The following is a 258,829-nucleotide window of genomic DNA, read 5'->3' on the forward strand; positions in this document are numbered from 1 at the left end:
TCCGAAGAGCTAAAACTAATATAATCAACCAGTTACAAGTATAAAGGTTAACTGATATTATTTTCCCAAGAGCATTTTTCTGATTGCCAGAGCTGGCCTTGAGGATGTGAGGAGTACACTGGAAGTGCTCAGAGCTCAGTGGTGTCTTAGGACCAGCTCTCAACCAATGAAGGTTGGGGGTTGGTAGATACTTACCTCTGCTTCTTCACCTCTTAGTTAGAATAATGCTGAGACGCGTTCTTACACTTTCCTATTCCCCTAAAGCTGTTTCCTGGAACCACCTCTCAAACTACTAACATTCACCTTCTTGTCTCAGTTTTGGCTTCTGGAGGAAGGGGAGGACCCAACACAAGCCATTAAGTGAATCAAATTACTTAGGACACTCAGTTTTATCAATTATGGCTGAGAACAGTGGACCAGCAGTTAGAACTTACTAGAATACTAGTATGTTTGCTGTCTCCTCTCTCTCTCTTCCAGGCAGGCTATGCCATGAGTCACGCTGGGTGTTAACGGCCCCATTTGATAGATGGAAAAACTGATGCTGGAAGAATTTAAGTATCTTTTCTAAAGCCACCCTGCTAATGAGTGTCCCACTGTGAATTTGAACTCAGGTCCATCTAATTCTTTCTGCTATGCCATACCATCTGCTGATGTCAAGACCATCTTAAGTATGCATGAATATAGGTTCTCTCCTGTGCCAGTGCTAGATCTTCATAACACTATCATTTTGCAGAAAAGCCTTTGCTAAATTTATTAAATGCCATTAACAAAAATCATATATAAAATCACCAGCTGCTCTCCATCACTGTTGATGGGGGTGTATATTAGTACAATCTTTGGAGGACAATGTGACTATATTAATCAAAGCTTTAAAACACATAGCTAAAAATTACCGTATTTTTAATTTATATCAAGGTTCTGATGTACAGAATTTAAACTTCAAATAGTTCTGAAAGGCTTATAATGGGAAACAACAGAACCCTCCTCCAACCCTTTCCTCTTCCAGGCAACCACATCACATTCTTTTAGCTGTTTCTTCTGTATTTATGACACATGTCTAAATAAATGTCATTTCTGCTTTTTTTTTTTTTTTTGGTTTCCCAACTTTACATATTATCAATTGACATTATCAACCTGCCCCCACTTATAGGATATCAGACTTCCTCTCATTTTGCTAAGACACATCTTCAAAGAGCTTCTTTTTTCTTTCTTTTTTTAAAAGTTTATTTATTTAATTTATTTATTTTTGGCTGCCTTGGGTCTTTGTTGCTGCGCGCGGGCTTTCTCTGGTTGTGGCGAGCGGGGGCTACTCTTCGTTGCGGTGCGCAGGCTTCTCATTGCGGTGGCTTCTCTTGTTGCGGAGCACGGACTCTAGGCGCGTGGGCTTCAGGAGTTGTGGCTCGCGGGCTCTAGAGCGCAGGCTCAGTAGTTGTGGCACACGGGCTTAGTTGCTCTGCGGCATGTGGGATCTTCCCAGACCAGGGCTCCAACCTGTGTCCCCTGTATTGGCAGGCGGATTCTTAACCACTGCACCAACAGGGAAGTCCCAAAGAGCTTCTTAATATAACTTCATAACAGGTTAATGTTTTAAAAATACCTTCATTTTATTCTCATATTGATTTTTAGTTTGACTGGGTAGCCGGTGTCCCGAATTTGGGAGGCATTTTTCCATCACCTTCTCACATTCACTGTTTTTCGAGACATCAGATGCCCTTCAGATAGTGGCTCCTTTTCTTTCCTCTTCTGAAAGCTTTTGGATCTCCTTTTTAACCTGGGTGCTCTAAAATTTCTTGATTTTGCCCTGGCATGGGTATTCTTTTAACATATTATACTGAACGTTTAGTGCAGCTTTCAAACCTGAAAACTCATGCTTTTCAGTTGTAGGCTATTTTTATTGTTATTTCTTTGATAATTTCCTCCCCGCTATTTTCTCTGTTTCACACTTCGGAAATCCTAACTATTAGACCTCATGAATTGGTCCTGTAAATCTTATCATTTCTCTTCTCTCTCTTTGATGCATGCACATATGCATTGCAATTATTCATTTGTTTATTTTTAAATTAATTTTTATTGGAGTATAGTTGCTTTACAATGTTGTGTTGCAATTATTTATTGATGACCAGTCTGTGGGCTAACACAAGCACTATATCTTTTGTTATTAATAAGCCTGGTAGAAACTGAACACAACAGGTTTAGCCAGGACTTACTGTAAATGCCATCATGACATTCATGAGAAAATTTTCAGTAGCTTGGAGAAGTCAGGAGAGAGAGATTTTTAATCTTTTGAGCATAAATGGCAATTAAAGTACTGGACATAAAATTTATTTTAGAAAGAATACAGAGTGAGAACCAAACTGTGTAGTTAATAAACAGAAGATGACTTTAAAAGAGAGAAAATTGAATTATAACCCCAAGTGTAAAGTAAATATCTATGGGTCCATATTGGTATAAATAAATGATTTAATAAATTAATTAAGGACAGTAGACAAATGTTGGATGCAGAAGAATTCTGAATAATTTATATAGATTACCCTCAAGAAGGTGGAGGAGAGGGCTTCCCTGGTGGTGCAGCGGTTAAGAATCTGCCTGCCAATGCAGGGGACATGGGTTCGAGCCCTGGTCTGGGAAGATCCCACGTGCCGCGGAGCAACTAAGCCCATGTACCACAACTACGAAACCTGCACTCTAGAGCCCATGAACCATAACTACTGAGCCTGCGTGCTGCAACTACTGAAGCCCGCATGCTTAGAGCCCGTGCCCCGCAACAAGAGAAGCCACCAGAATGAGAAGCCCGCGCACCGCAATGAAGAGTAGCCCCCACTCACCACAACTAGAGAAAGCCCGTGAGCAGCAATGAAGACCCAATGCAGCCAAAAATAAATAAATAAATAAATTTATTTAAAAAGAAGAAGAAGGTCGGGGCTTCCCTGGTGGTGCAGTGGTTGAGAGTCTGCCTGCCAATGCAGGGGACACGGGTTCGAGCCCTGGTCTGGGAAGATCCCACATGCGGCGGACCAGCTGGGCCCGTGAGCCACAACTGCTGAGCCTGCGCGTCTGGAGCCTGTGCTCCGCAGCGGGAGAGGCCACGACGGTGAGAGGCCCGTGCATCGCGATGAAGAGTGGCCCCCGCACTGCAATGGAGAGTGGCCCCCGCTTGCCGCAACTGGAGAGAGCCCTCGCACAGAGGCAAAGACCCAACACAGCCAAAAATAAATAAATAAATTTATAAAAAAAAAAATAGTTAAAATTTAAAAAGAAAAAAAAAAAAAAAAAGAAGAAGAAGGTGGAGGAGAGCTCTCCACCTTCCTTATAGTAGAGAAAACTAACACTACCTCAGCCAGGTAACTAAGGTTAGCAACGTCAATGGTGAGTCATATTGACAGTCTATACACTTGATTGGATGTGATGACAATATCACTTCACCTCTGGGGTCTTCCTCCCCCAGAACCCACAACCCTAGTCTAATCATGAGAAAACATCAGACAAATACCAGTTTGGGGACATTCTACCAAAATACCTAACCAGTAATCCTCAAAAATGTCAATATCATCAAAAACAATGGAAGAAACTAAAGTAACCTCATGTTATCTCTTAGAGTCACCTCATAGTTTTTTGCTTTGTTTGTTTTTTAGTACATCCTTTCCTATTACCCACCCCCCTTTCTCAACGTTTCCTTAGCTTAATTAAATTAAATCCTAAAAAATGCTGCTGACTTGTAGCTTCCAAGTCTGCATAACCTTGTAGCTCCTGAAACCACAAATAGCTGGTATCTTCTGCCTTTATCTCTAAATTCAAATCCCCAAACATATAATTGACTTGAGCAACCTGTATTTGGTACTAGTTTTCAGATGTCATTAATTATTGGCTCATCTGTAAAAGGGCTCCTTCTTCAGTTGGGTGCTCACCCTAGCTCCATTTAACTGTGACTGGTGAAGATGGGCAAACATTATTTGAGAAAGGGTATGCTTAGGGTGGGCACCCCCAAAATATTTCTACTGCAGCTACTGTGGTTAAGAGAACACAACACCTTAGAGTGGTGATATAGGTAGTATAATAACTGCCAGAGATGGCCATGTCCTAATCTCCAGAACCTGTGAATAACTTATGTTACATGGCAGAGGAGTACTTAGGGTGCAGATGCAATTAAGGTTGTTGATTAGCTGACCTTAAAATAGGGAGATTATCCTGATTACCCAGGTGGGTCCAATGGAATCATTCACAAGCATCCTTAAAGGTAGAAGAGGGAGGCAGAAGAGTCAATGTTAGAGTGATGAGATGGGAGAAAGACTCACCAGAGGTTGCTCGCTTTGAAGATGAAAGGGGCCCAAGAGCAAATGAATGTAGGCAGCCTCTAGAAGCTGGAAAATGCAAGAAAAAATATTCTCCTCTAGATCCTCCAGAAGGGAGCGCAGTCCTGCCGACACCTTGATTTCAGCCCACTGAGACCCACTTTTTGGACATCTGTCCTATAGATTGTAAGAATATAATTTTTTCTTTCTTGTTTTAATTGAAGCAGAGTTGATTTACAATATTGCAAGAGTTCCCTTTCAGGTGTATGGCATAGTGATTCAGTTTTTTGTTTTTTTTTTGCAGATTATATTCCATTATAGGTTGCTATAAGATATTGGATATAATTCCCTGAGCTGTACAGTAAACCCTTGTTGCTCATCTATTTTATGTATAGTAGTTTGTATTTGTTAATCCCATCCTCCTAATTAGTCCCTACCCCTGCTCTGGTAACCATAAATTTTTTTTCTATGTCTGTGAGTCTGTTTTATATATAGATTCACTTGAATTATTTTTTAGATTCCACGTATAAGTGATATCATACAGTATTTGTCTCTCTTTTTCTGACTTATTTCACCAAGCATAATATTCTCTAGATCCATCCATGTTGCTGCAAATGGCAATATTTCATTCTTTTTATGGCTGAATAATATTCCAGTGTCTTAAGCCAATTGTCTGTTGATGGGCACTTGGATTGTTTCCATGTCTTTATTATTGTAAATATGCTGCTGTGTACATCAGGGTGCATGTATCTTTTCAAATTAGAGTTTTCTTTTTTCCTGGATGTATATCCAGGAGTAGGATTGCTGGATCATATGGTAGCTCTATTTGTAGTTTTTTTTTAAGGAACCTCGATACTATTTTCCACAGTGGCTACACCAATTTACATTCCCACCAACAGTGTACAAGGGTTCCCTTTTCTCCACACCCTCTCCAGCATTTATTTGTAGACTTTTTGATGATATCCATTCTGACCAGTGTGAGGTGATACCTCATTGTGGTTTTGATTTGCATTTCTCTAATAATTAGCTATATTGAGCATCTTTTCATGTGTCTGTTGGTCATCTGTATATCTTCTTTGGAAAAATGTCTATTTAGTTTTTCTGCCCACTTTTTGATTGAGCTGCTTTTTGATACTGAGTTTTATGAGCTGTTTATATATTTTGGATATTAACCCCTTGTCAGTTACATCATTTGCAAATATTTTCTCCCATTCTGTAAGCTGTCTTTTCATTTCGTTGATGGTTTTCTTTGCTGTCCAAAAGCTTTTAACTTTGATTAGGTCCCATTTATTTCTCTTCTATTTTTCTTTTTTTCTCTCTCTCTCTCTTCTATTTTTCATTCCTTTTCCAGTTTCTGGGAAATTTCCTTAATTTCATATTCCAACTCCTCAACTAAATTTCATTTTAGATATTACATTTTAAATATCCAAATGTTTTATCTTGTTTTCTGACTTTTCATTTTCATTATGTCTTGTTTTTATTCTATGGGCACATTATCCTCTCTCTCTAAAGTTATTAAATATATGTATGAAGCTTTAAGTTTTTCTCCATTTCCAGTATAATCTCCTTTCTTTCCAAGCACCCCCCTCTACTTTATTTTTCCTATTTGCTTTTTCTTCTTTGTTTCCCTTTGCTTTTTTTGTTTGCGACTTTCTTCAAATGTATGGTGATTCTTATCTCTCCACTAATGTGTAAGGCACTAAAAAGCATTTTTGGATAGAACTTGCTGACTATGGGCTTCACTTCAAGATGTTATTGTTGGGAGCTGGCTATTTCTTTGGGGGTCCCAAATATCACCACCAGCAAAAGAATCTTCCTGAGAAGAATGTTACTAGGGAGACTGAAAAGGCATAAAACCAGTTCCTGGGGTTCTCAGAGCAGGTTGAATAAGGGTCTGGCGATCCCACCATTCAGTAAGCAGATGTTCACTTAATATTAGTGTTTTCAGCTTCACACTTAACTCTACTTTCCAACCTAAGTTGGAGCCATTCTGATCCAATTTCTCTACATAATAAATCTGTGACCTCCTATTAGATAGAAGAATTATTTTCTGGATAAAGGACCTGGGGATGCAACTTCCCCATTTAAAAACTTTCAACTAATCACTCTATTTTCAACTCAGTGTTGCTCACTGCTTTCCAGGATACCTGGCGCTTCCAAGTTTTGAACTTCTCAGGCAGAGACAAACCAGCTTTGTTCTTAAGTTTCTTCTTCTGTGTACATGTGGATTGAAGCTTTCTCTTCTTGACCAAGGCAGTTAATACCCCTCCACTGGATCATTTATGGGTCTGTTTCTACTGTCTGTTTTTGCTGTTGGTTCTATTTCTCGGTATGTCTGGTAATCTTAAGTTGAATGCCAGACATTGAATATGAAAAATTATAAAATCTAGATGATATTATTTCCCACCAGAAAGGATTTATCTTAGCTTTGATTGGAAGATAAATTAGGAGCAGATCACCTTAATTCAGTCAGGGACTGAGCTAATACAAGACTGGGTTTCAGTCTTTATAAGGTAGAACTTATTTTTTATACAATCTCCTAAATTATATCCCTGCATATATGTTATACCTAAATCTTAAAATTTCACTTTAAGGGCCCTGAACCAAGATGGCGGAGTAGAAGGACGTGCTCTCACTCCCTCTTGTGAGAACACCAGAATCACAACTAGCTGCTGGACAGTCATCGACAGGAAGACACTGGAACTCACCAAAAAAGATACCCCACATCCAAAGACAAAGGAGAAGCCACAATGAGATGGTAGGAGGGGTGCAATCACAGTAAAATCAAATCCCATAATTGCTGGGTTGGTGACTCACAGACTGGAGAACACTTATACCACAGAAGTCCACCCACTAGACTGAAGGTTCTGAGCCCCATGTCAGGCTTCCCAACCTGGGGGTCTGGCAACGGGAGGAGGAATTCCTAGAGGATCAGACTTTGAAGGCCATTGGGAATTGATTGCAGGACTTTAACAGGACTGGGGGAAACAGAGACTCCACTCTTGGAGGGCATACACAAAGTAGTGAGTGCATTGGGACCCAGGGGAAGGAGCAGTGACCCCAGGGGAGACTGAACCAGACCTACCTGCTAGTGTTGGAGGGTCTCCTGCAGAGGCGGGGGGTGGCTGTGGCTCACCATAGGGACAAGGCCACTGGCAGCAGAAGTTCTAGGAAGTACTCCTTGGCGTGAGCCCTCCAAGAGTCCTCCATTAGTCCCACCAAAGAGCCCAGGTAGACTCCAGTGTTGGGTTGCCTCAGGCCAAACAACCAACAGGGAGGGCACCCAGCCCCACCCATCAACAGTCAAGCAGATAAAAGTTTTATTGAGCTCTGCCTACCAGAGCAACAGTCAGCTCTACCTACCACCAGTCCCTCCCATCAAGCCTCCTAGATAGCCTCATACACCAGACGGCAGACAGCAGAAGCAAGAAGAACTGCAATCCTGCAGCCTGTGGAACAAAAACCACATTCACAGTAAGATAGACAAAATGAAAAGGCAGAGGGCTATGTACCAGATGAAGGAACAAGATAAAACCCCAGAAAAACAACTAAATGAAGTGGAGATAGGCAGCCTTCCAGAAAAAGAATTCAGAATAATGATAGTGAAGATCATCCAGGACCTCAGAAAAACAATGGAGGCAAAGATCGAGAAGATGCAAGAAATGTTTAACAAAGACCTAGAAGAATTAAAGAACAAACAAACAGAGATGAACAATACAATAACTGAAATGAAAACTACACTAGAAGGAATCAATAGCAGAATAACTGAGGCGGAAGAACAGATAAGTGACCTGGAAGACAGAATGGTGGAATTCACTGCTGCAGAACAGAATAAAGAAAAAAGAATGAAAAACAATGAAGACAGCCTAAGAGACCTCTGGGACAACATTAAGTGCAACAACATTCACATTATAGGGGTCCCAGAAGGAGAAGAGAGAGAGACAAGACCCGAGAAAATATTTGAAGAGATTATAGTCGAAAACTTCCCTAACATGGGAAAGGAAATAGCCACCCAAGTCCAGGAAGCGCAGCAAGTCCCATACAGGATAAACCCAAGGAGAAACACGCCGAGACACATAGTAATCAAATTGACAAAAATTAAAGACAAAGATAAATTATTGAAAGCAGCAAGGGAAAAATGACAAATAACATACAAGAGAACTCCCATAAGGTTAACAGCAGATTTCTCAGCAGAAACTCTACAAGCCAGAAGGGAGTAGCCTGATATACTTAAAGTGATGAAAGGGAAGAACCTACAACCAAGATTACTCTACCTGGCAAGGATCTCATTCAGATTCGATGGAGAAATCAAAAGCTTTACAGACAAACAAAAGATAACAGAATTCAGCACCACCAAACCAGCTCTACAACAAATGCTAAGGGAACTTCTCTAAGTGGGAAACACAAGAGAAGAAAAGGACCTACAAAAACACACCCAAAACAATTAAGAAAATGGTCATAGGAACATACATATCGATAATTACCTTAAACGTGAATGGATTAAATGCTCCAACCAAAAGACACAGGCTCGCTGAATGGATACGAAAACAAGACCCATCTATATGCTGTCTACAAGAGACCCACTTCAGACCTAGGGACACATACGACTGAAAGTGAGGAAAAAGATATTCCATGCAAATGGAAATCAAAAGAAAGCTGGAGTAGCAAGACTCATATCAGATAAAATAGCCTTTAAAATAAAGAATGTTACAAGAGACAAGGAAGGACACTACATAATGATCAAGGGATCAATCCAAGAAGAAGAAAGAACAATTATAAATATATATGCACCTAACATAGGAGCACCTCAATACATAAGGCAACTGCCAACAGCTATAAAAGAGGAAATCGACAGTAACACAATAATAGTGGGGGACTTTAACACCTCACTTACACCAATGGACAGATCATCCAAAATGAAAATAAATAAGGAAACAGAAGCTTTAAATGACACATTAGACCAGATAGATTTAATTGATATTTATAAGACACTCCATCGAAAAACAGCAGATTACACTTTCTTCTCAAGTGCGCACGGAACATTCTGCAGGATAGATCACATCTTGGGTCACAAATCAAGCCTCAGTAAATTTAAGAAAATTGAAATCATATCAAGCATCTTTTCTGACCACAACGCTATGAGATTAGAAATGAATTACAGGGAAAAAACATAAAAAACACAAACACATGGAGGCTAAACAATACATTACTAAATAACCAAGAGATCACTGAAGAAATCAAAGAGGAAATCAAAAAATACCTAAAGACAAATGACAATGAAAACACGATGATCCAAAACCTATGGGATGCAGCAAAAGCAGATCTAAGAGGGAAGTTTATAGCTATATAAACCTACCTCAAGAAACAAGAAAACCCTCAAATAAACCATCTAACCTTACACCTAAAGGAACTAGAGAAAGAACAAACAAAACCCAAAGTTAGCAGAAGGAAAGAAGTCATAAAGATCAGAGCAGAAATAAATGAAAAAGAAATGAAGAAAACAATAGCAAAGATCAATAAAACTAAAAGCTGGGTCTTTGAGAAGATAAACAAAAGTGATAAACCATTAGCCAGACTCATCAAGAAAAAGAGGGAGAGGACTCAAATCAATAAAATTAGAAATGAAAAAGGAGAAGTTACAACAGACACCACAGAAATACAAAGTATCCTAAGAGACTACTACAAGCACCTCTATGTCAATAAAATGGACAACCTGGAAGAAATGGACAAATTTTTAAAAAGGTATAACCTTCCAAGACTGAACCAGGAAGAAACAGAAAACATGAACAGACCAATCACAAGTAATGAAATTGAAACTGTGATTAAAAATCTTCCAACAAACAAAAGTCCAGGACCAGATGGCTTCACAGGTGAATTCTATCAAACATTTAGAGAAGAGCTAACACCCATCCTTCTCAAACTCTTCCAAAAAGTTGCAGAGGAAGGAACACTCCCAAACTCATTCTATGAGGCCACCATCACCCTGATACCAAAACCAGACAAAGATACTACAAAAATAGAAGATTACAGACCAATATCACTGATGAATATAGATGCAAAAATCCTCAACAAAATACTAGCAAAGAGAATCCAACAACACATTAAAAGGATCATACACCACGATCAAGTGGGATTTATCTCAGGAATGCCAGGATTCTTCAATATATGCAAATCAATCAATGTGATACATCATATTAACAAATTGAAGAATAAAAACCCTATGATCATCTCAATAGATGCAGAAAAAGCTTTTGACAAAATTCAACACCAATTTATGATAAAAACCCTCCAGAAAGTGGGCATAGAGGGAACCTACCTCAGCATAATAAAGGCCATATATGACAAACCCACAGCAAACATCATTCTCAATGGTGAAAAACTGAAAGCATTGCCTCTAAGATCAGGAACAAGACAAGGATGTCCACTCTCACCACTATTATTCAACATAATTTTGGAAGTCCTAGCCACAGCAATCTGAGAAGAAAAAGAAATAAAAGGAATCCAAATTGGAAAAGAAGAAGTAAAACTGTCACTGTTTGCAGATGACATGATACTATACATAGAGAATCCTAAAAATGCCACCAGAAAACTCCTAGAGCTAATCAATGAATTTGGTAAAGTTGCAGGATACAAAATTAATGCACAGAAATCTCTTGCATTCCTATACACTAATGATGAAAAATCTGAAAGTGAAATTAAGGAAGCACTAGCATTTACCATTGCAACAAAAAGAATAAAATACCTAGGAATAAACCTACCTAGGGAGACAAAAGACCTGTATGCAGAAAACTGTAAGACACTGAAGAAAGAAATTAAAGATGATACCAACAGATGGAGAGATATACGATGTTCTTGGATTGGAAGAATCAATATTGTGAAAATGACTATACTACCCAAAGCAATCTACAGATTCAATGCAATCCCTATCAAATTACCAATGGCATTTTTTACGGAACTAGAACAAATCATCTTAAAATTTGTATGGAGACACAAAAGACTCCGAATACCCAAAGCAGTCTTGATGGAAAAAAATGGACTGGAGGAATCAGACTCCCTGACTTCAGACTATACTACAAAGCTACTGTAATCAAGACTATATGGTACTGGCACAAAAACAGAAACATAGATCAACGGAACAAGATAGAAAGCCCAGAGATAATCCCACGCACCTATGGTCAACTAATCTATGGCAAAGGAGGCAAAGATATACAATGGAGGAAAGACAGTCTCTTCAATAAGTGGTGCTGGGAAAACTGGACAGCTACATGTAAAAGAATGAAATTAGAACACTCCCTAACACCATACAGAAAAATAAACTCAAAATAGATTCGAGACCTAAATGTAAGACCGGACACTATAAAACTCTTAGACAAAAACATAGGAAGAACACTCTTTGACATAAATCACAGCAAGATCTTTTTTGATCCACCTCCTAGAGTAATGGAAATAAAAACAAAAATAAACAAATTGGACCTAATGAAACTGCAAAGCTTTTGAACAACAAAGGAAACCATAAACAAGACGAAAAGACAACCCTCAGAATGGGAGAAAATATTTGCAAATGAAGCAACTGACAAAGGATTAATCTCCAAAATATATAAACAGCTCATGCAGCTCAATATTAAAGAAACAAACAACCCAATCCAAAAATGGGCAGAAGACCTAAATAGACATTTCTCCAAAGAAGACATACAGATGGCCAAGAAGCACATGAAAAGCTGCTCAACATCACTAAGTATTAGAGAAATGCAAATCAAAACTACAATGAGGTATCACCACACACCAGTTAGAATGGGCATCATCAGAAAATCCAGAAACAACAATTGCTGGAGAGGGTGTGGAGAAAAGGGAACCCTCTTGCACTGTTGGTGGGAATGTAAATTGGTACAGCCACTATGGAGAAAAGTATGGAGGTTCCTTTAAAAACTAAAAATAGAATTAGCATATGACCCAGCAATCCCACTACTGGGCAAATACCCAGAGAAAACCATAATTCAAAAAGACACATGCATCCCAATGTTCATTGCAGCACTATTTACAATAGCCAGGTCATGGAAGCAACCTAAATGCCCATTGACAGACGAATGGCTAAAGAAGAGGTGGTACATATATACAATGGAATATTACTCAGCCATAAAAAGGAATGAAATTGAGTCATTTGTTGAGACGTGATGGATCTAGAGACTGTCATACAGAGTGAAGTAAATCAGAAAGAGAAAAACAAATATCATATATTAACGCATGTATGTGGGACCTAGAAAAATGGTACAGATGAACCGGTTTGCAGGGCAGAAGTTGAGACACAGATGTAGAGAACAAACGTATGGACACCAAGGGGGCAAAGCGGTGGGTGTGGGGATGGTGGTGTGCTGAATTGGGCGATTGGGATTGACATGTATACACTGATGTGTATAAAATTGATGACCAATAAGAACCTGCTGTATAAAAAATTAAATAAAATAAAATTCAAACATTTAAAAAAAATTTCACTTTAAAAAGTCTGTTGTGTGGGGCTTCCCTGGTGGTACAGTGGATAAGAATCAGCCTGCCAATGCAGGGGACACGGGTTCGAGCTCTGGTCCGGGAAGATCCCACATGCTGCATAGCAACTAAGCCCGTGTGCCACAACTACTGAGCCGGCGCTCTAGAGCCCGCGAGCCACAACTACTGAGCTCCCGTGCCACAACTACTGAAGCCCGCGTGCCTAGAGCCTGTGCTCCGCAACAAGAGAAGCCACCTGAATTAGAAGCCCGCACACCACAACGAAGAGTAGCCCCCGCTCGCTGCAACTACAGAAAGCCCGTGTCAGCAATGAAGACCCAACGCAGCCAAAAATAATACAATAAAAAATAAAATAAAAAATTTAAAGTCTGTTGTGTGATTTTAAAAAATAAATAAGATAATGAGAGTTTTGTAAACATATACTTTTCAATCTATATATATATATTTCCTAGGAATAATAGGAAATGTACCATGTTGTTGGAAATTGGTGTTAAGCTATAGGATTAACATGCTACTTTATTGTGGAGAATAAATTTTACAGATAGAAATAACAAAAATCATTATTTTTTCATTAAAACAAATTTCATTGTATTAATGATAGAATACAGTATTTCCATGAATTCTAAGGCTAAATCATAAAATGATTTTTCACTTCTGGTGGATTGTTTTAGTTTACGTACCCCAGGAGTCATTCTCCTTGAAATTTAGGGGGGGAAGTTTGAGAAGCACTGATTACAGCTCATCTTCTTCTTCCTCCTTCTTTATTGCTCTAATGGCTAGGAAATTCAGAACATCATATCCCAGACATTCAGTAATAAGCAATCCCATTAATTTCGTTATCCATTTATTTAAACACTCATTCATGACTTCTGATTTAATTATCACTCTTGTTTGTATTTGCTTTCTGTTTTCTGTTTCTTATCTTTATTTATCAAATACATCTTTATGTGTATTCATTATCTGCTGCTTTATAAACTTTTTGGGAAGTAGATGGGGGCATAAACTATTTCTATTTTTATCTACCTATTGCATTATTTTACTCATTGTCTTTTTGGGTAAGTTTATTTTGAGTTTTTCTTCAAAGACAGTGACATGACTTATTAATTTTGTATGGCACTTTTATTAAAATCACTAGGAAATTAACCTAATCTAATACAAGGAGGTTAGATAACCAATGTAAGAGACATTAGTATTCCTTAGGCTATCTAAAAGGAATAATTATATTGCTGTACTTTAAAATACATAAGGCACTTTAAAATACAAGGAAAACCATCAGTTCTATGCATTTGGGCACAAGAAACTTGTATTTCTCCTAGGTTTTCCTAAGCAAATTTTTTCAGAGGCAAAAACAACCCAACATTTTAAATGGGTATTTTTAGAAGCATTTATATGTAGGGGCCACATGATATCATGATGATGTAAAAACATTTTTGTAGAGCAGGAATATCCTATCATGTCCCCTGCGTGGCAGAAGGAATACGTCATTCCAACCCATAAAAATATTTTTGCTATCTTATTACCTCCATACTGAATAACTTAATCAGATCATTTGACTTTGTGGAGTACAAAGCGACTCATTTTGGCTGCAGTAAATGAGAGAACTTTTAAAATTATTTCTTAGATTGGCATATGACTTTTGATAAGGGAATTGTGACTACCTGGGGGGGAATTTGTAGGAGAAAGGAAATGACAAATCAATTAAATAGGTGAAAGAGCATTACAACGAGGCTTATGGCATAGAAAACATCATTCACATAACAAGGTATAGGGGTGTTATGCTTTTTAAAAATGAGTGTGAAAAAAAATAAAAAATAAAAATGAGTGTGAGTGTATACCAGACTTAGAGTAGAAAAGACTGTGTTTGAATCTTCAGGATTGGACAGTGATTTAAAATTTTTGACACAATTTATTTATTGTTATAATGTAGATATTACTCTCTCTCAAGGCTGTCCTGAGGGCTAAATGACATACCGATATTCACTCCATTTAAAAGTGGCCCCAATATAACTTAATTTCTCATTTTCTCAATGCGATGTTCAAAAAATGTTATAAGTCACTTGAAAACATCAACTTCTAGAGTGTACATTAGTTAAATGACTATGTTAAGTATAGTAATTTTGTTATGACTTCTGGCTTGACTGACCTTGGGCAAACTCTTTACCTATGACCTTTGGTGACATCCCCCATAACAGAGGAAAATATGCTGACCCAACTCAAATGTCTATTGGTAGAATTCAACACAGACATATCCTTAGGATATATTGCACCTTGTATTAGTTTGCTAAAGCTGCTGTAACAAAGTATAACAAATTGGGTGGCTTAAGCAACAGAAAATCATTGTCCTACAGTTCTGGAGACTAAAAGTTGGAAATCAAGATGTTTTCAGGGTTCACAGATGTAGAGAACAAACATATGGACACCAAGGGGGGGAAAGTGGCAGGGAGGTGGTGGTGGTGTGATGAATTGGGAGATTGGGATTGACATATATACACTAATATGTATAAAATGGATAACTAATAAGAACCTGCTGTATAAAAAAATAAATAAAATTAAATTAAAAGAAAAAGCTCATCTGCACAACATTGTAAATCAACTACACTCCAATAACAATTAAAAAAATAATAATAATAAAAAAAGAAAAGATGTTGTCAAAGTTGGTTCCTCTGAGGGCTGTGAGGGAAGGATGTGTTTTGGCTTCTCTTTTTTGGCTTGTAGATGGCCATCTTCTCCCCATATCTCTTCACATTATCTTCCCTGTATGCATCTCTCTGTGTCCAAATTTCCCCTTTTTATAAGGACACTAGTCATATTGGATTAAGGGCCCACCCTACTCCGGTATGACCTCATCCTAATGAATTACATCTGTATAGATTCTATTTCCAAAAGGTCACATTCTGAGATACTGGGGATTAGAACGTCAACATATGAATTTTGGAGAGACATGATTCAACCCATAGCATGCCCACATAGAACTCTGTGCTACATATCACAATTGTGTATTGTTGAATATGTTCTTATACCTTCCAAAGTATTAATGAAAAAGACAACCTCTTTCAGGTTAAATATTTGCTCGAAATGTTATGCAGTTTAAATGAATCAACATTTGGGCAGAATATCCAGTCGAGGAAAAAGTTGAGGGGAAAAAACCCTCTCTCTAAATTGAAGAGGTAGGAAAACTGAATAATGGAGGATGAATTTGACACTGGCACATGGTGCGCTAAGCTTTCTGTTTCCCCTCCGCCATGTGTTCTCCATGTTAACTCTCATGGTCAAGGTGCCTGAAGCTCTTTCATCTCCTGCCTTGCAGGTTTCATCTTCTCCTCTCCCAATGTTCTATGCCTTTCCTAGACTCTTATGTAAACAACTGTCCTTGCCCCAAAGATTTCAATGTTAATTAGTTCCTAGGAACTGACTATAAACTTGTGGATATGATGCTGATTAATTTGTATTTCTTCTTTTTTCCTCCATTGACTTTTTAGATGTTCTTCGAACCCAAATCTACACATCTACTCAACACAATATATAAGCAACTGAGGGATAATTTTAGAAATAGAACACTTTCTTTCATGAGAATATTAGAAATAATGTTTGAGCTAAGGACCCTTACTGTACAGGATTTCCCTTAACCACTTGGTCAGGGACCAATTTGATCACTGTCTTTTCCCTTCAAAATGGAAATTGCTTCATTTTTTTTTTCTGGTTTTACACACACAATCCATACTTCTTGTAATAAGTTCATAAAATAACAATATAAAGGCACAGTAACACCCTTTTATTATTTTTATATCTCCTTCCAAACTTTTTCTATACATTTATAGCCATGCACATATTTTACAAAATGGTGCCATATGTGCACACTCTGCTTGTAATAATCTCTCTGCACAGAAAAATGCTGCATGAACATATTTCTTTCTGGCCAAAGGGAGCTTCATATTATCATTTTAATAGCTACATGGTATTCCTTATGTAGCTATGGCATGATGCATTTAATAGACTGACCCTTCAATCTTGAGCTATGACATTGTTTTAGAAAAGTTTCCAGAGTTCACACCAATTTTTACCTCTTTGTTAGGGGCCAGCCTTTTAAGGTTCAAACTACTGTTAGGGGCTGGCCTTTTTAGATTCAAACTACAAGTTTTCACAATAAAAATAGAAACCCAGGGCACTGACACCTGAGCCACAACTCCTGTCAAGTCACATCCTGTGCAGAGTGCTACCGTTTTTCCACTGTGAAACATTACTTGAGCAGAGTCTCAAAATAGCTCTCCCTCTGTTTAGCATGCCAGGGTCTCACTTGTGTTATCTGGCCCTCCCAAAGCGGCCAGCAAGAATTCTCAACTCCTCGGCCTTGGAGTCTCCAAGTCCCTGTGACAGACCAGACTTAGCAATCAGGGTATACTGTCAGGGGAACCGTGGGCAGTTGGAACTCTGGGAGAGCAAGTGAGAATGCAGACGCGTGGAGCCAGCCCGTCCCCTGTCTCCACCCGTGGCAAGAGATCCCGGCGTCATGCATAGAAATATTCTGAGTTGGGGGTCAGGGGTACAGGCTTATGGTGTGCCCAAAACCCAGCCTAAGCAGCTCACACTTTGTACATGCTGTTACCTATAAATGACAGACCAGGTTTAGGGGGAGTATAGATTTTTCAAGTCTTTAATTCTTTTATTTCCACCAGTAAAACTTAGTCAAAGAACATGGGCTTCAAAATCAGACAGTCTTAAGTTCAAGGCTAGATTTGCCACTTATTGTTCATGAGAACCAATACTTCAGGCACTCAACAAATACTTATTAAATAAATGTGTTGAATGTATGTCTGTGAATAACAGTTTCCCCAGCTGTAAAATGAGGATGATAATCGTACGAATTCATGGGGCTGTTGTGAGGACAATTTGATGAATGTACAATTGGCATATAAAAGATGCTCCCTAAATTACAGCTGGTACTTTATGATTCTCAGAAGAAGAATTAGAACTCTTCTTCCCAGAATCCTTTTTATAGTCCCCTCACCAGATTTATTTGTTCAACAAGTAGTTATCAAATAGGCACTATGATAATTATGGGGAAAACATGTTAATAACACACTGTCCAGGACGGGAACCTAGAAATATCCATTCATTCATTCATTCATTCATTGGACACATTTATTCACCACTTGTTAGTCAGGTACAGAGCACACAATCTACCTCCAAAATATTTTTTTTGTATCTATCTACTTGCTTCCATCACCATCGTCATCGTCCTGTGGACCACAGCTACAGGTTCCTTACTATTCTCCCTGCTTCCATTCTTGACTTTTTAAAACCACTTCACATCCAAGGTGATCTTTTAAGACTATAAATCAGAATGTGCCTTCCCTTTGTTAAAGCACATCCATTTAGAATAAGATACAAATGTGTTACCTTGGCCCACATGGCCCTGCATGACCTGGTCCCTTCCTACATCTCCAGCCTCAGCTTAGCTCACTCACATCTCTCTCTCCCTGCCCCTATGTTTCACAGACTCAGTTCCTAGAACCAGTCAAGCTTTTTTCAACCTCAAGGCCTTTGCCCATGCTACTCTTTCTGTCTGAAATGCCATCTCCTCGGCTCTTTGGCTGACAGGCTTTTTCTCATCTTTCATGTTTCAGTCAAAGGTCACCTTTTCAGAGATGGTCATCCCTAATGACGATTATTTATTCCTTCACACAACATCTTGTTTATTTCCTTCTTACTGCTTTTTGCAATCTGCATTTATTGTTTTTATTTATTTGCTTACCTTTTTATTGTCTGTCTCTCCCACTAGACCATAAGCCCCATGAGGGCAGGAGCTTTGCCTAGGACTGTGCCTGCCACAGAGTAGGCACTCAATAATTTATTACATGAAAGAATGAATGAGTGAATTTCCATTGCTTGATAACCTCCAGGAATAGGAATTCTTTTGTTTTTTTTAATTTTTAATATTAAAAAAATAATACTTTTTTGGCCACGCCATGCTGCTTGCATGATCTTAGTTCCCCAACCAGGGATTGAACCTATGCCCTTGGCAGTGAAAGCACAGAGTCCTAACCACTGGACTGCCAGGGAATTCCCAGGAATAGAAATTCTGAACTTCAGGTTGGTACATTCTAGGATTCATACCTTCTGATGTGAAAAGTTATTTTTATGTTGGACTAAATTTAAAAAATGGATAGAATGTGACCTGGAGAGGAGAAGGGAAAGTCAGTCTCCTCTAGGAGAGCAGCAGAGTGGAACAGACTGTAACAGCAAAGAATTTTAAAACTCATTTGTATTTAGGGACACAATGACTTCCTTCTCCACTGTCCTCTCAGTAAGGTTAAGGCTTCATGGTGAAGAGGATGGGCTTTGGCGTCAAGAGCCTGGATTCACATCCCTGCCCTACCGTTTATTAGCTGTGTGACCACGGGCAAGTTAGATAATGGCTCTGAGTCCATTCGAGTGAGAAATGGACCCCTGAGCCCGCTACGGAGTAAGCACTCAGTTCATGTTAATTAAATATCCTTTTTATTCCACCCAAAAGAGTTTTTTAGGCTTACCATTGCAAGTTTAAAAGACACCAATAGCCAAGACCTAGCACAGTGCTGGGTATGTCATAGGTGCTTAAAAAGTGGGAGTTCACTGGTGGGAATGTAAGTTGGTGCAGTCACTGTGGAAAACAGTATGGAGGTTTCTCAGAAAACTACAAATAGAACTACCATTTGACCCAGCAATTCCACTTCTTGGTATATATCCAAAAAAAATGAAAACACAATTTGAAAAGATACATGCACCCCAATGTTCATAGCATTATTTACAATTGCCAAGCTATGGAAGCAACCTAAGTGTCCATAAACAGATGAATGGATAAAGAAGTTGTGGTATGTACACACACACACACACACACACACACAATGGAATACTACTCAGCAATAAAAAAGAAGAAAATTTTTGCTGTTTGCAGCAACATGAATGGACTTGGAGGGTATTATGCTAAGTGAAATAAGTCAGACAGAGAAAGACAAATACTATAAGATATCACTTATATGTGGAATCTAAAAAATACAACAAACTAGTGAATATAAGAAAAAAGATGCAGACTCACAGGTATAGAGAACAAACTAGTGGTTACCAGTGGGGAGAGGAAAGGGCGTAGGGGCAGTATAGGTGTAGGGGATTAGGAGGTACACATTATTATGTATAAAATAAGCTACAGAATATATTGTATGACACAAGGAATATAGCCAATATTTTATAATAACTATAAATGGAGTATAACCTTTAAAAATTGTGTATCATTATACTGTATACCTGTAACATATTCTTCATCAACTATACTTGAATTAAAAAAAAAAAGAATGCACTGGTGAGAGAGGCACTAGCATCAAGAAAAAAAAGTGGGAGTGCAACATAAGGGTGCAGGGGTTCTCATACTTGAGTGTGCATTAGAGTTAGCTCGAGGGCTGGTTAAACCACAGAGAGCTGGGCCCCTCCATGAGTTTCTGATTCAGTAGGTCTGGTGGGGCCTGAGAATTTGCATTTCTAACAAGTTTCCAGGAGATACTGATGCTGCTGATACAGGGACCACACTTTCAGAATGACTGACAGGGGTTAAATACACCAACCAACTCTGGGTGCCAGACTGGTTGCATTCAAGTCCCAAGTACATCTCCTCACTAGGCATGTGATCTCCAGCAAGTTGCTTCATCTCTCTGGCCTCAGTTCCTTTATCTGCAAATAGAGATAAAATAGAGCCTTCCTCTAGAAGTTTAAATGAGGCCTTTCACCTTGTAATTGTTCAATACACATTGACTGTTATTTGAAAATAAAAACCAATTAAAATGAATTTTTAACAGTGCTATCCAGTAGAACTTTCTGGGATTATGGAAGCGTCCTCGGCGCTGTCCAATTCGGCAGCCATTAGCTGCACGTGGCTACAGAGCACTTGAAATGTGGCTAGCACAACTGAAGAGCTGACTGTTTAATGTCAATTTCAATTAATTTGAATTTAAGTAGCCACATGTTGACTAGAGAAGCACAAATGTCCAGTTAGCATTCTTCCCCGAGACCTGGGCAGAGCCATCTTGGTGGCAGCTCTTTGGAAAGCTGACAACGCAGGGTGGCGTGAAGACCTGGGTGTGCGTGGATCTGCCACTTTCTGACAGCTGACCTTAAGCAAGCAGCTCAACTTCCCAGTAACTCAATCCCATCTGTAAAATGGGAACAGTAACACCTGTCCTGATTCCTCAGGAATTCTCTGTGTGTTTTAGTGGGATAATTAATGTAAAACCATAGATGCAGTACAACTGCAAGGATTTCCTTAAAGCTTTATATCACTTCTTCAGATTTTCTTCCCTAGGACCTGTTTTAAGGGTTATGATTCTTCAGCCTTTTGTGTCCACAGTGTCCAACACATAGTAGGTCATGAGTTAAAATGCAGCCTCCACACAGACTGTCTTCTCAGTTGGCCTGCGTATATCAGTGCTCTAGGACATGTAGTAAAGAGGAGGAAATATCTATGTTATTTTAAATACACCAATATTCCTTTTAAAATTTTACTGAGGGAATTCCCTGGCGGTCCAGTGGTTAAAACTCCACACCTTCACTGCCGAGAGTGTGGGTTCGATCCCTGATCGGGGAACTAAGATCCTGCAAGGCACGCAACATAGCCAAAAAGAAAAGTTATTGAGAAGACTCTGGGGCTGGTGCCCACCACTGGCAGGTGAAGCCAGGTCCTGGGGTTGGTTTAGTGCCGGTCTACCGGCAAGCAGAGCTGGTTCCTGGAGTCTGGCTTCAGGCCCAGGGATCCCAGACCTCGTTTCAGATCGTTGAGGGAGGGTGGGTTCCTAACACAGTTGGGTATGTGTTCTTCCCCCCCCCCCCTAATATTTTCCTTCCAGCTTCTGCTGTATTTAACTCTTTTTTTTTTTTTTTTTTTAGTTTTATTTATTTATGGCTGTGTTGGGTCTTCGTTTCTGTGTGAGGGCTTTCTCTATTTGCGGCAACCGGGGGCCACTCTTCATCGCGGTGCGCAGGCCTCTCACTATCGCGGCCTCTCTTGTTGCGGAGCACAGGCTCCAGACGCGCAGGCTCAGTAGTTGTGGCTCACGGGCTTAGTTGCTCCGCGGCATGTGGGATCTTCCCAGACCAGGGCTCGAACCCGTGCATTGGCAGGCAGATTCTCAACCACTGCGCCACCAGGGAAGCCCGAGTATGTGTTCTTGAGTGTCCTGAAGGTTGCGCTGTTCTGCTAGTGGGCAGGACCAGGGCTCAGATGGTCCCAGGATAGGATCTGGCCTGTGTTCCGGGAATCGTAGTTTCTTGCTTCTGGTGTCTGCCCCCTGGTGGATGCGGCTGGTCTAGAGGCTCATGCAGGCTTCCTGGTGGGAGGGGCCGGTGCCTTGGCCCTCCGGTGGGCTGGGTGAGCCCAGAGGAGGCGGTGGGCCCTTTAATCTTCAGAAAGCCTGTCTGCTGATGGGTGGGGCCGTGTCCCTGCCTAGTTAGTTGTTTGGCCTGAGGCGTCCCTGCAGGCTGTTGGGTGGGCCCAGGTCTTAGAGCTAATGAGCCAAGATGTCAGCCGCCTACATCAAACGGGTTCATGCGGCTGAATGTTCCCCAGTGTGTCTGACACCAGTGACACCAGTGTCAGTGTCCCCAAGGTGAACCACGGCCGCCCCGGCATCTCCAGGAGACTTTCCAAGACCAGCAGGTAGGTCTGGCTCAGGCTTCTATCAAATTACTGCTTTCGCCCTGGGTCCCGGTGCACGTGAGATTTTATGCCCGCCCTTTAGGAGTGAAGTCTCTAGTTCCCCCAGTCCCGAGGGGCTCCTGCCAATAAGCCGTGCTGGCCTTCAAAGCCAAATGCTCTGGGGGCTTGTCTTCCTGGTGCCAGAGCCCTGGGGAGCCTGTGGGAGAACCTCTGCAATATTATTATTCTCCAGTATGTGGGTCACCAACCCAGGGTGTATGGGATTTAATTATATTGTGAGTCTGCTTCTCCTACCCGTCTTGTGGTTCCTTCTTTGTGTTTTTAGCTGTAGAAGATCTTTTCTGGTAGTTTCCAGTCTTTTCATCGATGGTTGTGATGCTGAAAGCTCGGCCTCTCTGCACCCAGTGCCGAACTGAATCTCGGAGACAGAGTTTTGGGTGAAGTAGAAAAGAATAGCTTTATTGCTTTGCGGGGCAAAAGGGGGACACAGCTGGCTCCTGCCCTTGAAAACTATGTGTCCCAACCCAGGAGGATTTGATGAAGAGTTTTATAGCGATAGTTCAAGTGTGGGCTTGGTGACAAGATTAGGGTGTGTGCAGGGTCTCAGATGGTCAGTCTCCCAATCTTGATGAGCTTCTCTGGTGCCCCCCTTCCCCACCGCCTTTTTAAAAATTTTTTGGCCGTGCTGCATGGCATGCGGGATCTTAGTTCCCCAACCGGGGATCGAACCACCACCCCCTTCACTGGAAGCGCGGGGTCTTAACCACTGGGCCAGCGTCTGGTCCCTTTAATCTCGCCTCAGGGGGTTTCTTGCCTGCTCCTCCCTTGATTAGCAACTGTTCAAATCTGCCCTTTGGAACTCACGGAAGGTCATGGAGGCTGGAGTCTTGCCTACAAGAAATGGGGGACAAAAAAAGGCTTCCATGCCCAAGAGCCCCACAGGGTCCTTCTCGGTTTCAGTTGTTCGGCAGATCGTTGTGATTTTGGTGTGCTCGTGAGAGGAGGTGAGCTCAGGGTCCTTCTACGCTGCCATCTTGGCCGCTCTCCCCATTCTGAAATGTTTTGCCTAGCGTTGGCACTGAAGGTGGAAGCACGTTGTAGGGACCAAGGGAGGAGATAGACCAGCAGGCTTCAGGGCCCACGGAGAGGACTGGCTGGAAGAGGGCAGGCAAAACACTGCCTCTGCCCACCTGTGAGCCCGCACTAGCCCCGGGGGCCCCCTAGGATTCCGCAAGCAGCCACCTGGTGACCGGGCCCTGCTAAGCAGCACCCGTACAAGGCAGGGCCTGGCGACCAACCAGGCTCGGGGCCTACACGACCGCCCACGTAGTTAGCCCATGAAGGACCCATGCAGCCCTCTTTTAAGGGGAGCCCCTAGAGCATAAAAAAGTTATTGTTCAAAAATAATGTTTATTTTGTCACAATTATGAACAACACATACTTATTTTAAAAATTGGAAAACGCAGGGTACTATATAAAAGATATTTAATTCTCCCACAATCCCTCCACCTGAGATAACCCTCATTAACTTTTTTTTTTTAAACTTTGATCACACCGCACAGCACGCGGGATCTTAGTTCTCTGACCAGGGATTGAACCCGTGCCCCATGCAGTGAAAGTGCAGAGTCTTAACCACTGGACTGCCAGGGAATTCCCACCCTCATTAACATTTTGAGGCATTTCTTTCCAATTATGAGTATGGGTGTGTATTCATTCATCCATTTAATAAATATTTTTTGAATGCCTGCTATGGGCCAGGCACTTTTCTAGAGGATGGTAATACAGCAATGAACAAAACAGACCAAAAAACAAAAAAGTTGCCCTCATGGAGCTTACATTCTAGTGGATGATATTTGAAAACTCAGTAAAATATACATACAAATTTAAAAACATAATTAGGCTAATATTGTTTACACCATTATATATGCTGCTTATTGTGTTTTCCCCTTTGCATTATGTTGGGAGAATTTTCTAATTTTTGTTTTTTTAAGTAGGTCTGTCCTTATACCCATTTCCTGCTGAGCCAATACACGGGGCTTGCTCAGACAAAAGGAAAAATAAATACTTAAGTTATGTGTTTAGAACTTTGATAGCCTGTGGTGTGATGTTCTTAGGGGATCAACTAGGCTGTCCAATACTGTGTCCCTTGGAATATCCTGTGCAAAAGCAGATAATCCGAAGTCCAGGAGTCAAGCTTCACATCTCGGATTTTACTGAGTCTTTAGGCATCACCATTTCTTCTGTGACTCTGACACATTTCTTTATGTTTTAAAAAAAGTTTTCTGGAGTCCTCAGGACCCATATTGTTTGTGGTCCACCCTCTTCTATTTCTGCACGACTAACCTGGTGAATTATTCTACTTCTTTGTAGGTTCAGGTGAAAACAACTAAAACTTAAATCCTGAAAGAGGCTTCTGAATCAGAGTAGTGAGGAGCATGGGCGGGGGCAGCAAAGCTCATACTATGATGAGGGGAGGGTAGTAGCCACTGGACAGAGAGAGCAAGAAGAGTTTGTCCTCTTCTGTGCCCTGGGCCTTGACAACCATGGTCCCCTCCTTTTCACACGGAGACTTTTTCTTCTTATTTCTTCCCTTCCTCCTCTCTCCCACGCCCCACAGACTTTGCCCCTTAGGGTCTGCAAAAGGAACCCGAAGGAACCCGTATTTCCTCAAAACATCAAGGGCAGGGATCTTGTCTGACTTGAGAATAAAAGAACAAATCCATGAGTGAATGAAATTCACTAGGGTAACCTTTGATGGGCAGCAAGTGTGTTCTGTGGATGGGCCCCAAGGTAAATCATCAAGAGGGGTGTTTTTTTCTATTGTCTAGAAGGCAATAAGGAAGATGTCAATTGGTTGCTGGTGTCTGCCCATCAAAGGTTTCAGGCAAGACAGAGTCAGAAATGAAGAGACATTCTACACAATGAATAGCATCACAGAGCTATATGTGCTGAAGACAATAGCCAACATGTCTTGCTGCTTTGGGATTTTACTGCTGATAATTTCAGATGACATCTCTGCTTCTCTTCTTTTGTTCCACGTTCTTCACTGCATCATTCAGGCTGACAATTCATTTACGTTGCTAATAGTCATAAAAATGCAACCATTAGCAATGAAGGGCTTTGCTACCAGAGGAGGAGACCGTATAACGTAGTATAAGAGTGTGGAGCAGAGCTGTCCAATAGAAACAGAATAAAAGCCATGGATATATTTGAAAATTTTCTCATAGCCACATGAAAAAAGAAAAAAATAGATGAAACTAATTTTGATCATGTCTTATTGAACGCTGTGTATCCAAAATATCATTTTAACGTGTAATCATGAGAGAAATTGTTAGAGACATTTTGTATACACGCCTTCAAAATCTAGCGTGTATTTTACACTTACAGTGCATTTCAGTTCCCACTGGCGACGTTTCATGTGCTCAACAGCCACGTGGGCCAGTGGACACCGTATTGGGCAGTGCAAGTGTGGGCTCTGCACTCGATAGTAGGATTATACGAGGGGTATAATCCTAGGAAAGTAACATAATCTCTGTGTTCAGTTTCCTCATCTGTAAACTGGAGGAAATGTTAGTCCCTACCTCATTTAGAATTAGATTTTATGAGGATTAAATGAACACTTAGAACATTGCCTGACACAAAGTTGGCGATTAGTAAATGTTAGCTCTTACGATCTTCAGATATATTATGTTCGCCACCATCCTTATAATGATCAAAGCTGTCTTTCAGTATGGTCTTACGCTGGGCTTTCTAAATTGGGACTGTATGTCTGGTATCTTGCAATGATGAAATTATATGCCACTTCAGAATTCCTATCTCACTTCAAAGATTTTCAGGGAGAGCTGGGTCCTGAGCTGTGCTTTCACAAAGCTGGATAACCTGTAATTTAACGAACTTCTTTAATACTATTAATGTCTGCAATTAGAATCCTTTTGAATTTTCCAAGTAAGCAGTATCATATTTTTATTAGGAGGTAAAATTAGGTTGACGGCTATAAAGTTATCCAGCTTGCTTTTTGATGATCTTTTTTTTTAAATTTTTTTTCATCCATTGTGCTTAGCACTCTGATGGGCCCTTTTAATTTTTTTTTAAAGATTTATTTATTATTCAGTTATTTATTTATTTTATTTATTTTTGGCTGCGTCAGGTCTTAGTTGTGGCACGCGAGATCTTTGTTGAGGCATGCAGGATCTTCACTGGTGCGCGGGCTTCTCTTCCCTAGTTGTGGCGCGCAGGATTACAGGGCGCATGGGCTCTGTAGTTTGCGGCACGTGGGCTCTAGTTGAGGCGCTCGAGCTCAGTAGTTGTGGCACGTGGGCTTAGTTGCCCTGCGGCATGTGGGATCTTAGTTCCGTGACCAGGGATCGAACCCACGTCTCTTTCATTGCAAGGCAGATTCTTTACCACTGGACCACTAGGGAAGTCCCTTGATGATCTCTTAAGAGACTGAAACCATGTTTCACTACAGTAAGAAGATAGCACTTTTCTTGAAACTATGGCTTACAGCCACAAATCCTTATTAATATCTCAGGATGTATTTCAGGGCCTAAGCACCATGATATAGAAATTGTTACCTGCGGCGCTTTTATGACAGCTTTTGAATAAACAATGGAGTAATTTTACAACAGTTGTTTTGGACCACTTTAAAAATCAGATCTTCCTCGACTTACGATGGGGTTACGTCCCCATACACCCAGCGTTAAGTTGAGAATATTTAAGTCAGAGATGCATTCAATACACCTAACTTGGGGAATATCATCACTTAGCCTAGCCTACCTTAGTGTAAGTGCTCAAGAACACTTACGTTGACCTACAGTTGGGCAAAATTATCTAACATAAAGCCTATGTTATAATAAGGTATTGAATATCTCAAGTAATTCATTGAATACCGTACTGGCAGTGAAAAACAGAATGGTTGTCTGGGTACAGGATGGCTGTAAATGTATCAGTAACTGCATGATCGCCAGGCCTACTGGCAGCTGCACCGGCTCCCACTGCCCAGCATCATGAAAGAGTATGTGAGAGAGTATCTTGCTGCATAAGCGAACCAGGGAAAAGATCAAAATTTTAAATTCAAAGTACAGTTTCTACTGAATGTCTGTTGCTTTTGCACCATCATAAAGTAGAAAAATCCTAAATCTAGCCATCGTAAGTTGAGGGCCATCTATATATCTTAGAAGTTTCCACGTCTCTAATTCTTTCATTTATTTATATATTCACTCACTCATTCATTCATTCATTCAACTATTTGTTTATTCAACAAATATGCATTGAAGGCTTACTATGGGCCAGAAACTTTGCTAGTTACTGAGGAGTCGATAGTAAGCAGAACATATAGTCCCTGCCCCCGCAAAATTACAATCCAGGCGGGGAGAAAGATGTTAATCAGATAATCATGCAAATAAAATTGCCAACTGGCATGATTGCTATTAAGAAGAGGAGGGGCTTCCCTGGTGGCGCAGTGGTTGAGAATCTGCCTACGAATGCAGGGCACACGGGTTCGAGCCCTGGTCTGGGAAGATCCCACATGCCGCGGAGCAACTAAGCCCGTGTGCCACAACTACTGAGCCTGCGCGTCTGGAGCCTGTGCTCCGCAACAAGAGAGGCCACGATAGTGAGAGGCCCGCGCACCGCGATGAAGAGTGGCCCCCGCTTGCCGCAACTAGAGAAAGCCCTCGCACAGAAACGAAGACCCAACACAGCCAAAAAAATAATAATAATAAATGAATAAAAATAAATAAAAATAAAGGAATTCCTTTTAAAAAAAAGAAGAGGAAAAGTTGCTTTGAGAGTCTATGAGGAAGGAATTTGATTTGGTCAGAGAAGTTTTCCCCAAGGAGGTGCTGATGGGGCTGAGAGCTGGAGGAGTAGGAGGAGTTAACCAGGTGGAGATGGGAGGGAACTGCATTCCAGGCGGAGGGAACAGCATGAACAGAAGTCCTGAGGTGGCAGGGACGTGGTGAAGGGAGAGACGGAAAGAGGACCATGAGCCTGAAACAGAGTGAGGGTAGGCTGGCTGAGGTTGAGCTGGAGAAGTAGGTAGAACCAAACATTGCAGGTTCCTGATGGCCACATTAAGGATTTTATATTTATATTTTTAATTTTATTGAAGTATAGTTGATTTACAATGTTGTGTTAATTTCTGCTGTACAGCAAAGTGATTCAGTTATACATATATATATATATATATATATGTTCTTTTTCGTATTCTTTTCCATTATGGTTTGTCACAGGATATTGAACTTAGTTCCCTGTGCTATACAGTAGGACCTTGTTGTTTATCCATCCTATATATAATAGTTTGCACCTGCTAATCCCAAACTCCCAATCCATCCCTCCTCCCACTGCCCCCCCCCCACCTTCCTTGGCAACCACAAGTCTGTTCTCTATGTCTATGAGTCTGTTTCTGTTTCAGAGATAGGTTCATTTGTGTTGTATTTCAGATTCCACCTATAAGTGGTATCATACGGTATTTGTCTTTCTCTTTCTGAGTTACTTCACTTAGTATGATAATCTCTAGTTCAATCCATATTGCTGCAAATGACATTGTTTTGTTCTTTTTTATGGCTGAGTAATATTCAGTTGTGTGTGTGTGTGTGTGTGTGTGTATACACACACATACATACCACGTCTTCTTTAAGGATTTTATTTATGCGAAGAGCATTGGGAAGTTGTCATTGGGACCCCAAAACTCGGGGATGCTTTTCTTTGCTGGGTCAAATCTCACTCTGATTCTTTGTAATTATGATGAAATTAAAATCTCAGGACACCAAGACGTAGAGACAAGGCAAAGGGCTACACATGACCCTTATTCCTTACCAAGTGCAACCCAAAACAACAGCCACATTAACTCCTGCCTCTGGTCCTCCCTTAAGCTGCTTTTCTTCAGTTTTCCAACCAATTCTGGGCCTCGATCTTTGTGTTTCTCTCTTGGTGTTTGGAAGAACAGACAATAGAGGAGTTTTGACCATAGCTTAGATGTGAACCCCTGAAGAGACCAACTTTCCCAGAAAAGGAAGTGAAGCTCTTACATATTTTAAATCAGACTGATGAGTCTCAATTCTGGATAGGAGACAAAGAGGAGAAACATGATCATATTTGCCTTTTGAAAAGATAACTAGATACAGTGTGAAAAAAAAAAAGAGGAGGTTAAGAGAGGCTACAGAGAGACAAGAAAAACTATTGCTGTTGTGGTGATGTTAAGGCAGAGGTGTTAGGAGCCGATGTTAAGAGGTGATGCTAAATGTGAATGCAAGTAGACATATTTACAAGATAGAAGGCAAAACCAACTGGACTTGGAGATGGATCAGATATAAAAAGTATAGGAGAGGAAGATGTCAAGATGTTCTAGAATCTTAAGCTGTATAACTAGATGAATGGTCATAGCATTCAAGATATGGAGCACAGAGAGAAGATTTAAGGGGAAAAAACGAGTTGAATTTTCAACTGGTGGAATTTGAGATGCTTCAAAGATTTCCAAGAGATGGGATTTAAGCAGTGGATGTTAAGCTCTGGCATTCAAGGCATACATTCTCCAAGATGCTTGATGGATGTTTTCAGTCCGGAAGCTCAAGTCCTTCAGTCTGTAAAATGCTCTTGAATTATTTCTTTGAGGCTTCCCTTCCCTTCATTTTTCTCTGTTCCTTCTTCTACAACTCTTGTTATTCAGGTGTTATCTTTTCTCTATTTAAAAAAAAAAATTTATTTATTTATTGGCTGCATCGGGTCTTAGTTGTTGCACGTGGGCTCTTCATTGCAGTGCGCGGGCTTCTCTCTAGTTGCAGCATGAGGGCTCTCTAGTTGTGGCACGTGGGCCTAGTTGCCCTGTGGCATGTGGGATCTTAGATCCCTGACCAGGGATCGAACCGGTGTCCTCTGCGTTGCAAGACAGATTCTTAACCACTGGACAACCAGGAGTCCCTCTTTTCTCTATTTTTTAATCTCTTTTTTTTTGACATATTTTCTGGAAGATTTCCTCAAATTTGTCACCCAACACTTCTATTGAGTGTCAGAGAAAAAGAAGTAAATGTAGGCCTGGCCTCACAAGGAGATATCTAAAAATGATCACACAGAGCTTCCCTGGTGGTACAGTGGTTGGGAGTCCGCCTGCCAATGCAGGGGACACGGGTTTGAGCCCTGGTCCGGGAAGATCCCACATGCCACGGAGCAATGAACCCGGGCGCCGCAACTGCTGAGCCTGCGCTCTAGAGCCTGCAAGCCACAACTACTGAAGCCCACGTAACTAGAGCCCATGCTCCACAACAAGAGAAGCCACCGCGATGAGAAGCCCGTGCACCGCAACGAAGAGTAGCCCCCGCTGGCCACAACTAGAGAAAGCCCGCGCAGCAACAAAGAACCAACGCAGCCAAAAATAAATAAATAAAATAAATAAATAAATAAATAAATAATAAAATAAAAATGACCACACAAACCTGAGTGGTGATTGGTGCTGCTATAGACAAAATGTTTGTGTCCCCACCAAGGTTCATAGGCTAAAACCTAATCCCCAGTGGTATTAGGGGGTGGTGCCGTTGGGAGGTGATTAGGTCATGGGGAAGGGGCTCATGAACAGTATTAGTGTCCTTATAAAGGAGACCCTGGAGAGCTCCCTTGTCCCTTCCACCATATGAGGATACAGTGAGAAGGCAGCCGTCTTATGAACCAAAAAGCCATCTCTCATCAGACACCGAATCTGCGGATGCCTTAATCTTGGACTTCTCAGCATCCAGAACTGTGAGAAATAAGTTTGTTGTTGTTGTTGTTTGTTTGTTTGTTTTAAATATTTATTTATTTATTTGGCTGCTCCGGGTCTTAGTTGCGGCGTGCAAGATCTTCGTTGTGGTGTGCAGTATCTTTAGTTGTGGTACGTGGGATCGTTTAGTTGCAGTATGCGGGATCATAGTTGCAGCACGTGGGATCTTAGTTCCCTGACCAGGGATCAAACCCAGGCCCCCTGCATTGGGAGCACAGAGTCTTAACCACTGGACCACCAGGGAAGTCCCAAATGTTTGTTGTTTAAGGCAACCCAGTCTATTGTATTTTTGTTATAGCAGCCTGAACTAAGACAGATACTTTCCTAAAATCTGTCAATTGTTGCCTCTCTTGCTATGATGACTCCTCCTCCCTTCTTCTACTCCTTCATATTATATTAAGGTTGAGTTCTGCCATGCTCCTATGCAGTGTCCATGGGTATTACTGGAAAATCTTACATGTAAGAGAGGAAGAATCTAACAGAGATTCAGAAAATGAAAAGAAGAGGTAAAAGGGAGAATAGTTTATGATGGGAATTTGGATAGCCTCTATCTCTGCATATCTTTGATTAATTAATTTTTCTCTTAATTATTCTGTCATCATAATTTGGAGGGGGAAAAAAGGTGCTAGTTGCATCTAAAAGGTCATGATTTCAAAGCAGTCCAGGCTAACCAAACTCAGAAAATGAGTTTGAAGAAAGTGTCCTCATGGCTTAAAAGTAAAAGTTGCAGCTATTGCTTCAATGGGAGAGTCCACGAGGGACAGTGTTTTTGTTTTTGTTTTTGTTTTTGGCTGCATTGGGTCTTCATTGCTGCGCGTGGGCTTTCTTATTTGCAGCAAGCGGGGGCTACTCTTCGTTGTGGTGCGTGGGGTTCTCATTGAGGTGGCTTCTTTTGTTGCAGAGCACAGGCTCTAGGTGCGCGGGCTTCAGTAGCTGTGGTGCATGGGCTCAGTAGTTGTGGCGCGTGGGCTTAGTTGCTCCACAGCATGTGGGATCTTCCCGGACCAGGGATCGAACCCGTGTCCCCTGCATTGGCAGACAGATTCTTAACCACTGCGCCCCCAGGGAAGTCCCATGAGGGACAATGTTAGATGGTGCATTGTCCATATTTTTTGAAAGAGAGGCTTGAATTGACATTTAACATATACTTAGGTTGACCTGAACCCTAACCTGATGCCCCTGATAGAGAAGAGAATCTCTGTCAGGGGCATCAATAATGCCAAGTGAGAAGTCAAGTTAACTTCCTGGAGTATGATTTCCCAAAGTGGCCCTATGCTTTAAGCTGACCTTTTTCAAAATATACATGCCTCTCCTCCACTTAAAAAAACAACAACAGGGCTTCCCTGGTGGCGCAGTGGTTGAGAGTCTGCCTGCCAATGCAGGGGACACGGGTTCGAGCCCTGGTCTGGGAGGATCCCACATGCCGCGGAGCAACTGGGCCCGTGAGCCACAATTACTGAGCCTGCGTGTCTGGAGCCTGTGCTCCGCAACAAGAGAGGCCGCGATAGTGAGAGAGGCCCGTGCACCGCGATGAAGAGTGGCCCCCGCTCGCCGCAACTGGAGAAAGCCCTCACACAGAAACGAAGACCCAACGCAGCCACAAATAAATAAATAAATAAATAAATAAATTTATTTAAAAAAAAAAAAAAACAAAAAAAACAACAACAGCACCATATTGATTTCTTCCTTTTATTTAAATCCCCATCCTCTAAGCTCCAGCATTTTGAGTTCACTAAAAAATATTTTTCAAGTCGCCTTTGCAAACTCCTAAAACAGAGTCCTGAAAATGTGACTAGGATAACAAAGGCAGTCCCGTCTCCAGATGGAGTGACCCTAAATAACTCTCTGTGTCTTAGTTTCCTCATCTCTCAAAGGAGAGTAATAATAGTACCTACTTCAGAGGGTTGTTGCAGGGAGAAAAATCAGTCTATACACGGAAAGTGTCTATATGCTTAGAATAGTTTCACTCAAAAAGGGTTAGTGATACTTTGTTATTATTATCAATGCTATAATTATATGAGAACTGAGTGGCTGGTAGGAGACATTCCTGGCCCAACATTCTCTTGGGATGATATCAGAAAGAGAATGAAGTGGTACTTGAGGGGTCTTGATCTGTCCAGGATGGATGAATGTGTTACAGTGTCTTTCTGTACCCACCTGAGACTCATGTGGACCTTAAACTTTGCCCTTGAGATTTTCTAGGGTACCTAGAGTTGCCAAGCAGGCAGAAGATTCTTTGAGATTCTAACCACTTGTTATTTAAACCTATAGATCCAGAAGATAATACCCTTCACCCTTATGAGGAGCCCAAAGGAGACAGGATTTTTTATCCACCCCAGAACCATAACACAAACTAAAGCAAAGGTGCCGTGACTGTGATATGGTTGGTGTGGCAAAGTACTGTCTCACGAAACAGGCCCTGCTCAGCTTTTTATTTAAAGAGTGTTGGGCAGTTCTATTCCTAGGGCTGATCTATTTGCACAGCAACCCCTGCCCCTTGCTCCTCACACAGGGTGTGATTTATGCCTGGCTGAAAGCACACCAGCTAATTCTCTTTGAGCCTGACTCTTTCCCCAGCTTGCCATTTGAAGATGGTTTATGGACACAGAGCTCTTGTCTGGAATGCTGAAGGAGCTAAAGGTTTGCCCAGTGGGCTCTGCACCAAAGGCGGCCCCAGCTTTATAGCCGTGATGGTTGATTCAAGGCAGGATTTTGCAAATCTATCTTGCAGCCCCCTTAACCAGAGAGATAGACTTCTCGCCTTTACGAAGGCATGCAAATTCACAATTCCTTTTACCTAAACTGAATCAATTCTCCACTCCTGTCCCAGGTTCCTGATTCCAAGGGCAAATCTTTCATATTATTTCTGTAAATTAACTATGACTAGAGAAGGGTCAGAGAGCTTCAGATAAAATTCAGATTAATTTTGAAGTGCGAGATTATCGCAACTGAATTTGAGGAGGTCCATTCTTTTCAGCAGCTGGTGTTATATTTTCATATGTTGTATAAAAGTATTCTGTACAAATGTCAATCCTACAGATCTGGGGGCAGGACATAAGGTCGATTTAACCAATCGGGAGATATTTTTCATGCCATCTCAAAGTAACTCACAGATGCCTGACAGCTGCAGCTGTCCTGGCCCCTCTCGATGGCATTGCTCTATGACTCAGAGGCATGTTTATGCCAGAGAATGCTGCCACTGCAACACTACCCCAGAGATGCCCCAGGAGAAAATAATTTGGAGCAATGAGTGAGAGAGGAAGGTCCCTAAGCAGATTTAGTCAAACCCAGCATCATATCTGAGTGCAAACAGTGGTCTATGGAGAGGCGGAAAATGCATGAGCTTTGGGGTCAGATAGACCCAGCCACCATTCTTAGCTCTGGGCACTTTATATTCAGTCAGTCAGTCATCCAACTGACAGTTATTGAGGCTCTACTATGTGCCAGAAACTGTGCTATATGATGGGATATAATGATAAGCAGGACTGACTACATAATTTGTGGGGTCTGTTCAAATAAAAAAAAAATGCAGGGCCCCTTATTCAAAAATTATTAAGATTCAGCATGGCGACATCAGAGTGTTAAAGCAAGCATGGGGCCCTTCTGTGCATGGGGCCCTTCTGTGCATGGGGCCCTGTGCAACTGCTCTACATGAAGCTGGTTCTCATGAAAAGCCTTAGGAAACAAGAGACTTTGTGCTCATGGAGCTGAATTTCTGGGGAGAAATTCTTTAATCACACCAATTAATCTAAAATTATGGCTCTATAAGGACTGTTGAAGAACAAGAGCATGGTTCTATGAATGCCTGTCAGAGCAAGTATCTTAGCTCAGACTGCTACAGTAAAACACTGTAGAAGGAGTGGCTTAAACAACAGATTTATTTCCTCACAGTTTGGAGGTTAGAAGGCCAAGATCAGGGTGTCAGCATGGTCAGGTCTTGGCGAGAGCTCTCTTCCTGGTTTGCAGGTGGCCTCCTTCTTCATGTCCTCACATGGCAGACAGAGAGAGCTCTGGTCTCTCTTCCTCTTCTTATAGGGGCACTAATCCCATCATGCGGGCCCCACTCTCATGACCTCACCTAAACCTAATTGTCTCCCAAAGGTCCCATCTCCAAATACCATCGCATTGGAGTGGAGGGCTTCAAGATATGAATTCTGGGGGGATACAAACATTTGTACCTGTCAAGGGGGTTTGATTAGTCAAGGAGACCAGGAAAGACTTCCCCAAGGAAGTGATGCTTAAGATAAGATTTGAAGGATGACTAAGCATTAACTAGCAAAAATGAGACCTGATCTTTGAGGGACTCCATCATTCCAAAGCCCGGTGGACAGTTATGAGCCTGCAAAGGAGAAAGAGGAGACCATGTAAATGTAGGAGGAAAATGGAAGAGGCTTGAGTCATGGGAGCCAAAGGAGGGAAGTGTTTCAGGAAGCACAGAAAATCTATGTGGGTGACCCTGGCAAGTGACATCTTGTATCAACACAGGGAAACACTCCCCAAGGTTTAATGGGATTCCTGAAATACACATCATTTTTATTCCTTCCTGGTAATTAATTGTCTCTACCCAAAAGTTGGTGCATCTTTACCCAAACAGGTGATTCAGTTCTGAATCTTGGTGCATAGTTCAGAGAGGGAAGTTGAGGCATAGAAAAGCCAAGTTGAAGAGACTTTTCTTCTAGGAGTGAGATAATGACCTTCTAGGGACAGACCTGTTAATACATGGGGTGTGAAGCCACCAGGCACCACTTCTAGTTCCACCCCCATCACCCGACTCTCACTGTGCTTTCAGTACTGGGATGTAGCACAGTCTCTCCCACGCCACGACCTTTGCAGTGCTGTTGGTCTGCCTGGAACACTCCTCCGTTTCCACACTCAGGCATGGCTCAGACTCTTACTCCTTCTTCTGACCTCAGTTTACTAATACTTCCTTAAAGAGCCTCCTGCCCCCAAAACAAAGTAGGTGCTCCCTGTTTTCCCCTTTTATGTTATCACAAATATAATATGTAAATAAATAACAAATACAAAATATAATTCTTCTCATAGCCCCTGTGCTTTTCTTGATACCATTTTTCTACTTATGTGTTTAGTTTCTAGTGAAGGTACATTGTTTCACCATCAACTCCTGGCAGGCAGATTCTGTGTCTGTGTTCCCCACTGTATGTACACCAATCACCTGGCACATCGAAGCTACTCAATGAATGAGCATAGAAACGTGTTTGCCACAAGCCAAGGGAGCCCAGCAATGCTCTTGTCCAAGACTGACTTCGAGAGGAAAATGTTCTCGAATATTATTTAAGCATCACTTACAGTCATTTCTGTAAGTGCCTCTCAATTCCATGGCTCTCTCGTCACCATAGCAACCCACATATCCAAAAGGAAGTTTTCTGAAGCTTGCACTCTGTCTCTTCATTGAGGTAGTGTGTGTGTGTGTGTGTGTGTGTGTGTGTGTGTTTAGAAGAGAGGTCTTACAATCCATCAAACAAGATGTGACATCAAGATCAACATTGTACTCTGAGATCTCCTGTGACTCAGAATTATACATCAGTAGGGTTGGGTTCCTAACTGGGAGAAGGGAATGGGGTAGGGCTGGGGTAGGGAACGTAAACACTTGGGATTGATTATGGAAATGTCAGTTTAGACACATTCATGCCAGACTCCTAACAAAGAAAAGGAAAAGGAGCAGCTTCCAAGTTTTTTGTTCCTCTGAGTTCATTCCAACACCGTCTGAATATCAGACCTCCTTATAGATGATGTTGGGCTCTGCAGCATTTGTTTTCTGCAAGCTGCACTTGCTGACACTCGTCAACCAATACGGAAGCAAAGAAATGGAAAACCATATGACTAAGCTCACGCGGGGAGGGACTCCAGGTGTCTTGTTCACCAGAGTATATGCAGCAGTTCAGAGCATACCTGGCTTAAAGTAGATGTTCCTAAAGGAAGCACTAATAAAGAGGTAAAGGCCAGAACTAAGTATCTGTTGGGCATGTGTTTGAGTTCTGGCTCTATTGCTTGCTGGTTGTATGACTTCAAGCATGTCACTTAACATCCTTGAGCTTTAGTTCCTTCATCTTGAAATGGGGATAACAATAGTATCTAATTCAGGTTTGCTCTGAAGATTAGATGAGATATGCATAACATATGATTACTAATACTACTTAATGACTTCTAAAGTGAATGAGTGAATAAATAGATGAATGAAGAACTCTATATGAGACACTGCGAAGTGAAAAAGTAGAATGGGACATGTGTGCTTTATATTAATTATGTAAAAATTATTTACACAATGATTAAAATCAAAACATCAAAAAATTTGTAAATGTTAGTAGTTGGTATGTTAACGTGGAATTATTTGCCTCTTTAATTTTATTGACCTCTAACTTTAAAGTTGGTTAATTATGTAGTAGCTTAAATACATATATAATATTGAAAGCAAATCTGAGACACAGAATTACTTAGCAGGCTATTGTTTGACAATAAGAATAATGTGCTTGGGACAAATGTTTATTATGTCTCTCCCCACACTACTTCACACACACACATTCCAGAATATCCCATAGTCCCTGGGCTGCTCATCGAACTTGTGGCTGGCAGTTGCTGTCTTACCAAAATATGGAGTCTTCTAGGATGTCTTACCAGAAAGACCAAGGTCCAGGCTGGGAGAGACATTCGGAGCAGATTCACTCAGATGGAGATTGGAGAGCAAGGAACACACGGATTTTGTGTACTTAGTCAGGAAAGCTATATAAGCCTGGTTTAAAATAATAGAAGAAGAGGGACTTTCCTAGCTGTCCAGTGGTTAAGAATCTGCCCTTCTACTGCAGGGGCCGCGGGTTTGATCCCTGGTAGGGGGACTAAGATCCCGCATGCTGTGTGGTGCCACCAAAAAAAAATAATAATAATAAAATAAAATAGAAGAAGCAGCCCAAGTTCCTTAGCAGGGCAGATAAGGCCCCTCTGAATCTGGCTTAGCCTCCTTGTTAGTCTCTACTCCTGGCACTGGGCAGGGCCCTTGCTCCAGTACCACCAGCCCTCTGGCCAGTCCCTGAGCATGGCATGATGTGCATGCCTCCATGCCCTTGTCCGAGCTATTTCTTCTGTTGGGAACGTCCTTCACACCCTCCAAGTTCCCTCTGTAAAAATTTCCTGATCATCCTCTTCACCTTTTCTGCAAAAGATGGAATCACTGTCTACTGTCCCCAGCAATGGATACATTTCTCCACCAGAGCACCTACCACCCTGTACTGTTAACTATTTGCTTCTATAATGTGAGACCCTCAACTAGAGTAACATCCCTACCCATTTTTTGTTTCTCTTTCACCCTGCACCGTCCCTCGTAAATAACAGGCATCCAAGCCTGTTGGCTGACAAAATACATGGGGAATGAAAACACAGGAAGAAAATTGCTTATTCACTGATATCCAAGGACAGTTTAATTCAGCACCTTACTATTACACAACGAACTCTAACACAGCATTAAGTTTAAACCTAGGTCATGTTCAGATGTCACCCAGAGGGTCCTAGTTACAGGAAGCGCGAAAAGAACTATGAAAATAATTTCACCTAATTTTATCTCTGCCTTCCATGAACTCAAACATAGTAATATACACCACTAGATGTTAATTTCCTTTCTTTCTTTCTCTCTTTTCTTTTTTTCCTTCCTATCCATTTCATTCATACAACAAATTTTGACCAAGCACCTAGTATTTGCTTAGCATCATGATATGGGTGTACGAGCATTGATAAGATGTAATTCCTGCAGTATTTAGACTTAGAATCTTGGCACTATCACTTAAGAGTAGAATAAACTTTGGGGAAAACAATCTCTCTGACCCACAATTTCCTCATCTTTGAGTTGACCTAGCTTTTCTTCCACAAAGCAAGAATTCTCTTGCTTTGGGAAGAGGGAGAATTCTCTTTGGCAGGGGAGGGAGGAAAGGAAAATTGTGGATACTCTTACATGTGGTTTTTTTTTTTTTTGGTTCATCACAAGGATGTTTGGCAACCTGCAGGAAAGAATGTGTCAGAGTCAAATGTCAGAGGAGAGTGGAAAGGCACATGACAGGAGTAACAACAGGTGGGTTTGCCAGGATGGACAGATGGAGTGACCCAACCATCTGATTGTAACTTAAAATATCTTTTTGACTCTATTGATATTGGATGTTACTAATGTGGTAGAATTTGAACTGTTGATGAATGGATTCTATCCATGGATATAAGGTAATCTGATGTCTTTGGAGAAAATGTTATTCCTTAAATTTTAAGTGCCATGTGTGAAAGAGAATTATTGAAGAATCAAATCAAGAACAAACACATCATTGGACTGTGCTCAAAACATATGAACAAGCTTATTTTTAAGTGGGGAAGATAAAATGAGAGACTGAGGGTGTCATTTAGCTTGTGTTTTCAGAATATGGGCTGGGAGCCTGAAAATCTAGAGTCAGATCTCATCTCCACCACTTCCTAGCTGTGTAGCCTTGGGCAAAATACTGAAGCCTTTATTCATGAGTTTCTTCACCTGTAAAATGAGGATAATAATACTACCTACCACATACAGTTGTTGTATGTGATGAATAGTAACCAGTAATATTACACTAGCCTGCTTGAGATGGAGAGTTGTGAATGGTTTTCTTCATCTTTTTATTTTTAATTTATTTATTTTTGGCTGTGTTGGGTCTTTGTTTCTGTGAGGACTTTCTCTAGTTGCGGCAAGCGGGGGCCACTCTTCATCGCGGTGCGCGGACCTCTCACTATCGCGGCCTCTCTTGTTGCGGAGCACAGACTCCAGACGCGCAGGCTCAGTAGTTGTGGCTCACGGGCCTAGTTGCTCCGTGGCATGTGGGATCTTCCCAGACCAGGGCTCGAACCCGTGTCCCCTGCATTGGCAGGCAGACTCTCAACCACTGCGCCACCAGGGAAGCCCCTTTTTTTTTTTTTTTTTATAAATTTATTGATTGATTGATTTTAGTTTTGGCTGCATTGGGTCTTCACTGCTGCGCACAGGCTTTCTCTAGTTGTGGCGAGCGGGGGCTACTCTTTGTTGTGGTGCTCGGGCTTCTCGTTGCGGTGGCTTCTCTTGTTGTGGAGCAGAGCACGGGCTCTAGGCACGCGGGCTTCAGTAGTTGTGGCATGCAGGCTCAGTAGTTGTGGCTCGCAGGCTCTAGAGCACAGGCTCAGTAGTTGTGGTGCACAGGCTTAGTTGCTCCGTGGCATGTGGGATCTTCCTGGACCAGGGCACAAACCTGTGTCTCCTGAATTTATAGGTGGATTCTCAACCACTGCACCACCAGGGAAGTCTGGTTTTCTTCTTATATCAAACGTTTTGATGAACCAGAACTTGAGCATTATAATTAAATCTAAATGGGATGAGGAAAGAAAGCAAAGAGGCTAGGAGAAACTTTCTTTTGGCTGAGTAGTTATTAGCTTGGATAATACAGTCGTAATATATCACAAGCAAATAGAGTACTGCAGAGTTTTGGCCAGGTATTCATGGAAACCATTAACACTTAGTATATCAGAAGTTAAAACCTAACCCCATGAGTGAGGCAGTTTGAGCCTATATTTATGACTGTCCTGGAAGCCTGTTGCTGAGATGAAAGATCCTGACTCATTTGGGATCTTTGTCAAGTTCAGGCTAATGGAAGGAAGGGGTGAACGACTTCAGTTAGCTGGTGCTAATCTAACACAGGGCTTGGGATCGATGTCTTCACTTGTCACAGAGCTGTTTTCCAGAGCAGATACTGAGTGATGCTGAACTTGGAGGGAAGTTAATATTATGGTTAATAATATGGTTATCCAACTAACCATAGTGTGACTTGTTTATTCTTTTTAAAGTGTTTTTGTCTGTATTATTATTTAAAACTTATTCTCCTGTATCTGTCATAGGAGAGGCTTAAAGGCTTGAATATTCCTGAACTGCTTATCTGCAAGGAAAACTGACTTTGAACATACATTCTTGGTTTTGCTATTTTTCCTTTTCTAATTCAACTTCCACCAGCACCCAGTGCAGTGCTATGAGGACAAAGTTGGCTAAAACCAAGTGTAACTAGAGTTACTAAGATTTTTTTTACTGTACCTGTCACTAGCTATCTCAGATGCCCACTCTGTGTTTCATCAGTCCTATCAAATGTTCCTTTAAGCAGACTATTATAAATGCTATGGGGAAAACAGGGCTAAACATAGGTGTGGGAATGCTATGGCTTTTTAGGAGAAAGGCAGACCAAGAGAATGGAAAAGACTCCGATTCACTAGCCTTTTGATTGGGGTTTCACAGTTGCTTCAGATTCTGGGCACTTAAAACACTTTACTCCTGTCTGCAATAGGATAAGGCAAGGAGAAGTTCTTTGTTCAGGGTTCAAGTACTCTTGCGACCATCTCAAAATAACTTGAGTGTAATACAGTAGGGCCTCACGTAGCTAAACCCTCAAGCCTTTGACCTGTCATGATTGTTACCCCAATCGTTCTTTGCTCCTTTCTTAGGCAAGCCAGGCACTTGAATAAAATTTTCCGTCAACACTCAGAGTTGCATAAACCCCCTCTTTTTGCTTTTCCAAGTCCACTAGGAGTCTCCCTGTCAGTTAAAGAGAAGAGTACATAAGCTGGACTTATCAAGCACTTCTCTTCTAATAAGTTTTCCTAGTGGCTTATACTGTTCTTCGCTCAGATTTGAATCAGGTTAAGTCCATCTTCCCAGTTGCTTTCGTTTCACCAAAGGATCTTACTTTCTTAATTTGTCAGATTTTGCAAGGATTGTGACATTTTCAACCAGCCCTTTATTCATGGGGCCGTGTTTGTCACTGTTCAGCATGTATTTATTCCATCAGGCAAGTTGTTGTGCTGAGTTGGACATTAAAGAAATCTGATCATTTCCTTGCTCTCTGTTTTGGAAGATGCTGGAGTTTTAGCCTTGGTGACAGCATGAAAACAATACGTAACTAGATTGACAAAGAGAAGGGGTTGAGATGGGAGGGTAAAGCTACGAATATTTTGTTTTAAATTACCTTAAGTTGCAGCTGGGAAATGAAAAAAAGAGTGTCTTTAAAACTAGGAGTTTCTAGAGTTTTTGTAATGTGACACAGAAAAGCAGTGCATAAAATATACATGTGAATAGAACAGTGTGAAATTGACACCAAAAGGAAGGAAATATACCAGTAACATCAGATACTTGGAAAATGGAATTGCAGGTGATTTATTTTTTTCTTTTGTATATAGTATGGGATCTTTCCCCTCTTCATTTCTATAGCTTTTCTTTTTATTTATTTATTTATTTATTTATTTATGGCTGTGTTGGGTCCTCGTTTCTGTGCGAGGGCTTTCTCTAGTGGCAGCAAGCGGGGGCCACTCTTCATCACGGTGCGCGGGCCTCTCACTATCGCGGCCTCTCTTGTTGTGGAGCACAGGCTCCAGACGCGCAGGCTCAGTAGTTGTGGCTCACGGGCCTAGTTGCTCCGCGGCATGTGGGATCTTCCCAGACCAGGGCTCGAACCCGTGTCCCCTGCATTGTCAGGCAGATTCTCAACCACTGCGCCACCAGGGAAGGCCTCTATAGCTTTTCTATATCTTCTCTATATCTACATGATTTTACACAATCTTTGCTATTTTGTGCAGGTGTTTTTTGTAGAATAAATTCCTAGGAAAGGAAGTGTATATATAAACCAAAATTTTTAAAATAGGGTATAAACCATTTTTATTTTATAAATGTATAAAATCTAAATAATAAAACATTACATAAGCTAAAACCTTACAAATTTTTCATTTTCCTTTAAATTCATTTGTGTTGGTTTCCTTTTATCTTGGTTGCAAATGGTATGTGTTACTACATTATGATAACAGTAACAGTAACAGTAATTGAAAACTGTTACTATTTTAGTGAATAATCCTCCATATTATTATTATTTACAAAACAGGATCGTATTATAATACTGTTCTGCAACTTGCTTATTTCTCCTGACATATCTCTAACGTATCAGTCCATGTCAATATATATATAACTCAACTTCTTTCTTTTTGGTGGCTGTAAGCTCCTTTGTATGTACCTTTTCATCGTGTAGCAGATATATATATATATATATATATATATGTATATTCATAATATATTTAATCAGACTCCAATTACTGGGCACTTGGCTCATTTTCTTAGTAATTGCAAACAGTGACACAATAAACATCCTTTTACGTCATCTTTACCATCCTGTACACAAAGTTTTGTAGACTAAATTTATAGAAATGGAAGTTTCTAAATCAGGCAGGGGAATGGGTTAGACAGTCAGCTTATCATGACCACGGGATGATGACTTGTGTATCCTGCACACTGCATTGTCTGAAAAGACACTCAGTTTTGTTGGAAAAATGGAGAAGTTTTCAGTTTCTTCACCAGTAGATGGCACCTAGTCTTTTATCTTGACTAAAATCCCCCCTAAATTTAGCGCATTCCCGGCGTGTCACTACACCTGCACTAACAAAGCGATGATCGCATCACATACAGATGCCCCAGTCTCATTCCACTTATCCCATGTTTGTATTGTTCTGGTTCCAGGACGCTGAGACTTTAAGCCGGAGGCTCTGACTTGAGCAGGAAGTGTTTATTTTGGGATGAAGAATCTTCCCCCATAGGAGGGCCTCTCAACCAGTGTCTATTTCTTCGTCTTTAGAAACTGGGAAATGCTGGAGGAGAAAATGTTTTCTAAATCTGCAGCATTGCGTCTTTCTCTCAGAAAATATCAGATTCATGTGTTGGTCTGATTTTCTCAGTCTATAGAGGGGAACACAGAGTTGCAGAGAGGTTGAGGGGTCATGCTGAGAGTGATTTCAGTCCATTGTGCTTAGGAAAATGACCCTATAAATCTCCTTAAGTACATAGAGTTGATGGTTCAAATATACACAAAGTATCCATTTCATCAAACCTATAAATATACATGTTTAAAGTGGCCAGGGAGGAAGGAAGAGCAAACTGTAGTTTTTAAAAACGTGATGACACATCATTTTGTTTTGTGTAGGTGTCAGTTTTCTTTAAAATAAATATATCTGAAAAGCTCAGGCTAAAAGTTTAAAATTTTACTTCTTAAACATTTTCAACAGAGTGACTGTAAATTTTCTCCCACCCAGAATACATTAGTATGACCTTGAATAAACGTTTAAGAGAAATACAGGAGAGAGCTGGAAATTCATGATTTGCCTTTTCTATAAATATGGAAATGTCTCGACAGAGTTCCTGTCTCTCCTAAAACAATGATTCAAACACCTGGGTTTTTCTCAGAATAGATAAGAAGGATGAGCTTTGGCTTTGGTAGGAGAAGACAAAGAACAATTATGATACATTTGGCTAATTGTGCCATGAGCACTGTGAAAATTCCACTTTGGGCCCTCTGGGGACCATTTTACACTATCATGCACAGAATTTGCTTATCATCACCATAACTTGCAAAAGTATAGTCCTTAAAAAATACCGAGATCTTCTTCCTCCCTTCCTCCCTTTTCCCTTTCAAATCCAGATAGAGAATGTAAGGCTAGGGTCTTTTCGAACAGAATATTTCATAAATGATTAGGCGATATGGCCCAGTAAAATACAAAAACATGTTTTGTTCTAAGTTAGCTGAACACATTATTAGGTTGATCCCCCTCCCCCCAGAATATCATGATATCGACATTGAGGAAAGAAATAAGTGGGGAATTTTCAACTTAAAAATTTATAAAATGTAAAATTATTGGCTCCCATATTTATGCAACATTCTTTTTTGGCTATAACATTGTGTTTTTAAATCTTCTTGTCCAGCTTAAGTCTGATACATCAAAATCCCATCTTAGCCTAACTTGAGATTTTATTTTTTTTAATTTTTAATTAATTTATTTATTTATTTATTTATTTATGGCTGAATTGGGTCTTCAGTGCTGCGCATGGGCTTTCTCTAGTTGTGGTGAGCAGGAGCCACTCTTCGTTGTGGTGCGCGGGCTTCTCTTGTTGTGGAGCACGGGCTCTCGGCGCAGGGGCTTCAGTAGTTGTGGCCTGCGGGCTTCAGTAGTTGTGGCCTGCGGGCTTCAGTAGTTGTGGCTCACGGGTTCTAGAGTGCAGGCTCAGTAGTTGTGGCACTTGGGCTTAGTTGCTCCGTGGCATGTGGGATCTTCCCGGACTAGAGCTCGAACCCGTGTCCCCTGCATTGGCAGGTGGATTCTTAACCACTGCACCACGAGGGAAGCCCCTAACTTGAGATTTTAAAGGAAAGGTAAGTGATAACTTTGGTAGGAAATGGGGAAGAAAACTGTTTTTTTTTTTTTTAATGTGACTTATGAACAGAATATAACCTTTTATACTCAGCTCAGTATTAAACTTTCTAAAAATAATCACAAAACTGTTCACTACAAGATTCCTTTTATATCCTCTTTCTTGGTGGATTTAGTGATAGTTATTAGGTAATTAGCTACTTGACAAAGAAGCTGAAGTGTCAATGAACAACCACAAATGAAAAAATAGGCCTTTTGAAATTATAAAGTTAGTGAGTAAGGGCTGCTCTAACACAGTGACCTTTCGAAAATGCTTCCATTGTATAAAGTCAGCTATGCCTGTAGGAATCCTTCCTCTGGACCAATCAACTACACCATTTGGTCCTTAAAACTGTTGAGACCTGTGGTTAGAAACCTGGCTGCACATTTTATTCACGTGGGTGCGGGGGGGGGGGTGGGGGGAACATTCATAAAAAAAAAAAACTGATGCGAGCCCTGTCCCACCCACCCCAATTAAATCTGAATGTGGGTCTGGATAAGGCAGTGAAAGCCCTAGTATGGGTACTTTTTCAAAGTCCCCCAGGAGAATTTGACCTGTATAAGGGTTGCAAACTACCGATCTAAACCTAAAAGAAATTCTCCATTTCAAATTCCCTGAGCAACTTACAAGCATCTGGTTAGAACTTGAAGTTTCTTCCTCTCCTCCTTAGAAGGGGGAAACTGGACTGTGCTAATGATGTAACCAAGACAGTTGGGGAGAGAACAGAATGTGACTTATGGAAAGGTCCAAAGATACCCACAGAAATTGTTTAAAGAAAGTAAGCTTTTCTTGCTCAGGGTGCCTCATGGCTACTATTTACGACGATATCATGCTTGCCAAGATCTTTTTCTCCTTTCGGAGACAGTTTCCTAAGAAAGGATGAAGCTGGACCGTTTAGTTGGCTTCCTCCAGTATCTTGTCCTCGCTCCCATTTAGTAAGCCCTAAAGATGACTTGAGCCTGTGCAACTTTCAAGTGGAGAACGTTTCTGGTCAAATGGAGTCCTCCTAGTTTAGGTAATGGGAAAGCGTCTTATCATTTCTTCCTAGCTTTTCGTGTGCATGAGAAGCAGTGCACCATGGGAGTTAAGGTGGGCATTGGAGACAGACCACCCAGGTTCAAATTCTGACTTTTTTTAAAAAATAAATTTATTTATTTTATTTATTTATTATTTGTGGCTGCACTGGGTCTTCGTTGCTGTGTGCGGGCTTTCTCTAGTTGCGGCGAGTTGGGGCTACTCTTCGTTGCGGTGCGCAGGCTTCTCATTGCAGTGGCTTCTCTTGTTGCAGAGCACGGGCTCTAGGCGCGCGGGCTTCAGTAGTTGTGGCTCGCGGGCTTCAGTAGTTGTGGCTTGCGGGCTCTAGAGCGCAGGCTCAGTAGCTGTGGCACACGGGCTTACTTGCTCCGTGGCATGTGGGATCTTCCCGGACCAGGGCTCAAACCCGTGTCCCCTGCATTGGCAGACGGATTCTTAACCGCTGCGCCACCAGGGAAGCCCTCAAATTCTGACTCTTGTACTTGCTAAATATTTATATATTTGGACAAATTACTCAATTTCTCTGAAGTTTGTTTTCCTCATCTGTGAGATGGTGATATTAATTTTCAGGGATATCGTAAGAATTAAATGGAATAATGAATGCAGAATGTAAGGATTAAATGAAATCATGGATGCAAAATATTCAACATAGCGTTTGACTCAGAGTTAGTAGTCAAGAAATAATAGATATTATTATCTTAATTGTCTTTATCCACCTCCACTTAGCTGACTGGCAAAATTAACCACCTCTCTTTACTCCCTCTAAAAAACATGCTGACCGATGCCTCTAGCGCCCTGGAATACTCTTTTTTTTTTTTTTTTAAAGAAATTCACATTCATTCATTCATTCATTCATTCATTTATTTATGACTGTGTTGGGTCTTCGTTTCTGTGCGAGGGCTTTCTCTAGTTGCGGCAAGTGGGGGCCACTCTTCATCGCGGTGTGCGGGCCTCTCACCATCGCGGCCTCTCTTGTTGCGGAGCACAGGCTCCAGACGCGCAGGCTCAGTAGCTGTGGCTCACGGGCCCAGTTGCTCCGCGGCATGTGGGATCTTCCCAGACCAGGGCTCGAACCCGTGTCCCCTGCATTGGCAGGCAGATTCTCAACCACTGCGCCACCAGGGAAGCCCCGGGAAGCCCTCCTGGAATACTCTTAAGCACGTAGGCTTACTTCTCCTACCAGTTGAATTATAGCCTTATCAAGAGTATTATTTGTTCCCAAACTTGTTAATGCCAGTTATTCTTGTTATTGGAATTTAATTAAATATTAAGTAAACCGATGAAATACAAATGTGGAGAGTTGTTTCTATGAAAACTAGGTTGAATGCATAAATAAATGCAAATTGCCAAAAAAAAAAAAGTAGGTGTGGTACAATAACTAACTGTAACAGACTTAGAAAATGGTAAAAATCTAGAAGAGTTTAAGGCATAGTTTGATTTTTAAACGACCTTAACTTTTGTCTCTGTTTTTGAAAAACAAATATTGGCATTCATATGAATGTTTTATGTAATAATGATAAGAATCTCTAATCAGCGTATCTAATAAGGAAAAAAACTTGGTCTTACATCAAAAGGTTGATGATTGAATGCACACTTATAGAATTTACATTAAAATATTGGTACATATCATTTTTTAAATTATCAGATCTTTTTTGATTAACCCACCATCTTGTCATATCAGATAAAGGGGCTTTTATTGAATAATTTTCCAAAGATTTCACAATAGGAGAAAGGTGGGAAAGGTGATTTTGTTCCTTCAGGGCAGCCTCTTTCCGGTTAAAATTAGCATGAGATAGATGAGAAGCTTTTTTTCTCCTGTTTTTGTGTTTTTACTACCCAAATTTTTAAACATAAGAATATTATAATGTACGCCCATTCTATCTATACGCTGGATCTATAATGATCCATTATCCAGATTCAATAGCAACTAGATTGTGTAGGCAGCATCTAGACTGAAAAGCAGAATATTACGACTTCTAACTGCATAGATTATTAGCTTTACCTATTTTGTTCTTCATAAGATGGAAGTGTATAGTGTGTTATCTTCTGTGTCCAGTAGCTTTTGTTTAGCACATTAGTTTGTGAGATTCATCCATATCATTTATTCTCATTCCTATCTAATATTCCTTTGTGTGAATAGATCACAATTTATCCATTATAGTGTTGATGAACAATTGGATTATTTCCAGTTTTTTGATATTATGAATATTGCTGTTATCTTGTGTGCATAAGAATATATTCCTATTGGGTGGCTAGCAGTGGAATTACCAGGTCATGTTCAGCTTTTGTAAATGGTGCCAAGCATTTTTTCCAAGTTGGTTGTCCTAGTTTCAGTTTTTAAATATTTGCTTCGTGGTGTTAGCCTGGGGGATTCAGACAGCACATGAGGATCAGAAGAAATTTTGTGGTGAAGTTCTTAATCTAAGAGGCTCTTGGGTAGCATAACTGAACCTCCTCCTTCTTTAAGACCTTTCTGGAGAAAATTTTACATTTCCTAATTGGGATTATAGAATAGATCCAAACTTCATGGGAGATGGCCAGGGTCCTGTGTGGAGGGCGCAAGATGACATGCAAACTGTAGGATTTTAAAAGTGCTACTGGATAGAGTCTGTCATACGGAGTGAAGTAAGTCAGAAAGAGAAAAACAAATACCGTATGCTATCACATATATATGGAATCTAAGGGAAAAAAAAAAAGGTCACGAAGAACCTAGGGGTAAGACGGGAATAAAGACACAGAGCTACTAGAGAATGGACTTGAGCATATGGGGAGGGGGAAGGGTAAGCTGTGACAAAGTGAGAGAGTGGCATGGACATATATACACTACCAAACGTAAAATAGGTAGCTAGTGGGAAGCAGCTGCATAGCACAGGGAGATCAGCTCAGTGGTTTGTGACCACCTAGAGGGGTGGGATAGGGAGGGGGGTAGGGAGGGAGACGCAAGAGGGAAGAGATATGGGAACATATGTATATGTATAACTGATTCACTTTGTTATAAAGCAGAAACTAACACACCATTGTAAAGCAATTATATGCCAATAAAGATGTAAAAAAAAAAAAAAAGTGCTACTGGAGGTTTAGGTCATTTATGTAAAATAAGTTTGGGATGTGACTCTGTTGATCTTCTACTTGGGAGTATGTCCCAGGAGGCAAGTTATACAGAAGCAAAGACACTTGAATGTAACAGGTGACTTGATCTATGTGTGCAATTATGATAATCTCTCTTTGTCCCTGAGAAGGGAAATGACCATGGTGTTACGGTGGAAATAGACTTAGTAGATCTTGGAGAATGGTGGGGTCAATGAGGAGTCAAATTTTCTGGCTCAGATGATTGGGTTAATGGTGGAGTTATTAACCCTGATAAAGAATATGGGAGAAGCAAGTCATGCTGTGTGTCTAGTGCAACTCTGACTCCAGGAAGTCTTTATGTTGGGAACGTATTCTTTAACCAGTGAAAGAAGTCATATCTGGCTTCTTAAATAGTTTCTTGGTTTCACCAGCAAACCATACTTAACCAACAATGGCAAGATGGCACCAGCAACAGTGAGCTCTAGGCTACTGGGTGGTACTGAAAAGATGTTCAACCCATGCACTACTTTGAGGGTGATAATGTGGTGAACTGCAAGGTGTCTGTCTCCCCAGCAAACTATAGGCTCTTTGAGGGCAGACGCTAGGTCTTTTCATTGTTGAATACCCAGTGCTAACACTGTGCTAGGCCCAGAAGACATGCTGCATAAATGGGCGTTGAGCTAAATTGAATTGAGGTCTCTTTTAAGGATTGGGCATAGGAGTCTTGTTTATTTCAAGACTGTAATTGAATTAAATGACAGGTAAAAGATGCTTCCTGTGCATGGAAGGTTTAGGGTGGAGCTGGAAGCTTTTGTATGCAGAAAAGATTATTCAGAGTTTACTTTGGAATAAAAAATCAGCCTGAAACTGATTATAATCACACATTCATAAACCTAGGGTTTTTTTTTTTTTAAGCTTTTAAATTGAGCTTACAAATCTAGTGATTATGTTTTTACCTCTGGCAAAATTTAGCCATCACGTTTAAGGAGATAGCATAACCAGATTGTTCCACTTACAAATCTGGTTAGCTAAATTATCTCTCTAAACAGCACATGACTCTAATAGGCTAGATTTTATAAATTTAATATATTTGGTTTTATTTTTAAATATTTTACTTTTATGAATTTAATAAAACTTTAAATACTTAAGTAACCCTGTGTGTATGTGTAGAATAAAATTCTCTGAGTTCTGCTAATGTTGCCCATGAACTCAATGAGATTTCAACTTAAAACCACAAATCTAAATCATTTATTCAATTACATATTTAAATTGGAATTACAAGACTGTCTCCTAAATAGCACAGTACAAATGCCAAATGCTAAATAAAGATATTATTACCATGGTTTAAAATTATTTTTAATTGGATAAATTTGATATGTAACATTGTGTAAATTTAAGGTGTACATCATGTTACTTTGGTACATTTATTTTTTTAATATGGTTGCCACTGTTATGATATTTATCACACTACATACTTATAGTGCAATATTATTGTCTATGTTCAGTAAACTGTACGTTAAATCCCTATCACTGTTTTAGTACTTGTTACAAGTTTGTACCCTTAAACACTATTAATCTTATCCCGCCACCCCCTATCCCCTGGTAACCATCATTTTGCTCTCTGTTGTTGTTGTTGTTGCTTTTATATGTTTTATTTTTTTAGATTCCACATATAAGTGATATCATACAGTACTTGTCTTTGTCTGGCTTATCTCACTTAACATAAAGTGCTCAAGGTCCATCCATGTTGTTGAAAATGGCAGGATATCCTCCTTTCTCATGGCTGAATAGTATTTTGTTGTGTATATAGTCTTTTCCACATCTTTTTTATTCATTCATCCACTGATGGGCATTTGGGTTGTTTTCATTTCTTGGCTATTGTGAATAGTGCTGCAATAAGTGTATTTACAATAATGAGTATATATGTCTCATCAAATTCCTGTTTACTTGCCTTTGGGTATAACCCCAGAGGCAGAATTGCTGGATGGTATGGTAGGTCTATTTTTAATTTTTTGAGGAACCTCCATATTTTCCATAGCGGTTGGACTAATTTACATCCCACCAATAGTGTATAAGGACTCCCTTTTCACCAATAAGTGCCGGCACTTGTTGTCTCTTGATAGCCATCCTAACAGAATACCATGGTTTTGATTCTCTCAACCTTTGCTACACTTAGTTCTAAATCTTCCTGGAGTTTTAAAAAAAATTCATTATTCTCACTTAATGAAGAAGCTTACTGTGATAGTTAACTGAGGTTGCCCTTTCACAATAAAGATAGATACCTTCCAGTTAGCGGTGGTCTTTTAGGACTGGAGATTTGGTCCAGACTTGAGACTTGGAACTCCAGAGATAGTTAGCGATTCTTCTCCTGACTCCACTGTCAACCTGAGCTGCTTCTTACAGTCACTGTGTTTTGGGTCTGGAAACTTGAAACGAGGTTGCCCTCTAACCTGCATTACCCAGTTCTCTGTCTATTGTCAAGTATCTGAAACTCTGGACCAACTCAACACCCAGCTGATCACTTCCTTTCATTTTGTGTTTCTTCAGCTTTTAAGATTTGCTCCTGGGCTTCTCAGTTATATCTAAAGATTTTGGGGCTTAACAGGATTTGAAGATACATAAATGTTTTTTCCCTTTAACTTAAAAGACTTCGAACTTGACTAAATGCTAAGATATGAAAATGTTTCTCTATTTTTCTTGATGGAAACTAAGGCTAATCTAACTTTCAGGAATATTTTATATGATGCTTATGACTTTGTCTGACTTGTGGTCCTAAGTCATGAAATCATTCTATTGATACATCCCTCAAAATTAAGACACTGAAACTCTTATTTCTGGAACTTTCCCCTTCATAATCAATAGATAGACATTCTGAAGGTCCTTTGCAGACTTTGCTAGTTGATCACTGCATTTTCCTCATTTTCCCAGAGCCCTTAAAAAGTAGCATTGCAGGTGGCACTACGGAGATCTATGGACTGAGCCTAGACAGGACACATCTTTGCCACCTTCTTTGTCATGCTAAGGGATCAATGAACATCTTAGGATTGGGAGACACGTGTTTTCAAATGAAAGATATTCACCTAAATTTATTTGCGGAAATATAGTTTAATGGTTAAGACCTTGGATTCTGGTAAACATACCTTCTTTCAAATACTGGCTCCACCTCTTCCTAACTGTGAGCTATGGAAAATTATCTAACCTCCTTTTACCTCAATTTCCTCATCTTAAAATGAAGATAGAAATGCAGCATTTTATCAGTATGAAAGGAGATAATGCATGTAAAATGCTTAGCAGAATGCCTGGGACACTGGAAATGTTTACTAAATGCTGATGGTCACTTCCCTGAATTTTCTGGGAGTGAGATGAGGGAAGAAGCATACCTTCAACCAGGGAGGAAAATGAGGGCACTGTGTGACAGCAGCAATAGTCCGGGCAGCTGAGCAGGACCAGAGTCTTTTCAAACAAAGGCACCGGGCAGAAAATAAATCTGAGCTGCAGAATCCCATCTCAGAGGCCCCAGCACTGCAAATAGCAGCTGCAGCTGCAGACCAAGGGCTGGTCTTTACACGTCCACAGTGTGAAAAGACTCACGGTGACAAACTGATCTTTTCCATCACACCCACACAAAGCCAGCAATCGCACATAGGAGTAAATTCTGAATATTTAGCAGCCATATTTTAGTAGAGTATAGTAGACTAACTGATAATACAGATTACGTATATGGGAAATAGGGCTTGGTGAATTTTGCATACTGATTAGATGTTCTTATATGTTCTATAGATGATTCTGGACTGTTTAGCTGCCAGTAGTAACTCCTTCCATCTGTAGGACATTTACCAGGTCCAGACACTGTGCCAAGGACTTCACACGTGTCAGCTCATTTAACCCTCCTGCATCTCTACGGGGCAGATGTGATTGTTGTCCCAGTCTAAATCTTGAAATGGGACCAGCAACAGATGAGGAAACTAATGCTCGGAAAGTTAAATACTTTACCATACATTGCAGGATTCTAAGTACAGAGCCGAGATATAAACCCAACTCTGTCTGACTCCACTGTCTCATCTGTTAAAACTTTGCTGTGCTGCCTTAAAATGACAATGATATCTTGCTCACAAATTATTTCATGTGCTTATTTCTTGTTGTCCCAAATAGTACCCCCATGAGGCAGGGCAAGGTGCCACACTTGCTTGTTTTGTATCTCCAAGCTTTCAATGCCTAGTAGAAGGTGAATAAATACTTACTGAAAGATAAGATGTTATGATGAAATAGGGGAATGGGAGAAATTGGTCGGATTCCATTGACATTACCTCAAAGTTACAAAAATAAAAATAAAAAAGAAGAAAGACTTACCTGTCAATCCATAGGCATTTATTTTTTTCAGCTACAAATTACTACATGCCTGTTGCAAGCTATAAAGACAATTAAGACAAGATGCTGCCTCAAGAATACCAAAGTTTTGACTAAGTATTGCAAATTCAAATGCCCACCTGGGCTCCATACTTAACATAAATGAGTGAAGTGGCCCAAGAAGCAAACTGGGGTGATCCCTCCTCAGCTCTAGCCTATTGTTTCTTCCTGGACCCAGTATTTTCAAGAGAAGCCAAAAATTCATGATTTAAATGATTTTTATATTTTTTACATGAAACAAGTGTGCCGGCCAGGCAAAATTCACTTGCAGACTGGGTGTAGCTCACAGGCTACCAGGTCAAGTTCTCTGGTTTAAACAATAAGACACATAAGTAAGAACAATAGGAGTTAGACTGTAATTACCATACAAGGAATATATGTAAAGTATTCAGTGAAGTCAGAGATAATTTCCAGCTGGGGCATTAGAGAAGACTGTGTGGAGGAAGTCACCTTTGAGTTTATCCTTCCAAAATGCATCAGCTTTGGAACCACTGTGGTGGGAAGGAATGCTGTTTCAGCTGCAGGAAATAGTAGGAGCCAAGACCTGCAGATGGGAAATCATAGGTCAGGGTCAGGGACCCCTGAGTTACACTGTACTTTGGTCTTTTTAATTTGTTTCATTTTGGTTTGTTTTTTCGTTTCCTACTAAAAATAAATTTATTGCACATGTAACCTATAGTCATCAGAATTAGGAATATATGTTTTTCCTATGAACAGTATAAGCATGGAGAAGACATGGAGGCTGAAAATTGTTAGGGTCCATAAATTAAATGAAATTTTAAGGCAATGGAACTCTCAGTGATTGTGAACTACTGCATGCTGTGTGACAGGACACGAAGCGTAAAAGAATATCCGAACCTTAGAAAGGATCCAGCAAAGGCACCAGGACTAATTTGGGAGATGAAGGGTATGTCTTATGAGGAGAGGCTTAAAGAGCTTAACATGCTTCAGCTTTAAAATAAGGCGGGTGAGCAGAGTTCTATTGATAGCCTGCAAAGCTTCCAGTATGAACTTGTACTTGGTGTGAGATAAAATTCAAAGTCACACTAAGGAATGTCAAGAAGGCGGGTTTCTTTTTCATTTTAAGAATGGTGAGTCCAGGAACATTTTGTGCAAGAAAGTTTTTAAAAATGGAATGGATTTCCATAAGTATTTGGGGGAACAGTTTCAATTTTATCACCACCCATTCACTGAAGTGCTAAATTTAAATGTCAGTTATTCATGATATCAATTTATAATGTTGTGAGTAGAAACATCAGTGTCCTGGTATCTGCAAGTGCACATAGAACAAACTTGAGACACACACAGAGATAGAGGCAGAGATAGAGAAACGAGAGAGAAAGAGAGAGAGAAATTTACTTAGCAATCACTTAGTAAAACTCTGCTAAAATTTTACAGATTCACAAAACCTGCACCACCCTCGCCACTTGTTCCTTCTTGTTTCACATATAATGAGGCAGTTTATGGCAGGGGGAACTGGTAGACCTAAGAATGTCAGTAACAATTCTGTGGGATCAGGCTTCAATTTTTAAATCACTTGATAACCTGCTTTCTTTTGTATTTTGACTAATTTCATTTTGGATCCTGGACTTCTGCTCTTCACGACTTAGTTAAAGCTCAGAAATCTTCACAAAATATGCATAGGAAAAAACTGGGAGAAAATACTACAATTTTAACAATTTTTTATCTCTAACTGTTTAAATTTTTAATATTTACTATACATTGTGGATTCAGAAGTAGAGCTCAGGATCAAGGTCAGAGGTGGATTCTGAAAGTTTTTCACACAGTAGTAGCTGAGGATGTGAGAGGGGACTAGCTCACCCAGGGAGAGAATGTACACAGAGAGGCAGAGGTCCAGGAGCAGAATCTTGGGCAAAGTTCTCCCACCTCCACCTCTGGCCAAGGGCCCAGGCAAAGGAAAAGAGGGAAAGCAGGGAGAGAGGCAGGGTCTATCTACTGCCATTTAGATCTGTAAGCCCCTTCCTCCTGATCACTTATTGGTCATCTAAACAGAGCCTGTTAGCTATTCACATATCTTTCGCTATGGACTGAATTGTGACCCCTTCCCCCCAATACGTGTGTGAGCCCTACCCCACAATGTGATGGTATTTGGAGATGAGGCCTTTTGGATGTAATTAGGTTTGATGAGGTCATGAGGGTGGGAAGCTCACAATGAGATTGGTGCCCTTATAAGAAGAGTCACCAGAGAGCTTTCTCTCTGTCTCTGTCTGTCATGTGAGGACATAATGAGAAAGCAGCCATCTACAAACCAGGAAAGGAGCTCTCACCAGAACCTGACCATGCTGGCGGTCTGATCTCAGACTTCCAGCTTCAGAACTGTGAGAAATAAATTACTGGTAAGACACCCAGTCTATGGCATTTTGTTACGGCAGCCTGAGCTGACTAATGCATCTTCAAAAATTTTTTTTTGAATAATCTTTACATATTTTCAAATTGAAATTTTAAATTTTCTATCATAAGTTTAAATCATTTCAAAGAATGTAATTTCCAGCCTTCTGTAAAAGACGACATTAAAAATAAAACTGTAACCTCATTATTTTAAATATCTCCCATAGAATAAAAATGTCATAGTAATAGGATACCCACCATAATATATTAAAGACATATAAATAAGATTATATCAGACAGAATAGATTTTAATTCAAAAATTGTCACAAGAGACAGAGTCCATTATATATTGATAAAAGGGTCAATTCATTAAGAAGAGGCAACAAGTATAAACATATGCACACCAAACAACAGAGGCCCAAAACATATGAAGCAAACATTGACAGACTGAAGGGAGAAATAGACAGTTCTACAACAATAGTTGGGGACTTCAATATCTCATTTTTAATAATGGATAGAACATCTGGACAGATGATCAGTAAAGAAATAGAGGACTTTAACAACACTATAAACCAACGAGACCTAATAAACATCTATAGAACACTCCACTAAACAATAGCAGAATGCACGTTCTTTTTAAGTATACATGGAGCACTCCCCAGGGTACACCAAATGTTAGGTCACAAAATAAGTCTCAATAATTTTTTAAAAATTTAGATCATACATATATGTTTCTATGACTACAATGGAATGCAGCTGTAAATCAATAACAAGGAAAACTGGGAAATTCACAAATATGTGGAAATTAAACAACACATTCTTAAATAACCACTGGATCAAAGAAGAAATCACAAGGGAAATCAGAAATCACTAAGAGATGAATGAAAGTGAAAACATATCAAGATTTATCAGATGCAGTGAAATCAATGCTAAGAGCGAAATTTATAGCAATAAACACCTACACTACAAAATAAGAAAGATCTCAAATTAATAACCCACTGTGCACATTAAGGAACTAGTAAAAGAAGACAAACTAGATCCAAAGCTAGCAGAAGGAAAGAAATAATAAAGATTAGGGCAGAGATAAATTGAAAATAGAAAGAATCAATAAAACCAAAAGTTGGTTCTTTGAAAAGATCAACAAAACTGACAAAGCTAGACTGACAAAGGAAAAAAAGAGAGAAATGTAAGTAGCTAAAATTATAAATGAAAGTGGAGACATTACTACCAACATTACTGAAATTAAAAGGACTATAAGAGAATACTATTAACAAGTATATGCCAACAAATTACATACCCTAGATGAAATGGGAAAAGTTCCTAGAAGACACAAATTACCAAAACAGACTCAGGAAGAAATAGAAAATCTGAACAGATTTATAACAAGTAAAGGCATTGAATCAATAATAAATACTTCTCAACAAAGAAAAGCCTAGAACCAGAACCTGATGGCTTCTCTGGTAAATTCTACAAAACATCCAGTAAAAAATGAACACTAATCCTTCTCAAACTCTTACAAAAAATAGAAGAGGAAACATTTCTTAACTAGTTTTTTGAGGCCAGTATTATCCTGAAACCAAAGCCAAACAAAGATACCACAAGAAAACTACATAACAATATCCCTCATGAATATAGGTGCAAAATCCCCACAGAATAGTTGCAAACTGAATCCAACAGCATATTAAAAGGACTGTACACCATGACCAAGTGGGATTTGTCCCAGGACTGCAAGGGTGGCTCAACATAAGAAAATTCATCAGTGTTATACCACATTAATAGAATGAAGGGAAAAAACTCACAAGATCATCTTAATTGATGTAGATAATGCATTTGGCAAAATCCAACACCCTTTCATGATAAAAACTCTCAGAAAACTAAGAATAGAAGGGAACTTCCTCAACATGATAAAGGGCATTCATGAAAAACCCACAGCTACATCATACTCAATGGAAAAGCTTTTCCCTTAAAATCAGGAATAAGACAAGAACACCCATTCAGTACTGCTATTCAACATTATACTGTGAGTTCTAGCCAGAGCAATTAGGCAAGAAAAGATAATAAAAGGCATCCAAGTTGGAAAGTAGGAAGTAAAAACATCTCTTGGGAATTCCCTGGCAGTCCAGTGGTTAAGACTCTGCGCTTTCACTGCTGAGGGCCTGGATTCGACCCCTGGTCAGGGAACTAAGATCCCACAAGCAGTGTGGCAAAACAAAACAAAACAAAATTAAAAAACCCAATAAAACGAGGCTTTCCTTGTGGCGCAGTGGTTGGGAGTCTGCCTGCCAATGCAGGGGACATGGGTTCGAGCCCTGGTCTGGGAAGATCCCACATGCCGTGGAGCAGCTAAGCCCGTGCGCCACAACTACTGAGCCTGCTCTCTAGAGCCCGCAAGCCACATTTACTGAAGCCCGCGGGCCTAGAGCCTGTGCTCCGCAACAAGAGAAGCCGCCGCAATGAGAAGCCCATGTACCGCAACGAAGAGTAACCCCTGCTCACTGCAACTAGAGAAAGCCCACATGCAGCAACGAAGGCCCAACACAGCCAAAAATCAATAAATAAAATAAATAAATTTTAAAAACAAAAACCCATCTCTCTTTGCAGCTGACATAATCATGTATATAGAAAATTCCAAAGAACACACACACACACACACACACACACACTATAGCTAATAAATGAATCCAGACAAGTAGTGGGGTACAAGATTAACACACAAAAATCAGTTGCATTTCTATATACTAGCAAGGAGCAAATCAAAAAGGAAATTAAGAAAACAATTCTACTTACAGTAGCATCCAAAAAAATAAAATACCTAGGAATATATTTAACCAAGGAGATGAAAGACTTGGACACTGACACTATAAAACATTGTTGAAAGAAATTAATGAGACCTAGATAAATGGAAAGACATCTCATGTTCATGAATTGCAAGGCTTAATATTGTTAAGATGGCAATATTACCCAAAGCCTTCTATAATTTCAGTGCAATCCTTATCAAAAGTCCAATGACCCTTCTGAAGAAATGGAAAAGCTGATTCTTTTTTTAAATTATTTATTTTTTAATTGAAGTATAGTTGATTTACAACATTGTATTAGTTTCTGCTGTACAGTAAAGTGACTCAGTTATACATATATATATACATTCTTTTCTATATTTTTTTAAACCTCTAATTTTTTACATTCTTCTTTTTATACATTCTTTTCTATATTGTTTTTTTTATTTTTTAATTTTTTAAATTTTTTTGGGGCTGTGTTGGGTCTTTGTTTCTGTGCGAGGGCTTTCTATAGTTGCGGCAAACGGGGGCCACTCTTCATCGCGATGTGCAGGCCTATCACTATCGCGGCCTCTCTTGTTGCGGAGCACAGGCTCCAGACATGCAGGCTCAGTAGTTGTGGCTCACGGGCCCAGTTGCTTTGTGGCACGTGGGATCCTCCCAGACCAGGGCCCGAACCTGTGTCCCCTGCATTGGCAGGCAGATTCCCAACTGCTGCGCCACCAGGGAAGCCCTATATTGTTTTTTTTTAATATCTCTAATTTTTTTTTTGTTGGCTGTGCTGCACAGCTTGTGGGATCTTAGTTCCCTGACCAGGGATTGAACCCTGGCCTTCAGCAGTGAAAGCGCCGAGTCCTAACCACTGGACTGCTGAGGAACTCCCTTTTATATTCTTTTCCATTATGGTTTATCACAGGATATTGAATATAGTTCCTTGTGCTATATAGCAGGACCTTGTTGTTTATTCTATATATAATACTTTGCATCTGCTAAACCCAAACTCCCACTCCATCCATCCCCCAACCCCCTCCACCTTGGCAACCACAAATCTGTTCTCTATGTCTGTGAGTCTGTTTCTGTTTCATAGATAAGTTCTTTTGTGTCATATTTTAGATTCCACATCTAAGTGATATCATATGGTATTTGTCTTTGTCTGACTTACTTCACTTAGTATGATAATCTCTAGTTCTAGCCATGTTGCTGCAAATGGCATTATTTCATTCTTTTTTTATGGCTGAGTAGTATTCCATTGCATATATGTACCACATCTTCTTTATCCATTTATCTGTTGATGGACATTTAAGTTGTTTCCATGTCTTGGCTATTGTGAATAGTGCTGCTATGAACATAGGGGTGCAGGTATCTTTTCTAATTATTGTTTTGTCTGGATATATGCCCAGGAGTGGGATTGCTGGATCATATGGTAATTCTATTTTTAATTTTTTGAGGAAACTCCATACCATTTTCCATAGTGGCTGCACCAACTTACATTCCCACCAGTAGTGTAGCAGGATTCCCTTTTCTCCATACCCTCTCCAACATTTGTTATTTGTAGACTTCTAAATGATGGCCATTATGACTGGTATAAGGTAGTACCTCATTGTAATTTTGATTTTGCATTTCTCTAATAATTAGCGATGTTTTCTTTTCATGCACCTCTTGGCCATCTGTATGTCTTCTTTGGAGAAATGTGTGTTTAGGTCTTCTGCCCATTTTTCGATTGGGTTGTTTGGTTTTTTGTTGCTGAGTTGTATAAGCTGTTTGTATATTTTGGAAATTAAGTCCTTGTCAGTCTCATCATTTGCAAATATTTTCTCCCAGTCCATAGGTTGTCTTTGCTGTGGTTTCTTTTGCTGTGCAAAAGCTTGTAAGCTTGATTAGGTCCTGAAAAGCTGATTCTTAAATGAAATGTCAAGGGACCCTGAATAGCCAAAACAATACTGAAAGATAAGAACAAAGTTGGAGGACCCAACACTTCCCAATTCCAAAACGTACTATAAAGCTATAGTAATAAAAATAGGGTGGTACTAGCATAAGGATAGACATATAGACCAACAGAATAGAATTGAGAGCCTAGAAATAAACCCTCACATCTATGGCCAAATGATTTTCAACTACAGTGCCTCCATTCAATGAGAAAAGAATAGTCTGTTCAACAAACGGTGCTGGGACAACAGGATATCCCCAGGCAAAAGAATGAATTTAGACCTCTACCTCACACCTATAAAAAGTTAACTCAAAATGCAACAAAAGGAAGGAAGGGAAGGAGGGAGAGAGGGAGGGAGGGAGGGTGGGAGGGAAGGAGGGAAGGAGGGAGGAAAGCATTAACAACCTAAATATAAGAGTTAAAACCATAAAATTTTTAGAAGAAAATAGCGTGAAATCTTCATGACCTTGGAGTCGGCAATAGATTCTAAGATATGACACCAACAGCATAAGCATCAAAAGAAAAATCAGACTTCATCAAAATTAAAAACCTTTGTGCATCAAAGGACATAATAAAGAAAGTGAAAGCGCAACCTACAGAATAGGAGAGAATATTTGCAAATCATCTATTTGATTATTGTTTAGTATTCAAAATGCATAGGACTCTTATTACTCAACAACAAAAAGCCCAATTAAAAAACGGGCAAAGGACTTGAATAGACATTCTTCCAGAGAAAATATACAAATAGCCAACAAGCACATACAAAAATGCTGAACACCATTAGTCATCAGAGAAATGCAAATCAGAACAACAGTGAGATATAACTCCACACCTTCCAGGACAGCTATAATTTTTAAAAAGGAAAATAATAAGTGTTGACAAGGATATGGAGAAATTGTGACCTTCATACATTGCCAGTGAGAATGTACATAGTGCAGCTACTAAGGAAAACAGTTTGGTGGTTCCTCAAAAAGTTAAATACGGAATCACCACATGATCCAAAAATTAATCCTAAGTATATATCCAGAAGAATTGAAATCAGATATTCAAAGAAGTACATGTACACACATGTTCATAGCAGCATTATTCACAAAATGTGGAAATCACCTAAATATCCATTAAAGATGAATGGATAAGTAAATTGTGGTATATCCATATGATAGTATATTATTCAGCCATAAAAGGAGTGAAGTACTCCTTTTTACATACCACAATGTGAATGAACCTTAAAAACATTATGTTATGTGAAAAAAGCCAGACCCGAAAGGTCATATATTATATGATTCCATTTATATAAAATATCTAGAATAAATAAATCCATAGAGACAGAAAACATATCATTGGTTGCCAGAGAATAAGCAAAGAGGTGAATGGGAAGTAACTGCTTAATGGGTAACAGGTTTCCTTTTAGGATGGTGAATGTTTTGGAACTAGATAGAGGTGGTGGTTACACAACATTCTGAATGTACTAAATGCAACCGAACTGTTCACTTTATAGTAAATGGTTAATTTATGTGATGTGAATTTCACCTCATTAAAAAATTAGTTTAAAAAATAACCAAAAGAACTTAATTCCTTAGAAATTAAGAAATGCCCTTTTAGGGGCTTCCCTGGTGGCACAGTGGTTAAGAATCTGCCTGCCAGTGCAGGGGACACGGGTTTGAGCCCTGATCTGGGAAGATCCCTCATGCCATGGAGCAACTAAGCCTGTGCACCACAACTACTGAGCCTGCGTTCTAGAGCCTGCGAGCCACAACTACTGAGCCCGAGTGCCACAGCTACCGAAGCCTGTGCACCTAGAGCCTGTGCTCCACAACAAGAGAAGCCACTGCGATGAGAAGCCTGCTCACTGCAATGAAGAATAGCCCCCACTCATCGCAACTAGAGGAAGGCCGCGCGCAGCAACGAAGACCCAACGCAGCCAAAAATAAAATAAATAAATTTAAAAAAGAAAGAAATGCCCTTTTAAATAACTCCTGGATCAATGAGAAAATAAAAACCTAAATCTAAGATTATTCATAAATTAATGAAAAAGTAAGAACTCTAAATCAAAATGTATGTGATACAACTAAAGACCTAGGCTGTAAATAAAGTCTAAATTAAATTCTCAACATAGAAAACAACAACAACAACAAACGACCAAAAGAAGTTAGGAGAAGAAAAGATAATAAAATCATAAACTGGTTCTTTCTTTTTTTTTACATTTCACAGAAAACCTCTTGTTGGCCTTTTGGATAGAAACGGGAATATATTTGCCAGGAAGGATGATCTCATCATACTTCTGCTGGAACCAGCTCATGGCCTCCTTTTTGCTGATTCTGTTTAGCAAAGGAATGCAGAATTGTATTAATAGAATAATATACCATTATGAAATAGGATTATTACCAGGAAGGCAAGGATTGTCCAACATTTGTCAATTTTTCAAAATATGTAACTCATTATATAAACAAATTAAAGAAGAAAAACGTGATTACAATGATGTATACAAAAATACATTTGATAAAATTCAGTAGTCGTTACTAATAGTTAAGTAGAAAAAAAGGAAACTACCTAAAAATGATAGACTATTTACTACAAACAGCAAATATCATATTAAAGTTTAAATACTAGATCCATTTCTAGTAAAATCAAGAACAAGAGAGGAAGACCCACCCTCTGCATTATTATAACATATTTGGGCTTCTAACTAATATAATAAGAAAATAAAATAAATAAAATTGAAAATTAAAAAACCAAAATTATTATTTGTGCATATTATATTATTATCATAAGTTATAGTAAATAAATCCAAGTGATTTTCCTAAAAATCCTATTTGAACTAAAACATTATTTGATTAGGTGTCTGGATACAAAATAATTAAACAAATAACTTCATAGCTTTTCTTTATACTCTCAGTAACCAGTTACAAATGGAAATGGAAAAATAAGATTCCATTTGAAATAGTAACAAAACTATAAAATGTCTAGGCACATATTTAACATGAATGATATAGGATTAAAAACAATTTTTTTTAAATTACGGTATAGTTGATATACAATATCATATAAGTTTCAGGTATAAAACAGAGTGATTCACAATTTTTAAAGGTTATACTCCATTGATAGTTGTTATAAAATATTGGCTATATTTCCTCTGCTGTACAGTATACCCTTGTAACTTGTTTATACTTCTCTGCCCTCTTTGGTTGTTGCACGGAACATTACTGCTTTTATTTTGAAAGGTGTGGCAGAGATTGATATTTACCTATTTAACATTCATTCTCATTCTCTTTAGTAAAAGAAGCCCATTGCCACTGACAATGAAAGACTTTATTTCCCAGCTTCTTTTGTAGCCAGATATGACCATGTAATCAAGGTATGGCCCATGGGAGGTATCAGATATTTTATGTGAGACTTCAAAGAAGTCCCAAAGATATTAAGAATGTGAGTCCTTTTCTCCGCTGCCTGGAATGTGGATGTAATGGCTAGAGCACTAGCAGCCATTTTAGACCATAAAGTTACCTTGGATGATAGAGCAGGATGAAAGAGTCTAGATTCCTGATGACAGTGTGGAGTCACTACAATGACTCTAAACTAATTACTTTTGAACTTGCTTTATGTGAACGAGAAATACTACTCTCTTGGTTTAACTGTCATTATTTTGTGGTTCTGTGTTATATTTAGCCTAATCTCATCCTAAATAACACAAAAGGAAAAACCCAGTAAAGGATTTAGTAAAAGAAAAAAAAAAAAAGAGCCCTATTGACCATTTTCCCCCTTCCTGAGAGTGAGGTTGGAGATACGTTCTAGATGAACGTATGACATCTGAAATAGAGGTCATGTGTTCTTAAAACGATACAGTCCTGGGAAAATTACACATGTCTACTTATTATTCTAATTTGAAATCTTACTTTAACCATCTAATACACTCTACAACTATTTATCTTGAAATTTGTCCATACTTCCAATTCCTCTAATAATGTTTTATCTTTTTATAATCAAGTCCTTAATTACCAAAAAGTTCCCTGGGTCGTAAAATATTTTCTTCATGGGTTGCAATATTTCCTGGCACGTGTTCACTTCAGTAAAATGATCAGTGTGTTAAAAACCCAGTGCAGTGTCTGCAGAAGCCAAAGATGGCATGGCACCTCTTTTGTGGCATGTGTGAAATCTGCTAATCACTATAAACATTCTTTGCAACATGACACTTTACCCTTATGTCCATTTCATATGTGGTATTCAGTGTGCTGGGAATGCTGAAAAAAATGATTTTTTTTTTTTAGGATATAGAATCACAATGTTAAACCTAGAAGAGGCTTCAGAGGTCATTTTTTAAAACCCCTCATCTTACACAAAAGGAAACTGAGGCCCAGAAAGGCCACTTGACTTTCTTAAACTCTGCTAGTTAATGGCAGGTCCAGAAATAGAAACCAAGGGTCTGACTTCAAATTCTAGGTTCTTTGTTTCATCTATTAATTGATACTCTTATGATAGACTTGGTAAAAAAAAGTTACTGTTTTTTTCTTTCAATATCTCTGACTTCGTATTACAGAATATGCTGTATTCTGGCTGACGTTTAGCTGTTTGGCATCTAAGATAAAGGAATATTTTAAAAAGCAAAACAATGTGCTCAGTAGCACGATGTGGTTGAGAAAACGCTTTCTTTGTAGAAGATGTTCATTGACCTTCTTGACTGGCTTTCCTCCCCCCTCCCCCCTACAAGTAGCTAAAGCATGATGCTGTTGAGTTCTAAGTTGAGTTTCCATCCTTATATGAAAAGTTAAGAATTTGGTAGAGCTAAGTCTGACCAGCTGTGCTGTCAGCCTCAAGGGAAATTAAATGAGACAATATGTCTGGTTCAGCACAGATCAATCAAAGTCTCTTGAAAATGGTCTTGAAAACACATAGCAATAAAAGCACACAAGTAGTTGTCTTTTCATATAAACTAATTTTAGTCCTGGTCTCTAAGGTGCCATGCATGTGGACAAAGAAAGTAAGATGTCTTTTTTAGGTTGACCATTTGGTAGCTCATATTTCTCCATCAGTTCCATGAGAGTTTGGGGAGAAAGTGGCCAAATCTGATAGTCTACCAATACCTTAAGTTAGATTTGTGTGTATGTTTGCCGTCTTGAAGCAAAACAATTGCTACTGGTCTATCTGAATTTCTTTGCCCATGCCCCATATATTTTTAAATGTATAATTCAGTGGGGTTTTTTTTTTTAATATATTCACAAAGTTGTACATCCATCATCACTACCTAATTCCAGAACATTTGCATCATTCCCTAAAGGACCTTCATGTCTACTAGCAGTCACTCCCAATCCCACCTCCCCTCAACCCCTGGCAACCACTAATTGAGTTTCTGACACAATGGATTTGCCTATCCTGGATATTTCATATAAATGGAATCATACAATATATGGTCTTTTGTGTCTGGCATCTTTCACTTATAATGTTCTCAGGCTTCATGCATGTTGTAGCGTGTATCAGTACTTCATTCTTTTATATGCACTGTAATTTTTTTAAAGGATGTTTTTTGAAAAGAAGGTAAATGCTAAGCATTCCTTAATAGAAAACCTTGCTATTCTTGGAGGAGAAAATGAGACAAGATATTCAACGTAGAAATTTGGCATGACAAATTAATGTTAATATGTTGATAAAAAGAAGAAAAAACTTAAACCTAATAATTAAGAATAGACAAAAACAAAAAGCTAATGGGAGCCTAACATTATCATCAATATAGAGATTCTTCTTTATAATGTTAGTGAAAATTAAAGTAGATATTGAATTAGCATGTTATGATTTTTAATTTGATTTAATTTTTTATTATCAGGCAAACTTTTTGCATTTCTGAGTTGACACATGTCTCTGTCAGACAGAAAGTGAAGAGCAAGAAGGAGACAAGACTGCAGCTGAATTTAGAAAGTTAGAGGTGTCCTCATAGCCACATGAGATGGACAGAAGATTCCTTCCAGTAGGCGAGAGAGCAGAATACAGACAACAGATGTGAGAAAGGTCCTCATAGCTGTCAAGTTCCAGCATCCTTGTGCTGCAGAGGGGGCGGTGCCAACATGATTGATATTCACAGGGAATATAAAAGCGCCAGACTTCTACCCAACTGCTTGTCACACTGACCTGTACCATCTCTCTACTGCTCGTGGGGTTTCTGTCAACTAGTACTGGAAGGGAGCACACTCGTTGGAGAATAACATTTTATTGTGGCCATGCCAGAACCCACTAAGAAAGAGGGTAAGAGTCAACCATAGATCTTTTTTCTTGTACTTTTTAATAACGCATGTTTCTTTTGGTATTTTCAAACAAATATCCAATTTCTTAAATAGACTGTAAAATAATAGAATCACTATGATTTAAGGAAAAGATCCTTTAGAGTAAACAGACCAGAGGGAAAGTAAAGGAAGAGTATAACCAATTGAAAAATATCTGATAATTATTGTTTATGAAGGAATATTAACTGAAATGATCAAATTATAATTTTATCATATTTTTCAAAGAATCTTTAAAGTTTAATGTAAGGGTGTTAATTGGTCATGATGAGCAGATTTCATCTCCAAGTGTATTTTCTTAGGTGCAATCACAAATTTTTCACCATGTATTTGCAGTTTGTGGGGGGCGGGAGGGGCTTGGAATGCTTTCTTAAATAGTAAATAAATTTGATCAAGGTTTCGAAAAAGAATTTGTAACAATATTTCCAGATTTGCTGTATTTTTCTACTGGAAAGACATTTAAAATATGCAGATGCATGTATTTTTTTGCTTTTATCATTTTGGAGCTTTATTAGTTATGACATTCTTACGTTCTTGCATGGAAAGAAAATCTAACACCAGTGATATCTTTGAATATCACTGATAGATTGTGTTCTTTATGAGCTTTATTGAAGATAATTTCACAATATGTAGACGTTTAAAAATAATTAAGCTGAAAATAGTCTTCGTTAAAAGAAATGTTTCCTCCAATAAACAGTTTCTCCTATACATAAAAAAATCAATATCTAAAAACTACTAATTAATTACATAAAAGCTGGAATTAGAAATTACTAAAATAACTAATGAAAAGCACAAATTAACAGCACAAGTATATTGAGTTTAATTTTAAATGGAGACATCTTTTAAAAATATTTTTTCATTCATATTAGTCTTCATTAGTGATTAGTAAATCTTTATTTTTCACTTCTGTAAACAAAAGCAACAAACAAACAAACATTAGCAGGGAGCCAGGGAGCATAAAAATGGTATTTAGTTTTTTTCATTTTTTAATTCTAAAAACTCCTTTTAACCATTATTTCAAAGAACCCTGAAAAAGATGCTAGACTTGAATCCAAAGTTGAAATACTAACCAAATTATCAAAAGTCTTTGAAATATATTTTCTTTATGTAATTAAGTAACCAGTGTTGACAGGCTGTGGTGATCAGTTTACAGGTTGGCTTTACTTTGTGGCGGAGGGCATTGATGGATGAAGTCTTCCACCCAAAATAACCACACCAAATGCATGCATTAATATGGGAACTTAATCCTATCAGGCAGTGAGTCCAACCCCTGCTAAAGGGTCTTATTTGTCATGCAAATGATTTACATGTGTATTAAGTGTCCTTTTCATTTGATCTGTCACTTGACTAGCCTCTCAAGGCTTATTTGGATGAAATGCATTCTATGTTTCCTGACTGAGGACAGAATATTGTTTTAATTATCCTGCATTTAGTGGATCAATTTGCATGTGTTATTTTAAAGCCCATTGGAAAATGATAAAAAAGCTGAGAAACTAATAAATAAGATGACAAGCTGTGGAGCCTATAAAGCTAATTAAATTATTTGGATTGCAGATATGATAAAGTTTTACTTTTTGTCTGACAACTCAATCTGATCCATTCTACTTTTAAAGACAATGAAATTTTAGAGTGGCAAAGAGGAAAGTATATCTTCAACTTCAGCTCCCCCTGAAAAACCACGTATATATTTTGGTTATAAATCAACATACATACCAAAGTGCCCATGATCTTTTGCTATAAAAGCACTGTTGATATTCTGTGTAGGAGTTCCCCTCACCCAGCACAGTAATTTTATACTGATTCTTTGGTTAGTTTAAATTTGGATGGTGGGGAGTGGGGACAAAAAGAAGGTCTTTTTTTCATTTAAAATCCTTGGAGGAAGCACAGGGATTTTTTGGTTTCCTTACCAGCAGAACTGATTTTTAAAAGATCTACACCTTGAAGAGTTTTCTTAGTGAAATCATTGCATTTTTATTGTTTACATCAGAAGAGTAAGGAGTATGGCAATTCAGGAAGTTTTCTGGTCCTTGTACCTTCTCCTAACTGATTTCACTTTTACTGGGGTTGGTTTTGTTACATATGAGCATCCCTCTGAAAGACAGCCTCAAGAATAAAACATGCCACCAAACCAATTCTTCAGAGTCATTTCAAACTATCTGCAGAAACATTCCCCCAACGAGGTTTCTCCAGTCCCTACGGGTCTTCTTACATCTCTTCCTTAGCTGGGAGAACCATGCTCAGGAATAGCATGGGCACTTGCTGTAAATCTTGATAAGACACACGAGCTGGTTTGGCCCTCCTACGATCCAGGAGCACCTGACAACTCTTAAAAAGAGACTGAGTTTTCAGCATCTGAAGGGGCAAAAGATGTCTCTCTCAACTGCCTCCCAACCTGCAGTGGTCTAATTCTGGGAGATTCATGTTGGGTCCTGGGAGAGCTGGTCCTTCTAAGGAGATGGGGGAAGGACAGGTGTACCTTTAGACCTCAAGGAGGAACTCTAATGGAAGTAATTGGTCAACGGTCCTTACTTAGACCCTTCAAAATACTCTGGATGGCTCTGTAAGCCCTTTCTGAGAAAGAAAGCATTATTTTTAAGGAGAAACCACTTCCCATTGGCCTCCTCTGCACCTTTATCATTTGTATGTCTGTTCACTGGAGAACTATACTCTTGGTACTGTCAGTTCCAAAGTTAAGGTCTGTCTTACACTTTAGATTGATGCAGAACCTGAGACCCAGTAAAATTAAATTGTTCTAATCAAATAGCAAGAGAAGATATGGTAGGAAGTTTCAGATTTGTGGGAATCTCCCAGGATGTCTCATTTACATACCATCTGTTAATTGAGCACTTACTATGAACTAGTCGCTGGGATTTCAGAGATGTACACAACATGGTCTATGTTCTAAAAACCCTTACAGTTAATTGCCCGTGGGTCCTACTGAGTAAAGGAATCAACTTTCACTAGAATTTTCTCTTTTCCTGTCAAAAAGTTATTTTATCAAACTAGAAATTAGATAAGTAATTTTATGAAATTAGAAATTTGCAATAGCCTTTCTTCTTTGTTTGAATCTCTAATAGTTTAAAAATACTATTAATATTATTTTTGCCTATAAATCATTTCTTCAGAATATTATCTCTGTAGTACGTGATGATTAAAACCATAAAGCCTGGTTCTTTCATCTACTTAGACAATTGTTAACTATCAGATTCTATAGACCCTAGAAAAATTCTTTTCTAAAACACCAAGTCCGGGCCTTAACATGAATTTTACTTTTTGTTATGTGATATATCAGGCCCTATTATATTTTATGTACTTAACTTGTAGGAAAAAGGCAAGAGTTCCTCCTTGGTGCTTGTGTGTCATTCAGAAAACCTTGGAAGAGTCACTGTAACTTTCCTATCCTCCATGTAAGATTTCTTCTTGAAAACTCAATCATATGGCAAAACATAGCTCCATTGATGACCATCATTTTAAGGGGCCATTCTGATAACTCCAGGAATCAAAGTATGGCATTGTTGTTACAGATTCTTTTGCTATATCAACATGAAATATCTATCTATCTATTCTACCTTGGCCTATTTCAGTAGGATTAGGTGGAAACATGGGCATGGAGAATAATGTTTTCAGTCCACAGGAGTTTTTCCTTTGCTATGTCTTTTCCTTGGTCCCTAGAGATTTCATTACATTTTAATGTTCTGCTAAGCCCCAAACCTATCTGAATGCAGAGCAGCATTCATCACCTCTTACTATTTCGCAGCATAACTCAAGGCTTAGTCATCATCAGAAAAGGAGGCCTGGTGATGGGAAACCTTCCTCTGATATTTACTCCTTGACCTTCAGTTTCCACCTGCATCTATTTCAAACACCAAAATAAATTTGTCTTTGGAGAAGTCATCTTACATGTAGGCTATTACCTTTCCCTCAAATTGGGGAAAAGTACCTTTGTTGGAAGTAAGCAAAAGAAAGGGAGAAGAGGGAAGAGATATTTGATCGAGGGCAGCTATTTTCCTCCAAACTTCAAATGGTTCATTTAGGGCACATTGAAGATTTGGATGAAGAATAAAGAAGTTGCATGAATGAATGCCAATGTTTTTCCCCCTGAAGAAACTTTGCCAGGCTGTACTGGAGAGGCACAGGGTAGGTTTGAGCTATCTGCTGTAAGGAGGAACACGCTAGAGGGGCTTAATACTTGGCAAAATCATTCTTTTTCAGTAGCCTGCTTTTATGACTGTCCGACTGCACCTGTTAGGAAGATAAATAAAGGACTGGCCAATTCTTTCCTCTCAAGCGCCCTAAATATATCGCTTAAAAAAAACTTTGAAAAAAACAGGTCGTATCCTTGCTTCTCATCCAGTAAGTCCGAAGCAGTCTCCCCCAGGCCTTGCAAAGAGCAGGGGTAAGGGAGTTCCTGAAATGAACAAAGGTCAAGCAAGGTTAGGCTCTCTGGCTGGTTTGACAGACCCAAGAGAAAGGAAAAAGAGAAAAACGTATAATCCTTTGTTCTCTCAATGCCTCACTTTATTTTGGCCCAAGATACGGCCTTGAAACATTTTATTTTAGGTTCCTCCTGGACACACAATTCACAGAGTTTCCTTATTCATAGCAATTTCAAAGTATCCCTTAATTTGACATGAATGTTAGAATAAACTGCCCAAGCTGAAGTTGCTTTAAAGAAATGCTTGGACACAAAAATAAATAAATAAACCATCTTTTGAAAAGCTTGAGCGAATACGAAACAATGTTTTTGAATCTTTTTGTAAACCCATATACGCTTTTTTTTTTTTTTAGAGAGAGTTGTGAGAAAAGGCTGTCATGAAAGGAAATAGTGCTGTTGTTTTTACAGCCCTAGAAAGCAGTTTTGTTGTTTTTGCTTAAATTTCTTATGATTGTTTGATTTAAAATTTATTTTTCAACTCTTTATGGTCAAACAGAAGAATTTTTATTGTTGTTAATAATTACTATTTTTATCTGCACTCCTCCTTAATTAGCTTATGAAACCTATATTAAGAGACACAAGATACTCTTGGCAGTCCATGACTGTGGTAATTCTAGACCTCATCTCTAGACATACTTGTGTGTGTTAGATAATAAAGAACAGGATGAAAGCTCTAGCAATCAAAAATAAGCAGAAAACTATTAATTTCATGTGTGTACCTGCATAGATATGGCCATGTCTTTTCCTTTCTTTTTTCTTTTTTTTCCCATTTCACTTCTTGATGGGAACAGATGTCTTTTCTGGAGTCCTTAGTTTGTTCGTAATATTGCACCCTGGGGAAGCCCAATAAATACACAGAAAGGTAGTTATTGAAATACAGTGTTTTGAGTTAGGTTAATCATGAAGTAGCTATTGCTTATTCAAGAGCAGTTTTCTAAAATTTGAAAGCCTAGTGATTAAGGAAAATGAAACTGTGAAAAAGAAGAAAAGGCTTTATCACTTAATTTCCTACATGCATGCAAATTGTCTTGTAACTGGAGAGAACAGGGCATCTGTCCCCACAGCTTTTTACAAAAACAGCCCCAAAATATCAAAGTGATGATATTGTTGCACCCAGATCTCTTCTTCATGGATAGGCCCAGTTATAATTCACAAAGAGTATATTTGTTTTGGACAGCCACACAGATAGACAACAAGCCAAATTTCAGGATGTTCCCATGCAAGGGGCAGATTATTTATGCACTTTTACATGCATTTCCAGAGTAAAGTTTTAGATTCCATCAGATCGGGTCATGAAGTGGTTGATTTGGCAAAGAAAAAGACAAGGATCATTTAATCCCATGCCTATTTTTCTCTCTAAAATTAGTTCCCAAGAAGCTAACCATAATCTGACTTTCATTATGACTTTCAAGTCTGAAATCTACTTTGATAAGACTTTTGCCTTTTTACGCTCCCTAGGAATCTTTTTATGGGCCAGTTTGACATATCAATACAATACCTAAAATCATGTTTATTAGTATGTCAGATGTTAGATCTTATAATTTTGTTTTTGCTTTTTGAATTGCACTTTAGATATTTACAAGAACTTAGGGCTCAAATTATTCTTTTTCTCCAAAATCATCCAGTTCTTCCTCTAAATCACATCAAATCTCTTTCTAAGTTCCTCAGGAATTCTTTGCTTGTAGCAGGTAATAGCTTCTTCCTTCTATAAAATTTTACGTTTTGGAGCAGAATGTTCTGCTTATAACTAAGAATCACCTAAAATTATGCAATTCTACAATTTAATTTCTCATTTTTTTAGTTACATGTCTTTAGACTTGTTCTGCATAGAGTATGTACTTTTGGGTTTTCCTCACATATATTGAGTAATAGTCATCATTAAACATAGTGACATAAACAAAGTATACTATTCACAGAACGTTCTAGACTGTTCAAATTCTAGCTGCACATGTATTGAGTTAGTTATACTTCATATGCCTCAGATTCTTCATCTGTTAAATGTGAATAGTAATAGTACCTAACTCACTTTTTTTTTTTAATAAGAATTAAATGAGATAAATCTGGTAAAAAGCTCAGAATAAATCCTAGCATGTAATTAGAACTCAAGTCTTTTCCTTCTAAAGCAGCAAACTCAGAAATCTTGTCGGGCATAAGGCGTTAAATGTCTCACATTTAATATAAAATTTGAGGGCATTTCCACCCTCTTTATCAGTCACTGTAAGGTATGTAACAACCACTGTTCACCTCCTTACCTGCTGTTAATATTTATCATACGGTCCCAGACAGCTGTGGTTATTATCATAACCATCACTGCCACCACGACGAGTATTTCCTCTTTTTAAACTTGTGGTGAAATATCTTCCCTTTCACCCATGGAGGCTCAGATCAAATTAGAGGCCTACACTTCAGAGCCTCTGTTGTGTTCCCAGTGAAATGTGTTATGTCCAGCTGGGGGTCCCCAGTTGTTAGCCAGATGGTGATAACCATTGTGGGAGCATGGCCTTTCCCACTTAGATGAAAGAGTCACCCAGCACAGTTGAACATATAACTATATCCTCCACCAAAGGTTATAAGGCTTGGGTGTTGGGGACATTAAGATTTTTCTTCCCACCCGGGGTGCTGTTGGCAGGTGGGGTCTTCCTCTGGTCTGAACATTTCTGAGATAACCACATAAAGAACTCTGCATGACCACATATGGATATGGTGGGTGATTGATTGAGTGGCTGTATTTACTGCTGTGGAATTTTATTTTTATGACCCCACCTGGCATCAGGCCTGTCTTTCCTCTATTTTTAAAAAGTCACCCAATGTGAGGCCTAGCAATAGCTTGGGGCAAGGCCTGTAAGGGATTTATTCTGATAAGCCTATAACCACAGAAGAGTGATACGATTGTAGGAATGGCCCACTCAGGAGCAGACCCCCAGGAAAGGCATACAAAGGGACTAAAGGGAGAAATCGTTAACGATTCAAATCACTTTTGCAATAATTTCCTTTTGACCTGTGCTAATTTTTTTTTTTTAAAGTATTAATTATCTCAACCCATCTTTTTTTTTTTTTTTAATTAATTAATTAATTTATTTATTTTTGGCTGTGTTGGGTCTTCGTTTCTGTGCGAGGGCTTTCTCTAGTTGCGGCAAGCGGGGTCCACTCTTCATTGCGGTGCGCGGGCCTCTCACTGTCGCGGCCTCTCTTGTTGCGGAGCACGGGCTCCAGACGCGCAGGCTCAGTAGTTGTGGCGCACGGGCCTAGTTGCTCCGCGGCATGTGGGATCTTCCCAGACCAGGGCTCGAACCCGTGTCCCCTGCATTGGCAGGCAGATTCTCAACCACTGCGCCACCAGGGAAGCCCCGACCTGTGCTAATCGTTTAAGCTTCAATTTGAGCAAAGCTTCTTCTACACTATTGTTCACATCTATGTCACTCCCAACCCTCATTTGATTCTTACTTTAAGACAGGCAAGAATAATGATAAACAGACCAGTAATCAGATCTTAGCAAAAGGTCTCATTTTCATCCAGCTCCATGTTAAGAGTGAGAAGCTATTTGTTGCTGTGTAATAATAACCAGATTTTAATCTTCCTGTGTGGAATGACATCTTAAGTTAAAAACATGTATAATTAGAACGATGGAAGAACAAATTGACTAGGGAAGGGAAAAAACCCTGTGGATTCAGGGAATTTCCATCAAGCTAAATAATGAGTCATTGAAAATTTACATACTTGATGCACGATTAGACTCCACCTATTCAGAGCCTTAGAATATAGTCTTGGGTGATATTTGGCCACGGTAAATAAATAATGGATTAAACTGATTGAATCAAATTCTGAATAGCTGGATTCGATGGATAGCTAATAGTTCATTTTGTTCTTGAACCTTATTATTTCAACCAATTTGGTTATCAACATGCCTAAAATGTAATATATTACTTCTTATTTTGAAAAACAAAGTACAGTGGATAATAATTTAACTTTGTCATCAATTATAGATATCTGTTATCTTACCACATGATATCCCGAGAGCTCAGATTATTTGCCTTTTTGTTAATGGGCCCACATTGATTTGTATTTTGAATTTGTGTGCAACTTTTGACAGCTTTCCTGTTTCATCCCTTGCCAGGAGGCTGCTGTCTTCTTTAATTACTCTTACCAGTCAGTATGTGAAGCTGCCCCCTTCTCGCCCCTCTGCTGTTTGCTTTGGATCCCAGCCAGGTCAATAATCTGGCTGAGTAGGGCTGCCCTGCAGAGCACTGTATTTAAGGAGGCACTCATTCTCAGCTTCGTGCAAATGCAAGGTCCGCACCTGAGTGTCAGTGCCTCCTTAAGTGTTGCTCCCTGGGCACCTGGCTCGCCTCACCCTAGTTCCAGTTCCAGGGCTGGGGACCTGGGGTGGGGGGTGGGGGTTGCTTCTCTTGGGAGTAAAGCATTTGCGCTCTTAGTGTACCAAGTAGGAGGAGCTTGAGACAACTCATTTTGCTCTTCAGAAGCCCTCATAATTTGCTGGTCAGCAGCTGTTAATGTGGATAAGTGAGGTTGCTAGATAGCTGAATTCTAAATAGGGGACTTGGTACTATACAATATTACCCTTTTGTTCCCATTATTATGCACATTGGAAAATAAGTTACTGCCCTCCAAATCAGTTTATGGCTTTTATTTTGATTGCTTCATTCGTTTTATTAAGCAAGGCTACAGATTTTTCCTAAATGACGCATATGACATGAGTTTTTTTTTTTTTAAGTGTACACACACAAAATAATTTTTTAAGAAGATTTACCATAAATTCTCAATGATTCTCAAATTTTTGGTCTCAGATCCATTGGCATTCAATAATTACTGAGGAAACTAGAAAGCATTTGTTTCTGTGCATTCTATCCTTCAATATTTACTGCATTTGAAATTAAAATTGATAAACTTTTAAAACTTAAGAGTACAAAGCAGATGTTCTATTCGCTGTCAGAGTGTTGGTGTCATCACACATTATATATCCTCTGGAAAACTCCATGGCCTGTTTGTGAGAGAATGTGAGTGAAAAAGGCATATAATGTCTTAGCATTATTATGAAAATAGTTTTGACCTCTTGGACTCCCCAAAAGGGCCTCAGGGGCTCTTGGGGATCCCAGACCATACTTTGAGAATCTCTGTGTATAATTCCCCCTTAAATCCCAAGGTGTAAAATATCCAGACCTGTAGGCTATAATGAATAGAACAAAATAAGTATATAACTGTGAAAACATTAAATTACACATTAATTTATGTCCAAAAATCTTTACCTCTGCTGCATAAACAATGTAAACAATATGGCCAGTATAAATGCGCTGCCACTTGTGTTTGCTAATTTTTTTGGTGAAACTTATGATTCATATAATCAAAACTTCTGTAAATGTTATGAATGTCCCCATGCAGACAACATTTTACATTAAAGCAGTTTCCATTGTGCTGTTATCTAGGCATATGAGAGATAGGCTGTGACATGTACACAGTGCCAGACCTCACTATCAACAGGGGATACACCTGACAGTGTTTACTGCATATTTAATCTAAAAGGGAGGATAACTTGCTATATTACCAAAAGTAACAAAACAAGGGTTGGCCAGATAAAACCTTATTCACCGTGATTTCACAATACATAAAGCATTCACATATTTTATTTCAAACCAAGAACTTGAGAATAAGAAATAATAATTAGTAATAACATAAAATTTTCTCCTGTACCCCAGATTACCAAAGGATAGTTATAGTGTTTGTTTTATCCCAAAAAAAGTGACAAAAAGAAAGCCACACGTACATATACACAAAGATGTATAATCCTACCACTCAATGATAACAACTGTTATTATGTTCTTATCTTTTCTATGCCCATATAACATATTCATATGATGTAATTATGCTCTCCATGCTATTAAATGGCTAAACTGAATTGCACATGAGGGCCCGTAAAATAATTTTAAGTAAGTCAAGCAACGTATTATTTGAGCAAGTGAGCCCATGGGACGGAGAGAACTCAGTTAATCATATCATTTCGGTGTACAGACACAGAGGGAGAGGCAGGTTCATGCCTCCTAAAATTAAAAATTTTTTTCCCTTTGGAACTTCCCTGGTGGTGCAGTGGTTAAGAATCCACCTGCCAATGCAGGGGACACAGCTTCCAGCCCTGGTCCAGGAAGATCCCACATGCCGCGGAACAACTAAGCCCGTGCGCCACAACTACTGAGGAGCCTGTGCTCTAGAGCCCGCGAGCCACAACTACTGAGCCCGCGTGTCACAACTATTGAAGCCTGCACGCCTAGAGCCCGTGCTCCACAACAAGAGAAGCCACCGCAATGAGAAGCCCGCGCACCGCAAGGAAGAGTAGCCCCCGCTCGCTGCAACTAGAGAAAGCCCGCATGCAGCAACGAAGACGCAATGCAGCCAAAAATAAATTAATTTTTAAAAAATCGTTAATTATAAAAAACAATAAAATAAAAAAATAAAAAATTTTCCCCTTTAATTTACTGACGATGGGACACTTGATTATGGAAAATAGAAATGGACGGCATTGGAAGGAGCCAACCATTTATGGAGTGACCGGGTTCCTGGTCTTTCAGCAAAGCACGAAGTCCACTTATGGGCTGTCTATTTAATAGCGGCCACCAGTGCCCGTCAATTAGAATGCCCTGGCACTCACTGTGCAGGCCTGCCATTGGTGGCATACCTGCGCTTTTTACAGTAGGTGGTCATAGGAAAAATCCACCATAAATAGATCAAGCCCTTTGAAAGCACGTCAGCGTTGCAGAGGGAAAGAAAGTCTATATCTGCGAATTAGAAAAGATCAAAGCACAGCCGCCCTTGCTGCAGTAGGAAGGAGTTAGCTTTAGTTGCTGGTTCAGAATCTGGTTAATTTTTATGTTGTCCATGAAAATATTTCCTTGGGCTTAATTTTTCAAAGTATCCTGGTTTCTTTTTTTTTATTATTATCATTCATAAAAAGTTTAAAAACAACAACTTACATAACCCTGCTTCTTGAGTCCATCCTGTTGGTCTGTTTTCCAATAGTGACGATGGGTGAGGACGGATGAGGGGGACGAGAAGCTAACTTTATTCACCTGGCAGAAAAGTCCCATGGAATTTGCCCTGTGGTGTTTGAATAAGCAGGAGTATAGTAGGACCTCACTTCAATAGATACCTGTTAGCTCAAAATCTCAAGCTTTAGAGAGCTTCCCGAGGCCTTGTGCTTCCTGACAGTGACAACATGGCGAAACTAGGGGACAATGGAGTTGGCGTGGTTGGCTGAGGGTTTTTGCTAAGACATCAAGCCCAGATTTTGAAAAAGGAGAATCCTTAGAAAAGCAAGTGGTGTTTTGTTTTTTTGGGGGGGTTTATTTTATTTATTTATTTATTTATTTATGGCTGTGTTGGGTCTTCGTTTCTGTGTGAGGGCTTTCTCTAGTTGCGGCAAGCGGGGGCCACTCTTCATCGCGGTGCGCGGGCCTCTCACTATCGCGGCCTCTCTTGTTGCGGAGCACAGGCTCCAGACGCGCAGGCTCAGTAATTGTGGCTCACGGGCCTAGTTGCTCCGTGGCATGTGGGATCCTCCCACACCAGGGCTCGAACCCGTGTCCCCTGCATTGGCAGGCAGATTCTCAACCACTGCGCCACCAGGGAAGCCCCGCAAGTGGTGTTTTGAGGGCCAAAACTCTAGTCCTAATTGCTCTCCCAAAATGGAAGGCGTGCTGACGATAAGAAGAAATCTAAATGATGGGGTTGGGTGAGTGCCTGGGAGCGGTCAGCCAGCAGGAGGGTTACCAATGGATGACATAGTGTTCCCTGTGGGTAAGGCAGATGAAGAAAGCTGCCCTCGGAGTGCCAGGGGGCGGTTCTTGATTTCTTGGCAGCGAGCAGAAGGGGCTTTTGTGCGGGTAGGAACAGCCTGCCAGTCAACTATATTTACAGAGCACCTGCTGTGCAGAATTTGAAAAGGAGGAGGAGACAGGCCTTGTCCTCAAGAAGCTTGTGATCAAAGAGAGAAGAGAAGTTCCCATGTACTGTGAACCCATTACCATTCACAGTCATATTTGGAATGGGAGAGGATTTGATGACCTTGAAGGCACAGTCTGAGCATTCTTATTCAAAGTATGGGTCGTGGGCCAGCAGCATCACCAGGGAGCCTGTTAAAAATGCAGAATCTGGAACCCTGTGCAGACCCCCAGAGTCGGAACCTGCACTGGACCAAATCCCTAGGGGATTCATATGCCCATAGCAGTTTCAGAAGCACAAGAGGGGATGTGGAGGTGCTGAGTCTCGAATGTTTTGAGAGAGAAAAGCCACCTGGCTTGGTAACTAAACTGATAGAAAAAGGCAGTTCATTTACCTGAGATTCTTTTTTTAAAAGAAATATTTATTTATTTATTTATCTGGCCGCACCCGGTCTTAGTTGTGGCATGCAGGATCTTTGGTGTCGCGTGTCGACTCTTAGTTGCGGCATGTGGGATCCAGCTCCCTAACCAGGGATCGAACCACAGCCCTCTTCCTTGGTAGCCTGGAACCTTAGCCACTGGACCACCAGGGAAGTCCCTACCTGTGAGATTCTTAAACACAAACATCTCATCTTACCCAACTTTATAAACCCCGCCCTTGTTAAATTCATAATGAGGCTCGATGAATTCTGGTTGCATGGGTGCTTCTTCTACAGTCCCTGTTCAGTGGGGTACACTGGAAATTGTTGTGAATGAATTATTGTTATAGAGGCAGCTCATGGATTTGGGGAACATGCAAATGATTCTTAGAGGCGTGGGCAAAGCTGGGCATGACAGAGCCTGTCAGAGACAAACATGAATAAGAGAGATGCATGAACAGTTATTTTAAGGCAAAAGTGGGGAATAGCTCAAGGCCCTGAGACTTACCCACAGTGGTTCATTTTCAGTCTAAGTCATGTGCTGCTTGGCCTTCACCACTCCTGGTCCCCCGTCTCTCCAGATTTAGAACAGCTGGAATTCTTTGTCTCAACTGCCTTGAAGTCTACTGAGAGTTCATCTTCTTATCCTTTCTGTCCCACCAGGACTGATTGATCAGTTTATTTATATTGCACAAACTCTATAATGCATGTAGAACTCATCACAATAATAATTATTACCATTTTACAGTAGGAGCGTGAGGGCCCTCCCTCCTCTGTTCATTTCCCAGATGCTTCCTCAGCCCTGACCCCAATTCCAAACATGTTCTAACATGATGCAGCCCACAGACCTAGAAATAAGGCAAATCCCAGCAGGTAGCATGTGAGGAAAGACTTGAGTGTCATTCTCCCAGGTTATGTCACAGTAAAATGATCATAATGACAAGAGCCATGAAAAGAGAGAGAAAGCATATATGACGTTTACCACATTCCCTGCCCCTGCAGGAACTCCTTCATTCCTTCCAACAAACCTAGAGATAGGTTTTGCTACTATTTCTATTACATAGATGAGGAAATTGAGGCATATTCCACTCCCCATTCCATAGGGCAACATCCAAATGAGGCTCTGTGGCCATGACAATCTGACCGATCGATTCAGCAGGGAAAAATGCAGGAAAATCTATGAAAAGCCCATCAGCCCACTTCTGCCTCCACAAGCGTGAGCAGCTGAGAAGGGAAATGCAGCCCCAACCTGCAGAGGCCAGGTGCTGACTCTAGCCGACCTGGGGCAGAGCCTGGTTCCACCCTTCATGGGCGGTGGGACCCCGCAGGGCCTCAGTTCCCATCTGCAAAGTGGGGATAGTGATAGTACTGACTGCATAGCGTTGTAAGGATTGTAAGAACTAATATATACTAGGTCATGCATGCAGTGGGTGCCCATACATGGTTGTTATTTATTTATTCCTTCACTGGCTGTCAAATAATGGGGATTCTATGATTTTAAGAAGGAGAAGTTGTGGCTCTGCCTATTCACCAGGCAGGCATGCATTTGCCTACTTCTATTTGTCACGGCTATCCTAAAAATGCACCAGCATTAATATCCTATCATGTTTCTGTAGTTCTGACTATCTGATACAGTTGGCTGTTAATGATGGATGTTCTGTGGATTTGTTGGAAGTGGAACTAAGCCCTTTAAATTCTCATTTTGGTCTGATTGTTACATAGAACACTGGGGCTATAGACACCATGGAAATGAAGAATTCACATTCAGGGCACTTTTACAGTTTCAGTGTCCAGAAAGTTTCTCTTTTATTTATTTGATTAGAATTCACCCTTGGCCTTTTTTCCAAAACAGGATTTTAAGCAACCTCAGCTTCCCTTACAAAATGAGCCTTCGTTTCCAAAGATGCTGAGAAGGAATAGCCAATTTGATAGCTCACACACAGACACCAAAGAAACCCTTCTTAATTCTTTTTTTTTTTTTTTTTTTTAATGGTTCATCAGCTGATTTTTTTTTTTTATTAATTAATTTATTTATTTATGGCTGTGTTGGATCTTCGTTTCTGTGCGAGGGCTTTCTCCAGTTGCGGCAAGCGGGGGCCACTCTTCATCGCGGTGCGCGGGCCTCTCACTATCATGGCCTCTCTTGTTGCGGAGCACAGGCTCCAGACGCGCAGGCTCAGTAATTGTGGCTCACGGGCCCATTTGCTCCGCGGCATGTGGGATCTTCCCAGACCAGGGCTCGAACCCGTGTCCCCTGCATTGGCAGGCAGACTCTCAACCACTGCGCCACCAGGGAAGCCCCTTCTTAATTCTTTTTTATCAATTCATTTTGCATTTAATATGGTTTCAGCAATTAGAGGAGGTACCAGGGAGACAGGAAAGGAATGAAAGATCTGTGTTTTTGTTTAGTTGGGAGGGACAAGAAACACAAATATATGGAGACAACTGGAAAATACTTTTAAAATAATTAGGAAATAAATAGTGTATCATGAGGTGGTCCAGAATGCCTCCAGAATAAAGGAGGGGAACAGAACTGAATAATCAGCTCTGAGAGTCTTAAGAGAAATGTCAAAAAGACAGACCAAGATTGCCAAAGAATAATAATGGTAATAGTTATTGCTGTAAATTATAGAGCTCTATCTACACGCCAGGAACTGTGCTATGCATTTTACATAGGATTAGCACCCTAAGAGGTCATTTATCTTATTATCCTTATTTCACAGATGAGAACACAAAGATTGACAGAGATTAAGGAATTGTTCCCAATTACACAACTTGTAAGGCGTAGTGTCAGGATTTGAACCTAGATCTGTCTGACACAATCACATGTAGAGGGAAAACAGAAGGTCTGTTGGGGAGAAGATCACCACTCTTCTCAGTGGCAGGAAGGTCAGAAGGTGAAAAGAGAAACCAACTCTAGAACAGGGGCCACTGGGGTCACTAAGAAGAGGGAGAGGCAGGAGGTGCCTGCCAACAATGGCTTTGACCCTTAACCTGGAGAGTGTGGACCTAACCTAGTAGGTAATAGGGACCCTCTTGGGTAGAATAACAGGATGAAACACAGTGGTAGCATAAGTAAACCTGCAGCTGTGGGAAAAGAGACTGGAAGGCAGAGAAACTTGTCTTAAAGGGAGCCAGGAAGATGTCCATGGGCATTGGATGACAATGGCCAAGTCCAAAAGATAGAGTGTCAAAGAAATAGTCTCCTCGCTCTCGGTATTCTGATACCTGTGTGTAGCCCCAGCTCACCCAAAGCCAAGAGGTCAATATTAGATTTCCATTGTTGCACTCAAATCTCTGAAAATAAAATGCTTTGACAGAGGGTTTCGTCTCCTGGTTGACACTGGCAGGAAAGATCCTTTCATGACGTGGCAAAGAAACGAAAGTGTTTCTGGTGTGCCATCTACGGGACACTTGTGCTATCACCGTATCTTCAAACCACATCACATTGACCACATTATCTTCTGCCTGTCTGTAAGGTGATATGTCTTTTCTCCTTTGGTAAGATTTCTCCCCCCCCCCCATTAGTAAATCGTAATATACTTGTTTAGGATCATCTGAATGAAAATACAGTAATCATGTATTTTTAAACAATAAATTGGAATTTGTCCTCAGCACAAAAAATTAGTGATGAAAGAAGACATTGCTGTTTCCTGGCAGCCCTGCATCACTCCTCTCCTGATTGCTATTGCAGGGCAGGCTACTCCTTCTTCTGTCTCCTCCCAGCCTGCCTAGACTAAAACGGGGCACTTGGCCTGCCCAGTGATGACTCTCAGGCCAAACTACTTGTTGTGAGGTATTGTCCTCTTTCCTTGGAAAGAGCCACTTGTGGAAAAAATGTGGAAAATCCTAGATCTGGACAAAGATAAAGCTCCTGGGATCCCACAGTGTGTCTATACTACAAAAACTTTTCTTTGATATTTATTTATCAAACAGAAAATCATTTTTAAAAAGGTCACCTTCAACAACTGCCTCTTCCTGCCCTGGAGTAGTAGCAGCTGGCTCACATGCCCATCACTAATTCCCTGTTCTGGGCATCCATGGGGATTCAGCAGGGGAAATTCTATGCCCGTTGGTCATAGGATATGCCTTTAGCTACTTGGACATAGTATATTCTTTAAAAGAAGTTTCTTTCACAGACTTTACCACCGGACTGCTCTATAATCCTGGATATCCAAAGCCTAGGATAAAAACCTCAAAACCAGAGCTCGGAAACCTTTGGATAAGTGTAGGTGAAAATCTGCTCCAGGCATACAAACTTCCAGAAATGACTGTGACGGAGGGGGGTTGATTCTGTTTCCCAGAACAGAATAGTGGTTCTGAACAGTGATTTGCCTTGTAATAAAAGGAAACGCTGCAAAGCCAGAGGACTTTGGTCTCATCATCATTCAGAAAGTATGTCTCACAAGGGCAGGATGGTGTCAGAGATGCTGCAGTGTCCTTGCACTCTGGAGAAAGTGGGGTCTCATTTACAGAGCGCCTTAGGCTCTAAGGGACGTGCTGGGTACTCACGGTGTCTCATTTCGTCCTCACAGCAACCCTATGCATATGAGATAGGTGTTGTGTCCATTTTTCCAGAGAAGGGAAACAGGCTCAATGCCATTAAATGCCCCGCCTGCTGCCTGAGGGGATAACTAAGTGGAAGGACGTCTGGATGCCCATTTTACCTGCGCTCTGTCCGTCACTAAACGCTGCCCCTCCTGGAAGTCTACATATCTTCAAACCACATTTAGATCCTCACCTCACACCATACACCAAAAGACAGTGTGTCTTGAGTTGATGCTTTTCTTCTCGTCAGTCCAGAGAAGATGGCTGCCTGGAGTTGAGCAGAGCCTGGGGCTGTGGAAAATATCTTTTCTCAGGATAAATGAGACTAACACTTCCATTACTCTTTTCATTTCCAGAAAATGAAGTGCTGGCCCCAGCACCAGCTCCACCCCGGGAAGGTGAGTAAAAACATGGCCTTATATGTTTGGGCCGCAAATACAGAACATCCATCCCAGCATGAGTTGGCCTCCATTGAGGCTGTGAACTTTAACCCAACTCCCATGGAGAAGTTGGATGACCACAGTTCTTATAGGTTTGTAATAATAACCATACCTTGTGTTTATATAACTTTCTTATGTTAATCTGACTTGGATGGCATGTCATATACTTATAAAACCTTTGAAGTTATGCCAAAGTTGTTGTTACGCCCATGCTTTAGCATTGTGGAGACTGAGTCTCCAAGGGGCCGAAGGATTCACAGTGATTTTTCACACATAACTAAAGGCAAACAAAGCCCACATCTTTCTTGTGGGGTGATCCTACCTCAGACCTGGAAGATGAGCGGCCCTTTCCTTACTTGAACTATGTCACCATCAAGCACCTCCAGAAACTCCTAGGGGAGTTTCCAGGAAGGTTTGGTGGCCTCCAAGGCTCAACATCAGCGACAACTTCTCCAGTCCTTGTACCCTGTTGTCCAGCAGGGGGCAACAAAAAAGCAAGCAATAAAGAGTTCCAGTGAACTCCTTGGCAGGTAGAGGTAGTGCCCAGCAACACAACAGGTAAAGCCTGCTTTTATATCCACCAACACCTAAGGAAGAGAACAGGATTAGAAGAATGGCAAACCCAGGACTTCCCTGGTGGTGCAGTGGTTAAGAATCTGCTTGCCAATGCAGGGGACACGGGTATGAGCCCTGGTCCGGGAAGATCCCACATGCCACGGAACAACTAATCCCCGTGCGCCACAACTACTGAGCCTGCACTCTAGAGCCTGCGAACCACAACTACTGAGCCCGCGTGCCACAACTACTGAAGCCTGCGTGCTCTAGGGTCCATGTGCCGCAACTACTGAGCCCGCGTGATGCAACTACTGAAGCCCACGTGCCTAGAGCCCGTGCTCTGCAACAAGAGAAGCCACCGCAATGAGAAGCCCACACACCGCAACGAAGAGCAGCCCCTGCTCGCCGCAACTAGAGAAAGCCTTGCACGCAGCAAAGAAGACCCAATGCAGCCAAAAATTTAAAAAAAGAATGGCAAGCTGAAGTGGAATCTCCAGAACCATTTGTCTGCTCAGCCCCCCGGGTGGGGGCAACCAAAATTACATGCATTTTCCCATGAGGGCACCAAAGTGCCCTCTCTCATCACTCTTCCTCCTAAACAAGATGAGAAACTGGCATCCATTCAAGTATTATTCACAGGATATTTACCATGTGTACACCTCTACCCTAACCCTTCAGAAGGTTACAGAGCTACCTATGAAATACTTATTGATAGCTAGATGCAAACGTACTCTACCAGATGTAGTCGAGGAATTCTAAGTAGGAAATATTTCCCTGTATTCAGTTTGCTTACAGCCAAGTAGGAAATGAAATACAGCCCAGAGAACAATTAAGTTAAATACAAACACAATATTGAAACATCAGACATTACTGTAAGAACCTCACAAGGCAGTATGTGACTTAATGCAGGTTAGTTGAATTGACAATGTGGTGTGAAGCCAAGGGCTAGGAGGTCACCATAGCCCAGTCCAGGCTGGGTGAAAGCAGGAATTGAATAAGGCCTCAGTTGCTGGTATTTTTGCATGGAAATTTATAAGAGGATATGACGCTCTTCTGCTTTAGAGATTATTTCCGGGAGGGCAGTTTGAGAAATCTAACTGCTCAGAGGAATCCCCTCCGTCCAGCTAAGAATACTAGATTCACACACTCAAAATCCTTACATAGTAAAGAAGAGTACTGCTATGTGTTAAAATGAATGAAACAGGGTCAGTGCCATGTTCGTTCAAACAGGGACAAGTTCAAGTTTAGTTTTCTTTCAAACCCATGTAAGATGTGTGACATTCTTCTTAGGAACTTCTTCTTTGGTGTGTTTTCTCCTTGCACATACAGATTTATTTTTTGCCAGCACTGAGGACACTGAGAACCTGCAGGCCATTACTGACATAACCTTTCCCTTCTGCTCTTCAGATCAGCAGCTGTCACTGGGCCACTATAAGGTTTCCCTTGTTACGCCACGTTTCATATTCATTATACAATACTGACCTCCTGTTCCTAAAACAAGTCTTCTTCCAAAGTCTACTAAAATTATCCATATTAGTTAATTAAGATTCAGATGTCAGGGTTTCCCTGGTGGTGCAGTGGTTAAGAATCTGCCTGCCAATGCAGGGGACACGGGTTCGAGCCCCAGTCCAAGAAGATCCCACATGCCGCGGAGCAACTAAGCCCATGCGCCACAACTGCTGAGCCTGCACTCTAGAGCTGGTGAGCCACAACTACTGAAGCCCACGCGGCTAGAGCCCACGCACCGCAACAAGAGAAGCCACCGCAATGAGAAGCCCGCGCACCCAAAGAAAAGTAGCCCTCGCTCACCGCAACTAGAGAAAAGCCCATGTGCAGCAGTGAAGACCCAACGCAGCCAAAAATAAAATAAATAAATTTATATATAAAAAAACTTTAAAAAAAAGATTCAGATGTCAATTCATTGATCAAAAAAAAAAAAAAGGAGGCATTTATGGTTGAAACAATTCTTTTCTTATATATACCACGAGTCAGACACCATTTGCAGGTATCTAAACTGTAATATGATTCTAAATAGAGAGAGATGCAAACCAGAGGGTCTCAACTGATATAATCTGATGTTCCTGCTCTTGTATTGCATTTATTGCCACTTAAATTCATCAAGAAGATTAATATGTGAATCAAATATTTTCTTTCAAACTACTGTACAATTGCAGATTTTATATGCTGGCTCTTTACTATATTATCTAGAAATCCAAACTATTGGAACTATTAGATGGATCAAACTTCTTTAAAAAGGCTGTCCCTCGTTGGGGTCTAAAATGAACTGACCCTCATTTTACACTCATTCCATACCAGCATATTACAATATAACATGGTCCCAGCATAGCTCAGCTATTTTAACAAAATCTGTATTGCATATTTCTATGTATACTTTTTTTTCCAACATGATCAGATTTATTAACTGATTTTATTAGAAGTTTAATGTAACTCTGTATTATCATTCCCAAATTCATAATTCATATATAGCATAATAAATGAGTATGTAGCATCATTTATGCTCTGTTCTGTTGTCATTAATTTCTTCTCTCTCCACCTCCACCCTGTTGCTCATCACACAATAAAATGCTTTCTTTAAGATACTTTTAAAAATGTGTTTGGGGGGCTTCCCTGGTGGCGCAGCGGTTGAGAATCTGCCTGCCAATGCAGGGGACACGGGTTCGAGCCCTGGTCCGGGAAGATCCCACATGCCGCGGAGCAACGGGGCCCGTGAGCCACAACTACTGAGCCTGCGCGTCTGGAGCCCGTGCTCCGCAACAAGAGAGGCCGCGACAGTGAGAGGCCCGCGCACCGCGATGAAGAGTGGCCCCCGCTTGCCGCAACTGGAGAAAGCCCTCGCACAGAAACGAAGACCCAACACAGCCAAAAATAAAAATTAATTAATTAATTAATTATTTTTTTAAAAAATGTGTTTGTACTTTCTACACAGCACCAAATAAAGAGAGGGAGGCCAGAACTTCAATAGCAAAAGGTGAGTTGGAGGGATGGAGAGTGAGGCCGAATGCAACAAAATTAGAAGCAGAAACAGCTCAGTAATGATTACCATGGAGGCCCCATAGAATTTGTCCTTATTAGTTAACTGAGATTCAGATGTCTATTCATCAATTTTAAAAAAAGAGAGAATTCATGGTTGAAATAATTCTTTTCTTACATACATCACAAGTCAGCCACTATTTGCAGGTATCTAAATTAATATGATTCTAAACAGAGAGATTCAAACCAGAGGGTCTCAACTGACAAAATGTGATGTTATTACTCTTGTATTGCATTTATTGCCACTCAACTCAACCGAGATTACTATGTACGCCCAAATATTTTCTTTGAAACTACTGTACAATTGCAGATTTTATACCCTGGCTCTTTAATATTATCTAGACGTCCAAACTATTGGACCTCAAATTTCCATAAGAAGTTGTCCCTTGGGCTTCCCTGGTGGCGCAGTGGTTGGGGGTCCGCCTGCCAATGCAGGGGACACGGGTTCAAGCCCTGGTCCAGGAAGATCCCACATGCCGCGGAGCAACTAAGCCCGTGCACCACAACTACTGAGCCTGCGCTCTAGGGCCCATGAGCCACAACTACTGAGCCCACGTGCCACAACTACTGAAGCCCGCGTGGCTAGAGCCCGTGCTCCGCAACAAAAGAAGCCACCACAATGAGAAGCCTGCGCACCGCAATGAAGAGTAGCCCCCGCTCACTGCAACTAGAGAAAAGCCCGCATGCAGCAACGAAGACCCAACACAGCCAAAAATAAAAAACTAAATGAAAAAAAAAGAATGAGTTTAAAAAACAAAAAAAAGTTGTGCCTTGTTGGGATCTAAAATGAAGTGATCTATATTTTATACTGTTTCCACACCAGCATGTTATAATATGTTCCCAGAATAGCTAAGCTATTTTAACAAAATCTGTTACATGTTTCCATGTATACTTTTCCCCAAAATGATCAGATTTATTAACTACTTTTATTAAGTTTAATGTGACTCTACATTATAATTCCCCAATTTGTAATTCACGTATAGCATAATAAAGGAGCATATAGCATCATTTGTGCTCTGTTCTGTTATCAATTTCTTCTCTCCCCACCTCCACCCTGTTGCTCATCACACAATAAAATGCTTTCTTTAAGATACTTTTTAAAATGTGTTTGTACTTTCCACACAGAACCAAATAAAGAGAAGGAGGCCAGAACTTCACCAGCAAAAGGTGAGTTGGAGGGAGGGAAAGTGAGTCTGAATTCAACAAAGTTAGAAGCAGAAAGAGCTCAGTAATGATTGCCATGGAAGCCCCATAGAATTCCTCTGCATTATCTTTCATCAGTGTGTTTCAGAGTTCTTCCTTTGCATCTTATCTGCATAACCCAATCTGCATAATGACGAATGGCGCTTTGATCAGTTTTCATTACATTTTTAAAAGAAAAACAACAATGATAAAAATATCACAAGCAGTTGTTGAGATGCCAGCAAATTTATTTGTAGTTTCAAAGTTCCCATGTGCATGTGAAGGAAAAGAGGTGTCTGGTCTTCTTGGGATTATACCAATTTGGAAAATTATCTTAATTACCCAGATTTTTAAAAATTTAATATTTTCATGTTACTGTGTAAACTGTTCCAGGTTTCACTAGTAATTTTGAAAACTAGCATCTCATTTTGTAACATTTGTGTTCATGGAGATTTATATAATGATTTATATAGAGGGACAATATCTTAAGCAAACATCACGTTATTCCTTATTGAATTGGAAACATTTGTTTCTGTCCTGTTTTTCTATTTTCACTTTATATGGAGGTAGTCCAGTTTTAGAAAATGAATAACCTTTATCATATACTTTTTCATGGATCCATGAAATACTAATTCCTTTGTCTCCCCATGGAGGAAGTCATTGTCATTACTGACCATTTGTCTTAAGTAAAGGAGCATTAGTCTTCTACAGAAGAAAGTTTTCACAGAGGTAGACCTGACAATTTTGCTTTGTATGTTTGTATCATCATTTTAAAAATTTATTTTTTATTTGTGCACTGAATAACACAGTTTAGATTCTGGAATAACCCATTATTTCTTGACTACAATAAGACCTTTCTCTTTTTTTCTGGACACCACTCAAAAGCATGTTAAGTATCTCTTTGTTCTTACTATGCCATATTTCATTAACTAATTCATATGATATTTTTGTCTTCTATATATTAGTAAAATACTTTTTTTCTTTCAGTACATTGGACCACTTTTCTTCAGCTAACTTGAATTTACAGCTCTCATAAATGAACACATAGTGTTAGTATACTTACTTTGTCCTTGACCTTCAGTGGCTCCGTGAATAGTAACATGAATCCTGGCCACATGGGCCACAGTCTGAAGGTTATTTGCATATGGAATGCAAACAGTGCAAACTCCTAGAACTCCTTCCATGAGATGGGTTCAAGGAGGTTTGGACATCCTGGCTGAAGTTATTATAACATTCTTCTTTACAAGGCTGATGGCATACGCCTCTGTTTCCAAATTTGGAAAGGTGCTTGGACCAGGCTGTAAGGCTCAACCAACAGAGCAGATGATGTAATCCCAGAAGGCAAACTGTCAAATGTTTAAACAAAGCCTGTGCCTGACCCTTAATCTGAAAAGTCATATTATATTTGTATGCTTAAATGTGAAAATTGCTTTCTGTAAGTTAAAATCAACCAACCAACCAACCGACCAACCACTCAACCAACCAACCAGTCTACCAATCAACAAAAACCCTTTTCCTTACACAGAACACAATATGATGAAAGAGCAAGGCCAGATGACCAAGAAAGGCATCCTGAAATTAGTAGCATTTTTTTCCTGACATTTGCAGAAGTTAAACAAGGTCATGGCCACATGCAGTCATGTGCCCAGGTACATAAACTGCCACGTATGTATTTGCTCTACATGCCTAGAAAGCAAATCAATTTAGCATAGAAAGGGACATCCCTAAATAAAGAAGATAGGTGGTGGAAGTTATTTCTAAATATACAGTCCCCTTCAACCATTACTTACTTTCATCAAGGACAGGGAAATGTCAAAGAAAATACCCAAGTGAAAAGTAGACACAGTAATCATTGCTATTATGTATAGCCCTGGTTGAGAAAGAATTCTTGCATGAGCATAAACAAGATTGACAGGTGCAACAGACCTGCTCTCCAGCTTACACTAGAATCCCTGTCCTCTATCCTCCCCCAACCCTCAGTCTATCTAATTGGTTTTTTTTTTTTTGAAAGAAAATTAATGTATTAAAAAAAAAGAAGAAGAAAGAAAGAAAAAAGAAATTTACGGAACCATTCAAGTCAAATGTCACTCCTTCGTGCATCTTTCCCCTGACCATCCTAACTCACTTTCACTTTCCTTCCAGAAAAATTACTGCCCTTGGTAATTGTTGCAATGGAAGTAAAAACTTACTTTCTTTTCCCAGGCATCATCACTAACATTACCACAGACTATCATGAATGAACCCTGTGTGTATTAACGACCTCATAATTTGAGATGAAGATTCTTTTGGCATGAATGTGGTTGTCAGATGAGGAAGTGAATCAGCAGAAGTTCCAGCGAATTTCTCCTACATGCTATGATTTTTTTAAATTAAAAGAATGATTAAGTTTTTTCTTCATTTAGGTCCCTTTACATCTGCAATATCTTTATCTTGGTGCTTCTTACTAGCATGCTAAAATATTTTTGTGCCATTTTACCTTTAGGTATCAGACAATCAACCATCTACTAAAATGTCTCTGCTTTACCTGTGTATTCCAACTACATGATTTCTTTGTAATGAACTTTGTTAAAAATTAATATCACTGTACTTCACGATTTTAAAACACAACGATTATAAAATACAACATTGATTTAATAGAGTTGGGGGAGAAAAAAACTCATTAAATAAACGTATTTATGATAAGATGAATCCTGATTTCAGAAGCACCAAAGCATGGAGACATGTGTCTTCTCATTCAGAAAATATGATAAATTAATCAAATGCTTTACAACATGATGAATTAATGTTAGCTGTTTTTGTTATTGCCTTCCATATGTGGTTGTTTTTGTTGCTGTTATTATTTTGGTAACATATGCCAATATTTACTACAACTGATTACTCTGCTTGAGGAATTCATAAATTTGTCTACATCAAACAAGGTATTGTATCAGTATTTAACTGAGGTTTGTTTACAGTACATTTTAATTTTATATGCTTTTATTCTAAAATCTCAACAATTGTCCCAAGTACATATACTTTAAAAATTGATTTAAAAGGCAATTTAAGTCAACCATAGGTAGAAGTTATTTTATGCCCAAGAGAGCTTGGAGAATTATAGGAATGTACACGTTCCACTGTCTCTGGCGTTCTCTCCCTCACATTCCAGATTTCCTTCTGTGGACCCCCCAAAAAATTCCAGGCTTGTAATATGAGACCAGGTTCTTTCCCTACTTTCCAGGTGTTCTTCATTGGGAACTTCTGTGTTGAAAGAATCATTTTTATGGTTTTATAAATGCGATTTTCGCATGACTTAAAGACACATTTTGGTAAATTTCCTTTCTACATAGCTAGGGAAGATAGGTCTGTCGCTTTCGGTCCGTGGTGTCATGTAGGCCGTATTCTAAAGAGCCAAAAATAGATGTTTAAGTTTTCATCATCACTGTAGTCACTTTTAAATAGAAAACAAGAAAATATGACATATATTTTATTTTTTGTTTGAAAATGTTCTTTGTATGATGCCATACCTTTCATATATGTGATGTTGGATCAGGCATAACCCAGAAGATTTGGATATTCAGTTTCCCTACTAGCAGTAGAACCTGTTTTTCTATGGTAAATAAGAACAATTAAACCTTTCATTCTTAACCAACTCAACCAAATTCAACCAGGCAACTTTTCAAGTATTTTGGGTCAGAATCCCAACATCTTAGCTATATATCCCAATCTAAGGGGATGCCAGGACCAAAACTACTTTTATTTATTTATTTATTTAAATATCAACATTTTGTTTTATTTCTATTTATTTTTAAAATTTGCATTTATTTATTTATTTTGGGCGTACTGTACGGCTTGCAGGATCTCTGTTCCCAGACCAGGGATTGAACCCAGGCCACTGCAGTGAAAGCCCAGAATCCTAATCACTAGGCCACCAGGAAACTTCCCAAAACTACATTTAAAAGAAGGGAAACAATAAATGTTGGCCCTCGTCAACTGTATTTTTCTAGCACTTCAGTAAATTTGAAAATGCATGTACAATGACTCAAATATTGCCCACTGAGAAGTAATTACTGTTTGGAAATAATGTTGGATCATCTAGAGTATCTTTTATGATACTTTGAAGCATTGCTTTCATATGTGTTGTCTTCATAGTCTAAAATAGTTGTGTATGTCCCCCACATAGTCTTAACATTTAGTGGACTTTGAAACTACTCACCCATCAAATTTTTGCTTAAAATATGGCTTCTCTTTTTATTTCAGTTTTATGAACGTGTGTGAACACTCTTTTCCCAATCATTTTGCATTCTAAACAATTAACTCAAGGGTTTATTAGGCACTGTGCACAAAGCAAACAAACAACCACCAAACCTGTATAAAATGAAGTGTTCATCCGACTAAAAATGGTTCTAGTTTCTAGTTTATATAAAACAAAAGAAGCTCCTTTCTAGGATGTGGTTGAGTTTTAAAACTTCATTTTCAAGAATTTTTACAGGACTTTAGATCAAGATTCTTTACATATTTTAGTAAATAAAAGCCTTCAAATAGGTGTCAAGAATAAAATACTACATACTGAGTTAAATGTACGGCAAATAAAATAGAAAAATTGCAAGGTATTTTATTTTTGGTTATGTAAAATTTTAATTATTTAGCAGTCTTCTGAAATACAGAATTCCCCTAAGAGCTCAGAAATACCTATACTTCCCCAAATGCAAGATTTTGTGGAAAGTTAATGGATATTCCAGGAGAAAAGGATTCAAATGTGAACTAAGTTTGGGAAATGCTAATAGTGTGTCATTTCTTATCTCCATCCCCAGTGCCAACACACATGAGCACACTGATGGCTTTGAGATATCCTTCGGTAAAAGCACACAAACAATACAATAAAACACAAGCATTTAACTTTATTTAGCCTAGCGTTTTCCAAGCTTCTTTGACCACAGAAAGCTTCCTCTGAAGAATCCCGAATCCCACAGTATCCAGTGAATCACCTCTTGGGTTCTGAAGATATGACATTAAGGTTTTCTATATACTACATTAGTTATTTTGTTAAAAAGTAACAAAACATATCTCTGGTTGACAGTTTAAGAAATTTCAGACTAGTAAATAATATATGTTGTAAATATACTAATAGGTTATACCTGTGCTCTTTTACCTGTTCTTGTCAGAAATTTTTAAAGCACTTTTTAATTAACAGTCATGTGCATTTGTTTTCTGTATCCTATTTTATATAGTCATTTAAGTTCATATTTTGAAACCCATAATTATTCTAATATTTTAAATACAAAGATTATTATTATTTACACTAACACTAGTCTTCATGCTTTGGGAGGGAAGGAGCAGAGGTTCAGATAACACCAAATACCTATTTAAGCATCTAAAATGTAAGACACTATGAAATTTAGACATGTTAGAAAAGGGAATATTCAGTGTCTTTGCACAAACGCTACAGGGCATATTTTGAATTTTACAAATGGGTAAATATTTTACACATATATAAAATATTTGTAAATATTTTACAAATTGGTAAATGTTTTTCAAATTATATCGGCCAACACCAATATAATCTTGGGAAAAAGCAGATAAAGTCCCTATAATAATTATTGGTGAACTTAGTAAGTATGACAAATTGGTTTATACTAGTTAATGTTGACTTTTGTTACCTAAATATAGAAGGGGAATTAATTATAAGGTTTTCTGGGGGTATTGAGTTTTCAAATTACATAAAAACATATGCTTTTATGTCTGTGTCCAAATGAATGTGGTATATGAATTATGCTGTCAGTGACTTTGGCTACAAAATAAGAACTCGAAAACCACCTCCATTGTTGATGTTATCAAGGTTAGATTTTTAGCATTAATTTTTTTCCTAGCTTACAATTATATAAAACGTTTGCATAGAGTACCATTTTTAAAGCTACTTTCATTGGGATTACCCAACTCTCTCACCCTTTTATTTGTTTATTTTTCTCTTTGGCCTTAAACACTGAAGTTTAATCTTTCAGGTGGAAAGTCTTCTAAGGCTTAGTAATCAGTTGAGTGTTTCGTGTAGTTTCTCTTCTTCTTTTGCAGATTTCTCTTTTCTCAGGATACTCGGGATGAAGTTCTTTTCTCCTTAACTTTTTATTCCTCTTTCTTATTTCAGATGAAGAGGAAGCCTCCCCGCCTAGTGCCCTGCCTCCAGGTTAGGATGATTCCAACCCCTTTCCCCACTTTGTAATTTATTACTAATTGACAGTAAAGATAATGAACCGACAGAGCACCTTGATGAAACAACGCTCAGAGCAGGGGACTCAGATCTTGCCAGTGCCAAAGAGGGAAAATGTTGGCTTTAATGGCAATTTTTTTTTAAATTTAATTAATTAATTTATTTATTTATGGCTGTGTTGGGTATTCGTTTCTGTGCAAGGGCTTTCTCTAGTTGCGGCAAGTGGGGGCCCCTCTTCATCGCGGAGCGCGGGCCTCTCACTATCGCGGCCTCTCTTGTTGCGGAGCACAGGCTCCAGACGCGCAGGCTCAGCAGTTGTGGCTCACGGGCCCAGTTGCTCCGCAGCATGTGGGATCTTCCCAGACCAGGGCTCGAACCCGTGTGTCCTGCATTGGCAGGCGGATTCGCAACCACTGCGCCACCAGGGAAGCCCCAATGGCAATTTTTTTTTTTTAACATGAGAAACTTCTTAAAAAGAGGCTCTCTTTGTGTCCTTATTCCTGTCCTGCCCCTAGGTACTTTGTGAAATAAATAAAAGTAGTAACTCTTGGGTATAAATTTTAGGGGCAAAAATGTCTTTCATTTCCAGCTATATACTCTTTTCCCCTGTTCTTTAGATATTTGGATTTTTAAAAATTTTATTATTGTTTTTTAAATAAAACACATACATTTTATAGACGTTTTCAAAATTACAGCCCTACTGATTTTCCATCCAAGCCAACTTCTAGCTTTTTGTCTCCCCATCATGAAAAGAGACAGGATTTGGGGGATCCGAGAAGGTTGAAGTCAGCACTCCATTTTCTCCCCCTCCCCCTTGTATCATCCAAATCACGCTTTCCTTTCAGGTTCGGGTAGTCGGGCCCTGGAAAGAAAAGATTCAGGTGAGCACATGCCAGAAGCAAGGCGTCCCGACCCCATCCTAATATAGTAATCACTAATGATCTCATTTCTTGAAGCTGTATTTGATTCTAATCTTGGTTTTATTCAGTTTGCAGCTTTTATAGCAATCTCTTATTACATTCCTCTGACTAGAAAACTAATGCATTGAGAAACAATTAATTTTTCATGATGCACACACACACACACATAGATTCAGGAATCTAGCCATGTATACCACAGGTTCATTTGTTTCATTATCACTATCATTTTTAACATTTGGCAAATACACAGAGATGAAGAGACTTTTAAAATCGCCATTCCTGGGATGTATCGACATTAGATAGTAATTCATATTTTTATGGAAATTTACATATAGTTGAAAGAACACCTCCAAATTCTGCATGGGTCCACAATTCTGGATTGTTATTTATTTATTCGTTCATTTATTCATTCAACAAATTTTTTTGAGGGCCTACTATGATCCTGCTATGGGAGTCTTATGGGCCAGACATTTTTGCAGACGCAGATATAGAAATGAACAAAACAAAAAAAATCCTTGTCCTCTTGTTCCAAACATTAATGGCCACTATTTGCTATTACTTATGAATATTACAATTACACACAACATAAAATTTTAACGTCAATTTGGGTATTTTAAAAAATTGTGTAATCACGTGACTACATTGCCTAACTTCATTGTGAAAATGATGGCCTATGAATAGAAATACTAAGCATGATTGATACATGGGAACTAAAATAACTAAATCTACATTTCCTCCTTTTCAAGGAACATTAACAGGTTGAGAGTTGGCAACCCACGCATTTTGTTTCCAGTTATTAAGTGGCTAAAACGGAACTTCTCTTCATTCAGTTCTCAGAGACAGGGGAACTTTCTACCCTTCTCTCTCCTACCCTCTTCATTGGAGTTGACTGCTGATTAATACCTTCTAAGCACCTGGAGTGCAAACTAGAAAATGCAAAATAAACTTCATTTCTAGCTTGTCTGTCTTCATGGGAAAGCCTCAAAGAGTTTATTTTTCTTTCTGTTTTTCTAGTTTTTTCCTTCCCTTTCAAGACGCTCCTAGAATTCTTGAAATCTGTGCCTGCAGGTCATGATCTGTTACTTGTCAAACTATGGCCACATCTATACAACCCTGATAGAATTATCTAGTCATACAACAGTGAGGCATCTAGAAATTCAAGGCCAGGCTTGTTTGACCTTTCCCACTTGAGCTGCAAACTGATCCATCCCTTTAGTCTTTTCCAACTCAGATGTTGTATAGACATGGCCTTATAGCCGGTCATCTGGAAAAACAATGAGAGTACTGCTTTCATAGCCTGCCCACCATTATTTATCAGGGGAGAGGCAGGATTGGGAAACAAAGGAAACTTGGCTGCCAGGAAAGAGTAACAACCTTCCTGAAAAGTTTTGCTATTTCTAGGAATTAGAAAATGTTCCTTGATCCCATCGTGGAAGAGATATCCCTGTAAGAATGGGAATCTGTCACTCTCTACTGATGGCTGTCAGGGAGGTGGATAGAAAGAAAGATGTTATATTTATCCAGGTTAATTAGACAAAGAGAAGCTTCAGCGTTGACAAGAACAACAAACCCAGGTAAGTCTGCCCAGGAAGAACCTGGCCCTTAAATGATCCTTTTCCTCCTTTCTGCTCGTTAGAATGGTCTGTTGGCGAATCACCAGCAGGGGAGGAGCAGGATAAGCAGAATGCCAACAATCAGCTGTCCACCCTGTTCGTGGAAAAGCCTCAAGGTGGAACAGTGAAAGTTGGTGAGTGCCAAGCATTAAATCCTGGGTTTTTTTTCAAATAAAGATGAAATTCACATAACATAAAATTAACCGTTTCAAAGTGAATAATCAGTAGCTATTAGTACGCTCAATGTTGTGCAACAAAGTTCCCAAATATGTTCATCACCCCAAAAAGAAACCTTCTATCCCATTGAGAGTTATCCCTCATTCTCCCTCCAACCCCTGGCAACCACTAATCTGCTCTGTCTCTAAGAATTTCCCTATTCTGGATATTTAATATAAATGGAATCACACAATAATATATGACCTTTTATGTCTGGCTTCTTTCACTTAGCATAATGTTTTCACGGTCTATCCAAGTTGTGGCATGAATCAGCACTTCATTCCTTTTTATGGCTGAAAAATATTCTATTGTATTATGTACTAAATCCTGCTTTTTATAACCTGAAAAAGTGAGTGACAGCTTTCATTTCAGTAACCCGTACACGTAGTAGTTGAGTGACTGGACCCTGGAGCCAGGGTAGGTTCAAATCAGTTTCCTCATCTGTAAAATGGGGATAATACCACCTGTGAAGTACTTTGAACAGTACCTGGTATATCTTAAAGCTCAGAACCAGTGTTTGCTGCCATTTCAACACACCTCATTCCATAAGATGATTATAAATCTGCAGACATGCTGGATCATGAAATGTAGTATCTCAGAGAAAGCTGGTCAGACAGATGGCTCAACTTTGGATATATTCATTCGAAACGTATCGATTACACACCTCCTGTTTTAGAAACTGTGCTGAACACTGAGTAAAATATGTGATCACTCAGAATTTACAGTCTTAATGGGAGGAGCAAACAAGAAGAAATTTAAAAAAACAGATCATCACAAAAGCCATCACAAGTGCCATGAAGGAAATAAACAAGGTGGTAAGCCAGAGAATGTCCAGGGGGTCCAGGAATTTTAACTAAATGAATTCTTATAAGGCACATATTGTAATCAGAACTAGTCTTTGACACTTACCAAATATTATGCAAATGAACACACAGCTGACTACAGTCTGAAAATTACATCTTTCAGGTCTAGAATGTAGAAGCACACTGCATGTGAATCAAACTGTTTGCTCCCCTCGTGTTTCTGCAAGACACCAAAATGCTAGGATGGCCACTGGGCTAATCCTTTGAGTCTAATGAGTCAATACAAACAGGAGTGTTGAAAAAATAAACTCAAAAAGATGGCAGAGTAGAAGGACATGCTCTCACTCCCTCTTGCAAGAACACCAGAATCACAACTAGCTGCTGGACAATCATCGACAGGAGGACACTGGAACTCACCAAGAAAGATACCCCACATCCAAAGACAAAGGAGAAGCCACAATGAGACAGTAGGAGGGGCGCAATAACAGTAAAATCAAATCCCATAACCGCTGGGTGGGTGACTCGCAGACTGGAGAACACTTATACCACAGAAGTCCACCCACTGGAGTGAAGGTTCTGAGCCCCACGTCAGGCTTCCCAACCTGGGGGTCTGGCAACAGGAGGAGGAATTCCTAGAGAATCAGACTTTGAAGGCTAGTGGGAATTGATTGCAGGACTTCAACAGGACTGGTGGAAACAGAGACTCCACTCTTGGAGGGCACACACAAAGTAGTGAGTGCATTGGAATCCAGGGGAAGGAGCAGTGACCCCAGGGGAGACTGAACCAGACCTACCTGCTAGTGTTGGAGGATCTCCTGCAGAGGCGGGGGAGGTGGCTGTGGCTCACCAGGGGGACAAGGACACTGACAGCAGAAGTTCTGGGAAGTACTCCTTGGCGTGAGCCCTCCCGGAGTCTGTCATTAGCCCCACCAAAGAACCCAGGTAGACTCCAGTGTTGGGTTGCCTCAGGCCAAACAAACAACAGGGAGGGAACCCAGCCCCACCCATCAGCAGTCAAGTGGATTAAAGTTTTACTGAGCTCTGCCCACCAGACCAACAGTCAGCTCTACCTACCACCAGTCCCTCCCATCAAGCCTCTTGATAGCCTCATCCACCAGAGGGCAGAGAGCAGAAGCAAGAAGAACTATAATCCTGCAGCCTGTGGAACAAAAACCACATTCACAGTAAGACAGACAAGATGAAAACTCAGAGGGTTATGTACCAGATGAAGGAACAAGATAAAACCCCAGAAAAACAACTAAATGAAGTGGAGATAGGCAATCTTCCAGAAAAAGAATTCAGAATAACGATAGTGAAGATGATCCAGGACCTCGGAAAAACAATGGAGGCAAAGATCGAGAAGATGCAAGAAATGTTTAACAAAGACCTAGAAGAATTAAAGAACAAACAAACAGAGATGAACAATACAATAACTGAAATGAAAACTGCACTACAAGGAATCAATAGCAGAATAACTGGGGCAGAAGAACGGATAATTGACCTGGAAGACAGATGGTGGAATTCACTGCTGCAGAACAGAATAAAGAAAAAAGAATGAAAAGGAATGAAGACAGCCTAAGAGACCTCTGGGACAACATTAAATGCAACAACATTTGCATTATAGGGGTCCCAGAAGAAGAAGAGAGAGAGAAAGGACCCGAGAAAATATTTGAAGAGATTATAGTCGAAAACTTCCCTAACATGGGAAAGGAAACAGCCACCCAAGTGCAGGAAGCACAGCGAGTCCCATACAGGATAAACCCAAGGAGAAACACGCCAAGACACATAGTAATCAAATTGACAAAAATTAAAGACAAAGAAAAATTATTGAAAGCAGCGAGGGAAAAACGACAAATAACATACACGGGAACTCCCATAAGGTTAACAGCTGATTTCTCAGCAGAAACTCTACAAGCCAGAAGGGAGTGGAATGATATACTTAAAGTGATGAAAGGGAAGAACCTACAACCAAGATTACTCTACCAGGCAAGCATCTCATTCAGATTCGATGGAGAAATCAAAAACTTTACAGACAAGCAAAGGCTAAGAGAATTCAGCACCACCAAACCAGCTCTACAACAAATGTTAAAGGAACTTCTCTAAGTGGGAAACACAAGAGAAGAAAAGGATCTACAAAAACAAACCCAAAACAATTAAGAAAATGGTCATAGGAACATACATATCGATAATTACCTTAAACGTCAATGGATTAAATGCTCCAACCAAAAGACACAGGCTTGCTGAATGGATACGAAAACAAGACCCATATATATGCTGTCTACAAGAGACCCACTTCAGACCTAGGGACACATACAGACTGAAAGTGAGGGGATGGAAAAAAGATATTCCAGGCAAATGGAAATCAAAAGAAAGCTGGAGTAGCAAGACTCAGATAAAATAGACTTTAAAATAAAGAATGTTACAAGAGACAAGGAAGGACACTACATCATGATCAAGGGATCAATCCAAGAAGATATAACAATTGTAAATATATATGCACCCAACATAGGAGCACCTCAATACATAAGGCAACTGCTAACAGCTGTAAAAGAGGAAATCGAAAGTAACACAATAATAGTGGGGGACTTTAACACCTCACTTACACCAGTGGACAGATCATCCAAAGTGAAAATAAATAAGGAAACAGAAGCTTTAAATGACACAATAGACCAGATAGATTTAATTGATATTTATAGGACATTCCATCCAAAAACAGCAGATTAGACTTTCTTCTCAAGTACACATGGGACATTCTTCAGGATAGATCACATCTTGTGCCACACATCAAGCCTCAGTAAGTTTAAGAAAATTGAAATCATATCAAGTATCTTTTCTGACCACAATGCTATGAGATTAGAAATGAATTACAGGGAAAAAATGTAAAAAACACAAACATATGGAGGCTAAACAATACATTACTAAATAACCAAGAGATCACTGAAGAAATCAAAGAGGAAATCAAAAAATACCTAGAGAGAAATGTCAATGAAAACACGATGATCCAAAACCTGTGAGATGCAGTAGAAGCAGTTCTACGAGGGAAGTTTATAGCTATACAAGCCTACCTCAAGAAACGCGAAAAATCTCAAGTAAACAATCTAACCTTACACCTAAAGGAACTAGAGAAAGAAGAACAAACAAAACCCAAAGTTAGCAGAAGGAAAGAAATCATAAAGATCAGAGCAGAAATAAATGAAATAGAAACAAAGAAAACAATATAAAAGATCAAAAAAACTAAGAGCTGGTTCTTTGAGAAGATAAACAGAATTGACAAACCATTAGCCAGACTCATCAAGAAAAAGAGGGAGAGGATTCAAATCAATATAATTAGAAATGTAAAAGGAGAAGTTACAACAGACACTGCAGAAATACAAAGCATCCTAAGAGACTACTACAAGGAACTCTACGCCAATAAAATGGACAACCTGGAACAAATGGACAAATTCTTAGAAAGGTATAACCTTCCAAGACTGAACCAGGAAGAAATAGAAAATATGAACAGACGAATCACAAGTAATGAAATTGAGACAGTGATTAAAAATCTTCCAACAAACAAAAGTCTAGGACCAGATGGCTTCATAGGTGAATTCTATCAAACATTTAGAGAAGAGCTAACACCCATCCTTCTCAAACTCTTCCAAAAAATTGCAGAGGAAGGAACACTCCCAAACTCATTCTATGAGGCCATCATCACCCTCATACCAAAACCAGACAAAGATATTACAAAAAAAGAAAATTACAGACCAATATCACTGATGAATATAGATGCAAAAATCCTCAACAAAATACTAGCAAACAGAATCCAACAACACATTAAAAGGATCATACACCACGATCAAGTGGGATTTATCCCAGGGATGCAAGGATTCTTCAATATACGCAAATCAATCAATGTGATGCACCATATTAACAAATTGAAGAATAAAAACCATATGATCATCTCAATAGATGCAGAAAAAGCTTTTGACAAAATTCAACACCGAGTTATGATAAAAACTCTCGAGAAAGTGCGCATAGAGGGAACCTACCTCAACATAATAAAGGCCATATATGACAAACCCACAGCAAACATCATTCTCAATGGTGAAAAACTGAAAGCATTTCCTCTAAGAGCAGGAACGAGACAAGGATGTCCATTCTCACCACTATTATTCAACATAGTTTTGGAAGTCCTAGCCATGGCAATCAGAGAAGAAAAAGAAATAAAAGGAATACAAATTGGAAAAGAAGAAGTAAAACTGTCACTGTTTGCAGATGGCATGATACTATACATAGAGAATCCTAAAAATGCCACCAGAAAAGTACTAGAGCTAATCAATGAATTTGGTAAAGTTGCAGGATACAAAATTAATGCACAGAAATCTCTTGCATTCCTATACACTAATGATGAAAAATCTGAAACAGAAATTTTGGAAACACTCCCATTTACCATTGCAACAAAAAGAATAAAATACCTAGGTATAAACCTACCTAGGGAAACAAAAGACCTGTATGCAGAAAACTATAAGACACTGATGAAAGAAATTAAAGATGATACCAACAGATGGAGAGATATACCATGTTCTTGGATTGGAAGAATCAATATTGTGAACATTACTATACTACCCAAAGCAATTTACAGATTCAATGCAATCCCTATCAAATTACCAATGACATTTTTTATGGAACTAGAACAAATCATCTCAAAATGTGTATGGAGACACAAAAGACCCCGAATACCCAAAGCAGTCTTGAGGGAAAAAAACGGAGTTGGAGGAATCAGACTCCCTGACTTCAGACTATACTACGAAGCTACAGTAATCAATACAATATGGTAGTGGCACAAAAACAGAAACATAGATCAATGGAACAAGATAGAAAGCCCAGAGATAAACCCACGCACCTATGTTCAACTAATCTATGACAAAGGAGGCAAAGATATACAATGGAGAAAAGAGAGCCTCTTCAATAAGTGGTGCTGGGAAAACTGGACAGCTACATGTAAAAGTATGAAATTAGAACACTCCCTAACACCATACACAAAAATAAATTCAAAATGGATTCACGACCTAAATGTAAGACCGGACACTATAAAACTCTTAGAGGAAAACATAGGAAGAACACTCTTTGACATAAATCACAGCAATATCTTTTTTGATCCACCTCCTAGGGTAATGGAAATAAAAACAAAAATAAACAAATGGGACCTAATGAAACTTCAAAGCTTTTGCACAGCAAAGGAAACCATTAAGAAGACGTAAAGACAACCCTCAGAATGGGAGAAAACATTCGCAAAGGAATCAACAGACAAAGGATTAATCTCCAAAATATATAAACAGCTCATGCAGCTCAATATTAAAGAAAAGAACAACCCAATCCAAAAATGGGCAGAAGACCTAAATAGACATTTCTCCAAAGAAGACATACAGATGGCCAAGAAGCACATGAAAAGCTGCTCAACATCACTAATTATTAGAGAAATGCAAATCAAAACTACAATGAGGTATCACCTCACACCAGTTAGAATGGGCATCATCAGAAAATCTACAAACAACAAATGCTGGAGAGGGTGTGGAGAAAAGGGAACCCTCTTGCACTGTTGGTGGGAATGTAAATTGATACAGCCACTATGGAGAACAGTATGGATGTTCCTTAAAAAACTACAAATAGAATTACCATATGATCCAGCAGTCCCACTCCTGGGCATATACCCGGAGAAAACCATAATTCAAAAAGACACATGCACCCCAATGTTCATTGTAGCACTATTTACAATAGCCAGGTCATGGAAGCAACCTAAATGCCCATCGACAGACGAATGGATAAAGAAGAGGTGGTACATATATACAATGGAATATTACTCAGCCATAAAAAGGAACGAAATTGAGTCATTTGTTGAGACGTGGATGGATCTAGAGACTGTCATACAGAGTGAAGTAAGTCAGAAAGAGAAAAACAAATATTGTATATTAACGCATGTATGTGGAACCTAGAAAAGTGGTACAGATGAACTGGTTTGCAGGGCAGAAGTTGAGACACAGATGTAGAGAACAAACGTATGGACACCAAGCGGGGAAAACCGCTGTGGGGTGGGGATGGTGGTGTACTGAATTGGGCGATTGGGATTGACATGTCTACACTGATGTGTATAAAATTGATGACTAATTAGAACCTGCACTATAAAAACAAACAAACAAAAAAAACAACTAATACTAAACTTTCTTTGGGTTATTTGTATGGAAATATGTTAATATAAATGTTTCAGACATTACATGAAAATTCCAAAAATCTTATATATTCTGGTATAATGTTATAAGTCATAATTCTAGTTATTACTTTAAAATGTATATCTCAGAAATAACTAAAAAAAAAAAAGGAGTGTTTACGTCAAAAAGATCAGTTTCATTTAGTCATATTCTTATGATTCCAGACTTGTCATTATCTTGCCTAATAAGGATGGAAAAAATCTATGTGTGTATATATATATTATATATATAATATATATACATACATATATATGTATACATATATATGTATATTGTGTGTGTTTTCCAATTTTTTTATTTCATTTTTTTCATATTTGTGCATACCTTGAAGATACTGTGGATTTGGTTCCAGACCACCACAATAAAGCAAATATCATACTAAAACGAGTCCCAAGAATTTTCTGGTCTCCTAGTGCATACAAAAGTTATGCTTACATTATACTATAGTCTATTAAGTATGCAATAGTGTTGTGTCTAAAAAATAATGTACATACCTTAATTAAAGATACTTCATTGCTAAAAAATTCTAACCGTTATCTGAGGCCTTCAGTGAGTTGTAATCTTTTTGTAATAGTAACATCAAAGATCACTGATCACAGACCACCATAACAAATACAATAATAATGAAAAAGTTTGAAATATTGCAATAATCACCAAAATGTGACACAGAAACATGAAGTGAGCAAATACTGTTGGAAAAAATGACACCAGTAGACTTGCCTGATGCAGGGTTGCCACAAACCTTCAATTTATAAGCAAATGAAGTGACCGACAAGGGATTAATCTCCAAAATATATAAACAGCTCATGCAGCTCAAGATTAAAAAAACAAACAACCCAATCAAAAATAGACATCTCTCCAAAGAAGACATACAGATGGCCAAGAGACACATGAAAAGCTGCTCAACATCACCTCACACCGGTTAGAATGGGCATCATCAGAAAATCTACAAACAACAAATGCTGGAGAGGGTGTGGAGAAAAGGGAACCCTCTTGCACTGTTGGTGGGAATGTAAATTGATACAGCCACTATGGAGAACAGTATGGAGGTTCCTTAGAAAACTAAAAATAGAATTAGCATATGACCCAGCAATCCCACTACTGGGCATATACCCAGAGAAAACCATAATTCAAAAAGACACATGCACCCCAATGTTCATTGTAGCACTATTTACAATAGCCAGGTCATGGAAGCAACCTAAATGCCCATCGACAGACGAATGGATAAAGAAGAGGTGGTACATATATACAATGGAATGTAACTCAGCCATAAAAAGGAATGAAATTGGGTTATTTGTAGGTACGTGGATGGGCATAGAGACTCATACAGAGTGAAGTAAATCAGAAAGAGAAAAACAAATATCGTATATTAATGCATATATGTGGAATCTAGAAAAATGGTACAGATGAACTGGTTCGCAAGGCAGAAATAGAGACACAGATGTAGAGAACAAACATATGGACACCAAGGGGGGAAAGTGGAGGGGTGGTGGTGAGATGAATTTGGGAGATGGGGATTGACATATATACATTAATATGTATAAAATAGATAACTAATAAGAATCTGCTGTATAAAAAATAAATAAAATAAAATTCAGAAATTAAAAAAAAAAGAAAACTCACTATCTTCAAAGTGCAATAAAGCAAAGTGCAATAAAATGAGGTATGCCTGTATATGTTATTTTATACATATTACTTTTGCTTGAATTCCAAACAAAAATTATTTCCACTGATTTCCCCATTGCTCTTTTTCTGCTCCATAAACCTCAAAAGCAGAAGCAGTTAGAGTATCCTAAGAACTAGGGTACTCAAAAAAAAAAATCAGGGCCCTTTCACTGTTCAATTCCAGCAGTGCCAGTCACATCATAGGCTATGCCGTGTATTCCTGTCTAACTCCTTCCATCCAAGAGCAAAACAAATGGCAATTTTAAAACCACAGTCTGAATTACTTGTGCTTTTTTCCTAGGTGAAAATATCACCTTTATAGCCAAAGTCAAGGCCGAAGATCTTCTTAGAAAGCCCACTATCAAATGGTTCAAAGGGAAATGGATGGACCTGGCCAGCAAAGCTGGGAAGCACCTCCAGCTGAAGGAAACCTTCGAAAGGCACAGTCGGGTATGACCCTGACCTCCTGCCGCAGGGGCTCAGCCAGCTCATTCCTCTGTGTGCGTAAAAGGTCATTTTCGGTTCATCTTTGACAGACTTCAGTCCCAGAACATCTGCTGGAGTTCCCATTTCTAGTGTTTACACTCCAGTGTGGTTGCCCTGCTGTCTCCAGGGGCTTCAGAGCATTGCATTGACCCCTCCCATACTGAGAACATTGTACCGGAATCCCCAGATACAGACACGTCTTTAAGCCAATGCTGAGGAACTGGGGAAATAACTGCAATGTGATGGCCTCTTTCTGTCGGCAAGGTAGGGCTGAAATATGTCCGGATACATTTCATTGCAGGTGTACACATTTGAGATGCAGATCATCCAGGCCAAAGAGAACTATGCAGGAAACTACAGATGCGAGGTCACCTATAAGGATAAGTTTGACAGCTGTTCCTTCGATCTTGAAGTACATGGTAAGAGAGACTTCTAGTCTGGATAAGTTTAATTGTTTTTTGTTTATGAGGTATGAGACGATAGAGGAGAATAAGGCCATTTATTAGTATGAGATTTTGGAAATAAAGTTTCCTTTAAAACTGTGTGTTTCTGATTGTGGTAGTCTCAGCAAGCTTGCTGAATTAAATTGTTATGAGACAATTTAAAAACAGAATTGGGAGGAATTTATTGTAAATATCTCTTATCCATGCTATTCAATCTCTCAGATAAGGGCCGATGACTTTTTTTGCTGCTACTGAATGTACCTGTTTTCGTTTGGTCCTCTTATTCCCACTCAGGTTTGGGGATAAGTTAATATGGGATGAAGATGTCAGGATACCCAGGTAGAAGGGAGGATTTCTCTTATAAGGACTGATGTCAGATATGGAAGTTCTTCATCTATATGTTCTGTGTACTGCCAAGAGTGAATTTAGTAGGAATAAATTAAAGGTATGTATGTACATAGGGGAAAAGACAATACTTTGATAAGTATACAAAGGGAAAGTTGACTTGGCAGCAAACATCATAAACTTAAAATGAATCCGAAGTGTGATGTAGCTACAAAAGACAAAGCTGAGGTAATTTAAAACCAGAGCATTACAAGTGTTATAGGATCTAGGTTTAGGAAGTGATACCACTCTCTGTAACATGCTACTTGTTCCACATTTGAAGTAATGCCTTTGGCCATGGGTACCATACCTCCACTGGGATCCCTCCTGGAGTAGGGTAGCTGGGAAGATGAAGAATCCAGGAACTATGCCCCATTCAGCTTGAATATGTAGGTCAAGGAGGCCAGGCATTTATGACTCACTGTAAATAGGGGAAGGGCTGTCACACGGAAGGAAAAGGCCATTATCCATGTCCTCAAGAAGTGTTTAGGCAGATTAGAATCAAAAGGTGGAAATTAAGAGAAGGTGAATTTTGTCTTCACATTAGCACAAGCTCTTTCCTTAAAGCTATACAGAGACACAACAGAAGGTTGTGAGGGTCCCAGTCCGAGAGTTGTCAAGCAGAGGCTGGGTGACCATGGGTGGTGGTGCTGTCGAGATTTCTGTATTAAGTGGGAATTTGGTCCTGAGCGCTGCTTCTTCGACCTGGCCAGGCATCTCTGAGAATCACCTGAGGGGCGTTTTCAGAATATTGATTTCCGGGAGCCCATCCCTGATCTGGTGAATCAAAATCTCCAGCAGGGAGATCAAGAAGCTGACATTTCTTAAGCTCCTTAGGTGACTCTAATGGGCAGACAGGTGGAATGACAACTGGATACGGTAACTCCTCAAGTCCCTTCATTGCTTCCGTGCGAGGGGGGGTGAGGTGTGATACCTCCGCAGCTCACCCGCTGGGAGGAGAGCCATCCCCCCCTTCACCTGGCATCCCTTCCATCTGAAGAATCCCCACAGCGGGGAAAGGAACTGAACACAAAACTGCCTTCTTAATGGGTATTTATTTTACTGTTTTCTTTCCTTTCAAAGAATCTACTGGGACTACCCCAAGCATTGACATCAGATCTGCTTTCAAGAGAAGGTAACTTCAAAAGGGGAATCTAGGTAGCTTTTGTATCACATGAAAGTGGAAGATTTTCAAAATGCACTTTCCCTTCCCCCACACTCTATATTCCAAACGAGATCAACTCTTTTCACTGAAGTCAAACATGCTAAATATTCAAAAGTTAGTGTTCAAGAGAAGCTGTGGGTTTAATATGCCAACTCGTGTATATGCTGATCATTTTTTAGACTATTCTTGTTATAGGAAGCTCCCATTTTACGGGTCTATGAGGCTTCTTCCTTAATTGCATTATTTTCTACCAAATGGCCCACAAAGATTATAACAATACACATCTCATACAGCATCAGTTAAGTGATATCAGAAAACTTATATTGCCTTTTATCTAGAAATCACGTATGGAGCAATTAAACCATGTGCCCAGGAAACTGCAATTAAGTAGCTACTTACTGAAGTTAGCACTATTTAAATGTGGAATTATCCTAAATGAAAGACCACTGAGTCTGCTGGAATAAAGAACATTGTAGAAAGGCAAAATATAGATACTTAATTGATTTATTTTGCAACTGCCAAGGCTGAAATATCAGGGGGTCAAAGAAGAAAAATGAAAAGAATTTTCTAGCCTATGAGAAATGTGACTAGCCTTTTCCTGACATTATTTTATGCTCTGTACTTAATTCTTCCAAAATACAAATTCATTCATGAGAGCAAATGTTTTGTTCTTCTTAAGACAGAATCCACATAACAGTGTTGTTGAATAAGGAAAGTCATCTGAAACTAGCATAAAACAACGATTTAGTCTGTTAATAAAAGTCATAGTTCCCTCCTAAATTATGAACAAATGAAAATTGTAATTACTTTTAAAAGATATTTAATACTTCCTGATCAGTCAATTGTATTTTTTTAAGTCATAACTTTCAAAATCTCTTACCTTCCCTTCACCCCACGTTCAGCAAATGCATAGATCTAAAACTACATTCATCTTATGTGTAAGCCTATTTTAAGAGAGGAAGACGTAATCTGCTAAGTTTTGGGCTTTAAGAGAATAGAAATGTGTTTATGTCAAAAGGTCTTCTCCAAATATGTGCTATTAGAGAAATTTTGAAAACACACGATTTGAGCTCAATTCTTATAACTTACGTGTTATACACGCTGCTTTTAAACCCACAGACTCTTTTCTTAGAAACCATAACTAACATTTGTAAAAGAGCAGGAAACAAAACCTTCATTAAAACATTAAACACGTAAGTAAATATGTAGTGCCATTTAAATGTCAGTTCCATAGCTTCTATTATATTTAGAGTTTATATGAAATCATGAAGGTGGCTGCATGCCTAAATTAAGATGCATTTCTCTATAGGAAAGCACTTTTAAAAACTCCTAGTAAAGGGCTCAACAATTCCAAGACAAATTTTTGGAAAATACATTTTAAAAGGTATAAATATTAATAAGAAAATGAAAAGCTTATAATCCTTTCTCTTTAAAAGAGAAAGGAATGCATCTTTTAAAAAGCTCTGCACTAGCTCCATTTTTGTTATGTTGGTATCACATTATCTGATTAATCTATTGATGGACACAAAGAGGTTACCTTTAAATATAAGTTTGGTACTTATATATTTGACACTGGTACACTTCGTCCTCCAAGCCAATCTCTGTCTGACATGAATAACAGAGATCAGCAAAAGTCCTTTGCTTTTTACACAGGTATGTTTCCAGCGCCCCCAACTTGCAAAAACAAAGTACTTTGTGTTGCTTGGCTTAAGTGCATTTGTGTTCCTCTGTTTGAACACAAATCCAAGCAGTTCTATATATGCAATCTACAAAAATGTGCCTTCTGAAATCGTAGAGTAACACAAGCTCCTCATGTTTACTTTTCCACAAGTACATTCTCCAAAACTTAAAATGTCACTTGTGTGAAAAGAAAGTGTTTGTGTTGGTTTAGTCCTGTGACTTGTGTGCTAGTACAAAATTGCATATACGTTATATGTAGAGTGTTTGGGGGAAACTGTTGTGTACGTGTCTCAGCATTAAACCCGGATTTGCTTTTCTTTTGTTAATGACAGTGGAGAAGGTCAAGAGGATGCAGGGGAACTTGACTTTAGTGGTCTCCTGAAACGTAGGTGAGAATCCAGTGATGGAGTGAGGCGCTTTGGCCTGGAAATCTTTTAGATACCCACTCAGAGGAGTCAAGTTTAAAGTAGATGTTTTTCAAAGAATTTCTCATTTCTTAAAATGCGTTTTGCTTATGGAATACTATAACAGCGTTGACTAAGAAAGAGACAGAGAAACAACTGCATACTAATCTGTTAAAGATTTTAGCTGATGCTTTTACTTTCTTTTTAAATGTTTCATGAGTCTTCACATACTTTCTTAGAAGGGGATGAGGAAATCTGAAAACTGAGACAGAGACTTAAATACCTGAATACTTTTTATTTCTCTCATGATTTCTATTATTTCAATCATGATTCCTTGTCATGATTGAATAAATAAAGCCTCCATTCTTCTGCTTTTGATATTTGACTGAAAAATCAATTTCAAAATTTTGGTAGAAGTCTTTTGGTAGAAGTCTCAGCAAGTGTATATATATATATATATATATATTATATATATATATATATATACTTTAACATAGTATTGGTGATTTACTATATTTCATCAAATCTAAGACACCATTCATGTTAATATATACCTGTATTTTATAAATCAGTAAGCAATGAAAAAAATTGCTCCAAATTGTTTATTATGACATACTATTGACTATAAGGTACATCCTTATTTCAGAGATGTTTAAAATGTCCAAAAATGTGCATTTTTAGACGAGATAAAATATAGTAGTAAAACGGAGATGTTTTTAGTATTATCACTCACACTCCCTTAACTTTGTACTCTCCGGCAATAAAATTTATAGATTTTCATTATAGATATTTAGTATACAACCATTTTATAGAATTTCTGCCCATAAATATGCATATACATAATCATAAATATACTATATTATATATGTGTTATATATAAAGATATACATATCTAGATATTTACTATAGCACAGAAGCAACAAAAAGAAAATGACTTTTGCTGGGATTGTGTTTATCTACCAAACTTGTGAATAAACAGTAAAACTATAATTCTAAATGAATGATATATAATATTGATATGTTTTTATTTAGCATTTTAGATTCACTTTTTATTATTTTTACTGCTTTCTATGGTTACTAAAAAATCGTAAGTATAGATAGAAATGCTTCAAAACAAATTACAAATAGTAATAAATGGGCTTGTGTTCATTCTCAGTTTAGTTGGATGGCTTTATTCAAGTCCCTGTGAATGAAAAATTCACCCCCAGCTCTAAACATTTAGGTTGAGAACAGAAATATTAACAGGTGCCATTTATTAATAATCAAATGGATATTAGCCAATCAATAGACTTTGGCAGAATCAAAAACATTTTTCCTTCTCTGGATACTTCAAATAATCATTAGTCTCAATAATATTTATTAATTCCCCAGATGTATTTAAAGCAATAGTATATGAAGTGACCTTAAGTGAGCCTCACTCTTCCTGTTCTACAGGTGAGAAACCAAAGACCAGAGATGTTGAGTGACTTACCCCAAGTCACACAGCTAGTTAGAGGAAGGGCAGGGACCTAAGTCCAAATTTCCCTTTTCTGAGTCAGCACATTTCCTGTGACTCCACATAAGAAACGCCACTCTGAATCTGCCTCAGAAGTTGGCGCCTCGGACATTTATAGCGCAAATTGAAACTTTAGGAAGACAAGAGAGGTTTTTTGTTTTTTTGGGGTTTTTTTCCTGCATCTACTCAACCAGGAAAATACTAAATGCTCTCTTTGTGTAGAATATAATAGTAGGTGATGTGAGGAAAAGAAATCCAGTGCCTTCCAGCACTTGGCACGTAGAAAGAGATAGATACATATTTGTGGAAAGGAAAAGGTAGTGGTTAAAACATGGATTTGAGTCTCAACTCTCCCATTTACTAATTACTGTGCATGACTTTGGTCAAATTATATGTCCTCCCTGAGACTTGTTTTCCACATCTGTAAATGTGGAGAATAAAACTACTTAAGAGAATTATTGTGAGAATTAAGTTAAATGTAAAAGGCCTGGCTCGTACAGGTGTCAAATAAATATCCACTTCCCCCCAAAACGTGACATTTTCCCTTGAAGAATTTATATTAGTAAAGTGACAAAATACACATACACATACACACACACACACAATCAATAAAAATGTAATACAGTAGATTATTAGGTGCCAAGTCTGATTAAAAGGAAAAAGAAAGAAAAAAGAACAGACTAGTTCTGCCAGTAGTTTGCAGAGCAAAAGAAATCTAATTAATGGTCAAAATGACTAAAGAAAAAAAAATTACTAGAAAAAAATGGGCAGTCAACATGTCTCCAGTTCTCATTTTCTTTACATCCCCTAATTATTATTTTGACTCATAATTAGATTGTTGTTATCATAAGACTATATTCATTTAATATACTATATACTAGTCCACCAGTATAACTTTAGAAATCATTGTGTTTTCCTACTAATTTGTGAATTGCATGTGTTTTCATTGTGGTAATGACATGTGGTTACCATTTCTACTCCTCCAAGAGTCTGTGGCAAAATCCCTAGGAGTATAAATATCATTACAACCAACATCTTTATACAACGAAAGATCTCCCTGCCCTGAACAAAGCCAGCCTATTTCAAATAGACATTAGATAAATCACAGACAATCTTTTGGGCAGTATCTTGTTATGGGACTTGACCTATATAAATACTTAAAAGTTTATTCTACATAAAATTTCTATAACTGCTTTATATTTCACTAGGAGTGTCAAGTTATAGAAATTTCGATGTAGATGGAAGTACTGTAACTGTTATATAGGTCTATCCCCATGCTTGGAAAGGAATCAGTAGTGCCTATAGAAATTTGGCTTTTTCTCCCTACTGAAGCTTAATGTAGCCATGCAGATAGGGTCATGTGCAGCTACCACAGTAAGTATAGATGCATTCTGAATGAGTAAAGGAGATTCTACAGATGGCAGCCTTGACCTCACGTTCCAGTACAAAATAATGAATCCATCTCCTTGCAATTTGGGATTCAGTGAAGTGATGGAGAGGAAAGGAAGAAGGAAGAGGCAAGAGGTCATTGGTGTTTGTATTAGGATTAAGGTCGTAGTAGAGTGGGGTGTATTTTGGTGTTTTAATGAGAAAAAAATGGTGAGGATGATTGGTTTTATGAATCTACCAACAAAAGTGACTCAAGAAACACACTGAAAGTGATGATCTTTATTACTGGCTTCCTCATATAAACATTCACCTCATTCATCTAGGTATATCTCAGTGTTTGATTTGTGCCTCTTGTTATCTATTTTAATCTAGCTTGATATCTTTAAATCTTTTCATCAATGTCAGGAGGACACTTGAAATGTGTATGTAATTCTTCTTGGTTGAGATACAAATTGAACATAATGTAGTATGGCATAATTTTACAATGTGGGGACTCAGGCTGATGTGACAAAAATAGAGCAATAATAAAGTGGATTGAGGAAAGACCCACAGAGAATATATACATATATACACACATACACATTTTAATTGCAATTCTCCAAGACTTCCTACAAAATATTTAAATGTTATATTTGAAATTTAGACTGCTTTCAGGCAGTAGATATAGTAGATCAGGCAAATTATTACCAATATTTCAACTTCAGGACAATTTTCTTAAGCTTTTCAATTTCCCCATGTTAATAGAGGGTGTAATTACCATTTCAGTGAAATGAAGATACTAGTTGTGTCTTGAGTCTTGAAGAGGCACATTTTCCTAATGGTGTTGCTATTCCTTCCCACAGAGGTTACTGATGGACCAATGACCTCTCACTTCCTTCCATTTCCCAGATTTGCCTCAGCATCCTCTACTGGGCAAAAGACTTACACAGCAATGGAAATTAGATATGCAGAAGTCATCCTTGCCTAATGCCACCCTAAACTCTATGTTCATATTTATATTCTCCTCCCCTTCCCTATGATTACAACCCAGTCTTTCCTCAAGAAATTCTGAAGCAGGTGTAATTAATTGGACAATGCAAACATATGCAACTCATTATTTGCTAACATGATAGCATGAATCTGTTTTCACACTGATGTTTAAGATGTGTTGACCAGTTTTCCTGGAAAAATCATATCCAAACCAGCATTATTCACAGTAAGCAGTCACTATAACATTTCCAAATTAACCTTAGTTGATAAAAAGAGTCAACTAAGCTTAAACAAAATTAGGACTACTTAGCTAGTGAAGGAAATCAATTTGAATTATATTTTGCATTTATACTGTCTCTTTCCCTAAAAGTGTTTATTCCTGAGTTTTGTTTCATTTTTTGGTTTTAAAATACAGACAAGTGTATGTACTTTAAATCATATATATGTGTGTATATATATTAGTTATATATGTTCTTTATATGTTCTTTTGCCAGTGATCAAAATTTAGAGTCATAATTTTGATAATTACGCTAAGAAATTACTTTTGCCTTGTTCGTGGAACGCTTAATGACTTGCTTTACAGTTTCACATTTATATTTTCATGATTCATACCCAACCTGCTTCCAAAAAAGTTCAAGACAATACTTTAAGATGAAATACGAGAGATTTCTGGATCTCATTCTCTTTTTTTACTCTGACAATTTAGAAAAAAATAGTTTTCTCTTAAAAAGAATTATGTATACACAAAAATCATATGAAAAACAACCAAACCAAAACCAAAACAAAAAACAAACGCTTAGTCACAGTTTCAAATGTTTTTTGTATTAACAAACAGCAAAAATGGTTAATGTACACATTTACTAACATGGTAGGAAAAATGCTATTTGCAAAATCCGAAGATTTGAAATACTGTATTTGTGCCATCTCCATATAGAGCTAGGGTATGCACGCCAATGAAGGTAGAAAGAGAGCATTGTTCTTTCACAGACCAACACCTAAAATCTTCTAGTTCTTAATCCTTATTTCAATACCGATATCCTAGATGAAAACATTTAAGTTCCTTAAAATCTCACCTCCTATTTAGACTTGCAAGTTGAAAATAAGTAAAAATATCTTAAGGATATTTCCTGGTATCCTCCTCTCCCCCTAATATTGTGTTTTTAACTAGGATAAACGAGAGCGTTAATATAAGTGCACGTATCTGATCTTTGACTATCTGGAAGTTTCCCTGAGACTTCAGGCAAAGTACACTTTCCCCTCGGCTTTAAGGACTCAGGCTTTAAACAGAGCTTGTAGCACTGACCCGAAAAATCGGTGCCATACTCCGACCTTCCTTGTCTTTAAGGGCCAGTGGGCAGCTATTAAACTAGGCAATGGTTCTCCCCGGTTAGGGAGGTGAAGCAGCAGGAGGAAGTACCTGAGGTGGACGTGTGGGAGCTGCTGAAGAATGCGAAACCCAGCGAGTACGAGAAGATCGCCTTCCAATATGGCATCACCGACCTGCGCGGGATGCTCAAGCGGCTCAAGCGCATGCGCAGAGTGGAGAAGAAGAGCGCAGGTGAGCACCCCTGGGGGAGATCTTAATCCTTGCTATTTCCTACTGGGTTTGGGGACGGACTAGTTGGGGTGGAATCTGCAGGGGTTACTCTTCTCTTCGTTAACTTGACTTCAGGTGAAGTAGTTTACTGCCCCGCACATCGCACAGGCTAAGCGGGTAGCAGACAGCTGCTGAAGGTTTAAGGTAACAGAAGGTGCATTACGGTGACACATACGATGTATTATATAATGGAATATTAAACATTCCCGCTGTTACTGGGAATTTCTCAGCGGCCCCTTTCTCCAGCCTCTGCATCTCTCCCTTACTCTCAAATTCCTGATTCTTATTTAGGCAGAGTAGATTCTCTGTTTCTTTGTTTTACTGTTATATTCTTCCACCCATTTGATGAGGCATGGGGAATTCACTTCTCACACCCGATATGGTTACGCAAGTGTTTAAACATGCCAATATTTGGGCAAGTTTCCACAGTACAAAAACTTTGATAAGCCTACTATTTCAGTCAGTCAAAGGCATTCCATTTAAGCTCACGAGTCATCGAAAGTATCTCATAAATTATATGATAAAAAACTGTGACATAGATGTACACAGATAATGCCAATGATCCTGATAATAATCGTATTAGGAGAATGAGCATGTTCTTCAAGTCCAAATTTCATTTGGATACTTTATATCATACATTCCCTGAAGAATGAAGGTAATCATTTTTGAAGCCTCTTCAATAATTCTTTTCTTATGTTTCTTCCAAAAGCATGTGGATTCTCTTTACATTTTTAAACCATCTTATTGTTTATAAATCGATGCAGACTCCTAAAATATAAGGGATAATTTGGAAGGTTCCTAATTCTTTCTTCTTCAGTCTCAATTTTTTATTTAGCTTTAGGTTCTCATACATATATTGACTATTTAAATTTATAGTATATGCATGTGAACATAGTTTTGCTTCTTCTCTTTTCCAGCTTTTGCAAAAATTCTCGATCCTGCATATCAGGTTGATAAAGGAGGCAGGGTAAGATTTGCTGTGGAACTGGCGGATCCAAAGTTGGAGGTGAAATGGTATAAAAATGGTCAAGAAATTCGACCCAGTACAAAGTAAGTGGAATTTGCGAATTATCAGTGGTAACTATACAAATCAAAGAGTAATTTGACTTAATTTTCTATGCCTAAAAGCACTTTTTAGTTATGCCTGTATGATACAAAATCATATAGAGGGACAGCAAAAACTTTTCATGTATTTTGGAACCATCAAAATTATAGTACTATATAAATTAAACCCTGTTTTATGTTTTAATCCTATACAAACTATTTCAAGTGATTCCTAACTATGGATTTGTGTCACTGTAGGTTATATGTGGTTACTTCAGAGCATTGCCAAACTTCTCCCAGTATTTTTAAAATCAAATTTTGAAAAAAATTGAAATCTATATTTGATATACCAGCTGGGAATCACACCTTATAATTAGATAACTTTTGTTTTTCCAGAGTAGCATCTAAAGCCTGTGTTTTATTGTTTTTTGGGCCTTTCCCAAATGAAGGAAACAGACTAATCCCTGATATCTGATGGTATCGCTAGTCTATTATGAAACTACTTTACAGAGATCCTTCTCAGTCTGAGAGATTTTCAACTCCAATATATATTTTGTAACTTAACAGGAGCCACTTGCATATTTATAAAAGACTTTAATCCTGAATATCTGTCACTTCTGTGGTACAATTAGGTGGATTCCACTTTCTTAATGTGGTCATGCTCTCAGAGTGACTTTGTGATAATAATGTTTATATCTGGTAAAAATCTCTTGAAGGCAGCCTGAATTTACCAAAAACATAACTTTACTTGGTTATCTTTATCTAGAAAATTGTTGCTTAGTGTTTTGTTCTTGAAGTCTTCAAGTTGAGAATTTCCCAAATGAGAACTTTTTCTTTAGTCCATTATGATGCCCTAATATACCCATCCATAATCTAGGTCACAGATAATCAAATTTTGCCATCTTCTTAGATTTCAGGTTTTTGTTTCCAAACACTCAACTTCTTTCTTAGTAGATGGTAACTGTGATATGATAACACTAGTTCTTAAGCTCATTTAAGAGAATATCACATTCTATAGAATTCACCATCTATGTTAATGGTTAAGTTCATATTATTGCTTAAATTGTATAATCATTTATTCACCCAATAAAATCTGTCTCACTGGGCTAGCAAGGAGTGAAATCAATGAATCAATGAAAAAGATCGTCTCTGTCCCTCTATAAAGTAGATGAATTGCTCATTTTTTAAAATGTACAGGGTTAAAAATCTTAGCCAACCCTATTTTCCAACAATAGGTTCATTGGCAAATATGTGAGTACTGATTTATATTTGAAATGAAAAACATACATAAAAGAAAATGACAAATATTATGTGTAAATATGCATATGTGTTACATTACATGTTATAAAGATAGAAATTGGTTTCATGTTTGATGTTTATTAAACTATGTAAGACATGGCTACATAAATTGCAGATCAAAATTACTATTTCTGACTTTCAAATATTACCGAATTATAAGCCAAATATGCTGGCAATAAAGAAAAGAAAAAATCAAGTTCACGGACTCTGTTTATCTTCCTTCTGTTTAAAACAGATACATCTTTGAACATAAAGGATGTGAAAGAATCATGTTTATCAATAACTGTGTGCTAACAGATGATTCAGAGTATTATGTGACAGCTGGTGAAGACAAATGCTCCACTGAGCTCTTTGTGAGAGGTAAAGTGAAATTCCTTACTGTAGCCAGCAAGAGCCAACAGCTCTCCTTCTCTCAGGGGTAATAATCAAAATGGAAATGATGAAGTGAGCTTTTGAGCTCCAGAGCAGAGACGGTAGTACCTCTAGAGATGGTTTATCTTGGGTGTTAGACTGGCTCTGGATTAAAGCCTCTCTGTACTGGCAGTTATTGTGTATCCTAATTAATCTTCAGGTTTGTTGAAGACTAGAAAAGCCATGGGGAGAAAAAAACTGCTGAGTAAAAGTGCCTTATAGTTTTGGCTCAAGCAAGCAGTATTTTGCCATATAATTGTTCTCGTGATAACTTCTGAAACCCAATAAAGTCTACTGGATAACCATTTAACACACTCAGCTGATCACAAATAGATTTCCCTTGAAACAGCTTCATTAGTAAAGGGCATCAATCGTTGGCACTGAGATCACTGAAGACCATCATTTACTAAGACATTGTGAAAGAGCTGGAGGGTGTCAATGAAGCCATGAATCACTTATTTTCTTTATGAGGACCTATGATTAAGGCAGCTCTGTAATCTTGAACATCAACTATACTTCAATTAAAAAATTTTGTAAAAAGACAATTCTGCAATCTCTATCATCCGTCTAGAACCAGAAGTAGAGAGTTTTAGTGTTATAGGTTCTCCTTCCCCAGAAACGCCTACCATCTGGTATCTTATTTGCCAAAAGAAGGATATCTGATACAGTGTGCTCTCTAAAACAATAATTTATTTGATTTGAAGAGTTCTTAGAAAATTGGAAAAACTTACCCAGGGTTGCCAGCTATTTATTTTGCCATGAAAAAATCATAAAAAACCTACCTACTACCTACCACCATCTAACCATGGCTCTATGATGGATGATACTTTCTTATTGTTGGTTTTTCATCTGTGAACAAACCCAGGGTCACAAGGCAGGTTTTTGGACATTTAATGATTCTGATTTTCCTTTTTTTCACACTAGAGCCTCCAGTTTTAGTGACCAAACAGCTGGAAGATACAAGAGCGTACTGTGGGGACAGAGTGGAATTAGAATGTGAGGTGTCTGAAGATGATGCCCATGTAAAATGGTAAATAGCTTTCCTGAGGTCTGTCCTTTTTTTTTGGCTGTGTTGGGTCTTTGTTGCTGCACGCAGGCTTTCTCTAGTTGCGGCGAGCAGGGACTACTCTTCATTGCGGTGTGCGGGCTTCTCATGGCGGTGGCTTCTCTTGCTGAGGAGCACGGGCTCTAGGCGCGCAGACTTCAGTAGTTGTGGCTTGCAGGCTCAGTAGTTGTGGCTCGCAGCCTCTAGAGCGCAGGCTCAATAGTTGTGGCGCACGGGCTTAGTTGCTCCGCGGCATGTGGGATCTTCCTGGACCAGGGCTCGGACCCATGTCCCCTGCAATGGCAGGCAGATTCTTAACCACTGCGCCACCAGGGAAGTCCCTGTCCATTTTTAATAGACAAAAAAAGTACCTTCATAGTTTGGAGAACAGGAAATTGCATTTACAGATATGAAAAGGATTTCAACCTCATTCGTGTTAGAAGAAGTTTTAACTAAAACTATACTAAGATACTGGGGGGTTTTTTCGCCTGTGAAACAGAAAACTGAAAAAAGATCCAGAAATCTATATTGGTAAGGATATAGGGAAATAGGCACTTACTAATAAATGGATGGCTCAAGGTTCTCCAGGTCTATTTGACTCCAAAGCCCATGGGTGCTCTATACCATGCTTACTCTCACTATGCCATACTGGCAAGTTACGTGGAAAATATACTTTTCTTCAAAAAAAAAGAAAAAGAAAATATACTTTTTTCATGTTATTCCTAGTAACTTTATTGCTACAGTATCTCAGAAAAATACTTTAGACTGAGAATTACCAATTACTTTAACATTTCTTAAAAATAAAAAGTGTAGTTTTGGGGTCAGATGGGAGGTGTTTTCTCAAGTTCTCTGTGAGTAACCTCAAAATTAAAGACTAGACGATTCGGAATCTTAAAATCTTAATTGAGAAACAGAGTAAATTATGCAGCAGGAATCTCTAGTAATTGGTACGAATAGATTGTTCATTCTAATCTAGAATCACAATTGTCTTTAAAGTGTATTAAAATGATATTCTTACTAGTGTGCATCAAGAGCCCAAACATAGGTAATATCCGCTGTTAGCACCTTTATCTGATTGATCTTAAAAGGAAAGAGTGAGCTTATGTTTTTAATGTCATTTTTCAGACAATACTTGTTACAATATTAATCTATTGATACATTGATCCATACATTCTTTAATTCAACAAAAAGTTCTTGAGTGTCTGGTACCTGTCTCCTGAAGGGTCTTTTATAAAACTTTTTTTTTTATAATCTATTTTGACTCAGGTTTAAGAATGGTGAAGAAATCATCCCTGGTCCAAGATCAAGACACTACATTAAAGTTGATGGCAAAAAACACATTTTGGTCATAGAAGAAGCAACAAAGGCTGATACTGCAGAATATTCTGTAATGACAACAGGAGGGCAGTCATCCGCTAAACTTAGCATTGACTGTAAGTAAGACTTCCTTGGATGTCTTCCAAGCTGTTTTACTAGTGTGTTGTGTTTGTTAATTCAGTTTTAGGAGAGTTTCAATCTATTTGACTTCTACTTGTGGCAATTTTCAATATGTAAAATTAGATTCCATTCCAGCTGAGTGTCTATGTCATATCAATCAGGGTCTCTAAGAACTTACTACTCAGTTTAATAGTAGAATACCAATATTGGGAAGGAAGTATAAAAATCACCTGCCAGAGAAGTTACCCAAATGGTTAAGAAATATTTCAACCCCCAAACCATATAAATAGATGATAAATACTTAGATATGATGTCAAATCCTGATATCCTGTTTGCTTAATCCTTTGGTGACCTTTGGTTTGGTGAACTTGCTATCTCTTCAATAAACATTCAACATTCTTCAATTACATTTGGGCTGAGAAGTTGCTCAAACTAATGGGCCTCAATTGAGAAGACTAAGAGCTAATTTGCCGATATGCTTTATTTATTTTTTTAAACAATTTTTTTAAAGATTTTTTTTTGATGTGGACCATTTTTTTTTAAGTCATTATTGAATTTGTTACAATATTGCTTCTGTTTTTTATGTCTTGGTTTTTTGGCTGTGAGACATGTAGGATCTTAGCTCCCCAACCAGGGATCGAACCTGCGCCCCTTGCATCGGAAGGCAAAGTCTTAACCACTGGACCACCAGGGAAGTCCCCCGATATGCTTTAGAGGCGTGAAAGAATTCATGTCCTTTCCCAAATACCCACTAACAGTAGTCAGCTCTTAATGGCAGAGTCTGTCCCTTCCAGTTAGCTATGAAAATTGGAATAGCGAACTTCACAAGAAGATCGGTAATACATGCAGAGCAGAAACCCTGCTTCCTTGTTTCTTTCTAAGTCCAGTTGCAATTCATATGATTATTGAATTATTTGGAAGTAATCGCAATACACTGCTTATGTTTTGTGGAATGATGGCCATTGTAGTGTAATATCAAAAAGTTTTTTCAACCATAGGCAGATCCTTATCTGATATTTGTATCCATTTAAAGCAATTACAGTCAGTCCTGCTATAATGTAACATATGCATTTCTAAAAATTACTGTGCTGTACAAAATCATGCAATAAAAATCATAGGGCTACTGGGGAAAGTGGGGTTAAGGACACAACACTCAACAATTTTGTCAGGGACACATTTTTTAAAAAATAAAATGATAAGAACCTAATAAGAAAAAAACAGTAGTACAGTTTTACAGATGTTAAATGGTTAATAAATACTACAATAAGTATGGCACTTTACCTTGAAAAAGACCTGAAATTTGCTTGTGGAAGTGGTATCAGAAGTGTTGCAGTTTGTGAGCTATTGTGAAGTAGTGGAAGGAGGTTATTTGAAACTGGATGGAGAGCTGTCATCTCGGATGTGCATGGATCTCAGATGCGCATGGATGTGGCTCATTTAACGTGGGTGAACTAAAGTAGCTGGTCGATGTCTGAGGTGTATGTGTGCGCTCTGTGCAGTCCTACCTGACTCAGTTCAGCTGGGTGCCGTTTTCTGGATTCACCTAGTCTTTCTCATGAATAAAATCATGCATAATCAAACGTGAAATGTGTGTTATGCTCTAATTGTCCCCAAATATTTCAACTGCATTGAACAAATTCTCATTTTCAAAACAAGCATTATAGTGAAACTGTACCATTGTGAAATGACACCATCTTGGCCTGTCTGGAATTTAGATTTGGCACTTAATAACCATCTATTATTTCTGCAGTAAAACCTCTGAAGATATTGACACCTCTGACAGATCAGACTGTAAATCTTGGAAAAGAAATCTGCTTGAAGTGTGAAATATCTGAAAACTTATCAGGAAAATGGACTAAAAATGGCCTACCCATTCAGGAGTCTGACCGTCTAAAGATTGTTCACAGGGGAAGGTAAGTAAGCTAGGGTGGTCCCTAAGTGAGGGCTGGTCCCCATCTTCACTTCTTCTGCTTCCTAAATTACATGATTGGTGAGGATGTTTGGAGAGTACTCATAGGGAGAGGCTCTATTTCCAGTTCTTTGCTTTCAAATAGCAAGACTATGTGAGTTCTCTGTTGTACATCATGTCCTACCTGTGATCCTGTACCTGTACCTTACAGTGAGGTGCTGTGTTATTTCAAAACCCATTGACTGAGTCTTTCCATATAAACATGAGCTTAGAGGAATGATACTGTGTTCTAGTTGAGGAACTGGTTGAATTGGATTCACTGTCCCTGGTTGAATTGGATTCACTGTCCCCTCATATGACCTTTCCACAGTTTTTTTTGCTGAGGGGGGGACAGTTTGCATAATATCCTAGAATCTAACAAAGATGTAGGACAAGAGTTCTTAAACTAGGATCCATGGATTTTTAGGAGACTGTGAATGAACTTCAGGGGCCCCCACAAATCCTTTGAAATTGTAAGTAAGTTCTGTGTGTGCAAAAATACTTGTTTTTCTCCAGATTGAGGAGCCATAGTGTCCATCAGATATTCACTGGCTCATGATGCCAATAAAGTTAAGAACTATTGCTCTTATGCCAATACTTTATAATAACTATAAATGGAGTATAACCTTTAAAAATTGTGAATCACTATGTTGTATACCTGAAATATATAATAATGTACGTCAACAATACCTCAACATTTTTTAAAAAAAGAACTACTGCTCTTAGGTTTGCATAAAAAGCCAAAGTCAGGTTATTCTTGGTAATTTCTTGAATCTTAAAATATGGCATCAGTGAGGTGTTATCTTCTATCCTTTCTTAAGCTATGAGATTTTAAAAAGGCACAAGAGATTCTTGCATAGTAAGCAGGCTGTATTTGTAGAGATAGTTTCATATAGCGCAAAATAAATACTGAATGTGGATCAATAAATAGGATAATTAAGGCATCACATTATTCTCAGTCTCTCTCCAGGCTGCACTAAACAAGTTAAGATAAAACCAGGTGTCTCCTCAGTTTGGGTCCTACACAGTCTAAATCTTTGCAAAGTCTTAGAAATATGTTTTTTCATTTCCTTAGAATCCACAAATTAGTGGTAACCAATGCTCTCGTTGAGGATGAAGGTGATTATGTATTTGCACCAGATGCCTACTCTGTTATTTTGCCTGCCAAAGTTCATGTTATTGGTGAGTAGATAAAAGAAATCATTGCAGAGTTATGTTCTTGTTTTTCTGGTTTTGCTTACCTTGGAATTATATTCAAAATATGTTATTTAAAGAAAAATACATGAATTGGTAGTAATCACTAATCATAATAGTTGATTCTTAAGAGGTCTTAACAATGAAGTAGTTTTGCAAGGTACCAGGCACCAACTACTTTGACTCCGCTTATATCCTTTTTGACCAGATAAAATATTGGTTACTACCAATGTTTAACACTAGCCGAGTACTAACCCAGATGATCACATGGAAATAACCGTCTGATAACAAAGGCCACGGTTAATATTCCAGATCCTCCAAAGATCAACCTGGATGGTCTTGATGCTGACAATACAGTGACAGTAATTGCAGGAAACAAGCTTCGTCTAGAGATTCCCATCAGTGGCGAACCACCTCCTAAAGCCATTTGGAGCCGAGCAGATAAGGTTTGTTCTACACACACACACACACACACACACACACACACACACAAACACAAACACAAACACACACACAGCCTACCTTACTCCCTGCTTCCCATGAGTCACATGAAAGAAGGCAGCAAATAAATGTACAGTAAAGATGTAATTCCTTTAATAAAGAAAGATCACTGATTTTCAGGCGAATATAATAACTATTCATTTGCTTTTCATATTTCTGACTACCTACTATGTGACCCTGTGCATATGCATATGAATGTTATTATGTGCAGTGAAGAGGTTCTACCTTTCCTTCTAATGTGTGTCAGGGAATGGGGTGGAAGAGAAATAGACAATGAATTTTTAAATAAATAAATAAACAAAGTCACTTTGGATAGTAATGAGTGCTACAAAAATTAAAAAAACAAAACAAAACAGGGTGGGACTTCCCTGGTGCCGCAGTGGTTTAAAATCTGCCTACCATCGCAGGGGACACGGGCTCAATCCCTGGTCCGGGAAGATCCCACATGCTGCAAAGCAACTAAGCCCGTGTGCCACAGCTACTGAGCCTGCAAGCCACAACTACTGAGCCTGCGTGCCACAACTACTGAAGCCTGTGCACCTAGAGCCCGTGCTCAACAAGAGAAGCCACCACAATGAGAAGCCCGTGCACCGCAAGGAAGAGTAGCCCCTGCTCGTCGCAACTAGAGAAAGCCTGCGCACGGCAATGAAGACCCAATGCAGCCAAAAATAAAATAATTAAAATAATTATTTAACAACAACAAAAAAAACAAACAAAACAGGGTAATATGATTAGTAAGTGACTGCATGGGGCATGAGAACAGCCTCTATGATTGACAACAAGGAACCATTTTGAGAAGATCAAAGCAAAGAGATTTCCAGTTGATGTCAATGCAAGTGCAAAGAACAAGAGGAGAGAATGCACTTAATGTGTTGGAGGAATACAGAGAAGGCCAGTGTGGCCAAGGCAGCGTGAGTGAGGAGGAGAATAATAAATAAGATTGGAGTGGTAGAGTAGAGCCGGCTCAAGTGTGACTCTGCGGCTTCCTATATAAACTGTTTTAGGCACGGTAAAACTGTTCCATATGATACTAAAAGTATGGATATGTGTCATTATAGGTTTGTCAAAACCCATAAAATGTACAACACCAAGAGTGAACCCTGATGTAAACTATAGACTTTCAAAGATAACAATGTGTCAATGTAGGTTCATTAATTACAACAAGTGTACCCACTCTACTGGGGGATGTCAGTAGTGGGGAAAGTTATGTGTGTGTGGAGACAGGGGTTATATGAGAACTCTTTGTACTTTTTCCATTCAATTTTGCAGGGAATGCAAAGCTGCTCTAAAAAATAATTTGTTTTTTTTTTAAATGTTGGAGAGTGTTTCCTCCTTTTCCATTTTCTGGAGGAAAAAAAAAAGCTTTATTGAGCTATGGAACAACTTCAAGCAGTCAAATCTATGTGTAATTGGAGTCCCCAAAGAGGGGGACATAAAAATATGTAGAGAAAAAATGGCCCCAAATTTGATAAAAACTAGAAAATCTCAGATACAAGAAGCTCCATAAAATCCAAGCACAAGGAGCATTAAGACGTCTACACCAAGACCCATCATAATCAAATTGCTCAAAACGTGTGGTTAAGAAAAAATCTTAAAAGTAGTCAGAGAAAAAGTCACATTAAACCGGTGGGAACAAAGACAAAGATGACAGCTGATCTCTCCGGAAACAAAGCAAGTGAGAAGACAGTGGAGCAACGTTTAAAGGGGGAAAAACTGTCAACCTAGAATTCTATACTCAGTAGAAATAATTATCAGAAATGAAGGCAAAATAAAATTATTTATATACAAAAGCTGAAAGAAGTCATCTCCAGCAGATTTGCACTACAAGAAATGTTAAAAGAAGTCCTAAAGTCAAAAGGAAATGATACTAAGATGAAAACATTTTCACAAAGGAGCTATCAATAAGTGGGTCAGAAATAATAACTACATGGATCAATATATAAGAATTTTTTTCTTATTATTTAAATCTCCTTAAAAAGATACTTGGTTGTTTAAACAAAAATAATAACAATGCACCATGGCCTTCAAACATAAGTGTAAGTAAAATTTGTAACAATGAAAACATAAGGCCAAGAGAGGAGAAATGGAAGTAAGGATTGAAAGGAGTGAAATGGACGTAAGCTGTTGTAAGTTTCTTTTGCTAAATGTAAAGTATCATAATACCACATGAAGGTAGACTATACTATAAACCCTAAAGGAATCACTAAAATAATAAAACAAAGAGTTATAGCTAATAGGCCAACACAGGATGTAAAATGGAGCCACAAAAACGTATCTAATGAATCCAAAAGGAGGCAGAAGAAGAGACACAAAGGACAGATGGGACAAATAGAAAACAATTAGCAAGATGATAGAATTACAAAGAAAAATAGGTAAGTTAGAGATTTTACTACTTTTCTCAATAGCTGATAGAACAAATGTACAAGTTTTGAGAAATACTATCAACCATCTTGATGTAGTTGACATTTATAGAACACTCCATTGAACAAAGTAGATTGGGCATTATTTTAAAATGCACATGGAAGATTTACCAAAATTGACCATAAGTAAGTCTCAGTAAATGTGAAAGGATTCAGGTCATGCAAGGTATATTCTCAGACCACAGTGGAATTAATTAGAAAACAATAACAGAAAGATTTGGAAAATTTCCAAATATTTAGAAACTAAGTAGCTTTTTTAAAAAGTAATTCATGGATCAAAGAAGAAATTACAAGGGAAATTAGAAAATATTTGTGAACACATATCAGAATTTGCAAAATACCACTAAGTCAGTACTGAATAGCCCTATATCTATGAAAGAAATGGAATTTGTAGTTTAAAATCTTTTCACAAAACAAATTCCACATCTAGATGGCGTTATTGGTTAGTTCCACCAAACATTTAAGAAAGAAATAATACAAATTCAATACAAACTCATCCAGAAAATTGAAGAAGAGAAGATAGGAATACTTCCCAACACATTCTTGAAGGCCAGTATTACCCTTATAGCAAAACCGGAAAAAGACATTACAAGAAGAGAAAACTACAAATCAATATCACTCCTGAACATAGATGAAAAAATTCTAAACAGAATTTAACAAATCAAATCCAAAAATACATAAAAGGAACAGTACATTATATCCACGTGGGACTTATCCCAGGAATGCAAAGGTAGGTTTAACATTTTCAAATAAGTTAATATAATTCACCATATTAACAAACCAGAGAAAAAATGTGGTCATCTCGATAGACACAGAAAAGCATTTGACAGACTCCAACATCCATTCCTGATAAAAATCTCTCAGCAAACTAGGAAGTGAAAGGAACTTCCTCAGCATAATAAAAGACATCCATAAAAATCCTACAACTATAATCCTACTTAATAGTGAAAGGTTGAATTCTTTCCCTTTAAGATCAGAAAGAAGAGAGAAAAGATGTTCACTCTCACCACTTCTGTTCAACATTGTACTGGAGGTTCTAGCCAGGGCAGTCAAGCAAGAAAGAGAAGCAAAAGACATCCATTTTGGGAAGGAAGAAGTAGAACTGTCTTTATTTGCAGATGACATAATCATCGATGTAGAAAATCCAATGTAATCTACAAAAAAATCTACTAGGACAAATGGTCATAGTAGCCTTATTTGTAATATTCAAAAGCTGAAAACAATGCAAATTCCATCAGTGGGTGAATGGATAAACAAATTGTAAGAAATTCATACAAGGGAGTACTAAGGAATAAAAAGGAATGAATTAGTGATATACTGCAATAACTTGGATGACTCTCAAAATAATTATGCTGTGTGAAAGAAGCTGGAACAAAAAACAAAGAGTATTTTTTAAAAGCCATTAAAAAAAACCTGACAGTACCAAATGCTGGCAAGGATATGGAACAATTAAACTCTCATACATTGGTGGTGGGAATGCAAAATTGTACATCCACTTTGGAAGACAGTTTGGCAGTTTTTTATAAAGTTAAGCATGAGCTTACCATAAAACTCCACAAGGCTATTCCGAGGTATTTACCCAGAAGAAATGAAACACATGCCCACACAAAAACTCGTATAGGAATGTTTATTGCAGATTTATTTATAATTGTCAAAACCTGGAAATGACTCAAAAGTCCAATTGTACAAACATATTCCAACTGCACGTGGAATATGCAATGGAAAACTACTCAACAATTAAAAGGAACGTACTAGTAATACAAGCAGCAACATGGATCAGTCTAAAAATATGCACTCGGAAGACTACGTACTGTTTGATTCCATTTATATGACATTCTGGAAAAGGGGAAACCAAAGGGGCAAATAACAGACCAGTGGGTGCCAGGGACCAGGATGTGGGGTTAGTGGGTTGCATGCCAAGGAGCATGGACACACTGTGAGATGTGATGGAAACAGTCTGTAGCTTGATTATGGGGGTGGTTATACACTCACATAAATTTGTCAAAATTCATAGATTATGTATCTAAAACTATGAATTTTACTTTATGTAAATTATAGCATAACAAACAAAATAAAACATAGAAATATGAAGAGGATAATATAACACCACCCTAAGTTATTTTTCTTTTCAAGCAGAACATCTTTTACAATCTTAAGATTAGAATTTGGCTAAAATGAGGAAATTTTGTTCTATTATAAAATGAGAATTATGAAAGCCATTTCAAGTATTCTTACCGTTGTCACAATCTTATGTTATTGAAGACTTACAAGTCCTAATCCAGACACAAAAGGGTAGAGTTGACAATAGTGGCAAATTACCCTGTTTCTAAATTGCCTTGACCTTCTCTGTTTTTCCTCTTTGTATATTGGCTGTCCATTATTGCATGGAAGATATGACCTGGGAATCAGAAAAATGTAATGCTGCTTTAAACTTCTGGTGTAAGGAAGAAGGAAGGCGAGAAATGAAGGAAAATAAGAAGGGGAAAAGGAGAAGGAGAAGAAGGAGAAAAGAAAGAAAATATAATAGAAGTCTCAACCTCACTCTGTCTTTACTTTGGGAATTAGATGTTCATTCTTTCATGTCCTACTGGAAGGGAAAAATCAGTACTCAACTTGTATGGGAAATTGGCACTGTGGCCTTCTTCAACCCTTTTCAGTATTTTTAAATTTCCAAGACATCTAAAGAAATGAACAAATCATTATTTAGTTTCTGATATGAGTTTAAGGATTTCTAATTTCATGTACAAAGAAACTCTTCTCCTAGAATGACACTTCTGTGCTTATATTTTTGGTCCTCCAACTTTCTCTTTAAGGAGTTAATGGGTAATGAACTTTGGAGTCAAATCCCAGTTCTACCACTTCTTAGCCGTGTAACCTTGGGCCACAGTTTTTCCCATGTGTAAAATAGGATGTCAATACTTTTGTCCTTAGAGATGGTGGAGGATTAAACTAAGAACACATATTTCAGGCATTAGCACCATGTCCAGCTTAAGTGCCCAGGCACTCTGGAGGTGTCCTTGTTGTTTGCACAGGTCATGCCACATTGTATTTCTTTCCTCCATAGGCTATTATGGAGGGCAGTAGCCGGATAAGAGCTGAACATTACCCTGACAGCACCACTCTGGTTATTGATGTAGCAGAAAAAGATGATTCTGGTGTTTACCACATAAATCTGAAAAATGAAGCTGGGGAAGCACATGCAGCCATCACGATTAAAGTTGTGGGTAAGCCCTATGAGTCCACAGACTTCTAGAATCAGGCTGACATGTCTAGATCCAAAGTAGACTTTGCAAGTTCTTGGTTCTCTCAGCTTTTCTGGGTAGCCAACAAAGAAGCACACGGTGTAGCTGTATTTTATAAATCACTGCCTTTCTTTTTTTTTAATCTTTGCCACTTCTTGATATGTCTTTCTTTCTCTTTTCTTTCCTTTTTCTTCCTTTTCCTCTCTTTTCCTCTCTTGTCTCTTTGTTTGCCTAGAGGACTAGTTGTGGCGAGGAGTAGCTAAGGTTAGCCTTTTGAGGTTGCTGTTATTAGCTCTCCACAGCCACACTCCCTTTCAGTGCCCTCTACAGTCACTGATACACAATTGCTAAATAATTTCCAACATCACACTCACTGTAGAGGAGTGAGATCTGCCTTGGTTCTTAGACGACCATTTAAGTACATTTTTCCTGACCCTGAAATCAAGTGAAATGAGTATGGCAGATTACTGGTGCGCCAAGGTCTCATGATCTCTTCATCCCACTTTAGCTTTCCCTTAAGAAACATATTCCTTTTTTTTCTTTTCTCTCTCTCTTTTTTTTTTTTTTTTGGCCTCGCCATGTGGCATGCGGGATCTTAGCTCCCCTACCAGGGATCGAACCCGTACCTGCAGCAGAAGTGCAACATCCTAACCACTGGACCACCAGGGAATTCCCAAGAAACATATTTCAAACTGATCCAAAACTAAGGTCACTTTGTTATGTACTGAACTATATTTATAAGACATGGTAACTTGCCATTTTTGACTTGGATTTCTACCAGTCAACATCTTATACAACAACTGATGTAAAATGTGCAGTAATTAGTCCTTGATTCAGTTCTGCTGCAAGTTCACTTCTGTGGTTAAAAGACAAAAAAACAAAATCACGTCCAACATTTAGGCAGTAATTTCTTCGTCGCCATTTTCAATGTAAATAACAAGAGTCTTGGGTTTCATACGGCTCTGTAATGTGACACTAGTTTAAAGGATTTGGAGACATCATGATTTTATTTGTATTGGGCTCATCTTCCCTGATTCCATATGGAGCATGACCTTGTACCCAAATTAGTTACCCGTGCATTTCAGTAAACATGGAAAAATAATACGAAATAACCTTGCTTCTATGATTATCATCCAAAAACATACTTTCCAATGAACATTCTTCTTTGTGCTCTCACTCCCTCAATTTTATTTTTTTTTATTCTATTCTATTTTTTGTTTGCTACAGACGTCCCTGATCCTCCAGTGGCGCCGCGTGTGACACATGTGGGAGATGATTGGTGCATCATGAACTGGGAGCCTCCTCTCTATGATGGAGGGTCCCCAATCTTAGGTAACTGCATGTTGGTCCATCTGTGGAACTGCCAGTGGAGTTGGTGTCCCCTTTATGCATATTAGTACAAAGTACATTTTAAAATACTGCATTTAGAAGAAAACTTTTAAATATCCATTCACACTGAAATATATTGGGGGATGCTTTATAAGTACTTGAGATTTAAATAGCTCTGATGAATATCATCTGATTGCCTGTCCTCTTTTTTTGTTTGACATTTCTGTTCAATATCTAATTTTGAAACAACTGTAAGTCTAACTTTATTCTGGTCAGTAAATGCCTAGATCCATAGAATTATGTCTATGAGGCAATTTCTTCTAGAGTTAAATACTTAGAAGAATTTGCTTCCCCTGTGGAACAGGAACTTTCTTCTACTTGCTAATAATGAAACTCACAAAACTGGTTATTTCCCCCTTCTTACATTGCTGGGACTCAAAGCCACATCTGTTGCTCAAATAGAGTGACTATGTAAGTTTCTATGGCCTACATATCTGTGGTTTATTTTTTTCTCTTCTCTTCCTAATACAATTTTAATTTTTTCTAGTCTTGTTATTTTTATCTATATCCCATGATGTTAATATTTGTATTCTTTATAATCTCTCTCAAAAAACCAATGGAATAAGATGGGTTAAAAATACATATATGACTATTTCACTTAGCGTGCTGAGAATACGGGAAATTTTTGAACATTATAATATCTGACAAAGTTTAATTTTGGAGACCAAGGAAAAACGTCAGTTTCCGTTTTGTGTCCCCTTCAGGTTACTTCATTGAGAGGAAAAAGAAGCAAAGCTCCAGGTGGATGAGGCTGAATTTTGATCTCTGCAAAGAAACAACCTTTGAGCCCAAGAAGATGATTGAAGGTGTGGCCTACGAGGTCCGCATCTTTGCGGTCAATGCCGTTGGCCTCTCCAAGCCCAGTATGCCCTCCAAACCTTTTGTTCCATTGGGTGAGTCAAGAGAGGTGTGTCTTTGTCATGAAAATCGTTGCCCCAGATTGTGACTGCTTCCTACTGACCTCTAACTGGAGCAGACCTGGAAGCTTCTTAGAGTGATACAGGAGTAGGAGACTAGAGGTGGTTAGGGGCAATTTTCTAAGAAATTACAAACAACACAATAGAGTTGAATGCCTTCATAATGTAGGCCCTGGAATTTATTACCAGAATTCCAAGGACAGCTGTGGGTGGCTCTGTTTGCCCCTCCCCACTGGAAACATGTAGCTGGGCCCATTGACACAAGACTACCCCCATTTGTCCTTCTGAAAGTATAACCCAGCGCCCTGGTGTAAACACTATAACTAAAACAAATTGACATCAAGTCAACCAAGCACACTTGAAAGCTAGTCTCTTTGCTTTATAGTCACACTTTAAATGTTATCTATTGAACCAAAAAAGTCAGTTCAGTAAAGGCAAAGAAAGAGAAGACAAGACGTCTCCACTATTTTCTGATAGTGAGTAGATTTTTCAGTAGAAATATTTAGTACAAGAGTTTGCACTTTAAAATTAGAAAGTTATGGGAAATTTACTCTAGATCATTAGATCTCAAACTTTGACTTTTTCAACTTCCTGGGCCTCCCAGACTCCCATGTCAACCTCCCAAATGGAGGGAAAGTGTGACAGCGTTGATAAAAAAATTTTCACATCTGGCAGATCTTTGCCGTAAACACAGCATATGCTCGAGGAGTCTCGTTGAATTTTATTAACACGTGGGGGGCTTCTGTGTATATTTTTTATTATTTATTTATTTATTTACTTACTTATTTTTAGCTGTGTTGGGTCTTCGTTGCTGCGCATGGGCTTTCTCTAGTTGCGGCGAGCAGGGTCTACTCTTCGTTGCAGTGCGTGGGCTTCTCATTGCGGTGGCTTCTCTTGTTGCAGAGCACAGGCTCTAGGCGTGCAGGCTTCAGTAGTTGTGGCACAAGTGCTTCAGTAGTTGTGGCTCGCGGGCTCTAGAGCGCAGGCTCAGTAGTTGTGGCTCATGGGCTTAGTTGCTCCGCGGCATGTGGGATCTTCCCGGACCAGGGCTCGAACCCGTGTCCCCTGCATTGGCAGGCGGATTCTTAATCACTGTGCCACCAGGGAAGTCCCTGTGTATATTTTTATTTGTATCCTAGTTCATTTTATCACAGTTCCTGTGCCATAATTCTGTAGTGAATAATTTCTTCTTTTTCTGTCTCTTTTATCTCTGAAGCTGTAACCAGCCCACCTACTCTTCTGGCTGTTGACTCTGTAACTGACACCACTGTCACAATGAAGTGGCGGCCCCCCGACCACATTGGTGCAGCAGGTTTAGATGGCTATGTGCTAGAGTATTGCTTTGAAGGAAGTAAGTACAACTAGTAGTTCAAACGAATACCCTCATCAATAGGTGAGATATGCCCCCCTTTTGTTTCTCTTTCTTGGGAACTCGTCTCCTTCCTCCTGAAAATGACAACAAGCCAAAGGTCATCCTTCTATGATGGATGAGAATTTAGCCCTTCTTTGTTACTTGACTAACAAACTGAGATCTCAAAAATATCCCAGGTAGGCTCCCAGATCCGACAACATGAGCGATCTAGGACATAGGAGGAGAGATTCTGACCAAACTTCAGGGACTCCCACTTCTTGAATTGGTGGAATTAAAATGTACCAAAGCAAAATAAAATTCTAGGTAGGATAAAGCAAGTTGGAAATTCTAAACTCTATACTGAGCAGAGGTCAGCTATCAACAGAGCTGCCTATTTCTGGGTAATAAAGAGAGATTATATACTTGACTATCTGGTGATCAATTCTGCCTTCTTAAAGGGAAAAAAAAGAATAATTAAGGACAACTTTCAGTGTTTAAAAGAATCAGCATTAAATCCCAGAGGGTGTAAGAAATAGATTCAACATTATGGCAGTAACTTGTCTCAGGATATGAGTGCATAAAAATTTAATGGCTTAAATTTAGGAGGGGAAGAGAAACAGGCAAAAAAAACCCTTGTTGATAGAAATAATAGAAAAAGAGAAAATGACACAAGAAAATATAGGCCAGAGTGTACCTAAAACCAAAAAAAGATGTGAAATTCACTAAAAGCCTCTTGTGTTTTTGATTTCATACTTGTCATGATTTGGAGATGGGTGAATAAAATTGCCCCAGCTCTGGACTCGGGCTGCATTCTAGGTCATGGTAGGGAAACAATCCACCAGGGAAGTTTGTTCCTATCTCCACAAATGAGAGGCCAGACTTGGCCTCTAACTCTAAGAAAACTCTTTGGACCCCAAACTTTAACGTGGATCATAGGTGAAGGAAAGAGAGACTCCAGAGCACATTTGGGAAACCAGGAGTGTGAACACCTCCCCAGAAGGAAAACCTCTATGGAGAAGAAATTTCTAACTTTGAAGAGAAAACTGCTGAAAAAGAAGCCCCAGGCTTCTGGATGGGGGCACGCATGGAAATAACCAGCGTTGGTCGGGAGAGTAGAGAGAAAGGGGGAATAAAGCATCTTGGTAACACTCAGTTCCGTTCACATGCACTCACTCACAGAACACTATTGTTGATTTTTCCAGGGCTTAGAAAGCCACTAACCAAAACCTGTGGAGACATTATAATCTTGAGTGCTTTGGAGTATGGTTTATTCCCATTCCATTCCCGTCCCCCAATTTGAAAAACTCCCAAGCCCTCCTCTCTGTTATTTATACCACCCAGCTAGCAGAACTTCCCAGTCTTCTGTGTGGTGGGGCTGCTGAATACAAACCTTTTGTGTATGTATGAAACAGAGCAAATTGTTTACTCTTTTCTTTCTGATAGGTTTAAAAAGTAAGAAGATACAGCAAAATGATAGATGGCTGTCATTTTGATGTTACCCACCTTAGATAAAATACAACGAAGTGTATTTTGCATAATTCTGTGTGTGGTCTATGTAGATATATATGTATACCCGCATATACATATATATATGTACACAGTCATTATTATGTATATATTTTTGCCACATAACGTTTTGGAATTAGCTTTCTATGGTAGTTCTTTTATAACGTGTATATCTTTCTTCTTGCAGTCTTTTCTTACTTCCTTTATGTGGCTGCCCTATTCTTCATTCTCTTTTAATGGCTGTTGTCCTCCAGACTAATTTTCTGTAGTGTTTAATGCTTTTAGATATGGCAGGTTTTATTCTGTAAGAGAATTCTTTCTTTTATAAGATCGTGTGTTGGTTTGGACTCTGTCTTTCTCTTGGTGTTTATTTTATTGTTTAATGCCTGCACCATTTTACTCTTCTTCACCCTTGGTTCTTCCTTTTCTTCCTTAAAAATTCTCCTCATGTATTAAATAACTTTCACTTTCCTTTCCCATCCCCTGGACACCGTTTTCTTTCTCTCTTTCCCTCAAGTAGTTCAAATGCGAAGAGATGTTTTTGTTTCCCTCTGATCTTGTTTCATCCTCTTTTCTCTTGAAATTTTCTTCTTCCCTAGTTCTTCACTCTTTCATGCATGTTTTCTCAGTCTCCTATTTCACGTTCTCATCAATCGTCTCTTGATTATGAAAACATCAACACAGTAGCTCCCAAACAAACCATTGGCTTCAAGATGTAGCTCTTTTTCAAAGTCCTAAGTAATGTGTATCATCCACATGCCTCTCGCTTGCTGCTCCTTCAACCTGATACTCCTAGAAGGGTTGAAATAAGAGAGAGGAGAAGGTTCCAAGAGGGGCCAGTCTAGTCCCTATCCCCCTGCTCCATTCCTGATAGCCTAGATGGTCATCATCCCAAACTAGCGGGGTACACCTACAGGCACTCTGTGAGTCAGCGGCATTCCCTCCACCCATGTGGAATGCAGCTCAGTTTGCCAGACCAAGAGCTTGTTGTCATGGCAACCAGGGGCTGCCTCCTGGGCTGCTGGGGCAGTTTCCACTTCCATGGAGAGCATTTTCATTTCCTGGTAAGACAGGGCTGGCCGTATCTCAAGTGCCCTCACTCCCAGACTCTGATGTGTGAGCCCCATAGTGGGAGAACTGTGTTCCCTGGGGACCCACAGGACCCTCCCAGGCTGAAGTAGCAGGGACAGGAGCAAGGGTAGACTGTTCCACTGGGCATTGCTGCCCTGTGGAGTCCAGGACCTGCTCCGCCTTTGTCTTCAGGGTCTTGCTTTGTTGTTCTCTACCTCTTGCTCCCACAGTTGGAGGTGCCCCAGCCTCCTTTCTCCTCCTCTTCTCTGTGGCAGGTGCCTCAGGACAAAAAAAGCCCACAGTCTGAACAGAGCAGGCTGTGCCCCTCCTGAGGAATTCCCCCCTCCTCTAATGTGTTTGGTCTCTTCTCACTGTTCTGAAGACAAATATCTTTGCATACTTTGCATACTTTACTAACAGAGAATGCTGACTACTGGTATGATATTCTTCTGTTGTGAAAGTGGGTGTGTTTAATTAATTTTAATGATGGATTCTCAAAGGTACATCAGCAAAACAGTCTGGTGAAAATGGGGAGGCTGCATATGATCTACCAGGTAAAGTATTCTCTGAAAGCTCTCAAACTTTCTTACTGTATGATAAAGTTTCTGGGAATGTTCCATGCCCCAGCCTGAAGTACACCCACACACAAAAAAGCCCTTAGAGATGGAGGGGGAGGGCGGGCGGTGAGTTTACAATGTGGGATCCAAGCTTCTTTTTTTCCCCCCATGGGCATAATGATGCATACAAACTTTTAGAACCTGAAATATTTGTAAAACCTGGATGCTGGCTTTAAATTTTCTTGCTGTTGAAGACAAAGCCACCAAAAGTATTTAAAAAATCAGAACTTTTGATTGCGGTAAAAGATCGTGCCAATTCCTTATGAGGTCTTGGCTCCTGAGTTGTGGTTCCTTTTGCCATGGATATAAGCATCTTTTCTTCATCATTGGGAGCATGATCAGATTTCCCCTGCCCATATAAATGTCTTATAATAATAAACCAACCAGGATAAAATGGAGAGATCATATGACTGTAAAGGTTGGTGTCTCTCATTCATAAGAATAGCATTTTCCTCTTTTTCTGAACTTTAATGTGTATAAATGGTTAAACATCATCATGGTTACATCAATTGTAAAAATGTACCTTGTAAAACCAAATTGGGATAAACTACTACAAAATTCCTGGGACAGTTACCATTGTTCAGGATACCCTAGTATCCTGAATAAGAGGTTTTTCAAAGATGGTAGAATCTGATTATCATTCTTCCTGCTATTTACATTAGCCCTTCTAGGCCATTTTTCATTTAAATATGAAAAACACCCAGCCATGTAGTCTGAGTCCAGACCAAAGTCACATTCCCTCCAAATGATTTAATTTTGAGTAAAATACTAATTTGGAGTTGACTGTTTAACAGGATGATTTCTTTCACTAACCACCATTCTTCCTTCTTGTCTTTTGGTTGTTTTTTTTTTTTTTTTTCCTAATGGATTTTAGCTGACAGCTGGATAGTTGCAAACACAGAGCTGATCGAGAAGACCAAGTTCACCATCACAGGTCTGCCAACGGATGCAAGGATCTTTGTGCGTGTGAAAGCTGTGAACGCCGCCGGTGCCAGCGATCCCAAGTACTACTCTCAGCCCATCCTTGTGAAAGAAATCATAGGTAGGTGGCAAGGCTTTCAAAATTTTGTCTCCATTTCACATTTTTTTTAACCTCTTTCTTTCTCAAGCCCTCCTATTTTGTTGTCACTCCTTTGATATTTTATTAATATCTCCTGGGAGTTAGAAATGAACAAAACTGCCCTTTATAGGCAGCGTGGGGAGTCAGCTCCCGGTTTATAACTTGGTATGAGGACCAGATAACTACACCAGGTTCCATGAGCCAATAGGCAGCTGGGCTGCCTAGTCACAAGGGGTTGGGGGGGAGCGGCGGGGGAAGCATTTCAGACAAACCATACAGCAGCAAAATGGCTCAAATGAGTCTGCGAGGTCAAAACCATTTTCATAATGATATGAACACATTGTTTTCCCTTTTCAATGCTTGACCTCTGCACGGATGGTACAAAAGTGATGGTGTGTAGAACTGCTGGTGCCTTAGCACAGATCCAATCTGTGCCACCAAATTGTCTGGCTGGTCTTTTCTTCCTCACCACCATGCACTCGCAATTAAAATTAAAGGGCCAGTTTTGCCTTGGGGTGTTCTTGATGATGCATACAAATCATTTATATTCTGAAACCTTGGTTCTTGAGTACACTTTTTTCCTATACTCTGTTTGACAATGAAATGCAAAGTATACGTGAAACTCTTACGCTAAATACCGTAGTACGATGGTTGTCTCTAGGAAAAGCATTTGTGCAACTGAATTAGAGCCTAAACTCGTGACCTTTTCTGTGAAACTCCATTTTTCCTCGAAAGAATGACAGAGTGACAAACTCTGGCTAGTCAGACTTGGGTATTTGGCAGACATTTTCTAGAAAAAGAATGGAGTGAGCCTGTTACTTGAAGGAAAACAACTTACAGTATTTATTGTCAACTTGTCAATGAAAAACTTTAATCTTTGAAGCAAAAATTACAATTATGGAAAACTGGTATCCACCATCATGGACTTGGCAGCTTTCCAATACTTAAAATCTTTTCTGATGAAGTAGGTGGTGATAGTAGCAAATGTAATTTTTTGACATTGAATAATGCAGTATTTCAACATTTGGGCAATCTGCATAATTCATTGAAGCAATATTTTCCAAATGACCAGTGCAAGTTAAAAAAAATCATGCATGGGTAAGATACATTCAAAATGGAAGGCAGACCAATGGGCTTTAATGTAACAGATATGAAAAGTTCATAGAAGGTTTCAGATTCCATACTGCAGCTAACCCTTAAGAAATTACAACCTGTGTTTCAGTGTAGAATCAAAGAGGAATACCCACAACTGTCTGAAAAGTTTATTAAAATATTCTTCCTGTCTGTGTGAAGCCAAATTTTCTTCATGTACTTCAACCAAAACAGTGTATTGCAACCGATTAGAGGCAGAAATAAATAAAGTCCAGCTAGCCTCTATTAAGTCAGAGATTAAAGAGATTTGCCAAAATATAAAATAATGCCACTCATATCACAAATTTTTGTTAATGTAAATATGGTTGTTTTCATTTAAATGATATTTATGTTGTTATTATTTTTCAAGCAATAAATATATAAGTATTTCAAAATTTATTGGTTTTAATTTCTAGTATGGTAAATATGATAGATACAGTCCACATAAACAAAAGCTTTGCGGGGCCTTTGATGATTTTTAAGAGTGTAATGGGATTCTAAGACCAAAAAATTTGAGAATCGGTGCTCCAGGGCAAAGAATACTGGGAAGGGGCCTGAACATCTGGGTCTGGACCATGTTGAGCCACAGACTTACGGTGTGACTGCCTGAAACCTTTTGGGAGTAAGTTAGGGGATGGATGGATGGATGGATGGGTGGATGGATGGATGGTAGAAAGTATGAAGCATGCACATTTTCTTAGTAGATTCTGGAGACAGACTATGAAAGCTGAGTCCTGTTTCCTTCATTTATTAACCACGTGGTCTCAGGCAAGGGACTTGATCTTCCTGTGCCTTAATTTCTTCATCTGCAAAACGGATACAGTAATAGTACTTATCACATCAAGAGGTTGTGAGAGTTGAATAAATTAATCCATGTTATTTGCTTAAAGAATGCTGGCCACATAATAAGCCCTTGGTATATGTTAGCTTTTATTATGATGATGGTGTAATGTGCTACAGAACCTCGCTGAGTCTCCTTTTCCTCCTATGTAAAGTTAGGGAGTTAGAGGATCTCTCAAGTTCTCTTCCAGCACCAACATTCAGAAATCACCACCACTACCATCATCATCATCTTCTTCCCCTAAAGTTTATTGAGCACTTACTATTCTCAGCCATTATGCTAAACGCTTTATATGCATGACATTATTTAATCCTCACTGCAATGCTGTGAATTAGATGCTGTTATCATCCCAGTTTTACGGAATAGGCTGAGACCAGATCTACTGTCTGATCTGGAACTCAAACCCAGATCTCTCTGACCCCGCAGTCCATGTGTCTAAGCAGAGCATAGGCACCGGAAGCTGATTCCAGGTCTAATCCTGGCTGTGTCACCTTGGGGCAGGTGACTTAAACCCCTGTTGCTTTAACTTCTTTATCCTAAAGTAAAAACAGTACCTGTGTCATAAGGTGGCTGTGAGGTTTAAACTGGTCCCTTCGTGAAAAGCATTTATCCCAGTATCTGTTCCATACAGAGCCCTCAAGGGATATGACCCACCTCATCGCTGTGAGCCATGAGCCTTGATTCTCTGCTTCTGATGGGTTTACATCCACATGTTCTAGTATCTTCATGGTGTTTAATGAATGAACATTAATATGCAGTGGGCTAGGGCTGCCTGTTATATACTTCACCTTAGTCATAAAGGGAGAAAGTTACCATCAAATTCTAACATAATTACATAAATAACAAGTGCTAGGTGCTAAAGCATTTTTTATTATTCTTTTCTGGTGAGAAAAAATGGGCAGTCCTACCAGCTAATGTGGTGACTGCAGATCTTTTATGGAATGTTCATTGCAGAATATACTCACTGTTAGAAACTAAGAAAACAATATATAAGGTCCTAAGAGAAAATTTAGTGTTTTTCTAGAAAGTTGCTTTAGGCTTATAATAAAAATAGGAAGTTGTAGTAAAATTAAGGAGGTCAGGGAATAATCTTGTTGAGTCAAACTGTTAAAACATCTCTCCCTGAAGGGAACATTTGGAACCAAAGTTACCACATATAATTTGTTAGTAGCCCAACTGAGGTTTTACTTCAGAGACATGAGCGTAGGGAAGTCCTGGTGAGTATCATGACAAGTATGCTTATGTAATGCTGCTTCCAGTGTATGATACTGACTGCAAAACTACACTCTTCTACTCTCATTCAGAGGCTCCAAAGATTCGCATCCCAAGGCACCTAAAGCAAACCTATATCCGCAGAGTTGGAGAAGCCATCAATCTGGTTATACCTTTCCAGGTAATAATTCAGGGTCGCTCATTTTCTCTTTCCCATGCTGGGGTGTTTAAGGAGTAGAGGGAGGGACTTCAGCATTTAAGTTATTCATGATTCAGAATTTCCTCAGAGGAGGAGCAGGAAAGGATGGAGGAGATTTGGAGAGTGATTAAACAACCTCCTGCTTTACAAGTACAGAAGTCTATAAAACTGTCACAGATTTTCCTTCTGCATGAGATAAATGAGACCTAGTCTTGTCTGAAGCTCAGGGACCACAGGGTGCCAGAGAGGAAACACCCAGGAGACACCGCAACAAGAAACGCTTAAAGATCTTTCTGGTTCTATCCATCTGTAAAACTGGTCTTCCTTTTAAGTGAAGTTCTTGGTGTAACATTCAGGAAGACAACATGTGCTTACTTCCCATGATTACCTCAAACCACACTCAAATCACCCAAATTCCAATGAGGGATAACTGAAATTTGAAATTTTGATGCCCCTAACTGAAATAAACGAACATTGTTAAATCATCGCTCCCTCAAAAGAATCTGTTGTTTATAAGATTAACCAGGCTTTGCATATGATAATCACTTTTGGTCTCTCTCTCTCTCTCTCTCTCTCTCTGTCTTTCTCACACACACACATACACGCACACACACACACACCCCCACTGCACCATTACCTCCTTACTCATTCGATTCCTTTTATGCCTCTAAACAGTGCTGTTGAATAGAACTTTCTGTGATGATAGGAATGTTCCGTATATGCAATGTCCAATATGGTAGCCAGCAGCCAAACGTGGCTACTGAGGACTTGAAAGGTGCAGCTAGGAACTAGGGCAACTGGGGAAATGAATTTTTAATTTTCCTTAATTTTAATTAGTTTTAGTTTAAATGGCCACATTGAGCTTGCGGCTGTTACGTCAGACAGCATGGCCTTAGAACTAGAATTTAGGTCTCTGCAAACATTTGGATACACACACACACACATACACACACACGCAGAGCTGGTTCAAGCACAGGCTCCCATGAAAACTAACCTAAAGGGACAGCCAGTTCAGGCCATTCTCATTGCACCTGGGGCCCAGCCTTAGAAGAGGCAGTTAGCTTCTACATACACAGCACATGAAATCAGAACTGAAGTCAAGGAGGACGTGAGTGTGAACACAGCAGAGGAGGAAGGCGATGGCTTGGCAAGGTTCCTCCCACTTCTGCCCTCCCACAGCCTAAAAAAAAAAACCAGGAGTTGGCACAAGGCGGGCACCCAGGACCCAGCCCCAGCCCTGGACTGGGGCTGAATCAGCCCTCTAGTTCCCACATCATGTCAACAGCTAGGGCTAATCCCAGTTCCTGGATCTTGTTAGGCGTGGGGGAGTGTATTCAGCTCTGTCCCTGGGTCTGGGAGAGGAGAGAGCATGAGAACAGGGACCTCATAGGTATGGCACCCCAGGGGCTGGTCAGCTACCAGGAAGGGGGTGATGAGACTGGTATGTCATGTTTGTATATTTATGTAACCTCTAGAGTTCTCGAACCTTTTCTCATTTGAGCCCCAGAAACACCTTGTGAGGCAGGAATGGCAGATTTCCTTACCCCCCTTGAGAAGGGAAGAAACTGACATTCAGAGAAGTTAAGTGACTTGCCCAAAGTCACACAGCAAATAAATGGTAGTGCCATGAACAGAGTCTATATCTCCAGATACTGAATCCGGTGCTTTTTTCACTCCATAAGTTATCAGAGAACTCAATTTTTTCCCCCAGTAGTTAATAGTAAATTGTACACTTAAGGAAATGAGACCTGGAGCTATTTTTCCCATCTTTAACAATATTGTTCTCTACTTCCCATATGCACATCTGAGCACCTGCAACCATTCTTCAGGCCCTATGGGGAGGGGTTTGATGTGTGTCTCTCACATTCCTTAGCAGAACCTATCAACAAGCCACATTAGGAGCCCATGGGAAGGCTGTGCGTTACCCAACGGAATTAATGCTTGGTTCCTGTCTGTGGTGTGAGCCTGGGCGCTCAGGAATCCTAGGAAGTTCCTTTGTAACGTAAACTGAAACTCACGTCCTTGAATGAGATTATAATTACTCAAAGTCTGCTCTTAAAGAATAGTTTCAGCTGCTAGAGAGAACAGAGAGAGAATTACAGACAAGTCTGAAATGAGCAACACAGTACAGTGGAACGATAATAATCATTAGCATGTAGATGATATTAATGAAACACCTCTGCAGTGCACAGAAGCTTTCTCAGAACTTCAGTCGTGATAACCACCCTGAAGAAAGGTACTCTCGTTCCATTTTACAGATTGGGAAACTGCGGCAGGGAGTGTAAGTAACTTGCCCAAAGTCACACAGCTATTAAGTAGTGGAGTCAGGATCCAAATACAGATTCTAGGGTCCCAGGGCCCATGTTCTGAACCATTAGGCTGTGATGTGCAGGCTTTGGAGCTGAAGAGACCTGGCTAGAAGACCAGGTTCCAGCACTTAGCTACAAGGCCTTGTGCAAGTCATTTAATACCTTTATCAAAAAAAAAAAAAAAATGAGGATAATGATACTTATCCTGATGTGAAGAGTAAGGGAAGTTATAGATATCGTGTACCTAACATAGTACCTTGCATACAGAATGCAATCGATGGGCAATAGTGAACATTACGTTACTGCTGTAACTGCCCACCACCAGACCATTTTCCAACCTTGCCTAGGATGGGGTAAGCCACTGCCCATTTTTTTAATGCTGAAAAAAAATCTGGAGACAATCTGATCCCCTCCCGCCTCTACTTTTTCTGTCTTTTTTTTTTCTTTCTTTCTTTTAAGGGAAAACCAAGACCAGAATTAACTTGGAAGAAAGATGGTGCACCTATTGATAAGAATCAGATCAACATTCGCAACTCTGAGACCGATACAATCATATTTATCAGAAAAGCAGAGAGGAGCCATTCTGGGAAGTATGATCTGCAGGTCAAAGTGGAAAAATACGTGGAAACTGCATCCATCGATATCCAGGTTGTTGGTAGGTTTGGAGGAGGGAACTAGAACATTCTATATGGAGACAAAATGTCCTTGTCAGTAAGGCAAGAGTCAGAATTTCTTCTGTTAGGCTGGCTCTACAGAAAATTCCTCTTTTTAGAATTAAAAAAAATAGATAAATTAGGAAGATTGGTTAGCATATTAGAATAACTTTTCACTGGCTAAAAGGACTAATCATGGGAGACTTAGGGCATATATGGTAAAGAAAATTAATGTATGTACTTTCTAGTGAAAACTATCAGTGCTGTTTCACGATCCAGCTCTCTCTTACTCTGTCTCTCAACTCTTCAATGCTAAAACTCTTTCCCACGTTGAATTCTTGCATTAAGAAAACATTATAGATTCTAGGTATAGTTTAACATGTTTCTTACTGCATTTAAAATTTGCTAATAGTGACGTTAATGGAGAATGAAGAATTTTTATTGAACGTAAGAAAGGTATACCTAAACAGAGTTAAACAGTTAAAGACTGAATTGTGGTTGGTCGTGCAGGGCTTAGATACTTAACCTGTCCAAACAAGGTTAGTTCTTACTTGTTTCCACAGTTATGGCAATAGAGGGAGGGTCTCTTACAAGTAGACCCTTCTCGCTTGAACTGTTGTAGAATTTTTGCAATGTCAAGAAATAAATGTAAGAGCAGAGTTAGGAGAAGCCTTGTCTCCAATCAATTTTATGATTACAGTTTAGCACCTGTGCTAGAACTAGAGGTTCTCTAACCAAAGGAGCAGCTTCCTGTGGCAAGCCTTCCCTTAGGTGAAAGGTCATGTCCTTTGAACTAAGCAATCTTTTTGTGCGGACTAAACTGTCCTGAGTTTTGTTAAGTTGAAAGGAGCGTTGAGGGTGTTATATGTGCCCTTGGGTCTGGCCTGGCCTGGCTCCATTTTATTTTATTTAATTAATTAATTTATTTTAAACATCTTTATTGGGGTATAATTGCTTCACAGTGGTGTGTTATTTCTGCTTTATAGCAAAGTGAATCAGCTGTACAGATACATCTATCCCCAAATCTCCTCCCTCTTGCGTCTCCCTCCCACCCTCCCTATCCCACCCCTCTAGGCGGACACAAAGCACCAAGCTGATCTCCCTGTGCTCTGTGCTGGCTCTATTTTACTGGAAGCCCTTGTGGTTGGGTCTGGAAGAGCCTTGCCCTCTGAAACACGAGGAGGGACTTTTTTATTTTTCCTACTTTGCCATGTAGTTACTTTACCAGGTAGTTGCAAGTGCCTGGCACGTCACGCACACGCTCCAGGTGTTCAATAAATAGTAACAATTAGTATCCTACTTATTTTATTAGTCCCAAATTTATGTTTCTGCCATGACTGTAAAAATCTGGCCATTTACTGTTGGGGAGCAAGTGTTTGAAAAGCCAACGTGAACTTTGAAGTCAAAGCAGACCTAGGGTGCAGGTGGGAAGTTGAACTGGGAGAAGACATCTGTCTGTAGGACAAGTTGGTGAAAACAGGAGATAGAAAGCTGTGGTTGTAGAGACTCGTTGTTGGTAATTGTAGAAAGGGCTCCACCCCCGGAGCCCATGAAGACTGCATGTTAAATGTTGCTTAAAAGAGAGAAAAACATGACCAGAAAGCACTCTGATATTTATTCTTTTCAATCTGACATTTCAAATAGAAATAATTATAGTTGCCTTTTAATACCTGAAAAATATTTCAGGGCAGAAAGGGTACTGCTTGCACTGCAAAGGATAACAGATGTGAAATTTCCCTGAAAAAATTAAGAAGTGCTATGCAGATACATAGTATGATTACTGTCCTTCCTTGCACCTCTATGCATGATTTTTTTTTTAAGGGGGGCCTCCCAATGAAGATTTAGTTTTCTTTTTTATTAATTAATTTTTCTTGAAGTATAGTTGATTTACAATGTTGTGTTAGTTTCTGCTGTACAGCAAAGTGAATACATATACATATATCCACTCCTTTTTAGATTCTATTCCCATATAGGTCATTACAGAGTATTGGGTAGAGTTCCCTGTGCTACACAGTAGGTTCTTATTAGTTATCTATTTTATATATAGTAGTGTTATATGTCAGTCCCAACCTTCCAATTTATCCCTCCCCCCAAGTTTTCGTTTACTTGACTTTTGGCCTTTCTGAATGTTACTGCAATTTACTGGAAGGTCAGAGGTCACAGAAATTCATGGTGCAGAAAAATAAAGTGAAGAAAGACTTGATTTCTTCATTAATGCATTCTACTTCCATAAAATGGAAACACTGATAAATACAAATGAATCTTGGAGGGAGAGATGGCAGAGGAAATAAGTTTTCCTCACTCCCATTAAAGGTGCTTTTTGAGTGCAGCAGAGGACCTCTCTCACAGACTGTGGGCTTCAGGGCTCTCACCGAAAGCTGGCGCTACACAGCCCAGGTAGGCTCTATGATTTCAAGTCTAGCATCAGCTTACCTTTCCCATTAAGCAGGGTAGCCTGTGACTCACTGCCAGTAGTCGGCCCCTGGAGGGATGGTTAATGATGTTTGAAGTTTCATTTACATTTTCTTTTCAAAATCCTTTTCTTTCCATGAAGATGAAAGTCAAGGGTTTCCAGATAAGATTAGTAGGAGTGCATTGTACTTCTCCGGAGAAGAAGAATGCAAAAGAAACGTGGGTAGAAATACAAGAAGAAAAGGACATTTTTAAATATCCTCTTGTAACAAGGTCTAGGTTGGGGGGAAAGTGACCTCACAGTGATGCCATGAATTCATCCTACAGACCGTCCGGGTCCACCCCAAGTTGTGAAGATCAACGATGTCTGGGGAGAGAATGTTGCTCTATCATGGTTACCACCAAAGGATGATGGAAATACTGCCATTACAGGGTACACGATCCAGAAGGCCGACAAGAAGAGCATGGTAAGGTCTGGCTTTCTCTGGTTCAGCAGCAGCAAAATAACATTTCATCAGAAGTAAAGGGGGAAGCATGAGGTCCTCGCTGGTGAGGAGCTCATGAGGGTCATGGAGAAGTGATGTGGCACAGTGGGAAGGGTAAAGCCTTGGGAGCCACGAAGAGTTGGACTTGCATTTCCACTTAAAACCACATACACATGGACAGTCACTTAACCTCTTTGATCTCCATTTCCCTCATCTGTAAAATAAGGACACTGATGTTTACCTCGCTTGTTTATCAAGAGGCTAAAACAGGGACTCCCCTGGCAGTCCACTGGTTAAGACTCCATGCCTCCACTGCGGGGGGTGTGGGTTCGATCCCTGGTCAGGGAACTAAGATCCCACATGTCGCGCAGTGCGGCCAAAACAATATAAAGCAACTGGCAGAATGCTCAGTAGAATTCAATAAAGTTATTCGTTCAACAAATATTTACTCACTCTGGATTCTGACTCAGATCTGCACCCATGCAACTTCTTTCTCCTTGTAAAATGAATGTTGGTAGCATGGACTGATGTCTTTAAAAAAAAAAAAAATTCCAGTTAGAAAAGAAAGATTCTAAAGGTAACAGCATATGCAAAGGTCCTGAGGAGGAAAAGCATTTAGAGTATTCAAGAAGCAACTCAGTTGGAGTACGAATTATTATTAGCTATGTTTTATAGATGAGGAAACAGAGGCTCAAAAGGCTAAATAACTTGCCGGAGATCACCAGATTTTAAATGTTAAAGTCGAGGTCTTTCTGAATCGGAATCCATCCACTACAACTACCATTGCTCTACCTGTAAGTCAATGAATGAATAAATGAATGTTTGGACACAGAATGGCTTGGAGCCACTATTCATTCTTATAGGAAGAGTAAAACGTCATACCAAGTGATATTGATAGGAAGTCTGCAGGCATTTACACTACTAGATCTCAGTAAGAACTTAGGGTATAAGGTTACATTGGATTAATAGAAGGGGAGAGGGTTGGAAAGAGCAGTCTAAGTAACCGGAATGGATTTCAAGCCTTGCCTTTCCATAAACTATTTCTAGCATGTCTTTCCCCCCACCCCTGGGTGGGTGTTACATGACAAAATAAGACTTGGCATATAAAGAAACATGTTTCAGCCAAACCTGGACAGCTTGAGAGCTAGATCAATGGATGACTTTGCAGGGGAGGTATTGACCAACTTGGATTTCCTTAGCAATGAGGGATCTTCTTTGGACCTTGATCCAGATACTGGCAGTGAATCCAGGGGTACCACACTGCCTGCAGGTGCCCCCCCATTCTTCCACCCCCACCACATTGCCAACACTTGTCTTCTCAGATATCTAGTCAAGTCCAGCTGAGCCAGGACTTTCCTGCTGCTTCGTGTGTCTGAGGTCTGCCTGCTGACAGGAGAGGAGCCCCAATCCCATCCCCTTGTGTTTCTGGTGCATTTCAGCAGGGACAGACCTACAGACCAGAAGACGCTCACTCTGCCCAGTGCACGTCCCCGGAGGTCGCCACACCACTGTCTCACTGTGGCTACAGATGCTGTTTTTCACTTAAATTCCTATAGTCCTTTATACCTTCCATAAACATTGTCTTCACGATGTATGCCAACACATTCATTTATTCACTCATTTACTATTTGTTGAGCACTGTTCTAGCTGGTGGATCAAAAACAAAAAGACAGCTCCGGCTCTTGGATCACTCATAGTATAAGCAAGCAGAAAGACATAAAACCAAATGATAAAACAATATAATAAATGTTGGAATAAAGGTTTGCATAACATGCTTGGGAAATAAAGGAGGGCATAACTACAATTGTCTGGTGTCTTTAAAATATCCCAGATATAGAGATGATCATGGCCCCTAAAAGTTGCAAGGAAAATCGTTTTCCTTTCTGAAATTTTTTGTCAGCAAATGTATTTTCTCCATTAGTGGTACTAAACATATGTAGTACAATGTGGTTTTCTACTGGTGGCAAGATAAACTTTGAAACCACTATATTTCTTGACATGGTGAGGAAAAAGTCAAAAAGAAAAGAATAATATAGCTTTAGCTCATTCATTCATTCCTGTATTCAATGAACATTTATTTTATGCATGCTACGTACTGTATACCAGGTGCTGTGATAAGGCACTGGAAATACAGGGGTGAGAAGAAAAGTCCATTTTTACCATCACTGTGTATCCATTCCAGTGGGGGAGGTAGCAGATAAGCAAGTGAAACAGTAAGTATGTCATATATTTAAGGTAACAAGTGCTGTGAAGAAAACGTAGCCAGGTTAAGGTGAAAAAGTATGACCAAAGTGGAGTGGTGAGAGGGTAAACAGTAGAGGAAGTAATATCTGAGCAAAGAATTGAAAGAACCTACGGTAATAAAGTTAGGCAAGTTGATTGGGTGATATTAATTGTTGTGATTTAGCATCATCTCTCCCTCAGAATAGATAAGTTGGCATGAAAATTCTATAATTATGCTTTGTTATACAAAAGATAAACAGACAGGCAGGTAGGTAGGTAGATAGATAGATGACAGACACCGCACAGTAATGAAGAAAATATAAAGATAGTAGTTGACATTGTCCATGGAAATAATCAATAACCAATTTACTATAAGAATAGAGGAGAGGACTGTAGCCCGGGAGACAGCCTCTCAGACGGCTCTGAGGAACTGCTCCACAGAAGCAGAGTTTTCAACCGTGTCTGAACAAAGAACCTCAGATATGACAGGGATACATTCCTTCAAGGTTTCCAAAAGAGACAGTTCAGCACATACACAGCAAGTCATCATGACCTTGGTGCCTGGGAAGGGAGCTTTATCACGGAAGGAGTACTAACATTGATGTCCCAGGAAAGGAGGCATTTATCTGGGTCTTGAAAAGAGACCTTCTTCACTTCTGGACAGTGCATGCTTTTCTTTAAATGGTTAAAGCAGATGTACAATGTATGTTTATTAGACCCCAAAACAGGCTGTTCTAGTTAGTATGAAGTTTAAGTTAAACCACATATAAGCCAGAATGACTTTTTCATACCTCAATATATGAAAATTTCTTCCATCCACATCTAGGGTAAACGAATCTAATGTGTAAATGAAGATTAAATTACGTAGTCAAGTGTAAATCAATTGTAAAGCGTTAAACAAATTAAATATACATTTCTGTTACCCTCAATATAAAAATTAGTGCTTTTTTTCCCTCTTAGTTAACGCAACATCCCTGTTATTTATTCTAATCAACAGATGAAATAGCTGTGTATTTTTAAGTGATTTTCCTCAAATTATTATTTTTTTTTTCAGGAGTGGTTCACTGTCATTGAGCATTATCACCGAACCAGTGCCACCATTACTGAACTGGTTATCGGAAACGAGTATTACTTCCGGGTCTTTGCTGAAAACATGTGCGGCCTCAGTGAGGATGTAACAATGACAAAAGAGAGTGCCGTGATTGCCAAGGATGGTGAGTTGGAAGCGGGCTGGACATCTGGGAACCTTGATTTTCAGTGATGAGACAGAAAGAAAACGATGTGGTGAAAGGGAATAAGAATATCATAAACGCACATTTAAAATTACGGTAAGGAGATGCAGCCACAGGCCAGGGAATGCTGGCAGCCGCCAGAAGCTGGAAGAGGCAAGGAACAGATTCCCTGCTACAATCTCCAGGGGCAGCGTGGCCCTGCCAGCACCGTGATTTTGTATTTCTGGCCTCAAGAACTGTGAAAGAATAAATTTCTGTTGTTGTAAGAAATAAAAAATAATAAATAAATAAATAAAATTATGGTAAGAATGTCCAACCAAAATGTTAATCTTCCAAGTAAAATGTTTTCAGGAAAATTATATTATGATTGCATTTTTTAACGTACAAGCTTTCATTCATGGCAACATCTGGGTAGTGGGTCTCTCAATGGCTAAAATCACAAGGGTAGGAAAAAGTCACCATGTACTTTTAGAGCTTGGGTTACTTTTATTCTTGGACACCTTCAAGGATGCTACACATGAGATCTGCTTTTCAATGAAAGGAGAAGTTGGCTTCCACCCCTGTCATTTCATTTCCTCATAAACCGCGTCCTTCCGGCCCTTCCTCGTTACTTTCACGTTAAAGCACATTGTTGAGCAAAACACCCAGACACTGAATTCTTCCCAATATTTATGTCAGTTCCAGATGACCCCTCTGGCTTTCTTGCCTGTGTGTGATGGGCTGTACATTGGTATCCTTCTGAATGAATGCCCTGTGGCCTTCACACATGTTTTTCTAAGCTCAGGGAAGTTTTCAACGTGAGTCAAGTATGCTAAGAATAAAATATTCTCAGGCCAATTTGTGTATCTCTAATGCTTGTTTTTAAGGTAAAATCTACAAAAATCCGGTGTATGAAGACTTCAATTTCACGGAGGCACCCATGTTTACTCAGCCATTGGTCAACACCTATGCCATAGCTGGTTACAATGCCACCCTGAACTGCAGTGTGAGAGGAAATCCTAAGGTACCATGTTTTAGGGTTTTTTTTTAATCATATTAATTAAATTTAAAAATTAATCCCAAACTCCCTCTTTTATATTCGCTATGTTATAATTATAAGTAGTAATATAAACTGACCTTCCAACTGCTATTTGTGTCTTTTTATGGGATAGGGAAGGGGGATACAGGGTGGTGGTATTGGTGGATAATTAAGGACACTATTTAAATGTAGAAAAAATATTTATATTTCTTTACGAACTAAGGGATACTTTCTAAGGAAAAACCAAACCACTTATTTTTAAAAGAACTGAGAGATCAAGAGATGGACGTAATATTGTGTTACCTGAAAAATTAGATGGTGATACTGATTTATCAAGCTTTCTGTAATAGTGTAAAGCAAATAATTGTACTATAATGCAAGGCAGAATACGAATGTACAGTGATAAGGGTACAGAGTACCAGGAAGGGAGAGATCGCATCTGACTGAAGAGATTTAGAAAGGATTTCAGGTTTCATGTTGCTGGCATTTGAAAAGAACAGCAAATTAATGAATGTTGCCCGTAGAGCTATCTATCCCTGGGTGGCACTGAGAGAAAGTGCCCTAGAATTTGGAACAATTGCAGACAGTGATATTTTTCCTGCATATACCATGAGCAGAAATAGAGAAGTCAAAGGGAGAAGGCAGCCTGAGGGTGGGAGGGAGATGCTGAATTCATGTTTAATTGGAGGTGATGTTGGTACATTCAAGCGGGAATGACCAGGAGGCGAGGAGAGCATCGCCAGAGCTTGGGAGAAAGGCGAGGGCTGTGACTCTTGGTTTGGGTGACCCAAGCATGGGGACACTACATCCCACCCCTTGGAGCCAAGGCTCCAGAAAGGAATATCAAACGAAAGAGAGTAGTGAAGCAAAATGTCAAGGAGCAAGGTGTGAGCCTCAGGAAATACTCCCATTTGAAAGGCGGAAGGAGGAAGAGGACGGTGTGAAGGACACTGAGAAGTGCTGTCTCTTGGGTCTGAGCAAGACAAAATCAATAAGAGGTAGAGGAGAGAGTGTGGAGGGTGTGCATTTACAGAAGGGAGAAGAAGACAATATGAAAAAGAAATGGCAAGTCAGTGGTATCGACTGTAGTTCAGAAGTCAAGCAGAATGGAGTAGCCTTCCTGGGCGATTGATCTGGGATTATCTGTTTGGAGTAGATCCATCCATTGCCACCAGGTGATGAAAACAGATGTCAGAAGAGAGATTAAATGGTGAGGAGGCATAAGCAGCCCATAAAGAATTAGAAAAGCATATCAGGGAAAGGAAGTAGAGAAAATTGGCTGGTGATGACACCTTACAGGGATTCTTTGAAAAACACTGAGCAATATACACTCTCCAGGATGAGTTAACCTCATGGACCTGTAGATCAAATTTAAATGTAACTGAATCTTTGGGAAGATTGCCCCAGGGCTGTCCTCTGAACAAATCTGGCTGGCTTCTTCAGAACTGCTCATTCGCTTTCTTGCCAAGCATTAAGTAGAATTTAATTTGAGAGGAACTGTTCTCAAGTTGACGTGGATTCTTCTTAGATGTAGTATTTTCTTTCTAAGCCACGCTTTAAAATTCTGTCACTGGCTTTGGTGGTCTATTATTAGGCTAAGTACAGATAGGTTTTGACCTAATTTGCTTCCATCTTCAGCCCAAAATTACCTGGATGAAAAACAAAGTTGCTATTGTGGATGACCCAAGATACAGGATGTTCAGCAACCAGGGGGTCTGTACTCTGGAGATTCGAAAGCCCAGCCCCTATGACGGAGGCACCTACAGCTGCAAAGCAGTCAATGACCTTGGGGCAGTGGAGATTGACTGCAAACTGGAGGTGAAAGGTATGACATCCCAGATCTTGTGTAGGCTGAAATGAAAGAAAATCATTTAATTATTGTCCTTACTGCCAAATCCAAATTACTTGTCAACATTTTCTGGGGGAGGGGAGGAAGGGGGGAGAAGATTTGGGGAGAGAAGACATTTTTACATTCTGAACTCACTCTTATTTGTGATGGCTACTTGATTTTTTAAGTTGACTTACTTTCATCTCTTGCAATTCTTGTTAACTAAAGCACTATTAATTTCAATGAATTGTGGTATATACACAGCATGGTAACAATGAATCAAGTCAAAGGGGTATTACTTTGGTGATGTAGTCCATCTTAGATAAATAGAAGCCTCATGTAAAAACTAACGAAACTGCAGTTGAGGAATTTAACTATTTTTAATTCGTTTACTATTTTTGTGAAACTTTCTATGTATATATAAATTTGCTAATTTAGTACTTAATATTACACATGTAGAATTCAGCATACACATATTATAACCTGTTCCTTTTAAAATCTCACTAGAGAATTTCCATTTGTAGGTATGCATTTCATTTATACTAGTTTTCAGAAGTGTTGCAACTAATGTAAACCAAGAAAACACATAAAGATTTATGTGGTAGAAAAGTCTCAGTGTAATTGTCCTCTTAATCAATTTTCATATTAATTGAGTATAATTTTTATCCTGAAGTTTTTTTCTTGACAATCAATACCTACTTTGGGATATGATGAAAACTCTTACAGCTGTCAGAGTCACCGTTAGGAGATAAGGAGTGACATGATCCTAATGTCTTTTCTCTCATTCTTATTGCATTATTTTGCCATTTTGTGATAACCAAAGTCTTTACTTTTCCTACCTCTCTATAATGAAGAAATTATAATCTAAAAGTCAGATATAACTTTATAAATATCTATTTTAGAAAAACGTAGTAAATGCTTAGGGTATTTATATAAACAATAACAACAACAAAAGAGTTTTTAAGTCCTAAATCTAGTGTAAATATAGTAGAGAAACTTCTCGAAAAAAAGTTTTTCCTTCTGTAACTTTAAAAAATCAGTAGTCTCTCTGTTATGATTTTTGTCCATCCTCAGATAATACAGGATAGTAGATTCAAAATTGAAAGAAAGAAAATTTTTAAATTTTCTTCCTCTTAAATGTAAAGCATATAATATTCTTAGAAAATTTCAAACTTTGCTATTGAGATAGTGGATACAAATTTAAATGTTGTTCTTTTAGCTATTTATTAGTTTTTTTTTATTTTTCGGCTGTGCCACGTGGCACGTGGGATCCTAGTTCCCCGACCAGGGAACGAACCCGTGCCCCTGCATTGGAAGCATGGAGTCTTAACCGTTGCACTGCCAGGGAAGTCCTACTTATTAGCTTTAAATGCAGATTAAGGTCATAGTTGCAAACACATCTGGTTTCTAAACTCCTTATTAGTTCCAAGGTATTGTTGGTACTTATGTTCCAACACCCAAAAAACAAGAACCCAAAAATCAAAAACCCGATACCACTTCTGCATGCTTTGAAAATAACTGAGTGTTGCTAATGATATAAAATGATGGTTTCAAAATGGTTCAACATTTGGGGTCCTCCATAAGTGAATAATGTTATGCATATAAATGCTATATTCTTTATAGTAATTATATAGTAATTGAATTTAATAACATAAATAATGTATTCTAGTATATAAATTCATAATAAGGTATCAACTGTGATATATTAGTAAAAGCTTTTGGTCCTAAAAGTAAAGCCAAGATTATTTATCATCAGATTGTTATCTGATAATAGGTGACTTGAATCAAGTTAAGCTGTGAAAAAAAAAATGGTAAGACTGTCAACCGAGAATAAATAAACACTGGTGCAAATATTCTAATTCTGCAGTGATATATCAAGGAGTAAATTCCCCTGGACAACCAGTCTTCCTGGCGGGGCAGCAACAGGTTTTATAAGTTCATATCCCACTGGATATTTCTTCTTTCCGTTCCATTCCTCTTACATGAAATCGCACTTTGCATGTAAAGCTTGTCTTTCTCATTTGCTTTTAATTGTATTTCTTAGCAGCTCATGGCATACAGTGGTTATGCCATGAACAAGGAAGGCAAAATTATTCAAGGATATTAGGTAATATAGGAATAAGTGTTGTCAGAAAACTAAGGACCGTACCACAGTTTTCCATAAATAAAGCGAGAAAGCCACATGTGAAGATGACCTCATTTTAGATGTAATATTACCAAAATTTGGGAATCATTTGGCATTTCTTTAATATTTTCAAGTGTAGAGAGAGATGTTCTTCCTTTAAGATAGCTTCCAGTGTGGGTTCGTTAGATTCATGTTGAAGTTCAGAAAATTGAACATTTTTCCATTGCTAAGTTGTAGAAAAATTGTTCTGGGCATTTTTGATGGGGAGAGGACACAGATAAAATCTATTTGGACTATTTGGATCCAATATTTGGAAACTTTCATATTTAAGATTTTCCAATGAAAAATTCTCTAGTAGAATGGCTGCAACCCATCTATCTGTTGAACATTTTGGATAATTTCATGAGACCAAGATTATTTCATATATTCATGAACTTAAAAGGAAAAAAAATTCTAGGCCCCATTACTAAATGTATTAAGCGATAAATGAGTCCTACAGTATATGTATGATTGACCCCCTATTTGGAAGAGCAAATTAAGAAGTTCTTTGGGGCTGGGTGAACAACCTGATGTAAACTCTAATGACATAGACCCATGCCTGTGTTTACAGTGTTTGCTCTCTGAATTCCTAGAGGTAATGTCAACTTCGAAAGAGGAAAGAATTAGGACTCTTTCTTTTTTTAAAAAAAAAAATTTATTTATTTATTTATTTATGGCTGTGTTGGGTCTTCGTTTCTGTGCGAGGGCTTTCTCTAGTTGTGGCAAGCGGGGGCCACTCTTCATCGTGGTGCGCGGGCCTCTCACTATCGCGGCCTCTCTTGTTGCGGAGCACAAGCTCCAGACACGCAGGCTCAGTAGCTGTGGCTCACGGGCCTAGTTGCTCCGTGGCATGTGGGATCTTCCCAGACCAGGGCTCGAACCCGTGTCCCCTGCATTAGCAGGCAGATTCTCAACCACTGCGCCACCAGGGAAGCCCCCAGGACTCTTTCTTTAAAAGTTTTGTAGATTGCACGTATAGTCACTTTCTAGCCTGTTTTTTTAAGCCTTGCATTTATTTAGATCAGTCATATATAGTCAGTTCAGAATACAATATTCTAGAATAGTCTAATTTCTATATCCACTTGATAATTTTGCCTTTTAGAATTTCAACATATATATATGTATACTAATGCTTTGTTGATTGTCCATGTTTTTCTGTTGTTGAAAAACACAATATATATATGTTGTAGGGGGGTTTCTTTAGCTAATGGTTTGGAAACTGTTACCATAATTATTCACTTTACAGTCGAATTGGCTTTGCCACCTGTTCAGGCAAAGTGGTTGTGCATATTAATAAATGTTTTACCTATTAATGATCCTTTTGAAGTGACTGGACCCCAGCCCTTCATTCCGTGCGCTTCTATTTTCCTGTACTTTTCACCTGACTAAGGATTAATGAAATCACCTCATCATAATCGTGACCATAATTTCATCCAACAAGTACTCAACTTTGGTTTTAGCACTTTATTAATGCTTACAACATGTCTCTCTCTCTCTCTCTCTCTCTTTCTCTCTCTCTTTTCCTTAGTTGTAGCACAGTAAGGATTTTTGAATGTATATTATCATCTAAGGTAAGCTTTCATATGGTTTTGGCATATGAAGCTTATGACTGTCATAAGCCATACAAAGCCTGTGGAGTATGGCATGATTTTCATTATGTAACCCAATGAAAATAGACTATTTAAACTCCCTAACACTGTAGTTTTAATGTGTATTTCAGTATCTTGACATTAACAGCTAGTACTTATTCATCACAACAATCTTCTGTTGACATGAAGCAAGTTGTTGAATGCAGTAGAGCATGAATTAAAGCATTTAATGTAGATGAAAATGAGTGATACCCAAGCATTCTGAACTCTTTGCATCAAGGAATGGACATGTACATACGTGGCATCATTTCTACCAATATGTAACTTTTTAAAAAAAAAAAAAAGGAGAATGACTTTCCCAAATTGCATTGAAGAAGTTTTAAGAATGTTCAAATGGCATGCTGTTTTTGTCTGGACGTGAATTTATTAGCAAGTAGTAAAACACTTCTCTAAAGGACCATTTTTATGGTTTCATGGGTTCTCTCGTGAAGGGTACTTTTATTTTTTAAATATAATTCAGAACCACGGAGGGTAAGTATGAAATATTAGTAGGTGTTTCTCTCACCTTCAGAAGGTATTGGACAGGTTTTACTATTTTTAACAAAATATTTCCAATTTTTGCACTTTTGACAGAGTATGAATAGCCAAAGTTAAAGGAGTAGTTCCTTTTTTCTTCTCCCATGTGCTTGAATGGGAACTCTTTGTGCTTAATTGAAAGGAACATTAACAAACTGGAAACAGTTCTTCCCACTGATTTGTAACATGATTTGCATTTATTCTGCCATTCAATCAGAACACTTAAATCATCTATAGAGGAACCTCAAAACCTCAAAAAGAGCGATAAACACTCTCCAACTATGAGGAATTTAAGAACGGATAGTAGTAGGGAACAAAAAACTGCTATGGGTCTGCAGGGAACTTGCTTTTCCTTCTAGATGCCAAGTGTTTTAGATTCTAAATGTGCTAAACCCAGGAGAAGATTTCCAAGTAGGGACTGAATGAATCTTTGTAACGAACTGGAACATAATTAGTCACATTTCCAGGCAGCTAGTCAAGAAGTCTTGTTTCAGGGATTTTTCACGTGTAGACGGTTTTGACTTTGCCTTTTCCTTCTCGTCCTTTCTAGGTGGTCTTTCCTTCTGCAGGCTCCTCTTGCAAGGTGTGCCTCCTAACGTAATTGATTCCTATTTGCGAAAGTTGCACTCAAGCAATCCTGAGGAATACTAAGGGCCTGGGCACTGCCTCTCTGCTCACCACTGCTTTGAAATCGGGTTGCAATGAGAAAGCGTTTTCTGTTTTGCTACCAGGCTCCCAAGTGTGGTTGTTTTCTTTCCTCCTGATGTTGAAGAAAAAAAAAAAGATGTTTGCACAGATTGCTTAATTAAAAATTGCAAACAAAATCTCATTTGAAGTTAGCATTTTGGTCATTGTTGTCTGTGCTTGGTCAGTGTACTTTCCAAAAAAAGCAAGCTATAGAATAAGCAAAAGCATTTATTTTAATTTAAAATAGTAAGCTCTAAATGCTTTGTTTTCCCCTAGAGTAAAAAAACAGTACAATACACCGTAATAGAATCTTGAAAACCCATCTTTCTTTTGATCTAAGAGATTTTTCTAAGCAAAGAAGAGTTGTTTATTTCATACAACCCTACTTAACACCAGTGGATCTGTGCCCTTTTTCCCATTTAAAGTCATTACAAGACTTTTTAAAGTCTTTCAGACAAGTTTTCTCAACAGAAGGGAAAATGTATTCAATGAATGGTACAATAAATCTGAAGTGTTTATGATGAAATGACACAGTATTCGTTTATGTGTTTCGGGTTGCATGATCAGACAGAACGGAGGACGAAGGCTGGGAGCCAAGATGCTACCGAACTCAGGCCTGACCCAAATCATGTCTCTGGCATAGCATCCTGGCCAGATCCACCAGAGTTCCTGCCAAAACAGCTAGTCACAGTGATGGAGAGCTGTTGCAGACTACAGAGCAGTTACAGATTTAGAATTTGCTGATGGCCTCCATTCAAACTGATGAAAACCTTTCCCAAAATCTAGAAACTGAGAAACCTTCGTACAAGCCTGTAATCTTTTCAGCAGCATCCTTCACTCTTCCTGATGTTACAGAGAAAGTTTCCGTTAGGGAAGTGGAGTAGAAGGGGGAGTAAAGTACCATACCATTATTGTTTTCTCCCTCGCCTCCCTCCCTTTTGTTCTTTTGGCCTTTTGTTCTAGGAGCTAAATATATCCTGACCTACAGGGAGACCCACAGCATCCTGGGACAGCATCTTAAAGTTTCTGCTCTGCTTTCTTTCCAGATCAGAGCTGGGAAGATGTGATGATAGGAACCTGGGTGGTAGTTGTGGGGCTCATAAAGGGAAGGAGTGGATGATCCAGGTAGTTGCAGTACTTTTGGGAAAAGCAAGGGAAAACTTGAGTTCTTGTCCAAACTCTGGCGGCTGCCTCTTTTTCTGTTTTGTTTGGTTGGTGATCTTGCCTTATGTCTGTTAAGAATATTGGCTATCACCCCATGTTCTCAATTACCTTCAAAATAATAATGTGTGCAATTCCTATGTAAATACCCATGTTAATCAGGAAACCTATTTACACATTATTGCCTAAGATATTTTACATAAGAGAAATCTGGCTAATCTATGAAGACGTGAAGACCATACTTCCATGTGCAAACCAAACAAACAAGAGTGTGGCCAAACTTGTCGGCGTGGTCCCCGCAGCCCGCTGCAGGGTCAGGGCCTCAGTGCAGCTTCTGGACTGGTTGCTTAACTCAGATACTCATTGACCTGTTTTGCCAAGTCATGGTCAAGTTTGTTATGCCTTTTATAAACATTGCCTAAATGAAACTATAGAGCATTTTTACAAAATATTGTTTCCCCAGTCATGACTTATCCACTCTAACTGTATTGTATGCTAGGTAATGTTATTTTTCTACATATGATGTCTCCTCATATTAAGGGTACTTACTGTAAAGTTCCCATGAGGAAGAAAACATCTATTTTGAAACTGCAAAGAACAAAAAATATCAGAAGCTGTCATTGCTATTAGCTTTCCTATAATTTTGTTCTAATTTTGTTTAAATTTTGTTCTATTAAAGAAAAACATTATATCACAGGATTTACCAAAAATTCTTTTGGGGAGCTAAACATACAACATTAAAAATTTTTAAAGCATTACACTATTTACTCACTTTAAAAGAAAGCTTAATGAATGTTTTCATGTAGGTTAATATAGAAGTAGAAAAAAACCCTACTAGTTCCAAGAAACATTGGAATAAGGCAATACATCCTTAACCACTCACTTTTATTTTTATTTTTAAAAATTTTATTGGAGTATAGTTGATTTACAATGCTGTGTTAGTTTCAGGTGTACAGCAAAGTGATTCAGTTATACATATACATATATTCATTCTTTTTCAGATTCTTTTCTCATATAGGTTATCACAGAATATTGAGTAGAATTTCCTGTGCTATTCAGTAGGTCCTTGCTGGTTATCTATCTTACATATAGTAGTGTGTGTATGTTAATCCTGAACTCCTGATGTTTCCCCTTTGGTAACCACAAGTTTGGTTTTGATATCTGTTAAGTCTGTTTCTGTTTTGTAAATGAGTTCATTTGTATCATTTTTTAAAAATTAGATTCCACATATGAGTGATACCATATGTTACTTGTCTTTCTCTGTCTGACTTACTTCACTTAGTATGATCATCTCTAGGTCCATCCATGTTGCTGCAAATGGCATTATTTCATTCTTTTTTATGGCTGAGTAATATTCCATTGTATATATGTACCACATCTTCTGTATCCATTAATTTGTCAATGGACATTTAGGTTACTTCCATGTCTTAGGTATTGCAGATAGTGCTGCAATGAACATTGGGGTGCATGTATCCTTTCAAACCACGGTTTTCTCCAGATATGTGCTCAGGAGTGGGATTGCTGGATCATATGGTAGTTCTATTTTTAGTTTTTAAAGGAACCTCCATACTGTTCTCCATAGTGGTTGGACCAATTTACATTCCTACCAACAGTGTAGGAGGGTTCCCAGGGTTCCCTTTTCTCCACACCTTCTCCAGCATTTATTGTTTATAGACTTTTTGATGATAGCCATTCTGACTGGTATAGGGTGATACTTCCTTGTAGTTTGGATTTGCATTTCTCTGATAATTAGTGATGTTGAGCATCATTTCATGTGCTTTTTGGACATCTGTCTTCTTTGGAGAAATGTCTATTTAGATCTTCTGCCCATTTTTTGATTGGGTTGTTTGTTTGTTGATATTGAGATGCATAAGCTGTTTGTATATTTTGGAGATTAATCCCTCGTTTGTCACTTCATTTGCAAATATTTTCTCCCATTCTGTGCGTTGTCTTTCATTTTGTTTATGGTTTCCTTTACTGTGCAGAAGCTTTTAAGTTTAATTAGGTCCCATTTGTTTATTTTTGTTTTTAATTTCATAACTCCAGGAGGTGGGTCAAGGATGATATTACTGCCATTTATGTCAAAGAGTGTTCTGCCTATGTTTTCCTCTAAGAATTTTATGGTGTCTGGCCTTACATTTAGGTCTTTGATCCATTTTGAGTTTATTTTTATGTGTGGTGTTAGAGAATGTTCTAATTTCATTCTTGTACATGAAGCTGTCCGGTTTTCCCAGCACCACTTATTGAAGAGACTGTCTTTTCTCCATTGTATATTCTTGCCTCCTTTGTCATAGATTAATTGACCATAGGTGCATGGGTTTATTTCTGGGCTTTCTATCCTGTTCCATTGATCTATATTTCTGTTTTTGTGCCAGTACCATACTGCTTAACCACTCATTTTTAAATTGATTTCTGAAACATTCTATTCAACTCAACAAATGAGTTCTTGAATGTCTGATGTGTACATGGCACTGTGATGGATTCAGCTAGGAACTCAGTGAGAAATAAGCCACTTCCTGCCTTCAAGAAATTGATAATATACGAGACTACCACCCAAAGGGAAGCACATAAACAGAGCATGCTGCAGGCGTAAGAGAACACCATAAGGATTCAGAAATCGGATCATGTGGTTTATGTATTTGTTATTATCAATGCATGTATCACACTAGGTTGGAGTACAGGACATGCCACATGATTTTATTTTTCTAAATCAAATTAACTATGACTCTGAGCTCCCCACTAGCCAGAGAGATTGAGAAATTCTCTCTGTCCTCCTTCTGGGTCCTATCTCAGGCCCTGGGTCAACTGGAATCTTTCTTGGTGCCTAGAAAATGGAGAGAAGGAAAGGCCTCTGGTCTTCAGGCTATACTGGTGACTGCAGGATGCCTATGGTCCAACCCAGTAGAGTCCAGCCAAAGACAAGTGACTCTGAAACTTCCTTGACAAGTGTGGACCTGGGGTCTTTCAACCTCCAAGGCCAGAGCTTGGCTATTTACCTGCTACTTTTTTTTTTTTTTTTTGGCCACGCCGCACAGTTTGTGGGACCTTAGTTCCCCAACCAGGGATCGAACCCGGGCCCCGTGGCAGTGAAAGCACCAAGTCCTAACCACTGGACCGCCAGAGAATTCCCTTTATCTGCTACATTTAAACATGTTCTTTGTGGGGAGACTGGACAGTTTTACCACTTAGTATTAGCCTTGGACCTGGGCAAGAGGGACCTCTGTATTTTCCAGAGCCTCACTCTGGCCCTCCTCTAGCCACATCTCCCTCCACAAATTAGGGAGGCCATGGAACCAAGGGGATGTGCATACTTAGAACTCTTACAAACCCCCCTTTCTTGCAGATGGCACCCAAGTCCACTTTTAAAGATTTCGTGGGCCTTTTCCTTGAGTTCAAACCCCCAAGGAAGAACCAAGTGGCCAGAATATATACCCTGAGGCCCAATGGGTGGCCTAGAGGCACCTGTTTGTCAGGGAGTTGGGGTGTGGAGGATCTGACTGAGCTTGCGCATGAGGCAGGGCAACTGCCTGTGTACACCTGCGACCCCTCATGGTGCAGGAGGGAGCAGGGCGGAAAGCGCAGGGAGACCTGAGCCTCGGTGGGCCACAATATTTTGGCAAGTATCTCTGAAGACTTGGATAATTCTACATTCAAATCTAGCCTTCCAAGTCATGATGAGGGTATCCCCCCAAAAAACTGGAGGCTACAACTATTTTATTAACCATTGGTTAGCTTGATTTATAACTGCTAAACATTTATGTACGTGAGCTATAAAAACGAGGGGTCAGCCAGCCCCCAACCACCTCTGTTCCCTTTCCTGGGTCCCCTCCTCACTCTCCTTTACTAAGATCTCTCTCACCTCTCCACTATCACCACTTCTTCTCCCCTGACTCCAGGCCTGACCCTCCATCTCCTTCCTCACTTCAGTTCCTTTGAATGGAATTCTAGAAATACAAATTTGGCCTTCTTTTCCTAGGAGTAGTAGAATAAGGAATAAAAAAAGCAGACAGACTTCTCACCAGCTCCCCCTGTAATATTACTTGATTCTAAATTGAACTCTATCTTTATTTCCTTATTTTAGCTGGGTCACTAATTACCATCCTTGCACCAAAGATTTAGCTGATTGCTACATGTAGGTATTTATATAATCCTTTGTAATTAAACTTTGATAACTTAGAATGGACGAGAGAAACAAACGCACTAATGGAATGACCAATTCTCCTGGTTCGAAGGGCTGTCATCACCCTCTTAAACTCACCTGATGATCTCTCTCTGTCCCCAGATGCATTGGCTGGAGTAGCCTCTGGCCTAGATAAATATTTTTCTTCCATCTGGAGTTGATTGCTAGGGACAAAACACCAGGGAGGTGACAGGTCAGTTAAACACTCCCAGGGGGGTCACTCAGAGTGTGGCTTGGGGCACTGGCAGACTCACATCTTTAAAGGCAAAAACCTTGCACTCAAGTGGGTAATTGACCATAACATCTTCTTCTCCCAAGCGATAGCTTTAGAGAGAACGTCTCTGTTTTTCATAGATAAGCACTTACACAGCTATCCACAGGCAAGAGATTTCATCCTTCCAGCCTTCTCCTCTCACCTTCATCCTAGTCTTGGAGACCAAGAAAATACATTAAAGATATTATACACTAATTTAAAAACCTTGGCTTAAAAATTTTTTTAAGTTAATGAAAAAAAGAAGAAGAAGAAAGAAAGAAAAAATAACTAGGCGTTACCAGCAACACTGTGGCAAAGAAAGGAACCACTATTCAGAGTTTGTAATGCATCCCTCTTGGACAACTGGGGTGAGGAGTAATTGGAAGGGAGCCACGTTTCAAAATAAACTAAAGCTGATTTGAAGTCATGTGGTCATTTGGAAGGTTCCAAGCACTAGAGAGCCAAATGATGTATCCCCTGCAAGCTATGGGATAAAGTGCCATTGGGCGGGTCATCCCAGCCTCATTCCTGAGTGTCCAAGTGGGCTCACTGTAAACTCAGTTCTCATTTCTGCCCTGGGCAGTACCACTGAGCTGGAGGCAGGTAGGGTAATAGTGGAGGTTGCCAAGAAGGGACAGAGCCTCTATATGTGGTGTTATTTTTATGTGCTTCTTAATAGCTCCTAGCTAAGGCTCAAGAAACATTATCTTGCAATAGAAGCGGGAGTTCATCGGTGAGACAAGTTGTTTCCTGGGTCTTTCCATGACTCTCAAGCCTTCATAGTGGCCAGCATGGACTTTGACCCAAAGTCTGCCTTTAGTAACTCCACTCCCTGAAGAAGTTAAGCAACAGTGATGGACAGACAGGGAGCGCGTGGCAAGAAAGGGCTCAGTGAAGGCCAAGACCAAGATCAACGTCAAGTAGGAGGGAGGAAAGGAGGACAGACCAACACATTATTATTTGTACAGAGGGAAGGGCAGTCAAGAGCAGCGAAACAGAAATGAAGCCAGAAACAACCTCACCAGACAAGGAACTAAAGAAAGAGGAAACGGCAGTGAGAAAATCAACACTAGAAAGAAAAGAGCTCCTGCTTCTGTGCTTCGCGGGCATTGTCTCCGTCACAGGTTCTTCCCCCTGTCTACCTCGACAGCCCTCCTCTCTGCAGAAGAAAGGAGAACTTTGGACAGGTTGTGAGAGCCCAGCGTGAAGCCACTGCCACCACCCCTCACATGCTATTCATTAAAGTTTATCCACATGCTACCTTCTTCTCCATGATATATGAGTTTATTTAATAGAAAAGTAATTTTTTTCTTCCCAGATCTTCAAATGGATGTTGTTCCAAGCATATTGTCAGGGAGCTAAACGTATCCCAGTCTGGGAAGCACAGCAGAATGTTAGAAAAGACTCATCAACACTGAACAACAAACACCCTCACTGAGGACCAACAAGTAGATCTCAATTCCACTGTAGGTGGTATTATATAATCAGTTATATATATATATATATATATATATATATATATATATATATAAAATAGAAAATAGAAAAATAAAATAGAAAAATTTGATATCTATCTATATATCCCTTCTTTGCCCTAGAAAGAACAGGTTTAACCAAAATTAAGTGAGCCAGCCTGGCCTTTCTTATCCTTTAATTGTCCTCAGCCCTGTGTCTCCTCGTTGTGCCCCGTCCCCCTTCCACCTGGGGCCTGCTCAGAGCTGAGCCTCCACCCAAGCCTCCTGAGACTCAGTATGCTTCAGTCCCTCATCAGTCAAAATGTGGTCCGTTCCCAGCGGCATCAGCATCACCTGGGAGCTTCTTAGGAATGAAAACTCTTCCCTCCGCTCTCTCTCCAGATCCGCTAACTCAGAACCTGAATTATCACAGAATCTCCAGGTGATTCCTGTGCTCGATCATGTTGGGAGTTCAGCTTCAGCCCTCTTTCTCGCAAGTTCCTTGCATGGCTATTTATTTGGAGCCATTCTCTCTCAGGTGTCTCAGAGGAAAGACATTCTGATAAAAGCATCACACCTAAGGTGTTATTTTTTAAACATAAATTTATTTATTTATTTACTTGTGGCTGCATTGGGCCTTCGTTGCTGCACGCGGGCTTCCTCTAGTTGTGGCGAGCAGGGGCTACTCTTCATTGCGGTGCGTGGGCTTCTCATTGCGGTGGCTTCTCTTGTTGCAGAGCACAGGCTCTAGGCGTGCAGGCTTCAGTAGTTGTGGCTCGCGGGCTCTAGAGCGCAGGCTCAGTAGTTGTGGTGCACGGGCTTAGTTGCTCCACGGCATGTGGGATCTTCCCGGACCAGGGCTCGAACCCATGTCCCCTGCACTGGCAGGCGGATTCTTAACCACTGTGCCACCAGGGAAGCCCTCCTAAGGTGTTTTTGATAATGACCTAACCTAACGTGGAAGTCTGACCTACTCTGCTTATCCTAAAAGCCCCAACCCCAAAATAGGAATAACTCATTGTGGGGCTTTACTCACCTCAGATTGCTGAAGAAGGAATTTTTGAGGAAGCGGATTCCCTCTAGTGCCCTCAAATCGTACCATGGAAAACATTTTAAAGCAGTAGGATGTGAACTCAGAAAAGGATAATAAATAAAAGACAGTTAAAGGATATAAATAGGGCAGAATGCTAAGAACTGTGTCTCTGAGGGAAATCAGTTTCCAACCCTAAATCACTTTTGCAATTTCAGATAAAAAGCACAGTTACAACATCTGAGGGATTCTGTTGTGAAATTTGCTTTTCTGACCTTGTTCCAGAAATTAAGCATTTCTCGAGAAGACAGCAAAGGTTTTTGTCAATCTGTTATTGACAACTGTATTCTGCTCGTGTATTTTGTAAGGTTCCATGGTTCTATAAAATTTAGACTTTAGAGTCACAAAGTACAAAACTATAAAAACAAAATAAACCAAAGCAAGTAAATGAGAAAAGGCAAGTATATACTACAGAACTATACTAATCTTCCTAAATACTCTAGCCTGTGGGTCCAAAGCTCTAAACCCTTACACAGATAGCTTGACTCCCTGAATGATAAAATTCTGCTACACAGCAAATCTAGCCAGGTGATTTCTTGATTGCAATCCATGCCTTTTTCCAAACCAATGAAAGTCAGGGGCTTTTTGAAGCAGTTATTTTACACCTAATGTGGCTATATGAGACAATAACATTTTGTGGGAAGTTGGCCTAGATGTTGAAGACGCTGAGGAAGAAGATTTGAAATGTGAGTGCAAGTTACGCAAAAAGAACCAGTAATAAAACCAAGATAAGCAACCAACTAAAAACTTGTGGGTGCCTCTTGTACCGTGGATACGTAAGACGTTGGGAAAGGCTGGGGGATGAGTACCCGGGATCTCTCTGTACAATTTTTGCAACTTTCTGTGAGTCTACTATTTCAAAACAAAGAGTTTTTAGAAGTATGGATGTCTGCTGGGTGCCAAGAACTCAGGAACACGCTCGGTGCAGGGATGTGGTCCTGATACTCTGACGCTGGACAAGAAACAGATCAGTACATAAATAAGTGCCCCAAGACAGACTGGATCACAAGGTACAAGGTACTCTGTGTGGAAGCAGGAGAGGTCAACTGGAAGAATAGGAGAGGCCATCTCAGAGAAGGTGGAATCTAAGCTGAGCCTTGACTGATAAGCCATGTTTTAGGGGTGATGAGGGATGGAAGGTACTCCCCAAGCCCAGGGAGCAAAGTGGGGCGGGGCATGAGGAAGCGCTTGGTATGTTTAGGAACAGCTAATGGACCCGTGAAGCTGGAGCATCGGACTTAGGGAGGGGAGTGAGGGAAGAGACACTTGGGAGATAAGACTGGAAAAGAAGAGTGGACCTTAGAATGCCAAGCTAGGGAGGTTGGACTTTACCAAAGTCCTCTGAGCAAGGGAATGATTGATTCATCAGTTTCAGTAAATTTAGTAAGATGATATATATAGAAAAAGGACTGCTTAATATTGACAAAAATACTCATCTAAGTCTGGTATTTAATATATGTAACTTATTAGGTGACATTTAGCCATAGGTAGGAGTGCAGGCTCTGGACTCTGACGACACTGGCTGGAATCTTGGCTGTATCTCTATTCTAGCAATCATGGGCAAGCTATTGAACCTCACTGTGTTCCAATTTCCTCATCTGCAAAATGCGGACTAATAATGGTACCTACTTCCTAGGATTTTTGTGAGGATTAAATGAAATAACTCCTGATGCTCAGAACAGTTCCTGGCATAGCATAGGAACTCCTAAGTGTAAGCTGCCATGTTTGTTCAGGAAAAGGAAAAATTATATAGATATCAATCACTATGTAATAAACCATGATAATCAAAGGAAGCCATGATGCAAGAGGTAAAATAATAGGAAATCTCTAATCTACTTTTCTTTGACATTAGACAGATACGCCTTGAATTAATTTGAAATTTCCAAAAATTCACCAACCGCCGCCCCCCACCACCCCCCCCTCCCCGCCCCTCAAAAAATAAAAACCATGGGAAAGGTGAAAAGCAGCTTAGGAGCATGAGTGTTAAAGATGTGCTTTTTTTGTGCTTTTTTTTTTTTTAATTTTTGACTTTTACTACTTTTTAACTATTCCATATTTGCAAAAGAAAAGGATTACACATACATATAGCATAAATAATAATAAAATGAATACCATGTTCCTATTACCTCGTTTAAAAACTGTGGTTGAGACAGCTAGGTGACACTCCAATATCCATTCCCCCACTTTTCAATAGAAATTTCTTAGCTGGAAAAATGGTTGGCCTGCTAAAGCCTTCATTTCCAGCCTCTTTTGCAGCTAAATGTAACCATGTGACCAAGTTCTGGCCAATGGGATGAAAGCAGGGCAATGTGTGCATCTGTAGGCCATGCCCTTAAAAGGAAAGGAACACAGGATCTCCCCTCTTTTCCCCCTTGCAACTGATTGGAAGTTGTGGCCAGCCATTTCTGACCACAAGGACAAGGGCAACACACTAAGGTGTCAGACTAATAAAATGGAAGAAATCTGTGTCCCTGACACCTTGGAGCTGCCATACCAGCCCTGGATTGTCTACCCAATTAGGTGTGAAAAAAATTAACATCTATCCTGTTTCAGCCTCTGTAGTTTTGTATCCTAACTCATACAATTACCAATATTTTTGAAGCCATCTGTGTGCCCTTCCACAGTCCCATCTTCTTTCCTCTCTACCAGGAGTAACGACTCTCTGGAATTGTATTCATCATTTTTTCCTTTTCTTCATAGCTTTGCCACATATGTACGTATTCCTAAACACAAAATCTTGCCTGTCTTTGAACTGTATATGAATGAAATCATACTGTGTGCATTTTTTCTGTAAGCTTTTTTGTCACTCAGTATTATGCTTGTGCAATTTATCTATGTTAATAAGCATAGCTTATTAAACTTGCTAAATAATATTAAATTATGTGAAAATACCACAGTTTATTTATCCATTCAGAATTGGTAGACATTTAGGTTATTTACAGCTTTTGATTACTGTACAAAGATGCTATGAATGGTCTTATATGTGTTTCCTAGGACACGTGCAAGAATTTCTCTGGGATACACTCCAGGATCAGAATTGTGATGTTACAGGGTATGGGCACATCAACTTTACCAGATAATGCCAGACTGTTTTACCAAATGATTGTACCCATCTATTCTCCCTTGATAACACTTGAACTTAGGTAGGCTGGTGATTAAGTTCTGGCCAGTGGGAGGTATGTACAACTGTTGTTAGGGACTTCTGAAAAAGCATTCTACTTTGCTGGCTGAGTTGAGTGGCATCAGCTTTTTTCCTACCCTCTTCCACTTTCCTGCTGCTTGAAATACAAATAGGATGGCTGGCACTACAGCAGCCTGTTCAGAACCAAGAGATGACCTTGTAGGTGGAAGCCAGAGTGAGGATGTTGGAGCAGAAAGACAGAAGAGCTTGGGTTCCTGACGACCATGGACCCACCATCCCAGTCCTGGGCTGTCAATTCTAAACTTATGTGAGAGAGAAATAAACTTCTATTTTGTTTATGTCACCACGTTTTGGGGCTTTTGTTATAGATATCTGAACATAAATCTAGTTTATTGTTTTTCTATTTCTTGTGGATTTTTAGGAATTCTTTATATGATCTGGGTACTATTCAATATGGATTTTATTTGAGGGAAATACCTTTTTCCCGTTTATGGCTTGCCCTTTCATTCTTTCTGATGTTCTTCATGTATATTAGAAATTATCTGTAATATAGTTAAATTTATTTACCTGGAAAAGGACTTTTCCTTGGCTTACTCATGGCACTAAGTTAAAAGACAGGTATTTCCAAGTTTACTGTACAAAAAACCAACATAGTTAAAAGTGGATCTCTGTCGTTCTGATTCCTTTCCTGCATTTGTCAGCATCATTTTTCACATTAAAGATTAGGAGATGTATATGCAGTGCATGGTTTGGTCTGCAGACACCCTCATATTGCTCTAAGGAAGGGATTGCTAATCTTTTTTATGGTAAAATGCCAGACAGTCAATATTGTAGGGTTTGGGAGCCATATGCTCTCTGTCACACCACTGAACTTTGCCCTTGGAGCATGAAAGCAGTCATAAACAATATGTAAGGCATAAATATGGCTTTATTCTTGGCACAGAAATATGAATTTCATGTAATTTTGCATCACAGAAAAAAAATTTTTTCAGTCATTTAAAAGTCTAGGGACTTCCCTGGTGGCGCAGTGGTTAAAAATCCTCCTGGCAATGCAGGGGACACAGGTTCGATCCCTGGTCGGGGAAGATTCTACATGCCGGGTAGCAATTAAGCCTGGGCTCCAAAACGACCAAGCCTGCGCTCTAGAGCGCACGTGTCACAACTCCTGAGCCCACGTGCCACAACTACCGAAGCCCATGCACCTAGAGCCCGTGCTCCGCAGCAAGAGAAGCCACAGCAGTGAGAAGCCCGCGCACTGCAACGAAGACTAGCCCCTGCTCGCTGCAACTAGAGAAAAGCCCACGCACAGCAAGGAAGACCCAATGGCAGCCAAAAAAAAAAAGTCTAAAAAGCTGTACTTAGCTTATGGGCTGTATGGAAACAGGTGGTGGGCTGGGTAGTAGTTTGTTGGCCTGTCTCCAAGGTGTTGTGGTGGAATCTATGGGATAAACTGCACCTGCGGATAGCCGCTGCCCTACCGAACTATCACGAAAGCAGTTTCTGAGCTTGTTCTATGCCTTAGAGAAGTGCGTAATGATAAGAACCAGGAGGTGAAGGAAAAGGCAAGTGGCAAAGGTTGTGCAAAATGACGTGTTTATGACAGGCTATCCCCTGTCTAAATGGGTGCATTGTGAGGTAAGGGCCTGGTGAACTGCCACTGTGTGGCAAGCATGCTTGCTCCGTGGGCCAGTGGAAGATACCACCTGGATCCCTGTCTTTGGGAGGAAGGGCGTGTGTAAAAATATCCATTGTTATTGGTATCAGATGCTCTGAGAAATAGGCATTTATTTGGCTTTCAACCATTCAGTCCCCTTGTTAGACGGTGTTTCTAAGTCCTGAGTGGTAGGTCCAATACCTTGGAATCTGAACCCTGAACCTTGATCCCTGAACCTGCAAGTGAGGGTTCTCTAGAGCTAATACACAGCCAGGGCCCCAGTCCTCGGGGTTGGAAGGAAGAACTGTGCCCGTGTGTTTATCAGGCAAGACCTCTCTTCAGGCCGACGGATGGGGACCTCATGCCGGTGACCCAAGACGTGCAAAAATCATGTTCTCACACAATACCCCGCTCCCCACCCCCCGGCTCTCCAGGCTGCGGCGTCCTGCAGTGTGGCTAAAGGCCAGGGCGTTCGCACACTAGGAGATCTGAGCTGTGCACACCGCATGAGTTAGAGCAACCCGCTTCTAACTGTCCAGCCGTCGAGACTTCCCTCTGGGGAGCGTCACCAGCCGTCCCGGGAGAAGGATCGGGTCTTAGAGGCAGGTGCATCAGGCTCTTGGGGAAGTCTGGGCCCTTTGCGCGCCAATTAGAAAGTGACAGTCGGCGGAGCCACCGCGGTGACCCGGTGGCCAGTGCGGGCCTGTCCCACCTGCCCTGACACCTCGCGGGGCGTAGGCGGCCCCCTCCCCTCCCCTCCCCTCCCCCTCCCCTCCCCCTCCCGTCTCTCCCGGAGCCCTCCCCGAGGCCCCGCCCCCCCGCCGCCGGCCGCTCTGGGGGCGGGGGCCCCGGGACCAGGGGCGGCCCGGCCTGACCTCGACCTCGGCCGCGGGCCCGACCGGCGAGTCCGACCGGGCCGGCGCAGGCCCGGGCCCGCGAGCCCCTCCCTCCACCTGTCCCCGCCCGGGCGCCCGGCGCGGGCTGTGCTCGCTCGCAGCGGCGGGGCCCGCAGGCGGCCATGGCGGCGGGCGCCGGGGTCAGGCCGGCGCCGCGCTGGCTGAAGGCGCTGGCGGAGCCGCTGAACGCGGCGCAGCTGCGGCGGCTGGAGGAACACCGCTACAGCGCCGCGGGCGTCTCGTTGCTTGAGCCGCCGCTGCAGCTCTACTGGACCTGGCTGCTCCAGTGGATCCCGCTGTGGATGGCCCCCAACTCCATCACCCTCCTGGGCCTCGCCATCAACCTGCTCACCACGCTCCTGCTCATCTCTTACTGCCCCACGGTCACCGAGGAGGTAGGGCCACCGCCCGCCCGCGGCCCCCCAACTGCTCTCCCCCGGAGCCCCGCGGCCCCGGCCCGAGCCGAGCTCGCCCCGCCCCGGGTGCGCCTCTGGAGGCGCCCGGAGAGCCCCCCGCGCGGCCGAGCCTCTCGGGGCCGCGGAGGGGCGAACCCCGCCTCTGCCCCCGCGCCGCAGTCGCCCCGACCCTTCCCCGGCCCGCCCGAAGGCTGTCACGCCGCTACCCGGTCCCATGTCCACCCCGAGCCTCCCCCGGACGGCGGAGGGGCTGTCAAGGTCACTGCCCAGTCCCGTGTCCACCCCCACTCTCCTTCGGGCGGCGGACGGGCGGTCTCGGCCACTGGTAGCGGGGGTCGCCTGCCTGCCTGGCCGCCTCCCCATCCCGCGCCAAGCGGTTCCTTTGCGCACTGGGCACTGAACACCCCCAGCTCCGTGCCGCCTGGCTCCGGGGATTGTGGTTGGGTTGGCCAAGCCCGAGATGCCCTTTGGACACTTTTATACTCAGCCGTCCGTTTCTCAAAGGTTGCGCTAGTGATCCTGTAATTACTGGTAGCACTGATCAGAGATAAGTCACTTTTAAGAGGTTCCTTCCTCGTTGCTTCGTTGACTTTCTCGTGGAAAACAAAAGTATTAGCAAAGTGTTAATCCTTATCTTCACGACCCAGGGATCGTAAAAGCCATCGGATTTTTATTAGCAATGAATATTTGACCTATGTCCAAAATAAGACGAGTAAATAATGTGGGCTTTCTATACTTGGTAAGCAGGAGCATCCGTTGGGCTGAGTGTGATAAGGGTCGGGAGGCAGAGGGAGCTACTCCCATATATAGCTTTTTAGAGTACATGGGATAAATATTACATTGCACGTTTTGTGACATTGCTTTCTTTTCCCTCAAATAGAGAACTCCGTTTATAATCATATTTCAGTATAGGTACTGTGGAGAACTAATTCGAGATGAGGTTGGATAGCAGGAATACAGTGGGAATATTTCATGCCCTCCATACATGGATCCATTTTTTAAGTGTTTGATGAAACCTACATTTTAAACATATTGAATATCTTGCTGATTGATGGATATGTTATTATATATGATTTTTCGGCAGACGTTCCCGTTGTTAATTCATTTACATATTGTTTTTAAAAAAGGAAGTTGCAGCCTGTTTGCAGAATTCCCCAGAGGCAGTGCGCCAGAATGAAAAGTGCACTGGGTTAGAAGTGAAGGCTTAGTTCTAATGTGGCTCTGCCACAGCATGGAGTGACATGTGGGTCTTGCATTCCCTGTGTAAAATAGAAATAATACCTGCCAAACCAATTTCACAAGAATGCAGTGAGGACTAAATGATATATTACATGCAGATAAATGTAGAAAATTAGAATTTGTTCAGCGCGTTACAAATATTACTGGTATTAAAAATGTCCTGAAAACCTATAGTAAAATGTAGTTTTTACTGGGCCTAGATTTGGCTAACAGCATTTGGATATTTCTGATATTTGCCAGTTAAATTTTGAACTTTTCAATGTTATTATTAATTTAAGAACCATTTGTTGAGCACTTCCAAAAAGCAGGGCATACCAAGAAGTCCAAGAGAATCTGTTTAGGGATGTCGGGGTGAGGGTGGGGGGCTGATGGAAAAGGTAAAATTATGATTAAATTAATTTTTAGGCTATGCCTCATTTAAAAAAAAAGAAAAGTGGCAGGTGGGAAGAATCTGAGGCACTCTTCAAAAAAAAAAATATCGCAATGATCCAAAAACGGGAAGTAAGGGTTGAAATAATAAAATGAAACTGAGAAGAGTTTCTGAAATGTAATTAGATCCTGCACTGCTTCCAAGTGGCTGAAGCAGTGAGGGGAAACACCATTACCGGATTCACATTGCCTGTCTGATAAAATCCCAGCAATAGCACAAAAGAAGCATAGCAGTTCAGGCTATTTTGCTTTCAGGCCACAGAGCTAGTAAATGACAGGACCTGGCAGGGTTCAGACCCAAGTCGGTCTGACTACAAAGCCGGATTCTTTTTACCACATACCACCACCATCTCATCTGCAGTTCTTGCCTTTCTGTGTGATGTGTAGGAAAAATACCTTGTGTTCTGTGTAATGCTTATTAGGTGTGTAACGTACGTTCACATCCATTATTGCATTTGTGTCTTATATCAACTCAAGGAGGCTGGCAAGTTTTTTCCCTTCCTAGAATGGCCATCACACCATTTTAGTATTTCTTCTATCTATCCATCCTGAAGTAATAGTAGCATACATTTTTATTAAGAGGAAATTGAGGCCTGGAGGGTTAAGTGACTTTAACTTGGCTTGAAACTTGTTTTCTGATTCTTAGACTTAAGAATTCTTAGTGCTTTTTCATACTTGACAAATTGCTTCCAGAAAGGGTCAGGGAAAACCCATATGGTTTTTGGACTCTGATGCTTGGGTTTATCTACCCATTGAGGATGTAATGCTGACTACATATCTATATTAATAATAATATTTGATCTATTTTTTAACTGTATTGATATTTCTAGGACATGACTGGGGATGAAGGGAAATTAATAGAAAAACAGTTAAATGATTTATATTAAACTTCTACAGTGGTGTTCTGAACTGTATTTCACACCACCATTTCCTTAAGGAACTTTCCGCTCCAGCCAAATTTAACTACTTTTTTTTTTTTTTTTGGCTGTGTTGGGTCTTCCTTGCTGTGTGCGGGCTTTCTCTAGTTGTGGTGAGCCGGGGCTACTCTTCGTTGCGATGCGCAGGCTTCTCATTGCGGTGGCTTCTCTTGTTGCAGAGCACAGGCTCTAGCCGTGCAGGCTTCAGTAGTTGTGGCTCGCAGGCTCTAGAGCACAGGCTCAGTAGTTGTGGCGCGCAGGCTTAGTTGCTCCACGGCATGTGGGGTCTTCCCCGACCAGGGCTCGAACCCGTGTCCCCTGCGTTGGCAGGCGGATTCTTAACCACTGCGCCACCAGGGAAGCCCTGAACTACTTCTTATGGCAAAGATTTCTCTCCTTCTTGTCCCTCTCTTTTCTCCTTCCTCTTCCTTTCTCCTGTCCAACTTCATCTCTCAGTGTCCAGTCCTAATGCTACATCCTTAGGAAATTTTTTTTTCTTCTCTGGAGTCAAACCAACCACTTAATCCTATAAACTCCCATAATAATGACAATGATTGCTGACATTTACCGGGTTTTACTTACTACTAGGCATTAATTTAAGCTGCTTTTGTCTATTATCTCATTTAATCTTCTCAACAACTTTCCAAAAAGGTATTATTATTATCCCCATATCATAGATGAGGAAACGGAAGGGGAATAAATTAACCTCTTTAAGCTGATACCAGGATTCCAAGCCAGAAAGCTATACTTCCACCACAGGTCTTTGTAGCTCTCTTGTGGAACGTCTCCATTTTATTTTGGTTATGTGTGTGATGTGATGTTTGGTTGTGTATATCCTTACTGAGCAAGACAGTCTACCATATTTTAAGTTAAGACAGCAATTGCCCATTTGCACATTCTCCACAGCACAGTGCCTTGCGTAAAGCAGGTGCTTGGTAAATATTTGCTAAATTATTGCCTGCATGCATGAAATAACAAATTGTAATCTTGGGAGATGATGTTTTTCCACCGTTATTCAGTTTTAGCTGGTCTTAGATTAAATACTTAATCAATTTGGCCTGGGGAATTTTAACATGAGTAAGCAAGAGTTGGGGCAAACAGAAAACAAAAACTGAATTGCATCACCCTCACCTTGATGAAGCAATTCTGTCTGAATGCTGCTCTGTATATAGTCCTTGGCCCCCGTTCCTTGGCTCCTTAATCCTAAAATAGAATCACAGATTCTGACTGCTTGAAGGACCTGAGAGCCTCTTTAATACAATTCCTACATTTGTAGATGAGAAAACTTGATGATTCGAATCTGGTTCTTCCGGCTTCAGCTTAGTAGCATTCTCTACCACAAAACACTCACATGCTTGTTTCTGACTGGAATAAACTGTGGCTCCATTCCCTTTTCAGCTTATTTGAGTAAATATTTTTGCTCTGCCCTGTTTTTTTTTTTTTAACATCTTTATTAGAGAATAATTGCTTTACATTGTCGTGTTAGTTTCTGCTGTATAACAAAGTGAATCAGCTGTACGTATACTTATATCCCCATATTCCCTCCCTCTTGTGTCTCCCTCCCACCCTCCCTATCCCACCCCTCTAGGTGGTCACAAAGCACCGAGCTGATCTTCCTGTGCTATGTGGCTGCTTCCCACTAGCTATCTGTTTTACATTTGGTAGTGTAAATATGTCCATGCCACTCTCTCACTTCATCCCAGCTTACCCTTCCCCCTCCCTGTGTCCTCAAGTCCATTTTCTACGTCTGCATCTTTATTCCTGTCCTGCCCCTAGGATCTTCAGAAAGATTTTTTTTTTTTTAGATTCCATATATATGTGTTAGCATACGGTATTTGTTTTTCTCTTTCTGACTTACTTCACTCTGTACAACAGATTCTAGGTCCATCCACCTCACTACAAATAACTCAATTTCGTTTCCTTTTATGGCTGAATAATATTCCATTGTATATATGTGCCACATCTTCTTTATCCATTCATCTGTCGATGGACACTTAGGTTGCTTCCATGTCCTGGCTATTGTAAACAGAGCTGCAATGAACACTGTGGTACGTGACACTTTTTGAATTATGGTTTTCTCAGGATACATGCCCAGTAGAGGGATTGCTGGGTCATATGGTAGTTCTGTTTTTAGTTTTTTAAGGAACCTCCATACTGTTCTCTGTAGTGGCTGTATCAATTTACATTCCCACCAACAGTGCAGGAGGGTTCCCTTTTCTCCACACCCTCTCCAGCATTTATTGTTTGCAGATTTTTTGATGATGGCCATTCTGACTGGTGTTGAGGTGATACCTCATTGTAGTTTTGATTTGCATCTCTCTAATGATTAGTGATGTTGAGCATCCTTTCATGTGTTTGTTGGCAATCTGAATATCTTCCTTGGAGAAATGTCTATTTAGGCCTTCTGCCCATTTTTGGATTGGGTTGTTTGTTTTTTTTGATATTGAGCTGCATGAGCTGCTTGTATATTTTGGAGATTAATCCTTTGTCAGTTGCTTCATTTGCAAATATTTTCTCCCATTCTGAGGGTTGTGTTTTGGTCTTGTTTATGGTTTCCTTTGCTGTGCAAAAGCTTTTTAAGTTTCATTAGCTCCCATTTGCTTATTTTTGTTTTTCTTTCCATTTCTCTAGGAGGTGGGTCAGAAAGGATCTGGCTGTGATTTATGTCATAGAGTGTTCTGCTTATGTTTTCCTGTAAGAGTTTTATAGTGTCTGGTCTTACATTTAGGTCTTTAATCCATTTTGAGTTTATTTTTGTGTATGGTGTTAAGGAGTGTTCTAATTTCATTCTTTTACATGCAGCTGTCCAGTTTTCCCAGTACCACTTATTGAAGAGGCTGTCCTTTCTCCATTGTATATTCTTGCCTCCTTTATCAAAGAAAGGGTGACCATCTGTGTGTGGGTTTATCTCTGGGCTTTCTGTCCTGTTCCATTGATCTATATTTCTGTTTTTGTGCCAGTACCATACGGTCTGATTACTGTAGCTTTGTAGTATAGTCTGAAGTCAGGGAGCCTGATTCCTCCAACTCCATTTTTCTTTCTCAAGATTGCTTTGGCTATTCGGGGTCTTTTGTGTTTCCATACAAATTGTGAAATTTTTTGTTCTAGTTCTGTGAAAAATGCCAGTGGTAGTTGAATTGACTCTGTAGATTACTTTGGGTAGTATAGTCATTTTCACAATGTTGATTCTTCCGATCCAAGAACATGGTATATCTCTCCATCTGTTGGTATCATCTTTAATTTCTTTCATCAGTGTCTTATAGTTTTCTGCATACAGGTCTTTTGTCTCCTTACGTAGGTTTATTCCTAGGTATTTTATTCTTTTTCTTGCAGTGGTAAATGGGAGTGTTTCCTTAATTTCTCTTTCAGATTTTTCATCGTTAGTGTATAGGAATGCAAGAGGTATCTGTGCATTAATTTTGTATCCTGCTACTTCACCAAATTCATTGATTAGCTCTAGTACTTTTCTGGTAGCATCTTTAGGATTCTCTGTGTGTAGTATGTCATCTGCAAACAATGACAGTTTTACTTCTTCTTTTCCAATTTGGATTCCTTTTATTTCTTTTTCTTCTCTGATTGCTGTGGCTAAAACTTGCAAAACTATGTTGAATAATAGTGGTGAGACCGGGCAACCTTTTCTTGTTCCTGATCTTAGTGGAAATGGTTTCAGTTTTTCACCATTGAGAACGATGTTGGCTGTGGGTTTGTCATATATGGCCTTTATTATGTTGAGGTAAGTTCCCTCTATGCCTACTTTCTGGAGAATTTTTATCATAAATGGGTGTTGAATTTTGTCTAAAGCTTTTTCTGCATCTATTGAGATTATCATCTGGTTTTTGTCCTTCAGTTGGTTAATATGGTGTATCACATTGATTGATTTGCATGTATTGAAGAATCCTTGCATTCCTGGGATAAACCCCACTTGATCATGGTGTATGATCCTTTTAATGTGCTGTTGGATTCTGTTTGCTAGTATTTTGTTGAGGATTTTTGCATCTATGTTCATCAGTGATATTGGCCTGTAGTTTTCTTTTTTTGTGACATCTTTGTCTGGTTTTGGTATCAGGGTGATGGTGGCCTCGTAGAATGAGTTTGGGAGTGTTTCTCCCTCTGCTATATTTTGGAAGAGTTTGAGAAGGATAGGTGTTAGCTCTTCTCTAAATGTTTGATAGAATTCGCCTGTGAAGCCATCTGGTCCTGGGCTTTTGTTTGTTGGAAGATTTTTAATCACAGTTTCAATTTCAGTGCTTGTGATTGGTCTGTTTATATTTTCTATTCTTGGTTCATTCTCGGAATGTTGTGCTTTTCTAAGAATTTGTCCATTTCTTCCAGGTTGTCCATTTTATTGGCATATAGTTGCTTGTAGTCATCTCTCATGATCCTTTGTATTTCTGCAGTGTCAGTTGTTACTTCTTTTTCATTTCTAATTCTGTTGATTTGAGTCTTCTCCCTTTTTTTCTTGATGAGTCTGGCTAATGGTTTATCAATTTTGTTTATCTTCTCAAAGAACCAGCTTTTAGTTTTATTGATCTTTGCTATTGTTTCCTTCATGTCTTTTTCATTTATTTCTGCTCTGATCTTTTTGATTTCTTTCCTTCTGCTAACTTTGGGTTTTTTTGGTTCTTTCTCTAATTGTTGCTCTGCCCTCTTGATCTATGCATATAAATCCATGTCAGTGTCTGTTAAGAGAGTGTTTGTAGCAGATAGGTGCCCAGCCTAGGGTGGGTCAAAGGGCATTGAATAATTTCTTTCCTTCATGATGATAGAAAGTTGAATCGAAAAGCAAGTGTATCTGTGGAAATCAGAATGACCTTAAGAAATGGTTTATTCCCTGTCTAAATAATTCAGATTTGAGTGGATTTTGGACTATAAAGTAAAGAGTTATTTGTTGGGGGAATAATAAGAAAAGGCAGTAACCTAGTCAAATTCTTTTATAGGTTTGGTTTCTTTGAAATCTAGAATATTTCCTCTTTTTTCAAAATCACCTATCTCCCTCTATTTTTTTTTTTTTTTTAAAGTGTGGGTTGGGAATCAATTTATTTATTTATTTATTTATTTTTGGCTGCGTTGGGTCTTTGTTGCTGCACGCAGGCTTTCTGTAGTTGCGGCGAGCGGGGGCTACTCTTCATTGCAGTGCACGGGCTTCTCATTGTGGTTGCTTCTCTTGCTGCGGAGCACGGGCTCTAGGTGCACGGGCTTCAGTAGTTGTGGCACATGGGCTCAGTAGTTGTGGCTCACGGGCTCTAGAGCACAGGCTCAGTAGTTGTGGCGCACAGGCTTATTTGCTCTGCGGCATGTGGGATCTTCCCGGACCAGGGCTCGAACCCGTGTTCCCTGCATTGGCAGGCGGATTCTTAACCACTGTGCCACCAGGGAAGTCCTCCCTCTATTTTTTTTTAACCAGTTCAATAACTTAAGGAGCATCGCTTATTAAGGCAGGACTCTTGTAAGAGAGTGGCCTCTCTTACTAAAGCAAAATAACTTGCAGGAGGTGAACATTCTAGAAGCAGGGCACAGAGTAGAGTGAGGCAAGCAAGCATGTGCACGACCCTGAGAGTAGTAAATGCCGCCTTAAATTCTGCAGCCACGGTGACTTGCTTGCCTTACCCTAAATCCAGCCCTGTCTAGAAGGAGCTTCTGCAGGTAATGTAGAAGTAGCTTTGCTTTGGGGGTCGTCCCTTTGATTCCTGTGGCTTTCCTATACTTGATTCCCAAGAAACAAGCCGTTTCTCCTTTAGAATTCTGGTTCAAGTGTGGATAAAACATGGCATTGTGGTGTATAGAAGGAGCTTTAAATCCCACTCCTGGTGGCTTTGACCTGGGCAAGGGTCCGACCACTTGGTTTCTGTGAAGTTAAAGAGCAGAACAGATGTGAAAGCACCCAGCACAGTTGATGATGATAGATCTGCCCAGGGGATTCTCTTCATTCCCCTCTCCCTGCCTGTTTCCCTTGGCCCAGTGAGAGGCTGGCATTTTCAACAAGAATTCTAGTAAGTACTAAAAGAGGTTTTTAAAAAGAATACAACTAGGGGCTTCCCTGGTGGCGCAGTGGTTGAGAATCTGCCTGCCAATGCAGGGGACATGGGTTCGAGCCCTGGTCTGGGAAGATCCCACATGCCACGGAGCAACTGGGCCCATCAGATTAGCAGCCTATTAAAATTCCCCTTCACTTAAAAATCACTAGGATCACTCGACTGGGTACAAAGTCCATCTTCTAACACCATACCAGCGTTACATTTTTTCACATATGCCTGACCTGTCTTCTGATTTTCTTTCTTCCTACCTCTTATAAATGCAGTTTCTATTTTTTATGGAGAGAGAAGTCAACTGATGTTCGGATAATTGAAATCTCCCTATTACCAGCTGACCCAGCCGTTACTGATTATGTAATACTTTTTGCATCTGTATCAACTTATATCCAAAGCTATTTAAAGCAAAGAGACACTTTTTAAGTATGAAAATTCATATAAATAGGCATTGTATAGTTTCAGTATTTCCTAAATTTTAATTGAGGAAGATTTTTGCTTTTGTGTATTACCTATGCTATTTTTTACTTACTGTTTTTCTTTACATCAACTTTAAATCTACTCCTTTTTAAAGACTTAGACTCGAAGCCTTAATATCTACAATCATAGATTTGATAGCTATGCTAGATAATTTTTAAATTAATATTTTCTAAAATACATTAAATAAAGACATAAGTATTAAAATGAAAAGTTTATCTATGAATCACCTAAAATTATCTTATATAGTATCAGAAATAATAACTAAAATGTACTGAGCTCTTCCCATATGCCAGGCACTTTTCTAAGCCCTTGACATGTACTAATTCATTTAATTCTCACAGTGAGATAGCAACAGTGATTATTCCCATTTTTCATAAAGGGAAACTAAGGCACTGAGAGGTTAAGTGGCTCATCCAGCTCACTCAAGGATCAGGTGCAGGTGGAATGCAGAGTCTACACTCCTAACCACTCTGCAAGAAAAATCCAGCACATGTATTCTTCCTTTTGGAAACCATTTTACCTGATAGGTTACCAGGTAACCTATTAACCTGATCATCAGTTGATTTTAATCATCTAGTTATTTAGCTCTCATGATATAAACAGCAGATTTTAAAAACAGAGAACATACCTCCTACTCTTGAGAGGATTCTAGTTCCATATTAAAGATGGGGCCTTAGAGACTACCTAGTCTAGCATCTTCATTTACAGAAAACCTAAGAATGTATTCCCCAAAATCCAGTATTCTAAGGTCTGAGCTGTAAGTAAAATTTGTCCAGTGAGCAGAAATGTGTTCACTGGGACCTCCCTGGTGGCACAGTGGTTAAGTACCCGCCTGCCAATGCAGGGGACACAGGTTCGAGCCCTGGTCCAGGAAGATCCCACATGCCGCGGAGCAATTAAGCCCGTGCGCCACAACTACTGAGGCTGCGCTCTAGAGCCCGCAAGCCACAACTACTGAAGCCTGGGCACCTAGCCCGTGCTCCGCAACGAGAAGCCACCGCAATGAGAAGCCCACGCACCGCAACAAAGAGTAGCCCCCGCTCGCCGCAACTAGAGAAAGCCCGCGTGCAGCAACGCAGACCCAACACAGCCAAAAGAATATAAATAAATTCATTAATAAAAAAAAAAGAAATGTGTTCATTGATCACTTTCTAAATCTTTTCGTCCTTTTCCTGATGTGTGTGCTCATTCAAACACGTATAAAAAGGGGTATAATACCCAGGATAAATAATTGATCTATATATGAGTGTTCTCTCTGATCCAGAGTTATTTTGAACAAGAACAATTGCCATACGGTCTGGTTCAAATCTCTGGTTTCTCTAATCCTTTATTTCAAGTAACTGGAAAAAGTAAAATATCGCAAGTACTTAGTTTTATACAGTTCTTTTTCAGTGATGTAACTGAAAAGCAATTTAAATATATTAGTGGGTTTTTTTTAATGACTAGGGCTTGTGATTGATTCTTAGTAATTATTTTGTCTTCTAGAATAAACTTATATAATAATCTTTCACACAGTCATGTAAGATTCATCATTAGTGAGTTATTACTTAAATTGTGATATAGCCACATAATTGAATACCATGCAGTCATGTAAAAGAATGATGTAGATCTTTACGCTTGACCTGGAAAGGTTTCTATGATGTAGTATAAAATTCTGATCTTAAAGGATACAGTAGATCTTATAAAAATTATATAATTAAGAACGTTCAATATTAAGAATCTAATATGATCTGGAGAAGTTCCGCTTTTTATATAGTCTCCTTCTGCAGAAGTATTCTGATATATTGCTTAAGACTTTGTAATCCACACCTGATTTTCCCACGCTTACATTTAAATTTTTTAAAAATAAGTTAACATGAAAACTAGAATTGAGTTGGGGTGGCTCTGTAGATCCTGCTTCCACCCAGAGTGTCTTCTGTAGTGACACCCACGTTAAGCAGACTCCTGGAAGGAAGGGGCGTGCTGCTCCTGGCAAGCGGATCTCCCGGCTGGGGCCTGTTTTGCAGAGATAACAGGTGAGAAAAGAAGTTGAAAATTTGCAAACTGTTTCATAGCTCCCAGATGGGAATGGAGGTGATGACAACAGAGTAAAGAGAAGATAGGTCCAGCTCCTGTGGCCTTGGGAAGACTGGAAAGGTAGCGAACGAGCAGCTGGTGGGCTGGTATGCCTTTCTGGGCTTAAAAGGAAAGAAGTCTCTCTCAGCTGCAGCGCTTTCCCACCCGTCTGGTTCACTGCACCTGGAACTGTATTGTGGGGGCAGGGAAGTGCTGCTCAGCAGGTTTGAAAGAATAGGTAAGAATCCAGGTGGGAAGCTGCATCCAGTCTGTGTAGCCTGCAGCATGACCGATCTGGTAGATCTACCATAGGGCAGGTCAGAAAACCTGGGTTTGATTCCTAGACCCAGTCTAGCTGCTCTTCTCAATGGAACTTTATCACCCCTCCCTAAGTTTCTCTTTTATCTGTAATGCAAAGAACGTGATAATGCGTTGTCCGCCTTGTCTCTGTGGATTGCTGTATCAAATACAATAATGCATTTTTAAAATATATTATTTATTTATGTATTTTTGGCTGCGTTGGATCTTCGTTGCTGTGCGCACGCTTTCTCTAGTTGCGGCGGGCGTCGTTGCGGTGCGCGGGCCTCTCATTGCGGTGGCTTCTCTTGTTGCGGAGCACGGGCTCTAGGCGCGCGGGCTTCAGTAGTTGTGGTGCATGGGCTCAGTAGTTGTGGTTCGTGGGCTCTAGAGCGCAAGCTCAGTAGCTGTGGCACACGGGCTTAGTGGCTCTGCGGCATGTGGGATCTTCCTGGACCAGGGCTCGAACCCATGTTCCCTGTGTTGGCAGGTGGATGCTTAACTACTGTGCCACCAGGGAAGCCCTTCATAAGTCTTTTAAAGCAATTAATAGTGTAGTCATTAATACTGGGCATGTAATATTAACAAATAATGAAATGTTTACTGAAGTTCAAAGTAAACTTCTACTTACTTAGATTGAAGAATGAGGTAGCAGGTTGATTGGTATTTGCAGAATTACCACATAGACCATACATACATTGATATTTTAAAAACTATATTTGCCACTAAAAATATGCAAAACACAATTTAATAACAATAGCTAACCTTTTTTTTTTTTTTGGCCACTGTGCACAGCTTACAGGATCTCAGTTCCCCAACTAGGGATTGAACCCAGCCCACAGCAGTGAAAGCCCAAAATCCTAACCACTAGGCCACCAGGGAACTCCCTACAATAGCTAACCTTACTGAGCACTTACTATGTGCCAGGCTCTGCGTAAAGAGCCATCTAAGAATTTTTTCATCAGATACAACTGCAAGTTTTATTCACATCTTACAAATGAGGTCACCAAAGTTTAGAGAGTTTAAATGACTTTCCCTTTTTTATAAAGTGCTGAAAGAAAAGAATGGTCATTTTTAAATCTTTTTTCTCTCTCTTGTTTAAATTGCATCATTTCTATTAATCTACCTTCAAGTTTACTCTTTCCTCTGCCATTATTATCTATGCTTCTGTATGTAATGTGTCTTTTTCCTCTGGCTTCTTTAATGATTTTCTCTTTATCACTGGTCTTCAGTGATTTGATTATGATGTGCCTTGGTGGGTTTTTAAAAAAAAAAAAAAAAACTTATTCTGCTTGGGGTTTGTTGAGCTTCTTGGATATGTAAGTTTATAGATTTTTATCAAATTTGGAAATTTCCAGCCATCATTTTTTCTTATATGTTTCATGTCCAACCCTCTTTCTTCTCTCCTTCTGAGATTTCAATTACATATATGTTAGACCACTGTTGTCTCACAGGTCACTGATGCCCAGTTCAATTATTTTTAGTCTTTTTATTTCTGTGCATGATTTTGGGTAGTTTCTTTCGGTACTCTGCAAGTTCACTGATCTTTTCTTCTGCACTGTCTAATATGCTGTTAATCTCATCTAGTATATTTTACATTGAAATATTGTACTCTACATTTCTAGAGGTTTCACTGTAGTCTTTCATGTTTTCCTCCACCTTCTTGAACATATGAGGCATATTTATAAGAACTTTTAATGTCCTCATCTGCAGATTTCATTGTCTCTGTCATTCCTGGGTCTGATTCTATTGATTGATTTTTACTCCTAGTTGTAGAGCATATTTTCCCACTTCTTTGAATGACTAGTAATTTTTATTGGATGCCAAACATTGTGAATTTTACATTTTGGGGCACTAGGTTTTGTGGGGTATTCCTTTAAGATGTTGTACTTTGTGTTGGCTTTAGTTAAGTTACCTGGAATCGGTCAGATCCTTTAGAGGCTAGATTTTACATCTGTTAGGGCCTTTGGTCTAGGGCTAATTAATGCCCAATGCTAAGGCAATAATACACTTCTGAGAACTCTACCCAGTGCCCTAAGTATTACATGGTCTTACATGCTGTGCCTGGTGGGAACATAAACCATTCCCAGCTTTGTGTGGGCTTCAAGAATTGTGTGGTCTTGCGCTGTCTAGTGGTTCTTTCCCTGGCCTTGGTTAGTAGTTTTGTCTCATTTGGCACAGGTCACTTCTCAGCCAAAGACTCTAGATCTCCACAGTTTGCGCCCCTCTCCTCTCCAGTGCTCTGCCCCACAGATTCTAGCTGCCTTGACCTTCCTGAACTCTGCTGCGTTTCTCCTCAGCTCAGCAGGATTGCTGGCCTCTGTTCCGGTTCCCCACTCCTGTACTGTGGCCTGGAGACTGCCTATAGGCACTAAGCTGGAGCAGTCACAGGGCTCAGGTCATTTGTTTCCCTTCTGTCAGGGATCACAGTGCTGCACTGCCTGCAGTGTCTGAAAATGGTTGTTTTATTTATTTTATTGCTTTTCTAGTTATACAAGATGGGAGAGTAAATCCAGCCCCTGATACTCCATCATGAAAGGAAGCTGGGGTCTGTGGTTTGTCTTTAAGATCTTCTTTCATAGCAGAGACTTACTGAATAATTTCAAATCCGTGCCATATATGAATAGTATTATATTAAACGAGCTGTGGACTAAGAATCAAAATCAGGGTCCTAATCCTTGCTTGGTCATTTAACTTTCGGCTTCTCACAGTACAGACTTTGGTGACACTCTACCCAGGTGACCTAGAGCAATTCATTTCTCAATTTAATTCTCATCTGTAGAAGGAAGGTTATAAATGTTCCTTGTAACACACTGAGGTGATATAAAGTGTGAACATAAGAAAATGTGTCGCTTGGCTTGGGTTGAGCTATTTTCAAACAGAAGCTAGCTTATTGTCACTCACCAGTCTTCATTGTTTACACTTCTTTTTAGGCACCGTACTGGACATACCTTTTATGTGCATTAGGACTCTTCATCTACCAGTCACTGGATGCTATTGATGGGAAACAAGCCAGAAGAACAAATTCTTGTTCTCCTTTAGGGGAACTTTTTGACCATGGTTGTGACTCTCTTTCCACAGGTAAGTTTTTAGTGGAGGTTTTTTTCCTATAGTTGTTTTTGTTTGTTTGTCTTTTAATGATGGCTTAAAAACTGAGCTGTTTGGTTTGTTTTGGTTTACAGTTGGAAGCAATTTTGCACAGTGTATTTTAAAAGTATGTTCAGGAATTTATTTTGTTTAGTGTGCCTTATTTTCATGCCAAGATTGTGCACCTTAAAATTCTGTATTTCTAAACAGTCAATGGCAATTATTTAATTAATTATTTTAAATTCTTAATGGTTCTTGTTTCTTTCAGTTTTTATGGCAGTTGGAGCTTCAATTGCTGTTCGCTTAGGAACTCATCCTGACTGGTTGTTTTTCTGCTCTTTTATTGGGATGTTCATGTTTTATTGTGCTCACTGGCAGACTTATGTTTCAGGCGTGTTGAGGTTTGGAAAGTAAGTATGCATTTTAAGTTGTACATTTAAAAATATAATCAAATTCATTTTCACTATCTGTCATACTTCATTTATCCATAGTAAGGGGGACAAAGTGTCAATCAGGAATTCAAGTTACCTTTTAACTTATTGAAGCATCCATAAATGCTACACCTTAATTTTAATCTTTTAGGTATTCTTCACGTTATAGTTACATATTTGATGATAATTGTATTTTTTCCCCCTTCTCCAACTTACTAACCCAAGTTTACATTAGACAGGAGAAAGAGAAAAATAAGGGACCTGAATAATATAGAAAAAGGATATGCACTACTTAAAAAAGTAGCATTTACAGCGAAGGAAAGCATAAACAAGACGAAAAGACAACCCTCAGAATGGGAGAAAATATTTGCAAACGAAGCAACTGACAAAGGATTAATCTCCAAAATATACAAGCAGCTCATGCAGCTCAATAGCAAAAAAACAAACAACCCAATCCCAAAATGGGCAGAAGACCTAAATAGACATTTCTCCAAAGAAGATATACAGATTGCCAACCAACACATGAAAGGATGCTCAACATTACTAATCATTAGAGAAATGCAAATCAAAACTACAATGAGGTATCACCTCACACCAGTCAGAATGGCCATCATCAAAAAATCTACAGACAATAAATGCTGGAGAGGGTGTGGAGAAAAGGAAACCCTCTTGCACTGTTGCTGGGAATGTAAATTGATGCAGCCACTATGGAGAACAGTATGGAGGTTCCTTAAAAAACTACAAATAGAACTACCATACGACCCAGCAATCCCACTACTGGGCATATACCCTGAGAAAACCATAATTCAAAAAGAGTCATGTACCACAATGTTCATTGCAGCACTACATACAATAGCCAGGACATGGAAGCAACCTAAATGTCCATCAACAGATGAATGGATAAAGAAGATGTGGCACATATATACAGTGGAATATTACTCAGCCATAAAAAGAAACAAAACTGAGTTATTTGTAGTGAGGTGGATGGACCTAGAATCTGTTGTACAGAGTGAAGTAAGTCAGAAAGAGAAAAACAAATACCGTATGCTAACACATATATATGGAATCTAAAAAAAGAAAAAATAGTACTGACGAACCTAGGGGCAGGACAGGAATAAAGACACAGATGTAGGGAATGGACTTGAGGACACAGGGAGGGGGAAGGGTAAGCTGGGATGAAGTGAGAGAGCGGCATTGACATAAATACACTACCAAAAGTAAAATAGATAGCTAGTGGGAAGCAGCCGCATAGCACAGGGAGATCAGCTCTGTGCTTTGTGACCACCTAGAGGGGTGGGATAGGGAGGGTGGGAGGGAGACGCAAGAGGGAGGGGATATGGGGATATAAGTATATGTACAGCTGATTCACTTTGTTATACGGCAGAAACTAACACAACATTGTAAAGCAATTATACCCCAATAAAGATGTTAAAAAGAAAAAAAAGTAGCATTTGGCTTATGTGATAAAATAATGAGATATGGAATCTAAAGGTCCTTTTTGGTCAAATTTTTGTGTGTCCAAAAAGGGTAACCCCTTTACAGCAGTCACCAACAACAGTAATCATGAGAGTCTCAGCTGTGGTAGACAGTTAATGAGATAATGTAATAACATTGTAATATTTGCCCCGATGCTTCATTCTTGGACACCAGGAAATAGCGCACAAGGCAGGAACTCTGTTCTCTATCCCTCTTTCCATCAGCTCCCTTTCTGCCTGATCCTTTAATAGCTGTCTGCCATTGGCTCATTCTCAGCTTTGGCTTCCCCGTCTACTGATTCTTTTTAGCCACACTTTATTGCTGCACAGGAAAAACAGTAGCTCTGAAAAAATATCTCTGATAATGATAAATGAAAGGAGAAGCTCAAAACTATGGATCGTTTAGCAGAGTGAAGGCCTTTGGCAATTTTCCACATTGACTCTAAATTAGGGAATAGTCACAGCTATCACCTCTTGAGCACTTGCATGGTTCTGGCATTGTACTCAGCGCTTTACATGCCTTATCTCATTTATTCCTCACACTAATCCTGTAAGCGTATTACTGCCACTGTACCAATGAGGCAGAGAGGTTCTGTAACTTCCTTATACTGCTAAAAAGTGTAGAGCCAGGGTTAAAACTCAAGTCTCCAAACCCCACACTTTTAACGACTGCTGCTCAGTACTGTGGGATTATCAATGTATTAGGTACTGTGGAAGGATACAAAATGCATTTTTAAAAAGTCCGTTTTAGGAACTATATAGTATACTGTATTAAAGGGATAGGATAATACTTCTGTGACACTGCTAATGCAGTCCATAACCATGTGAAAAATGACCTGCTTTAGGTTTCCACAGCACTGAAAAAATCCTAAGTAAGGAGAAGCTGGCTGTAGGCTGAATTAGTTTAGGAAAGCTTTTATGGAAAATGTGAGTCTTCAGCTGATTCTTTACCTACTGGTCAAGAACCCAAGGATCAAATTCCCAGGCTAGGGAATTCCCTGGCGGTCCACTGGTTAGGACTCGGCACTTTCACTTCTGGGGCCTGTGTTCAATCCCTGGTCAGGGAACTAAGATCCTGCAAGCCGAGCAGCTAAAAAACAAAAAAGCCAGGCTAAAAATTCAAGGCAAGTATGTAAAATTAAGAATCTGTACCTATGTATAGATTAAAACAGGCTAAAACAGAAACATAGCTTTGCAAAGTCTAACGCATTTTAGTTAATATGGTGAACTTGCTATGGTAAACTGGAGTAATATAACAATGCAATGTTCTGGTTAATTGTTGTTATTTAATGACAAATGCAATGTTCTGGTTAATTGTTGTTGTTATGGACTCAGACTTTACCTTTCTGGCTTATAACTTCATTAAAAATCTTTCTAAAATGAATTAGTTCACATTCCTGGCCCAGTTGTATATTTTATACTCATTTGCTATTGACTGAGAGCCTAATGTGTGCCTAGAACTGCACATACAAAGATGAGTCACTTGCAGATGGAATATGCCAGACAGATTGGGGTAAAAGCATTCTAGGCAGGAGCATGAGGAAAGGAAGTACTCAGAACATTAGGGAAATGGCTGTTATGGTTGGGCACCATGCATGTCAGGGACTGGAGGAGATCCTGCAGTGCCCAGGGGTCAACCATGTAAAGTACTTACTCTGTATGGCACAGGTCCTAATCGTGTATTTTTTCACTTTACCAAAGTAAAGATGCCATTGAGTATTCAGTAGGATACATTGGGTCCAGCTTAACACTATAAGAAGGATCTGTATGTAGGACATCAACCAAGCCTCTGGAAATGCTTACAAACTCAGAGTCAATTGTTGACTAGGACGGATTTCCTGAAAATCTGTCACTTTTTGAGAGGTTTAATTTTTATAGTGTTTATGTTATTAGAATACAGATAAATGATACAGATATATGAAACCAGGCCAATCTCAGAATCTACTGTGGAAATTTGTTTTATGAATGTATTCTTGGTTTAAGCCTACTTAACATGGTTTCCCTTGTTCTGAAAGACTGAAGAAAAATATGCCAAACGAGAGCTTAATTGGACTAAAAAACTTACTACATTTTGCTGTTTAATTTTTTTCCAATTTTCAAAGCCCTTTAAGTTATTTATTACTATTGCTCCTGTTTTAAGTTTACTAGTGAAAAGCATAGGCTCTAGAATCAGATTGGGTAGAATCAAATTCTGTCTCCAAGATACCAGTTGTTTGACCACAAATAAATTATTTAACCTCATTTTCTTCAGTTTCTTCATCTGTAAAATGAGAATAATCATAATTGTGTTAAAAGGTTATTGTAAAGATTAAATAATAATGTATATAAAGGACTTAGTACAGAATCTGGAGGACAGAAGTACTCAGTAATAAGGTTAGCATTATCATGACATAGCCTTTAATTTAATTCAATTTCTTTTGTATATTTACTTTGAGTGACATTAAAAAGTAACTCTTACTAAAAGAAAATCAGATGTCATGTATTAATCAGTAAGTTACTGATAAGGAGCTAATTTCATAAGGAAATAAGCATACAGAAGAAACTGAGTTAAAATAAATTTGAGGATAGAAGGTCAATATAATTTGAGTGATTTTATTGACTACTGATGTAATATTTTTACAATGAATTTTAATAAATATTTTTGCAGTATTCATACAAATATTTATTAAGCATCTGGTATATGCCAGGCCTTGTTCTAGGTTCTAGGGTAACATGAGTAAACAAAATATGAGTAAACAAAACAGACAAAAATCCCTGCCCCCCTTGGAGTTTATGTTCTAATATAGGAGACAGACAATAAAGCAAGCTAAACAAGTAAATACTGCACATAACACATTAGCTAGTGAGTGGTAAGTGCTCTGTGTCATGAACTGTAAAGAGTCTGGGATTTTACCCTTACAAGCTACCAAGCAAGCCGGTTAATGTTTCATGGATGCTGAGAGAAGACACAAAACTCCTAGGTCAGAGGCAGAGGACAACTTCATAACTCAGGGCAAAAGCAGTAGCCTGAGGTTCAGGTTCATGCCGGGTTCCCTCGCTCCACTCCCGAGCCCCATGGGGTCATGCGGTGGGACTGGATGAATGCCTGCACATGTGATGGGTGGCATTATGGGAGAGGAACACTGAGGGATCTGTTGCTTTTATAGTAAGTGGAAGCAAGCCTGCTCTTTGTGGGGAGATGTAACCTCATCCTTCAAGGTTGCTCACTGGATACACAGCCCTGAGAAGTGGCCCGGGTGAAGGGTGCTCAGGATCTTGGATTCTTAGCACACCCCACAAGAACGTGCAGGGATGCTCAGGGTCCATGGCAGATTGCCTCTCCTAATTGTATGAAGAAAAATTAAACAGAGAAGGAAGAGAGTTACTAAATACTATTCTGTTTTTCTTAGGACCATAAAAATACTGTTTTATACTGTTTCATAGAACAGAAAAAGAAATACTATTCTATTTTACTTGTAGATATTTTGTTATATGTTTTATCTCCTGAAAATACGTAGATTTTAGTACAAATATGAATTTGTTATCTTGAATAAGATAATTTAAATGACAAAACATTAATAACTATCTCAAACTATAATTTTCAACTTTTAATTAAGGATTTTTTAAAGTTAATCAGTGATATATTAGTATTTTCCTTAGTATAGTTAGTGAAATAATTTATAGGATTACAGTTAAAATCTGTCCCTATATTAATGCTTGCCATGTGAGATAAGGCATATCTTATTTATAGCATGTTTGCTCCCATGGATCAAGGGTCTGCTCCCATGCAATTCAATACAGCAAACAATCCTTAAAGTTTAATTAAAAAATCTAAACCAATTCCAATGTTGACTTGTATTATGTGGTATTTTGTTATTTACATGTGAATATTTAGACTCAGTGTTAATTTTCCCTTCTTTCAAAATCCTTAGAATTTCCATATGGTATTATGTCCATTTTTCCACATATTTGTGGTAAAGAACTAATTTCTACCCCGCCCGCCCCTCAAATCCATCATGGAGAGATAACATGCAATTAAAAAAATAAAAAACAAAAAACAGACTTACAAAATGCAGTCCCCCATATTTCATTCAATTCAAGAGATACAAAATTACTCTATCAGACTATGATGAAAGTTTCTAAATGCTTGCTCTCAATTTCTATACTTACTGCGGACTGTAACAAACCCTAGACCACACTTTGAAGAGCACTGTTGTAGATTGTTCTCTATAATAGTTTGAGAATGTACCTGCACCATATCCCCAGTATCCATCTTTCTTGGATTTTTTATGTCTTTGGATTTACTTTTTAAAATCTTGGACCCACTAATGAGTTCTCTAAGTTTGTAAATTGTTATACAGATTATTCTTTTATTTGTCTAATATATCTTTCAAGCTTCAACTGGCTCTTCATATTTCAGATATTTAAGGATTTTGTTAGTGATTCCACCCTTTTTACCATATCCTTTCAGCTTTCTTTTTTCCAGACTCAAGAATTGTCATTTAACATACATGCATGAACACCAACATTCTTCATTGTAAAGAAAAAAATTACTGAGAAAAAATAAACAATAAAAAATTTCCAAAAACAAAAAGAATTGTCATTTATTTAGTTTATCCTTAAAAGGCAGAGAGGAAGAATGAAGCTTTCAGTTTAATTTAAAATCTGTGGTGTGAATGATGCATATGTGAAACCAAGGTTCCTAGCTCAATCCCTGTATGTGTCATTTAGTTCAGAGAAAGTTTGTTCTGTAACTTCTGTCAGCTTTTCTAGTTGCTTCTGGTCACTAATCATATCCTGGAAAAATTATGGATTAACTTAATGTAATTCTACCACTATTACTGGAAAAAGAGTGCACAATTCTAATAATAAATCATAGCTGGAGTAGCAAGAATGTTGGCTCTGGAGTCTTTTTCCTATAGTAATATCCAACTGTTTCAATACAGGCATGAAAAACTCATTTCAATTTCCCCTTCCCAAAAAACAGGCATAATTTATAGTTCATAAGACTCATAACAGATCTTAGTAAATGTTATTACTTTTCCTTTTTCTCCACAAAATACCGTACATTATATTATTACATTTACCTTTTTCAACTAACTTGACTATTTCTCCATGCAGCCTGGAGGCCTTGGTTTGCCCATCACTGATCTTACAAATACTGGATGTTATTACATTTTCCTTTTATTTGTGCGTTAATGTTCCATTCACCTTCTCCTTCTAAATGCCCCCAAAATAACGCAGTTGAGAAGTCTTTTCTTCTGTATCTGGATCTGTTTTATCATCTAATCCCTACATTTCTTATATTTGCAGAACAATAAGTATTCCTCTAGCATCTAAAGACTCCAGGGCATCCGAATGGAGATGCAAAGTAGGTAGACAGATATAAAAATTTGGAGCTTGGGAAAAAAAGATGTGGATTAGGAGAAGTGGATTTAGAGGTCATTAGCATATAGATGGTAGTCTTAGGTATAGATGTAATACTCAGAGAATCTAAAAAGAGAAAAGAGGAATTCTGGAAACAGTAGCATTTAAGATGTGGAGGAAGGAGCCTGGGAAGAGCTTCCAGCAAGGTAGGAGAATCACGAGAGAACATGGCAATAAAAACATAGCAAAGCATTTCAAGAAAAAGGGAGTGATCAGCATTTTAAATATTGAGAGGAGTTATGCGAGATAGTAACTGAAATGTATCCCTTGCATTCAACAAATTGAAAAGTCACTGTTTACCTTAAACAGTTTTAATAGAATGGGGCCAAAAACTGGACTATAATGGATTAAGCAGCAAATATGAAGAGAGGAGGAAATTACAAATGTGGACTACTTCTCAGCCTGTTTCTGGAGCAAAGGAGAGAAGAGTTGATAGCTTCAGGGGATGCAGATTAGAGACTGATGTTGGTTTAGTGGGTTTTTGAAAGAAGTTTAAGTATGTTTATATATAGGGGGAAAATGTCTGTGGAAACCAAAAAACTATAATGCCTGTTAGTAACGTAATGAGAAAAACTGTTGGAATTTTCCCTACTTTTTAAATGAAATTCACTTGAGAGTGTTTAAGAATTTGCCTTAAATCATCTGGTGGTTTTTATATTATCATAATTTTTCCTGATTACAAGAGTAATACATGATTGTTATTAAAAAATTCAAACTTTGCAGAAGTATGTAAAGTAGAAGATAAAAAGCCTTCTGTAATCTCAGTGATAACTGTTATCAGCAATTTTATATATGCTATACCAAGTTTTTTACCTATATGTAAGCGCATTGTTGTTCTGTAGGCTCTTTCACTTAACAGTATAGTTAATTGATGATTCGGTGATGAAACTAAAGGTAAAAATAAACTAAGCCTATAGAGATTTTTACATCTTTTGATTTTAATATAAGGTTAATTAACCTTCATATTTAGGAATTTGGTTTACAAACATCTGTTCTTTATCCTTCCTCTTTAGAGTGGATGTAACTGAAATCCAGGTAGCTTTAGTGATCATCTTTGTGTTGTCTACATTTGGAGGAGCAACAGTGTGGGACTATACGGTAAATCTGAGGATTTAAATTTATATTTAAGTACTTTAAAAATATTTAGGAAAAAGATTGCATTGTTAATTTTCTTCAGAAATCCTTGGAGTTGTATTTAATAGTCATTCCATTTCTTAACCTTTTTTCTTCATTTTATAATTTTACTATTCTATATACCTTATTACAGCATGAATATACTACCCTATGCATGAATATACTACCACATAAAGGAAAATGACCCCATTTCCCTAATATAAAATTAAACAGACTAGTTGAACTACCTTTTCAGGCCAAAATTTATCTCATAAAATAGATACATAAAAAGTAAATTCAGTAAAATATTTTATGCTTGAAACTTGTCCCTCAATATTAGGAAAGAAAAGTTGCTAATTTGCATTTTTTATAACCTACTATAGTGAAGTTTCCCATGTTAAGGAGTGTTTTTATTTTCTGCGTGGTTGGAGACCTCAGTATTTTGATAAAAGTTGACTCTCAGGAGGCCACTGTTATAAATTCATGCTTTGTATAGGCAGAAAATTTATGAAGAAACTATTCCGTCTCTACAACCTAAGTTTACAGTATTGGCTGACTCAAAACTTCATGCCCAGAGAGTTAAGAAGAGTAATAAGGATAATATCAATAGTCAACAACTAATACTTACTCAACATTTACTATGTTCCTAAATATTTTACTATCACTGTTTTCATCTGACCCTCAGAACAACCCTGTGAAGTAGATACTGTCATTTTTGTGTTTTATAAATAAGTCTTAGAATGATTAAGTAATTTGTCCAGTGACACATAGCTAGTAAGTAAGTACTGGAGCTGATTCCAGACTCTGTTTTTAATCACTAAGCTATATAACCCTGGTAAAAATAGTAAGAGATACAAAACTAAACATACTCTTACCATAGGATCCAGCGACTATGCTTCTTGGTATTTACCCAAATAAGTTAAAAATTATGTCTATGCAGGGAATTCCCTGGCAGTCCGGTGGTTAGGACTCTGTGCTTTCACTGCCATGGGCCCAGGTTCAATCCCTGGTCAGGGAGCTAAAATTCCACAAGCTGCATGGCACAGCCAAAAAAAAAAAATTATATCTTTGCAAAAACCTGAACACAGGTATTTATAGCAGCTTTATTCATAATTGCCAGAACTTGGAAGCAAGTCCTGCAGTAGATGTCCTCCAGTGGGTGAATGGATAAACTATGGTACATCCAGGCAATGGAATTGTATTCAGTGTTAAAAAGAAAGAGCTATCAAGCCATGAAAAGACATGGAGGAAACGTAAATGCATGTTATTTAGTGAAAGAAGCCACTCCGCAAAGGCTCCATATTGTATGATTCCAATCATATGATATTCTGGAAAAGGCAAAATGATGGAGACAGTGAAAAGACCTGCTATTGCCAGAAGTTACGGGGTTAAGGAGGGATAAATGGACAAAGTCCAGGGGATTTTTAGGGCAGTGAAACTATTCTGTGTGATACTATAATGGTGGATACCTGTCTACCTGTCATTATGCATTTGTCATTCATGCATTATGCATTGTCATAGAATGTACAACACCAAGAGTGAACCCTAATATAAACTATGGACGTTAGGTGATAATGATGTGTCAGTGTAGGTTCATGGATTGTAACACATGGATTGTATCACTCTGGTGGAGGATGTTGATAGTGGGGAAGCATGTGTGTATGAGTGCAGGGAGTATATGGGAACTCTGTGTACTTTCCATACAGTTTTGCTGTGAACCTAAAATTGCTTTAAAAATTAAGTCTGTTTTTTAAAAATTGTAAGAGATTTCCCTGTGGCATTTAGTTTCAGAATTGCCAATCACAGTTCATATCACTAGGCTCAGAAATAGACTTTGAGCATATTTTTAAGTAGAGGAATATTCCCTGAGATATTCATATTCCTTCTTATCATGTAAGAATAAATAATAGAATCAAGGATACATAGGCCTCTAAAATATGCTAGAGGGATGAGATGTGTCTTTCATGGTACCTGTTCAGCCAGTACCCATTAGAAGGTGAACGTGGACTTAGAGGCACTTAGGCAACTCTGGTCATTGTCAGATGTGGTTGTTTTAAATTTGGAATTCTGATTTGGTTATACTGGGGAAGAATTTAATCTTAAAATCATTTCATTCAATGTTTTGGCAATACCATAGGAAGAAAGCATACCTACTTATTCTCATCAATAAGAATACTTAATTTAGATATAGATCTTCTAAATTTAATTGTTGATCTGTAGTTTCCACAAATTTTGGTACAGTATTTCAAAGTATATTTTCAATACACAATAGCCTACAGCTTTTGGCAATTCATTGTTACTGTTTTTTAAATCCTTTGCTGCCTTTGGAAGTTTTCTTGAACAGCAGTTGACCAACAGGTAAATATATATTGCTAGAGATTTAATCCTGGATATTAACTACACAAAACTTTTGCATGCACACACGTTTGTCACATTCATGATGCAGACCATGGTGTCTGACTGTCCTGTGATGCTGCCTTTTAGACGTACTAAAGTCAAGTGAACTATCCTTTTTCATGTTTCTTAAGTCAGATGAAGGCTTGTGAGATAAAATACTTCATCCCACTTATTTAAATAGACTTAGCTGGATTTTTCACTTTAAGAGATAAAACCATTAAAAGAAAAGTTACCACTTCAGGTTACATTCCAGAAGTTAAGGTTTGATTATAAGAAAAAGAATAGCTTATTGTACAGGGCTGTATCATAATGTTTCTTTACTTTTTAATAGGAAAAGAAATTCTATTTTCTTAATGATGTGTTTCTTTCCTCTACCCCTAAAGATACCCGTCCTAGAAATAAAATTGAAGATCTTACCAGTTCTCGGAGTAGTAGGTGGAGCAATATTTTCCTGTTCAAATTATTTCCATGTTATCCTCCATGGTGGTGTTGGCAAGAATGGATCCACTATAGCAGTAAGACATTAATTTCATCATCATTCAGTATTAATTTTATGATGAATTTTCTTTTCACCCAGCTACAGAGATACTAAAAATATGACAAAGTTCAAGAATAGGGAAGGAAACTTAAAATATGACAAAGTTCAAGAATAGGGAAGGAAACTAAATATCTTAAAAGAATTCTTTTTAGGCACATAATACAAAAGCATTTTTAAAACAGTTTAGACTGATGTTAAAGAATTTTTCCTCTTTCTACAGCCTTTCTCAGAGTAGACTTTTGTGACATTCGATTTAATCATCTGCTGTTTCATTACTGTACATAATTAAGAGTTACCATTTGTCTTCTTGCTCGTTGTGCCTGGCCCTGATATAGGAGAGGAGGAGGAGTAGGGAATGAGTTCCTGATTGAATGTCAGGAAAGCTGCCAAAGGTCATGGTTTCACATATGGGGCAATTAGTCATGAAGTAAATTTTATTGAAATTTCACTGAAATGTATTTTTAAAACTCTCCTAATATTTTAAAAGGTAAAAATTTTAACCTCAGTTCTGGAGTCGGTACACCTTGTATTTGTGTTCTTTACACTTTGCTCATCTATAATTCTTTTGTATTTATTCGTATTTGTTTTTTAAAACTTCTTCAATACTTTTACACAGGAAAGAGGCAGAAAGGAATTCTGCCCGGTTTTTAACGAATATAACATAATATCCATGTGTTTAAAAAATATATTGTCATCTTCAAGGTAGTTGATCATAAGAAGATAAGTACTTATTCCAGTGATGCCATCTTCTGTCAAAACATTCTTGGAATGCCTTTAAGCTATAGTTCATTCTCTTTATAATTTCTTCAGTGCTGTAGTTCAAAATTTCTGTCTTTTAAGGGTGGGTTTGATTTTAAGAAAAGTCAAAGTCATTTGAAGCCAGCTCTAATAAATAAGAGGAGTAAAAACATGAAATATAGCATTTTTAGTTTAAAAAAAGACTCATTCTCTTAAATGACTTATACATTGGCTCTTATGGCTATTTCAAAGGAATCCACCTAATTCATAAATTATCAGTTTTTATGAATATATTTTATATACATAATTCAAAGGCAAAGTATAAAACTCACTTAGATACATAAGTTCTGATATATTTGGAAATTTTAATTTGTTGTGTTTTGAGGTGTTTTGTCAGTTAACCTCAGAATTGTTTTAGAAATGTTAAAGTATTCTGCATAAGATGCTTAAGAGTACTTTTTGCTTGACCATGGATGATAAAATAGAATACTTGCTGGAATGTGAGTTCCACTAAAGACGATGAGATTTAGTGATGATCAGCATCCACTTTAGAATATTTTACTAAGACATAATTCATTAAATGTTTGAAGGAAGACAAGAAATCAAACACTGTGTCTAAGGAGTGGTTGATTTCAAACTCTTAAAACTGGTGGTTTTCCAACTTTTTTAGCAGCAGATTTCCTTGAATAAAATTTACAGAACCAAAGTATAGGTAAAAGCACTATTTTAATAATCTAAATATTTATAACATTACTATATAGTATGGTGTTTTATTAAGATATGATTTTGTAATATTTATAATATTATTCGTGTAATTTTATAGTAAGTTCTAATTTGTAACATATAAACGTTAACAAACAAGAATAAGCCTGCTTTAATAGATACATTTAAATTGGTGGTTATATATTTAGTAAGCCTTAAAATCAAATTTATTTCAATATTTTGTTTAGGATAAGCAGTGCTGAGAGCATCCTGATTCGCATAGATAAAAATGTAATGGGTCAGGTTGTACAATGTTACATAAGAGGGCATTTGTAGTCTAAATGCAAAAGGCAGGGGCAGGGGTGGGATATTGGTATAGAGAGAGACCAGGGCAGAATTAAACTCCTCCTAATCAGTGATTAAGATATTGTGTAAAAGTGGCAGGTTAAGCTTTATTTCAATATCTGCACAAAAATGTTAACTTGGCAATTGGAGTGTTGATGGCCTTCAGCATGGTAAAATTTGGTATAGAATAAATCACGTTATTTTTTTAGTGGTTATTAGTTTAAAATGTGTGTTCATATAAAATTGGAATCAAACATCTAAGCACTGTATTACCTCTGTGTAACCCTAGGTTTCTGTGGAAGTTTGAAAAGCATGGCTAAGGTCTGTATACTCCTTTAGGCCATACATTATCATACTCTTCTCTGGGTCTCTAGTTCCTAACACAAAATAGATGCTTAGAAAATATTTGCATTGAAATAAATGCATTTTTAAAATTTGGTGCTGATTTTCTGCTTTATCCATTAGGGTACCAGTGTCTTGTCACCTGGACTCCACATAGGAATAATTATTATACTGGCAATAATGATCTACAAAAAGTCAGCAACTAATCTGTTTGAAAAGCATCCTTGTCTTTATACCCTAATGTTTGGATGTGTCTTTGCTAAAATCTCACAGAAATTGGTGGTAAGAAATTCTTTTAATTTATGATTCATGGTATAAGTATGTACTTGTTCCTCAAACACAAAGCTGGAAACTATTTCATACAATGGGTAGGTTTTTTATGGTGTTATCATCACAATAGTTAGGTCTTTGTGCTCCAAGTAATACTGTAAATGAATGTTAGATTCACAGACAGACTCCTTAGTGTATAGTAAGTTCTTTTAATTATTTGTTTAGCAATGATTATCAATTATAACCTTCTGATATCAAGGAATTTAAATATTGGAAACTTTAATAAGCTACCCAGTCATGAATTTGAGAAATTTTAGATTCAGTATTCCCATATCAAATGTGAGATTAAATAAATGGTCTCTTTATCCTTATTTGTCTTAATAGTAAGTTAAACTTCTAGTTAATTCTATCCTGAAACTAAAAGCTAAAACATTTAAAATTTAATGGTGAAATTATTTTGTTTACTTTTTTATAGATAGCTCACATGACCAAAAGTGAACTGTATCTTCAAGACACTGTCTTTCTTGGCCCAGGTCTTTTATTTTTAGACCAGTACTTTAATAATTTTGTAGACGAATATGTTGTTCTATGGATAGCAATGGTAAGTGCTTTTTTGGTAAGATTTTTATTTATTTTTAACAAATGTCAGATAATACTATGCTTAAGAGTCATTTCAGTGAGATATCAGGTAGCCTTACTTTCTAATCTATACAGTAAGTGTTTCTGAACATTTAAAATTACTTCTTTAAAGCTTGCTTTATATTGTGTTTGAAAACGGCCCACATATCTGGAGATCAGGGTTCCAACAACCTAAATCCTTAAAAACACAACTGTGTACCTTAAAAAAAATAGTACCAAAAAAACAGTACTAAGATGTCAAAAATCACTTCACTCTCCGGCAAAGGACTACAAACATGTATTAGTGTCTGACTTCTTTAATCCAGCTTGTTAGAATTATTATGAGCTTATAGCAGATAACAGGTAAATTAAATGTAGTTGGTGTTAGCAGAGGTGGGCACTATTGTATCAAGAACTGTCAGCTAATACTGAGGAAACAAAACAGAACAGACAGTATTACCCAGTACAGTGTTCTGGGACCATTTTGTGCTAGAAGTAAGCAACCCTACGTATCTGTATGGCCTTTGAGGATAGTGCAAAATTTATATTAATAATGATGACTCTTATCAAGCAAATTAAATTCTCATTGATTGCATCCTGCTTAAAAAGTGATGTGGATAATACATATATTAATTTCTATTCAAAATTATTATAAAATAGAATTTGGTGCATAAGAGAGAAGCTTTAGCTGTCTGAGGAAAAGAAAATCATTGTTGGTAACACTTTAATCACACAAGTGGATAAAGGAGGCATTACTAAATTTTTTATTTTACTAAGACATTATCTTTATGGTTGGTCTTCAATTAAAGGTAGTTCTGGACAATTTTGCTGTATTTTTCCCTACCTCCAGACCTCACTGGACTTCACCAAATTGTTAGTACTATACAAAAACTGATATTAAAGTTAGCTAAAAGAAACACTGAACCTTTTGATAACTTAAACGATCTCACACTATTTGTTAGATAGAGGTATTAAAACAAAGCCTATCTGTTCTGTGCATGGACCCCTGGGGTACATCTGATCATCCTTTATACTAGGTTCTATAGTATTATACTTTTTTTCAGAGTAAGTTAATAACTTAATATCCATTCAGAAGTCTTCCATTCTTCAAATAGTGGTGAGATGTAAATCTTAGTCCTTGAGTTTCTCAGACAATATTCTAAAAAATGTTTGAAAATCAGAATAATTTCCTTTAATTTGCTATCCTCTATAAATATTGTTAGGGCTCCAAAACAATCTAAATGTAAGAAATAGGTGGTGATTTTTCAAAATATCTGAAAATTCAATGTAGGGTTTCTTTTAGTGAACGTAAGTATTACCAAATGGAATTAACAGAATTAAAATAGCAGGTGTTAAAAATTTGAGCACCTAATTTGTAATGAGTGAGTTGGCCTGGTTTTACATCAGTGGTGGAGATTATGGTGAGAAAGTCGAATTCAATTTTTCTTTAAAACACTTTGTGGACCACAATTAAAAACAAACAGAAAAACACTATGTGGACCAAAATAAACGTATTGTGCCCTTTGGCATCCTTAGGGAAAAGGCTCTTGCTTCAGAGAGAGAAGAGTCAGACGGAGTTCTTCAAGTAAATGATAAAGAGATTTTTCCCCTCAGTAGTGAGAATTCCCTCTCCATCGGCAGAGCTGTGAGGCTCCTTTTTCTAAAAGGAAGCATTTGCCCCCAGCCTCTGGGAAAGTTCTTAAATAGTGTGCCTCCCTGCTTAATTTTGTAAAGAACACAATTTTGTATGTGCCTTCCCTCGACTATGATGTCTCTTCCAGGGCTTTACTTTCTTACAACTACTCTCCAAGGAATAAGGAAAAAGAAAAGTATATGATGGAGTGATTTCATTATAATGACTGATAGCCCCTTCTAGTAGAAAATTTGAGGCTTTGTTGCACAGTAGAAAATTGAAAGGATATGGAGTCAGAAGACTTGAGTTCTGTTGTTTTCCAGCTTTTGTAATTTAGTCTATACCTTTTACCACTCTGAGCCTCAGTTTCTGTAACTGTGAAATACCCTGCATATTCCAGAGTACTACAGTGAGGTCCAAATATGAACTATAAAATGTAATATTTTCGGTGAAGAATTTTTGGTTAAGGTTTGAGTTTAGGGGGTGAGGGGACAGAAAAATAGCTGCTGCTTTAGAAAAGATAGACCATAATCCATTTTATATTTTCTTTTTTGCTTCTAAAGGTCATTTCTTCATTTGATATGATGAGGTACTTTAGTGCTTTGTGCCTGCAAATTTCAAGACACCTTCATCTAAGTATCTTCAAGACTTCATGTCATCAAGCACCTGAACAGGTTCACAAGCATACTGACTAATAGCCCAAGGAAAAGAGGAGAGGCAGTTAGGGGAACCTATGAGTGAAGGAAATCCCCTTTTTCAGGAGGCTAGTATACTATCAAATAAGGTTATATTTTAATATAAACATTAAGTCCTGTAGATTCCATTATGTCTGTTTCAGTGGCAAAGCCCTCGTTGTGTATCAACATTTTTTATCAAGGTATTATCAGAGTAATACAATCTATAAATTAATTAGAAACAAAACCAAAGAAAGAAATTTCAATTTTCTGAGTATAAGAAATTGAACCACTGTAGTTCTAAAGAGCAATCTCTATGTCTCAGAAATCCTTATCAGACAATTGGGGTTTTCTCTGCCAAAGGATTACATAAAAATTCAGGACTTAAAGGATTTTAGCCATCTTGAGGGTGATGCTTACTTCGCTAAAAATTGACAAGTGCGTTCATAATATTGCATAAGTGCATGAAGTGTAATAATTATTGAGTCACATGATGTTATAGGTATTTTTTTATTAGCCATTTTCAAAAAAGGTATGTTAATTACTATGGTATAAAAGGAAATACTTGCTTTAGTATACCAACTTCTGTAATTTGTAGTTAGTAAGAGGAATTATCTTACCAGTTCAGAAAAACAAATGAATCTTTACAGTGAGGGCAACTTGTTCCTTGATATTCTGAGCTTAAATTTCATTGTCACAAAAAAAGTAGACATTAAACATTTCCCTTTGTGAAAAACAAAACAGTAGCTAAAGCACAATTGACATGTAAGAAAATTAGTAATTTATGAAAACATAGCAAAAATATCTTCCCTTTAGAATATCAGCTAAAGCTACTTCAAGTACACTTTTACTCATTTGAGGTAAAATGGGGATAAAATAAGTATCTGTTATTCAACCACTAACTACATTATGTACTGATTCTCATCTTTCCACTCTCACTTAAAAGTGTTTACCTTGCTCATTATGAATAATAGAACTATCACATGGGTCTTTGGTGATCCAAATCTTCGGACTCCCATCTTACCTGTTTGTAATTTTATCCAACAGTTCTGTAGACCATAAGCCATATGGTGAAATAATTTTTTTTAAAAAAGGAGTAATGAACATGTACTATATCTTAATATGCAAGAAAAAGGCATATTGAAAAAAGAGTGAAAGTTGATATTCCTTAAAAGGAAAAAATAGGGACTTCCCTGGTAGTCTAGTGGCTACAACTACATGCTCCCAATGTAGGGGGCCCGGGTTCGATCCCTGGTCAGGGAACTAGATCCCACATGCCACAACTAAGACCTGGTGCAGACAAATAAATAAATAAATATTTTTTTTAAAAAGGAAAAAGTATATGCTTATGTGAATTAAGTACACAGAAAATACTCTGGAGTACTTATTTTGCCTCTGAAACAACTGGTAAATTCAATAAGGACCTTCTTAATTTCAATAGTACTTAAAATTTATATTAAATTTTATAATACTTAAAATTTACATTCCAGCATGTACTTTGGCTTAAAAGGCTTTACAAAATGCAAAAATTTAGGAAGTAAACTGTCCCCTTAATGTCAGATATTTGTTAACGGTGGAGGACTAATTTCTTCCTATATAAGTTAGCACAGTTAGAAAAAGAGGATCAGTATGGATTCATTTTTAAAAACTTGGAAAACCTAAAACTAAGATAAGTGTGGGTTATGCAGCAAAAATTAGAATTTAAAATATGGAAAAACAGGACAAAGTCACTCCTTTCTCCATCTATGGGGCATATTTTTTGTTTTTGAATGATTCAGTGAAAGGAGTTTCAGCAAAAAATAGTAAGTTTAACTCAAATATTTCAAACAAATGCTGAAACAATTTAATATTTATTAAATCAAGAGTTTCATATGTTTTTCTATGCTTAAAAAAATGCACATTTTAAAATACAGGGTATAGGAATTAACTGTTCAAGTTTGGAAATGAATGTAAAAACATCCATATATTTACTGAATATTAAAACTGAAAAACAAGACATTCTGTGTAATTTATAGTTAAAGACAGATGTGAAGTACTTAAACCATAAGTAATTAGGGATGTTAATGATATGCTCTTAATCATTACTAAGGGCATGTGTCATTTAATTGTGGACTGAGCCGAATTAAATGGCATTTTGATGTCATTGTGGAAATGACATTCACAAATCCATGTCTTAAAATGGATTATTTATATATCTTGTGCGGTTGTGTTAATGGTTTTTAGCAGTTTAATTTATTCCAGAACAGAAACTTAAGTTGCGTTTAATAAATTTTGTAAGTCAATAGAGTGTATTTTCTTTTGAAATCTTATTTTCATTAGAATTGGTAGTGTAACTTAATGAATATGCATGAAAGGGTGTACGTATAAAACAGATTTTGTGTTTTTTTCCCTTAAAGAAGAACAAAATTAATTAACCATCTATACCTGTGCTTTCTACCTTTTGGAAGTGATACAAATACACTGAAGCTAAAACTTGAAATTACATCATATTTATTGCTAAGAGTTAATTGACAAATGTTAGAGAGAAAAAATCATTATTAGTATTAAAGAGCTGAAAGCACGGTGGCACATATAATTTAGGAATTGCTGCTACTTGCATAACTTCATTATTTTATTTGGAGGTGAAGAAGAAGAAGGGTCTTGCACTTAAGCTAATGATTAATATGATGTAATATTTTAAACCAGAATTTTCAACCACTCTAAAAACTTACATGCCTCTTAGCTAATGTTATAATTGTATCATATTACTTAGGTTCAAGTTCTTCCTTCAAAGAGTCATCAGAATAACATGGATTGAAGAGACTTTCGAACACTTGCCATCTCTTGCTGCTGCTGTCACATGAAAGGAGATATTAAACATTTGTTTAATTTTTAGATAAGTGTTATACATATTTCAGCAAATAAAATATTTCAATGCTTTCAATAATCCTTATTTTTTCAATTTTAAATAACTTACCGTTTCCATCATAATTTTTTTTTGCAACATAGCCATTTCTTTTCTAAGTTCATTTTGTGCACCAGTAAGTAGATAATCGTGATTCTTCTCCAAGTCCTCCATACTCTAAAACACAAAAGGCTAGTTCAGTTACAAACCACCACTTTTCATCTCAGGTTCAAAACTTATACAATTAATTTTCAAAAGTAGGAACTTTTTAATATTCAACAATGCACATTATTTATCTCAAAAATATTCTAATACATGAAAACCAAAATACCCACTAAAGGAATAGAAAATGTCAGACATAAATCAAATATTACTAAAGGAGGTACAATAGTAGTGTACCTTCTCACTGGAAGAAACAAACAAAAATAACACAAAATTTTATAAAAGGAATAGAAGCACAACTTCCTGTAGCTATGTAGTAGAAAATGGGGATTTAATTCCAATTTAGTTGGCAAAAGAGTAAGACTGAAAGGAAGGTTAGGAAGAAGGGTTAAAAGTATTCTAGGGCAAGAGCATAAACAAAAGCATGAAAGTGCAAAGTGAGTGAGTTCAGAGAAAGTCGTTATGTGGAGGGGTGGAAGTAATGGATGAATGTAGTAATTGGAGCATTAAAAAAAAGGATCATATTATTGGGGGGTGAATCTTGAATGCCTAAGAATTTAGAATGAGAAGCTACTGACAGTTTTTCAGGAGGGAAAAGGTAATGTTATAGAAAGATAATAAGGCAGACCCATGAAGGATGGGTTGGAAAACAGAGAAATCAGTTAAGAGTTTTCATAGTATAAGGAAAGAATGATGAGGTTCTGAACTAGGGCAGTAGCAGTGGATGTGAAGAATAAGAGAGGTGGAGGAGTCAAATATAGTACTAAAGTTCCTACACCAAGTGGTAACACTTAGTGATAGCATTTAGCACAAATTAAATCGAACACAATGCATTCAAAATGGAAAACTGTTAAGAATTTAAAATGTATAAGCGAAATGTTTTCCCCTTAAACTGAGAAAAAAATTATCTTCTACTTCCACACATGAATTATATTTTATAAGAATGTATTATGTTACCAAATATAACAAACCTTTATGAACTGCTCATATAATTGTTTAATTGTTTTCAGTCTCTGGCTCTGAACAATTCTAGACTGTTGAAAAACTTTTTGTTGCTGTCGAAACATATTCTACAAATGTAAAAGAAAAATTTATGTAATAACAATTCGGGTAAAATTTAGCAAAAATTAATTCTACATTACACTTAAAAGGAATAGTTTTTAAATCAATATTTTTAAGATTTTAACATTTACTATGACTGAGTTTAGATAATTTGTGTTCACCACTTATATACAACAATAATATAATAACCCTACCAGTCATTGAGTAGGAAATCTCAACAATACTCAAAACATGTCTTAATTCTTGGTGCTTTCAATGTCAACACAGATGATCCTTACAATATTGCTGGTCTTTCAGTTTCTTGGCCTGTTTTCCACCAATGATTTTTGTTCTTCACCCTACTTTAGCCATCCACTTACATACACATACCCTAGATTTTGTCATTACCAAAAACTATAACCTCTGCATAGTATTAATAATAGCAAACTTGATATTAACAATGTGCTAGGAAGCAAAGACCAACAGCTTTTATGAGTATGGTATGTGCCTGTACTTCTGCATTCAGCAGAACCAAACTCATAGCCAGCAGTGGGCAATGGAACCTGGCTAAGGTCCATGGGTGTACTGCAAGGCCGGCCTCTCCCTTCCTACTTGACACTTGGTTATAGTAGATTAATTATAAAGCTATAAAGCTAAGCATAATACTAACAGCTAGTTTTTCTTCTTGTTCCTCAGCTTTCTTCACATCTATATCCCACTGCTGGAACAAAGTCAGAAACTGCTGAGAATATTCTTGGTTAAGCTTCTGCCTGTAAAGCGTAATGAATATTGTCATATTTCACATCAATATGGAAAAACTTTCAAAACAAAACTGATTTGACATAATTATACTATAATAAAAGAGAAAATATCAAATTTTCAGATGTGAAGCCAAGAAGTAAAGTTTTGATTTATGATGGTTCAGAAGTATTTATTTTCCTAACCAACTAACAGAAAAATCCCTCTCATGTGCTTTAAGCTCTTGAAAACTAAGGGAGTTTTATTGTACATATACATTTTCCAGAAAAGTCCATTTTATCTCCAAGCAATTTATTTTTCATTTTCTCCTACTGAATATAGGTTGTGATATGATAAATAGATTCACTGAAGTTATTATATTTATCATATAAGATTTCCAAATAGAAATATTTCACTTAATTTTTCCCCATTTTGGTATAATGATTTTGTACAAAAGAATAGTTAATTCAGCTAAAATATACAAATTATTTATAATACATAAGGTTGATCTTTTTCTACACTGTTAAACAGTTAACTATCATTAAGACTAATGGTTTATATGACATTTACTTGTCATTCAGCTAATGTATTTTTAGAATGAATATAAATTACCTTTATTGTTAAAAAAAAACCTCAAACATTATTTAAAAGGGGAAAAAGGACATCTTTATTGATTTCTAGGAAATATATCTCAAGTCTGTGAAGGAATGAAGTTATAGGACTAAAGGACTTAGAGGAAAATCAAGCCAAATATACTTTTTTACTAGAGATCCCAATAAGCAGAAGATGATAGTACTTCTCATAATTTGCACCAATGAATACTAAGAAATGATGCAAATGTTGTGGCAGTGAAAAAACCAACAGCCTTACCTTTGCTCTTGTTGGGTTTTCCAAACATTTTCAATTTTCTGGTTACTGGTTTTGAGAGAAGCCTTGGTATACATTTCTAGTCTTTTTCTCTTGGCAAGAAGAGCCTTGTTAATATCAGCTATATTGAAAATAAATACTCATTAAATTTAATGTGGAAGAAAGTTACTTTGTTCCCACATATTCAAATAAACATGGATAAAGCTGGTTCAAGAGTTTTGAAAAGATCTTTAAAAATACACATAATATCAAAAAGCAAGATCATTTCCTTGCTTTTTTTTTCTGAGAAAACTTTTAGTTATTGGTATCCCAATTCTGATTTTCCTAACTAGAGATAATTTTTTAATTTAGAGGTGATTAAAAAGAGCTAATAACTGGAAAAAAGGGTCTCAAGGACAGACTTTAATTTCTTCATAAGAAAACACTAATAAAGGCTAAATTTAGAACTCATTATATGAAACAAAACTATTTTGAGTCTAAAAAGAATAAAAATAGTTAAAATAATTTTTTAAAATATAGTCAGTGATACTTTAAAATATATTTTTTACTAAAAGAGACAAAGACCAACCAAGCATGGGAAAATCTTATTTTAAGTAAATATCTAAATAAATTCAAGAACCCTTTTAAATACTTTTTTATAGAACATTTTTACCAATAATATAAGTACTGCATTTCATAAACTTTTTAATACTTCAGGTAATTCTTTGCTAGGCACATGCATATGGATCTACCATCAATAGTTATTTTTCAGTAATCATGATGAGGTGACCTACACTATTACATAAATATTTTGTATTTCCAATATCCCTCTATAATAATAAATTTATAAGACAGATTATAAAACAAGCATTTTGTTACTACCAAATAGGGCAAAGCTTTCAAAAAAGACTTGATTATATGAATAATGCTAGAGAGGAGCCAAATATTGACTCTTTTATAAGAATACTATCGCCTAACACGGTTAATGTAACTGATATTTGACATACAATTTAAAGTTTATGAACTTTTTATCTGATCTCTTACTAGCAAGGTGGTCTTTAATTCTCAGCTACATAGTTTAATAATGTAAAAATAAAAATGAAGAGTTATTTTAAAGGCTTCAATTTACATTGCCCTTCCTAAAGAAAAGAACACAGGAATGCCATAGAAAATAACTAAATTGAGAAAATGAAAAACTGACACACAGATATGTGCGTGTGTTTGTATCACTTAGTCCGTGAAAGTCCAAACAAAGAGGGATAGACACTTTTCCCATCCATTTTTGCTCTAAAATTTCATAGTCCATTAAGCTCACACATCTATAAAGTAACAGGACCATTCTTAACTCACCATCGTTAGCACCATCTCTTTTCACATCAACAACTGGAAAAGGTTAGTAAGGAAATCTATGAAGCCGAACCACATATACTTGTGCAAAATCTTACATATGAGAACAAAGCATTAAATAACAGTCTTATAGTCCACTGATTATTATTTACTATTATACAAATTATATGGTTTGAATACAAATATCTCCTAAAACATACCTCCAAATCTTTCCAGCATATTCTGTACTTCACCTCTGTGAAAAAAATTACATCAAACAACTTTTAATTAAGGATCCATAAAATATCATTCTTGTTTTGGAAGAAATATCACATGCCCAGTATTTTACATACAATACTCGTTGGACAACCAAATAGACTTTTCTTAAAGTCTAACAGGTGAAAATTGAGCATATTACCCCATGTCTTCAACTATTCCTGCAGAAGTCCTCTTCTTCCCATGTTTATCAAGTACTGGAATCTTCCCTGAATTGACAGTAAAAAAAGAAAAAGAGTTGAAATTAAGTATGCTATTTTGGTAATTTTTAAATTGAGTAATATCTTAATTTTGAGGTTTTTTGAGGCTTTGTGCCAAGACAAGTTTTTAAAGCAGACATATAAATGCACTACTTTCTCTGCAGGTTAGATGGAATTAAATCAGGATCCAAGACCATTTTATGGGAACAATTTTGCAAGTCTTCCTGTGTTAATGTCGTAATAATCTATGTACTGTTTATAAGACATCAGGCGAAAGATGCTATAGAAGCTTCACTGAGTCCGAATAAGAAACACGAAGTACATGAAAATAAATGCAGGACATGGTCACTGCCCAACACCATTAGCTATACGGTACCTTCAGTGACATCCTCCTCTGAACCACTCAGACGTTTTTTATCTGCTTTCTCAAAGTCATAGCCTCTTATAACCTGATCTTCCATGGATGTCTTCCCAGATTTCCCGGTATGTTTTCTTCCAGAGGGCACCATGTCTCGATGTTTTCTGATTTGAAAAAAAAAAAGATCAAACCTGCTGAATCCAAAGACACCATTTAAATAAACTGGCAAATTTCAAAATGAGCGATATCAAATAAAGATGATTTTAGTTGAATACCACTTGAGGAGTCTCTTCATCTATTCTGTTGGACCAAAAGTTAACAGAAGAAGATAATGACTGCGCCGCCCCTGACGCCGGCGGTGCTGTGATGGAGAGTTCGCCTCTGAGGACGGGGAGGGCGGCGGAATCCTAGCCCGGCCAGCTTCTGGCTAAATCGGGGCAAATCTAGATCCTGCTGATTTCAGTCACAATGTGCAAATCGTAATTACTGACAGGATCGATCACGAGCCCGCCCCAAAGAAGTTGCCAGCAACAGAAATACAACATAAAACGTTCTGCGTCCTGGGCCGCAGAAAATGACGTCAAGATTTCCATGACCCCAGGCCTCGAGGACCAGTGAAGGGGAGCCCTGGCTTCATCTAAATGGTTTCTGCGGGGCGTGGGCGCGCTGACGCGGGCCCACCCTCCTCGCCTGCTGTCAACCTGTCCACCCGCCCGGCGTCGCGTCCAGTCCCGAGGCAGCCCAGCCGGCGCCTTTCCGCCCACTCACGGCCCTGCCCGCAGGGAGCGGTACAGCCTGCAAATTCCTGTCAGAAGCCCCAGGGAGAGCCAGCGGGTAAGATTTACCTCACAGGTCAAGAATAACCCCTGGCTCAGATTCCCGCGCGGGACAAACGCTCCCCTCCTCACACCTGAAAAACACCCCAATGGTCGACGACCACAGTTATATGTCTCCATACAGGCGTCCCCGCCGCTCCTGCCTCACCTGCCCCAACGCCTCAGACTTGACCTCTTCACAGCCTCGACACTCCTCCGAAGCAAGTCAGAATTAGCGCGGCAGAAAAACCGACCTCGCCTCGCCCGGGAGCGTCTCTGATTGGCTGGCAGGAGGGCGCATGCGTGCAGCGGCCCCGGGGCTCCGCTCCCTCGGACGGCATGCCCAGCGAGAGCGCTGACCCAGAGCACCTTGCGGGCGGCGATCTATGGCTAGTACACCTGAAGCGAGGCACTTTCCAGTTTCTTTTTGTAACTTAAGTTTAAAATTTTCACAATATTTTATTAATAAAGTTGCAACAGAATATAAAGAACACACAACTTAATTTGTGAAGTACAGTTTTACCAGAGCCTATTGCATCTCCTCAGGGAGTCCTTTCCCTCCCATCCTCCCCATTCCCTACTCAGAGATTTTTTTTTTTTTTAATTATCTTGAATTTTGTGTTAATCATTGGACCCTCCCGTTTTCTGAGTTTTGTTACCGCATGTATGTGCCCTGAGACAACTCTGCTTAGTTCTGTTTGTGTTTGGGTAGTATAGAAAGTTGTACCATATTCTATGTAGTATTATGTCACTCGCTTTTTTTTTTTAAACCATTCTTTTTTTTTTTAATCAGACATCAATTTTATACACATCACTTTATACATGTCAATCCCAATCGCCCAATTCAGCACACCACCATCCCCACCGCACCGCAGTTTTCCCCCCTTGGTGTCCATACGTTTGTTCTCTACATCTGTGTCTCAACTTCTGCCCTGCAACCCGGTTCATCTGTACCATTTTTCTAGGTTCCACATACATGCGTTAATATACGATATTTGTTTTTCTCTTTCTGACTTACTTCACTCTGTATGACAGTCTCTAGATCCATCCACGTCTCAACAAATGACTCAATTTCGTTCCTTTATGGCTGTGTCACTCGCTTTTTAAACTTAACATTACATCACTAAGAGAATCTAGATGATTACACGTAGCCATAGTTCTTTCATTTTCACTGCTGCAAAATATCCCATTGTGCCTCTATTCCACCATTTATTCATTTATTTTCTTGTCTGTGGACATGTGGGTTATTTTCAGATTACAGCCTATATAAACAATGATACTATGAATATTCTAATCTCCTGCATATATGCTAAAGTTTTTACAGAGTATCTGGGTGTGAAGTTGCTCGGTCATAGGCTAGATGATGTAAAGCCAAATTGGTTTCAAATTTATACTCCCACCAACAGTGAGTTCCCATTGTTCAATGCACTCATCATCACTTGGTATAGTCAGATTTCTTAATTTTGCCATTCTAGTGGGTGTAAAATGATATTTCTTTAGGGTCTGCTTTTGTATTTCTCCAGTCACTCATAAGATTAAGCTCTTGTTATGCTTATTGGCCATTTGCATTTCCTTTTCCTTAAAATATCTATTTGGGTTTCTTGCTCATTTTTCAATTGGGTTATGTGTTTCTTATTGACTTGTAGCTCTTTATATACGGGGGCAGTGTTAATATTTATGACTGCTTTCTGTATCTTTTTAAAGGAATTTATTTTTATCCTGAAGTCATAAAAATACAAAAGTCTTAAGGTTTTATTTTTCATTTTTAAGCCTTTGTTCATCTAGAATTTACTTTTGTGCCTGGTGACAGGTAGGGTCCAATTACTTCCCGCCCCGCCCCTCACTGTGGAAACCAGTTGATTGAATAGTGCATGCTTTCCCTTTAACAGCTACGTCATCTGTCATGTTTCTGTATGTTCTTGAGTCTGCTTCCCCAGCCTGTTCCACTGGTCAGTTTGCCTATTCCTGTGCCAAAGTCAGTTTTCATCATTCCAGCTTTATTAAAGGTTTGGCATCTAAGAGGGCAAGCCACATCTTATTTTATCTTCAGGAGTATCCTGTGTATTCTTGAACTTTTGCTTTTCTAGTAAATTTTAGAATCAGTTTTCCAAGTTCCAGGAAAACAAAACAAAACAAAACAACCTACTGGATTTTAATTGGAATGGCAATAAATCTATACATCAATCTGGAGAGAACTGAGTCTTCTGATTCTTGAATGTAGCATATTTTCCATTTATTTAGAACTTCTTTAATATAATTCAATAAAGTTAAACTTTTTTCTCTGTGTAGAGTTTGCACTTTTATTAGATTTATTTATAAATAACTTCTATTTTGTCTCTATTTTGTTCAAATTGTTATATAATTTTGTTCTAATTGGTATATAAATATCCAATTGATTTCTGATATGGGTCTTATTTCTTTTTAAATCCACATTTTAAAAGTTTATTTATCTGTTTATACACAACATTGTTCCAGAAAGGGTTTAAGGTGGCTTAAAAGACTCCATAAAATACACCAAGGAATTAGTAATAGAAGAACCAGGAATGAAGCGTATGCAAAATGCTTATATAATCCTACTCGTTTACTCTAGGTGGACCGCAAATTTGGCTCTAAGTTTTTAGCAGGCAGTCAGAAAAGGAAACTTAGTTACATCATTTACAGTGTTCGTAAAGCAAAAACAAGCCAGTTACCCAAGCGAAGCACTGTTATTCCTAGTATTAAGACCAGAAGGAAATTTCTCTTGAGAGGCTTCATAAAGAGGTCAGTGTATGATGTAATTAATAATCAGTGTTCGCAGTAGCAACCTAATGGGAGACACAAAGATGAATGCACAGGGCTCTTTCTTCAATACAGGCAGATAACATCACATCAACTTGAAAATCAGGAACAGCAATTTTATCATGAGTTTGGGGGTTGATGGGGGGAACACAATATGATACGGTCAAGGTACTCAGCTCTTTGCTTCGCTCAACAAAACCAAAGATACATTTTGGAACAACAGAGTTGAATCCAGTACCCAGAATGACTCCGGAGAAGTCCTGAAACCCTTAAAAAATTCTATGCAACATTTTCTGAATAGGTGCGTTTATTCTTCTTGCCAGAGAAAACATAGTTTATCAGATACACTGTACTCAGCGTACCCAGGTGATACACATAAATTAGGAACCATTTCTTTAGACAATCTAGAGAATTAGACTACAAGTCATTCATGCTATTCAGATACTTATGTTTTCTTCTTATAGCCTAGCTTATTTTTCCTCTGCAAAAAGAACCTTTTTTGTTTCCATGTGGTGCCACGGCTTGGGTGAAGGTTTCAGGGTGGTTAAAAAGTTGCCTCCTGGCTGGAGGAAGGGGCTCGGGCAGAGATCTCGAGGCGGGGGAAGGCCGCCGGGCTCTGGAGGCTCCTAGTCGCGCGGACAGGAGAGCCTTTCTAAGAGATACTCGCCCAGTTTGGCCTGGGGGCCCGGCCAGACTGCGCAGGTCGGTCAGGTGCACGCCCATCTTCTTGAGGAGCTTCTTGATGAGCTCCTCCTGCAGGAAGCGGCTCTCCAGCAACTCGCAGAGCTGGGCGCCTGCGCTCGCAGAATCCGGGGCCTGCAGATCTAAGAGCGTCCGGTCCAGGCTCCTCTCCAGGGCCGTGGCGGCCTCCATGGCGCCCCACTCCTCCCGGGACAGCTCCTGCCCGTCCTGGAGCGGGGCGCGGCCGCCCCACTGCTTCCGCATCTTCAAGAGAGAAGCTGGGCGCCCTTGCGCTTCTCCACAGCCAACTCCCGGAAGAAGCGGCCCACGCCCTCCAGAGCCACCTCAACGCCTTCGAAGTAGAAGCTCAGAGAGAGGTAAGGGGACGAGGCCCGAGGTGCGGGTTGATCAGGCGGCTGACGGCCGCTTCCACCTCGGTGGAAGAACTCTGCTGGATCAGGGTGAGTCAGCAGTGAGGAGGCCTTCTCCGTAAAGTGTGCTGTGAGGATGCGCCCGGAAGCAGCGACCTGGGTCTTAGTCTTCTCTCCAGCAACTTGCTAAACAATTTTATTACTTCCAATAATTTGTCTGTAGAGTCTGGGCTCTTATAATAATATCATCTGTGAATAATGACATTCTCGTTCCTTTGTAGTTCGTAGGCTTTTTTTCATTTTCTGCCTGCACTGATTAGGATTTTTAGTACGAAGACGAATAAAAGCATGGATACTAGACATTCTTCCTAATTTTAAAGGGCATGTTTCTAAAGTTTCTGTTAACAGCGATGATACTGAAACCGTGGGTTAAATCCATTTCACCTGCCGTCACTAATCAAGGTCGTTTTAAGATTTGCCTGACCTCCAAGCTGCACTTAGCCTAGACAATAAGGTGTTTGCCCAAGTTGTTTTCCAGCTGCTATAGTTTGAGCTGAGCTGGGTAAGTCTGGATTGGACCACCCACCCTTCAACTGGGCATTCCAGAGTGTCTTCTTGGTGACCTTTTGACATCAAAGGGCTAAAAACTCTACCCTCAGAACATGCAGAGGCCTGTTGCCTAGTTACACCTGCTCAGAATGTCAGTTACCACACCTTTTTCCAATCACCTTTCCCCACACTCCCCATGCCTTGGACCGCCCTGCTTCTTTATTCTTTATCCCATAAATACCCCGAGCCCCTTGCCTTGGGAGGCAGAGCTGGGATTGGTTTTCCTGTCTCCTCGCTTGGCTGTCTTCTGAATAAATACCCTCTTGGCTGCAAACCTCGGCATCTCAGTGTTTCATCTTGCTGGGCCTCAGGCAAGACAAACCTGGTTCAGTAACATATACCATGTGTGTGATTTTGGTAGTTGCCCTTTTTGAAAGCTTAGCTTCTATTTTTAGTTTGCTAAGAGTTTTTTGTTTGCTTGTTTTATTTTGTTTTTTAAAATCATGAATAAGTGTTGCATTTTATTAGATTCTTTTCTGTATCTATTGAAATGATCTTTTCTCTTTAATTTGTTAACGTAGTGAAGAAAATGTATATCATCTCCTAATGTTAAACCAAATCTACATTCCTGTGACAAACCCAAGTTGATCACGATGTACTAACTTTTTAAGCACATTGCTGTGTTTGGGTTGTTCAGCTTTTTGTGTCCATTTTCATGACTGAGATTGGCTTGTAATTTTCCTTTAGCCTACTGTCCTTATCTGGTTTGTAATCAAGGCTATGCACATGGCTTGCTCCCTCTTAAAGTCTTTGCTCAAATGTTCATCTCAGTGAGGCCTTCTGTGCCTCCATTTTTAGATATTGTAATTGTAAACTCTGCACCTTTCTCTTCTTTCCCTAGTCTCCTTCCCCAGCTACCTTTTTCCTACCACTTACTGCTTTCTGTTGTATGTAATTTGATCATTTACTTAACCCCAAATGTTTGACATTCTTTTGTGAAACTATCTGAACCTAGTGACATCATTGGAGTAGTTCCTTGAAAGTTTTCTTTTTTATCTTTACTTTTTAAACATCTTTATTGGAGTATAATTGCTTTACAATGGTGTGTTAGTTTCTGCTTTATAACAAAGTGAATCAGCTATATATATACATATATCCCCATATCTCCTCCCTCTTGCATCTCCCTCCCACCTTCCCTATCCCACCCCTCTAGGTGGTCACAAAGCACCGAGCTGATCTCCCTGTGCTATGTGGCTGCTTCCCACTAGCTATCTATTTTACATTTGGTAGTGTATATATGTCCATGCCACTCTCTCACTTCGTCCCCGTTTACCCTTCCTCCTCCCTGTGTCCTCAAGTCCATTCTCTACTTCTGCGTCTTTATTCCTGTCCTGCCCCTAGGTTCTTCAGAACCTTTTTTTTTTTTTTTTTCGGATTCCATATATATGTGTTGGCATAACACAAATAACTCAGTTTCGTTTCTTTTTACAGCTGAGTAATATTCCATTGTATATATGTACCACATCTTCTTTATCCATTCATCTGTCGATGGACACGTAGGTTGCTTCCATGTTCTGGCTATTGTAAATAGTGCTGCAGTGAACATTGTGGTATGTGACTTTTTGAATTATGGTTTTCTCAGGGTATATGCCCAGTAGTGGGATTGCTGGGTCGTATGGTAGTGCTCTTGATAGTTTTCTTGATTTTTAACTTTCTTCTGTAGAAATTGGTCTTTTTAAGCATTTGTCTCTATTGGGGTCAACTATAGTAAACTGTTTTTTCTAAGGAATCCTCTAGTTCATTTAGGTTTATAAACTTACCTGCATAGAGATGTATAAAGTAGTCTCCTTTGACTTTTTAAAATTCTTCTGCATTAATAGGTATTTCCCCTATGCCTGTCTCTTCTTCCTTCCTTCCTTCCTTCGGAGTTGGATTGATTCTCCCCCCTCGTCCCCCAATTTCTAAGCATTTTGTGGACAGGGTTTCTAGTTCAAGAGCACCTTCTTCTGTCAGTATAATGAAGTGCAGTTTTTTTTAAGCAGTCATGGAATTGGGGTGAGGAGGATAAGTTGATGTGTCTTGTTTCACTTTTGTTTTTGTAGGATCTTTAATTTTTCCTCTCTTGTCTTTCTTTCTCATAGTTCCAAGAGGCACCACTTCTTTTTTTTGTCCTAATATTTATTTATTTATATTTATGTGTTTATTTTGGCTGCTCCAGGTCTTAGTTGCGGCATGAAGGATCTTCCTTGCAGCATGCGGGCTTCTTAGTTGCAGCATACAAACTCTCAGTTGCGGCATGCACGTGGGATCTAGTTCTCCAACCAGGGATTGAACCCCGGCCCCCTGCAATGGGAGCACGAAGTCTTACCCACTGGACCACCAGGAAAGTCCCAGGCGCCACCTCTTATCTGATTCTTCTCCAGAAGCAATGTTTCTTTAAGGCTGCCACCACTATTGGTCCTGCTTTCTTTCAAAACCCAGCCAGTACTGTAAACTACCAAGTCCCTGGCCTGTCTTCCTTGTTTTGATTCTTAGTAGTATTAGATTTTGTCGTTCTAGGAGTTATTTTATATTTACTTCATCTAGGTCTTCTGCTCCCCAGCACTCTTTTGCATATAGTCTCTTAAACTTCCCCTCCTACAGGCTCATACTGTTCCCACAGGCTGACGGCATTGGCAAGAGCTCTGTTAGAATTTGTTGTCTATTTCTCTACTAGGAGAAGTTCATTGTATTCTCTGTCTCCTGAAAATGCGGAAGGCGTGGGTTACATGTGAAGTCTTACTTTTCTATTTCATTAATTTCTGCTCTTACCTTTTTTACCTCCCTACTTTCTTTTATTGTTCTTTTTCTAACTTTTTATGTTACACCATTAGGTTGTTCATTTCCGGCCTCTCTCCTTTTCCAAGATGCTCATTTAAGATTATAAATTTCCCTCTATGTATCATGTAGCTGAACCCCACAAGTTGTGATAGGCAATATTTTCATTCCCATCCAGTTCTAAGTATTTTTAAGTTTCCACTATAAGTTCTTCCTTGATTCATGAGTTGCTTAATATGTGTTTTTAGGCTTTCAAACAAATTTAGTTCTTAAAATTTATTGTTGGACTATTCTAACTGGATACCCCTATAATCTGAATCATACCTATGATTTGAAATGTGTTAACTAACACAAGGTCCATCTTAAAAAAATATTTTATCCACACTTGATAAGAATGGGTATGCTCTAATTTGGAGGTGCTGGGTTCTAGATATATCCAAGATATATCAAACTTTTTAATTGTGTCATTCAAATCTTTTGTGTCTTTGCTGATATCTTTGTCTCCTTGGCCTAGGAATAATTGAGGAATGACTGGATATGTGTTAAAATCTACTCTGATAGTGGATTTATAAATTTTTTTAAAAATTAATTAATTAATTTATTTTTGGCTGCATTGGGTCTTCGTTGCTGCATGCGGGCTTTTCTCTAGTTGTGGAGAACACGAGCTACTCTTTGTTGCAGTGCGCGGGCTTCTTATTGCGGTGGATTCTCTTAGTTGTGGAGCATGGGCTCTAGGCGCACGGGCTTCAGTAGTTGTGGCACACGGGCTCAGTAGTTGTGGAGAATGGGCTCTAGGCGCGCAGGCTCAGTAGTTGTGGCACATGGGCTTAGTTGCTCCACGGCATGTGGAATCTTCCCTGACCAGGGCTCGAACCCGTGTCCCCTGCATTGGCAGGCGGATTCTTAACCACTGCACCACCAGGGAAGTCCGGATTTATAAATTTTTCCTTATAGTTCTATCAACTTGATTTTTGTATTTTGAACCTATTTAATTAGGTGCATGCAAGTTTAGAATGCATACATCTTCTGTCAGTTGAACCTTTTTTTTTTAAAACATCTTCATTGGAGTTTAATTGCTTTACAATGTTGTGTTAGTTTCTGCTGTATAACAAAGTGAATCAGCTATATGTATACATATATCCCCATATCCCTCCCTCTTGCATCTCCCTCCCACCCTCCCTATTCCACCCCTCTAGGTGGTCACAAAGCACCAAGCTGATCTCCCTGTGCTATGCAGCTGCTTCCCACTAACTATGTATTTTACATTTGGTAGTGTATATATGTCAGTGCTACTCTCTCACTTCATCCCAGCTTACCCTTCCCCCTCGCTGTGTCCTGAAATACATTCTCTACATCTGCATCTTTATTCCTGACCTACCCCTATGTTCATTAGAACCATTTTTTTTTTTAGATTCCATATATATGTGTTAGCATACGGTATTTTTTTTTCTCTTTCTGACTTACTTCACTCTGTATGACAGACTCTAGGCCCATCCACCTCACTACAAATAGTTCAATTTTGTTTCCTTTTATGGCTGAGTAATATTCTATGGTATATAGCCACATCTTCTTTATCCATTCATCCATCTATGGACACTTCAGTTTTTCTATGTCCTGGATATTTGTGTTGCAATGAACGATGTGGTACATGTCTCTTTTTGAATTATGGTTTTCTCAAGGTATATGCCCAGCAGTGCGATTGCTGGGTCATATGGTAGTTCTATTTTTATTTTTTTAAGGAACCTCCATATTGTTCTCCATAGTGTCTGTATCAATTTACATTCCCACCAACAGTGCAAGAGGGTTCCCTTTTCTCCACACCCTGTCCAGCATTTATTGTTTGTAAATTTTTTGATGATGGCCATTCTGACTGGTGGAGGTGATACCTCATTGTAGTTTTGCTTTGCATTTCTCCAATGATTAGTGATGTTGAGCATCCTTTCATGTGTCTGTTGGCCATCTGTATATCTTCTTTGGAGAAATGTCTATTTAGGTCTTCTACCCATTTTTGGATGGGTTGTTTGTTTTTTTGATATTGAGAGGCATGAGCTGCTTGTATATTTTGGAGATTAATGCTTTGTCAGTTGCTTCGTTTGCAAATATTTTCTCCCATTCTGAGGGCTGTGTTTTGGTCTTGTTTATGGTTTCCTTTGCTGTGCAAAAGCTTTTAAGTTTCATTAGGTCCCATTTGTTTATTTTTGTTTTTATTTCCATTTCTCTAGGAGGTGGGTCAAAAAGGATCTGGCTGTGATTTATGTCATAGAGTGTTCTGCTTATGTTTTCCTCTAAGAGTTTTATAGTGTCTGGTCTTACATTTAGGTCTTTAATCCCTTTTGAGTTTATTTTTGTGTATGGTGTTAGGGAGTGTTCTAATTTCATTCTTTTGCATGTAGCTGTCCAGTTTTCCCAGCACCACTTATTGAAGAGGCTGTCTTTTCTCCATTGTATATTCTTGCCTCCTTTATCAAAAATAAGGTGACCGTATGTGCATGGGTTTATCTCTGGGCTTTCTATCCTATTCCATTGATCTATATTTCTGTTTTTGTGCCAGTACCATATTGTCTTGAGTACTGTAGCTTTGTAGTATAGTCTGAAATCAGGGAGCCTGATTCCTCCAACTCCGTTTTTTCTTTCTCAAGATTGCCTTGGCTATTCGGGGTCTTTTGTGTTTCCATACAAATTGTGAATTTTTTGTTCTAGTTCTGTGAAAAATGCCAGTGGTAGTTTGATAGGGATTGCATTGAATCTGTAGATTGCTTTGGGTAGTAAAGTCATTTTCACAATGTTGATTCTTCCAATCCACGAACATGGTTTATCTCTCCATCTGTTGGTATCATCTTTAATTTCTTTCATCAGTGTCTTATAGTTTTCTACATACAGGTCTTTTGTCTCCTTATGTAGGTTTATTCCTAGGTATTTTATTCTTTTTGTTGCACTGGTAAATGGGAGTGTTTCCTTAATTTCTCTTTCAGATTTTTCATCATTAGTGTATAGGAATGCAAGAGATTTCTGTGCATTAATTTTCTGTGCTACTTTACCAAATTCATTGATTAGCTCTAGTAGTTTTCTGGTAGCATCTTTAGGATTCTCTATGTATAGTATCATGTCATCTGCAAACAGTGACAGCTTTACTTCTTCTTTTCCGGTTTGTATTCCATTTATTTCTTTTTCTTCTCTGATTGCTGTGGCTAAAACTTCCAAAACAATGTTGAATAATAGTGGTGAGAGTGGGCAACATTGTCTTGTTCCTGATCTTAGTGGAAATGGTTTCAGTTTTTCACCATTGAGGACAATGTTGGCTGTGAGTTTGTCATATATGGCCTTCATTATGTTGAGAGAAGTTCTCTCTATGCCTACTTTCTGCAGGGCTTTTATCATAAATGGGTGTTGAATTTTGTCAATAGCTTTTTCTGCATCTACTGAGATGATTATATGGTTTTATTCTTCAATTTGTTAATATGATGTATCACATTGATTGATTTGCGTATATTGAAGAATCCTTGCATTCCTGGGATAAACCCCACTTGATCATGGTGTTTGATCCTTTTAATGTGCTGTTGCTGTTGGATTCTGTTTACTAGTATTTTGTTGAGGATTTTTGCATCTATGTTCATCAGTGATTTTGGCCTGTAGTTTTCTTTCTTTGTGACAACCTTGTCTGGTTTTGGTATCAGGGTGATGGTGGCCTCGTAGAATGAGTTTGGGGGTGTTCCTCCCTCTGCTATATTTTGGAAGAGTTTGAAAAGGATAGGTGTTAGCTCTTCTCTAAATGTTTGATAGAATTCTGCTTGTGAAGCCATCTGGTCCTGGGCTTTAGTTTGTTGGAAGATTTTTAATCACAGTTTCAATTTCAGTGTTTGTGATTGGTCTGTTTATATTTTCTGTTTCTTCCTGGTTCAGTCTTTGGAAGGTTGTGCTTTTCTAGAATTTGTCCATTTCTTCCAGGTTGTCCATTTTACTGACATGTAATTGCTTGTAGTAATCGCTCATGATCCTTTGTATTTCTGCGGTGTCAGTGTTTACTTCTCCTTTTTCATTTCTAATTCTGTTGATTTGAGTCTTCTCCCTTTTTTTCTTGATGAGTCTGGCTAATGGCTCATCAATTTTGTTTATCTTCTCAAAGAACCAGCTTTTAGTTTTATTGATCTTTGCTATTGTTTCCTTCATTTCTTTTTCATTGATTTCTGATCTGATCTTTATTATTACTTTCCTTCTGCTAACTTTGGGGTTTTTTTGTTCTTCTTTCTCTAATTGCTTTAGGTGTAATGTTAGGTTGTTTATTTGAGATTTTTCTTGTTTCCTGAGGTAGGATTGTACTGCTATAAACATCCCTCTTAGAACTGTTTTTGCTGCATCCCATAGGTTTTGGGTCATCATGTTTTCATTGTCATTTGTTTCTAGGCATTTTTTGATTTCCTCTTTGATTTCTTCAGTGATCTCTTGGTTATTTAGTAGTGTATTGCTTAGCCTTCATGTGTTTGTATTTTTTACAGTTTTTTTCCTGTAATTGATATCTTGTCTCATAGCATTGTGGTTGGAAAAGATAACTTGAGACGATTTCAATTTTATTAAATTTACCAAGGCTTGATTTGTGACCCAAGCTATGATCTAACCTGGGGAATGTTCCATGAGCACTTGAGAAGGAAGTGTATTCTGCTGTTTTGGGATGGAATGTCCCATAAATATCAATTAAATCTATCTGGTCTATTCTGTCATTTAAAGCTTGTGTTTCCTTATTTATTTTCATTTTGGATGATATGTCCATTGGTGAAAGTGGGGTGTTAAAGTCCCCTGCTATGATTGTGTTACTGTACTTCCCCTTTTATGGCTGTTAGCATTTGCCTCATATATTGAGGTGCTCCTATGTTGGGTGCATATGTATTTATAATTGTTACAACTTCTTCTTGGATTGATCCCTTGATCATTATGTAGTGTCCTTCCTTGTCTCTTTTAACATTCTTTATTTTAAAATCTATTTTATCTGGTATGAGTATTGCTACTCCAGCTTTCTTTTGATTTCCATTTGCATGGAATATCTTCTTCCATCCCCTCACTTTCAGTCTGTATGTGTCCCTAGGTCTGAAGTGGGTCTCTTGTAGACAGCATATATACGGGTCTTGTTTTTGTATCCATTCAGCCAGTCTGTGTCTTTTGGTTGGAGCATTTATTCCATTTACATTTAAGGTAATTATTGATATGTATGTTCCTATTACCATTTTCTTAATTGTTTTGGGTTTGTTATTGTAGGTCTTTTCCTTCTCTTGTGCTTCCTGCCTAGAGAAGTTCCTTTAGCATTTGTTGTAAAGCTGGTTTGGTGTTGCTAAACTCTCTTAACTTGCTTGTCTGTAAAGGTTTTAATTTCTCTGTCAAATCTGAATGAGATCCTTGCTGGGTAGAGTAATCTTGGTTATAGGTTTTTCCTTTCATCACTTTAAATATGTCCTGCCACTCTCTTCTGGCTTGCAGAGTTTCTGCCGAAAGGTCAGCTGTTAACCTTATGAGGATTCCCTTGTATGTTATTTGTTGCTTTTCCCTTGCTGCTTTTAATATTTTTTCTTTGTATTTAATTTGTGATAGTTTGATTAATATGTGTCTTGGCGTGTTTCTCCTTGGATTTATCCTGTATGGGACTCTCTGCACTTCCTGAACTTGATTGACTATTTCCTTTCCCATTTTAGGGAAGTTTTCAACTATAATCTCTTCAAATATTTTCGTAGACCCTTTCTTTTTCTCTTCTTCTTTTGGGACCCCTATAATTCGAATGTTGGTGCATTTAGTGTTGTCCCAGAGGTCTCTGAGACTGTCCTCAATTCTTTTCATTCTTTTTTCTTTATTCTGCTCTGCAGTAGTTATTTCCACTATTTTATCTTCCAGGTCACTTATCTGTTCTTCTGCCTCAGTTATTCTGCTATTGATTCCTTCTAGAGAATTTTTAATTTCATTTATTGTGTTGTTCATCATTGTTTGTTTGCTCTTTCGTTCTTCTAGGTCCTTGTTAAATGTTTCTTGTATTTTCTGCATTCTATTTCCAAGATTTTGGATCATCTTTACTGTCATTACTCTGAATTCTTTTTCAGGTAGACTGCCTGTTTCCTCTTCATTTGTTTGGTCTGGTGGGTTTTTTTACCTTGCTCCTTCATCTGCTGCATATTTCTCTGTCTTCTCATTTTGTTTAACTTACTTTATTTGGGGGTCTCCTTTTTGCAGGCTGCAGGTTTGTAGTTCCCGTTGTTTTTGGTGTCTGCCCCCAAAACAGAGGTTTGGGTGAGGTTGGTTCAGTGGCTTGTGTAGGCTTCCTGGTGGAGGGGACTGGTGGCTCTCTGCTAATGGGTGGGGTTGTGTTCCTGTCTTGTTAGTTGTTTGGTATGAGGCGTCCACGACTGGAGCTTGCTGGCCGTTGGGTGGAGCTGGGTCTTAGTGTTGAGACAGAGATCTCTGGGAGAGCTCTCGCCAGTTAATATTATGTGGGGCCAGGAGGTCTCTGGTGGTCCAATGTCCTGAACTCGGCTCTCCCACCTCAGAGGCTCAGGCCTGACACCCGGCTGGAGCACCAATACCCTGTCAGCCTCACGGCCAGGTACGTGGGGAGTTTCTTGCCTTTTGGAAGTCTGATGTCTTCTGCCATCATTCAGTAGGTGTTCTGTAGGAGTTGTTCCACATGTAGATGTATTTTTGATGTATTTGTGGGGAGGAAGGTGATCTTTGCATCTTACTCCTCCATCATCTTGAAGGTCCCCCTGCAATAGGAGACTCCACTGAAGACACCAACCTCTGCAAGAACTAGAGGTGTAGAGGCACTTTTTTCAGAGGGTTTGCAGCTTGCTTTTTTTTTTTCTTTTCCTTTGTGCTTTGTCTAGTTTCACTTGTTCACAGGGTGCTTCATGCAGAGGCCTCGCACCCGGCACTTCAGATCAGAGTGCCTAGTGAGAAATGGCTGCGCTGACACCTCAGCTCCATGGGCCGGTCCCTGTCAGTTGAACCTTTAATCATTATGTAGTGATCCTAATAATGCTTTTTGTATAAAAATTCTATTTTGTGTGATATTAATAAAACTTCTCTATGTTTTTTTGTTTTGTTTAATATTTATCTAGGACATGTTTTCCCATCCATTTACTCTCAAACTTTCCATATCCTTTTATATTCATGTGTATCCCGTAGTGCATATGTGGTTTTGTTTTATGATACAATATAATAGTTTATCTTTTAACTGGTAAGTTTTGTCTGTTAACAGTTACTGTGACTAACTCACACTTCTGGGCTTCTTCCTACCAGGTAGTACTTTATTTTTTTTTCCTTACCTTTTCTTTTTCTCTTGTGTGCTTTGTGTTAAATGGAGTGTTTTTGTTTCTGTTTTAATCTCACATTTTACTCACCTCTACTCATTCAGAAATTATATGTTCAATTTCTAATTCTTGTAGTTTACCATTCACACTTAAAATCTAAAATTACTCAATTTCGTTTTCTTTATAGAATTTTTAAAAATTAATTAATTTATTTTTGGCTGCATTGGGTATTCATTGCCGCCCGCGGGCTTTCTCTAGTTGTGGTGAGTGGGGGCTACTCTTCGTTGCGGCAGACAGGCTTCTCATTGCGGTGGCTTCTCTTGTTGCAGAGCACGGGCTCTAGGCGCACAGGCTTCAGTAGTTGCAGCATGCGGGCTCAGTAGTTGTGGCTCGCAGGCTCTAGAGCACAGGCTGAGCACTTTTGGCACACGGGCTTAGTTGCTCCTTGGCATGTGGGATCTTCCCAGACCAGGGATCGAACCCATGTCCCCTGCATTGGCAGGCGGATTCTTAACCCCTGTGCCACCAGGGAACTCTTCAATTTCATTTTGAACAGCTTTCCTTTGAACACTTTGATTCCAATCATCCCTTTCCAGTCATGATATATATACATCCCAGTGTATACATATATACACTATTGTTATCCATTATTTCTGGCTTTAATCCCTGAAGTTAGACACTATTATTATTGTAATAATATATACAGACACTTGATAATTTACTTATGTATTTGCCAATTTCTGCACTCAGAAAATGCTCCTTTTTGGATCTTAGACCATCATCCTTCTGGCATCCTTTTCCTTCTTCCTGAAATAACTTTTATCTTGAAAAATCATTTTCTGAGTTGATATTTTTTCTCAGCAGTTCAAATATATGCCTCCATTGATGCTGTTAAGAAGTCTGCTTATTGTTGCTTCATAGGCAGTTTATTAAATTGTAGTTCATTTTTATATGATCTGAACATTCTGTCTTGCTACTATGTTTTTTAGTGTTCTTTAGTTTCATTACAATGAGTCTAGGTGTGGATTCTTTTTATGTGTCCCCTTTGGTTCTTCATATATCTGTAGATTCATTTGTTTCATAGAAACAAATTTTATGGAAAATTCTTAGCTATTCTCTCTTCATTCTATCTAGGACTCTAATTAAATTAGATCTTATTATGTCCACGATATCTGTTAACTTCTATCAATTATCTGTTGCTACATAGTAAACCACCCTAAAGCTTAGTGGCTAAAAGCAAACACCATTTTATTTGTTCACAATTTTATGGGTCGTTGCTTTGGGCTGATCTCACCTGTAACTCATGTGGCAGCAGTCATCTGGCAGGTCTGTGGGGACTGGATGATCTAATATGTCTTTGCTTACATGTTTGGGGATATGCAGGCTATTGGCTACGGTGCTTCAGTTCTCCTCTAAGTGGGCTCTCCAAGAGGCTAGCTCAGGCCCATTCACATTAAGGTTTCAGGGTTCCAACTGAAGCCAAAAGAGGGCAAGCACAAACAGTTTTTAAGCCTCTGCATGTGTTCCATGTGCCAAAGCTATTCCAATAGTGAAGCCCAGCTTTAAAGAGTGGAGAAATAGGGGCTTCCCTGGTGGAGCAGTGGTTGAGAATCTGCCTGCTAATGCAGGGGACATGGGTTCGAGCCCTGGTCTGGGAAGATCCCACGTGCCGCGGAGCAGCTGGGCCCGTGAGCCACAACTACTGAGCCTGCACGTCTGGAGCCTGTGCTCCGCAACAAGAGAGGCCACAATAGTGAGAGGCCTGCTCACCGCAATGAAGAGTGGCCCCCGCTTGCCACAACTAGAGAAAGCCCTCGCACAGAAACGAAGACCCAACACAGCCAAAAATTAAAAAAATTAATTAATTAATAAAAAAAAAGAGTGGAGAAATAAATTCCAGTAAATTGGTGGGAGGAACAGCATAGTTACAGTGCAAAAGTCTGTGCATACAGGGACAGGAGGGATTATTGTGGCCATCTTTACACATAACCTATCACAAGTCTCTTTCATGGGAATTCCCTGGTGGTCCAGTGGTTAGGACTCTGTGATTTCACTGCTGAGGGTCCGGGTTCAGCCCCTGGTTGGAGAACTAAGACCCTACAAGCAGCACAGTGCAGCCAAAAAAAAAAAAGAAACAAAACCAAAACAAATCTCTTTCATATTTTGCACCTCCCTGTATCTCTGCTGGGATGTGTGTATTTTTTTTTGGTTAGTCACTATGTGAAATGCAGCCAAATGCAATTCTGAACAATATAGAGGTACATAACTGAAATTCATTTTTTTACCTAGTTTGCATTAGCTAAAATGGACTCTTACTGGGAGAAATCCAAGCATATATAATGACTCAAAAATTTTATTTCTTCTATAACAGTGCTGGGCAAGTGAATAGGTCCTTGGGCCAGTTTTCATCCATGTGGTCAGTCAGGGACCCAAGCTGATAGAAACTGCCATCTTCAACATGTGACTTCCAAGTTTGCCCTAGGGGTGGTCTCCATACTCTTTCCCCTTCTAGCTGGCTGGGATGGAGGTTTTTATGGGCTAGGCTTGGAAGATCTAAGCAGTTGACACATCATTTCTGCTCGCATTTTATTGGTTAGAACTTAGTCACCTGGTCACACCTAACAGTCAGGAAGACTGGCAAATGTTGCCAAGCTGAGGGCCCAGGAAGAGAAGAACAAGGATTTAGGTGAGTAGCTAGCAATCACTGCTTCCTACCAAGAAGAATTCCAAAAAGAATCTCAGAAGTTAAGTATAATATTACCCAAGGAGAAACTCATTCAAACGGTTTAAAATGTGACATGAAAATCTAGGACAAAATTAAATTTGGCTCTGCCACTTATTAACTGTGAGAACTTGGTCAAATGACTTGAGTTCTCTAAGCCTCCACTTTCTTCACTAACATAATGGCCATAATAATAGTATTTATCTCAGAATTTTTTCCTTTAGAAAAGTGAAATAAATGCGTAAAAACTCTTAGTTAGGTACTCAACAGCATATAGCAAGTACTCAGTAGATATAAGCTATCGACATTGATAATATTATAATGGGTACTTGTTGAGTCACTGGTGTAGTATTTCCTGAATATCAAACATATGAATGCCTACCAACACCAGACATATTTAACATAAAAAATTAAAATTTTATTTTAAAAAGTAAAAGTAGTATTTTATCAACAACTGTAGATTTTTAGATGGAAATATAACAGTTCTTTCAAATAGAAGAGTTACTTAGGTTATGTAGAAAGCATCTGAGTCCTTAAGGAAGTATTTCCAAAAGAAGATCTAAGGGGACTTCCCTGGCGGTCCAGTGGTTAAGACTTCACACTTCCACTGCAGGGGGCACGGGTTCAATCCCTGGGCAGGGAACCAAGATCCGGCATGCTGTGCAGTGCAGCCAAAAAAAAAAAAAAAAAGGATCTGAGAAGTTGACAGCTATTTAATCAAAAGGAAAACTGTTTGCATAGACTGGTTTAGAAGGACCCTTTGAGGTAGTCAGTGCTTTCACAATCTTAAGGCCAGTCTCATTCCTTATCCCATCCAATTCTGCCTATAATTGGCAAATTATATTGATTTTTATTAAGTTTAGTGAACTGACACTTTGCACATCAAAGAGAACAACTTCCTAGACATCCCTTTAACCAGGGAGCCCTTTCCCTCCAAGACCCTATAGGAGAGCTTCATGGCAGCTGCCGGTTCCCCCCCACTGTGTCTCCTACTTGCTCGCCTCCCCACTACACCTTTATTTTTCCTTTTTCCTATTACCCTGGATATTCCCTTTTGTGTTCCTCTATCACTTTCTTTTGTAAACAAGATAACTTTCTCATGCTTTTGTTGCATCCCCTCTATTACTCCATTCACCAAAACAAAGGAGCCTCCTAAGAAGGTCTGAAAAGGATAAGATTATATGTAACTATTGATATTTTTGCAATCATAGTTAAAAAGGAAGCTTAATTTGGAAAGTTAATCTTCTAGGCAGACGTCCCAAGCAGCCTTGATATGAACCTCTTGGTCACTCCTGTTCACTCACTGAGCACTATGGCATCTGGCACAATCTTCTCATGTTGACTCCTGCTGCCTTCGTCCTTTGGCCTCTCCGTTCCTTAAGATTCTTGTCTAAAGTGACCTGCCCCTGCACTCCATGCAATGTCCTCCAACTCCTATGGCCATACCTGAAGCTGTTCCACCTTCAGAATTCCTCCTGCAGAAATCCTACCCTCAAACCAATTCCTCCTACCTTTCTAGCTCAGTCTCATCTGTTCCCACTATAACCATTTGCCAGACTCATAAGAACTTCCAATCCTTTGCCTTTTTATATACTTTTCCTCTCTCCATGAGCCCCACTCTTGTTGTCTTAGACTCAGATTCCATCACTTCACTCAGTCTCTTGCAAATAACAACCTGTGCTTCCACTGCATTTGTCTGGCAAAGTGTTACTCCTGCAAAAATCCAACTGTCTTTCTCTATGCCTACCCCAGCTCTGGTGCCTCTGAAGAAAATTACCCAATGGGGCAAATGTGTAACATTTAAATTTATGAGTTCTGGCTTCATTTGGGCCCTCAACATTGCCCCAGATTCTCCCATTTCCCTCTAGCCAATTCATTGTCTCCAGTAAGCCTTTTCTACTCTATTCAACCTTCAACCCTGCCACCTCCCTTCATGCTTAGTATTTGTTCCTCTTCCTATTTTTTTCTGAGGAAATAGTTGAGACTGAAACCCCCAAAACTCCTGCCATCCAACCTACAACCTACCTGCATCTGTGTCCATCCTCTCTTCCTCTTAGACTAAGGAAGATGTCCCTCCTCCTGTGATCTAACTTCTATGGCCTCTTGTCTTCCAAGATTCTTATATTATCCATTATTTCTCTCTTTCTCTGCTCAATCCCTCCCATTAACATTTACAAATACTCAACTCTCTCAGCTTAATTCCTGAGCCTTATTTCCAAACAAACTGCTTCTGTCCTGTCTCTTCCTCTTAGCAGCCAAAGTTCTAGAAAGAATTATCTAAGTTTGTTGCCTCAATTCCTTCTCCTCCCATGTGTGCTTTAAGCCACTTTAAACCAACTTTGGCCCCTCCCACTAATTCAAAATGGTGATCGCTCTGAAGTGACCAGTGACCTCCGTGTTGCTGAATTGAATGGACGTCCTCTGGTCCTCACCTCACTTGACTCTCAGCAACAGTCAAAACTATCGCCCACTCTTTCTTCCCTCATTCTGTCTTCCTTTGGCTTCTTCCACAGCTACACATTCTATTGTTCCTCTTATCGTGGCAGCTTCTCAGCACTTTGCCAGCTCTTTCTCCTCTAATCGACCTTTAGATGCTGGAGTTCCCCAGGAATTGGTTTTACTCGTTTTTTGTTTTTGTTTTTGTTTTTTTGGCTTGCACTCTTTCTCTAAATGTTTTCATATATACATATGGCTTCAAATATCACTTCTGCAAATTTGGTTCATGGGCCAGCCTGTACCAGGATCACTTGCAGAGGATGAAGTGGGGCATGTGGCAGAGTGGGAGAAAGGGGTGTTAAAATTCAGATTCCCCGGCCCCATCCAGGGCCTACTAAATTAACTTTGTGGGTGGAGACTGGGAATCTTCATTTTAAATTCATTCTCCAGGTTATTCCCATACCAACTAAAGTTTGGAACCACTAATTTGATTTGTCACATTAACAAGGATAGCTCAACATCTCCATCTGCTGACTTATTAAAGTCATTGCCTTATTTTCTCAAATGTTAGGAAACAAAAATCTGAAAAACAGGAACAAAGTAAGGAACAAAAGAGATGAAAGAATTATCTGCCTCATGAATAATCAAGGTTGGATTATGTCAGCTTTTGATTTTCCTAGCTCCAAATGAGAACTGTTCTATATTTGGGTTTCAATTTTTTTTTTTTTAAACATCTTTATTGAAGTATAATTGCCTTACAATGGTGTGTTAGCTTCTGCTTTATAACAAAGTGAATCAGTTATACATATACAATATGTTCCCATATCTCTTCCCTCTTGCATCTCCCTCCCTCCCACCCTCCCCATCCCACCCCTCTAGGTGGTCACAAAGCACCCAGCTGATCTCCCTGTGCTATGCGGCTGCTTCCCACTAGCTATCTATTTTACATTTGGTAGTGTATATATGTCCATGACACTCTCTCACCCTGTCACATCTCACCCCACCCCCTCCCCATATCCTCAAGTCCATTCTCTAGTAGGTCTGTGTCTTTATTCCCGTCTTGCCACTAGGTTCTTCATGGCCTTTTTTTTTTTTTTTCCCTTAGATTCCGTATATATGTGTTAGCATACTGTATTTGTTTTTCTCTTTCTGACTTACTTCACTCTGTATGACAGACTCTAACTCCATCCACCTCATTACAAATACCTCCATTTCATTTCTTTTTATGGCTGAGTAATATTCCATTGTATATATGTGCCACATCTTCTTTATCCATTCATCTGTCGATGGACATTTAGGTTGCTTCCATGTCCTGGCTATTGTAAATAGAGCTGCAATGAACATTTTGGTACATGACTCTTTTTGAACTATGGTTTTCTCAGGGTATATGCCCAGTAGTGGGATTGCTGGGTCGTATGGTAGTTCTATTTGTAGTTTTTTAAGGAACCTCCATACTGTTCTCCATAGTGGCTGTATCAATTTACATTCCCACCAACAGTGCAAGAGTGTTCCCTTTCCTCCACACCCTCTCCAGCATTTATTGTTTCTAGATTTTTTGATGATGGCCATTCTGACCGGTGTGAGATGATATCTCATTGTAGTTTTGATTTGCATTTCTCTAATGATTAATGATGTTGAGCATTCTTTCATGTGTCTGTTGGCAATCTGTATATCTTCTTTGGAGAAATGTCTATTTAGGTCTTCTGCCCATTTTTGGATTGGGTTGTTCGTTTTTTTGTTATTGAGCTGCATGAGCTGCTTGTAAATCTTGGAGATTAATCCTTTGTCAGTTGCTTCATGTGCAAATATTTTCTCCCATTCTGATGGTTGTCTTTTGGTCTTGTTTATGGTTTCCTTTGCTGTGCAAAAGCTTTTAAGTTTCATTAGGTCCCATTTGTTTATTTGTGTTCTTATTTCCATTTCTCTGGGAGCTGGGTCAAAAAGAATCTTGCTGTGATGTATGTCATAGAGTGTTCTGCCTATGTTTTCCTCTAAGAGTTTGATAGTGTCTGGCCTTACACTTAGGTCTTTAATCCATTTTGAGTTTATTTTTGTGCATGGTGTCAGGGAGTGTTCTAATTTCATACTTTTACATGTACCTGTCCAATTTTCCCAACACCACTTATTGAAGAGGCTGTCTTTTCTCCACTGTATATGCTTGCCTCCTTTATCAAAGATAAGGTGACCATATGTGCATGGGTTTGTCTCTGGGCTTTCTATCCTGTTCCATTGATCTATATTTCTGTTTTTGTGCCAGTACCAAACTGTCTTGATTACTGTAGCTTTGTAATATAGTCTGAAGTTAGGGAGCCTGATTCCTCCAGCTCCATTTTTTGTTCTCAAGATTGCTTTGGCTATTCGGGGTCTTTTGTGTTTCCATACAAATTGTGAAATTTTTTGTTCTAGTTCTGTGAAAAATGCCAATGGTAGTTTGATAGGGATTGCATTGAATCTGCAGATTGCTTTGGGTAGTAGAGTCATTTTCACAGTGTTGATTCTTCCAATCCAGGAACATGGTATATCTCTCCATCTATTTGTATCATCTTTAATTTCTTTCATCAGTGTCTTATAATTTTCTGCATACAGGTCTTTTGTCTCCTTAGGTAGGTTTATTCCTAGATATTTTATTCTTTTTGTTGCAATGGTAAACGGGAGTGTTTTCTTAATTTCACTTTCAGATTTTTCGTCATTAGTGTATAGAAATGCAAGAGATTTCTGTGCATTAATTTTGTATCCTGCTACTTTACCAAATCCATTGATTAGCTCTAGGAGTTTTCTGGTAGCATCTTTAGGATTCTCTATGTATAGTATCATGTCATCTGCAAACAGTGACAGCTTTACTTCTTCTTTTCCGATTTGGATTCCTTTTATTTCTTTGTCTTCTCTGATTGCTGTGGCTAACACTTCCAAAACTATGTTGAATAATAGTGGTGAGAGTGGGCAACCTTGTCTTGTTCCTGATCTTAGTGGAAATGGTTTCAGTTTTTCACTATTGAGGACAATGTTGGCTGTGGGTTTGTCATATATGGCCTTTATTATGTTGAGGAAAGTTCCCTCTATGCCTACTTTCTGCAGGGCTTTTATCATAAATGGGTGTTGAATTTTGTCGAAAGCTTTCTCTGCATCAGTTGAGATGATCATATGGTTTTTCTCCTTCAATTTGTTAATATGGTGTATCACATTGATTGATTTGCGTATATTGAAGAATCCTTGCATTCCTGGGATAAACCCCACTTGATCATGGTGTATGATCCTTTTAATGTGCTGTTGGATTCTGTTTGCTAGTATTTTGTTGAGGATTTTTGCATCTATGTTCATCAGTGATATTGGCCTGTAGTTTTCTTTCTTTGTGACATCTTTGTCTGGTTTTGGTATCAGGGTGATGGTGGCCTCGTTGAATGAGTTTGGGAGTGTTCCTCCCTCTGCAATATTTTGGAAGAGTTTGAGAAGGATAGGTGTTAGCTCGTCTCTAAATGTTTGATAGAATTCACCTGTGAAGCCATCTGGTCCTGGGCTTTTGTTTGTTGGAAGGTTTTTAATCACAGTTTCAATTTCAGTGCTTGTGATTGGTCTGTTCATATTTTCTATTTGTTCCTGGTTCAGTCTCGGCAGTTTGTGCATTTCTAAGAATCTGTCCATTTCTTCCAGGTTGTCCATTTTATTGGCATAGAGTTGCTTGTAGTAATCTCTCATGATCGTTTGTATTTCTGCAGTGTCAGTGGTTACTTCTCCTTTTTCATTTCTAATTCTATTGATTTGAGTCTTCTCCCTTTTTCTCTTGATGAATCTGGCTAATGGTTTATCAATTTTGTTTATCTTCTCAAAGAACCAGCTTTTAGTTTCACTGATTTTTGCTATTGTTTCCTTCATTTCTTTTTCATTTATTTCTGACCTGATCTTTATGATTTCTTTCCTTCTGCTAGCTTTGGGGTTTTTTTGTTCTTCTTTCTCTAATTGCTTTAGGTGCAAGGTTAGGTTGTTTATTCGAGATGTTTCCTGTTTCTTGAGGTAGGCTTGTATTTCTATAAACTTCCCTCTTAGCACTGCTTTTGCCGCGTCCCATAGGTTTTGGGTCGTCGTATCTCCATTGTCATTTGTTTCTAGGTATTTTTTGATTTCCCCTTTGATTTCTTCGGTGATCACTTCGTTATTAAGTAGTGTATTGTGTAGCCTCCATCTGTTTGTATTTTTTACACATCTTTTCCTGTAATTGATATCTAGTCTCATAGCGTTGTGGTCGGAAAAGATACTTGATACGATTTCAATTTTCTTAAATTTACCAAGGTTTGATTTGTGACCCAAGATATGATCTATCCTGGAGAATGTTCCATGAGCACTTGAGAAAAATGTGTATTCTGTTGTTTTTGGGTGGAATGTCGTATAAATATCAATTAAGTCCATCTTGCTTAATGTATCATTTAAAGCTTGTGTTTCCTTATTTATTTTCATTTTGGATGATCTGTCCATTGGTGAAAGTGGGGTGTTAAAGTCCCCTACTATGATTGTGTTGCTGTCGATTTCCCCTTTTATGGCTGTTAGTATTTGCCTTATGTATTGAGGTGCTCCTATGTTGGGTGCATAGATATTTACAATTGTTATACCTTCCTCTTGGATCGATCCCTTGATCATTATATAGTGTCCTTCTTTGTCTCTTGTAATATTCTTTATTTTAAAGTCTATTTTGTCTGATATGAGAATTGCTACTCCAGCTTTCTTTTGATTTCCATTTGCATGGAATATCTTCTTCCATCCCCTCACTTTCAGTCTGTATGTGTCTCTAGGTCTGAAGTGGGTCTCTTGTAGACAGCATATAGATGGGTCTTGTTTTTGGATCCATTCAGCCAGTCTGTGTCTTTTGGTGGGAGCATTTAATCTGCTAACATTCAAGGTAATTATCGATATGTATGTTCCTATTCCCATTTTCTTAAATGTTTTGGGTTTGTTATTGTAGGTTTTTTCCTTCTCTTGTGTTTCTTGCCTAGAGAAGTTCCTTTAGCATTTGTAGTAAAGCTGGTTTGGTGGTGCTGAACTCTCTCAGCTTTTGCTTGTCTGTAAAGGTTTTAATTTCTCCATCACATCTGCATGAGATCCTTGCTGGGTAGAGTAATCTTGGTTGTAGGTTTTTCTCCTTCATCACTTTAAGTATATCCTGCCACTCCCTTCTGGCTTGCAGAGTTTCTGCTGAGAGATCAGATGTTAACCTTATGGGGATTCCCTTGTGTGTTATTTGTTGTTTTTCCCTTGCTGCTTTTAATATGTTTTCTTTATATTTAATTTTTGACAGTTTGATTAATACGTGTCTTGGCGTGTTTCTCCTTGGATTTATCCTGTATGGGACTCTCTGTGCTTCCAGGACTTGATTAACTATTTCCTTTCCCATATTAGGGAAGTTTTCAACTATAATCTCTTCAAATATTTTCTCAGTCCCTTTCTTTTTCTCTTCTTCTTCTGGGACCCCTATAATTCGAATGTTGGTGCGTTTAATGTTGTCCCAGAGGTCTCTGATACTGTCCTCAGTTCTTTTCATTCTTTTTTCTTTATCCTGCTCTGCAGTAGTTATTTCCACTATTTTATCTTCCAGGTCACTTATCCTTTCTTCTGCCTCAGTTATTCTGCTATTGATCCCATCTAGAGTATTTTTAATTTCACTTATTGTGTTTTTCATCGTTGCTTGGTTCCTCTTTAGTTCTTCTACGTCCTTGTTAAATGTTTCTTGCATTTTGTCTATTCTATTTCCAAGATTTTGGATCATCCTTACTATCATTATTCTGAATTCTTTTTCAGGTAGACTACCTGTTTCCTCTTCATTTGTTAGGTCTGGTGTGTTTTGACCCTGCTCCTTCATCTGCTGTGTGTTTTTCTGTCGTCTCATTTTGCTTATCTTACTGTGTTTGGGGTCTCCTTTTCACAGGCTGCAGGTTCGTAGTTCCCGTTGTTTTTGGTATCTGTCCCCAGTGGCTACGGTTGGTTCAGTGGGTTGTGTAGGCTTCCTGGTGGAGGGAACTAGTGCCTGAGCTCTGGTGGATGAGGCTGGATCTTGTCTTTCTGGTGGGCACGTCCACGTCTGGTGGTGTATTTTGGGGTGTCTGTGGCCTTATTATGATTTTAGGCAGCCTCTCTGCTGATGGATGGGGCTGTGTTCCTGTCTTGCTCGTTGTTTGGCATAGGGTGTCCAGCACTGTAGCTTGCTGGTCGTTGAGTGAAGCTGGGTCTTGATGTTGAGATGGAGATCTCTGAGAGATTTTTGCCGTTTGGTATTACGTGGAGCTGGGAGGTCTCTTGTGGACCAGTGTCCTGAAGTTGGCTCTCCCACCTCAGAGGCACGGCCCTGATGCCTGGCTGGAGCACCAAGAGCCTTTCGTCCACACGGCTCAGAGTAAAAGGGAGAAAAAATAGAAAGAAAGAAAGAAAGAGGCTATAATATAGTGAAGTAAAATAAAGCTATTATAAAGCAAAGCTATACAGACAAAATCTCACCCAGAAGCATATACATATACGCTCACAAAAAAAGGAAAAGGGGAAAAATTAATATATCCTGCTCCCAAAGTTCACCTCCTGAATTTGGGATGATTCGTTGTCTATTCAGGTATTCTACAGATGCAGGCACATCAACTTGTTTGTGGAGTTTTAATCCGCTGCTTCTGAGGCTGCTGGGAGAGATTTCCCTTTCTCTTCTTTGTTCGCACAGCCCCCGGGGTTCAGCTTTGGATTTGGACCCGCCTCTGCATGTAGGTCGCCTGAGGGCATCTGTTTCCCGCCCAGACAGGACGGGGTTAAAGGAGCAGCTGCTTCAGGGGCTCTGGCTCACTCAGGCCGGGGGGAGGGAGGGGTACAGAGGAGGCGGGGCGAGCCTGCGGCGGCAGAGGCCAGCGTGACGTTGCACCAGCCTGAGGCGCGCAGTGCGTTCTCCCGGGAAAGTTGTCCCCGGATCACGGGACCCTGGCAGTGGCGGGCTGCACAGGCTCCCGGGAGGGGCGGTGTGGAGAGTGACCTGTGCTCGCACACAGGCTTTTTGGTGGCGGCAGCAGCAGCCTTAGCGTCTCACGCCCGTCTCTGGGGCCTGCGCTGATCGCCGCGGCTTGCGCCCGTCTCTGGAGCTCGTTTAGGCGGCGCTCTGAATCCCCTCTCCTTGCGCGCCGCGAAACAAAGAGGCAAGAAAAAGTCTCTTGCCTCTTCGGCAGCTGCAGACTTTTTCCCGGTCTCCCTCCTGGCCAGCTGTGGTGCGCTAACCCCTTCAGGCTGTGTTCACGCTGCCAACCCCAGTCCTCTCCCTGTGATCCGACTGCAGCCCGAGCCTCAGCTCCCAGCCCCGCCTGCCCCGGCGGGGGAGCAGACAAGCCTCTTGGGCTGGTGAGTGCTGCTTGGCGCCAAGCCTCTGTGCAGGAGTCTCTCCGCTTTGCCCTCCGCACCCCTGTGGCTGCGCTCTCCTCCGTGGCTCCGAAGCTTCCCCCTCCGCCACCCGCAGTCTCTGCCCGTGAAGGGGCTTCCTAGTGCATGGAAATCTTTCCTCCTTCACGGCTCCCTCCCACTGGTGCAGGTCCCGTCCCTATTCTTTTGTCTCTGTTATTTCTTTTTTCTTTTGCCCTACCCAAGTACGTGGGGAGTTTCTTGCCTTTTGGGAGGTCTGACGTTTTCTGCCCGCGTTCAGTGGGTGTTCTGTAGGAGCAGTTCCACGTGTAGATGTATTTCTACTGTATCTGTGGGAAGGAAGGTGATCTCCGTGTCTTACTCTTCCGCCATCTTCTCTCCTCCTCTGGGTTTCAATTTTTAATCCTTATCCAACTGAATAAAAATGTAACAATTGGAATGACTATTTCATCACACACAGTCTCTTAAAATGCAGCATTTTATTTTTCTTTTTAGTTATTTCTGAGATATACATTTTAAAGTAATAAATAGAATTATGACTTATAACATTATACCAGAACATATAAGATTTTTAGAAATTTCATGTAATCTTTGAAACATTTATATTACATATTTGCATACAAATAACCCAAAGAAAGTTTAGTATTAGTTGCTTTTTGTTGTTTGTTTGTTTTATACTGCAGGTTCTTATTAGTCAACACTTTTATACACATCAGTGTATACATGTCAATCCCAATCGCACAATTCAGCACACCACCATCCCCACCCCACCACGGTTTTCCCCCCTTGGTGTCCATACGTTTGTTCTCTACATCTGTGTCTCAACTCCTGCCCTACAAACCGGTTCATCTGTACCATTTTTCTAGGTTCCACATACATGCGTTAATATACGATATTTGTTTTTCTCTTTCTGACTTACTTCACTCTGTATGACAGTCTCTAGACCCATCTGCGTCTCAACAAATGACTCAGTTTCATTCCTTTTTATGGCTGATTCATATTCCATTGTATATATGTACCACAACTTCTTTATCCATTCGTCTGTCAATGGGCATTTAGGTTGCTTCCATGACGTGGCTATTGTAAATAGTGCTGCAGTGAACATTGGGGTGCATGTGTCTTTTTGAATTATGGTTTTCTCTGGGTATTTGCCCAGTAGTGGGATTGCTGGATCATATGATAATTCTATTTTTAGTTTTTTAAGGAACCTCCATACTTTTCTCCATAGTGGCTGTACCAATTTACATTCCCACCTACAGTGCAAGAGGGTTCCCTTTCCTCCACACCCTCTCCAGCATTTATTGTTTGTAGATTTTCTGATGATGCCCATTCTAACTGGTGTGAGGTGATACCTCATTGTAGTTTTGATTTGCATTTCTCTAATACTTAGTGATGTTGAGCAGCTTTTCATGTGCTTCTTGGCCATCTGTATGTCTTCTTTGGAGAAATGTCTATTTAGGTCTTCTGCCCATTTTTGGATTGGGTTGTTTGTTTCTTTAATATTGAGCTGCGTGAGCTGTTTATATATTTTGGAGATTAATCCTTTGTCAGTTGCTTCATTTGCAAATATTTTCTCCCATTCTGAGGGTTGTCTTTTCATCTTGTTTATGGTTTCCTTTGCTGTGCAAAAGCTTTGAAGTTTCATTAGGTCCAATTTGTCTATTTTTGTTTTTATTTCCATTACTCTAGGAGGTGGATCAAAAAAGATCTTGCTGTGACTTATGTCAAAGAGTGTTCTTCCTGTGTTTTCCTCTAAGAGTTTTATAGTGTCCAGTCTTACATTTAGGTCTCAAATCTATTTTGAGTTTATTTTTGTGTATGGTGTTAGGGAGTGTTCTAATTTCATTCTTTTACATGTAGATGTCCAGTTTTCCGAGCACCACTTATTGAAGAGACTGTCTTTTCTCCATTGTATATCTTTGCCTCCTTTGCCATAGATTAGTTGACCATATGTGCGTGGGTTTATCTCTGGGCTTTCTATCTTGTTCCGTTGATCTATGTTTCTGTTTTTGTGCCTGTACCATATTGTCTTGATTACTGTAGCTTTGTACTATAGTCTGAAGTCAGGGAGTCTGATTCCTCCAGTCATTTTTTTCCCTCAAGACTGCTTTGGGTATTCGGGGTCTTTTGTGTCTCCATACAGATTTTAAGATGATTTGTTCTAGTTCCATAAAAAATGCCATTGGTAATTTGATAGGGATTGCATTGAATCTGTAGATTGCTTTGGGTAGTATAGTCATTTTCACAATATTGATTCTTCCAATCCAAGAACATGATATATCTCTCCATCTGTTGGTGTCATCTTTCATTTCTGTCATCAGTGTCGTATAGTTTTCTGCATACAGGTCTTTTGTTTCCCTAGGTAGGTTTATTCCTAGGTATTTTATTCTTTCTGTTGCAATGGTAAATGGGAGTGTTTCCATAATTTCTGTTTCAGATTTTTCATCATTAGTGTATAGGAATGCAAGAGATTTTTGTGCATTAATTTTGTATCCTACAACTTTGCCAAATTCATTTATTAGCTCTAGTAGTTTTCTGGTGGCATTTTTAGGATTCTCTATGTATAGTATCATGTCATCTGCAAACAGTGACAGTTTTACTTCTTCTTTTCCAATTTGTATTCCTTTTATTTCTTTTTTTTCTCTGATTGCTGTGGCTAGGACTTCCAAAACTATGTTGAATAATACTGGTGAGATTGGACATCCTTGTCTCGTTCCTGATCTTAGAGGAAATGCTTTCAGTTTTTCACCATTGAGAATGATGTTTGCTGTGGCTTTGTCATATATGGCCTTTATTATGTTGAGGTAGGTTCCCTCTATGCCCACTTTCTGGAGAATTTTTATCATAAATGGGTGTTGAATTTTGTTAAAAGCTTTTTCTGCATCTATTGAGATGATCATATGGTTTTTATTCTTCAGTTTGTTAATATGGTGTATCACATTGACTGATTTGCGTATTTTGAAGAATCCTTGCATCCCGGGGATAAATGCCACTTGATCGTGGTGTATGATCCTTTTAATGTGCTGTTGGATTCTGTTTGCTAGTATTTTGTTGAGGATTTTTGCATCTATATTCATCAGTGATATTGGTCTGTAATTTTCTTTTTTTGTAGTATCTTTGTCTGGTTTTGGTATCAGGGTGATGGTGGCCTCATAGAATGAGTTTGGGAGTGTTCCTTCCTCTGCAATTTTTTGGAAGTGTTTGAGAATGATGGGTGTTAGCTGTTCTCTAAATGTTTCATAGAATTCACCTGTGAAGCCGTCTGGTTCTGGACTTTGGTTTGTTGGAAGATTTTCAATCCCAGTTTCAATTTCATTACTTGTGATTGTTCTGTTCATATTTTCTATTTCTTCCTGGTTCAGTCTTGGAAGGTTATACCTTTCTAAGAATTTGTCCATTTCTTCCAGGTTGTCCATTTTATTGGCGTAGAGTTCCTTGTAGTAGTCTCTTAGGATGCTTTGTATTTCTGCAGTGTCTGTTGTAACTTCTCCTTTTTCATTTCTGATTTTATTGATTTGAGTCCTCTCCCTCTTTTTCTTGATGAGTCTGGCTAATGGTTTATCAATTTTGTTTATCTTCTTAAAGAACCAGCTTTTAGTTTTATTGATGTTTGCTATTGTTTTCTTTGTTTCTATTTCATTTATTTCTGCTCTGATCTTTATGATTTCTTTCCTTCTGCTAACTTTGGGTTTTGTTTGTTCTTCTCTCTCTAGTTCCTTTAGGTGTAAGGTTAGATTGTTTACTTGAGATTTTTCTTGTTTCTTGAGGTAGACTTGTATAGCTACAAACTTCCCTCTTAGAACTGCTTTTGCTGCATCCCATAGGTTTTGGATCGTCGTGTTTTCATTGTCATTTTTCTCTAGGTATTTTTTGATTTCCTCTTTGATTTCTTCAGTGATCTCTTGGTTATTTAGTAACATATTGTTTAGCCTTCATGTGTTTGTGTTTTTTACGTTTTTTCCCTGTAATTCATTTCTAATCTCATAGCGTTGTGGTCAGAAAAGATGCTTGATATGATTTCAATTTTCTTAAATTTACTGGGGCTTGATTTCTGACCCAAGATGTGATATATCCTGGAGAATGTTCCTTGCACACTTGAGAAGAAAGTGTAATCTGCTGTTTTTGGATGGAATGTCCTATAAATATCAATTAAATCTGTCTGGTCTGTTGTGTCATTTAAAGCTTCTGTTTCCTTATTTATTTTCATTTTGGATGATCTGTCCACTGGTGTAAGTGAGGTGTTAAAGTCCCCCACTATTATTGTGTTACTGTCGATTTTCTCTTTTATAGCTGTTAGCAGTTGCCTTATGTATTGAGGTGCTCCTATGTTGGGTGCATATATATTTATAATTGTTATATCTTCTTCTTGGATTGATCCCTTGATCTTTATGTAGTGTCCTTCCTTGTCTCTTGTAACATTCTTTATTTTAAAGTCTATTTTATCTGATATGAGTATAGCTACTCCAGCTTTCTTTTGATTTCCATTTGCATGGAATATCTTTTTCCATCCCCTCACTTTCAGTCTGTACATGTCCCTAGGTCTGAAGTGGATATCTTGTAGACAGCATATAGATGGGTCTTGTTTTTGTATCCATTCAGCAAGCCCGTGTCTTTTGGTTGGAGCATTTAATCCATTCACGTTTAAGGTAATTATCGATATGTATGTTCCTATGACCATTTTCTTAATTGTTTTGGGTTTGTTTTTGTAGGTCCTTTTCTTCTCTTGTGTTTCCCACTTAGAGAAGTTCCTTTAGCATTTGTTATAGAGCTGGTTTGGTGGTGCTGTATTCTCTTAGCTTTTGCTTGTCTGTAAAGCTTTTGATTTCTTCATCGAATCTGAATGAGATCCTTGCTGGGTAGTGTAATCTTGGTTGTAGGTTCTTCCCTTTCATCACTTTAAGTATGTCATGGCACTCTCTTCTGGCTTGTAGAGTTTCTGCTGAGAAGTCAGCTGTTAACGTTATGGGAGTTCCCTTGTATATTATTTTGCGTTTTTCCCTTACTGCTTTCTATAATTTTTCTTTGTCTTTAATTTTTGCCAATTTGATTACTATGTGTCTCGGCGTGTTTCTCCTTGGGTTTATCCTGTATGGGACTCGCTGTGCTTCCTGCACTTGGGTGGCTATTTCCTGTCCCATGTTAGGGAAGTTTTCGACTATAATCTCTTCAAATATTTTCTCGGGTTCTTTCTCTCTCTCTTCTCCTTCTGGGACCCCTATAATGCGAATGTTGTTGCATTTAATGTTGTCCCAGAGGTCTCTTAGGCTGTCTTCATTGCTTTTCATTCTTTTTTCTTTATTCTGTTCCGCAGCAGTGAATTCCACCATTCTGTCTTCCAGGTCACTTATCCGTTCTTCTGCCTCAGTTATTCTGCTATTGATTCCTTCTAGTGTGTTTTTCATTTCAGTTATTCTATTGTTCATCTCTGTTTTTTAATTCTTCTAGGTCTTTGTTAAACATTTCTTGCATCATCTCGATCTTTGCCTCCATTGTTTTTCCGAGGTCCTGGATCATCTTCACTATCATTATTCTGAATTCTTTTTCTGGGGGTTTGCCTGTCTTCACTTCATTTAGTTGTTTTTCTGGGGTTTTATCTTGTTCCTTCATCTGGTATATAGCCCTCTGCCTTTTCATCTTTTCTATCTTACTGTGAATGTGGTTTTTGTTCCACAGGCTGCAGGATTGTAGTTCTTCTTGCTTCTGCTGTCTGCCCTCTGGTGGATGAGGCTATCTAAGAGGCTTGATGGGAGGGACTGGTGGTGGGTAGAGCTGACTGTTGCTCTGGTGGGCAGAGCTCAGTAAAACTTTAATCCACTTGACTGTTGGGTGGGGCTGTGTTCCCTCCCTGTTGGTTGTTTGGCCTGAGGCAACCCAACACTGGAGCCTACCTGGGCTCTTTTGTGGGGCTAATGGCAGACTCTGGGAGGGCTCATGCCAAGGAGTACTTCCCTTAACTTCTGCTGCCAGTGTCCTTGTCCCCACGGTGAAAGAGAGCCACCCCCCGCCTCTGCAGGAGACCCTCCAACACGAGCAGGTAGGTCTGATTCAGTCTCCCCTGGGGTCCACTGCTCCTTCCCCTGGGTCCCGATGTGCACACTACTTTGTGTGTGCCCTCCAAGAGTGGAGTCTCTGTTTCCCCCAGTCCTGTTAAAGTCCTGCAATCAATTCCCACTAGGCTTCAAAGTCTGATTCTCTAGGAATTCCTCCTCCCGTTGCCGGACCCCCAGGTTGGGAAGCCTGACATGGGGCTGAGAACCTTCACTCCAGTGGGTGGACTTCTGTGGTATAAGTGTTCACCAGTCTGTGAGTCACCCACCCAGCAGTTATGGGATTTGATTTTACTGTAATTGCGCCCCTCCTACCGTCTCACTGTGGCTTCTCCTTTGTCTTTGGATGTGGGGTATCTTTTTTGGTGCGTTCCAGTGTCTTCCTGTCGATGACTGTCCTGCAGCTAGCTGTGATTCTGGTGTTCTCGCAAGAGGGAGTGAGAGCACGTCCTTCTACTCCGCCATCTTGGTTCCTCAAAATGCAGCATTTTATGGATTTTCAAAGTTAGCTTTCCTGGGGTTGGCTAATAAAAACCATTGTACTTTCCATTAAAAATTTAACATGTGTCATTATGATTCTACCTAATATTTAATGTTCTCATTTTAAAAGTATTCATTCTAAAACAGTTTTTATAAGATAAATAATTTATGAAGAAATGAAATTCACTCATAATCTCGCCACCAAGAGACAATACACAATTTTAAATTTGGGGTATTATTTTCTTTCTTCTGTATATATATGTATTTCCCTCCAAATAATGTAAAAGTATATTTTGACTTTTGTACCTGCCTTAGTTTACTTACCAGTTCCGCGATTTATTTGTCTGTTTTTAATTATATATTTTTACCTCTTTAAGATTTGGCAAAGGCTTCAGGATTTTATTGACTTTGATCATACTTATGAGACTGCCTAGTTCAAGTCTCAGGGCTAACTCTTAGAAGACCACATTGTTAATATTCGTCCATATATGTCATTTGCCCATTTATTCCCTCTAATTACCTGGATTCCTGACAAAATGTTTTCTCACTTTCTTTTTTTTTAATTGTTGCACATTTTATCATTGAAGTATAGGTGATTTGTAATATTGTATTAGTTTCAGGTGTACAGCATAGTGATTTGGTATTTTTGCAGGTTATATTCCATTATAGGTTATTAGAAGATAATGGGTATAATTCCCTGTGCTATCCAGTATATCCTTGTTGCTTATTTACTTTATATATTGTAGTTTGTATCTGTTAATCTCATACCCCTAATTTGTCCCTCCCCACTTTCCTCTTCTCTTTGGTAACCACAAGTTTGTTTTCTGTATCTGTGAGTCTGTTTCTGTTTTGCATATACATTCATTTGTATTATTTTTTAGATTCTACATATAAGTGATATCATATAGTATTTGTTTTTCTGTCTGATTTATTCTCTGGTCCATCCACATTGTTGCAAGTGGCAGTATTTCATTTTTTTTTAAGCTGAGTAGTATTCCATTTTATATATATATATATATATACCACAACTTCTTTATCCAATTGTCTGTTGATGGGCACTTGGGTTGCTCCCATGTCTTGGCTATTGTAAATAGTGCTGCTATGAACATTTTGGTGCATATATCTTTTTCAATTAGTGTTTTCATTTTTTCTGGATATATACCCAGGAGTAGAATTGCTGGATCATATGGTATTTCTATTTTTAGATTTTTTTTTTTTTTAGGCCACACCATGCGGCATGAAGGATCTTAGTTCCCTGACCAGGGATTGAACCCGTGCCCCCTGCATTGGGAGCATGGAGTCGTAACCACTGGACCGCCAGGGAAGTCCCTATTTGTAGATTTTTGAGGAACCTCCATATGGTTTTCCATAGGGTCTGCACCAATTTACATTCCTACCAACAGTATATGAGGGTTCCCTTTTCTCCAAATCCAGTATTTGTTATTTGTAGACTTTTTGATAGCTATTCTGACAAGTATGAGGTGATATCTCATTGTGCTTTTGATATGCATTTCTCTAATAATTAGTGATTAGCATTTTTTCATGTGCCTGTTGGCAATCTGTATGTCTTCTTTGGAAAAATGACTATTCATGTCTTCCCATTTTTTTGATTGGATTTTTTTTTATATTGAATTGAATGAACTGTTTGTATATTTTAGATACTAACCCCTTGTCAGTCACATCATTTGCAAATATTCTCTCCTATTCTGTAGGTTGTCTTTTCAATTTGTCAATGGTTTCCTTTGCTGTGCCAAAGTTTAATTAAGTCCCATTTGTTTTTGCTTTCATTTCTTTTGTCTTAGGAGACTGATCTAGGAAAATACTGCTATGATTTATGTAAAAGAGTGTTCTGCCTGTGTTGTCTTCTAGGAGTTTTATGGTTTGAGGTCTGACATTTAGGTCTTTAAACCATTTCAGTTTATTTTTGTATATGGTGTAAGAGAATGTTCTAATCTCATTGTTTTACATGTGGCTGTCCAGTTTTCCCAGCACCACTTGTTGAAAAGACTGTCTTTTCTGCATTGTATCAATATATTCTTGCCTCCTTTTGTTGTAGATTAATTGATGGTAGGTGCATGGTTTTATTTATGGGCTTTCTATTCTGTTGCATTGATCTATGTGTCTGTTTTTGTGCCAATACCATGCTGTTTTGATTACTGTAGCTTTGGAGTATAGTCTGAAGTCTGGGAGGGTTATACCTCCAGCTTTGTTCTTTTTTTCTCAGGATTGCTTTGGCAATTCAGGGTCTTTTGTGGTTACATACAAATTTTAGGATTATTTGTTTTATTTCTTTGAAAAATGTCCTGGGTATTTTGATAGGGACTGCATTAAATCTGTAGATTGCTTTGGGTAGTATGGCCATGTTAGGAATATTGATCCTTTCAATCCAAGAGCATGAGATATCTCTCCATTTCTTTGAATCATCTTCAGTTTCCTTAATCAGTGTTTTATAGTTTTCAGAGTATATGTATTTCACATCCTTGGTTAAGTTTACTCCTAAGTATTTTTTTTTAAATTATTATTTATTTAATTATTTATTTTTGGTTGTGTTGGGTCTTCGTTTCTGTGCAAGGGCTTTCTCCAGTTGCAGCAAGCGGGGGCCACTCTTCATCGTGGTGCGTGGGCCTCTCACTATCGTGGCCTCTCTTGTTGCAGAGCACAGGCTCCAGACGCGCAGGCTCAGTAGTTGTGGCTCACGGGCCTAGTTGCTCCACGGCATGTGGGATCTTCCCAGACCAGGGCTCGAACCCGTGTCCCCTGCATCGGCAGGCAGATTCTCAACCACTGCGCCACCAGGGAAGCCCCCTATGTATTTTTTTATGCAATTTTAAATGGGTCTTTTAAAACATATTTCATTATTAGTGTATAGAAATGAAGCAATTACTGTATAGTAATCTTATATTCTGCAACCTTGCTGAATTCATTTATCCTAATTGTTTCAGGGTGGAGGTTTTAGGGTTCTCTATAAAAGTATCATTTCATCTGCAAATAGTGACAGTTTTACCTCTTCCCTTCCAATTTGGATACCTTTTATTTCTTGTCTGACTGCTGTGGCTAGGGCTTCCAATACTACGGTAAATAGAGGTGGTAAGAGGGATATCCTTGTCTTGTTCCTGAATTTGGCTGGAAGGCTTTCAGCTTTTCATCGTTAAGTATTATGTTGGCTATGGGTTTGTCGTAAATGGCCTTTATTATGTTATGTTCCCTCTATACTCACTTTGATGGGAGTTTTTATCATGAATGGATGTTGAATTTTGTCAAATGCTTTTAGAGATGCATCTGAGACGACGATGTGATTTCTGTCTTTTGTTAATGTGGTGTATCACATTGATTTGCATATGTTGAACCATCCTTGTTACTCTGAAATACATCCAACTTGATCATGGTAATGATCTTTTCAATGTATTGGTTGGATTCAGTTTGCTAGTATTTTGTTGAGGATTTTTGCATCTATATTTAAAAGATATTGGCCTGTAATTCCCTTTTTCTGAAGTATCTTTGGTTTTGGTATCAGGGTGATGGTGGCCTTGTAGAATAAATTTAGGAGTGTTCCCTCCTCAGTTCTTTTGGAATAATTTGAGGATAGGTATTAGTTCTTTTTTATATGTTTGGTAGAATTCTCCTGTGAAGCTGTCCAGTCCTGGACTTTTGTTTGCTGAGAGTTCTTTATTGTTTTTTGTTTTTTTTTTCTTTTTTTAACAGATTCAATTTCACTTCTAGTGATTGGTCTGTTCAAATTATCTGATTCTTCTTGACTCAGTCTTGGCAAGCTGTACATTTCTAGAAATTTGTCCATTTCTTCTAGGTTGTCCAATTTGTTGGCATATAACTGTTCATAGTATCATCTTATGATTTTTTTTCTCTGTGGTATGGGTTATTTCTCCTCTTTCATTTCTTATTTTATTTGGGTTCTCTTTTCTTCTTGGTGAACCTGGCTAAAGTTTATCAGTTTTATTTATTTTTTCAAAAAAACAGCTCTTGGTTTCATATTTTCTAATTGCTTTTTTGATCCCTATTTTATTTCTTCTCTGATCTTTATTTCCTTCCTTCTGCTGACTTTGGGCTTTTTTTGTTGTTTTTCTAATTCTAGGTTGTTTGAGATTGTTCTTGCTTCTTGAGCAAGGCCTGTATCACTATGAACTTCCCTCTTAGTATATAGATATAGCTTTTGCTATATCCCAGAGATTTTGGAAATTTGTGTTTTCATTTTCATTTGTCTTGAGGTATTTTCTGATTTCCTCTTTGATTTCATTATTGACCCATTGGTTTTTTTAGTAGCATGTCATTTAGTTTGCACATGTTCCCCCCCCCCAACTTTTTTTTTCTGTAATTGATTTCTACTTTCATCCCATTGTGATTCAAAAAAATGCTTGATATAATTTCGATGCTCTTTAATTTGTTGAGGCTTGTTTTGTGACCTAGTATGTGATCTATCCTGGAGAACATTCCATGTGCACTTGAAAAGAATGTGTATTCTGCTTTTTTTGGATGTAATGTCTTTGAGATATCAATTAAGTCCAACTGGTCTATTGTGTCATTTAAGACCTCTGTTGCCTTATTCATCTTCTGTCTGGATGATCTGTCCACTGATGTCAGTAGGGTGTTAAAGTCTCCTACTATTATTGTATTACTGTCAATTTCTCCCTTTATGTATGTTAGCATTTGCTTCATCTATTTAAGGTGCTCCTGTATTGGATGTATATATGCTAACAAGTATAATATCCTCTTTTTGTATTGATCCCTTTATCATTATGTAATGCCCTTTTTTTGTCTTTCATTATAGCTTTTGTTTTAAAGTCTATTTTGTTTGATATGATTATTGCTACCCCCACTTTCTTGTCATTTCTGTTTGCATAAAATATCTTTTTACCATCCCCTCACTCTCAGTCTGTATGTCTTTTGCCCTGAAGTGAGTCTCTCGTAGGCAGCATATTGAAGGGTCTTGTTTTTTTATCCATTTAGCCACCCTATATCTTTTGATTGGATCATTTAGTTCATTGACATTTAAAGTGATAATTGATAGGTATGTATTTATTGCCATTTTATTCCTTGTTTTCCAGTTGTTTTTGTAGTTCTTCTCTGTTCATTTCTTCTTTTTGTTTCTCCCATTGTGATCTGATGGTTTTCTTTTGTAGTATGCTTAAGTTCCTTTCTTCTCAGTTTTTGTGTATCTATTGTAGGTTTTTGATTTGTGGTTACCATAGGGTTCATATATATTGACCCATAATTATATCTACTTGCTTTAAACTGATAATCTTTTAAGTTCAAACACATTCTAAAAGATCTACATTTAAATTTTTTTAAACTTTTTAATTGAAGTATAGTTGATTTACAGTGTGTTAATTTCTGCTGTATAGCAAAGTGATTCAGATATATATATATATACACACATTCTTTTATAAATTCTTTTTCTCTATGGTTTATCACAGGATATTGAATATAATTCCCTGTGCTATACAGTAGGACCTTGTTGTTTATCCATTCTGTATATAATGGTTTACATCTACTAACCCCAAACTCCCAATCCTTCCCTCCCCAACACCCCCACCCCCTGCCTTGGCAACCACAAGTCTGTTCTCTGTGTCTGTGAGTCTGCTTCTGTTTCATAGATAGGTTCATTTGTGTCATATTTTAGATTTCACATATAAGTGATATCATATGGTATTTGTCTTTCTCTTTCTGACTTACTTAATATGATCATCTCTAAGTCCATAAAAGATCTACATTTTTTATTCCCCTCTACCATGTTTTGTTTTTCATGTCATATTTTATATCTTCATGCTTATCCCTTTACTGTTTATTGTAGTTATAGTTGCTTTTCAATTAAAAAAAGTTTTTAAATCTATCTACTGGCTTATTTAAGTGATCTTTGATCCTTACTACATATTTGCCTTTCCTACTGGGATTTCTCCCTTTCAGAGAAGACCCTTCAACACTTCTTTCAAGGTAGATTTAATATTGCTGATTTCTTTATTTTTGCTTATCTGAGAGATTCTTTCTCTCTCCTTCTATCCTAAAAGATAATCTTGTTGGGTAGAGTATCTTAGGTTGCAGGTTTTTCCCTTTTGGGACTTTGAATATATCATGTCACTCCCTTCTGGCCTTCAAAGTTTCTGCAGAGAAATCAGCTGATAACCTTATGGGAATTCCCTTGTATATGACTTTTTTTTCTCTTGATGCCTTTAGAATTCTCTGACTTTTGCCATTTTAATTATGATATGTCTTGGTGTAGGTCTGTTTGGGTTCATCTTCTTGGGGACTTTCTGTACCTGGATATCTGTTTCCTTCTTTAGGTTTGGGAATTTTTCAGCCATAATTTCTTCAAATACATTTTCAATCCCCTTCTCTCTGTCTTCTCCTTCTGGAACCCCTATAATGTGAAAGTTGGCATGTTTTATACTATCCCATAGATCTCGTATATTGCTTTCATTGTTTGTTTTGTCTCTCTGTCTGCTCTTCCGATTGGGTGATTTCCATTATTCAGTCTTCCAGATCACTTATGTGTTCTTCTGTGTCAGTTAGTTGTCTATTCACTGCTTCTAGAGTGCTTTTTATCTCAGAAATTGAATTATCTATTTTTTTATTAAGTTCTAAGTTTCTAGTTCCTTGTTAAAATGATCTGTGCTTAGATTGATTCTCTTAATTTAGTTAGCATTTTTATTACCAACTTCTTTTTTTTTTTTTTTTGACAATCAGAACTTTATTAGACAGAATAGATTTCATTTCCTAAGGAATTCAAGAGAATAAGTCTGAAGCCAGTTGTTTCCAAACCATTCCCTGGATGGGGAAACCCTTCAAGGCAATCCTGAAGACATGGAAATAGTAAGCTGACCATATATCTAGCAGTTAGAAATATCTAAAGAAACAGCACATGAATCTATAGGTAGAAGGTATGAAAACAGAATCTTAGAAAGGATAAGAAAACAGAACTTTCATTTGTTGGAACAGATACTTAAAGTTTCCCAAAGAGTGAGATGTCTGCTTCTTGAGAGTCTGTTCACTGGCTGTAGGCAGGCTTGGCTAGTCAATCTCTGGTAATCTGCTTGCTCTGGTGTGATGTACCCACAGTTTTACTCCATCCAGTTTCAGAGAGGCATGAGTATTAAGAAGAATGTCATAGGATCCCTTCCATTTTTCTTCAATCTGCTGCCCAGGTCACTGCTCTTTTTCTCTCTTCCAGCAACACCGGGTCTCTTGCTTTCTGGCTGGAAAAGCCTTTATTCAACCTTGATCCAGGTGTAATCCTCAGTTCTTTAGCCAAAATCTTTTTGAAGAGGGTGGGGGAATTTTTAAATCCTTGTGGTGTCTGACATAGATCAGAAAATTCAAGTCAAAATGCTGGCAGAGGTGTGACTTCCCGAATGCTACTCTTCTGCTTCCCCAAAATAACTCCTCAGAGACGGAAGTCCAGGGCGACCCAGGCAGAAGGAAGAGAGGAGCATCCTCAAGGCAAAAAGGGCCTCAGAATCTGCTAGAGCAGTCCCTCTTCCACTGTCTATTCCCGCCTCAGAGTTCCAGCTGCCAGGATGGTGGACGGGGTATGACTAGGGCTTGGCCTTTCCAGGCAAGGGTCCCAGGCAATCTGGCCTCTAGGAATCCCTCCCATGGACCGTCCCCAAGTCGGCCCCAGATTTGTGCCAGAATTGATGCAGAAAGCTCAGCTTCTCTGTACACTGGTGCCGAATCAGATCTTGGAGACAGAGTTTTGGGTGAAGTAGAAAAGGATAATTTTATTACCTTGCCAGGCAAAGGGGGACACAGTGGGCTCCGGCCTCGAAAAACTGTGTGTCCCCGCAACTTCTTGAATTCATTGTCTGGTAGGCTGATTATCTCTGTTGCATTATTTTTTCAGGGGTTTTCTCTTGCTCTTTCAATTGAGAGTAGTTCCTCTGCCTTTTCATTTTACTTAACTTTCTCTGTCTCTATGAATTTAGGTTTAACAGTTATCTACTGTCTTGAAGGGGTGTTTTTCTGTGGGAGCATCCCTGTGTAGACTGCATGTGCCCAATGTCTTTGATGGGAGGGCTGCATTTGATGTGGATGTCAGCTACATCTTTCCTCAGGGTGTGCTGTCCACTACCACTTTGATAGCGGGTGTGGCTGGTGTTGCTAGAGTCTGCACAGGGTGTGAGGCGGACTTCCTCTCTGCTCAGCGGCAGGGGCAGGGCCTGCTCCCAAGTGGCTGGAGTGGATGCCCTGAGGGTCAGGCTTGAGCTGGCTCTGCTCCCTTTGTGTTTTTTTTTTTTTTTTTGAATGAGCAAATGAATGAATACAGCACCATGAATTTTCTTTTTTTTTTAAATTTATTTATTCTACTTATTTATCCTTGGCTGTGCTGGGTCCTCGCCTCTGCGCAAGGGCCCTCCCCAGTTGCGGCGGGCAGGGGCCACTCTTAATTGCGGTGCGCGGGCCTCTCACTGTCGCGGCCTCTCGTTGCGGAGCACAAGCTCCAGACGTGCAGGCTCAGCAGTTGTGGCTCACGGGCCTAGTCGCTCCGCGGCATGTGGGATCCTCCCAGACCAGGGCTCGAACCCGTGTCGCCTGCATCGGCAGGCAGACTCCCAACCACTGCGCCACCAGGGAAGCCCTCCCTTTGTGTTTTTTCCTTCTCTCTGCATCGGGGCCTTTGCCCCAAAGGAGGGTAGTGCAGAAGTAAGTGGGGCACGTGTACTTACAGAGGTCCCATGCACCGCCTATACAGGTGTCTGCAGCTCCACTCAGACATAGCCTAAGGTCGCATCTTTTCCCTTATTGTGGTTGTCCCAGATCGAGTGCAGTGTTGTGGTGTGGAATGGGCAGGGCTCAAGCGTTTGCTTGGCTGGGGCTCATGGCATTCTGGTTGTGGGCACTGAAGCAGCTGGGCTGCTGTCAGAAGTCTGGGCTGCTTCTGTGACACTGAGTAAATGCCAGTGGCCTCTGCCACCCCACCTGGACCATACCCCAGGCCCCTGAACCATACCCCAGGCCTCCCGGCCACTTCTGCAACCTAAATCAAGTCTTTTCCCGGGACCTGGCTGCCCTAGATCCAGTACCAAGCTGTGGCGTGGAGTGAGGGGAGTGGGGTGTTCATTCAGCTCAAATGGGGCGTGCAGTCAGATAGCAGCCACTAGGGCAGACCTCTCTCCACCCTGTCTGGGGATGAGCCAGCACCCGTGTACTTCTCACGAGCGGGGTCTAGGCTTCTCTCCTCTGCGTGGGAGGCCCAGTCTGTGGCTCAGGCCACTCACTCCTCAGGGCAAGTCTCTGCTCTTGCGATTTCCCCTCCCCTCCCCTGTGAGTCCCCTCTCAGGGGCACAGGTCTCGACCCAATGCTGTTGTTTTTTTTTTTCTTTTTTGACTGCGCTGTGCAGCTTGTGAGATCCTAGTTCCCTGACCAGGGATTGAACCCTCGCCCTTGGCAGTGAAACCGTGGAGTCCTAACCACTGGACCACCAGGGAATTCTGGGGTTTTTTGTTTTGTTCTGTTTTGTTCCAAGCCGATGTTTTTCTTCCTATCCTTCCCAACCACGTGGGAATCCTTCTTGCAGCCTTGATGTACAGGAATTATTCTGCAAGTTTCCAGTTAGTTTTCCATGAGAACTGGTCCACATGTAGATTCATTTTTGATGCGTTTGTGGGGGGAGGTGAGCTCCACATCTTCTTACTCCATCTCGATCCCTGTCCCTCTCATTTTCTTTAGTCAGCAGTGCTGTAGAATCTTGTCAAGGTCGTTTGAAAGCTTAAATATTATATCCCTTATGTCCTTAAGTCATAGTCTCAAAGGACTCAAGGTGACATAGCCAGTCTTTTAGAAAATCCTCAGTAGAGCAACTATTGGTGATGGATCTGGAGGTATGAGCAGGAGTTTAACAGGTAAGGAAAACACAGGTCAAGCAATAAGAACAGCATTTGCAAGGGAACAGAGGCATAAAAGTGCAGAGCATGTTTGGAAAAATGTGATGTGGCTGGCACAGTGTGTGGCCAGGGCAAGACTGGCAAGGGAGGAAAAACAGAAGGAAGATCAGAAAGAACTTGGGACTAATTGTGAACCACTTCTGGAGCACTTATTATGTGACAGGTACTGTACTGATGCTCTCCATACATTTCTTTGAATCCTTTCAATAATGAAAAAAATTATAAGGTCCACTGTATTCTAATCAACAGATTTGATTTTTCCAGTTGCTTTCAAATATGGCAGCTTGCCTTCAACTTGAGTAATTAATCCAGAAACTTGGACGTCCATGTGCACCCAATCTTTGTTCTATGAAGCTGGAGTGGTGTTTTTATCAGCCCAGCACCCCTTCCCTTCTTCTTTTGGTAAAAAGTCTCCATCCCCTGGCCACAGAAATGGGGACAGAACCTAGACTGAGCCAATCACAGTAACTCATCTCCACCAAGGTTTTCAATATTAGAGCCAGAGAGGAAGCTTCCTGCCTCTCTGCGGGATGTGAGCCAGGAACTGCCACAACCCCACCATGGAGAGAAAGCTGACATGCAGAGAGGGGCAAGGATGGGCAGTGCTGAGCCACAGTCCTGGCAGAGCGTCTCCTGTACCCCTCTTGCTTTTTCCTTAAGCAAGTGTTAGATTTGTGCATTTAGCACATAAAATGTGCTCAGTAAGATGCAGGCAGCTGTTACCACGGCAACTGGGAAGGAGGAGCAATTAGACTGA

The 258,829-nt window shown here is 39.1% G+C and overlaps 3 protein-coding genes and 1 pseudogene across 6 annotated transcripts; 2 read left to right on the forward strand and 2 right to left on the reverse strand.

Annotated features, from left to right (window-relative positions):
- The first annotated feature begins 22,369 nt into the window (after positions 1–22,369).
- MYBPC1 (myosin binding protein C1) lies at positions 22,370–160,506 on the forward strand. Its single transcript, XM_068561972.1, has 32 exons — positions 22,370–22,470; positions 23,678–23,796; positions 85,005–85,046; positions 88,591–88,632; positions 89,820–89,861; positions 95,995–96,033; positions 96,903–96,938; positions 98,614–98,724; positions 107,821–107,969; positions 108,307–108,424; positions 109,916–109,967; positions 112,010–112,066; positions 117,326–117,492; positions 118,449–118,581; positions 120,110–120,234; positions 121,210–121,315; positions 122,597–122,763; positions 124,518–124,680; positions 125,791–125,897; positions 126,222–126,355; positions 131,895–132,054; positions 133,300–133,404; positions 134,166–134,354; positions 135,595–135,729; positions 139,798–139,965; positions 143,260–143,348; positions 146,135–146,330; positions 149,068–149,207; positions 152,503–152,662; positions 153,547–153,683; positions 155,337–155,523; positions 160,406–160,506. The coding sequence occupies exons 1-32, from the start codon at positions 22,370–22,372 to the stop codon at positions 160,504–160,506; spliced, it is 3,777 nt and encodes a 1,258-aa protein (XP_068418073.1).
- Positions 160,507–174,494: 13,988 nt separating this feature from the next.
- Positions 174,495–213,667, forward strand: CHPT1 (choline phosphotransferase 1). 4 transcript variants are annotated; one of them, XR_011075943.1, is made up of 9 exons: positions 174,495–174,767; positions 189,165–189,312; positions 189,587–189,728; positions 197,644–197,728; positions 200,524–200,655; positions 202,929–203,087; positions 203,551–203,676; positions 205,890–206,089; positions 208,753–208,926. XR_011075943.1 is itself a non-coding variant. In XM_068560159.1 (9 exons), exons 1-9 carry the CDS (start codon positions 174,495–174,497, stop codon positions 208,795–208,797), a joined length of 1,221 nt encoding a protein of 406 aa, XP_068416260.1. In that variant the 3' UTR covers positions 208,798–208,926. The 4 variants fall into 4 exon arrangements, 3 of the variants coding, with proteins under 3 accessions (XP_068416260.1, XP_068416263.1, XP_068416262.1); XM_068560159.1 differs by having other exon boundaries at positions 205,890–206,000; XM_068560162.1 differs by lacking the exons at positions 205,890–206,089; positions 208,753–208,926 and adding an exon at positions 213,638–213,667.
- SYCP3 (synaptonemal complex protein 3) lies at positions 208,779–214,642 on the reverse strand. The gene is made up of 8 exons (XM_068560163.1): positions 213,850–214,642; positions 213,416–213,482; positions 213,219–213,253; positions 211,696–211,813; positions 210,758–210,857; positions 210,018–210,116; positions 208,957–209,061; positions 208,779–208,832 (listed from the first exon to the last, which is right to left on the reverse strand). The coding sequence occupies exons 1-8, from the start codon at positions 213,980–213,982 to the stop codon at positions 208,779–208,781; spliced, it is 711 nt and encodes a 236-aa protein (XP_068416264.1). The 5' UTR covers positions 213,983–214,642.
- Positions 214,643–218,050: 3,408 nt separating this feature from the next.
- LOC137775851 (ferritin light chain pseudogene) lies at positions 218,051–219,368 on the reverse strand (annotated as a pseudogene).
- Positions 219,369–258,829: the final 39,461 nt, after the last annotated feature.

The sequence above is a fragment of the Eschrichtius robustus genome, chromosome 13 (assembly GCF_028021215.1).
Source record: "Eschrichtius robustus isolate mEscRob2 chromosome 13, mEscRob2.pri, whole genome shotgun sequence".
NCBI lineage: Eukaryota > Metazoa > Chordata > Mammalia > Artiodactyla > Eschrichtiidae > Eschrichtius > Eschrichtius robustus.

Excerpts from the sequence above, each read along its gene's own strand:
- MYBPC1 (XM_068561972.1), top strand. The coding sequence starts at position 22,370 with ATGTTCCCCAGTGTGTCTGACACCAGTGACACCAGTGTCAGTGTCCCC. Across the intron at positions 139,966-143,259 it reads CCTTGTGAAAGAAATCATAG|AGGCTCCAAAGATTCGCATC; the intron begins GTAGGTGGCAAG and ends ACTCTCATTCAG. Across the intron at positions 146,331-149,067 it reads CATCGATATCCAGGTTGTTG|ACCGTCCGGGTCCACCCCAA; the intron begins GTAGGTTTGGAG and ends TTCATCCTACAG.
- CHPT1 (XM_068560159.1), top strand. The coding sequence starts at position 174,495 with ATGGCGGCGGGCGCCGGGGTCAGGCCGGCGCCGCGCTGGCTGAAGGCG. Across the intron at positions 189,729-197,643 it reads GGCGTGTTGAGGTTTGGAAA|AGTGGATGTAACTGAAATCC; the intron begins GTAAGTATGCAT and ends CTTCCTCTTTAG. Across the intron at positions 200,656-202,928 it reads AGAATGGATCCACTATAGCA|GGTACCAGTGTCTTGTCACC; the intron begins GTAAGACATTAA and ends TTTATCCATTAG.
- SYCP3 (XM_068560163.1), bottom strand. The coding sequence starts at position 213,982 with ATGGTGCCCTCTGGAAGAAAACATACCGGGAAATCTGGGAAGACATCC. Across the intron at positions 211,814-213,218 it reads TATGCTGGAAAGATTTGGAG|CTGATATTAACAAGGCTCTT; the intron begins GTATGTTTTAGG and ends TTTTCAATATAG. Across the intron at positions 209,062-210,017 it reads TATATGAGCAGTTCATAAAG|AGTATGGAGGACTTGGAGAA; the intron begins GTTTGTTATATT and ends TTTGTGTTTTAG.